This window comes from Neolamprologus multifasciatus, chromosome 23 (genome assembly GCF_963576455.1).
Source record: "Neolamprologus multifasciatus chromosome 23, fNeoMul1.2, whole genome shotgun sequence".
In the NCBI taxonomy this organism is placed as follows: Eukaryota; Metazoa; Chordata; class Actinopteri; order Cichliformes; family Cichlidae; genus Neolamprologus; species Neolamprologus multifasciatus.
In genome coordinates, this window is record NC_140460.1 from 32135029 (window position 1) to 32423386 (window position 288358).

Consider the following 288358-nt stretch of genomic DNA (forward strand, 5'->3'; position numbering starts at 1 on the left):
TACCCGGGGTTCAGTCTGGATTGCCTGCTGTACTTTAGCATTTGGCACAGACGCTGAGCGAACACCTCTCTTTACCACATCTGCATAAGACACCGCGGCTGTCTGAGTGCTGCTCTGCACTTCTGGACTGGGAATACTTGTAACAGACACATTTACCTGCTCACCGCACCGAGAAACATTTACCTGTTCCTTCTCCTTTTGCCATCTAAGGTTCTGGGACTGCGACCTTTGACCTTTTCTTGGCATTTTGTGTAAATACAAACTGGACCTTATATGTATTTATACACAAATGTAAACACATCTCAACCTCGAAACATGAAAAGCTAATAACTCTTCAAGTTTCTATTAAATTGGAGAAATTTAAAATTATACAAATGTTAAGAATTCTTAATAAGAATTCTTATATGTAACTGATTTAAAAGGCTGACTTAAATACAAATTAAATGTTAAAGTTATTTGAAGTTCTCCCTTAAAGACACATCAGTTTTATCGCAGCTTTTTCAAAACCTGTATATTATTACTTCTTATATTGTTTTTTAACCAGACTGGTTAATGAACAGGTCTATACTTCTGTAAAGTAATATGCAGAATAAATCTCAACAATCAACAGGCTATAGTAAAACTCTTAGCTTTTAATTAGACTTTGTGTAAATCTTTCAGATATCTAAAATTTAAAGCAAATATAAGGAGCTGTGATGGTGTGGTGATCGGATGACAGGCGATGGGGATTCTTCTGCTGGATGTTCTGCAGCAGTCAGGAAACAGGAAGTCTGGGTTATCAGGGCAGCCTCTAGATGACAAATGTAACTGAATACTTACACTGAGTGACAAAAAAGGGTTTGTCCTTAAATAATAATAGTATAAACTTGTAGTCAAATGTTGTAGCCAATGAAACAGACTTGAAAAATGTATTTGAATCTGATTTAATATTTATGTGAATACAGCAGTCTGAATGTATGTATTACAAAATAACCAGATTATCTTATTACAAATAAACCTTTAAATGTTTATATTTTATATAACTTATCAAAGTAATTGCACCTGTAAGCCAAATTATCAGTGTTTATTCCAAAGTGTAATGCAAAATTGAAATGACAAATGTAGGGCTGTATAAGTAGTTTCTACAGTGAAATCTACTGTACTGTAATTCTACTACTGTATATTCAACTTTCTACTTGTAATTCCCAGTAAAATGAGTGGATATGAGTTTAATGACAGGAAAGAAGGAGCAGTGAGAGCGGAGATCTCTCAGAATTCTGAAAACAGATCAACGAAGTTCTGGTAACTTCAATTCCAAAATCTTGGATTCTGGTAAAACTTGGTTTCTGGTAAAACGGGATTGCTTTTCAACTCAGGTTCAAGCTTGTCAATTTAGAGCTCATGGTGGAGAAATGATAGAAGATAGAATGGCTTGTCAAAAAAGATGGAGCAGGGAGAGGGAGAGTGATAGGACAGACTGAATTTGCTTGTTAATGGCTTTTCAAAGATAGAGGGAGAGGGTTTTCTGCAGCAGGTCACCTGTAAGACAAAAGGGGACTGGAATTAGGCATATTTCCAATAAACATGGCTTTACAGTATTTTTTAGACTATAAGGGGCACTTAAAATCCTTTAGTTTTCTCCAAAATCAACACTTTACCTTATGTATTAATTCTGGCTGTGCTTACTGACCTCAAACCAATTTTATGTTGTACACGGTGCTCAAAAATCTGTCGAAATGTTTTAGTACGCCGCTGTTAGGATGCCTGGGTCGTTGACCCAGGGTTTTTGAGTTTATTATATTATTTATAATTTCTAGTCTTTGGGTTTTCGTTGGAGTCATGTCTTATGGTTTGTCTCTGTGTAATCCTTAGTTGCTGTCTCCCCTGTCCGCTATATCCCCGTGTCCAGTCAGTGTCTGTCTGTCCTGGTCCCACATCTCTGTTCCCTCTGTTGCAGTGCCTGCATGTGAGTCTGTGTCTTTTGTTCAGTCTGTGTTATGTGTATCCTGTTTTACTTTGAAGGTCTCTGTCTTATCTCAGTGTGTTCAGTTACGCTTCCTTGTCTCGTCAGTTCTGATTTGCCCCAGCTGTGTTTCCCTCCTGTTGTCCATTCCCTGATTGCTCCTCTATGTATTTAAGCCCTGTGTTTCAGTTTGTCATTGTCGCGATCTACCGTTTATCTAGCTGTGTGTTCTGTCCGTGTAAGTTATTTTTTTGGATACGCAGTTTTGTTACTTTTTTGAGTTTAACATTAAAGCTGTTTTGAGTTACTTTCTGTCTCCGGAGTCTGCACTTTGGGTCCTTCTCCTGCCTGCACACAGCCGTTCCCTAACAGAAGATCGCGACCATTACATGGACCCAGCAGACAGTGAGCTGTATGAGCGTCAGGAGGCAGCCATCGCCCAGCTGGAGGAGGAGCTCCGCTGGAAGCCGTGGCGCGCTCCGGATTTTGAGCACATATTCCGCGGAACTCGGCTGGCTTTTGGAGGTCCCCGAAGTTGCCAAAAGCCTCCGCCTGCTGCCCCGCGCACACCCAAGCCTCGGCCGCTTCAGGTGGGAGTGCTCCGTTTTTCTTCGGATGCTCACGCTCTAACCTCTGCATTGCCGTCCCGCACGTCAGAGGCTCAGCTGTATGCCCCGTCAGCTTCCTCACCTCAGAGGAAGCGACGCTCACGCCGCCGTCACTTTTCACCTGCTGAGCAACTCCCACTGGTGAGTTATAATGACTGCTTTTCACACATCCCACCTGAAACCATAACTGAAAAGGACAATAAACTCACTCCAGACACTGTTGGAGTCTCCCTTTTGGATGATGACATAGACTGGGAAAAGCCTTTTCGTTTTGCTCCCTCTGAACAGGGAGAAGCCAAAGATAATAAGCACTCGCCAAAGGCTGTTAAAGGAAAGACTGTGAGCAATCGTAGCAGGTCTAACACACACAGTTCAAGTCCTGGCAGTTCTGGTTTTGTCAAGTCTGGTCCAGTCATCCCCAAGTCAGTTCACTCTAAGACTGTTAACCCAAGGACTCTAAAAACTGCTAAAACAAAGACTGTAAAACATGGTGGAAGAGATGCAAAATTCATTTTTGATAGGTCTGTTTTTGTTGACCCAGTATATATTAACTCTGAGCCTGCCCGTTTTAAGACTGTTTTTTCTGAGCCACCTCCTCTGCCCCCTTGTGTTACTGCTCCCAGGGCAGCTCGGACCCAGCATACCCCTGCACCCGTATCAGTTCCTCGGGTGAGGGAGGCTGAGGTCCAGCTCGTCTGTGCTCCGGTTCCCAGGCCGGCTGAGGCTCTGCCAGTCCCTGCACCCGTACCAGCTCCTCGGGTGGGGACAGCAGCTGCCCAGCTGTCGCCGCTACCTGTCCCGGTTCCCAGGGTGAGGCCAGCTGGGACACAGCCCACCTCTGCACCCGTACCTACTCCTCGGGTGGGAGCGGCTCGTGTCCGGCGGGTGTCTGCACCCATTCCTGTGTCTGCTGGAGGCTCAGGCGAGCCTATCCAGCCCCTGTCCTTGTGTTCTGGAGTCTCGGAGTTAAGTCAGCAACCATCATCACCACCATCACTACTGCATGCATTTCAGGCCATAGCTCAGTCATTAGCTCTGTTAGCAGCCCAGTCCATAGTTCATTTTCCTGTGTTTCCGTTAGCTCAGCCCTTTGCCCACTGTGCAGTTCAGCCATCTCCCCAGTGTTCAGCTCCGCCATTTGTTCCACCACCCGCTCAGTCTTCTGTTCAGCCAGTAGTCTCTGTCCCTACTGGTCCTGCTTCGGCGTCAGCTGGAGGGTCCGAGGGGCCCGTCCAGCCTCCTGCTTCCGCTGGAGGGTCCGAGGGACCGCTTCAGCCGCCTGTTCCCGCTGGAGGGTCCGAGGGGCCCGTCCAGCCTCCTGTTCCCGCTGGAGGGTCCGAGGGACCGCTTCAGCCGCCTGTTCCCGCTGGAGGGTCCGAGGGGCCCGTCCAGCCTCCTGCCTCCGCTGGAGGGTCCGAGGGACCGCTTCAGCCGCCTGTTTCCGCTGGAGGGTCCGAGGGGCCCGTCCAGCCTCCTGCCTCCGCTGGAGGGTCCGAGGGACCGCTTCAGCTGCCTGTTCCCGCTGGAGGGTCCGAGGGACCGCTTCAGCTGCCTGTTCCCGCTGGAGGGTCCGAGGGGCCCGTCCAGCCGCCTGTTCCCGCTGGAGGGTCCGAGGGACCGCTTCAGCTGCCTGTTCCCGCTGGAGGGTCCGAGGGGCCCGTCCAGCCGCCTGTTCCCGCTGGAGGGTCCGAGGGACCGCTTCAGCCGCCTGTTCCCGCTGGAGGGTCCGAGGGGCCCGTCCAGCGACCTGCGTCGCCTGCAGCGCCACCACCTGCGGCTCCCACGCCGTTCCCTGCAGCTTCGCCCTCGCCTGGTCCGGCCTCCGAGTCTCCGCCCTCGCCTGGTCCGGCCTCCGAGTCTTCGCCCTTGCCTGGTCCAGGTTCAGCTTCAGCCTCTGCGTCGCCTGGTCCGGCCTCCGTGTCTTCGCCCTCGGCGCCGCCTGGTCCTGCCTCACTCCGTCTATCTTCGTCTGCGCCTGAGGTCCCCATGCCATCAGGTCCAGTCCGGCCTGCCTGTCCTGCTCGTCCTGTTCGTCCTGCTCGTCCTGTCCGGCCTGTTCGTCCTGTCCGGCCTGCACGTCCTGTCCGTCCTGCACGTCCTGTCCGGCCTGTTCGTCCTGTCCGGCCTGTTCGTCCTGCACGTCCTGTCCGGCCTGTTCGTCCTGCACGTCCTGTCCGGCCTGTTCGTCCTGCACGTCCTGTCCGGCCTGTTCGTCCTGCACGTCCTGTCCGGCCTGTTCGGCCACTTTCCGGGCCGATGACTGGACGTCATTGCCGTCGCGGACGGCCTCCTGACCTGCTCCGTCGCCGCCGGTGCCTCCCGCCCGGACGGCCTCCTGACCTGCTCCGTCGCCGCCGGTGCCTCCCGCCTGCCCGGCCCCCTGAACTGTCCTCTTGGCTCTGGGGCCGCCTGCCTCCGGGCCGCCCCCCTGAACTGCCCGGGTTTGGACTGTTGTGCCGTCAGCCTCCGGGCCGGCCTCCTGAACCTTTTCGAGACTGGTACCTGGGCCTCTGCGCCTTTCATGGGCTTTTTGTCTGTTTTCTTTTGGACTGTTGCTGGGCTGCAGTGCTGTTGTTTTGTTCTGTTTTGGGCTTTTGCTCCCTGTATTTTTTGTCTCTGGCTCCGTGTGTTTGTTTCATTTCGGTCCCTCCGTCCTGGTCCCCCGCCGCCCACCCTGGTTGGGTTGTTTTTTGTTTTGGTGTTTCGGGTTGGGCTGTCTGGGAGCCAGCCCTTTATGGGGGGATACTGTTAGGATGCCTGGGTCGTTGACCCAGGGTTTTTGAGTTTATTATATTATTTATAATTTCTAGTCTTTGGGTTTTCGTTGGAGTCATGTCTTATGGTTTGTCTCTGTGTAATCCTTAGTTGCTGTCTCCCCTGTCCGCTATATCCCCGTGTCCAGTCAGTGTCTGTCTGTCCTGGTCCCACATCTCTGTTCCCTCTGTTGCAGTGCCTGCATGTGAGTCTGTGTCTTTTGTTCAGTCTGTGTTATGTGTATCCTGTTTTACTTTGAAGGTCTCTGTCTTATCTCAGTGTGTTCAGTTTACGCTTCCTTGTCTCGTCAGTTCTGATTTGCCCCAGCTGTGTTTCCCTCCTGTTGTCCATTCCCTGATTGCTCCTCTATGTATTTAAGCCCTGTGTTTCAGTTTGTCATTGTCGCGATCTACCGTTTATCTAGCTGTGTGTTCTGTCCGTGTAAGTTATTTTTTTGGATACGCAGTTTTGTTACTTTTTTGAGTTTAACATTAAAGCTGTTTTGAGTTACTTTCTGTCTCCGGAGTCTGCACTTTGGGTCCTTCTCCTGCCTGCACACAGCCGTTCCCTAACAGCCGCTTGATGGATAGTTGGAGCATAATAATTCGTACTGTGCTTCAACATAATATTATGGTGTGTGTGTATGAGGACCTGTCACCTGTTAAGAGGTATTTCCCACACAGAAGCTTTGTGGCTCCAACATTTTCTACCACAAGTCAGTGCTAATAACATGTGAAAAACCACAACTTTTGATGTCATTTCAGGTTAAAAAAACGTTAGATACAAAGTAATTCAGTAAATCAGAAGCAAGGGGCACCGACATTTTCAGAAGTGTGCCGTATTTTCCAAAAAACACGGTAATAACGACGGCCCGCTAGCATGCTCTACCAAAAATAGTGCTTTGTTGTGTATCTGATCAGTTTCACACCACTGAAGTTTCAGCATTTTTACAAACCGATTCTGGTTCATCTGTTTCATTCAACGATCCGCTTTCGCCTTTTTTATTCTCCGTCACCGCCGTGCGTTTTCTGCCATGTGCGTATGAAAACAAAGGCACTGCGCATGCGTGTTTTACCCATATTCTATCGCAATATTTCATTTTCTTATACCGGTATTACCGTGAACAGTTTAATATGGCCCAGCCCTTAGTTCTGACTTTAATGTAATACATAAGCAGAATTTGAGAGACAATATAAATCAATACCTGTGCAGCTCTTAAGTGTTTGAGCTACCACTTATACTGATTTACCTAAAACACTTTGATAGTTTTGTCTGCTATTTTAATCCACAAACATAAGGAGAAAATGAACAACTGTAAAAAGACATCAAAAAAAGATAATGCTGCCTCTCCCTCGTGGTCTGGCCAGCCAATTTCTCCAGGAGAAATGACCATGGATGGTGTCTTATCAGTCCAAAGGGCATTACAGGAAAGTCAGAAGGAAAACTCTGACCTCCATTACAAAGTTAAACAAATTGAAGAAGAGAAGCTTCAACTAGAGGAGAAGTGCAGACAATTGGAAGCACGAAATAAAGACCTGGAAGGAAAACAGCAACGCCAGCCTGATATAAAAATGATCAATGAGGGCTGGGGAATGAAGTTTGGTCAAGGATGAAATAAGTTTTTTTCCCGTTTTCTTTCATCGGGAACACAGAGTGCTGAATTAAAAGAAACATCTGCCCAGCTTCAAGGAAAGAAAGCTACTATTGAGGAGATACAATGGGATCTCCAAAACATGGAGCAAAAGAATCAGGTGCTTCAAGGAAAGCTCAATGAAGCTGAGAAAACAATTGAAAAAATGCACCAACAGAAGACTGAACAGGAAATACAAATGGAGCACAAACTGAAAGGCATGAAGGAAACTTACGTAGATCTGAAAGTCAGGTTTGATGAAACAGAGTGCAAAAATAAAGAGCTTCTTGAAGAAAAAAAGCAACAGGAAGAAGAAAAACGTATTCTCCAGGACTTTGAGAGAAGGAATCTAGAACTGCGAGAATTTTGTAATGAAATGAAGGACAAAGCATCTGAACTGGAAAGAGAAAAGGAAATACTGGAAAGACAATGTTCAAAGATGCAGTGTACGATCGATGGAATAAAGAAAAAACACTCAGAGGTCATGAATGTGATGTTGTTGAGGGTCAGTGACTTGAAGAGCCAAATAACTGAAATGGAGGCACAAAAGCAACAACAAGAGAAAAAATATGAACACCTGCTGCGTATGCATGAAGAATTCAAGAGAAAAATTGACCTGATAGAAGAGATGTACAACAAAAAACAAGAGAGAAATACAGACATGTGCAAGGCAAATCGAATGGAGAAGGCAACATACAAAGACCCGAAAGAAAAGCCTAGAAAAGAACAAGCAGGATTAAAAGAAATGGAGCAAAGATGCAAGCAACTCGAGGAGCAAAATGCAGAAACGAACGATCAGTTGAGAACCCTTATCCTGGAGAAAAAAGCGCTCATGGAAAAATACCTGGAAACGAAGAAAAGAGGCTTCTGCTGGTTATTCAGATGATTTAGCCTCGTCCTCCTCCACCTGTGATCCATCTTAATTTTCACCTCTCCTGTCCCCCCTCTCCCTTTCTCTCCTAACACATATTCCCTACCCTCTTAATCTTTTTTCTTTTTTTCACCCTCACCCCCCAACCAGTCCCAGCAGTTGACTGCCCCCTCCTGAGCCTGGTTCTGCTGGAGGCTTCTGCCCATTAAAAGGCAGTTTTTCCTCCCCACTGTCGCCTAGTGCTTGCTCAGAGGGGATTGTTGGGGTTTTCTCTCCTCCTCCCTCCCCCCCCGCCTTCATTTACTTATTTGATGATTTTACTTTTCTTTTATGTTGTTTCTGTAGTTACTTGTTTTACTTTTTTCAACTTATGTAACAAAATAATAAACCAATTGAATTTATCCTTTGAGTATTTTTCATCTAATCTTTACAGAATTAAGCTCTCCCATATGGAAAAGAAATAGGAAAAACTTATAAAAGACTTGCATCAGTTTTAGCTTGCTTCAGATAATTAATAAAATCAGGCTTATGTGATTTACTCATGAAAGTGGCCACTTTCTCATTACTTTCATATATTGTTTTAGGAAGTATCCAAAACATACAAGTTTCATTTATATCATTTTTTAATGGATCTTATATCTGTTTTCACTCTTGTGTGCTTTTCATACAAGTTTCACACAAGACAGATACAAACTTTATAAGATTTATATATATCCTTTCCATATGGGCTGTCTTTTATTTGCTTGTTAAAACTCCATAAATGGTGAAGTAAAAACCCTGGGATATGGTTTAAAACATTGAAATAGACTAACCAACTAGTCTAAAACTAAGAAACACTTAAATATTACGTTAAATTGAAAACAGTTAAAAAGAAATATCCCTGTTCAAAAATGTCAGGTGATAATCTCATTGGCTTATGGAGTGATGATGACATCATCACTCCTGGAGGGAAAAAGTGGCAGGCAGACGAAGAAAAAACACGGCATAATGATACTTTTACATTTTGAAATCTACAAAGGTTTGCACTGTGAGAATCAACTTGTGAGAACTGTGATTAATCTTCATGTGTGTGTGTAAAAAATAAATAAATAAATAAAGTGTATAAAGTGTGTGGCGAGGGGCTAGTTATTCTGAGAAACCCTGCTGCAATAAATGAGGGACCACTGTATATACTTTCTCTATGAGTCTCCAGGTGAAGGCACAGCTATGAAGTCGTCCACTAGACAGTCCCAGATGGCCGTCGCTACCTGGGGGATGATCTGGCACACCGTGGACACGCCGACTCTGTAACTGAACGCGATGGTCCTGAAGAAGTCCCTGGTGGCAAGAAACCTGGACAAAATTGTTCAAAATTAGTATTATGTGTACTGCAGTTACAAAATATTTTATTCAAACTCCAAAATACTTTTGTGATGTCAGATTTAAATTACAAAACATAAATCTTACATAAAACATTTTGTAATTATAAGGATAATTACATAATATATATTAGATATAATATAAAACAGTCAGTTGTGTTTTGTTTTAACTTTATCATATCATAATTTGATTGGTAGCAACTTTTACCACTACAGTGAGCCAATCACTCATAATTCCTAAACATGTCAATCAGGTAGGAATGAAGTAAGACATTAATAGAAATAAAGAGTTGTATGTAGCCCTTTCCTTGCATAAATCATTGCTAATATTTCTGAAAAATTAACCTGTGATAAGACAGCATATCAAGATAGAATATGCTGGATAGAACCATATAACTAAAGATGAACCAAACTGTTCACAATTTTATCTAACTCTCAGTTTTAAGAAAGGCTGGTGACCCCTGTTATAAAGTCTGACAGCTGCGGGGATTATATACAAATATTCAACTATACCAGAATTAAACCAGGTCTAAATAAAAAAAAAAACTGCTCAGTTTGGTGAGTGTATATATATATATATATATATATATATATATATATATATATATATATATATATATATATATATATATATAAATCACTAACTAACATCACACTCAGTAGAACACAAGCTGTATTACTCTACATCCTCCACTAAAGGGAAGCAGAGACCAAGAATAGAACTGAAAGCCTGAGAGAAAGATATAATAAAAATAGAAATATCAATAGATTTACAAATATTGTTAGGAATAGCATTTTGCTCACAGAATGCATAGTCTTGTTTTAGTAAAAAGTAACAAAAATAAAAACAAATAGATAAAACCGCAATGTTCATCCAAACATGCTGCAGCGATTCTATTTTTCTTTCAAAATAAAAGTCCAACAACTTTACTATAATAAGTCTTTTATGTTGTACATGTGCTAAACTCGCACTAGCCTATATGTTAAATAAGTTCAATAAAATAAAAGAAAGTATGACCAAACAAACATCTTGATAAGATCGAAACTAATCAGAAAGAAAAACAATTTCAATGAAAGTAAAATAACTATTTATTTAAGAGCCAGTGGTTGCTAAAGAAAAATGTCACCATGATTGTCACACATTCACAATGGCAAACAAGTACTTAGTGGTCAGATTACCCTGACGAGAATATGTATTTGATGATTATATTTCTACTTAAGTTAAATGTGAAATCCAATCTTACACAAACAGGCTAAACTGACTACTTCTGACCCATACCTAAATATTTCTTATGTGTGAGTGGCCGAAAGAGCTCATACGGTGGGAACTGCTCTATAAATATATTGTATTACATATTTCTGCTTTTTCCTGAGCATGAACGCATTAGAGGCATTCCCGTTATCATGTTGAATATAAATATATAAATACGCACATCCTTTTATCAGTTCTCCGTTACAAATAAAAAATCCATATGGAAAAGTAAGCTTGTGTTATTATTTTCTTTTCTATGTAGTGTACGTGACAGGTGTATGACAGGTCCACCACTATCTGCACGCGCTCACATCCGTCAGCTCGTTGAATCCACATGGGACAGATGTTTTCCTCGCGAAAGCGCAGTGCAGAGCGCGGCGGTAAGTGCACTTTTGAGCTGCAGCACGAGCACTGGTCTCGTGACCAGTGTAACTAGTAATTAGAGTCCAGGTGCGGCTATCTGTCACAAAGTCGCGAATCGGAGCCTGATGTGAATATTCCGTCTCCTACGTCTCGTCCAGACTGTGCGCGACATCTTTCTGTCAAGTGTGTCAGCTCTTACACAAACCACTTCCGGCAAACACTTTCGAAATAAATCTCATCTCTCGTTTGGGAACTAACTTATAAGTAGGGATGGGTATCGTTTAGGTTTTATCCGATACCGGTGCCAAACTGGTACTTTTGAAACGGTGCCGGTGCTTAAACGGTGCTCAAACCGGTGCTTAAAGAATGGAGAACACAAAATTGGTCCAAAAACCTCTCATGTTCAGCTGTTTTTATTGTAAAAAGATAACAATGTTAGCCTTTTCTGCAGCTATAGGGCATATATGATATCACTCTTGGCTGGAAGCAGTGCTTAAACAATGGAAAAAACAAACTTTGTCCAAAAACCTCTCATGTTTAACTGTTTTCCACTTTTTCTTTGGTCATTTTAGCCTTTTTGGCCAGGGTGAAGGGAGTATCTGCCATCAAACAAGAAGACAGCTGCATGTAACTACGACAGTGTTTGCTAGTTCACCTTACATGCATTAATGTAATAACGTGGTTAGCCTACTCAACGTAAATTGCACACGAACAACATGAAGCTACTCACGCAGAGAAGAACGGCTGCTGCTGCCATCATCATCCGTCACCACCACACCCGCAGTAGATGCGCTCGGTGTGAGGTCTCGCAGCAAGCTATCAAATACGGCGCATTTTTCTGCTTTAAAAAAAACCCGCTATGCATCGCCAGGTGTTTCATCGGATTTGAGGTGTTACCTCCTTTGACAGTATCACAGTATCACCTTAAAGCACTTGTTGCAGGCTGGTGAGTTTGCATATTTTGCTGTGAAGTACAGCCAGACTTTTGACCGCTTCGTCTTGGGCATTTTTAATCTGTAGCTCTGCTCTAAAAGTACGTACGTACCTGGGCCCGCCTACTATCCTCGGAAACGTAAAATGATTGGCTAGAATTCAAAGTGTATGACATCTCAGAAAAAAAAAGCACCGAAATAAAGCACCGAAATGTGCGCTGCTTTTCGGTCTGGTTACTACCGTTTATGTCAGAACCGGTGCCATCATGGCACCGGATACCGGTACCCATCCCTACTTATAAGGCTGAATTAATTAGCAAATACCTACTGTTGCTCAGTTAAAACTACCTACCCAAACCTGGCTTGTTAAATCATGTCAGCAAACTAAGAGTCTAAAGCTACATATTATTATTACACAGCCTATTGTAGCTAATGTATAGGAAAAAGGAAAAACAGTATTTAAGTGCTTCTAGGCGAGGGCGGGTTAACGTTAACCATTTCATCCCCCCAGTATAGGTCAGTTTATAACAATGTGTTATAGCGTAGGTTCAGTGGCTTGAATGCTTTAATCTGAAGTGCTACAGTAGCTAGCAACTGCTACCTGTCATATTAGAAAAAGTGAAGTAAAAAAAAGTACAATATTACGCTCAGAGATGCTGTCGAAATAGTGAAAAGCACAGCCAGGAAATAAAAAAAGAATGCTTCAAAAAGTAGCAAATCCTTTGTGGAGCAGACTGCAGTCTAAAACAATAGCATGATGATAGTTAATTGATATCAAATAAAAAAGTATATGAAATATTCAACGTTACTGTCTATTTTTAACAAAAAAACAACAACACGTTTTTTCTCCAATAGGGTTTAAAAAAGGCTTTTGTTTTGAAATGTACAACTTCTAATTTCCGGTACGATTTCGCCTGATTGTATGTAATTTGGCGCAACTGGCTCGGCACACTGTGAGAAGTCTCCCTCCCTCCTTGTCTGTCTCTGGGTCTCTGTCTGTTTGCAAGCCTGCGCTTCTCACCCAGGTGAGACATTTGTGGAGTGCCTCAATGGAACCGCGACCCCCCACCGAGAAGATGACAGAGCCCACACCGCCAGACTCCACCACTGTCCCGGACCCGGCTGTAGTTGTGGACCCCACGGTGGTAAACGGACGGTGCGAGCAGGCGGACTCTCTACAGCAGCAGCCCAACACAGAAAATCACGCAGAGGGCTTTAAAATGGACCAAGAGATGAAGATAAATGACAGCATAGAGGACAGAGGTAAGCGGCTTGAAATATGTTTAAAGTTTCTCTGGATGCCCCGTGGCCAAGACACACGCCGTGCGTAATGCCGTGTAGACCGGTGCTTGTTTTACTGTACACGCACTGGAAATACAGTTTAATTCATTCAACTGTAGCCTGCTCAAAACATTTCCCTAAATTTTGCCCCCAGATGTTCCACACTGTCCGTGAATCATGTATGATTTCTGAGGGAAAAGGCTGCTTCATAACTGGACTGTGTGGTGACCAATATGCATGCTAAATTATTCACAGATCTGCGTAGTAATGCAGTGCAGAATGTGCAAACAGAGTGTGCAGACATCTTACGTGAAATAGTGGTGCCCTCAGATTCTGTAAATGAATCAGTGGAGTCTTGTCTTTGGGAAGGCTGATGACCACAGGCAGCATTTAAACAGTAGCAGGTGTTTCACAGCTTAAACCAGCACACTGTAGCTTTTCCTGTGCATTTTCTTACATTCACTTTCACCAGGTTTGTAAAGACGTTTTGCATCTCATTAATAGAGGCTTCATCACTTCTAAAACAACCAGCGGAGAGCCTCGGGTAATACCCCCTAGATATAGCTGTCCCCTTTGGAAGTGATCCCAAAGCTCTTTAACCTACTATAGGTCATGTGACGTGTCATGTGAGTCAACCTGTTATTAAAAAGGTCAGTACTCTCACTGGGGCCAACTAAGTGAGACACCATCACCCCACCATCATGTGAGCTACTGAGGCAAGGTGTGAGTGGGGGATTGAAATGCCTGGGAAGGGATCTCAAGACTGCATAAGCCACCACCTCTGTTCTACGCTGCTCGGTCACAGCGGATGTAGATGGCCTCCTTTACTCCTCTCTCAAACATAAAATTCGAACATCTTCGAAAGATCGTTCTTTCTCTTTTAAGTGCAGGTGTACAACTGAGTCTTGTCCTGTTCACTCCAAGTTGGTGTTCAAGTGGTTGGTGGGAGTAAAAGAGTAGGTGCTGGTTTGTGTGAATGGATTTCAGTGTTGAGGCTTCTGTCCTCCTCAGTGATCACAACACAGTCCAGGAATGATAACTCGTTTTCTCTGGTATCCTCCCTGGTGAACTGGATCGTTTAATCCACAGAGTTGATGGGTTTTAATTTTGATCCAGGTCATCATGTGAATAGTCATATGATTAATAGTGGGTTTTAACGACCCTGAGGACCACTAACGGTTATCTGGGACTCTCTCAGATGAGAATCTGAATAAGTCCAGTTGCCTCCTACCATGACTTGATGATTGAGGACCTACACAGACAAAAAGAAGATGTGGATTTGCTTTCATTGGAAAATAAGACATAAAACACTTTTGAGCAAAGTTCTTGTCATAACACAAAAAAACCCCCAAAAACAAAAAGAATTTGAAATATTGGAGAATCCTTTAATATTAGGTTTTTTTTTTAATGTTATACATAAAATAAAATGTACATCACTTGACACATATCTTAATTTTAAGACTCATATACAGGAGAGCATAGAAGTCTGGGTGAAGAAAAACGTTTCCCTTCACAAGAGTGTGAAACAAAAACAAAACATATTTACAGATAGACATAGTTTGTAACTGTATGCATCCAGAGGACATTCAAGTAACAACACCATCAGTAGCAGATGAGGGCATAAATAGCATTAGTACATGTTACTTTGCAAATTAAGCCACTCTAATGGTGGATAGCAGCGATATCTGGCCTTATAGATCCCACAAAGCAGAGCCATTTTCCCCAGGGGTTTATACATTTCTCATACTCTAAATTCACTAAAAAAAATAAATCTTTTCCATCTTATAAATCTCTAGTGTTACATCAATTCAGCTGTTTAAGGTTGGTGGATCCTGTGTTAGCCATCTTTTGGTCAGTGCCTTTTCACTTTCAGCCAGCGGGACACCAAGTAAGTATTTATCTGTACCCTTTATGTCTGAGGTTATGTATCTAATATTAGTTTTAAAAACAAAACAAAATTCAAACTTGGTTGTTTAGATGGATAGATTGTATTAGCCTGCGAACACTGATCAGTGATCACATGATACACATCATCATCAGTTTATCAGTCAGTTTCATATCATCATCATCAGTTTATCAGCAAGGCTTTGTAGCATCTATCAACTCGGTGCTTTACTTTTCCAGCCTCTAACATGGCTGTTTACAATACTGTCTGCAATAATACAGAGAAAATTAACAAGCAGGTGATCTCCTCTGGGAATACATTTGGTGAAAGTGGGAAGGAAAAACTCCCTTTTATTAGGCTCCAGGCTCAGATTAGATTTTCCACCATATTTTGATTCAGTCTTGAAAAAAGCTCCACTGCACATCACCTGTTTCATACCAAACAGCAGACACACACAGTCAAAGTGTTCACAAGATAAGTTCATAAGATGATGACAAAAACAAAAGTTTCTTTGTCACTATATAATTTAAGTGGTAGCGCAATCATGAGCACTGCTGAATCCCAGCAAGAAGGGTCTGAGTTCAATCCACCATCTGCCTGGGACCTGTCTGTGTGAGTCCTCTCTGGATCCTCTTCTCTTTAGGTAAATTGGTGTAAGTGTAACTATCTATCACAGTGCCCTGTGATAGACAGTCCTGTTATGCATATTTTCAGTTTTATGTTTTTATGATTGGACTCTACTAGAGTAGCTTTGCATGGAGTTAAATTCAAAATAGTCCAGATTAATCTTATACTGGACCTTAATTCAGTCAGTCTCAAACAAGCCGTTTTCGCTCCTTCTCATTAAAGTTTATTCTTCCTTTAAACTAAATTATTTCTGAATAATTGCAGCGTTTTTTGAGCCGCAGGTAGTTTATACCCAGGAGTCTCTGTCTCGGTGACATCCAAGAGTACAAAAATCAGTTTGAAACGGAGCGCTCAGAGCAGTGTGATTACTTGCACACACCTCATTTGTTTTAAAACTAACACGAGCAGCTGTCATTGTAAGATAAGATAACATTTATTAGTCCCACGCGTGGGAAATTTGTAACAGTAACACACTGTTACACTGAGTAACAGTGTATATGTGGCACAACATTTCGAAATGGATTAAAGTTCCACTTTAAAAGCAACTCCAAACCCCGTTTGAACACTGTGGGTCACTGTGCCACTGTCTGCAGGTCTCCTGGAGAGCAGTATGCGTCTGAAGCCTCACGAAGCACAGAGTTACCGCAAGAAGGCTCTGTGGGTGTCCTGGGCGTCCATCGTGGTCACCATCATCCTGGCCATTGCTGCGTTCAGTGAGTAACACATTCCCATCTTTTCCTTTGATGCCACATTTTTTGTGCGTGCGAAAGATCTAAAGACGAGTCAAAAGAGAGCTTGCTGTTTGGTTTGTCAGTCGAAGGACAGCATTGCTAATTACTGCAACACCCTGCTGGTAAATGTGACACCCAACAGATTAAACATTTGTTCTCAAAATCAAAGGCAACATGTAGAAAAAGCACTTTAGCATGCTAACTCGTGCCAGGATCCTGTTTCGTTCAAACTTTAGCCTCCCACGGCTCTTGTTTCTCCCGGTTACAAAAGCAACGTGGAGCGTTTTTGCCGTCAGCACCTTTGTCAAGTTGACCTTCACGCTTGCTGCATTTATTGAAGTTTTGCTTCTTTTGAGGCAGAACATATTTGATCACCCAACACTTTGTGCTAAACCTTTGGGTTTCTCTTTTCATTTATCCCGAGTGTGTCAAGGACAAGACTGCTGGCTGGATAAATAACTCCTCCCGTGTCTCTTTTTGTTTGTCCGGGATCTTATTTGTTGTAGTAGTGAGACACTTTATCTTTCAATAGGAAAAACTGTATTTAAAGCCCGCTTTAGAAAGCTGTTTAGATTTGACAGACTGTGTGTGCCAGAATATGATGTTTGCTTCATGTGTTTGATTGACATTTTTTATTGGACAAATCTGTCACCTGATGTTCAGCTTACTCCTCCCCCTCTGCAGTAAATGCATTTTGGTGCTTAACTTAAGTAAAAAAAAACAAGGTTTTTTGCATCTGTGATCCTTATCGCCTCCACACTGGTTTGTATGTAGAGATATGAGTTTCCTGTAATACTGATGAGGGTGAGGATAACAGCCTCCTTCACCTTGTTTTTCAGGGTTCTTGTGTTCATTAAGCTTTTTCTTCACTGAATATTTTTCTTGTATTGTCTTCATTAGACATGTTTGTCACATTTCTGCAGTCCTGCTGTGGGACTTTTCTCACATTGCCTGCTCTCACGCATAAATAAACATGGCGCCACCCTCAAATCAGCTGCAGAAATGAGCACAGGAAGAGACGAACGAGGCCAGCGTAGCAGACGGTTTCCTGCGAACAGTGATCTGACAACGAGAATCACGACACACACAAACAGAAGAAAACGCTGTGGTTTGGTGATGTTCTGGTATTTGAGATTACAGTGTAACATTAAATATCTTGATTTTTTAATTTTTTTAATTTTAATGATGATGATGATCTGGGTACTCCGGCTTCCTCCCGCAGTCCAAGCTTGTTCGGATAATTGGTGATTCTTGGTGGTTGGGTACGAGGATGGGAGTATGAATATTTGTTTGCCTCTCTAATTATCTGTGGCAGTATGCATTGCAACAATGATTCTTCACCCTCAATAAGCATGATACAATACATAAAATCAAAGGTTTATCTATTCAGACAATTAATCATTAAGGAAAATGTGCTTGGTATAAACTGAATGTAAACCAGTACGTTTCATTTGATCAGATTCCAATAAATGTAACATTTTAGATTCTACTCATGTGATAAAAATACATGGAAAATGTATATGTAATTAAATTTACACAAGAGAAACAAACATTAGACTACTCGTCTACCAGTAACATATTCTATGTTAACTTTTTACTCTAAGTTTCCCAACATGACATTTTTCAGTAACACAGTGATGTAACACATTACGCTGTTAAAATCAGTAATTATATTCCCTCACAAGTTCTTCTGTCATCTGCTTGATGGGTGGATAGAAAAAAAAATTAAAAGCACAAAAAAATATAAAATTGAATATAAAAGTTTTTTGAAGTGCATTTTTTAAACATCAAGATGCCAGTGGCTTTATGACAGCCTCTGTAATCAAAAGGTGATGGCACGGGGCCTGTGTCTGTCTTTTATATAGTCTGTGAGCAGACTTCACTATGCTGGTGTTGCTGTGGGTTTGATATATTCCTCTCTGAACAAGGCATAGTCATTGCAGATTTAAGGATGTAGTCTCCAAAACAATGAGTCTTGTAGTTTAACATAATAAATTGGATTTCACGACCACACCTCGATACGCACCCCTATATATGACCCCCCGCCCCACTCCACTCTCCGGCTCTACAAACTGTTCTCTTTTTTTGTGCCCCACCCGCCCTCCAGTTCATTCACTTCTCATTAGTACACGGGGCTCTGCCCAGGAGCCGCCGCCAGTCCCTCTGAGGCCTTCCATAAACTGCAGCTTCAATTCATTCTTAATCCATCTGCCATTATCTACTAGAAATGTTATCAAACCTGTAATGAGGATGTGGTTCCTGCTGGTGAATTACAAATTATATCACTGGTCGGAGAGCTCTCTCGTTCACTGAACTTAAAATTTATTAATTTAAGTTGTGAGTTTTACAGTTTCGTTTGTTATTTGTGAAGTTATGAAAATGCTAAATCAGTGATTTCAGATAGCGGTTGACAGTGTTGGTCAAGTTACTTGAAAAAAGTAATTAGTTACTAATTACTGATTATTTCTCCAAGAAAGTAATCCTGTTATTTTACTGATTACTTATTTTCAAAAGTAATTAGTTACTTTATTACTTAGTTACTTTTAAAAACTTTTAAAAAACATGATACACAACCTGAACAAAGCAACAGACCTTTCAGCCCAATTCTATTTTTTCTGCATAATCCGTCATATAAAATTGAATCAAATGAAAAAGTCTCGTTTTAGAACTAGTTTTATTAGTTTTAATCTTTTAACTTTATTAACATTACATCAAGCAAAAATTAAATTATATGCAGCTGTCTTTGACTGGAAGAAATTTGTTTAACATTAAACCTATTTTCTGCATATTCCAGCATATAAAATAAAATAAGTATGTGTGTTTATGCTCACTCTTTCAAGTAGATGCAAGTAAAACACAGAAAAAAATAAAATCAAAGTCTCAGCAGGACTGAGTCCTGTCGCTCTTAAATCTATTGTCACCTGTTTAGCAGGAGGTTTGCCCGGTGGAGCAGCGGTCATGTCAGTGGGAGGATCCGGGTGTTTCTCTGTGAATTCCACATTCCTGTTGCAGCGTGCTTGGTACTTGCTCAGGTTTGAAGTTTAATTTTTTGCTGTAGAAAGAAGTTTTCTTCCAACGCAGAGTGTACAGCGAACGCTACTGTTTTTGTCACTTTTTACGGAATCAAGCTCAGTAATGTCAGTACGTCCACGCTTTAAATGCTGCATGGTCGTACTCTCTCCCACACTGTTGATCTGCACACTCGTACGTCATTGTCATAAGACACTCTCACATGGCTTAGTAACGCAGCGTGCTTACGGGAAAGGAACAGTAATCTAATTACTTTTTTTTGCAATAGTAATCCCTTACTTTACTAATTACTTGAAAAAAGTAATCGGATTACAGTAACACCTTACTGCCCATCTCTGGCGTTTGATTACCACATCTGTAGAGCAGCATAGATTCGATTCACTCTGGTCTTATTCGGGCTCTGCAGAGTCTGTTTGATCGGTACTGTAAAGAAAACGAACATCTGTTAGGTAACGATCCACTGCTTCAGTTTTGTGACCACTCATTAAACACTAAGTAACCAGAGTACACTGAAATCAGCCACATTAAAACTACTGACAGGCAGACAAAAATGTTATTCATCTCTTTGAAATCCAATGCTCAGCCGAGAAGCCAACAGTTCTGGCATTGTTACGTGCCACCAGCCAAACATTATTGAGGAGGAAGTATCTGTCTAACCCTGTGGCCTTCCTCAGCAGGGTGTTGAAAGAGACAAAGACGCTGATCTGGTTTCCAAACTTATCAAGTCCCGAAGAACAAGCTCTGGTGCTAACGTGACTGATCATTGTATATTCTTAGCAGTGAGCTCAACTGCACACATAAACATTTTAATGCACACAGACTGTGTGAGCATTGCACCGTTACTAAGCACATGTTTACATTCCCTGGAAAGATCTGTTTTTATAAAGGAGCTTCCTGCAGCATACTTAAACCACACCAAAGAAAACACTGTTAAAAGGAAGAGGCTAAAGGACTCGTGATGCACAAAACACACAAAGAGAAGGCGCAGAAAACATACCAACTAAACCCCAACAGCAGGGTTGCTTACTCAGGTCACGAGACATATATATATATATGCAGGTTTCAATCAGTTTGGTTAAATTGTTTCCGGAACAGGTGAAAAACTGATGAATGGGCAGAAAGTGATTCTTTAAATTATTAGTATTAGGTTAGACAAAGTCACAGTTTAGTTGGTTAAGAGATTTAACTAAATTCTGTCTGAAAGTTCAGCTTATTACAAACATTAAGAGGTTAAAAAAGACCCAAAAAAACAGTAGTTGTACGTAGGGATGGGTATCGAAAACCGGTTCTTGTTGAGAACCGGTTCCCACCGTTTCAATTCCTTGGAATTGTTTGCCATTTTTGCAAACGATTCCCTTATCGATTCCAGTCACCTTGAATGACGTCACCACGTTGCGGAGCGTCATTTACCTGACAGGAAACACGGTACCTAAGCGGCTCAAACACTAAAAAGTTTGATTATACTTTACGAGAACGGAAGACAACAGGGCAACTTGCAATACTTGCAAAGTAGATATTTCATTTAAGGGAGGAAACACTATGAATATGCAAAAGCACTTGCTCACAAAACATGCGATGACCTTAAATGAATGTCGTGTTTTTAATTCCGCTCCGGACTCGTGAATCTCAACCCAGCAGCAGCGGTAACGTTTGCACGTCCTCTCCCGTTAATGCGGCAGGTAAATAATCAACTAACAGTGCATATTATGTTAGCGCGATCTGCCTTATTACAAAACCTGCCATTACTGTGCATTTAGGTGACCATGATGAGAGAGACAGAGTCTGGCTCAGATGCTGGCAGTTGTCGCTGCAGTCTACCGTCTCCTTTCAGGCCAGGATAGACGAATGTCACCGAGCAGTGACTAAGTTTGTGGTCAAAGGTTTGCACCCATTTGCCACAGCAGATGATTTTCGGTAAGTGAATGTGTAGGCAGGGACATTACTGGATATTCTTGTGTAATTGCTACAGAATAATTTATGTTATACTTTGTTATTGCTACAGAAGAATATTTATTTTATTATTTTACATTTACAATTTATTTCCCCGGGGACCCTGTGACACCCCATTGAAGAGCCATAGGCTGTGGATCTCTTAAGATCACACTGCTGGGTTTGTAAGGCCATGTTACTCCTAAATTTCTATCTTGTTCAAAGAGAAGATAAAAAACAAAGTTCTAAGCTAATCGACCTTAGTGTTCTCCTTTAAAAAAAAAAAAAAAAAAAAAGAATCGATAAGAGAATCGATAAAGAATCGAATTGTTAAACAGAATCGAAAATGGAATCGGAAAAATCTTATCAATACCCATCCCTAGTTGTATGTCAGTGCGAAGGGCTTCATTAGGGTTCAAACCCTGAGGTCCAACAGTGTTTCACAGACCTATCAGAGCTCTGCGGGGAGTCAGTCCACTCCTCACCACCTGCTGCTGTTCTCTGTGAGCTCTACGTGATGACAGAATGAAACAGTCTCTGGGTAACATAGATGCTGTAAAACATTAGCATTACTCAAACATGGAAAAGACCAAGTGCGTGTGACCTTTATTGTAGGCAGGCAGGTGCGGCTTTTTAGTTTAAAGAAAAGAACATCTCAGTGGGGAAAATGTCACGGGACAATTCTCAGCTTAAAAGCTTTACTACACTGAGTGAAGGAAAGGTTAACGTTAGACTAGGTTCATAGCAGTTTGGCACGTGGCTGTAGTTACAAATTCACAGTCGCAAAAAATATCAATTGGTTTGGTTCAACTGGTGTTGTGAGGATCTGGTCGTTAAGTGATGACGTGACGAATCCTACTTCCGGGCCTAAAGTAGTCTGCATTTAATATGGCTTTTGTGTTGTTAACATGTTTAATGTTTTGTATTTTCTTCTATTTAATCTCAAAAAGCTCCTAAAACAGTCAGTGATCACTGTTGACCTCCCTCGGCTTTTATTACCGCTAATCATTTATTTAAGCTCAGTTTTTAAAACCTTAGGATGTAACTACAGCCCAGCCCATGCAGCAGTATATGAATGACTAACCTCGTATTGTGGATGGATTATCTCAGTTGTTCTCCTGGCTGAAGTTTGGTCCTTTTATAGCATCCTGACATGCGATTGCATTTATTCCTGACCACTGAGAACACTCACGTTAACTTTTATCGAGTGAAAAAAAAGTTAGCTTGTTTATATTATGCTAACATAGCTGTGTCGCTAGCGGTCACGTAGCACATCATTACATACCAGCTAGCCAAGCTTCAGTAACCCTACAAACGTCACTGCTGTTTAGTTTTCTGTCTTCATTTATGTTGGAAGTGATAACAGAGCTGTACGTTTTAATTTGTTTCCAAAACCCCGCAGTCAGGACATGCTATATTGTATTTAGATAGAAGCTAGCGAGCTAACTTCCTGCTAACTTCTAACTGTCATAAATTCTGTTTTCATGGATGCCTGGATGTTAAACTCAATTGTTACACCTGGTAGAGGAGAACGCTGATCATTTTATTAAAGATGAAAGACTTTAGACAGTTTTTCAACCCTCAGTAATGCCATAGTGATCGTTTGATATATGGACCTGAAGTTTAGGCCCAGACACGGCTAGTGACGTCAGACTTAACTACCGGATTGGCTGAAGAGTTCCCTCAGTTTGCTAGAGCCAGAAGTCAATAGAACATCAGATTAGAGCTTGCATGAGTTCAAAGAGTGGACACGTGTCAACATCAGCTGCTGGGAGGAGACTGTGTGTATGAGGACTCCAGGGATTGAAAATCATTACTGAAGATGAATATTAACATAAAGAGAACTGCTCACAACCGGCTAACACAAAATAAAAAAATCCAATAAAGTGTGAAGTAACAGATGACAGCGGTGCAAATTCTTTCTTTTGATGTGATTTAGTGTGCATTATGTAAAATACAAAAGTGAGGGTTTATTTGAAAGTGAACTGCATGTTTGTCAGGGTTTGCTTTTAGATCTCCAGCTCATGTTTTATTATCAAGAAGAAACTTGTAATTGAGCCACTTGCTGCTGCTTTAATGACAAGGCCTATGCATTGGTACACACGGGACAATCAGACGAGCGCCATCACTGCACCAACTAGAAAAAACAACTTGACAGTGAAGCATTTCATTGATATGCATAAAGAGCTCGGATAGCGTTTTATCCTTTCTTCCCCTGCTCGTCTTGTTAGATGTGACAAGAAGTAAGGAAGAGGGAGAGTAGAGTAGCACTGTGCGTACATGTGTGTGTATGTGTGTGATAGCCTGACGTGCTGCAGGTCCGTCCCGGCTGACATCCACCCAGCTTTCTTGGGAGCCAATTAGTCATCGCTGGGCTCGGCTTTGACGACCGCAGAACCGCAGCAGATTCATTTATACACAAGTTGTTCTCTCTGCGGCTAATGAAGGTGCTAGAAAGAGAGGAAGGGAGGACAGAGAGGAGAAGGGAAGAGGAGCAGACGATATATATTACAGTCAGATGTGTGGGGTCATTATCACAAAAGAAATCTTTAAGAACTGACATGGTAGAATGAGAGGAGGCTGCACGATGAAGGAACGTGAAGTCTTTTCAGCTCTCTGGAGAATTTAACTTGAAAAATAGATGCTGTCAGCTCTGTTTTGTAGTCCTAGATACAAATCTGCTCCCTTGATGTTGCAGCAAATGGTTTTGGATCAAGCTTGAGTGTGCAGGAATGCATTTGACAGCTAAACTAAGGCACTTCTGTGTAATCCTTGCCTGTGTTTCTATCTTTTTGTACTCTCACATACATGCTCACCTCTGTCACTGCAAGTCATTTACGTGTAAGGAGTGTTTACCTCCTACTTTTGCCTCGTTATGTCAATTCTGGCCGATGACTGATACTCGGTGCCCCTCCCTTTTTATTTACCTTAAGCAGCTTTCAACAGCTGCCAGGTTCTGTTTGCTAGATCATGTATTGTTGACATATGGAGAGATGAGGCCCACAAGCTCTGACTTTAAATATATCTCCCCACCCTGGATGTTTTAAAAACATGTGAATGCTGTATTAGCTGAGTCAGAGACTGTGTTTGTTTTTGGTGGTACGGTTCTGTTCTGGGACCTGCTTTGCAAAGCCAGCATAGAACACAGCAGACATAGATTTAACAATGATTAAGTTAGAAGTAGAATTAATGGAGGAAACAGCATCTATGTGGGTTGCAAAGAGGCTTGCACTGAAATCCACTAGCTTGGATGTGGCTTTCCAAAATTAAAGCTACACTTTATTTTTTTTATTTTCATCCTAATGAAAGGATTAAAGTATAGAGAGGTGAAATAATGGGAGCCACTGAGAGACAACCTTTAAGTATCCTTTGTGTAAAAACAGCTGCTTTAAGTGAAATAAAACTCAAAAAGAGCAACTAAAAGTGTCAAATCTTCAATTATTACAGGAAATATGGAACTTCAAATTTCAGTCTGGCCCATTTGACTCCAAAGAAAATTGATATTTCCATCTGCAATAATTTATATTTGTGAGGACGGCCAAGTTCTAGTGAGCAACAGATATGAAAGCATGAAAGGAGGACCTGGGGTGCAGGTGGGTTGCAAAGGAGATTGCAGATTTCTTTTTTCTATATTTTTATTACTGCTTAAATTTATTTTAATTTGATTACTAAGATGCATTTAATCATTTTGATGTGCTTGCTTTTGTAAAGTGCTCTGGTCATTTGATGTATAATAAATCCGTAAAATGGGAGTGTGGTGAGCACTTAGTTCAAGGGCGTAGATTTGGTTTTGGCATTGGTGGGGACGGATGATTCAACCACCGAACTCTGCCCTGTTTCTTTTTTTTTTCCTTTTTGTTTTTGCTTCTTAATAAAAAGAGGAGAAATATACTTGCCTACATATGCTATTCTACGTGCTTTTAAACCATTTAAAATCACAATTCATAGTTTTATATGTGAATTATATAATGTTAAATTACTATTAAACAAATGACTGACTAAGTATTTTAGGCTTTAGTTTATTTCAGCCATATTCCATATAAATCAGGTATCATACAAAGATAAAAATAGCTTCAAATACAGTCATGACAATAAAAGAATATGACTGACACCAACATCTGTTATATTTTGGCACTAAGGGAACACTGCATGTTTGTCAGGGTTTGCCTGGTGGTTTTTGTCCATAAAACTACTCATTTAAGATTACCACAAAGTAAAAGATCTCTCAGCAAAATTATGCAACATTTTAGGCACACAATTGCCCCGATCAAATCAGTGAGCTGAGATTTTCTATTCTAAACATGAACTACTGTTACAGCTACTGGTGTCCCACACAACAACTCAATGTCCACTATGTGAAGGAGCCAAACACATGCCTGCTCCTCTCGTTGACTGAGATAAACTGCTGGCATATTTGTTTTACATCTATACTGTCCAGTCTCTCCTGGTGGACATGGCATACAGCAGCATTGTTTAATCTCATTTGAGTCATTGTTGACCTTAGCCATCTTTTTAGTCCTCTGAGAGCAGCCTCAGTACATGCGTTTTATCCTCAGATTACAATTATTATTGTGTGCTTGATGTGCCTCACCTTTGGCCCTGGCTCTTCCCCTCTGACTGCACTAGGACATATTGTCACCTGATAAAATAACACATTGATTTGTGCCATATAAAAAGTGAGACATGTCAATTCAGATTCTTTGTCAAATGTAGTAGTTTTCTCTGGTCCCCTCCCCAATCAGACCAGGAGTGACATGTTTAGCCGCATGTTCTCCTTAAATTGCTGGCTGTCTGAGTGGTGTCCCAGAAACGATGTGGGCTTCATAGATAATTGGCAAACCTTCTGGAGGAAACCTGGTCTTGTTAGGAGAGATGGCATCCATCCCACTTTGGATGGAGCAGCTCTCATTTCTAGAAATATCGACAAATTTATTAAACCCCTCAAAATATGACTATCCAGAGTTGGGACCAGGAAGCAGAGTTGCAGTCTTACACGCCTCTCTGCAGCTTCTCTCCTCCTGCTACCCCCCCAAAAACCCATCTCCATAGAGACTGTGTCTGCTTCCAAAAAGACAAAAAACAAACTAAAAACCAGCAACAAACAACTTAAACATTTACAAAGAAAGAACAATACAGTATCCACATCTGAACCAAAGAGTAAAACAGTGAAATGTGGATTATTAAATATTAGGTCTCTCTCCTCCAAGTCTCTGTTAGTACATGACTTAATAATTGATCAACAAATTGATTTACTCTGCCTTACAGAAACCTGGTTGCAGCAGGATGATTATGTTAGTTTAAATGAATCAACACCCCCGAGTCATTCTAACTACCAGAAATCTCGAAGCACAGGTCGAGGGGGCGGTGTGGCAGCAATTTTTCACACCAGTCTATTAATTAATGAAAGACCAAGACAGACTTTTAATTCATTTGAAAGCCTGATGCTTAACATTGTCCACCCCAGCTGTGAAACTCAGAAACCAGTCTTACTTGTTATCATCTATCGTCCACCTGGGCCTTACACAGAGTTTCTGTCTGATTTCTCAGACTTTATATCTAATTTAGTTCTGAGCTCAGATAAAATAATTATTGTGGGTGATTTTAACATCCATGTAGATGCTAAAAATGACAGCCTCAACATGGCATTTAATCTGTTGTTAGACTCAATTGGTTTCTCTCAAAATGTAAAAGAACCCACCCACCACTTTAATCACACTCTAGATCTTGTTTTAACATATGGCATAGAAACTGAACATTTAACAGTGTTTCCTGAAAACCCTCTCCTGTCTGATCATTTCTTGATAACATTTACATTTACAATAATTGATTACGCAGCAGTGGAGAGTGGACTTTATCAAAGTAGATGTCTTTCTGAAAGCGCTGTAACTAAGTTTAAGAATATAATCCAGCCACTGTTATCATCGTCAATGCCCTGTACCAACACAGAGCAGAGCAGCTATCTGAACGCTACCCCAACAGAGGTCGATTATCTTGTTAATAATTTCACCTCCTCACTACGTACGACTCTGGATACTGTAGCTCCAGTGAAAACTAAGGTCTCTAATCAGAAGTACCTGACCCCGTAGTATAATTCTCAAACACGTACCCTAAAGCAGATGACTCGTAATCTGGAGAGGAAATGGCGTGTCACAAATTTAGAGGATCATCATTTAGCCTGGAGAAATAGTTTGTTGCTTTATAAGAAAGTCCTCCGCAAAGCCAGAACAGCTTACTACTCATCACTGATTGAAGAAAATAAGAACAACCCCAGGTTTCTCTTCAGCACTGTAGCCAGGCTGACAAAAAGTCAGAGCTCTTTTGAGCCAACCATCCCTTTAACGTTAACTAGTGATGACTTCATGAACTTCTTCACAAATAAAATTTTTATCATTAGAGAAAAAATTACCAATAATCATCCCACAGATGTAATATTATCTACAGCTACTCTTAGTTCCATTGATGTTAAGTTAGACTCTTTTTTTCCAATCGATCTTTCTGAGTTAACATCAATAATTACTTCCTCCAAACCATCAACGTGTCTTTTAGACCCCATTCCTACAAAACTGCTCAAAGAAGTCCTGCCATTGATTAATTCTTCGATCTTATATATGATCAACCTATCTCTAATAATCGGCTATGTACCACAGGCCTTCAAGGTGGCTGCAGTTAAACCTTTACTCAAAAAGCCATCTCTAGACCCAGCAGTCTTAGCTAATTATAGGCCAATCTCCAACCTTCCTTTCATATCAAAAATCCTTGAAAGAGTAGTTGTCAAACAGCTAACAGATCATCTGCAGAGGAATGGTTTATTTGAAGAGTTTCAGTCAGGTTTCAGAGCTCATCACAGCACAGAAACAGCTTTATTGAAGGTTACAAATGATCTTCTTATGGCCTCTGACAGTGGACTCATCTCTGTGCTTGTCCTTCTTGACCTTAGTGCAGCATTCGATACTGTTGACCATAATATTCTATTAGAGCGATTAGAACATGCTGTAGGTATTACAGGTATTGCACTGCAGTGGTTTGTATCATATCTATCTAATAGACTCCAATTTGTGCATGTAAATGGAGAGTCCTCTTCACACACTGAGGTTAATTATGGAGTTCCACAGGGTTCGGTGCTAGGACCAATTCTGTTTACATTATACATGCTTCCCCTAGGCAGCATCATTAGAAGACATAGCATACATTTTCACTGCTATGCAGATGACACCCAGCTCTATCTGTCCATGAAGCCAGATAACACACACCAATTAGTTAAACTGCAGGAATGTCTTAAAGACATAAAGACTTGGATGGCCACTAACTTTCTGCTTCTCAACTCAGATAAAACTGAGGTTATTGTACTCGGCGCTGAAAAGCTTAGAAATATGGTATCTAAGCAGATTCTTTCTCTGGATGGCATTACCTTGGCCTCCAGTAACACTGTGAGGAACCTTGGAGTCATTTTTGACCAGGATATGTCCTTCAACGCACATATTAAACAAATATGTAAGACTGCGTTCTTCCATTTGCGCAACATCTCTAAAATTAGAAATATCCTGTCTCAGAGTGACGCTGAAAAACTAGTTCATGCATTTATCACTTCCAGGCTGGACTACTGCAATTCATTATTATCAGGATGTCCAAAAATCCAAAATGCTGCAGCAAGAGTACTGACAGGGACTAGAAAGAGAGAGCATATTTCTCCTGTTTTGGCTTCCCTTCATTGGCTTTCTGTTAAATCCAGAATTGAATTCAAAATCCTGCTCCTCACATACAAGGTCTTAAATAATCAGGCCCCATCTTATCTTAATGACCTTGTAGTACCATATCACCCTATTAGAGCACTTCGCTCTCGCTCTGCAGGCCTACTTGTTGTTCCTAGAGTATTTAAAAGTAGAATGGGAGGGAGAGCCTTCAGTTTTCAGGCCCCTCTTCTGTGGAACCAGCTTCCAGTTTGGATTCGGGAGACAGACACTATCTCTACTTTTAAGATTAGGCTTAAAACTTTCCTTTTTGCTAAAGCATATAGTTAGGGCTGGACCAGGTGACCCTGAATCCTCCCTTAGTTATGCTGCAATAGATGTAGGCTGCCGGGGGATTCCCATGATGCATTGAGTTTTTCCTTTCCAGTCACCTTTCTCACTCACTATGTATTAACAGACCTCTCTGTATTAAATCGTATCTGTTATTAATCTCTGTCTCTCTTCCACAGCATGTCTTTATCCTGTCTTCCTTCTCTCACCCCAACCGGTCGCAGCAGATGGCCGCCCCTCCCTGAGCCTGGTTCTGCCGGAGGTTTCTTCCTGTTAAAAGGGAGTTTTTCCTTCCCACTGTCGCCAAAATGCTTGCTCATAGGGGGTCATATGATTGTTGGGCTTTTCTCTGTATCTATGAAGCGCCTTGAGGCGACATTTGTTGTGATTTGGCGCTATATAAATAAAATTGAATTGAATTGAATTGAAATATACACTAATGAATCAATTTACATCAGCAGCCTAACAACTGTTATGATAATAAATACTAGTTAATCTATAGCACCAAATCATCAGTCAGTCACCTGTGACCTCGCCTCTTCACCTCTGTCTGAGCTACAACATGGCAGAGCCGCCTCTGTCACCTGATGAATAACAGTGAGACATCCAAATACATGCAGTCACACATGTGCTTCAAATACAGTCATGAACCAGCAAGTCATCATCCAATTTCACCTGTGATCTTGTGTCACCATTACTCTCTGAGCTTTGTGCTGGTTCTTCTGTCACCTGACAAATAGGACATACATGACAATAAGAATAAAATGTGGAGCAGCTTCAGTGTTTCTGTCAATTTGTGCAGATCTTGACTCATCAGTAATGTTTGTAGGGTGAGTGCATTTTTAAAACAATTTGTGCAAACTGCACTACAAGGTGGATATTTGCAAAATCATGACTACCTCATAACATTTTGTCTCAAAAATTAACCCTATGAATATCTCAGGACCATTAGGATGAAATTATTGTGTCACCAACATTTTAATGTTAGACATATAATTTTAACAGCCTCTGTAAACTAATATCCTGGCCTGCTCGAGGCTGCCGTTTTCTCTGACAGTTTCAATCAAAATTAGAAATGCTACTCTGAGAATAAGATAACTAATAGTGCTGCATGTTGTGCAGTTAGTTTCCAAATTCATGGGTACATACAATTTTAGACTGATGTGGGCCAAAGCCTAGCATAGCCTGTAACGTTATTATGACGGACACATTTTATGAGTGAACTTGGCTTTAAGTGACTTACAGGTTTCTTTGAAAAATACTTTCTTATATCCAGGTTCTTGCTTTTTGCTGTCATCCTCCTCGCAGCGCAGGCTTTCCGCTGCTAAAATTAAACAGAGCTCCCTGAAAGGCACAGCCAATCACATTGGCCATATTTGTCACATGAGGTAGGACTCCAGTAGAGGACATAATTTAACTCTTTCTGCACCGCTGGGTGAATGAGACGTTGACAGATTTTTTTTTTTTTTCTTCTTTCTATCGGGTTTGTTTTTCTTTACCCGAATAGATCAAATTATTGGTGGGGACAATTCAATAATTGCTGAATATTGGTGGGGACATGTCCCTTCCGTCCATGCCAAATCTACGCCCTTGACTTAGTTACACATATGTAAGGTTATAACGTGTCAGGGAGCATTTGCTTCAGCTGAGGGCATCATCAGTAAATACATGCCAAACTGCATTAGTTAGAATGCAGTTTGGAGGCCATACTTTTAATGTGTGAGCCATGTTCAGTATTTTTTGGTGAGCATAAAGTTACACACCAAGAAGGAATAACAACAGGTCTGCTGCTGATACTCTGTGCATCTCTGCACATTTCAGGTGTCAGAACAGTATCCCTTCCAATCATTTGTATTCAAGGGTTGGCGATGTTTGCTTAACTGCGTGCAGGAGAATGTGGATGCAGCATCTGTTTCTGTTCTCGTTTCAGTCTGAGCTGTTGCAAGCAAGCGGGTGATTGTGCCTTCAGCCTAGAGAGAACAACCGAATGTAGATGAAACAATAAGAGGAAAAGTGAAGATGGATGAGAGGGGAGCTTGGGAGGCTGGAGGGGAAAATAAAGGGAGCTCAGACTGCAAAAAGGGATAGGAGAAAGAAAAGATTTTTGCTGTTTTTGCAGCAACTAGAATCTGTTGCTAAAGGGGAAAAGAGAGAAAGTGATACCACACAGCGCTGTGTTTCTGCATGCAGGGCTGAGGCGAGCTGCTAGCCCCCTGTGAGTCTTGCTAAAAATAAACGTGGGAGGATTCCTCTCCTCCTGTCTATCTCTGTGCATCTTTCTCTCCTTTGTCTCTTCTTCCTTCTCTCCTCATTCACTCCCGTTGCAGGTGTGTGTGGATGCATATAACTGTGCTGTTTAGTGTTTGTTTTGACCATTTCTACAGCTTAATTAATCCAAATAAAAAGGCAGATGTTAAATTAGCCAGTCAAAACGGTGCTTGTTTTTCAATCCAGCAGGTTCTCTGCATAAACTAGAAATAATTATAATAATAATCATTGCTGCAGTGAAATAGACTGGAGCAAAAATCAGATATCTCTACTTTAAATGAAACGATCACAGACTGACTCTGTGCTTACAGCAGTTACAAGCACAAATGATTATTTCTGATATGAAGATGAACGTGAACAGTGCAGTAAAAGTTTTTCTCTTTTCTCTTTAGCTGTTTCTATCACGCGCCACAGTGCTTCAGCTTTTGGATTTGCCGTAAGTCCAGAGTAAACACTCTACTTTATTAAAAGTAGAAATTGTGGTGATAGAATTCCCAATTACCAATGTTTACACTTTGCAGTTTGATGCCACGCTGGATGTGTTGTCATCTGTGATTGTATTGTGGCGATACAGCAACGCCGCAGCTGTCCACTCAGCGCACCGTGAGTACATGTAAGTATGATCACCTTTCACCCTGATCCACTCTGACCCGGGCTAAAATCGCCTTTATTTATAAGGCCATGCATAAGCCACAGACGGTATAAAACATGGACGTAGCTTCTGGGTCAGAAAAATGAAGCCAGTGTGTCTTAGCCACCATATGGCTACAGGTGTTGCTGCAAAAAGGCATTAGGTCTCTGCCCCCTCGCATCACCAAACACAATCAAAACAGAACTTCAGAGAGCAAACGGACGGCATCACGGTAGCTACATCAATCGTTTGTACTGTCTGTGGCATACACGGTACTTTGATTTAAAATGAAAACTTCCTCCATCAAAACAGCATACATATCCCAGGCAGAAAACTTCCCCCAGCCTGAGATTTTAATGCTTTTTTTGCTGGAGGAAATTAGATCAATTAAGTTTTTAGTAGTTTTTATTACTGACATGTGCTTTATCAGTCTCCTTAGCAACGCTAACATTTGTTTGTGACCGAGGAATCATCTGCCAGCCTGCTCCTCGTACATTTTTCCTTCACCACCAGATTTATTTGTAGCGAATGGTCTGAAGCAGTCAGAAGGTCTTAGCAGAAACATTTTCATATACTCAGTCTGAACAACTGTTGATGCAATAACCAGCAATTCACTGTAAAGTGCTGCACTGTATAAATATCAGATTGGCTGCACAAGTAAAGTTGTTTTGACCAGATATGATTAATCTTATTTTTATATACTTAGCTTGGGTACTTCCAGCCCATAAACAGCAACAACATGAATTCATGTATACTTAAAATTAAAGTTCAAACCCAAATACAGCTTTGACAGCTTTGCTTCTATATATAGTTTTCTTTACCCCTCAGGCATCAAAAGGCTGATGAAGTATTGTCACCACTCAAGTTTGACTCAGAGGTCCTGTGAATGCGATAGCTCCAAGGAACCCACCTACGGTTTTCAAATTGATACTATACAATACTATAATTGATACAAATTGATACTATACAAATTGATACTATACCGTCCGACCAACCGTCCTCTTTTCCCTGGACATGTCCACTTTTCACATTCTGGGGACGTCCGGGGTGATTTTCGAGATTGATAAAAATGTCCAGGTTTTCCGACAGAGGACCCATGTGTGTGATGTCATCCCTGAACTGCTGCTTTGTGAGTTGTTGTTCTGCGCTCACAGACGGGACAGAGCGTGCAGCAACACACCTAATGATGTTTAAAAGATCCCAAAGCGCAAGTGCATCTTTTCAGATGAACTGCAAAAGAAATTTCCCTCGTACCGACCCAGTACTGGTAATTTTTCTTATGCAGATGAGGCCTTATTTCTGTACCATTATTTAATTCCAGAGGCTTTTAAGTTATTTGTTTGCTCTTGTTGACTTGTAAAAGCCTATATGACATTTTTGTTTCACCATTCATTAACCGCACAGAGAAGGCATCGTTTAAATATGTTAAATATGTTTCTTTAAGCAAGTTCTTCATGACTGGGCCAAGTGTCCTCTTTTTTGGAAATCAAAATATGGTCACCCTACCATAGGTGTATCTACACTGCAGAAGCCTCGGTATGGTCTCATATATACGACCAATAAGACAAAAGAAGTCCAGCCATGTGATGAAATTTATTTCAGTGTGTCTACAATGGCCTGTGTGAGCGAGGGGAGAGATTGTGTGGTCTGCTCTGTCCAGCAGAGAAGTGTGTCAGACAGCATGCCTCTTCAGCTCCGTCAAGCTCAGCCCAGTGGGACCGATCACAGACGAGCGCCTCACATCTTATCTCTACCTGACTGAGAATAGAGTGTGTGTGAGAGGAGGCTGCCCTTTCAGAGCCTGTTGAATGGTCAGAGTGCTGGCAGCCAGCAGGAGACTGAAAGAAAGAGAAGAGCCAGTCATCACTTTACTTCTGCTCTGAAATAGTTGAATGGTGTTGCACCAGTTCATCCAGCATAGGATGGGCTGCAAGCAAAGCAAAGAAAGTAAAATCTTTAGGTTTGTCCGTACTGAACCTTTCACTCCCCGCGTACACACAGACTCACACTTAACAGTGGAGTTGTGTCACGGTCTCACAGGAGTTGCTAATTGCAGTAGAGACGACAGATGAGCTCATATCCTCTGGAGACCAGACACTGAAGTGCATGGAAAAAGATTCAACAGCAAAGCATCTGCTTTAACATGAAAGCCATGAGGAAGCTAATAAAATGATAAATAATAAAATTGTTATACTTTAATAATTTTATATTCTAGTTGTTGTGTCAGTGAGTTCTCAGACCACACCCATCTTTTTAAAGATTTATTTAAATATTTAAATAAAAATACTTCATAGGAGGAGATATAAATGAGTTGCGAATTGAAAAGAAATTAGGACATGAATCTAAGTGGCAATGGTCTCTTAGCTCTCCTTTGTCCCGTGTGCATCCATTTACATGATAACAGAAATGGCGTCTTCCTTAATCCCCAGAGTCTGAGTGTGTCATAGCCAACCAAGCTGTCTTTGTGTTGCTCTTTAACTAACAGCTGTTTTTGCTATCCATACAAACTGCTTGTGTGTGTGCATATTAGTTAATGAAAATATGTTGCGGTAATGAGTGAGTTTCAGCTCTTAGATACACTTTTAACTTAAAGAGCTATGTTAGCTATGTCCATTTGTACCCTTTATGCTAAGCTAAGTTAACTAGCTCCTAGCTAGCGACATTGCTCGCCTCAACGACTCTCTGCCATAAAAGCTGTACAGTTTGCTAAACACAACCAACAAAAAATTTTCAATTATCACCAAAGTTGTTTGCAGATAAAATTTTAAAATTTTATGGTTGAGGGTTTTGTGAGTTTATCAGAAAGAACTGCTAAATTTACCAGACAGACAACATAAAATGATCAGAGTAACAGGAAGTATGCGACTAAAGACCTGTCTGATTAATTCCAACTGTATTTTTAATATAAATATTTGACAGCTTGCTAAACCGTCACGTGAAAACATCTACACAAATCCACTTGAAAGCGGTCTTCATTGTGTCATTTCAGCACTGCTAAATGGAGAATCTGGACAAAGTTGAGGAGCTGCTCAGCCAGTAATTGGCTTTGCTGAGAAGACAGCTTCCTCGTGATCACACGCACACTCACACAGTCTATGACAGCTATACACAAACACACCCACACACACACACAGACATGTTTCTGCAGACATGCTCTGAAACAGAAAAATGAGAAGCATCCGAGAGCAACAAAATCTAAATATAAAGCTATTTTCTGTTGCTGTCTTATACACAGCCACCACAGCGTGTTTGATTTGGGAGTTTTGTACACTGATTGGCCTTCTTGACACAACCCCAATGGGGATTTGTGGCTCTGGCTGGAATTAAACCTGTGACCGCTTGCTTGCCACTATAGTACTTGTACAGATGCATAAAATATGGATCCATGTATTTACACCTTAACTGTAGCCTGGCGTCTTCCTCCTGCTGCAGTGTTTGTTTGTTAGATAGCCAGCGGCTTTGACCAGACTGAGTGAGAGGGCTACTGATGCACAACGAGAGCCTCTGTGTTCTTTTTCTTAGTTTTTTGATTTGTCTGAGAATGATAGAGAAGGTGCGGTTGAACAGCAATGCCCAAGTACCGAGTGGTTGCCAAGGTAACAAGCTTTAGGTGTCAAAGTAAGACAAATTGGGGACTTTTGTTTTCCGTGAAAACACAAATACCTCCATTGAAACCACCAAGGTTAGAGATGCTGTTGTTGTGAGCGTGTAGATATTAATATAAGTGATCCACGTCTGTGCATTAAAACAGAAGCTGCGTGCAGCCGAACACTTTGCTGGTCTCTTTGCTGTTCGGTTGTTCTGCTGTGGAGTAAACAGCAGCTCAGAGCCATGGTGTCATTTTCCAACCACAGTTTGCAGGAAGCGATAGAGGGCTGTAGTGGTGGATACGGCGCTTCATTGTGTGTGTGTCTACGTGTGTTCGTGCACCCTGCTGTGGACTTCCCAGAGTGATGTTGGGTTGCCTTGGTTACCTCAAAACCCAGGATGCTAAGTGTGGCTCAAGAGCAGCCGTCAGATTTGAACACGCACACTTGGGTATTCATCCATAACCAGGACATATGCTCCGATTGGCTTTTGTGTCCCTCTAGACTTTGTTAATTGGGTAAAGGTGCTTAAAGGACATCTGCTGCTTCCAAATGAATCCTCCGGATCACTCTGAATAAATGTTATCTGTCATTCAGGATCGTTTAGGGTAGCAGGAAGCTGTAGCTTTATCTAACACTCTACAGTTATCATAGAAGTTGATGCTTCCATGTTCAAAAAAACATCTACTACTTATAATTGGACTTTAGTTTTAGTCAGGACCAGTATTTGGTAGTATGGCTCTAATCAGGGATACCGTTTTCATACTTGGAATGCATGCAAAGTCGGGGAGAAGGAGAAGCTTGAATGGATGAACCGTGTAAAATTGCAAAATCACTTTTCTCCATCTGACATACAGAAACTCCAGCTAAAAATGTCTTTAGATGAGATCAGTCCAGCCATTATTTCCCCACTTATCCAGTTCAGGGTTGCAGGCGTACTGAATCCTGAGCTGTTACGGAGTTAGAGGCAAGGCCAACCCAGAGAGCCCTGCCTGTCTTTGACTGTAGAGGGGAGCCCACATGCACCCAGGAACAACACGCAAACTACACACAAAGGCCTCAGACTACAGCTCTTTAGATGAGATGTTAGATTCTGGGTTTTTTGGCAAGTCAATATTATAAGCGAGTCATCGACTTTATGGTATTTTTAATTTGATAGTTGTTTTGATCTGTGTTGTTCAGCACTTTGGTCTGCCTGGTGTGTTCTTAAAGTGCTATACAAATAAACGATGATGATGATGATCGATTGGAGGTCTCCTGGAGAAATTTGAATTTAATACCTCATTGTTTGTGAAATCCTGGCTCGAGCCCTGCAGCCATGCAGCACCACTTTTATTGTTTGGGTTGGCCATCGCATCAGGTCCTGCTCAGAAAGAAAGAATGAAGAAACTAAAAACACTGTTTGTTGGTTACTGATCACCTGTGTCTTCTTTCCTTTCCTCTGCAGAGCTTGTGTTATCCTGGGTGTGGTTTTCATCCTGTCCTCCTTATGCATTATGGGTAAAGCCATCCACGATCTGGCCACCAAACTGCTACCAGAAGTGGTAAGAATTCATCCATCACACTGTTCTGGGTTTGTTTTTAGACAGATTTGTGAGGATTATAATCTGACTGTAAAAAGAGACCAATTCTGCAGAGCACCATGCTTTAATTGTTACACTTATTGCACAAAAAGCAGCGGATGAGACAGGATAATAGTAGATTAGTTTACTACCACATGCTGATTTTCCTACATGGTAGGCAGGACATGGCTCTGGCTGAGATGCAGGGGTCAAACTGGATTCAGACAGAAGATGGACGAGAGCTTTGGATTAAGCGGCTTCCATATGGGATGCATAATTCATTCAGGGGAAACCCCCTAAACATACTAACATACTGCACACCGTGGCAGCTGTATTACCCACAGCCACGTTCATCTCCCTGAACTCAGGCTGCCAAAGGTTTAGTGTGTAATCAGATTTTTCTGTGGAATTTGCAGTTATTTTTAAAGCTTTGATAGATAGTAACCGCTCCTGTGTCTGGCCAGGACCAGGGCTCTGCTGTCCCTGGTGTAGACGGCGAGCCAGAGACGGGGATTTCATTTAGAAGCTAACAAAAAGACCAGCTGACTTTGCTCCCATATCTAATAATATCTTTACAAACAACATGCAGGATGTTTATTTGCATGAAGCCGTGTGTAGCATGGCTGACTCTGACTCCATCTTTGAGTAGTGGATCTGATTGGACGGCATACTTTCATCTTTGGTTGGTAGCTCAGGATGATGAGACCAAGACACATAGAGGAGGGTGTTATGAACACAGAGATGCTATTGAAGATGAAATGTTAGGGACTCAAAAATGTATTAAGATCGTTTGGTTTTAAATATTTCTTTTCTTCAGTGTTGCAGTAGATGCTGTGTGGTCATGTAGATGATGCAGTCAGACAGCGTGTGTTGCAAAGTCTACAGCTCTGATTTATGATTGTCTTTTATTTCCAGTGATCAGGTTAAAAATAGACTTACCTTTATTAATTTATTACTTTCCTGTTACTCTATATCACCTGTGCAATTACAAGGTAACAATGTAACAAATACCTGTTCTAAAGAAAGGAGGAGGAGATGCGTGTTTTCTCTTTTATGTCCTTTCAGCACCTTTTACACACGAATGTTGTGATGACAGATTCTAATGTAGGAATCGTGCAATGCTGCTGAAGTAGCTATGTGTATTTTGGCAAACATGAAATAATTTATGTACAGTGGGGCAAAAAAGTATTTAGTCAGCCACCGATTGTGCAAGTTCCCCCACTTAAAATGATGACAGAGGTCAGTAATTTGCACCAGAGGTACACTTCAACTGTGAGAGACAGAATGTGAAAAAAAAAATCCATGAATTCACATGGTAGGATTTGTAAAGAATTTATTCGTAAATCAGGGTGGAAAATAAGTATTTGGTCACCTCAAACAAGGAAAATCCCTGGCTCTCACAGACCTGTAACGTCTTCTGTAAGAAGCTTTTCTGTCCCCCACTCGTTACCTGTATGAATGGCACCTGTTTGACCTCATCATCTGTATAAAAGACACCTGTCCACAGCCTCAACCAGTCAGACTCCAAACTCCGCCATGGCCAAGACCAAAGAGCTTTCGAAGGACACCAGGAAAAGAATTGTAGACCTGCACCAGACTGGGAAGAGTGAATCTACAATAGGCAAGCAGCTTGGTGTGAAAAAATCAACTGTGGGAGCAATCATCAGAAAATGGAAGACATACAAGACCACTGATAATCTCCCTCGATCTGGGGCTCCACGCAAGATCTCATCCTGTGGGGTCAAAATGATCATGAGAACGGTGAGCAAAGATCCCAGAACCACACGGGGGGACCTGGTGAATGACCTGCAGAGAGCTGGGACCAAAGTAACAAAGGTCACCATCAGTAACACACTACAACGGCAGGGAATCAAATCCCGCAGTGCCAGACGTGTTCCGCTGCTGAAGCCAGTGCATGTCCAGGCCCATCTGAAGTTTGCCAGAGAGCACATGGATGATACAGCAGAGGATTGGGAGAATGTCATGTGGTCAGATGAAACCAAAGTAGAACTTTTTGGTATAAACTCAACTCGTCGTGTTTGGAGGAAGAAGAATACTGAGTTGCATCCCAAGAACACCATACCTACTGTGAAGCATGGGGGTGGAAACATCATGCTATGGGGCTGTTTTTCTGCCAAGGGGACAGGACGACTGATCCGTGTTAAGGACAGAATGAATGGGGCCAAGTATCGTGAGATTTTGAGCCAAAACCTCCTTCCATCAGTGAGAACTTTGAAGATGAAACGAGGCTGGGTCTTCCAACATGACAATGATCCAAAACACACCGCTCGGGCAACAAAGGAGTGGCTCCGTAAGAAGCATTTGAAAGTCCTGGAGTGGCCTAGCCAGTCTCCAGACCTCAACCCCATAGAAAATCTGTGGCGGGAGTTGAAAGTCCGTGTTGCTCGGCGACAGCCCCAAAACATCACTGCTCTTGAGAAGATCTGCATGGAGGAATGGGCCAAAATACCAGCTACTGTGTGTGCAAACCTGGTAAAGACCTATAGTAAACGTTTGACCTCTGTTATTGCCAACAAAGGTTATGTTACAAAGTATTGAGTTGTATTTTTGTTATTGACCAAATACTTATTTTCCACCCTGATTTACGAATAAATTCTTTACAAATCCTACCATGTGAATTCATGGATTTTTTTTTTCACATTCTGTCTCTCACAGTTGAAGTGTACCTCTGGTGCAAATTACTGACCTCTGTCATCATTTTAAGTGGGGGAACTTGCACAATCGGTGGCTGACTAAATACTTTTTTGCCCCACTGTAGGTAGGTGATAGTGAATGTTAAAAAAGTATATTTCACTGCAGTCCACACTGTGTGCATCTGAAGTGAGATCGTTTTTATGGTTAAAATATTCAAGACTAATGTGACTCTAAATGTGCACTTTTGGTAGTCACTTTACTTTATTCTCACAAAAATATTTCAGAATCAGAATTTGAGTTTTTTCCCCCCTGTTATTACTGTCTGTGTGTGTGTGTGTGTGTGTGTGTGTGTGTGTGTGTGTGAGAGGGGAAAAAGAGAGTGTGAATAAAACAAGTGTAATAGTGACGCTCACAAACCTAACGTGTGAAGACTCACAAGCTTTCACACTTCTGCAAATAGCGTTTTCACCTAGTTGCCAGTCAGTATCATCCATCAGCTGCTGTTTATTATTTTTCCTGCCTAAGTCATGTTCATTCAGCTTTGTCTGTGGTGGATCTCAGACGCAGCAGTAACTCGTGGCTGGTATGAGATAAATAAGAAATATTAAAAGTAGAAGAGAATAAGAATAAACTCATGGACACGAGTTTAATCAATCCTCTTAAATTTTGAATTAATAAATGTGTAATGCTGTTTGTATTGTTATGTACCGTAGCCACTGTGTAGCCACTTCATTAGGTACACTTGTTGATGTGCTCATTAACACAAATATCTATTTAGATAATAATATGGCAGCAACTCAGTGCATTTAGACATGTAGTCATGGTTAAGATGACCTGCTGAAGATCAAACTAAGCATGAGAATGGGGATGAAAGGTGATTTAATTGACTTTGAAAGTGGGATGGCTGTTGGAGCCAGATAGATCTACTCGGATTTTCCCGCGCAGCCACCCGAAGGTTTAAAGACAACAGTGCGAAAAAGAGCAAATATCCAGTGAGCAGCAGCTCTCTGGGTGAAAAGGCCTCGCTGACAGACTGCTTTAAGCTACCAGGAAGGCAACAGTAACAAAAAAAAACAAGAAAAAGCAAGCTCTTGTTACAGCCAAGGTATGTAGAAGAGCATCTCTGAATGCACAGCACGTGGAACGTGGAAGCAGATGGACGAGCAGCAGACGAGCCGCATGCCGCTCCTGTCAGCTAAGAACAGGAAACTGAGGCTAAAGTTCAGACAGTAGACCCAAATGTTGCCTGAGCTGATGTGTCTCGATTTCTACTGAAACATTTGAATGGGAGTTGTATTAATGGTTCAGACTTCTGGTGGTGGTGTAGAGTTGTGGGGGATTTTCTTGGCATACATTCGGCCTCTTAGTACCAGCTGAGCATAGTGCTGTTGCTGATCATATCCATAGCTTTATGACCACAGTATTTCTTATATAGCACGTGTACCTAATAAAGTGGTCAGTGAGCGTATACGCGTGTATATGATGTTAACATAAATGCAGGTTGCCTGTCATGGTGACATCTTTACCAGCTTACTTACTAACTCCTCTGTGTGCTCCTCACATTGTTGTTCCACATGTGAAGCTAACCGAGCTGGATGCTTTTCAATGAGACGAATCACATTGTTGGATCAGCTGCTGAGCAAAAGAAAGACTTTCAGATAATCTCCACAACTGACTCAGTCTCAAAATCCAATTCGTTTTTGAAGCCCTTTACAGCTTTATTGACCTAACTGTGTTTTCCTTCTATTTATGTGTGGCTGCGGCGAGGGAGAGGATGGCCTGTCGCGAGCACTAAAGTGGAAACAAAGGCAGAATGTGAGAGTGCCGAGACAGACAGATTGTGTTTTTCTGAGTCGACCCGCTCCTCTGCTGTCGCACACTTGGTTTCCACCAGACTGACTTCTGGTGCATCACAGTTGGAGATCTAAAGTGTGTGCCTCGCAGCCTCCCACCTTGTGCCAGTGTTGAAAAAATAAGATTTATTTTCACTTCCTTCCTCTCTAGAAAATGTTAATAAGGAAAGCAGCTGCTCAGGTACGCCAGGTTTGGACAGAGTGGGAGGTGTGAGGTGTGTGGAGGAGGATGTTTGGTTTGACACCTGACTGTTCCTGCTCTGCAGGTCCTTTTTGCCCAATTAATGTCAGTTAGCATCCAAAAACAAAACCGTTCTCTGCATGACACAGATTCTGTGAAAACCTTTTAACTCCCAGCAGGGCTTTTCATATTGCAAATTAATTCTGACCTCTGACAGCTGAGAGAGTCTTACATTCTTGAGGTTTATGTAATCCTTTGCAAGGCCACAGAAAGACGTTTAAATACAGCACAAAGACAAACTGCCTTAGTTACGAAGTTAAAAGCAAAAGATTGCTTTTAACTTTAAGAGTGCAGTCAGATTTGGCAACCAATAAAAACCTAATTGTTCATCAGCTGAATATTAACACTTTCTATTGTGTTTGTTTTAATCCACACACAAACTTAGTTGTAGTTTTATGACAAGCTACATGCTGATATTGAGCCTCAGAGGCAGGCTGGCAGATTTTGCACAGAGATCTTTAGTAGTTACATGCAAATGTCAACTGCTGAATTCATATTATGGGCAGAGGCTTTTCTCTCTCTCTCTCTCTCTCTCTCTTTGTGTGTGTGTGTTTGTGTGTGTGTGTGTGTGTGTGTGGTTCCCTCTGCCATCGGTCAAAATGCCTGCCTGCAACAGCCATGGGAAAATTGATTATAAGGTCACTGGGGGATTCCCCGTGATAACAGAGTGAGTCGCAGCATGCAATCCTTCATTTCAGCTGACTGGAAACAAAACTTTCCAAAATAACAAAATAAATGATCGACAGTGTGTGCCTCCGTTAGTACATTCACTCTTCTCAGCTCTTGACCACTAGCTACATATACCTAAATGTGTATTTTTTATTGCAGTGATAGATATAATGCACTGTCATCGACTCTATATAAAAGATTGAAGTAGCTTCTGGGTCTGAACACTAAACCAATGCACAAGTGTGATGCCTGCTTCTTATATGTGTTGCAATGAGAAGTCTGTCTGGACTGAAGTCACTGGGAAAATGACTATGAGATTCTAACAGAAGTCACAAAGGAGGAAAAAGCAGGAAATGCTTTAAGAAAGTGTTGATTTTGAGAACAAATCTTGATTTTAGTCAAAAGCCCTAGACTTGTAAATAAAATGTCATTTCATTTTAGTCATACTTGAGGCATCTAAACATTTTTTAGTCTAGTTTTAGTTGACTAAATAGAAGATTTTCACAGACTAAATCTAAAGTTGATTCGGCTAAACTATAAAATGTAGTCAGCTACATTTTATATTGTAGCTGACTACAATATAAAACCAATTTAACTGGTTTTTAATTCAATTCAATTTTATTTATACTTTATATTGTAAGGTAGACCCTACAATAATACATACAGAGAAAAACAATCATATGACCCCTGTGAGCAAGCACTTTAGCGACGGTGGGAAGGAAAAACTTCCTTTTAACAGGAAGAAACCTCCAGCAGAACCAGGCTCAGGGAGGGGCGGGGCCATCGGTTAGGGTCAGAAGTGTCTTTTCCTTGACGTCAAATGTGAAATGTATCCATGTGTCGTTTGCTCCTCTTTTCCTCCCAAACTTTGACATTTTGTTGAATTTTCATGAGATAAAGGGAGCACAGGAGCTGACCTTGCTGCACAAGATTACTTGTGATTGGATAAATTCCAAACTCTTCCCGCCTTTCTACACAACTAACCAAGTTCTGATCTTGTCTCTCCAGAATGTTTTTATCTAGTTTTTATTCACCGACAAAAGTATGGATACATTTAATAGTTTGTAGTTTTTGTCCTTGTGGGTTAGTTTTGTTTTGTCTTTTTTTTGCTAAATTATTGTCTCGTTTTTGTCAGAAAAAAAAGGTTGTTGAGAGAAAGAAATATGATGAAAATTATCGGTCAGTTAATGAAACACTGCTTTAGGGTGGGCTTACCTTGTGACTGACAAGGTTTCGCAGTCATGTCTGCACCTCACCCACCACACCGTTTCAAAACACCAGGATGGGGATGGTTAAAACACTCGGTTCACAGCTTCACAACAGGACTTTGCTAACAATCGGCTGAAGGCCATCATTTACTTACAGTCTGTGTGTAGTGCCTTTTTTGTTTGTTTTTTTACAGCCTGCAGCCAGGCTTATTTTTTGCTTTGAAAGACTTTAAGAATTGTTGTTAAAAGTTCACATTAAGAAGCATTTCTTTTAAAAGTAACTCACCTTATGAGGATGTCTAATGAACCAAAATGAGCTATGTCTGGCTTGAATACGTTTCCTGTTGCTGAAGAATGGTCAATGCTTTGTAGATAAACAATTTTTCAGTTTCAAACCTGAGTCACAGCATTGACTCAGGTCTATGCAGCATGCTGAGGTTTTCTTTCCATCTCCTCTTTGATGTGCGCGAGCTTGCCAAAGTAGCTTTCCATGGCTCCGAGGCCATAGTACAATATTAATGTTGCTGCAGAGGCTCTGAGTGCTCTGCAGCTCGCTTTCTCTTCTCTAATCCATCTCTCCTCCTCCAGCCGTCCTCTGTGCATTTACATCTCAGGCATTTAGTGATGTGGCCCTCAAAACAGATGTAACAACAAAGTCATGTTTAAATTGTTGAAAACCAAATGGATAAAGCGCAGGAAGCGAATCTGTGGCTCAACACTAATCAAAAAAAGACTTATCAGGAAGAGCAATTACATAAGAGCCACGGGGAGCAGTGGAGAATATTGTTGGACCATTACTGGAGGTAAACGATACTGAGGGGAGGTGGTGATGATTGTGGGGGTGTCAGGGTTGTCAGTGATAGTGTCTGTGCTGTTTTGACAAGGAGGCAGAGCAGCTGGATTCATCAGTTCAGTGTGAAAAAACGTGTTACTGATGTAGTTGTTATTAGACTCACAGTGTTGGTGAGCTTGGGAAATGTGACGTTGTGCTAAAATGTTGCTTTTCTGAATAACCTGTAGGGATTGGAAGGTTAAGCTTGCTAAAAGGCAGCTACAGTCCTGAGCTGTGTGCCGCCTTGTGATTGTAGGTGTATTGAAAAGAGACCTTGTCTTTGAATTTGAACGAAGAGTCTGATAGATAGGGTTTGGTACACAGTGAAGTACTGGTTGTGTCTATAAATACAGATATTACCCTGCATGAGCTGACTCACTGAGTAGTAAAAGAAAGCTCAGCAGTCAAGGCCAAAGACTGTATATAAAGGATGGACATAGCCATTGGTTTCTGACCTTTACATTATAAAGTATCAATGCTAGACTTTTGCCTGCTGCTCCTGTGTGGGTGGGTGGGTAGTTTTTATTTTTATTGACCTAGAATGTGCTCTAGGAAGACCAGATGGTGGACTCCTAAGTGACAGGGGATTTCTTTAAATCACCCCGTAGTTCTTCAGCTAAGACACCTGAGTTAGAAAACACAAACACTGCAGTTGTCTTTACTCGCGAGGGCAGTCATGGATGCACGACCTGCGACCTGCGTCTCATCACTGTCTGCATTCTTTATTTATACTTGTCTGTGTGTGTGTGTGTGTGTGTGTGTGTGTGTGTGTGTGTGTGTGTGCAAATAGCTTCTTATTCTAAGAACTCTGAGCTGAGGTTCCCCTTTTTTTAATTCTGTATGTTCTTACAGAAAGAGGAAGCTATTAATTGTTTATCACAAAAGTACATGTCAAAAGTCACGTAGACATTTGCTTAGTGATCAATAAAAGAATACATTTCATGAAGCTGATCACATTATATAAAAACAATATTCCTTTGACACTAAGTAATCAGCTAATGCTAGCAATGCTAGCAGCTAACTTTGTCTAAAAACATTCAACCCTGTACAAGTTGCTGTTTGGTAAAATTTCCTGAGCTAATAGTAATCACTGTCTAAAACAAGTCTTGAAGTGTTTTGAATCAAAGCTGCACTTTTAACAAGGAGATTGAATCCCACTCTTTGTGTGTTGTTTTTGTTTCTCACAGGACGACTTCCTGTTCAGCGTGTCCATTGTCAGCGGTTTGATGTGCATCATATTGGCTGTAATCAAGTTCATGCTCGGCAAAGTACTGACAAGCCGAGCTCTCCTCACTGATGGTAGGTGTGCACGTGCAGAGAGATCATAGCTTTTTAGAACTTGTAAACTTCCTCACATTGCTCAGCTTTCCTAGTGATGCCATTAGATCGTGACTATCACAATCGTAAAAATCATGCGTTTGTCACTCTGACATGTCTGTCAGCTCCAATTGGTTTCCTAAAGTTGCCTTATAGTTGATGAGATTACAGGTGCATGGAGCCAGATCAAACATCTGTCACACTACTGGGTTCTTAGTGAAAACAATGGTGAATATCACATGTGCAGTGACACTAGCAGGTTTCTGACGCCTGACCTCTGAACCCTCAAAGCCGACTTTGACTGACATTTGTCGTCTCTTTCCAGGATTCAACTCACTGCTGGGCGGGATCATGGGCTTCTCCATCCTGATCAGTGCTGAAGTCTACAAGAACGAGCCCAAGGTGTGGTACCTGGATGGAACAATAGGTGTCCTGATAGGTCTGATCATCCTCGCCTATGGAGTTAGGTAAGTGGCCAGTACTTGGTAAAAAAATGGCGTACCTTTTATTTGGTGTCATGGAGATAATTGTTGATATTGCAGCAGAACATATCCACAGAATGAATAGAGGAGGTGGGTTGCAAAGCAGCTTGCAGAGCATTGGTTTGGACATTTAGTGAGGAAATGGTTTAAACTAACTACCCGAATAAATACTCTGTGGTGTTTCAAGATAATAAAAGCACAATGAAGTCAGAATACCTCCATCTGGAGTCAGTATTCATAAAACCAAAGCTTACAAAGTGATTTGGTGGAATTACACTGTGTTAGTTCTGTGTGGAAAACCAATTTCAGTGTGTGCAGTTTTGTCACTGGATTCATATAAAAGCATTACAAGTTATATTTTGTACACGGGAATGATGAAAAAATAAAATAGTGACACCTTTAAAGGTTGAAATCTCGAGGCTAGAAAATTTGTATTCTAACAGCTGGTAGGTGTCTGAAGGTTGCTGTCATCTCCATTTTCAAATCCCCCAAAGCGACCTTAATGTTTAAGTGCAATATTGAGCCGAGATGCTCAGATGTATCATTAGGTGGATCAGAGGTTGATCTCTTTGCCTGTTTTTTTCTGTGCCGCAGACTGCTCCTGGACATGGTCCCCCGCGTCCGACAAACCAGGAACTACGAGCGCTTTGAGTGACGGATCATCAAGGGCGGGTTTGGGAGTGACTGGCAGGATGGGGACTGTAGAGGCCCTCCACAGACAATCACAATCAGTCCTCGCGGTGCCAGCGAAGGCGTCGCTGTCTGTGCAGTCCTCCCATTCAGAGCTGGAGTGGAAGATGGCGTCAGTGGCATATTTTTAATGTTTTACAGTTTAATGTACATATGAAATGTTCACCTGTTTTTCAGAAGTCAAAGGCGCAGCCTGCTTTTTCATGCCTCCATATTTAAAGAAGGTAACAGAGATAAGACTGTGGGAGGGGGTTAATGTAATTTTTCAAAGGTTGTACACAGCTCAGACTGCAGTGTTATGGATGTTCAATACCTCAGTTACATGTCATCACCCCGTCACGACAGAGCAGCTTGTTTTTTCCCATGGTTCCACGAGGCCTTTGCTCAGCTGTGCTATAAAGCTTTGCAGCACAGCAGGTCAGAGTGATTGATGCAGCTGATGTAGCGGTGGAGTATTAATGGTGTTTACCTTTTTATGACTAGGGAGAAGATAAATATCAATAAAAAGTCCATTTGGCACAAGGAGCAGGTACATAAGCACACACACGACAGGCTCAGTGACGTGTGATTAGCCGTTTATAATATTTATCCAGACTGCTGCAGCAACGTCCTTTTAGTGCCAGCTTACAATCCTGGAGCAAAAAAATAAGCTTTTTTGGCACTGAGTCGCACAAAGAGTCGGGACCTGACTCTGTTCCACTGTAACTCTAGCAGAAGGAAAACAAAACGGCTGCGCTGCCTCCCGGGAAAAGCATTTATACAATTAACTCGCGCCATCTACTGACCAAAAGAGGAGACTACAAAATGCAAGTCATTACATGAGAACGGTTATCTAATATGCAGTTGTGCTCAGAAGTTTACACACAGTCATCATGGGTCTGTCATGGTAATTTGGCATTTTGAACCAGGGTGGAATGATTGTTCAGGATACATGTGCAATAATTCAAAAACAAAAACAAGAACTGGCTGCAGAGGTTTCAGTATATTTCAGATTTTCTTTACTCCACGCAGGGTCAAAAGTCTACAGAGGATCAAATATGTGCAAGTTGCACCTCGAGCAGCCGAATTTGAATTTATACTATTATTTTATCCGCTTTGTGCAGTGCACGTGTATCCCAGTAAAACAGCATGAGAGCACTGTACCCACCATGGCTGACGGTGGGTTCAGTGTTCTTCGGTTTGAAAGCCTCACCTTTACTCCTCCAAACATACGTCTTGTCATCGTGGCCAAACAGCTCAATCTGTGTCTCGTCTGACCATAAAATATTCCTCCAGGAGGTATTTGGCTCGTCCATGTTGGCAGTCACACATTTCACTTGTGCTTGAAGGTGTCGACTTTTTACCAGGAGGTTCTTTCTTGTTTCAGCGATCCTTAACATCTCAACCAATTTCCTCTTTCCCGAGGGTAAGAGTTGGGGTTTCCTTCCAGACCTTGGAAAAGTGGTGACACGTCCGAATAACTACGTGAATAACTACGATTCTTTGAACCGATGATCTTGGCATCTGAAGTTGTTTAGAAATGCCTCCGAGAGACCAACCCAACTTCGGATCACCAACTGTAGCTGAGTGTTTGAAGCCTGACCCCGAGACAAAATTCGGCACATGAGACGCATGTAAAGGTCAAAGAAAATGACCGTCACACTAAATGCTTCCACACTGTTGGCACTGAACTCAATGCAGATACAGCTTTCATACTGACCAGTGACACAAAAACAGATTTATGGCTGAAGCTAAAGGCCCCACACGTACACAGGTATCAGTAAGCTCAGCTTGTTCTTTACCCTGATGCAGTTTTAGGAGCTGAAGACTATGAAAGAGTTCCAGACAGATGATTTTTATGAGTGGGCAGCAAGAGCTGAGTTCTTACCTCTGCCAGGGAAGTGATCTGTTTCAGTTTGTCTGTTAACAGGGCTGGTCCAAAAGCTGCAGAGAGATTTTCAGGAACATGTAATCAGAAGGTGATTGTAGCGCAGTGTGCAGGTTTTTAACTGTCAGAGGTAATTGGATGGATTCTTCAGATACCTCGCAAAGACGAGCATTATAAGATCGGAAAACCTAAGAGAACATGAACCAAACTTGTCTGGATTTTTCCTCCTGGGTTCAGTTCATGCATGCTCTCTGCTCTTATGTTTGTAACATTGTTGTGTCAGCGCTCTGATGAGCCAACCTGTGCATGAAGTAGGAGTTCTGTTGGTTTGGGCCACAGTTGTGTTTTTGCACGTTAATGTGGGCAGGTATGTAAGAACACACACAAACAGACATCAGTGTACACAATGACACAATGAATCTCAGCATTTGTCAAATGTGCGTGTTACAAACAGACTAGACCTTTAGACACGTGAGGTTACTGTTGCTGGAGGAGCAAATTTTAGAAACTGTGAAGTTCTTTAAAAGAATCGGAGGTTGAGCTGGTTCAGGTTTGAGTTTATCCAGGTAACTCCAGTGTAGTGGCGGCACTCCGTCTCTATTTCACTCTTCTGTACCACCTTTAGGAGTCAGTCCGGCAACATGCATTTGAACGCGAGCAAGTCCAGGTACTTTTCTTGCGTTAAAGATGTTTATTGGAACTTTTCATTTACATGGCAAGACTCGGTCAAAAAAACTGTGTTGCTTCCAGCTTATCCGACTCCCCAACTACGGAATTACAGTGTGCCGGAAGCCCAAAATACTAAAAAGCGCATTAGAATGTTGCACTTCTATATTCTATGCCTTTAACAAAAAAAAACACTTTGAAACCAACTAGAAATCACACTCCCAACATCAAACATGCATATCTCTCCTCCAATCATTTTACAAGTACCAATAAAATTAACTTTTAATTGGCTCTTACATCATCCGGCCCCTAATTGGTTAGGTGGGAGAACTAAACAATTACTAACTTACACATTAATCATTAAGAGCCAACCTAATTGTAATGTCCATGAACAAACATTCTTTCTCTTCATCGCTTGGATGAAGCCTCCTCCAGAAGACACAACTTGTTAACGGGTCTTTCCAGGATGTTGCTTTTAGTTTTTACTTTCAATCTTCGGACTGTTCCACTTGAGTCTGGCAACGTCTCAACCACTCTCCCCATGAGCCAGGAGTTGCGTGGAGAAGAACTGTCCACCAGCAGCACAAGATCTCCGACCATGACGTTTCTTCTCGGTTTCAGCCACTTCTGGCGCTCTTGCAGAAGTGGAAGATATTCACGAGTCCATCTAGTCCAAAACAAATCTGCTAGATATTGAACCTGTCTCCATCTTCTTCTGGTGTATGCATCATTTTTGTTGAAGACACCTGGAGGCATGAGGGGCTGTGACTTTAGCAGCAGCAGATGGCTCGGCGTTAAAGCTTCAACGTCATTTATGTCTTCTGAGACACTTGTGAGAGGTCTGCCATTAATGATGCTTTCAATCTCACACATTATCGTATGAGGACAATCTTCATTTGGCACTTGTTCCTTCAAGAGAGCGCTGAGAATTCGATGCACTGTTCGAATTTGTCTCTCCCAAACTCCACCTTGATGTGAAGCAGCTGGGCTGTTAAAAATCCACTTTATACCTTTTGGTTGTAGGACTCTTTCTATTTTGTCGTTATCCAGTCTTTGAATGGCTTCCCTCAACTCCCTTTCCGCTGCCACAAAGTTTGTGCCATTATCTGACCTCATGATGGTAACTTGACCTCTTCTGCAGATGAAACGGCGAATCGCATTGATACAGGAGCCTGTGTCAAGACTGTCTGCAACTTCAATATGTACAGCTCTGAGAGTGAGGCAGGTAAACATGACACCATATCTTTTGACAGTACCCCGGCCCCGCTTGACATCAAATGGGCCAAAGTAGTCGACACCAGTGTTTGTAAACGGAGGTTTGTCTGGTAGAAGACGGTCTTCAGGTAAGTCTGCCATCTTCTGCTCACCAACCCTTCCAGAAATCCTACGGCAAGTTTGACATTTGCTGATTATCTTTCTAATTGCCGAATTGGCTTGAGGAATCCAATATCTGCATCGCAATTGTGCCAGCACATAATTGCGACCGCAGTGACCAGTTCGTTGATGGATGTCTCTCAAAATGATTTCAGAGATTTTGCTGTGTTTAGAAAGAATTGCTGGTTGTTTAGCATTTTCTGGCAAGCCTGATCTATTGAGTCTGCCGCCAACTCTCAGCATCCCATCTCGAAGAACTGGGTCTAATTTGAACAGCTGGCTGCTACAACTGAGCTGTCCTCCCCTCAGTAGGATTTTGATCTCCTCTCCATGATGTTGTTTCTAGCTGAAACGAACAATTACTGATTCTGCAGCCTAAAGATCCTCCAAAGCAAGCGCTTTCTTTCCCATTGCAGATTTAAACGTCTCTATGTGCACTTGCAACTTTAACTTTTGCTTTTCAGGATCATTTTCATTCTTCTGGACTATTTTTGAGTACTGTTGTCTTTCTTCTTTTAACATCCACAGCACCTTCCTTAGCTTCATTATCCAGGCTACTGCTCTTTTCAGTTTATTCCAGTCCGAATAGTAGTCAATCACGCGTTTCATCGGTTCCATGCCTTCCCCAACTTTCAGTATATTAACCGTTGCTGAAGTCTTGACTTCTGGATCATTTTGAAGGTTTTCCTTCTTTCTTACTGGCTGTTCTGGCCATTCGTTTTCATCTAGAAGATAGTTCGGCCCGTGAATCCATGAACCTCCTTCCAACAGATCTTTAGCCTTTAAGCCTCTGCTTGCTTGATCTGCAGGATTTTCTGCCGATGTCACATACTTCCATTGTGATGGCTTGGTTGCTTCTCGAATCAGTGAAACTCTATTTGCAACAAATGTTTTGAAGCGAGATGTTTCGCTATCAATGTATCTAAGCACAGTTGTGCTGTCCGTCCAGAAGACTGATTGTTGCAGAGGAACTTGAAGTTCTTGTCGCAGTAATCTGTCCATCCTCACTGAAATCACTGCTGCAGTCAGCTCAAGCCTAGGAATTGTGACTTGCTTGAGCGGAGAAACTCTTGATTTCCCAATGAGAAAGGCACAATGTCTCTTGCCTTGTCTATTTTCCATCAACAGGTAAGAGACAGTTCCATATGCGTAATCTGAAGCATCGGAAAAATGGTGCAACTGCGCAACAACAGTGCATCCGAAACCTGTAGGCTCTAGGCATCTACTCACATGGAAGTTGGAGAGGAGTACAAAGTCTTCTTTCCATTTTTTCCAAATTTTTGCATGCTTTTCATTGATCTCCTTGTCCCAACCATGCTGCTCTTTACAGAGATCTTTCAACAAAAGTTTTGCAGGCAAGATGACTGGTGCTAGAAAGCCAAGAGGGTCATAAATTGAATTAATGACTGACAAAATGCCTCTTCTGGTCATTGGCTTGTCTTGCAACCTTATAGTGTAAGTGAAGGTATCTGTTTCTGTGTTCCACTGTACACCTAGAGTTCTCTCAACTGGCAAAGTATCATGCCTAAGATCCAGATCTTTCACCTCGTTGGCTCTGTGTTCTTCAGGAATTGACATCAACACTTTTCTACTGTTACTTGTCCATTTTGTTAATGTAAACCCTCCACTGGTACACAGAGCACGAAGATCACTGACTAATTTCACTGCAGCCTCTTCTGTAGCTACACTTTTCAGACAGTCATCTACGTAGAAGTTGCACAGGACTGTCTGAACAGCTTCTGGAGATGCTTCTTCCTTGTGATCTTCTGCCGTTCTTCTTAGCGCATATGAGGCGACACTCGGTGAGGAAGTAGCTCCGAAGAGGTGCACCATCATCCTATATTCCTTCATGGGCTCATCCAGCTTGCCATCTGGCCACCAGAGAAAACAAAGAAGATCAGCATCCTTTTCTGGTACATTGACTTGGTAAAACATTGATTCAATGTCTGCCATCAGTGCTACTGGCTTTTCACGGAATCTTAAAAGAACACCCACCAGTGTGTTAGTCAGATCCGGTCCCTGCAGTAACTCCTTGTTTAGAGACATATCCTGGTATGAAGCCGTACAGTCGAACACGACTCGCAACTTTCTCTTCTTCGGGTGATACACCCCATGGTGTGGTATATAGAACACTCTGTTGTCGTCACGGCTCAACTGGTGGTCTGGCACTGGAACTGCATAGCCCTTGGTGATGATGTTTTCCATGAAGCACTTATAATCTTCAAAAAACTGAGGATTCTTCTTAAACTTCCTGAACAAACATGCTATCCGCTGCTCCGCAACACAACGGTTGTTTGGCATTTGAAGATTCTCATTCTTAAGTGGCAATCCAATGTTATACTGTTGGACCAGTAGCTTCTCAACTTCCACTAAGGAGATTCGGTTTACTGAGAAATGTGGTTCTTTGTTTTCTGAGTCATTTAGTTCTTTTCTCATGGGTCCATTCACCACCCAACCAATGGTGGTCTTCACTGCATAAGGACCTCCATTTTGTCCATTAATGATACGCCATGGCTCCATTGCCTTTGCACAGTTGGCTCCTATAAGCAGGTCTACATTAGCCTCTATCTCTGGTAGCCTCACTTCATGTAGATAAGGCCACTTCTGGATGTCTGACTGCTTGGGTATGTTTCCGCTACTCACAGGTATACTAGTGTGAGTGAACACCTTGGGTAAGTCAACGAACTTGGAATCTTCCAACCCACACACTTCCAAGTCTGATATAACAAAACTGTTCATGAGTTTCTGTTCTCCTGGTTTTTCTTGACTCATGGTACTTAGAAGTATCCGTGTAGGCTTTCCTTTAACATTCAGTTTCCTTTGTAGATCTTCCGTGCAGAATGTTGCCGTGCTTCCCGGGTCCAAAAAGGCATATGTCTCTATATATTTATCACTCATTTTAGATTTGATCTTGACTGGTACTATAGAGAGCACACAGTCCTCTTCTCCGGCCCCTGTAAGCCCACAAGTCTCTTGACTGACAGGAACTTGAGCACAAGGTGCCTCATTACCATCAGTAACATCCTTCCTTTCTGTTTCCACAGAGCTTTCTTTTTTCCCCATGTGCAGAATGTCTGGGTGCTTTAGTGAACACTCTTTACATTCCATTCTGCGCTTGCAGAACTTGCTGAGATGCCCATAAACCAAACATCCAAAACAGAGTCCCTTTGACTTCAAGAAATCCACACGTTCTTTGTGTGGTTGATTCTTAATCTTGCCACAAGAAGCAAGAGTGTGAGGCTGCTGACAATACAAACATGGCTTCTCAAAGGCACTCACCGTCTTGATTGAATTTTCAGTTTTAACATTTGTTTCTTGTAGTCTTTTGTTCTCGGCGGAAATGTTGGTGGCAAAACTGCTTCCTCGAAACTCCTTCTTTGCTGGATATTTTTCCCTTTGGTCAGTCTTTCCACTTGTCACTGCACGGTAGTCTGGGATATTACCAAAGAGTGGATCCATAGCTATTTTAGCCTGGCGGTCTATAAAGTTCACCAAATCTGCAAATCTTGCTCTTTTGCCCCTCTTTTCTTGGAGTTCAAATGCTTCTACACGCCAACGTTCTCTGGTTTTGTAGGGCAGCTTGGATATCACTGTGCGTAGATTGGTGGGATTATCCATCTCTTCCAAAAATTCAACATCCTCCATGGTGTTGCGACATCCAGTCAGGAACATAGCATAAGCATTTAATGCCTTTGCATCGTCATTTTTCACTTGCGGCCATTTGAGTGCTTTCTCAATGAACGCGCTTGCGATCCTTAGCTCATCTCCATAGTGCTTATGTAGCAACCGTCTGGCCTCGCGGTAACCTTTGCTAGGAGTCATGTGTACACAACTGCGAATTAGCTCCTGTGGTTCGCCAGCAGTGAACTGTTCCAAAAAATACAGCTTATCTTGGTTGTTATCAGTCTTTTGCTCTACTGCATGTTCGAAGGCTCTTATGAAGGCCTTATACTGTAGTGCATCACCTTTAAAAACAGGAATGTCCTTCGATGGCAACTGAGCCAGCTGCTGCTGTTTCACAAGTAACTCAGTGATTACATTCTGTTTCTGCATGACTGACAATAGATCATCACTTCTGTTAACGTGAGCATTAAGCCCATAAGTGGAGACTGGATGAGACAGTTGTGGTACCTGTGAGTTTTGCACTTGTGAATTAGCATGACTACTCACATCAGCTTGTTGTGGGAGCATTATGCCAACTCTTTCCTTTTTAACTCCTCGACCTTGCGATCTTTGTATTGACACATAACTGCTCAGACCATCTTCAGATCTTTCATATTCTTTGAGCACCTTTAATTTTGCTTGACTTTCTGCTAATGCAGTCTCCAACTCTAACTCTTCCTTTTCCGCTTTGACTCTTGCTGTTTCAAGCTCAAGATGTTGCCTAATCCTGGCCAACTCCAACTCAAGTTCTTGCTTTTTCTTCAATGCCGCGGCTCGTTCCAGCAAGGCTGCGTGTTCTGCCTCCTGTTTAGCACGAGTGGAGGAAACTCTAGATGTTGTAGATGCTCGGCTGATTTGAGACCCACGTGAGCTATGAACTGCATCCTTTCTAGCTCCAACCTGTGATGCGCTGTCTTCTGGGTTAACAGCTTCTTCCAAGTCATCTGTAATGTGCTCCTGCTGCTCAGCTTCATTTGGAATCATATGCTTATGATCTTCTGCTATCCATTTCTTTGTTGTTTTCATAAACTCTCTTACTGCTGCCATTTTGGGCTCAAACCAATTGTCCTGGTCAAATATTTTTTCTTCTTCAGACAAAAGGCTCATAACCTGGTTATTGTGACTGTGAAACTCATTCAGAGCCAATGCAAAGTCACTTTCCATCCTTTCTTTCAAATTTTGAAGGTTCTGAGCATCACTCATCATTATCTTTATCTCCTTTATTTTGCCTGTGATTGTTCCTAATGTTCGTCTTCTTAAGGCAATACATCTTTGTAATTTTTCTTCCAAAGCCTTCTCTGTTAACTTACATGTTCTTCCCACCTCTCTTTCATCTGCCATCTTATAAGTTGCAGGGGTTTATTGGCTCAAGTTGCATGCACTATTTGTCTTCTGCTTAGAATTTTTAATAGACATAGTGTAAACCAGCTTCATAACGTGCCAAAAACTCCACATTGACTGCATCAAATCCTGTTTTACAACATGCGGTCCCACAGGCAGAGAGAGAAAAGAGAGCGGGGTTGACGACGGCACACAGTTAAGTTTCACTTTCGTTTTCCACCAAACTTAACGAGCCTCCGAAAGACGTCCTTTCCTCTTACAGCACGAAGTAATAAGAGAGTTTGTTACCTTCTTCTAAAGAATAATCCAAAGAATTATCCGGTTCTGTGCCAGTATCCTTAAGCAGCGCCTTTTATCTTACATTTCGCTAGGCTGCGCCCTTCCATCCGAGCGCCATGCACCCGATCCTCCACATGTCGGTGAAGCGAGTTTTTTTGACTTATGTAGTGGCGGCACTCCGTCTCTATTTCACTCTTCTGTACCACCTTTAGGAGTCAGTCCGGCAACATGCATTTGAACGCGAGCAAGTCCAGGTACTTTTCTTGCGTTAAAGATGTTTATTGGAACTTTTCATTTACATGGCAAGACTCGGTCAAAAAAACTGTGTTGCTTCCAGCTTATCCGACTCCCCAACTACGGAATTACAGTGTGCCGGAAGCCCAAAATACTAAAAAGCGCATTAGAATGTTGCACTTCTATATTCTATGCCTTTAACAAAAAAAACACTTTGAAACCAACTAGAAATCACACTCCCAACATCAAACATGCATATCTCTCCTCCAATCATTTTACAAGTACCAATAAAATTAACTTTTAATTGGCTCTTACATCCAGGGTTAACCTGACTTTTCTGTATTACAAAGGTGGTTTACTTCTTACTGGGATAACTTATGCTGCAGACCTAACGTGCCCTGGAGCTGCAAGTATGAAATCACTACTCCCTGACAATCGGCTGGAAAATAGCGTCACCATTCCTGGAGCATCCCTGGGACTGCAGTGCATGGACAGTAATGGAAAAGTCTTTTAAGAGCATCTAAAGTCTTTGTGTTTTCCTGAAGGACATCAGTGATAAATGTAGATTTGGAGACAGAACTTTAGTTGTTGATTTTTCAGTTTTATTGAGTTCTAAGGATTTCTATAAGATTCTAAAATCATCACATACACCAAGTCTACATTTGTATTCTGCTTTTTATATTTATCCTTAACCATAAACAGAGCGTGGCTGAAAGAATAAACTTACAAAATGAATTTATTGAAGTAACAATTATAATCGGTCTGATTCTCCTGTATGTGCTTCCTTTGGAGACTTCTTTAATGTTATCGTAGTTGGTGCAACCACCTTCTCTGACACAAAAGCAGCTGGATTATTAGTCTATTAATCACAGACTCGAGTGGGTTTTGTTTCGTGTACGGTGGAAGATCAGCAGCTTCCGTTCCCTGTTTGTTTGCATTCACCCTAAATCAGGGGTGTCAAACTCAAATACACAGTGGGCCAAAATTCAAAACTGGAACAAAGTCGCGGGCTAACGTTAATATTTATTGAAAAAAAAAAATCTTCCTCCAGATATAAGAAAGAATCTTTTCTTATGGACTCAAACAAGTTTTGCTGAAAAACTGAATGTGGAACAAGCAAAGCTTAATACTAAACAATATATATATTAGCTGTATAATACCAGTAGGCCAGCTCTAATAGTAATTTGGTATGGCTTTGCGGGCCAAATGTAATTAGGCTGCGGGCCAAATTTGGCCCACGGGCCAGAGTTTGACACCTATGCCCTAAATGGATCTAACGGGTTGCTGCTCTCTGTGAGTTTGAGGTGCTGAACTTTGGACAGCAGCCGGTGGGTTCACGTGTTTCCTGTGTTTAAGAGGAGGACTCCAGCACCAGTGTGGAAATGAGGAGCAGGACTGGGAGTAGTTACTGGGGTCAGTTAGGGCCTTTGTAGCAGCTCTCCTTGTTACCACCTTTACACACGTGTTTGTTACCTGCTGGCTGGTGAAATGAAAACAGTCTCTGTACTGCACTCAGAGCTCACAGTCCTACAGACATACACTGTAGAGGCTGCCATACGGTTTTGGGTCAATGGTGACGCCCCAACAGGGAAATATTTTAATGAAATTCAATGCAGTGATGATTGTGGACATTAAATGAGTCGCTGTTTATCAGGAGTCAACGTGTTTCCTCTCATATGTGAAGCTGCTGTTTGTTTTTGGGCCATTTAGAAGGGTCGCAGCTACATTTTCAGGCAAAGTCCTTTTTGGTTTTAATTTAAAGAAGCTTTCACTTTCTAGCTGACTTCCTCCTCCTCATCGTCGTATTGAAGGACTTACTTTGTAGAGCTCCTCTCTATCCCAAAGCCTTAATTTTGCTCATAGGTGTTTGTGCAACTTGATCAGGGTTTTTTTTTTTGTTAGTTTTCATATCTCCCACATTTTCCTCAGTCTGTGCTTGCTGCTGTGACCGTAACTGAATGTACACGCTGTGCTGTGATACTAGTTTTTATGAAAAATCTGTGACTGTGCTGTTTGGTTTTATTTATTTAAATACAAATAAGGGATCAATTCTGTTCCTGAGCTTGTGGAGATACATGTGTGCCTAAAATCGGTGTGAGAAACAAAACATGTAGATAACAGAAAATTATTTTGGAAGGCCGTAATATTAAGAAAAGATCACAACAAAAATACAAACAGCTTGTAATAACTAATTTCCTGTCTTGGATATGTTGTAAACACCGAGAGACACATTTAACTCCATATCAGCTCGGTTTTCTTAAACTCCGTGACACAAAGTTTAAGGCGCTCCTCAGACTGCTGACTGTACTCTTCTTTGCTCGTGTAAATAATCTGTATAGCTGTAATGTAAAACCAGAGTCTGAGCCATTTGTCACAGAAAAAAGGTTTATTTAAAAATAAAGTTGTATCCCTCTTACTCGTCAAGAACAGTGAAAACAAAACCATTGCGTTACCCACTTTCCACTGCTGTTCTGGGGTTTTTGACTTTTAACTGAAAGCAAAACAAATCTTCATCCATGTTGGTGTGTGTGTAGCAGAGTTAATACAATGGAGACATTCAATGCTGAGGTCAAAACAGATGAGATACGCTGATTTATTCTGTCCAAACTTTGCTGATGGCTTGGCGCTCTGAGCAGATTCCTCCAGAAACCAAACAGCCTATGATCTGATCAAAGATGTGCTCTGAACAAGCCCAGCTAACAGAAAAGAAATAAGGCTCTGGCTGCAGCAGAAGGGGTTTAGCTGATCACTTAAGCAGGCCTCAGAGTCATGGTTATTAAGAAGCGACTGTGAAGGGTTCAAAATATTTGCCTATTCGCTGAAAAAGGAATCATGCTGGGTATCACTGTTGGTTTAGCACGAACTCAAGCATTCCCACCTTGGATATGTACGAGCTTAAAACGCTGGTGATATTCTACCTTTAAAAAAATAAAAAAATAAATCATGACCAAGTTCCATAAAAAGACCAAAACCATCAATGAACAGATTGCTCCAGCACCTGCCGTTTAGTTTGACTCAGTCCCACCTGCTACTCTGTCCTCATGTTTTAAGAATGGCTGCTAAGCGCTACAGTCCAGTAATCATCCTGTGAGTCACTCAGTACTTGTGTGCACTTGTCATCAAGTGTGAAATGTGGTCCTGGAGATACTAGTGGGACTATTTTGACGCCGTTTAAATGTGCATTAAAGATGAAGAACCACAGGTGCACGGTTGATTTAAACAATGTGTGATCACACTGGTCTAAACATTGACATATTCAGTGCTACCCAAATACAAGGCTTCACTTACAGCCCTGATCTTCTTTGAATTCTAAAAATAACCCCAAAATGTCACCATCCAGATTGATCAGATTATTAGCTGACAATCCCTTTTCCTTTATTCTCAAAGTTACTTCAATTCAGTTTCAGTTATATAACCAAATCACAACAACAGTGACCTCAAGGTGCTACAACACAGAGAGAACACCAACAACTTACCATGGGCAAGCACGGCCCCCCCATGGGCAAGCACGGCCCCCCATGGGCAAGCATGACAAACGGCTCCTGGCTCGTCTGTCCTACTAGCAGGCTCGATAATGGTCAGCTGCTTCTTGACTCAGTCAGATGGACTCTAACTCCTCTTGGACTTTCATTTCAAGTAGAAGTAAGTAAAGAAGTACCAGCTGCAGTTTGACACAAACTGAGTCGTCTGCTTGATGACAGAGTCACTGGAGAGGCAGCTGATTATTGCTTCATTATTTATTGTAGAACAGCACATACTGTGATGTTTCACAATTCACTGATCAAACTGTAGGTATGCGTCCTTTTAAATGCATGCCCCTGAAACTGATTACTGGACTCCAGTTTTACATTTTTAACAGGAACCAATGCGGAAACTAGCGATTTGCACTAATGCACTGTTGGTTTTGGTTTTTTTATGGGATTTGTTTTGAAGCACCACCAGATGCTTTTCGTCAAAGTTTAAAAAACACTCTTTTTTTCTTTCTTCAAGCTTGAAGCCACTTGTGTATCCGTCACATGTGCTGCAGGTCACGTTTAGAAAGGACCAGACAACTATGAGTAATCAGTTTAAGGCATTCAAAATCAGACAACCCATTTATTCTACATGTGCTGTGATCATCTGATTCCTCTTATTACTGACTACTCAACTGGTTAATCGCATTACTATCACACATGTGAATCCACTGCCTAGCTTGACTGGTAAACATGATGAGCTGACACTGCTTTCTTTCTTTTTGACTTTAGTTCTGAAAAACAAAGAGCCTATCAGTTTTATCACTTTCCCAAATATCTTCATCAAAACAATCTTAAGATGTGGACAGCCAATTTAAATTTCTTAAAATGAATTTAAATCAAAAAACAAACAAAAAAACCCAACCTGACTCTGATGTTGCAGAAGTAAACATGTATAACAGAGTAACGTCACCCTGCCACAAACAGCTCACCAACAGTCGTCAAACAAAAGCAGAACTGAAGTTAAACCACAAAAAGGCACATCATGTTTTTTGAAACACTTAACTTGGCGGCAGATCGGTGACCTGCTTAACAGGGTAAGAAAAAAGAAGAAGAAAAAGGCGCCATTCAGGCTGAACTGAAATGTGTGCAAACAGAAACAACAGTGAAATGAAAGCAAAGCACAAAGTGTACGAGGCTCATTTCCCCACAAAACAAGCATGTTTGTCCACTACTGTCTGCCTTACAGAGAGCGCGATGAGAGTTACGTTTAGACTGGAAAGTTTGACTTTAAACCAATCTTTGTGTCATTTAAGCTCTTTAAGGAATAAATAATCAAACATTTGATAAGATATTTTCTATACTATACTATCTAGAATGATCACGAAGCAGCCAGACAGACACAGGCCTGGCTAAGTACGTAAATCCATTTGAGACCAAATTCTGGTGCAAAATAAAAATGCTCCAATATTTTATTTTTGTTGCTTTTTTTTGGTCTCATATCACAGCTGAAAGCAGGACAGCAGAAGACAAAGTCTCCTTCTCTTTATTCATACACCTAGAGACAAATATGCTTTTTTTTAATTACATTTAAATTACCCTCCATAAATAAAAGTCAATAAAAAGGGAAACAAAAGAAAAGACACCCATCCTATAAATAAAAAAAGAAAAAGATTTCCAGCCGAACACAGCGATAAAGATCTGTATACAAAATAAATACAAAAGAAAACCTTTAAAACTCATATGAACAATATACAGTGTTACTAATATCATGTTAAACCTCTGATTAACTTAGTGCATTTTTTCCATTCACCACAAGAAATACAAATCTCATCTTTTTTTCCTTATTTATCTTTTTTTTTTTTTTTAGCAAATAAACAGGCAAATTAAGATCCTAATGATTATCCAAAGGAAAGGAGGAGATGCAAGGCGTAGCGCCCGCCGCGGAGCTCTTTGTTGACATGTCTGTGGTGCGTACAGTATGCTGCAAAGGATTTACAGCGGTCGTGTGGAAGATGGGAGACGAGTGTGAATCTGTGTTTTGTCTTTTTTTTTTCTTAGTCTTTTTTTAAAAACAGTTTACTACGCAAAGACATGGACGAACATCTCTGTAAGTAAGGATTTTGTGTTTCTCTGAGTCTTCAGAACAACGTGTTGACAGTAAGGCTTCCCAGCCTTTTGTTGCAAGGTGTTACCGCTGCTACTGATGACGGCTATCGTCTACGACTCAACGTCACGACACAGAGAACGAGCGATGTCATTTTGGTGCGTGCCTAGTGCCGGATGGTGTGCTTAAAACAGGCAGACAAACAAAAAAAATTACAATTCTCTACTGGCCTTTTGCAGAAACACACAGACTCACAGTCACACACAGTCCCTTATCTTTACAACGTTTTAAAACGTGTGCAACTTAAATGTATGAAAACTGAACACGACAGTCTTGAGTTTCCTCTCTTTTAAGGTTGGGAGTGGGGTGGGGATGAAGATCACGGAGTCTGGTGAGGATGCGTCAGGAAACGATCGAAACTGCCAGGATAAAAATCTAGATTTCTACTTTTACTTGTCCGATCTAGTTTTTTTTTTGTTCAGAAGAGACGAATGGGTTGGTTACAGTGTAAATCTGATTACAGCCCACTGTGTTTGTGTGTGTTTCTATGTGTGTGTGTGTGTGTATGCTGGGGGATGTGGGCCTTCAGCAATGCCGGTCCAGTGCAAACCTACCTAAAAATAACAGTTTCAGATTAGAGCAGGGGTGAGATGGACGGAGGGGTGGAGTGGAGGGGTGGAGGGTCACCGATATGTGCAGTCCACCTCATCTGCTGCGACTTCGTACGACTCCCTTTGTTGATTCAAGTAAATCCACGCCACTTCCAGGCCTCATAGCGCCACCCGCTGATGAAGGTGAGAGTTGGCAGATGCTCCGGTCAGCTGCAGGAGTGCTCCTCCTCCAGCTACCGGAGGAAAACAATAAATATGAAGAGCGAGCTCAGTCCTGTGATTGTTCTTTATGTTCTGTTGTTGTCACAAAGGAGTCTGGTTTGTGTGTTTGATAGCTGCATGACTGCTCGGGAATGTGCGTCTCCCTCAACCACACTTCTTGAAGCTGCTGTACATCCGCCCACCACCGCCCCCTCCCCGATCACCGCAATCCCATCTGATTCCTGACCCTCTGTCAGCCTGGGTGCTGCTGCTATAGGCAGTCTTTGCACAGCGCCACCTGGCCCTTCATGTAGTCACGGCAGGGACAGATGCGCTGCAGTGTCGAGTGGGCGCCGGCGCAGCTGAACAGCAGCAGGTCCGACTGGAAGATGCAGTGATGGCGAGTCTCACTGTATGCTGGCACAACGGTGTCGGCGCTCGACTCCACCGTTTGACAGTCCATGCCAAACCTGACAGAGAGATGGACCGCTTTAGATTTTATTTTTCAACACTTTTTTTTAATGTGAAGGACAGACAAGAGGAGAAAACACATGCACACACTGGTGTCTTTGAGCTGCAGGCTTGATAATCCATTTTTCTTCTGTAACTAAACTCAGCCCACCAGTGGTCATAACTATAACTGCAGGTTTCAGCAGCTCGTCAGAGAAGAATAAACTGCTCACATGAGCTCAAGCCTGTGTCGTGCTGCCACCTGGTGGCCACTAATATTGAGACAAAGTATGTGTCCCACCTGGCCAGGTCTTTGTCCTTGTTAAGGTGCTGGAAGAAGGAGGGCTCACAGATGAGCTGCTCCTCCTGACAGACCTGCTTGCAGGAGTGCCCGGGCTCTGCCAGCTTCACTTGCAGGGCGCTGAGGGGAGGCCACATGACCTGACCGTGACAGAAGTCCTGAGGACACAACATGATGTTAAACAACAGGAGTGCAAAAAGGAGGAAAAAAGAAAAGGAAAAAAAACCCTCGTAACTCTGTAATACCTGTATGCTTTATGTAAAGAAAGTAAAAATAAGTTAGCTCTGCCGCTCTTTAAACTAACTTTCATATGATTGGTTGCCACATGCAAGCAGAAGGTTTAAATAGGAGGTGGGTGGGGCTTCTGTGCTCGGAGATTACAGAGATCCAAGAGCTTAAAAGCTGACAGAAATGAAACGTGTAGTATTCTTTGTACACGTGCCGACCTCATTATTTAAAAAACATGTCTGTCTTTAATATGATCTTCCAACACTGTAACACAATATGACAGAAAATAAGAGCAAAATTAATCTGAATAAAGGCATTTTGTTGGCATGTTATACCTTTAATTTGAAGATAACAGGAAATGATCAGGGAGATGACAGAAAGGTGTTGGCGTACCTGTCAAACTTCGTTAAATTCATCTTTATTGTAGATTTTGTTCATTTCATGGGATGTTTTGATCGCTCTTATAGCTTCTGCTTCCTCTCATATTTCATTTTGCTTTGATGTCTACTTGCTGTAAATGCTTATGTTGAGTTATTTCGACAGGCTTTAATCTTTGAATTTTAATCAGCAGCAGCTGAACTTGATGGTTTTAAAATCTATATGGCCCTGGGGACGCCAACCAAAGCTGAGGGTGGCATGAATTAAAGCCCCGACATGGTTTCATTCTGACTTGTGTGCATGTGGAAAAGATGGAGAGGCGCTCTGCAGAGGCAGTACCTGGTTCTCGATGAAGGCGTTCACTCTCTGCAGCATCCCCTCGCAGGTGAACTCATAGGGCAGGTAGGGCTCAATCTGAATAACACAAAACACAGACTGTTAAAACACGTGCAGGGTGAGGAAGCTTGTAAACTCTTGTGCTCGACAGTGTTTCTATATGATGACGCTCAGAGAGCGCCTCCCAGTGAAGCGTTAGCTTGCTGTCTGATCTTTGCGCCGCTGTCCGCCTCTCCACACTCTCCGATTTGCTGATGGAAACTTCAAACGGGGGACGACCAACAACTGCAGCCTTTGTTGCCGAGCTGAGTCGCTCCATGCTCCCTCTGAGCATTTGGCTGCTGGGAGGAAGCAAGGATGAGGAGAGGGGAAGGGAGGGAGGGAGCAGGAGGCGAGCCGGAGCCTGGTAGGCTGCGTCTCGCCATGGATCACGGAGCATATGAGGCTCTGTGGGCTCGTCCAGTGAACACAGGCATTGTTCTGACCAGCTCGGTGGAGTACAACAACACAACGAGGTCCTGAGTCCGGTTTTAAATATGCATGGGCCCGGACCAGGAGGCGGAACACGATATCTCCATCAATCCTCCTGCGGCTCCGACAAGGTTTTCCTTAACGACTCCGGTCAGCCAGGACGCCATTTACACAATCACTGTTTTGCTCCATGTTAAGACATGTGAGGCACACTTGCTTTTTAACTTAGAAGAAGAAGATTTGAAGATTTGAATTTTTCAGATTCATTCACTGCAGCTCATCATATATGAAATCTATGAAAGCAGCTGTCCACATTTTTATTCAGTAAACAAATTCATTCCCTCTTCACAATGGAGGCAATAACGTTAATAATAAAAGCCCACTCACACTCTTTTCAAGTCCAGCCACACGTTCTCGATCAGACTGAGATCTGGGCCAATCAAGAACATTCACCTTGTTGTCTGTGGATCATTTCTCTGCTTTGGTGCATATTTGTCTGCATTCATGTCCTTCTCTGCCTTTACAAGCCTTCCAGGGCTCGCTGCTGAGAAGCACCCCAGAGCATGATGCTGCCTCCACCATGCTTCACAGTGGAGATGGTGTATTTGTGGGGATGTCCATTAGATTAGATGCTACAGCATCTAGTCTAATGGACAACAAGCTCAAATTCTGTCTCATCAGGCCAAAGAACCTCGATTGGACAAATCATCCCAGCAGTTGGAAATCTTTTTGTAGCCACGTCCTGACTTTTACTTTTCGATCTGTTCTCCGAGTGGCTTAGAGCACACTTTTGTCCTCATGTTGCAATTGTAGCAGGAATACTAAAAAGGAGACTGGACCTCCCAGACACAGGAGGTTTTATGTTACAATCACTTGATCAACACAGGTCCATTTCACTAACAGTGACACTGCTGGAATCAATCATGTTTATGTATGCAAGAAGGTCTGTACAACAAACAAGTGTACACTGAAGCTCATTTAACCTTTTTATTCATTAACCCCCAACCGGTCCCAGCAGATGGCCCCGCCCCTCCCTGAGCATGGTTCTGCTGGAGGTTTCTTCGTGTTAAAAGGGAGTTTTTCCTTCCCACTGTCGCCAAAGCGCTTACTCATAGTGGGTCATATGATTGTTGGGGTTTTCTAAATTTTCTTGTATTACAATATGGTCCTTACCTTGCAATGCAAAGCACCTTGAAGCAACTGTTGTTGTGGTTTGGTGCTATATATTAGAACCACCACCATTTAGAATATTCACTATATATGGAAATTTCCCTGGAGGTGTATTGTGGAAAAAGTGGTGATGCTTAAGAGAGAAGCCTGGCAGCTTAAAAAAAAGCACAAGAATTTCACAAGTGAAGAAATTGAAAGAATAGTGTCAGAGGATGAAGCTGGAAAAAGCACACCTTTGGGAAGTGCCTGCGCTGCAATACAGATCAGGTGAATGTTGTGTCCTCTGAGATTCAGACAGCGGCTCGGATGGAGAAAAAAAAAAAGAAAAGGTCTGACATTTAACTTGATAAGGGGGGTAAAAAAAAGAGTAATTGAAAGAAAACATAAAGAAGGAAGCAGGTTGAGAAGAAGGCGCGTCAGATCTGTCAGCTCATGATGAGAGACTCACTGCAATTACTGACTGAACACCCAGGAGCCAGACTGGCAAGAAATGAAGGTGAAAAGTGCTGAAACCCAGTGAGGATGAAAGGGGCATAAAAGGGAATTTGAAGATGACTTGTTGTGTTTGTATTTAAGTTCATTTAAGGTATTAAAGTCTGTCAGTTAAAGCTTGCTGAATGTGCAGCGAATTTAGTTAAAAGATGTTTGCAGCTATGCAGCAGTAGGGTCGAAAGCTTGTGTGTCTGTACAGCACCTAAGGGGCTTCTGCCCTTGTTGTAGAAACAAATATGCAATAACATTTGTGAAATTGCACCAAATTTCAGCGTCTTTCAGTCGCCCGCGGTTACCTTTTGGCTGAGGATGGAGCGGATGGCCCTCTCTACTTCGGCAGAGTTCTCGATATCCACCGTCCACACGTGGGGCCGACCGATGTACACCTCGGCGTATGGGTGCTGAGAGGTCAGCTGCGGGCAATTAAGCAGAAATGAGAGGGGTGGGGGGTGGGGGTGGGGTGTTAGGAAAATCAAACTATTTGAAAGTTATGGGTCGAGCTGCGGGGGAGAAATCCCGCACTCCTCTCACCTCTCTCAGGGTGGGTTTGCCCTTGAAGAAGTCTGTGTTCTTGCTGCTCTTCGAAGGGTTGAACTTGGGGTTGAGGAAGGCACAGCCGTTGGCAATGGCCTCCAGGGGGGCGGGACCCTCGTAGGGGAAGGAAAGACCCACAAACAGCTGCAGAGGAGAGAACACACACGGCTGTCAGGCTCCATAGGCTGGATATTAACAAACACAAGTCAGTAAGGAGGAGGCATGTGTGAACAGCAGTGTGCAGGTCCTGAAATAAGCACAACTAAAGGTGCCGGTGGGAGGAGGCAGAGGGGCGCCGAAGTTTACTGGCTGTGTTGAGGAGTCGCCAATAGCGCCTTGTAGAAACAAATCTCCCCTGTTATCAGCACAAATTGTGACGGAGGCAGCACATTTTCGCCATGAAACAAGGGAGGGAAAACTAGCGCGATAATATGAAGACATCACTTTTACGTTTACTCCTCCCACGGGGCTGAAGGAGTTTGATATCTTAGGCGTGGAGGTATATAATAGCTCAGCAATCAAATCAGATAGTAAACGATCATGGAAACTGTCAAAGACACCTTAGAACCGCCTTTCAGCTCTGAAATGACTCATTTAAACCAACGTTTATGTCTTTTAGGTGTTTCTTCGGCTTGTTTGGCACCACATTAGCCATTAGCCTAACACAGAAATACGTAATTTTTCTACTCAAACCTCTAAGCCTGGTTCTGCTGGAGGTTTCTTTCTGTTAAAAAAGTGGTTTTCCTTCCTGCTGTCGCCATGTGCTTGCTCAAAGGGGGCCGTCTCACAATTTTCCACCACCATGTAGTAAACATGTAGTTTTCTATATTAAACAAAAAAAAAGAAGGCTCTGTACAAGGAACGAGTGGCTTCTCAGCACTGAAAGTAAAACTGTGACATTCCTCAAAACCTGACGGCCGACCGGGACGGGAAGTTTCTGGGTGTTTATGCTACGGTATAGTGTCTCCACTGTTTGTGCTTAGCCAGAATCCCAAACATTTATTTCAGTAAACAGTGAAAACAGGTGGAGGGTTCTAGAAGCAATTTTTCTTCTCCTGAGTGGAAAGAAAGCAAATATTTGTGGAGCTCGCCTGCATGAGTAGTGAGACAGCAATCGAGGAACTGAGAGGGGAGGCTGGGTGCCAGCTGAGTGGCTTATTGAGTGGAGCCAGCTGGCTGACACAATGGCTTATCTGTGTGTTTGAGTCGGTGTTACATACACACGCTTTCTTTAAGTGCACAATGCAGCGCTGTGTCATGAGGTATGCCTGTAGTCACATGAATAATCAGACCTGTGGAGAGAATTCTGCTCTTTCAGCTGTGGGTGTTACTGAAATATTTCTGCCAACAGGTGGCAGCAAAGCACGTGCATTCTTTAATCGCATGTATGCAAAGGCTCCCGAAAGCTGCAAACCAGCCAGCTGGTACTTGTAGGGAGAGGACACAGAGGGGGAGAAGAGCAGAGATAAACACACTGAATAACTCAGGTGGGAGTTTATGACTAACGCTTGCAAATTGATTGTAGCTAGATGTGAATGGATTTAAAAAACAAAAACAAAAACAAGTTTATGGCACTGACCCACAATCTCATCATTAGTTTGCAACGGCTCTGGAGTCCCGTGCTCATGGACAGGCTGACTTCAACATCATGCAGCTCTCCACATGAAAGCTGCTATCGATTTGGACCCCTGAGGAAACATCCTGCCTTACTCATGCAAAGGACACACACCTACGACACGAGAAGATTTCATTTCTGCTCTCATCGCTCAGCTTTAAAGTCGAGGGATGCAACTAATGATTATCTGCAGAACATCTGAAGGAAAAAAGTAGCATCAGTGCTAACAGTCAAATATGCATGAGGGCAATGCGGGAGTCAGTAACAGCAACTGTACAAAATATACAATTATTGTAAAAAAATCAACAGAAATCAATCACATTTTATCCATTTAATATCAATATTTTATCATTTTTATCATTTTATCATTATCTTTTTTTTTTCTTTTTTGTTTACAATAATTGTGTATTTTTGTGTGTGTATGCTGTTAATGAAAAATGTGTTTTTGTCATGTGAACATCCTGTAGTGTAATCACTGGAGCCTCAAAAAGTTGCCTTTAAGCAACCTGACTACATGTAAATGTTCTGTAAACGCAAGTACATTCGAAAACTTTTAATTTAACTAGAATCTGGTCAAATTTAATGGATTTCATTGGTATACATATGCATATTTTCCTTAAATAAATAAACCTTGGATTTTATATATGTCAGCTGCATTTTACTAAAAATATTAATGAGGGCCAAGAATCATTTTTTTTAAATACCAGTAGCCGTCTCTGAAAGCACTTAAATGTTGTAGGGAAGAACAGATGTTACTGTAGTACTAGTTACCTGTAGTTATTAAATATCAAAGATCACTTCCTTTACCAGTTTTTTTTGGGGGGGGCTTGTTTGTTTTAAACACTTTCAGAAGAAGCAGCATAAACGCCCTCAGGGTTTTTTGCAAGCCTCGACAAAATGATCAGAAAAACAGTTTGAATGGGTGAGTGAAAGTGAGACTGTGCATATAAGAAGTTATATAGATATGAAAATATCATGTATCACCTTGCAGATGTGGTTTGAGGGTGGAGGGAGGGGATTTTATTTTACTAACAAATGTGACGCGCTCACACACTAAAAGTTAAATTCTTATGATCATTCCCAGCCAAATAAATGTTCTACTCTTGGAATTTAGTCAGGAATTAAAGTATCTGCTCTCTTTGACATCACACAGAAACATAGTGGATGAAATGGAGACTAACGGACACTTTAGATCAGCCTGAGCTTTCAGCTAACACCTTTATGCACTGAGCACATTGAAGATATATGATGCAAATTTGTCGTATAACATCGAAACAGTTGCAATTTTGCTAAAGTTTTGCCAAAATCCACCCAAAAATGCACTATGATTAAACTGGAGTCAACATCAAGCGATGGTGAGCTGGTCCTGATGCTTCTAAACACTAATCCGATCCTCAGGAGACGGCAACAGTAGGGAGATTTTCATAGTTTGATCCAGGAGTTGATGCTGTCTCGCACTCTTTCGTACGAATTTCAGGATATTTGTCTGTGGGGCAGTTTGAACTCTTGCTGGCAGGGTAGGGATCACATCCGAGGTGATCAATTGAGACTCGAAGCTGTGTCTAGCTGTGTGTCTGAGGTGAAAAAGTATTATTTTACCATCTTTATATCACTGTATATTCATTGTATATTCAGTATTGTTGGTGGTCTGATTGGTCAGATCGGTTAATTTGCATAAAAAACAAAATCAGAAAAATACAAGAGGTGAAATTTGTCCGTGGAAACCAAAATGCTCTATAAATGATATTAAATGTGTTCTTCTTTACATTACGGTGTCTGTTAATTGTCAGACATCACCTGAACTTTCCAACATTATCTCATGCAACAATAGCGCCTTAGTTCTTAGCCACAGTAGCAGCAGGTGTTTTGCATTTCTGATTATTTCAACTGTCTTTCCCTGGAACAGTGAGCAGCTATTAGCCAAAAGACCTGAACACACAGAAACCAAAACATAAAGTGGTGCTACAACTTCCACAATCTCTTAGTAACTTGCAGAACTCAGCGCCAGATCAAGATCATATACAAAGGAGAAGAAGCTGCTATCTGCACCTTTGACTAGCATGTAAATTTAAGCTAACGAGGTATCTGGAATGAAAGTCGTCATGCAAAACGTGCTGGAACAACATCAGATTTCTGCCGTTGCCACGCAGGGCTTAAAAACGCAGTGGCTTCTGAGTGTAATGACCCAGCGAGTTAATTAGGCTGTTTGTTCATGATATTTCTAATCCCAGGACCTGCCATGGGATGTTTGAGTTTTCCCTTTATGCTGATTACAGCGGCATTAACGGTGGGGCAAGACAAACACCATTACCATACTAATACCATTTCTTATTTGGCACACACTGCATACAGTAGCATAAAAGGGTTGTTGAAAGCACGGTGTGTGCAGAAGGTGGAAAAACAGAAGCAAGAGAATCTAACAGGTTGAGTTAGACAGGCCTGTGAGACGGATGTGAGAAGGCAGAGAGAGAAACATCAAAAACCTCTGACTCTGCCAGTCTGCAACATGACGCAGCAACGCTTTGCTGCATGTCAGCGGTTTGATCATCCACGCTATTCACCTGATAGAGCGCAGCGCGTCACAGTTTATTTCAGGGAATTTGGAGCTTGAACAACCTCCCCCCTTCCTTCAAATGTCACAAGGCAACGTATTCGCAAAAGCGCCTCAACGCGGGAGTACTTTTAAAGCTAAACCTCACGAGGCCAATTAGCTGAGGCAGTCTGCTCGCAGGTAACAGTAAACGTGTTGTTTAAGCGACGAAAGGACGAGTGCCTACAACGCCCCTTGTTTTGCTTGTAAACTCTTAAACAAGAATGCCGGAGAAATGTCTGGTTTTGTGCGATTTAATTGGCCGTTCCCCGATGGGTTTCCAGCCAGGAACGCATGTAATGAGAAGATATGGAGGTTTATATTATATCCCGGTTCTGTTGTGTGTTTACCTGCCAGACTTTGCTAATAAAGCTCTCGCTCCAGCAAATCATAATTCACTGCACTGTTGGTGGAGCGTTGTTTGCCTTCAGTCTTTAATGATCCGCTCCACTGCAGAATGCATCTTTGTCTTTCTGTGCCTCGGTGCCTCGAACATCACCGGATCCTTGGTTTCAGGTGCTCAGGACAGAATCACTAATGTTTTATGGCTAAAGCAACTCTGCAGCTCTGCTAAGGACAAAGAGGTTTAGCTATATATCCATTTTTTTTCTATAACTGACTGTATCGTGAGCTGTGGCTGTCTCGCTCTGATGTCCCTCCCTTGCCTGAAAGTATCTAGTTTCAGAGGCTAAAGAAAATCGAAGCCTCCCCTCACCTCCTTTTTTCCTGAAAGGGATGAAGACTGAAGCCAGAAAGATTCTTAGCTGAATTAGTGCCAGTTTGCACCTACAGCGGATGCTGCTGTCAGCTATCTGAGGATCTTGTCATTTTCATTCTGTAGCTCTTTAGAAGTTTGCAGCTCGGTGGGAATTTTTTGGATACGTTTTCAAAGTGGGTCCACAGACCGTTCAGAACACGTCCACTCATGACCATGCAGACTTAGCAAAACCATGACAGGTCACGGCAGACCTCACAGGAAATCGATTTCTGCTTCTTCTGCTTGTATTTCTGTTCTGTGTGGCAGTTATGGACACTATCAGGGTTTAGGCTCAAGTGAGAAGCAGTGTCCTGACCTTTAGCAGACTTCTAGGGCAACAGGTATGTTTGTGTAATGAATGTGTCCCAAGATAAATCAATCCGGTGGTAAAACTGTCTAGTTTAAAACCTAGATTGTATATCAAAGATGAACCTGCACAAAGCTGCAATAACTATAGTTGAAAGAACTAAAGCGGACAGCTAATTATAGATATAAAGCAACTGCTTTAACAAGAAGAGGGGACTGCAGCTTCTGGGAATTATTTATTATTTTTACCTACAAGTGTTTGTTTTAATAGGTGTAAAACAAAGTGTTGTATGTTTAGCAGCCTTGCATACATTCGTAAAACCTAGAAACCTGCCTCTCATACGTCACTGCCCCTGAAGAGCTTGCTCTGCACAACACAATTCATACTGGCTACAGTGTGTGTTGCCATGTAGTTGTCTTTGTCAGTGCGAGTGGTTTGAGTAGTGAGAGGAAGGGACAAGTCATGACCTGAATGGGGAAGTACCTCTGTGAACGGCCAGGCTCAGAGAAAGCACAGCCACTTGGCTCAAGGCTCTTTCAGAAGAAGACCTCCATTCACATAAAGACATTTTTATGTGAAACCAAACCTCCAATAAGTCTCAGAAGAATCACATATTTACTCCAACTTGCCTGTAGACTTATTTTTGTAGCACTGATATGGGCTTTAATATTTCTTTTTTCAATTTCTTTTGACAAGCAGACTAAATATAAAGCAAGACGAAAAACATTCAGAGGTGATTTTGTAGTCACGGCGCATCAAAAAGTCCAAGGTTAGTTAAAAAAGATACAGAGTTTCTTCGATATACTGCAGGTAAGCCTCGCTACAATTTCTTCATTATTTAAAAAAATGTCAGTGTGGCAAAGTGTGGGAGTTGATCTGTGGCTTTTACAGCCACCTAGTAAGAACTGCAGCCATGTACTTTTATTTCCCTCAAGGCTCATTTTTCCATGTTAGATGATTTAAAGTGAGGATCTCTCACCTTCGTTTCTCTCAGGAGGAACTGAAGGTCTCGGCCGCTAAGGATGCCGTGGTTCTTAACGTAGCCCGGGAGGTGCACGGTGCTGGTGCCGTGTACTGTGCCGTGAACCTCCATGTAGCTGTGAATGATGTCCAGGTACTTCTTCTTGTCCTAAAAAACAAATGGGGAGGAAATGAAGCAGATCAATTTAAATTAGGTTCAAAGCAGCATTCAAACATCAACCCTTTTAGGTTAAACTGGTATAATCTAGAAACAAAATCTCCTGCTATGAAGCCCTTCGAATAGCAATTTCTGTTTGAGGGGATCAGTATCTGTATTTCATTTTGTGTCCCGGTGAACTTTTGTTCAGGCTACTCGACAGACCATCTGGCTTGAGTGGTGGGCTCAGCTAAAAATAGCACTGTAAAAGGAGCATCAGTGCACACAGTATCTGTTGTTAGTAAAGTCTACCTGATCTGTTATGTTCCTAAAGAAGAAGACCTAAAACCAAGTAATCCTGCTACTTTTACACTTAAAGTCGTGCCTGGCCTGTTTCTACTGCACAGGAATGCTGACAAACTGATTATCAGGTCAAATGTGAAACATGGATAGAAAAACAATCTAATCTAATTTAAAGGGGCGTCTACTGATAACAGACAAACACAGTTTCCCTGTGTTTTTGCCAGTGTTGTTACTTTTTTTTTTTTTTTTTTTTTGCTTTTTAGCAATTTTACAATGGGGGGAAAGGAGTTTTAAAGAGAAACAGCTACAGCTATCCAATTGCATTGTGGTAAATGTAGGACCATTTCTTGTTTTTAACTTGAGACAAATACTAGGCACTGCGATTCAGGATATGTCAGCTCCTTTTTCGGTAATTAGTTAAGCAACTTGCAGCCATACTTGCAGATGTTAAAGCTGGCCTGAACTGCAGATTCTCCACACTGGAACGAGGTTTAACTGTTTGGTTGGCGACATTTCACACCTGTTATTTTGAATCAAACCGACAGCATAAAGAGTTTGCGGTTTGGAGGTATTTCACACAGGTTTGAAGAGAGGACGGGTATGACAGGAAGCAGTGCCGCCTCACAATAAACAGCATTCAAAGTGGTTTTCACTCTCTGTGTTTATACATTTATACATTTAATCAGTTATTATTTATCTCTGCCTCTCTTCGGAGCCTCTTCGTGTTAAAAGGGAGTTTTTCCTTCCCAGTGTAGCCAAGTGCTTGTTTGGGGGTGGGGGGGTTGTCTGATTGTTAGGGCACTCTGGACTACCTTAGGCTCTTTCCCTTTCAGTGTAAAGAATACTGTTGCTGTGATTCAGTGCTACATTAATAAAACTGAACTGAATTTTCTCAGTTCATTCAGAGCAATAGAAGTCTACCAGCTGACATCAGATGCATGCCTCTCTACAAACTAATGTCAAGTAGAGGGACATGCAGCCCACAAAGGTGTCGTGGTAGATCATCCCTAAGCCTTGTTAAAGATCTCTTCCTGTTAAAAAGGAAGCTCTTCCTCCCCACTGTCACTAAGTCACATCAGATTGTAGTTTGCAGATTTAGATATGCAAAAGGCGTCAAAAAGACATGTGTTAGCTAATGATGAACAGAAGACACGGAAACATGTGAATTAGAAAAATGGGCTTTTTAAAAACTCCCAGTCAAAAGTTTTCTGGACTTGCTTTTGGTTCTGCAAATTATTCCTTATTTAGGCGATCATATTTAAGTTGCTCCCACAGAGAAACCCGCAGCAGGTGTTTGACTTTTAAAAACAAGGACATAACTGTTGTATAACCCAGCAACACTCGAACATAAAATGCTGAACTGAAGTGCAAAATATGTTTTTAACTGTATCCTGTGCCTTCTAAGCACTGAGCCCTGTGGGAGCGAGGTACAGTGCAGCTGAGCGCTCTTAAGGTAGAACCCTTCAGGGAGGCAGTAAGATGAAAGCTGCCACTCTTCTCCATCGTGATGTGAAGCCACACACACACACACACACACACACACACACACACACACACACACACACACACACACACACTTTAACACTCATAGAGAGGCAAGGCTTCACTGTTGTTAAAAGTATAAATCAGATATCCTACACACGAGCCTGCCTTTGATTCTGTTCTACCTCCAGGATCTGTTCCTGCTCCGTGCTGTTGTGTGTGTGTGTCTCCCACAGTACTTCCTTTTGGGGGTTAAATTTCAGGTAGTCGCTCGTCAGGGTCCCTGGAGGCCTGGCTATCAGATGCCTCCAGCCAGCCTGCTGTAACTAAAGCAGCCTGTGTGTGTGTGTGTGTGTGTGTGTGTGTGTGTGTGTGTGTGTGTGTGTGTGTGTGTGTGTGAGAGAGAGATGAAGTCCTAATTAGAAGGTGAAATCACTATCCTGTAATCTCCTCACTCAGGAGAGCTGAGCCAGGATTTGTGTGCGTGCCTTTGTGAGTGTGAGAGGGAGTGAGTGAGGAGGTCTTATAAGGTCCTAATCAAGGTTACTGGTTGGTATCTGAAGAGAAAGCAGAACATCGCATTGAAACTCTAACGCGATGCTGCAGGAGCTCAGAAGACGCTAAGGAAAAAAAGACGAGCAAATAAACTGCTGGTCTATAATATATAATATATCTGATATTTTACAAGTTTGCCTTATTTAAAGCAATAACCGAAATACGTCTAATGGTGATTCACATCAATATTTTAATTATGTACATATGCAACATATTTTTTACTTTTACATCAGTTTATGGTGCACTGACTGACTAAAAGAGCTAGGATTACTTCAAAATCAGAGTTTTTGATGTTATGTTCATAAACGAATACTCTGAATATTACGGTTGGCAGTCACGTCTTTTTTTATGACCAACAAACCCTATAATAAAAAACGACTCTTGCAACGTTTACACAACAGCAAGACTGTAAAACGCAATAAAACTCAAAAAACCCTCAAATGCACCAAGTGTCACAGTGTGTTCAGCAAGTCAATGTGCAACAGTGATAGCTCTCGCGTGACTAGCTCATGGTTTAACTGTCTGTATGAACTGTGAAACCAAAGCTAACTGCCTTAACTGTGCATTGTTTCTAACGGCCAGCAGGGGGTGACGCAATGGCTCTCACGTTCTTGATAAGTGCATAATCAATTCAGTTTGTCTAAATTTTGTAGCTGATGGTCCCCATTAGAGTTAAAAACCAGGAAAAATCCTGTAGTGCAAGCCTACAGTATTAAAGTGTTAACGCCAAGCTGTCAGCCTACAGTCGCGCACCTGCCCCTTGCTCATCAGGCTCAGCTTCAAAACACCAAACGAGTTATAAAATAACTGCCTGAGCTGGCGAGGCTGATTGAAGCGGGGGGGGGGAGGAGGAGGTGCGTTTTATGACCTTGTAAATCAGAGGGAATTTGTAAACCTTGGCTCAAAGAGGAAACAGGAGAGGAGGCTGCTGCTTTCTGTCGGGCTGAGGGATGAGTGTCCAGGGATGGAAGCAGACAGCGTGAGCAACACAGAATCGGAGAACAGCAGAACCACACACATTTTTGGTTTAAAGGGAATCTATTATGCTTTTATTTATTTCCTTTCATACGCATGCACAGTTAGAACAGTGGCTTATATTAAACATGGATAAAAAAAATAAGGCCATTGTAAGTACAAGTGATCTCTGTAAGCCAAAAAGCTCAGGCTTTAGAGGGTTTTTTCTACTCTTGGCTCGCAACATCTCTACAAACCTATTTACAACGAGGCAGCCAATCAGAAGAGGTTTTCTTAAAGGTAGAAGTTAAACTGCTTTTTTCCCCAGACAGGTATAGGATAAAAAGAAGGATTATTTCAACTGGTAAAACACTGAGCTCAATACAGGGGTCTGACATGTTTAAAAAAGAAAATCATTGAAATACATGTACACAACTGTATATAGTCCTCCTAAACTTGATTTTGTTCTCAGGCCTCAAGTTAAAGAAAAGAGAGCAGACTGTTGAGTCGAGCAGTAACCTGAAGAGGCGCGGGGAGCTTGAGCCTCATCAGAATGCAGACAGATGCATGCGCTTCAACTTACATGACCATCAAACTGCCTTCAACATCGAACATCAAACGCACCTCAGATCGGCCCCCTCCCCAATCTGAAATTATTTCCAACTGAGAGACTCTGGGGGCCCCAAAACTGCTAGCTTGTCAATCAAAGCAAAGAATAAAATGAAGTAAAAAAAAGAAAATCACTTCAGCCATTCTTCAGAGAGACAGGAAAAATCATTTCCCTCCACAACACTCAGACCCATTCAACACACATACTGCAGTGATATACTGAGCCTCGGAGAAAGGCTGCAGTTTAAGTGTGATGTGTACAACGGTGCTGCAGAGAGGTTTATCTTTGTCGCTGTATGTTTTAAAAATCAACCATGGAGTCACTTCAGGGAGGACACAGAGTCAAGCTCAGTATTACATCTGCTGATGGCTCAATGATTCCCTTTCACACATCCCAAAAGAAAACATCACATACACAGATATGTAAAGCAGATGTAGTGGCCGACACAATGACTTTAGTCACCAGGTACCATTCACACAAGCACTTTTTTCTATGCTTTTTCTAAGTGAGTGCTTTTTATCTAACATTTGTAGAACTTGGGGTTAATATCTTCCCAAAGGATATTTGGCATGCAGACTGGGAGCAACCAGGAACTGAACCACCAACCTTCCGATTAGCAGATGACCTGCGCAACCTCTCTGCCTTAGTTCCACTGAAAGGAACTCCTAATGGTTCAGCATACCAGCTCTGTGAGTATGGCTGCTTCCTGTTCCAACATGACTGTGCACTAGTACAAAAAGCAAGGTCCACAAAGACATGGGTGAGAGTTTGGTGTGGAAGCACTTGACTGGCCTGCACAGAGTCCAATGTCAATGTCATTTCCTGACCTCACAAATGTGCTTCTGGAAGAATTCCTATAAACACAAACAAACATGAAGCTTTTACAGTTGCAAAGGGTGGGGCCCACATCATATTAAACCCTACAGATTAAGAATATGATGTCACTCAGGTTCATATGAGTGTGAAAGCAGACCAGTGAGTACTTTTAGCTTATAGTGTACATACCAAACCCCTGATGAGTTACTAATTTAACAGCTCACCGTTGCTGCTCCCTCTGCTTTTATTAGTATTTCAAATTAGCCTGCTGTTGTTTCCTATTGTAGATGCATGTGTGGTTAACAACAACGGCAGGTGCAAAACTTACAAACACTGCTTCTCTTGTGATGATTTCATAACGTTTAAATGCTTTTAAACCATTGCTGTGACAAATATTAAAGCACACTATAAATACTGGAATACTTTTATCAGAAGGCTTGATCACCAGTGTGTTGGCTCATTTGGCGCTGCTACCTTCATGGACAATCTGGAAAATTCAATAGCTAGCTTGACAGATGCTGAAGGAATAGCCACAGGAATGCTGGTGATAAATCTGCATCCAGAGATGCTTGGGGTGCAGTCAGGAAAGGTCATTACACTTCAATACCCTGCAATGCCCCATTAGGCAGAGCAGTCTCTAATCTACTGGAGGAATCTGGTAGTTCCACCACACGGAGCATGTTTTTGATTGTGAGACAGTAGAGGAGGTGCTACATGACTGCCACCCCAGCTGTGTGTATAGGCTCTGCATTAATCATCCAAGTGTTTCAGCCTGGACTGGTGTGTGACAAAGAGTTGAATTTCAAGTCCTGTAGAGGAGGACTAATAATCATAATCATAAAAAAAGCAAACAGAGAAACCGTGGCTATAAAATCCTTCTTTGCCCTGCTGTGATAGAAACACCTGTATATGTCACATGCTTCAATGGGTGCTATTAAAGGCTTGTATATGGTAGCTCAAGGCACAGGGGAATACCATTTTTCCACACATTTAAAGCACAAAAGGGTGCAGGGAACAAAATAGGTGCTACTGGGAGGAGTTTAAGCTAATTCCTGGCTAAGAAAGGTACTCACATTCAGTATGGATATGGTGCTGGGTAATACATTTCTCCTTTATAGCCAAATAGAGCTACTACAATTTACTGATTTATTTATGGTTTCTGTGTGTTCTCCTGCTCCGTCCCTGTGCTGTCTAAATTAAACACCTCTCCTGTAAATGTTTGTGGAAGCAGAGAGTGTCAATATTCAATGCGTGTTTCCTCTTCACTTTTATAAAACCAGGACATACAATGACAAATGACCCTGCCAGCTTCACTTGTCTCTTTAAATCACAGAGCTGACAGTTCAACTCTTCTCACTGGTTGAATTATCAACTGCCACCGTTTCACAATTTCAGTGATTGAAAATCAAATTTCAATCTAGGGTAGACAAACATTATTAAAAAATTATTAAAGACTGCGTTCTAATTGTCTGTGTGCTCCTCAAATATAAGACTGTATACACAGTGCGTGTGTGTTAGTTCTGCTAGCGTTGTAGGTACACACCCATGGCTTTTATTGATTTTATTAGCCTCTTTGCTACACTACCAACAGAGGACGTCCAGCTGAAATGGGTATTCTTCCTTGTCCCGTATCCCTCGTCCTGTAGGAGGTTTCTACCTGTTAAAAGGACGTCTTTCCTTCTCGCTGTCGCCTAATGTAGAGGGTCATCTGATTGTTGGGGTTTTCTCTATATTATTGTGGGGTCTTTACTTTGCAATATATAAGTAGATAAGTATCACACATGGGGCCTGAAGACCGGAGCTGGAAAAATCTGTTCACAAAAAAATAAATAACTTGTAGTCTAGCCTTCATTCATTGCAGGGGTACTAAAGTTAATTCATGCATGAACTGTATCGTATACTTGTATTTGAATAGTAACACTGTTGTCTATTATATCTGTTATATCTGTATTTGAAAATATAATTATATATACTGTATAAAAAGTATAAAAAACGTTTATCAGAAAACTGAGTAATTTCTAAGTTTTTGTTTTTTCGAAATACAGACCCAGGCTTAGTTAAAGTATTTTATCATGTGTGCCAAAATTTTATGAATTTTTGTACATTTCAGCACCAAACGCATGAATTTAGCTGCTAAGTATTGTTTCTTTTCAGGATGTCCTGCTTTTCCAGTTGCAAAATACTACAAATGGCAAACTGAATATTTAACACTGCAGATCAACAAAGAAAAGCAATAACAGCTCCCACCTTCTGGAAATGTCTTGAGCCTAATTTAATAAAACATCTGTGACAGGAGAAGTCAATTTAATAACCGCAATAAAAAATGTTTCCAACCCAGCCCATCTCTTCCCTCAAACTTCATATAATGTTCGACTCAACTGGATTATCATAGAAGGGGAATCACAATGCTGTCTGCTTATGAGCCTACAAGGGTTAGAGTGCTCTGACTGTGCTGCTTGTGTGAGCTCCGTGTGTTTGTGTCTCTCTCCCTGTCAGCGCGGTGCGATTCGTCTTTCTTCACCATGTCCTCTGATCTGCCGCCAAGGGCCTGCAGCTCTCCCTCCCTGTACAGCCCACTCATTCTCACCTTTCTCCATGTTCCCTTCTGTCTCATCAAATGCTCTCTTACACGCTGAATGCTGTGAAATAGGAAAACCGACTAATGTAGCACGCTGCTGCTGCAAGTCAAGGTAAAAGCAATAATCACTCATTGATGTTTTTAATTAAACCTAGAGAAGAATCCTTCCTCTTTAATATATTATAAATCTTCTAAATGTATCATTTTTACTTTTATTATTACAGTTACAATTAATATTGAGTTACTGAGCATTAATGGTATCATCACTGCCTGTTCATTGCTCCTTGGTGAAACTGTATTGCCATTACATTCTTAACATTGACCTGCCAGGAGCCACCGACACACAGCTCGATTGTATAATGTGTGTGTATGTGTGAATGAATGGAAAAAGATTAAGGGGAGGGGGGCATTTGGTCACTCTCAGCTGCTTGGGTCTGCATTTCTACTCCTCCAGCTATGGGTTGCTATAGAAACAGCTCTCTCAAAGGAAGTCTAGCCATCTTATTTCAGGTCTCAAAAATCAACCTTGGCTCTTATAAAAACAAAATAATTTTTTAACATCCATGTCTTTGTTCCCCAGGACCTCCCTCGCCGTTTCACGTGCAGCCGTGCTCGACCTCGAGGTCAGATGAGCCACCTGCTACTGTGTGCTTTTCAGAGGTCACACACAGCCAAATGAAAAACAGCCAGTTTACTATTGATGAGTAGAGGTTTGCTACTCATCACTGTTACAGAGCCAAAGACTCAATGCAATATAAAAGAACTTGTTTAGTTCGCTCATGTGTTAAAACAACACATTTAAGTGTTATAAAACAAATCCATAAAGCTATACAAATGCTGATAATCCTGGTACTGAAGGCAATTTATATAGTACGCTGTTGATTAACAGACATGCGATCAGCTACGATCGCTAGAGTAAGATTTTTATTAAAGAGATCTATTCATTTCCACCTCAGTTTTCATAATCCTGGTCAACACTAGGTGCAGCACTCACAGCTCCCCCGACTCTAAACTGCTCCCAAATAACCTGTGACATGTTTTAGTTTTACACATGACTTCATATTTCTGTTGCCCAGGGGTGTCGTCTGGCAAACAGGAGCATAATTGTATATGTATATGCCTTGGTGCCACCCTTCCAGTTCATGTCCACCTTTTTTGTTTTTGCTCACTTTCCTCTCTTTGAGACAAATTTCTTCTAACATGTAAAGAGTTGGTTTGAACAGTGGGTCAATGGGGCTTTGGTATTTGATATTATTAATGTCACGTAGAGCCAAGAGTAGAAAAATACAGTCTGTAATGGAGCATTTAGAGGAGTAAATGTGTATATAAACTGACCTTCTTATTTAACGTGTTGGCCATGCTTAATATAAACATCCAACATGTCCAACAGCACACATAAGATAGAAAATGAGGAGATATAATGATTGGTTTCTTTTAAGGGACCTTTGCTGTAACCGTCTCGGTCACTGTCTGCACTTAATGAGCTCACAGTTATTTCTATTTGCAACATTCCAGCCAGACAGACCTTATCACGCATGAATTTTTCATGGCACAGGGAAGCGCTTCTGACACCAGTGTTCAGGCTCTGAGTATACATCCTCTCTGGAGAACGATGTAATGAACATGGAACACCTCCCCCTCTGTAAGCTCCCAGCATGTGTGGTTTTTTCTAATTAAATCTCTGCGGGGTTTCAGAAAGACTGCATTTTTTTGTTCTGTATCCCGTGTTCCCACCAGATTCCTGTTTGGAGGTACAAATATGGCACATGGGTATCGCTCTTGCCCACATGAAAGGTTTAATAACGTGTATCTTGCAAGATTTTTTGGAAAATAGCTCAAATTATGTAAAAAAAAAAAAAAGACAAAAGAAAAACAAAAGTACGTATAACATTCCAATAATGTACACAAACGTTATAAGAGAGAGAGCGTGTGATCGATCGATCTACTCCACACACTGCTTCCCATCACACACCCGTGGGATGAAAGTGACCATACTTTCAAGCAGCTCTGTTTTACATAAAGTCTATTACCCACCAAACCCCACATTAAACCTGCCTGTGCAGGAGGCTGTTTTCGGCTAAAGTCCGCTGGCTCCTGTTTGGGCCACACATTTTCATCCTCAGTGTCCACTTTCTTCACACTCCTTTGCTTTTTTGGCTCAATAAAACAAAAACATATGATAAGACTTATCTAGAGATCAGCTTTACGCTCACTGAGAGCAACAAATAAATAAAATAAACGTGAATGTACAAAGCGCTGCTGTTCAGATGATGCATAAGAAGCTTTTCTTTTAAAGGCAGTGTGAGCTCTGAACTAGTGTGGACATGGGTTAAAGGGGATGTGAGAAAAGAAGCAGAATTTCACCACTTCCTCTTCCCATCTCCATTAACAGCATCAGTATACTCCTTATGCTTCTATGGCAACATTTTCCACTAGTGATTTAGTGGGCCAACGTAATCTATAACAGTATATGATAATGGGTTGTTTTATACTACAAATTAATTCTGCAACAAAATAATTTTTTAATAAAAAGACAATTAAAAAGTAGAAAATACTGAGTGCAAGAAGTACATCTTTTATATACAGTTTATCATCAAACCCTGTCCTTTAGTTGCAGTCTGAATTATTTTACTGTTAGTTAAATAAAATCGTGTTTTTCACAGTTTGCATTTACCTTTAATTTGACTCAAACTCATAAATCATACATCACAGGTAAAAATAATGAGAAACACTGAAGAAAGGAATCGTAATGATAACAAAAAGTAGACAGCTCTTATTGGGAATTGTAATTTAACGGCAGAAATCATTATGCCTCTTCTTACAGCAGGTCTCACTTTCTACTTTAAAAAGACGATCGTCATTTTGAAATGAAACCTCTCGAGTACATAGAAGGAGATGGCAGCACCGCACGGTTTAAGTGAACAAGGAAGGGAAACGCAGTAAGCCAGTCAACTCGTTATCAGTCAGCCCTAAAATGGCCCTTTAATTAAAAGCAGGAGGTAATGAACGCGCTCGGGAGTCTGATTAGCAGCTAATGCCCCTTGCTGGGAGCTGATGGGCTTCCCCGTCTGCCCTTTTAAAGCCAGACTGAATGGCACAATACTGTGTGTGTAGTGACTCACCAGAAGAAGCCATCAACCACAGCAGTACACCTCTGGATTAGAAACTGTAACGCCTCGGGATTTACAGACTTATAAAGTGGCTTGGAAGTGTAAGTGTTGAATATGTTTTACATTAGGAGGGCTCTTTTTTTTTTTAACTTCTTCTCACTATCTTCTCTGAGGATGAATCACCTCAGTGGTTGGCATAATAATAAGCCAGTCAGCACTAACAGCCTCAGCAAGCCAGCAGGGAATAATAATAATAATGACAACAATAACTAGATAGATAACGTCAGTGCTAAGATGAAGCTCAAAGTGTAATTAAAAATGTAAGTGCAAACAGCATCAATACAAACAGCTAAAATTGTTAGCTAGATGCATTTAACAGAAATGAGCACGCTAACAAAGTCACATTCTACCACCGGCTGTAGCACGAATTCAAACAAACACAAGTTTCGTCGTATGAAAACATGACAGCGTGAACATGTCATTACTAACCAGTCGACTGTGTAGCAAGAATAGGCCAACGTGCTCTGCTAGAGCACCACTGTGTGGAAAACGAGGACTGTCAGTTACTGATTATTGTACTTTATTTGGATTGCAGTGTTATATTTTGTGCGGAATCTGTTTGTGATGATAACTTTGGGGGTCATTATGTTGCCTTTGTTAGAGCAGCTAAAGTAATATTTAACTAATGCAACACTTAGTTGGTTATTGCAAGCTAATTTAGGGACTAGAGAGCAGCTTGTCCATGAGTTAGATAGCCAAGAAGTATTAATTTAGCGGATTTAATATTTCACCATAAATATTAGCTTCAAATTAATAATCACAGTTTTTATTGTGGTGCATAACGACACATCTTGTTGCTGTTCTTAGGAACAAAATCCTTTCCATCAATATCCTCTGCACACAGTGCAAAGTGTATGCTTGCAGACAGGGTCGCTCTCTGTCAAGTGAAGGCTGTCTGCGCTCTGTTTTATTCCAAAGCTGAAGTCTGCCGACGCAGTTAGAGCTGCTGAGAACTGTTCTCTCAGATTTTCCAAGACACAGTAAAGGTATGAATAAAAAAAACCGGTACACATATTTTAAATGAGCTTAAAGGCAGCAAGTAAAGTTAGATAAAAGCAAGTGGAACAATCCACAAGAACAGTATTATTTCCAGAGTAAGATCATTAATCGGTTAGGTTGGGCTTATTATTTAATCCTCCACATCTTTATCACACTGCCTCCTACACGAGGACAGTTCTCTTTGTAGCATCTATTATTATCCCATCGAGTTCAGACATCTATAGAGTCAGTTGGATCTGGAGCAACCCACTCAGAAGCATACGTGGTGTCAGCTGAAAGCTCATCAAGGCCTGGGTACTAATCCAGCCATCCATGTCGAGCCAAACAATGTTCAAATCTCCCCAAAGTCTCCAAGCCATTTTTGTCTAGGATACAGTAATCCCTTGGTCTCTGTGCTGCAGAGTGAGCATGCATTTGAATATATTAAAACCTCCACCAAGGAGGTGATAAGCTGAATTTGAGTTCCTAAACCAGACTGCTATTAAGTTTCCTGTGAAAGTTTCACCCAAGGTTGTTCAAAGAGTTTCACTGCAGAGCTCTCAGAGGGCTGACAATGGGTTATCCTTGGTGCATTGGGATTCTCTGGCATGCTTAGTGAAGTCTGTCCCTGTCATCTTCACAGGGAGGACATACATATCTAACTTTGTGCCCATTTGTAAGTGTTAAAAAGGTGGAATCTGCAGGTGTATAGACACAGTGACTGCAAGCAGTGAATGTAGATCATAAACATCCATTCACTTCCGCTTATCCTTTCCAGGGTCGCGGGGGGCGCTGGAGCCTATCCCAGCTGTCATAGGGCGAGAGGCGGGGTACACCCTGGACAGGTCGCCAGTCTGTCGCAGGGCCAACACACAGGAACAGACAACCATTCGCACTCACATTCACTCGCACATTCACACCTAGAGGCAATTTGGATTATCCAATTAACCTATCCCCACAAGATCATAAACATGTGCAAACAAAAACATAAAGGCACATATAAGTAACAATATAAATGAATTTAAGTTTAATATAAGAGCATTTAAAGATGATGTTACCTTCCAGAAGTTGTCCACCTTGCCATAGACTAGTGACTGATTCTGTCTCTTAACGTCATCGATGTGCTTGATGTCACTGGCGTTGAGGTGCTGCTCCACAACAAAGCCCAGGAAGCTGTTGTCTGGGGTGTGAGCTGCGACAGAACGGGGGAAAGAATATGTGAGCAATTCTACAGAATTGGTGTCATTTGTACCTGACAAAGGTCAGCTTTGCATTTACGTGTAAACCTTTTTTGGTGCCATGTGACATCTATTTTTAAGTCAGCACACCACGTGGCATCGTTCAACATTAACCATGAGACTTCATTGTTAACTGTCCTGAAAACCTGGACTGACTGAAAGACCACGTGCACCTAACAATAACTAAACAATAAATTTTGTTTAGAAGACTCTGATGATGTCACTGCATCAGGGCTGGAATATGAAAAACAAACAAGGAGGACGATAAATGTTTTAATTTCTCTAAATAAAACACACTTAAACTGATCAGAGGTGAGCTCTGCCGGGAGAGAGACCAGCGAACACTGCATCCTGGTTCCTTTCATTCCACTTCTACTCAGCGTTGAGTGCGGAGCCTGAAGCTGGCAGAGTTTTACCTCACTAGCATCTGCCTTGTAAAACAAGTGTGAAGACAAGGGTTTGGAGCGCGGACAGGAAACACTCGGTCAAGAATTAAATGGCCTAATAACATCATTTAAAATGAAATAACGGAGCACTAGAAAGCAGCCCGTGCCTTCACCTCTGGAAGCGAACGGAGCGAGGTTGTGTTGGGGAGGCGGTTGGCTGCGCATTTGTGGTTTGAGCTGGAGCTCCGGGGAGCCACTGCGGTCAGAGCTTGTTCTTACCGCAAGCTTATTACTACAAAGGCAAACTGAGGTCAGTCAGTCAGGGGAGACAGAATGAGCTTCAGGGCAGTAAATAAAGAAAAGACTGAGAGAGGAATTCAACTACCTGCCAGCACTTAAACAACTCAACAAGTTCAAGCGCTGCAATTAAACTGTGGATTAATAATACTTTATGTAACATGAAGGAATATATTGTGACTTTTGACACATGATGGCAGGAATACAGAAACATGACTTTTCTCAGTTCTACAAGTGAGACTGACGTGTTCTTTGTCATGGTGCTGGCTGGACTGGTTCAGCGTCCCGCTTAAGAATGAGACAGTGTTTGCTTTTGCCACATATTGGCTCACGCTTAATACGTTTAGGCAAACAAAAAAAATAAAGAAAAGGGAATGGCTATGCAGAGTAAAGCAACAGTCCACGCAACTCCTGAACGATGACAAAATATATCTTTTTCTGCAATGACTTGAAAAGGGCGCAAGGAGACAGCGGTTGTTACGGTCTGCCTGAACTTAAAGCAAATACAGAAGTTTCCATGACTGTGCTGAAATATTTCATTTGGGACAGTCATCACACGCGCCTCACCCGTTACACGTTAAACTCTTCACTTTGGGGAGATGCACAAATAAGCAGCTTATTCTTTGGGCAAAGTGCTGCTTGGCGAGGGTAGAACGCTATCATGCGATTTCAATTCCTGTCTATTACAGTCAAAACTATTGCTCTTCACTTCCTAACATGAAAACACAAAGGAACCTTTGACCCAACATTACAGGTGACTCACTTTGTGTGAGGAGTGTGGGAGAGTGCAATAACGTGGGAGTAGCTGTTGTGGAGATATTGCCACGTCTGTACGAGGTGTCAGTGTGGGAAGGAGTCAAGCGCCACTCCCACAATACACAGTGTAAGGTTAACATAAAATTGCTGATAAGCACCGATCTCTTTAAGCCTGAGAGCCCTTCCCTGTGACATTTAAAGGAAATTTGACAATAGATGGAAACTGCCACATCCCAAAGACTTAAAATTCAGGATTTCACATCCTGTTACTTCAGTTGTGACCTTTTTGTGTGTTCATTTGTTAGTCTGTCAACATTATCTGTGGATTATCCCTTTAATCTCTTTTACTCAGCTAACTGTCGTCTGTGGGAGGGAAAGAATCAGAGAATAAAATGTATATTTTTGATCATCGTTACTGTGTTACGGTCATTGTACTGCTCCTTGTTTATTGGTGTAATCCTTTAATCCTTTGCATTTATGTTTCCTGAGTCCCTTCCTTTTTAATGTCCTCCTATATTTATGGGCTCAAAATGTGGTCATAAATATTTTGTACTTTTGTACACATACAAAAAGATTTGTATGTGTAATATAGATTTGTATGTGTAAAAAAGATTTGTATGTGTAAAAAAGATTTGTGTGTGGACTTAGCCAAAAAAAACCCTGCAAATTACAAGTACGAATTTTGACCCTATTTTTCTTCCTTTCATCTGATTGGTCAATGTCATGTCAATCACAAATGTAACAATCCAATCAGAGAACAGATGGGTTTGGCTGTCGGAGGGGCGCTTTTTTTGAACTGCAGATCCTTGAAGGGTAATACAGTTTGAAGCTGGAGGATCTCTATGTAAATGATAGAAGCTAGGTCCCCTAACTTTCCGCAGCTGTTGAAAGGATAAAGTTGTGGTATATCAGTGGTTAGAAATACCATTATTACTTTAGGATTAGTTTAACACAAAGTCAGGGCAGACCCGGGAGTATTGCTGTGAGTCACAGTGCGCAGCATAAAAGTCCTTTCACATCGGACGCAGGATGTGCTGCTAATGCTAACTAAAAGCAAAGGATCCAGAATTTGTTGCGCTGGCTGCTGAGCTCTGTGGGTTTTTGCAGCAGCTCTACCTGTACTAGATTCACCTGCTTCTTGTTGTTTTTATCTCTGACTTTATGTCCACTACAAGAGTTTCTGGTTTTTTTGCTAGTTCTTCAAATGTTCAATAAAAACATGTATGCTAATTCATAACGAAGAAAGCTTTGTAATGAAGACTGTCATTGGATTGTTACATTTGTGATTGACATAACATTGACCAATCAGATGAAAGGAAGAAAAATAGGGTCAAAATTCGTACTTGTAACTTGCAGGGTTTTTTTTGGCTAAGTCCACACACAAATCTTTTTTACACACACAAATCTTTTTTTACACACATACAAATCTTTTTTACACACACACACACAATTCTCTTTTTACACACACACAAATCTCTTTTACACACACACAAATCTTTTTTACACACACACACAAATCTCTTTTACACACACACAAATCTTTTTTACACACACACACAAATCTCTTTTTACACACACACACAAATCTCTTTTTACACACACACACAAATCTCTTTTTACACACACACAAATTCTTTTTACACACACAAATCCTGATTTACAAGTACAAAATATTTATGACCACATTTTGAGCCCATATACAGGGTGGGCCATTTATATGGATACACCGTAATAAAATGGGAATGGTTGGTGATATTAAAGTCCTGTTTGTGGCACATTAGTATATGTGAGGGGGCAAACTCCTCAAGATGGGTGGTGACCATGGTGGCCATTTAGAAGTCAGCCATCTTGGATACAACTTTTGTTTTTTTCAATAGGAAGAGGGCCATGTGACACATCATACTTATTGGTAATGTCACAAGAAAAACAATGGTGTGCTTGGTTTCAACGTAACTTTATTCTGTCATGAGTTATTTACAAGTTTCTCTTTGTTCACAGCCATTGACATGTCAAAGAGGTTAACACGTGAGGAGCAGATCGAAATTGTGTTGATATCTGGTGAACGCAGTAACCGGGTCACTGCAGCAGATTTCAATGCAAGACACCCTACGAGACCACCCATCTCCCATGCTACAGTTAGCAAACTGCTTGCTAAGTTTTGTGAAACTGGTTCAGTGTTGGATTTGCCAAAATGTGGACGCAAGAAAACTGTCACTAATGAAGAAACATCAGTGGCTGTCCTAGCTTCATTCAGCAAGAGCCCACAGCGTAGCACTCGTCGCATGTCACTGGAGAGTGGCATTAGTCGAACATCCCTTCGGCGGATATTAGCTACTCACAAATGGCACCCTTACAAACTCCAGCTACTGCAGCATCTCAACGAGGATGACCCAGATCGGCACAGAATTTGCAGAATGGGCAAAACAAAAATTGGAACAGGACCCTCAGTTCACGCAGAAGATTTTTGTTCAGTGATGAGGCAAACTTTTATGTGAATGGTGAAGTTAACAAACAAAACCACAGCTATTGGTCTGACACTAACCCACATTGGATGGATCCCTCCAAGACGTTTGGACCAACAAAAGTGATCGTTTGGTGTGGTATATGGGGTACAACGATAGTGGGTCCATTCTTCATCAATGGAAACCTCAAGGACACTGGATATTTGAAATTGCTACATGATGATGTCTTTCCCTCTTTATGCACTGAAGCTGGCACGTTTCCTGAGTTTTTCCAGCAAGATGGTGCACCACCACATTATGGGTGCCAGGTCCGAGCATTCCTAGATGAACAGTTTCCTGGAAAGTGGATTGGTTGTCGTGGGCCAGTTGAATGGCCCCCAAGGTCTCCCGATCTGACCCCCTTAGACTTTTATCTTTGGGGTCATCTGAAGGCAATTGTCTATGGTGTGAAGATATGAGATGTGCAGCTCCTGAAACTACGGATACTGCATGCCTGTGCTGGCATTTCTCCTGCGGTGTTGCTATCAGTGTGTGAAGAGTGGGAGAAGAGGGTTGCATTGACAATCCAACACAATGGGCAGCACATTGAACACATTTTATAAGTGGTCAGAAACTTGTAAATAACTCATGACAGAATAAAGTTACGTTGAAACCAAGCACATCATTGTTTTTCTTGTGACATTACCAATAAGTATGATGTGTCACATGGCCCTCTTCCTATTGAAAAAACAAAAGTTGTATCCAAGATGGCTGACTTCTAAATGGCCACAAATGGTCACCACCCATCTTGAGGAGTTTGCCCCCTCACATATACTAATGTGTCACAAACAGGACTTTAATATCACCAACCATTCCCATTTTATTACGGTGTATCCATATAAATGGCACACCCTGTATATTCCCTCCAATCCCTCTTTTACTTTACTTCCTGCTTTTTTTTTTTGCAAGTCAGCTGCCCACTCTCTGTGTTTATACTTCCCTCCTTTGTGTTTTTCCATCCCCTCAGTAATGTTTTGACTAAATTTACCTGTGCCTTACTATCCATGTCCCTGGAGTGTTTAATTCAACTGATTTGCCACTTAACTCACCTCTTTTCACTCTGTTTGTTTATACACTCCCTCCCCTTATCCCCAACTGGTCTCGGCAGACCTCCTTGAGCCTCTTCCTGTTAAAATGGAGTTTTTCTTTCCCACTGTCACTAAGTGCTTGCTAATAGAGGATTGACTTGACCCAAGGTTTTCTTTGTACTATTGTAGGGCCTTTACCCTACAATACAAAGGGCCTTGAGTGACTGTTGTTGTGATTTTGCACAATATAAATAAAATTAAATTGAAAGTATATTTAGTTGGGCTGTGATCTGGTGTCCTGTTGGCTGCTGAACATCTTCTCTGTATTTGGAGCTACTTTACAAACATTGTTACCGCCGTGACAGTAAAAGATTTTTTGAGAAAGCAGAAACATATATTTAAAATCACTGACAGCTGTTAGTGTGGAAAGGATAACAAAGCTAGCATGGTAAAAGCTAGATTGGAGAAAACCTTGGAGAAGAGGTCAGTCTTCATAATTACTCCAAGAGCTGATTGACAACAAATCTTATATTTAACATTATATTTAAATACGTATTTTAATATAATGTATTTTTTACATAGATCCAAAAAGATGCCCACTCAGATGATAACAAGAGACTATGATGGTTTTCTAATGCCAAAGAGACGGAGGTGTCCTGAGAACTTGGAGGAGACTGAACTAACACTCTTCCATCAAACTGTGTAAACAGGACAGGCTATTAATTAGTGTTCAGCCTTCTTGATGCACTTGGTAACAGATGCTTCTTGTCCCACAAGGGCCGCTACTCAAAATGTCACTCAACTTGCACAGCATCATTCGCTATTAGCTAACAAACAGCCTGGGAGGACAGCGCTGTCGGAGAAGCACTTGCTCTGAGCACCAGAGGTGAGGGAGCAAATTTGCTTTCTAAGGAAGCCTAGACTTACTCTGTTAGATTAGCAGTCAATATAGGACTCTGAAGAGCAAGATATCTTTCTGGGATATTTATTGCCTAAAGAAGCAGTAAGATCTCAGTAAATCCTGACTATTTGTCATCGTACAATGGCTCCTGCACAAAAAATATCAGACAAATGTAATCCCAAATTATAAACTAGGGATTATGTGATTAGTGTTGGCCCAACAAGAAACTTTTATTCTGCTGGCCAGACAGAACTGCAAAAACACAACATCAGCGCTTAAATCTCAGACGCTTTGAAAAACCTACATCAAAGACTTCAGGGTCTTACAGCATCTCTGAATGGCCCTGAAGGGGGAAAATAAACAAGCTACATCTGCAAGTTTGAGATTTTAAATCTCGAGCAGAGTTTTGATCTTTTTGAATTCAATGAGGAAAACTGAAAGGGTCGCTAACAGCCTTTCTTTCTCAGCATATTCTATTTAGAGTAATTGAATGGCAGGATAACATTAGGAAACCATTAGTATAAATTGATACAGCAGGTCTGGAAAGTAAACGTCTGCTTCGTAGTTAGGTGTTCTTTAACTACCAACTACTTACAGTATAGGCAGAACAGAATGAAATAGCCATATTTGCGTTTCTCGGCAGCATTCCTATATTGTCTGAGGCTTCTCCTCCACTGATATTATAGAAATCCACTACAATCAATCTAAATGAGCATCTGTAAAGGTTTCAAATGAAGCAGGGTAAGAACACAGTGTGAGGCGCTGAATTACATCAAAATAACACCCTCAGTGTCCCCTTCACTGCGAGCATTGCTAAACAGAAACAGGCACACAGATTCTACTTTTCAGGAATTACATTTTCTTGTCAGGGACAAACATTTCAAAGTAATGCAAATTTCGTTGTACATGTCCAATGACAATAAAGGGCTATTCTATTCTGTTCTATCCAAATCTATTTTGACATAGAGACGTGGTGTGATAAAGTATTTACCCCTCTTCCTGGTTTCTTATTGTTTTATTTTACCAAACAAATTTTAATTTTACACAAAGATTACCCGAGTAATTCAGATCATGCTGTTTTTAAATGATTTTTTCATTAATTAGGGAAAAAATGTCCAAATCTACCTGGCCCTGTGTGGAAAAGTAATTGTCCCCTAACCCTAATAACTGGTTGTGTCACCCTTGGTAGCAAGAATTGCAATCAAGTGTTTTTATGATAATTGGTGATGAGTCTTTCACATCTTATTTGCAGAATTGTTTTAATTTAGCATGAATTGCCTGTTTAAGGTCGTGCCAAGTCCAGGCTTTGATTAGTCCACTTTAAAACCTTCATTTTGGTGTTTTTTGGGCAATTCAGATGTGGATGCCTGGTGTGTTTCACATCATCGTCCTGCGTAACCCAAGTGCTCTTAAATGTTCAGACGGTGAACTGAAGGCCGGACACATTGTAAGTGGTCCAGGTGGTAAAACAGCTAAGCAGGCCCAGACAATCACACTACCACCACCATGTTGGTATGATGTTCTATTTATGAAATCCTGTGTTAGTTTTACACCAGATGTAACGGAACATAAAAAGTTCAGCTTTTGTCACTGAATATTTTTTTTCTGATGTGCTTCCCCTCATAAACAGGACGATTTGATTCATTTACTGCACAGCCACTGTGGCCTAACCGCTGATTAGAGGAGTCCAGTTATGAAGCTGAGAGTTTTTCCTCTCACCATCTTGGTATTTTGAAAATGAATGTAATGAGCAAGGAGTGGCTTTGACTGATAAACTGCACGTCATCAGCTAATGGCTTGTGATTGACAAGTTGTTAGCCAATGAGTCAATCAGCTAACCCCAGATAATCCTCCCTTCTGATACTGACTGACAGGAAAAGCAGGTGCGCTGGTTTGACCGAGGGCTCTCGTTTCATTGTTGTAAACAGATGCTCTTGTACTTTTGATGCCATGTAAAGTAGGCATGCTGAGAGGGAAAGTCAGAGAGCAAACAATAGATTAAAAGAAATACTTAAGACAACATGTGTGGCAGCGCCATTATCAATCAAAGCTCTCAGGGCACTACCGGCCAAGCAGACATCAGGGTCAATTACGTAGTTGGCAGAGGTTCAGAGATAAATGCTGTCATCTGCTACATTTGACATCTGACCAGTATTAATCATGATTTCCATGAAGGATTAAACATTCGGTAGCAGAGCAACACAAAGGAAACTGGGCATGAACATATGGTGGATAAGAACCTATTATAGTGAATGCAAATCTGAGGGATCACCACAACACAGGAATAGATGAACCTCGCTGCATCTGAAGGCTTTCTTTAGATTCTTTTTGCATTGTTAAGCAAGAACAAGAAATGTGCTTATCAATGTAAATTACTTATCCTTGCAATGTTTAACCAATTAAGAAAATCCCCAGTAGCGTCAGCAATGTTAAGTGATTTAAGCCCAGAAAAAAAGAGATCTAAAGCCTGGCTATACTCAATCTATCTGCAGTCACTTCAGACCTATGTAACTTACAAAAATGTGGATTTCTAAGCTGATGAATCCATGAATAAATTACACGTGAAAGACACTTACTTATCCTGCAAACATGAATTCAGATAAGTTGTATTGCCACTTTTTCCTCTCACTGCACTTAAACATGACACTCCTTTTGGCTTACATTTTCCACTGCAGAGCTGGGAAAACGTCATGGTGGGGGAGAGACACCTGTTGGCGTTGCGTAACACTGGATCACCACCTCACTTGGCTCCCTGTTGCTACTTGTGGAGGAGCTGGTTAGGCCTTTCAGAAAAAACAAAAAACCTCCCCATCTCTCTGTCTTTTTAAAACCTAAAGACTTCCAAACAGCAAACGCAGCTCATCTCATTTCTTCATCCTCCATCTTTTTCCTCTATTCTTTAATAGAGCGACAAAGCCCCGCCCACCTAGTAAGGCTGCTCTGCTACCTGGCTAGCTGACCACAGCAGCTGTTGTGTTTTTGTTATTCATGATTTGATTTCCCTGACAAAGTGAAATCAAATCAAATGTCACTCTTTTGCACTGCACGGATCTACATAATTATTCTGTCAAATCTTCAGGTCTTCCGATTATTAATGACTCGTGTTAGGATACACAGCCTATTTGAATACAATTTGTACACTAGAAAACTCTCTCTGCTTTCCCAACTCTGAAATAGATTAATGAGGTCATTTGGTCTTGTCTTGTCTTGTCTTATTGACCACAGGCCACACACTCCCAATCCCCCCCCAGCCAATGATTTATCCTTATAAATGAACCAATCCGAATCTAGCATAAGTTATGGGGCCGAACTCAATTACTCCGCTGTTACATCTCCCTTCAATATGTGACACGGAAAAACAGTTTGATACAGCAAGAAATGCGAGTAATCCATTTCAGAGGAGTTCTGACTGTTGGCCTATGAAGCTGTGTTCACACTTGCTAATCTGAATCACCATGGTTACAGATTATGTTTAGCAGTGAAAATGTGAAAATCAGTACTTCTTAGAGAGCATTTTAAGACAATGAAAAGGTCAAAATAAGGTCGCAAATGTTTTGGCTTTTATAAGTTAGTATTAAGCCTACATTACTTTCTTTTCATGCAGGAAAACTGAAATTAATATCGACAGGAAAATGTGGGCAACTATAAGACCTTTTAGAACCTTTCTTCATCTTAATTCAAGGTTTAAAGAAAACTAAAAATAATAACCCAAAGGAACTCTGAGAAACTCACTGAAACGATGTGAAGCTGACGATGCCACTAACTGTAAAGCTAAAGCAACGCGATGAGCAATAGCAGCTCCATATGCAAAAACAACGTGTGCATAATGTGAAAATATTAAATCTTCAAAGTTTCAAACAGCAGACTTCAGCCTAAAGGCCGGTGTAACGCAGCACAATGCAGAGAGGGGGGGGGGGGGGGAGTTGTTCTTGTCTCTCATGTCTGGAAGTGAGGCCATTCTGTGGTTTTAACACTCAGCCCAACTGCTGTGCACTTGTTTCACCAGCGATATCATCTAACCCAGCGACTCTCGACTGGATTTTGTGCAAAGGCTCCAGTGTTTTATGAGAAAGACATACCCTATTCAGTGCACAATGAGCTATTCAGGTGCAGTGGCATTCTGGATAGCTCCGGGCCTCACCTCGCAAACGGAGGATTTGTAGGGGTAACATTTCACTTTCTCTTAGCTATGGGGAAAAGGTCAGTACTCCGGGGAAGCTGGCTCCCTTTCCTGCCCAGCTAATGCTGTCGCGTCTGCTGTGCTACCGCCGCTCATCCGTCTCAACAAATGCGGCTGATTCCAGTTACACAGTGATCCCACAGCAGGACCGATGCGCCCACACACACACACACACACACACACACACACACACACACACACACACACCCATAGCATCCACACACTACGTCCTACATTCATAATCACAGCAAAATGGAGAGCTGAGTGCCTGACCTCTTACTAACTAATCTGCTTGATGAGATTCCATTAACTCGCACTGTCCTGAATGCTCAGAGCGTGTTTTATGCCTCTTCTTTTTACAGAAACTTCAACATCTAACTGACCTGTAGACACAGATGACAGCCCGGAGTGCTGAGCAGTTAAACTGATTTATGTTGCAAGCGGCCTCGTACGGCAGCTTGACTTTATTTAAACAGCAGTGTGGGTCACTTGGAGAGGTGATGAAATCTTTCATGTCTTAGTGTAAAAAAGACCAGTGTTATTCTCAAACACCAACATTCTTGGATGCACAGGATTATCCTGCTGGCTCAGAGATGATGGGTTTCATTACATTAACTATTTTCAATCAAATGGCTACAGCTTACTAGTCCTCTCAGCGACCGTTAACAGTCGGCTTTGCAGAGAGTGGGTGTGCTTAAAATCTGCCGACTTACGAAACATGGTGTTGAACTGCTGCGGGTTGAGGTTCCACTTCCCCCAGGGCGTCTTGTGGCCCTTGGACTGGGCATAGTGAGCGTGGTTGAACTCTGGCTCAGTCCCAAATGAATCCAGCACCCGCAACATGCACCTGTGGAAAAACAAAACAAAAACACACAAGTTTTAATGACGGTCAGATGCACAGATGTATGCATGCATACACGTTGTGTAACATTAAACAATATCAATCACATAAATCCACCCTTGATCTTCCAGAGAACAATACACTAACAGCACAGTGCACGCAATTAAAATCACCAATTTGTGTTCCTGCCCATTGTTTTTAGTGAAGCACACAGAAACAAGCTCATAATTATTTATTTGAAAGGGGACATGTTAAGCTACTCTGCAGAGAAAGAGCAAGATTCAAAATTCGTCAACATCTTTCCTAATCTTTCCTTTTAAGCCACCTTACTGAAGAAACAGAAGGGTTTACTAATAGTAGTGTTTAGCTCAAGAAATACATGCTGAAGTTTTTGTGTTAGCTTTGAATGACACTATATTTAAATTTGGAGCTTTAAAAAGCTAAAAACGGTCTTTGTCATGTCAGCGCTTGAGACACATATCATCCATGTAAGAACATGGAATCACAAATATAAATCCTCAGACTATGATACTGAGGTTTGTTCTGAAGGTGTGGCTGTGAGGGAACATCATGGCTGACTTAAAGGTCACAGTGTGGGATTAATTAGACCAAAAACCAGGGGAGGGAATTGTAAAGCACTTCCTGACCTTTAACTCCGTGCTGTGCATTCGCTAATCTCCACAAACAGATATCTGCATATAAATATGGAGAATCTATAGGAAAGAAACAGTTTTGGCCCTAGAAGCTTTCTGGTTTCCAGTTGTAGTGTGAGTCACGACTCAGCAGACTTCACCTGCATGCAAGTAAACAGTCTGTGTGGAAAGCATAAGAGGAGGGCTCACTGCTTTTATTACCTTCTTTTAAATGTATTTGCTTCAGTGTTCTCATTATAAACAATGCCTGGTACATAAAAGAACAAGTGTTGGTTTAGATATCACGTATACGTTATTTCAATATCGGGTAGCTACACAGAAGTTTCCAAAACAGCGATCATTGGTCCCAGAGGCTAAATCGAGTCAATGTTACAGACTGTATAGAAAAGATGGATGTGGCCAATGTGATGTTATTCCTTGGTTTTTAAGTTGGCATTTCAGCAAATGCCATGTCATTTATTTATTTATTTTTTAGAGCTAAACATAAACATATTGGACGCACTCAGCTTGACAAAGCTACGTGCTAATTCAGAGAAAGCTAACGGGTCAACCACGCGAGTAAAAATAGGACAGCAGCTTCCTCGTATCAACAAAAATGAACAAACAAAAACAAAAGCATGTAGCCACAACTGGTGGCTACATGCTGACTGTATTGAATTTTTTCACATTGTATGACTGATTGTAACTTGTGGTGACTACATGGTTGCCCAGAGCTTGATAGAATTGCACACTTTTGCCACTTTTAATTGCGATTTCACAGGTTACCTGAAAGGAAACAACCTTTCTGCAATCGCTCCAGAGACGTTTTTTTATGAATGCAGACATAATTCCAACATGTAACTATCAGTCCAGATGCAATTGTAATAGCCATGTAAATCTGAGTTAAATGTGAATTTCTGTCTATGCAGACGGCAACAGGTATGTGATTGTTGATGATGTATCACAGTTAATTGTTATATTATCAGAAACATGTTGCATCTAATCGCAATTCAACGGCAGATTGAAAGCAGACTGACTCCGTCTTATAGGAAGGCTTATGTCACATTTAGTGACAGTGTTGGTATGCCAGACAATTTTGCAGGAAAAAAACAACTTAACTGAGAACTTAACTTTATATTAGGGCAGCACGGTTCTACCCGTGTCCATGTGTGTTCTCTTTGGGTACTCTAGCTTCCTCACACAGTCCAAAGACACAGAGTTACTGGGGTTAGGTTAACTGGTATTTCTAAATTGCCCATAGGTGTGAATGTGAGTGTAAGTGGTATCTGTGTTAGCCCTGCAACAAACTGGTGTTACCGCAGTTACCGCAATACTAACAATAATGCAAAATGTTAAAAATTATAGTAACATTGCATTGTGGGGTATTTCCATCATATTATTTGGGTTCATTTTTCATTGGTTAAGCATAAAAAAATCCTTGAACAACATAAAAATTAATATCAAGCTGCTAATCTTGTCCCCACTGACTAAACCCCCCCTTCCTCTTTAGACTGCTATGTTCTTGTGGATTTTCTCAGAGGTAACTAAAGTTAAGTGACTTTCACTTTTTGGTCATGGTACAAAACTCAGCATTAATCACTATGATAACAAGAAGCCAGGTGCATATATGGAAGACACACAACCACACACACACAGACTTTGATTCAGTCACTGATTGCCTCTCCGCCCACCCAGACGCTGTGCAGCTGGCTGTGTGAACTGTGAAACACCCTGGGAGAGTGGGGAGGTTGGAAACAGATTCGCCAAGAGGAAACTTTAAAATGAAAGCAGAACAACAACATGCCCACATGCCATCTCCAGTCACTCCAGAGGAAAACAACCCTCATCTGTCCCTGGTAGATATACCCTTAACAGATGGGGTAGTGCTGCTGGAGCTGTAAAACGGTGTAAATATGGCTGTAGCGAGGCCCGTGAGTTGTGGGCGTCATAATGTGGCAGGAGATGAGGCTGTTTAGCTGAAGAAGTATGTACTTGGTGATACTCGCTGCTTTATTTCAATCAAGCTGGGCTATTATTGTTTTTGTTTTTTACAGTATGAGTCCGATTTCCCCATAAACACCAGCCAAATAAATAAATTATGACGCTCGCTATAGTAAATGTCAGTTTTCTCTCATATCATGGTTATCTCAGATGCGACACAGACACATCCAACAAACACAGTCAGTGAAACATTTGGTCTTCAGCTGATCTATCTGACGGTCTGTTACAGGTCTGCACATGCATGAAGCTAAACGCAAGAGCTGAATGATAAACAGAGATATGAGTTAATGGTTTGTCTAATAAAAACGTGAAAATTGTAACACTCGTAACAGCATCTAATTGTTATTATTTTGGGGTCCCACTGGCTCCTTGTGAACCATTAATGTTCCTTTATAATAACATAGGCTCAGTTCATCCTTTAGTTCACAGTATCCAGTAAATATTAGGCCATAAAGTAATCGCTATAACATTTCTGACATGCTAAACAAGCTACAAACTGACCTAGAAAGAAGAAAGACAACTAGTTTGATTTTAGTTTCATTTAGCTACCTGCATTGAAGCTGTACACACAGCATCACAAAATGATAGTAGGATAGAAAAATCAAAATGCAACGCTGTCGCCCAGTCTATGATTGTGTCCCTAGATGTTACACAGTGTTATCAGTTTAGGATAACATTAGCAACCCAGTCCTGAGATAAGATTATGACCTGCAGCCAGTCTTGGTAATTTCTTGTAAGGTATATTTTGTTAGACTCGGCCTTTATTGTCTCACTCAACACAAAGTTGAGTTAGTTTGAGTCAGTAAGGTCTACATTTCAAATGTTAACTGAAGTAAAGTGAAAAACCTGTTAAGTCTCGATTTAAAGACTAGATGTTTCCATAGATACCACGAATTCTGGGCAGTGCTTGTAGGCTGTGTGTGAACAATGCTACGATGGCACGCCAAAAATGTCAACGTCTATTACCTACTTGCAAGTCATACCTCTGCACTGATAGAGTAGAGAAGGTGAGTCACAAAAAAACAAACTTGCCTACAAAAAACAAAAAAGTTGTCAAAACAATAGAAACGGCAAAATAAATTGAGCAAAGGAAGAAACAGGAAATACTTGTATCAAGACTTGAGTCTTTTGTCCCATCTCTTTCCCCTCGACCCCAACCATGACTGCTGTTTCTTCCTGTTAAACGGGAGTTTTTCCTTCGCACTGTTGCCAGCTGCTTGCTGTTTTCTCTTTATTATTGAAGGGTATTTACCTTACAACATAAAGTGCCTTGAAGCAACTATTGTTGTGTTTTGCTGCATTATAAATGAAATTGAATTAGATTTTGTGCTTGAATAAACAGGCTGCTCCCTCGCCACAGGGCTCACTACAGCAGGTGGCTCTGCATGTCTAATTTGTCAGAGATTTAAGCTGGACTCCCTTTGTGACACAACCCCAGTGAGGAACCATGTCTCTAGCTGGAACTAAACCAGTGACCTGGAGCGAACGTGTTAACCACTAGATCCCTGGAAGCGTGTCTGATTAAGCAAGGCGATGAAAGTATTAAATTAAATTGAACGATAGGCAAACACCTGTTCTAGTTTTTACCAAGAAAAAAACAACTCGGAGTATTTCCATTACAGAGTAGTATGAAACATAAAGACTGATGGCAGGAATAACAAAACAGCAATCACAAACAGCTTGGACAGACTTGTTTGCTTTGTCCCATCACACAAAAAAACATCAGTTATTATTAGAGTTTATTGCTTTTAAGCATTTGGGGTCTTAAATGAAAAAAAAACCAAACAAATCTGGCTTCTTCTGTACATCAGGTACCTCCCTGTATGAATATAAAGAAAATAAAAGGGATTGTGGGATTCTCAGGCCTTAAAAGGAAGAGATATTATTTCCTGGACTCTAAGGTTACACTTAGTGGAAAACTTTTCAGCCTGCACTCCAGGTCTTCTTTCACAAAAGTGCATATGAAGTATACAGTGACACAAAGCGCTTTTACATAACTGTTCAATAATGGTGGGAGAATTAACACCAATAACAGCACCTGGACCTTACATTATACCTGAGGCTAAGCCAATTTCCTCAGGGCATAAAGTGAGCGGATGCAGGTTAAAGTGTTCAGTCTCACACAAACAAAACCTGGTGACAAGCAGGAGGAACCGACAGAGCTATTACTGCCCCAGAGTTATTGTTCCTTCTTTTTTCCTGTCAGTCGGCGCTGACAGGAGGCTCTTTTTCAAAACAAACCGGGAAGGCCTAATCTACAGTCCTCAGTGGAGCAGTTGGGGAGACAGAATAGAATTGGTCACAACATCATGAACAACAGACGCTCCTTGGGCCTTTTGGGAAATTGTGGCAATGTATGAGCAGAAAATAGACTCTTTGTCACAACGAGTGCCAGACAAACCTCAACCCAGCGACATGTGCCTACGTGAGGGAAGCTGCTGGCAGCCACAGTTGGCAGCAGTGGTGTCCAGATTTTTACATGAAGAAAGAGAAATGATATGAGAGCCCTCGATAGCTATACATGATATTTAACTGATAGCTATAACAAAGTAAATGACATGAAATCTAGGTGTTTAATGTGACCCATTTTATTTTCTCAATAATATTAAGCCCGCTGAGCCAACACACAAGCATGCTGTTTTATGTCTTACTTTGGGATGATTGTTAGAAATCATAATATAATATAAGTTAACAAGCTAGCAACTTTTAAACTTCTGAAAGTAAATATTTAACTGTAATACATCAGACATTTTTCTCTAAGATTTCTAATCATGTTTGAAGTGGTCTTAACATTCACAATATATACATCACACATCTCTACTTATGACGGATGGGTACCGATATTCGGTGCCATAATTGCACCGGTTCTGACATAAACGGTAGTAACCAGACCGAAAAGCAGCGCACATTTCTGTGCTTTATTTCGGTGCTTTTTTTCTTGAGATGTCATACACTTTGGATTCTAGCCAATCATTTTACCTTTCCAATGATAGTAGGCGGGTCCAGGTACGTACGTTCTTTTAGAGCAGAGCTACAGATTAAAAATGCCCAAGGCGAAGCGGTCAAAGTCTGGCTGTACTTCACAGCAAAAGATGCAAACTCAGCAGCCTGCAACAAGTGCTTTAAGGTGATACTGTGCAAAGGAGGTAACACCTCAAATCTGATGAAACACCTGCCGACACATAGCGTTTTTTTAAAAGCCGAGAAATGCACCGTATTTGATACACCAAGCACATCTACTGCGGGTGTGATGCCTGTTATCGGACCTGAGTTAGCAACATCCCCCAAGAACCTGAAGATTAGAGTCCTGGCCCGTAGCCCTGCCAGTGTAGCAGAAATGACGACGGATGATGATGGCAGAAGCAGCCGTTCTTCTCTGGGCGAGTAGCTTAATGTTGTTCGTGTGTAATTTACGTTTAGTAGGCTAATCACGTTATTAAATTAGTGCATGTAAGGTGAACTAGCAAACACCGTCGTAGTTACATGCGGCTGTCTTGTTTGATGGCAGATACTCCCTTCATGTTGTATCAACAGAAAAGGCTAACTTGGTTATCATTTTGCATAAAAAAAGAGAGTGCTAAAAATAAAAACATAAGAGGTTTTTGGACAAAGTTTGTGTTCTCCATTCTTTAAGCACTGGTTCGAGCACTGTTTAAGCACCGGCACCGTTTCAAAAGTACCGGTTTGGCACCGGTATCGGATAAAACCTAAACGATACCCATCCCTACTTATGAATGATTTTTAGAAATCACAATATATTATTTAAGGACACAAGCTAGCAAGGTAGTAAACTAGCAGCTTTTAAATTTGTAAACTAAATATTTTACTGTAATACATGTTTTTCTCCAAGATTTCTAGTCGTGTTTGAAATAGTCTTACCATTCACAACATATAACACATATGTATACTCTGGAATAATTTTTTTACAAATTATAATGCATTACTGGAAAACACTACTTAGGAAGCTAGCAAGCTAGCAGCTTCTAAACTTCTGGAGCTTAACAGATCAAGACATTTTAAAACGAAATAATCTTCTTCCTTCTGGCACCTCCAAGGTTATCAATCTGCCTAGGTGTACGCCAAAAGTCAACCTCTAACTTGGAAGTGCCCAAAACTGCTGCAGTTCCTCTAATGTCCACTTGAGGTTGGTTAAAAGGCCCAACTTTACTGGATTAAAAAGCATGTTTGCGACATGGTGGTACAAAGCACTTTGGCCTTTGTAGCCAAGGATGGAACGAGCCATAAGGATGTAAATCCTAGATCCAAATCCCACAGTGTTTACGTTCATGTAGAAACCTGACAGTCAACACAAGGTGATGTAGAAAATGAAGTTTAATGGCCTTCAATTGTAAAATACAAATATACTTACTGGTAGTGGACCCAGGAAGGCCCCAGAGTCTTCTTAAACTGGGTCAGACCCACGATGTCGATGTATATAAGCTCTACCACTTTATCGCCCTGGGTGGGGCAGCTGGATTTGTTTCCCATAACCTTTCGCATGATCCTGTAGAAAAAAGAAAAACAACAACTCTGATTCAGCAAATTGATCCACATGTCAAACTAGTCAGCAGGCAGCCACTGCATTTAATTTTACTAGGCAGGCCATTGATCAAAGCCAAGCACGTATACAACAGAGAAAGGAATCTGTCAAACTCAGGATTAAGGGTTGTGATTTCGTTTGGAAATTTTGTCTTATCATCATCATCATTATAATAGAAAAAGACAAACAACTTTGTTCATAAGGTGAGCAACTACAGGAGTTTTAAATAATTAGTATTTGTAATACTAATGTTAAAGGTGTTGGTTTGACTATACAGAGAATTATACCCATATAGCTGCCTTTTACTCAATTATTTATGAACGATCATCCTCCACACGAGTGTTCTAAACATCAGTCCACCTTAAATAGACAGTTTAATAATAATAATCTTACTCTTTGAGCTCATTGAGGGAAGCAGAGATGCGAATGTTGTGGCCCAGCAGGTACAATGTGGTTATGAGGTCACTCCACTGGACCAGCTCCCCCAGTGGGCCCCCACTGAAAGCATTTTCTGCAATCTTGAAGCCTGACTCCTTGGTCAGCAGACCAAGATGGACCAGGATCTGACAGAGGAGAAAATAGGAAAATAAAAAGTAAGCGCAGGAACTAATGTAGCGCAGCTTTTCATTTAGAAGATGAGAATACTTTTTAATGTTGGCGATCATACAGTTTATGAAAGACAGCAGTGACTGAGCCATTTCTTTCTTACTTGTTTTTGACTGTTTTGAGCCACCGTAGCCCACAAGAAGAGTGGACAAATAAAAGACACGTTACTGGTTTCCTATCTAAAATAACTGGTTAGATTATTAAGAGTGCAAAATGTTTACAGTGCTCATTATAATAAGAGGTTTTGCTGAAAAAAATTTTCCTATGCTGACAGGTGAGCAGTGTCACATGCTGAGAAAACACGCACAACTTAAGTAAAACATGAACACACAGGATGGTTTTCAGCTGCCGAGCGGGAACATAGTGTTCCACAGTGGGAGCAGAAAGTAATAGAAGGCTTTGTTTGAAGTGACCAACACATTTTTCACTGCTGACAGCGTCCCACAAACACACTTGTGAAGGACTCACATGTACAGATGAATTCCTGAACAAATCAGAAGCTGAAATTATCATGAGAAACCGTTCTTTGTTTCATTAGAGACTGAACAGATTCAACAAAGTGGGTGGAAAAAAGCAACGGCCGGGTAAGATTGTGAGATTTCTTGTTTCTTGTACTCTGAGTTTCACATGAAGGGGACGCTGCCTCACTTCAGCACCACGGTATCAAGGGAGCACGATGTGAATTATTCAGAAGGGCCAAGGGAAGTGTGCAGTTATTCAGAGCTGGGAGCAGCTTCTAGCTTGGGACACAATGGAATATCTGTGTCAGTCCTTTCCCAGCATCAGCTCTTCTCTGAGCAGAAGTCAGGCGGTCTACAAGTGTGTCAAAGTGTGTTTGGGTGTATATTGGTATTGGTATACATAAAGGTGGTGCATTCATTTCAACTGGCTGGTTGAAAGCTAAAAAAAAAGCTGCATCCTGCTGAGTTTTAGGCAGATAAATATTAGCATTTCACTTATTCAGCTAGAATATTTTTCTGAAAAGCACCAGTCTTCCCTTTTAGCCGACTAAACTTGGGAGTTTCACTGCATACTTTGGTATTGTGCCTCCATCTTCTACATATAATACACAAACAGGACACTGAGCTCACAAAAGCTTTTCATCCATTACTCTGAACGCTGTCTAGAGGGCCTTTCCTGGCAGAGGGGAAGTGACACATTTATGTCGGAGCCTGCAGTTACTCTTTACAAAACAACTGTAGCACAAAAAACAAGCAGCTTCTTTTCGTCCCTGAAAACAAAACCTGAGTGGACAAAAGCTCCGGCGAACTACATCATCATCTGTCATGCCCACCTTCTTCTTCCGCCGCTTGCCCAGGTTCTGCTTTGCAGCCAGCGAGCGGATGGCGCTGACCCACGGCTCGGCCATGCGTTTGATCCTCAGCATCATCCAGCGGAACTCCTCCCGTTGTGACATCATCCGGTAAAGCTCCTCGAAACTGGTCCGGATCTCCGCCTGCGTGGAAACGTGGACACAAGTACAGCGACTGTAATCTGATAATGTGCGCGTGTAGGTCCACAGAAAACATGACCATCAAGTTACTTCTTTAAAATCTCTCATCAAGACAGTGATTATGTTCACTTTGTTATCTGCTTCACTTGTGTTTCTTCATGGCTGCTCAGTTCTCCTGCTGCAAGAAAATCCCAAAGCAATCTTTAAAATTTTATCTAATCTAATTCAGAATTTGCAATATTGCCTTCCAAGTTGCCAAAGGCTCGTTTTCTTGGAGTGAGCTCCACTAATACAAGATCCCCAGCTCAACCCCAGCACTGTGTAGCTAAGATTAAAAGGTTTATCCAAACTGACTGAGTCTCGCATTGTATCTCCTTGGATCGGCAGATGGATTAAACGGATGGAGACAGAAAGGCGGAGCTGGTCTGCGGAATAGGGGGGTGGATGAATGACTGGTGAATCTGGGCTTTAATGTGCCCTATTTGTCCTATTCAATGGATTCTTTAAAAAAAAAAGAAACAAAAATCTTATACAGTGAGTTATGAGTACATATAGTGAATTTAGAAAGCTGTAGTTATGGTTACGGGAACATCAGGTGCTGAAACATTTGGAGCGCCCTGTTACAAACAAATGTCTAAAGGGAGAAGAGGAAGAAGGCTTAACTGTGCAGGGTTTGATGATTCCCACAGAAGAGACATAAAAAGCACAAAGAAGGATCACTGCTACTTTTTTTCTGGGGGCACAGATTTCAAGAGACGGGACATCGTCATCAACTAAATGTTTAATAAAAAGGTTGTGAAGCAAAGCGTCATGCTGTGAAACGTCTATCTGCATGTTAGTAATCTTTGCCTCTGTTGTGAGACTGCTGACTAACTGCTAGTCCAGCTGAAGGATGGAAATGAACGTGAGGTCACAGACGGCCACAGAAAGGGAAATAGTGTAAACACATTCAAATATCACCCCGTCTCATCTGAATATGACATTGAGCAGAGTAATGTGCTTTGTCACGTCTCCCTCCGCTCTCGTCTTTCTTTCCCCTTTCCCTCTTAAGCCTCAACCAGTTACAGCAGATGGCTGCCCCTCACTGAGCCTGGATCTGCAGGAAGTTTCTTCCTGTTAGAAGTCAGTTTTTCCTTCCCACTGTCGCCAAGTGCTGGTTTTCTCCAGAACGCTGAAGGGCCTTTCCCTTCCAGTATAAACTGCCTTCAGGCGACTGTTGTTATAATTAGGTGCGATATAAACAAACCTGAATATAATTTTTAGGAAAAGAAGTGAAGCTGTGAGTGAGGCGGCGCTAGTGGGAGAAAGATAGAGTGCTAAGGAGAAACCACAGTGCCATTACTAGCTGCTAAGGTGGCTGAAACAAGGTTGTAGCGAGGCATTAGCATTCCTCATCACGACAGGAAATCGCTTGCACGGACTGAAGCTATTAAAATCTGTGCCTGAATTAAAAACTCCAAAGCCTGTCAAATGGCATGTCCCCGCTACTGATGGGTCAGTGCTGTTGATGCTTCCAGAGAGGGGGATGAAGAGCGCTTAATATCGATTCACCCAAAGCAGAGGAAAAGGCAGGGGGAGGGGGAAGATACAGTAGACTTTGTACAAGCCAGCAAGCCAGCTCTGTAAGTGGGATTTGACTGAGCTACTGCATTGGCACAGATGCAAGATCATTATTTCAGATTTGACCCATGGTTCCGTCACTCCGGCTTTCGTCTTCTAGAGGCTAAACATACCTCAATAGCATAAGCTATCATAAGCTATCGAGGTATGTTTACAGTTCAGCTCAGCCCGTTTGCTCATTCGCTGGCTCGATTTTACTTTGATTGGTGGTAAAGGCAGCTTGAAAAGCAAACATTTTAAAATGTTAGCTATTGGTGGACAGTTTTTATTGTTATGAGACTTACTTTCACCTGACTACCAGTTCATAGTATTTTAATGTATATTACTATCTGCTCTGCGGCTAACGCTAAGCAACTGATATACAGTGCTGAAGAGGAAAAAAGCATTTGCCTGCTTCCCAATTTTCTATTTTTTTCATATGTATCACACTTATACATTTGACCACATGTGTGCTTAATTTTACTAGCCATTCATTTCAATAGAGCCTATCTGACAAAATGAGGTCAGCTAAAAGCAACAGATCATCAGTACTGGTTCAGTAACTTGCCTGAGAGTACTTCGGCAACCATGCTGGAGCAGCCAGCGATCAAACTGCCAACGTTCTGTTTTACCGATGACCTGCTCTATCTCCTGAGATACAGCAACCCCTTATTTCTTAAAATGAAATATCCTATAAATGAAGCATAATGGAGTAGGCCTAAACATGTAAGGAAAATTAATGCTAATGATAAAACTTGCCATCACGCATACAAGCATCCATGAAATCCATTCAGTTAAATGGACCACAGCTATGGCATCTGTGTTGTAATGTGAGACCCGAACAACCCCGGCATAACGGTGCCTAATAGATATAGGCCGACCAAGTAGATTTTTTTTAATAGTGAGCAACTGCAACTGGTTACTCTCACACAAGCCTATTCTTATAACAACACGAGGTGTTAGTAGCGAGGGGAGACTATTATCTCTCCTGTCCGAGCAGTAGCTCGTGATGTGAGAGCCTCTGAAAGGTTCATCTCGAAGGGCAGCTGAAGTAGTTCAACGGTCCATTGTGTTTTCAGTTTACAGTTAACAGGAGATGTGTGCTGTTTTTCTCTCACCTGGCCTCTCTGGTCCATTTCTTCATTCAGGGTCTTGGCTCGCCAGGGCAGACGAGGACACCAGTTCTCCACCTACGGAAGAAGCCCAAAACACCTGTTCAGTTGACAGCTTTCTTCTTTTTTTTTTAACCTTTTATCAGACATCCACCGGAACCGTGAGACACACACACACACACGCACACACACATACACGCACGCACGCACAGAAATGTCAACATACACACTTTGAGTACATTAGCACAACTCTTCACTTTACTAGAGATGTAAATGGACCCTGGTGCTGTTCACTGTTGCTAAACTTGGCCTACTAAATGCCAAGAAGCAACTGTAGGAATCCTCTCCAGTTCATATATATGTGATTATATAACACTTTTCTTCAGCTCTTTGCATTAGATAGCAACTCAAGACAATTTAAAATACTCCTCTTACTTAGAAAGCATTTAATGGATTGGCTGTACGTTTCCAGCATCATTACTGCTTTACATTCTCGACATGACGGTTGTGCTACTGTTCCTCCATTTTTAGAGGTAGAAGCTTTGGCCCTCAAGCTCACCTTCTTCAGGAAAAAAAAATTCCACTGTACATTTAAGCTGCGGCCATTCCTGCCATTACAAAAGTAGTTTTCCTTAATTCTCCGTCTGCCTGTGTCACTTACTGTTTTCATCCGGCTTTTCACAGATTATACACCAGTGCTAAACTTTACTTCAACCATTTAAGTGAGCTTCCCCCTCGTCCCCACCAATTATTTACTTCATACATGAAACAAACTAACAACAAGAAGAAAAGCACTGGACCAAACAGAAACGGAAAAATGCAAGAAACTATTATTTTGTCTGACTTTCTGTTAGAAACCACAGACCTCACAAGGTTCAGAGTGCATTCACACCCATTCAAAAAGCATGTCCTTCAACATAAACAAAGGGTTAAACAGCAGGTGGGTGTGGTTTCTGTGTTTACAGAATACAACTGCTTCATATGCAGGTGCGCTGGTGTGATCTGGGTGGTAAATTCTAGCTCGCAGATGAGTGGCTCTTGTTTGATGACATATATATGTTAACACCTCAGGGCAGGGATTTGGTCTTCTTCATCCAAAACAGCCACATCTTGCTGTACGCTGTGTTCGTGAGCCGCTGTTTACTTTTAATGATGTCTTCCTGTTTATTTTAGCTAGGGAGATATGTTCTAGTTTTTTGGTTTGGTACTTGATAATATGTGAGGGCCATTGAAGGTTTAAAAATATAAATAAAAGTAATGAATTAAGGGGGGGAAAGCATGAAAAACCCCACAAATGTAAAAGACTAATGGCCAAACTTGTGAGGACAAAAAACAAGACTTTATAAGGAAAAAAAATCTTAAACTTAAAAAGGAAAATCCCTGTTTTCCAAGAAAAAATTCACAAGTTTATGAGAAAAGATTCTAAAATTTAGAATTGTGTTTTAATGATGTAGATTTACAACTTGTTGGATGACTGTTTTTTTGGGTGCGTGTGCGTCCCATATGACCCTTATGGACCATTGATTTGTTTGTTGTTTTGGCCCACTTCAATCTACTTTTTAACTCCTCCAGCTTTGTAAATTTACTTTCATACAAACACAACATATATCAACATATTGAGTTGTCCCTGCAGCTGTTTGGGGAAGAGGACTGGTTTTCGTGCTGTGTCTCTGCCCTCCATAGACGAGGGAAAAGTACCCAACTGTTACCGCTAGAGCAACACACGGGTCTGTAAGTAGGTGAAGGTGGGACACAGCCACACAGCTGAGGATTTGGCTGATGCTGAACAACTTCCACTCTGACTGCAGTCTCCATATTCCATCCTGTTCGTATGCCTGATTTAAATCACTTCTTCTTTCTCAGCAATTGCTTCTGCAGTTCCTTCCTCTTTTCTTCATCCGTTTGTACATACAGATGTTTATGGAGAAGTGAAGTTTAATTGTGCATTTTGCTTGTCTTGGCAAAATTTGGCTCTGTACAAGTTGCGAGTGTTTACTGTCAATCAGCAACACACCACCATTAGCTAAACCCTGACCTTCTCCCGCTGACATCCATCAGGATGCGCTGCCCCTTTGCAAGGTTAATGCAGCGCTTGACACGTATGAATTATACATGGTAAAGGGTGTATGATCCGAGCTTGAATTTTTTTTTTCCTCTTAGCTAAGAAGAACTGTAAGACTAGAGGTGAAGAGTGAAGGATGTTAGCTTAGCAGAGAGTGTTTATAAATTCTGACAAATATTTCTGTTTGCTTCCTGCTTCCATGAATAGAAAGACGAGGTTTCTCTCAAACCTAATGGATTCCACTAATGTCCATCTCGCTTCTATTCCCATACCGACCAAGCCAGGCTTTCTGCCTTCTTTACCAGTCAACTGCTTTCAGCTCATATACAAAATTCATAAGAGGCTGCTGACCTCTCTGAATCTGAAATACTACTTTTCCCAAAAATATAACGCCTCAAAACAAAACAAACATGGAAGAGCTCTCTAGTGGAAGCTCAATTTCCAACTTTAGAATTAGTTGATGAAACCAATTTAAGGCAAACTCATCCGAGAGAAACGAAAGGCTCGCTGATCAAACGTAATCAGCTGCTGTGCTCTGCGGAAGATCTTTGAAATGAGAAATCACAGCGGAAGTTTTATGTGAAGCAAAGCTGGGTTTTTTTTTAGTTTTGTCTTTTTTTTAGGGGGGGGGGGCAGACTTTAATTAGAATTAAGGAAAAGATTAGCTCTGTCGCCACAAAATGAGTACATGTCCGTGTTTGGGGCAAAGATAAATCATGCAAAAAATTGAAGGTCTGAAAGTGTCCCTTGAAGGAACTCGTCAATAATGAATAATCCCTCCACCGTGGCTTTTTCCCCCTATTTGCCGGGACTGAAGTGAAGTCATTCTGAATCTCTCTTCATATGCTGCAAACTCATCCCTTGAAGGAGTGCCTCGCACATTACCACATCACCCCCCTCCCCACTCCCCAGCTTCCCACTGAATCATCTCCTCGTTCTCCCTCACCGTCCTCCTCAACACACTAATTTGCTCTCATGAAAAATGAAATCCCCCTTTTACCTCTCTACTTATTTTTAGCACTTCATTCTTTTGTGATCACTCTCAGTTTGCAGGAATGTTGTCAGGCCACTCTGGGTCTGCAGTATCCATTTTTACTGGTTGTCTGAGGTTTTTTGCAGCTCTTATCACACTTATTGCATCCAAAGAGAACAAACCCAAAGCACAAACCAAAAATATACCGCAGAAAGAGACCATGCAAGCAGCGGGAAAACAGATCAAGCAACTGCAGGTTTCTGAAAAGAATGTAAGACTCTTCATTCTTCGAATATAGGCAAAAAACAAGAATGTTTCATCACAATGTTCTTCTGCTTTTAAGGGAACCTGTTATGCGTTTCCTTATTTTACGCTGTTTCAAAGCTGGATGTTAAACCTGCAATGCCAAGCGAATCCTATTTGATAAATGAGCTTTGAGACCTCTACATCATTGTGATTTTTATAACTTTTTGAGACGTATATACAATAATAGTAATAATACATATACGGCTGGGCGATATGGCCTAAAATTCATATCGCGATATAATTTGAAGCATGTGCGGTAACGATATATATAGCGATATATTCTTTTCTTCTGTATAACGTATTTTCCACACTATAAGGCACACTTAAAATCCTTTAATTTTCTCAAAAATTGAGAGTGTGCCTTATGTATGAAATCTGGTTGTGCTTACTGACTTCGAACCAATTTTGGTGTGCAGAAATCTGTTAAAAAATGTTTTAGTACAACTTTGGTAAGCCGCACTGCTTGATGGATTGTCAGAGCATTACGGCTGCCGTAGTGAGGAGCTTCGCGGAGTAATCTGGGTGCAAAACTCCGTCCATTTCAGGTCCCAAAGTCAAACGAACACTAAGAGTTAAAAACAGTCTAAATTCTTTCATCTTTAATTAAATCATCAGCGTTGCTGCTGTTAGAAGAAGAGTTAGAAGTTAACAGGAAGTTAGCTTGCTAGTTTATACCTAAACCTTTCATACCATGTTCTGACAGAGACTTTTGAAACTAATTAAAACGTACAGCTCTGCTACCACTTCCAACATAAATGAAGACAGAAAACTAAACAGCAGTGGCGTTTGCAGGGTTACTGAAGTTGGGCTACCTAGTATATAATGATGTGCTACGTGATTGCTAGCGACACAGCTATGTTAGCATAACATTAGCACAGTGAAGCTGGAGGATGAACGCCAACTTTTTTTCCACTCATTAAAAGTTAACGTGAGGGATTCTGGTGGTCAGGGACAAATGCAATCGCATAGCAGGATGCTATACACGGGCCAAACTTTAGTCAGGAGAACAACTGAGATTATTCATCCACAATACGAGGTTAGTTATTAATATCCTGCAACAACATGGGAATAGAACAGCTGTGAGAAAATTCAACATTAATGAATCAATGTTACGGAAGTGGAGGAAGCAGATGATAATGGTTGTAGCTGCTGCGATGCTTTCGACCAAAACAGGCGCAGCTTGATGACATCATCAACATGCGATATCACGATAGAGCGATAAATCTCTATTGTTAGCCAAATTTATATCGTTTATATCGCCCACCCCTAAATACATATTATAATATTCAAATAAGACACAAGCACTTGCTACAGTGAGGAATACTTGTTGCACAAAAATGCTGAATGTAGCAAACATGAAACAAATGAAAACTAAAATTTTTGTTTTGCTTTATTTGTCAGTAACCACATTAGATATTTCATTTCAGGCTGTAAATAATGAAGCTGGCTCATCTACAAGGAGCCCCAGTGAGTCAAACGCTCTAAAACACTCTGTTTCAGCTCTGTAGCTCTGCAGTTGCTTGCCCCGCCCACCAAGTGTTATTTTAAACATTTGAATAAGAGGCAGCCAAACAAATGAAGTTGGCTTAAGTGGATGAAAAGGGAGCAAAAACAGCTTAACTAAAAAAATAAAATAAAATAAAATAAATCTGCCCAGATTGCTAATTTAACTACCATTTCAAATATAAATGCTATTTTAATTTCAGGTAATTTTGTTATACCAGCACAATATAAAATAAAACTTACTTGATTGGTTTACATTCAGTTTATAACAAGCACATTTTCCTTAATGATTAGGTATTTGAACAAATAAGCCTTTGATTTTATATATTTCAGTTACATTTTACAAAAAAATTATTGCTTCATGTTTACTGAGGTTGAAAAATCATTTTTAGTGCTGTTTCAGATGGGAAGAACTGGGGGGTTGTGCCATGAGCCAATGTAAACTAAATAAGGATTATTTTGATCTGTGAATCATGCCAAGCTATGCTGGTACAGTCCAATAATAAAAACAGAAGGCTGGAAATAGGTCCACATATTTTTTTTAAAGACAGGAAAATGAGTAACTAATTTATCATTTTATATAGTTGGTAGAAAAGCACTGCATTTAAAGGAAAACTGTTTTTATTTACTCAGGTAACAATCTCTTTTTAAAGAGTGACTGGGCGATAAGGAAATGAAACAATTATGATTACAGTATGCGGCTCATATGCATCTACTTCAACTTTTAAACTGACTTAAATTAACACAAGAAACCAGTTAAAACAATTACACCATGTTTAGCAGCGTATATAAAAACTGTTCTGCTTGGTGGACAAACGTTTATAAAATAATATGAGGATGAAGGTGATTTCTACTCATTTCTGCTTTTAACATGTGAATGTAGGCAGATTAAAAGAAACCAGTAAAGAAGACAGTTATATATAAAAGCCAACTAATGAGAAAACATGCAGACACTCAGAGACGGACACTTAGCAGCCTACAGAGAACAGTGGCGTATCTGAGGTCCAATGGTGTATCTGCCATCAATAAACGCAGAGCCTGTATATAAATGGTAAAAAGTAACCAGCTTGTTAAGATGCTGGTCAGGCGCTCATACACCAGTGCTGCTTTTGCCATGTTGATTTTGTTCCACATGAAAAGTAATCATGACGATGTAATACAATCAGTCTTTTTTATCTACATTTATTAACACAAAAAAGACAAAGGATTTACCTCGCTGAGGTAGATGAAGAAGGAGCAGGTGGATCCATCCACGCCGTAGTTGGCGTAGCAGCCGTCAGAGCGCCACATCTCCTTCATCCACTGAGAAAGAGGAGAAGACAAATGTAAGACGGGCATACTGACCCAACATAAACTTTAATGTCACATGTATATTGTAAGAGCCACAGACTGTATATAAAAGACCTCCACTGCTGAAACTACAGTGATCGTATCTGAATGAGAGGGTGATATGTTTGAGAGCAGCCTTACTAACTTTGTGGCAACTAGGGCTGCCACGATTAGTCGACTAGTCACGATTACATCGACTATCAAAATCGTCGACGACCGATTTAATAGTTGACGCGTCGTTTGAAGCTTTGTAAGATCCCAAAAGACGCAGGAATAAGTAGTAGGATTTAAGAGTGTAATAACGGATTGAAACAGAAGATGGCAGCACTGCAAGTACAAGGATGCCAGCTGCCTTTAAACCCCGAAGAAGAAGAAGCAGCTCTGTCCCAGAATTCATAGCGCAGCCCAGCTCAGTTTCCAACAATGGCGGCAGCTAGTTAGTTTTAATATTACTCTTATTATTCTTTCTGGGTCACAAAATAAACGTTTAGCATATTTTCAGGCGAGAATGTAGCTGTGTAAACCTCAAATATCTGCTCAGTTTATCAAGACACCACATATTTTCAAAAGCGCTCCGACGTTTTCAGAGACGTCTGTTAGCCACCAGCTCGATAGCTAGCCGGGGGCAAGGCTCACTAACCCGTGAGAACACCGGACTCCCGGCAAATCGTTTTCAAACCCACCACCGTCTTTCCCTACTCAGGTTAAACATGATATATAAGTCACTTAGATAACTTAAAAATGTTATTGTTTGCCTTTTTTTTTTAGTATTTTATTTGTTCCTGAGTAAATCGGTTTGGCTGAGATTAAAGTTATAGTTTTTACACAGCTGAATAAACGTCAAGCAGACAACTGATTATCAGAAGTGTGAGATGCTCGAGAATATACTCCGGTGTCCTGTTATATTTTAGATAGCAAGTTTATAGTTTATTAAACTTCACCGAAACAATCTGCAAATTTCATTAAAATTTAATAAACCATCATCTTGTCTTTATTTTTAGTTAGCACATACCTTAAACACTTAAAGCTGTAAGCTAATGATAGTTATATAAGAGCAGATGCTGCTGGTGCAATAAGCTGTACGTCCAATGGATGATGATCTGATTAGTCGACTAATCGCAAAAATAATCGGTGACTAGTCGACTATCAAAATAACCGTTTGTGGCAGCCCTAGTGGCAACTTTCATGTGTGACTGAGTGGAAGTCCGTCAATGTGAAAATGTCATTCTTCACTGAAATGGAAGAATGTAGAATGTCCTCAATAAAATGTGTGGAAAGCCGGGATTGATGGAGACTGGATGTGGACTGCGATGAGAAACTCTTCTTCTAATTTGATGTCCGGGGGGCAGATTTCTGTGGCACTGGCATTTCTGTGGAAGTGGAAGGGCTGCTGAGCTGAGATGTGGACTGACAGCTATCCTGCTCGTAGGCTCCAATACGTCATGCATGCTGATTTGCAGTAACCTAAGGGAGCAGCGCACTGGCAAACAGAAAATTGACTATTCAAAGCGCTTCATAGTTGGGAGTTGGCAGTTGGGCTCGGAGTCGTTTGGAAGGCAAATGCATAGAGATTGCGTTACTTTAAACAATGACCAAAAAGAGTTCTGTGAGTAGGAGAAAATGTATTTTTCAGATGTTTTACTCATGTGAAATGCCAGTTTACTGAATTTTGATCTCTTTTCTGAAAGGAAAAAGGAGTTCATGTGCAGCACTCGTGTAGATGGTGTATGTGTAAGGAAAGCTTTGGCATCTCCTCAGGCCAAGTTGGAAATTCTAACAGTACAAATGGAAGATTAGGATTGGCTGAGCAGATGGTGTGTATGATAGTCCCCCATCAGCTTGAGGGACACAGACTCGCCAACACACAGACAAAAAACAAAACAAGACAATGGACAAGCATATGTACAGTATGTGTTATGTGTTTTATTTGGGTGTATGCACCTGTGTCTGCCAGTACCTGTCTGCCCCAGAATTAAACCTGGCTGTCATCTGCTCATCCAGCCTGCAGGTACTGTACAGCAGCGTCATGTGGGAGTTTTGGGAAGTATGCATTCACAACAGCAGTGTAGGCAAGTGCTGCAAGTGAAGGCAGCAGTGTGCCATCACAGACTGAATTAACTAGATAGATAGAAAGCACTTTCTTATTCCCAGCTCCATCTCTTCAATCTCAGACTGTACTAGAGTAGCTATGCATGAGTTCTGCTTTGAAATAATCCTTTTTTGCTTTATGATGGACCTTGGTCCAGCCCCCTCATTTCATCCACTGTTTAAAACAAGTCATTTAAACAAACTTTCTTCTGATGGGTTGCCACTTGCAAACAGGTCTGAACAGCAGGTGGGTGGGGTAAATGTGCTCAGGTCGGGCTATGTGTCTGAGATGACCATATTAGGGATATCATCTCTTGGTGATGTCATACACAGTCAAGAGTGAACAAAAATAGTCAAACTGTGTGACGTCTGAGCCAAAAGACTTCACACACCTCACAGCTTACTCAGACGTTGTTGTGTTCCTAAAACCATCATGAACCATCTTTGCTCTGCGGCAGGGCCCATGATCCTCCTGAAAGATCAAGGATTACCGTTTCTATGATAGGGACTCTCTTCTATCAGAACCGCCGTTAGGGTTTTTTTTTTTTTTTTAGCAATTTGAGCGACAGTAGCTCATCTGCTTGATCTGACCAGACGGGCCAGCCTTTGGTCCATCAGTGAGTCTTGGCCCCATGACCCTGTCAGTTTTTCACAACTTTTCCTTCCTTGGACCACTTTTGATAGATACTGACCATTTCTGACTGGGAACACCCCACAAAAGCTGCAGATTTTGAGACCTAGTCGTCTACCCATCACAGTTTGGCTCCTTGTCAAACTGGCTTGTCGAGACAACGCCGGTCTCTCCGATTCTTTTGGTCCTGGTAGAGATCACGCTGAGATGTTTCCATGTTTTACACAATCCTTTTATTACCCATTATTCTTACAGATGCATCTGGAGATCAGCACACTGCATTCCTATGCAGTCCTATGCTAAAGGCTGATCTAAAGAACTCCACACAACAGTTACAGTTATAACCTCTGGTCTCCTCCCCCCTACAGTAAACACCCCCACAATGGAAATACACTAGTACAGTGGCCAAGGGTGCTGACACCCTGACCCCCATCTCCTTTTATGGTAGTGCCCGTTTGCCCTTTGTCTGCCCCTCACCCTCAGTAACTCTTGCTTCATGCCCTGGGGGTGGGGGTTGGTCCTCCTGCCCTGCACCTCAGTTCTTTGTTCCCATCCCAGGCCTATTTTCTATTTTGTATCCTTACACTCATTACCACAATATTATAATGTTGCAAGCAATCACAAACTACATTCTCTTTAACTCTGATCTACATTAAGGAATCTATTCTCAACAGGCTCAAATCCTTACAGTTACCCATTGTTTGTGCTTCTAACACTCCCTAATACATCGGCCCCATGAACAGGTGCTATGATGAAGAGATAATCAGTTATTCATGTGACCTGTCAGTCATAATGTTATGCCCGGTATCTAAACACACTGTATATACGTCATATAAGATAACATATAAGTTATCTTGTGCAAAGGATTTAAGACAAAGATGAACTTCACTGCATAACATCCTGAGTTCAAACTAAAACTTGTTGTTATGTGTCTGAAGTCGTTGGATGCCTTGGAAAATAATATTTAGCTGTCCTGTGTACATCAGATAATTGACTAATTAACCGATTTAATTGCACTCAGCCACCAAAAAAATGCAAAGAACTCAGCTTATCAGGCTTTAGCTTCACTGACTGTGCAGGCAAGATAATTAGGTTCACACCAGATGAAAAGCATCCTCCTTCAGGACTTTAGGGGCTCTGCACTTTTGTAATAAGAGATCTTATTACAACTACATATATGCACTGAGTAATTTAATGCAAACAACTATTAAAAAAACATTCATTAATCATTCACAATTATTCGAAATATGAGCCGGTGGTGCTCTTTTAAATCTGTGTGGGTGTTTCCAGCGTCAAGCTGCATTGCAGACTTTTCCTGTAATAAAAATGCAGAGCAACAAAAGTGTTTCCCAGACCTGAGTTGACCTGAGTAACACAATCTTGTGATCCAGGCAAATTTACAGAAACAGGCTCTGAGTTATGTTTTCTCTCCTTTTGTTAGCGAGTCAGAAGCGTTACCTCATTAACAGCAACGTGTTTATAACATATGACAGATTAAAAACGTAGAGCACAGACTACAAGGCTCATTATATATGAGATGACTGATGTTGTGTGGTGCTGAAAAGAAGCTGAGGGAATCGGTTGCGATCGGTGTGACGTGTGGGTTACATAAATGGTTCTTCAGTGCATCGCCATTTCAATCTAGAAAACAGCATCATTACTAACTGACCTCAAATACCTGGGCCACCCATAAATTAACACACAGGTAGGTATGCAGAATGTAACCTGTGCCTCTTAAGGCCATGATCTGGCAGGAAACACAGAGTATTCACAGGAATACTCCACAGGCTACTTTTAAATAATAATAAAAAAATACTACAGGAACATTAGTAAAGATTACGTAGTTACAGGTGCAATCAGGATATATATATATTTTTTTATTTTTTTCTTACACTAGTGGTCAAAAAATGTGCAATATAGATTTTATTGAAATTCATCATGAATCACATTAAATGTAACGCAAACACCTCCAGTATGGATAAAACTAGTGTCGCGTCTGCTTGTTTCAAAGTTTGTTACCAGGTTCACCGACACTGCAGCTATCGATTATTCAATCGATTAATCTAATAAGAGATACTTTCGTTTTATTAATGAGCATTAATAAATAATAAAAAAAGAGAAAAAAAACAGGTCAAATTCAAAATGAGCTGCTCATTGGTTTCCATGGTTTTTTGTTTTACCTGTGAGGAAAACCCCAAACAACAACAAAAAAAAAAAGTACTTTACTCAGCCGTTTTGGAAGCTTTATGAGTTTTTGTGTTAAAGAGTTTGTGTCTGTAAGCCTTTAAAAGAGAACATGATGGCTGCAATGAAGAAAAGCGAGCATATCAGCATTTTAAGGTCTGCCCTGTGCTATGATGCAAAGTTTTTGTGCTGATGAAAATAAGGCGTTATGATGGTGTGCATGTTAATTAATGTCCAACCTAACAAACTTCAGACCTGCAGCTCAGAGGTTTGTTCGCCCTAAAATTACACCTTTTATTTTTATATTTTGAATATTAATGCAATTTAATAAACTAATTAACACCCCTGCATCAACTCTTTTTGTCAACTGTCCATGTAAAAGCTATAAGCCAGATGCTGGTTATGTTTTGTAGATTACACTGTCATTTGTTTTCTTTTCTGTTCGCTATGAATTTCTGCAGGCAGTTCTCCTTTCAGTAGCTCGTCTTTCACATGTTTCAAACCTCCTTTTCACAGCTGTGCTCAGAGAGTGGGATGGAGAGGCCTGTTTTTAATGTGTGTTTGTATGTTTGATTCACCTTGAGCTTGCCCTCGCAGTGAGGGAAACCATCCAAAGGCGGCAGCTCGCACTTCTCCTGGGCTCCGTTTAGGAGGTCTGGATAAAGAGAAAGAGAGAGAAACTAAATCAATAAGGTCGAGTCAGTCAGCTCCAGAATTCTTTATCTGTCTGCGTGGGTTTTTTTTTGTTGTTTTGTTTTACTGGATACATCACTATTACACTGGATATAATAGAGACACAAATATTAACATCTGCAGTTCACACTGATGGTCTGAATTGTGAGGGGAAATGGAGCATGTGTGGAGTACACAAAGCCCACACACAACCGTGTCACACATTTATCTTTCTAGCTCTAATCACACTGTCAACACCTTCTTTATTCCCCCTTCTGTCGACTGCTAACTAGTTTACATTATAATACTTACAATAAACATGTACTATGTAGGTCATTAGGGCTATTGTGTGCGACTGCCTACATTCTGAATGACCTATCAGATGTCTTTACAATACACAAAGAATTTTAAATGCAAACACGTGGATACAAAATCTGTTTTTATTTTTGATCTTGTTGATGTTTATCCACTACTTCTTATCCTTAGGCTGTAATAACTGGCAATGCAATCGCAACAATTTCTGCTACTGCTATTCTGCAGAACACGATGGTAGCTGTGACAATACAAGTTTAAACAGATGCAAAGTGATACAAGAAAGAAAGCAGTAAAGATACAAAAGAGTGTAGGAATTGTTTAGATGTGATGCTCCACGGACAAGAAGCATCATATAATAAGGAAGCAATAACAAACAATGTTTAAATTCAAAAAGCTTTGCTTTGGTTAAATGTCACCTCTTATGCTTCTCCTTATTTTCTGTCACATATAGTAGTTAACAGTCATTAAACCTGCCCAAAATGAGGTGGGTGTGTGAAAAATTCCCTTTTAACAGAAAGAAACATCCAGCAGGACCAGGCTCGGGGAGGGGCAAACATCTGCTACGACCTGCTGGCAGTGTGGCGAGGGAGAAGACACAGGGGCAATGACAATTTTATTTATACAACACTGACTCCTCCAGCCTACATGTCAAAGCATCCTTGGGCAACATGCTGAACCCTTGAGCTGCCCCCATCTTAAGGTGCTTACAAAGACAGGACTGCAGAATGTGTGTGACTTTGTGAGTGAAGCTTGTGGTAACAAGCCAGTAACCAGCTGTTCAAGCCTTTTCTGTACAAAAGGTGGCCAATCAGAAGAAAGATGGCTGAAAGTGAGCTTGTTTAAAGCTGAGTGTCTGCACCAAGGCCCAGGATAACAAACTAGGATTATTATGAACCATGGTCTATGCAAAGGTACCTTTGTAGAGTCCAATGTAAACATCACACTGGAAAGGAGGGCCCACAAATGTACTTTAAAGTTATTTTCTGCAAATTGAAGACAACAGCATCTGTTTGACGACTCGAGAGCTTCGTCTTTGTGTCTGTAATTTCAAAGTAGGAACTCATCACATTGTTTCACTTGAAACTTGATTAAGACAGACCAGCGAATAAGAAAAAGACCTGAAAGTGCTTTGAGGCTGTGCGTTAAAAGAATTTGCCACAAGATGAAGTTGTACTCGCTCCTGCTCCAAATAAAACAAGAGATCACAAGGGTTGATTTTTACTTTAACCTAAACTGGAAGTTTTGCACAAGTATTTATGCCCATGACATGAGTCATCAGACAATGTGACAAGAATTGCATTAGACCTATTGCGCAGTGTGAAATGAAATAAAATTACACAATCATCCCAGTGCAGAACACTCTCAGCACTTTATGTCTTTTGGATTTGCAAATGGAGACTGGCCATTACCCTGCGGTCAGGGATGATGGTCATCCGATAGTATCACCTTCGGCTCTGTAGTCTTAACTCCATAAAAACGAAAAACCACACAGGGGCAAGAGCTGCACCAGCTGAAGCTGCAGTGATGCAAACAGTAGAAGAAGAATAAAAACCAGAAGCAGCAGTTGGAGGAGCGAGCTCCTGTGAGATCTCCTCCACACTGATTTGAATGTCCCTGCAGGATTAACGTGCATGGCCCGCACGGCTCCCAGTCTTATAATCATCTTTTCTGATATCGTCATTCAGAGTCGTCATCCGCCCTGACCTTTAGTGCCAGGATATAAATAATGGAAGGCAAATGGATAAAAAGCTCAGAGGTGAATGCCAGGCTGACGTAATGAGTTTGCGAGTGGTGTTTTAAGAGGAAGCTGCGTGCCGTTATGGAGGCGTATGCATGGAGCTAATCAGCAGCTCCAGCAGTGGGTCAGGCTTCTGTGGGTGGAAAGGGGGAAGGCGGAGTAGAGGCTCAGCTTATTTGCACTGTTAAATTGCCGCAATAAACAACTGCTATCAATAACTATCTCTCTGTCTACCTCTTTCTGTTGCTCAGTGTGTTTTCAGAGGAATGAGCATCATCATATCAAAGAACACCTCAACAGTTAGATGCAGATCTACAGAAACTTTACATTCGTTGCCTTAGTCATTACCCAGGAATGCAGAAGAGGAGGTTTCGAGTACGCAACAGATTTGAACCGTTTGAGTCAGCATGACATACCATTAGCTTCTTTTCAGGTTTGCGTTTTATCTTCTGTAAGCTATTAACCAATAAAACGCTTGTTGGAAGTAAAGCTGAGCGTTTCGCTATAAAGGTGGTGTGTATTCCCCCATTCCCCATTTTCTCTCTTTAAGCAAACCTCCTCTCTTACTGCAGTCCCAATTCACCATCCACATATACACACTGGTTGCAGCTATCCTCTGCCATGCTGCTATATACACACAGTTTAGGACAGCACAACACAATCACATACAATAAATATCATTTTCAACATCCGTCGATGTTGAAGTTCATCATCAGCCAATGATAGCCTTGATTTACTGCCAGAACAGCCACTCAGCCTTCAAGAAGCTTAAAAGAAGAAATACCTGATTGTGATATGTCAACGTTAGTAATGTTGGTAATGGTAGTACACCACAAAACAACTTCTGATCTTATGAAATGTCATTCTGCTGATAAGATTTGACATTTCTTTCATACACACCCGAAGTGCAAGACAGAAATTGGGTGCTTTCCATAAGAACGTGTCAGAACCCAAAGACAGACGCCCCTAGCGAAAGTTAGTGGGGCTGAGACACCAAAACAGCAGTCAGAAAGACTATCACACAAACAGATTCACTGTTTGGACTCCGTTACCACCCCCGATAAGGAAATGATTACCACAATTCCTACAGAGGTACAACAGCAAACCAGTCGGAATAACATAATAAAAGGAGGCTGGAGGCTAAAAAACCAAATAATAATAGCTCTTTGTCTTGGGCCGACTAATTACACCAAACACATTATTTCTTACAGTAATCTTAAAGCACAATGCACAAGATTTTTTTGGCAATTCATGTGAAGTTGATGCTCTGCAGAAAACTGAGGGAAGCTGTGGGAGGCCTGAGAGCCACTCCAGTATCTCACAAAAGATGGACACAATCAAAGCCTCTTCTTGTTTCTGAGAACAGCGGGAGCTGAGCAACAAACAGCCAGAGTAAGGTTTGGCCTTCTATAAATGAATAATGGAGGCCGGACCTGTCTGAACTATTAAACATTAGATGGGCATAGAAACACAGCCATAAAGAGATAGAGATATAAGATATATGCCAGTAAGAGGCTTGTGTGTTATGAGTTAAGGTTATAGCACTGTGCGTTACGTTACTGATAAGTTATCAGATGTACTTTGGAACAAAGTAGTTCTTCCAGTTGCTGTAAGAGTCTCCTTGACTGCACTGAAGTATATAGGGTGTTTATTTAGCTTTTGGCCTAAACTCACCATGAGAATCAAGCTTTATCATAATGACGGTGTAGGACTGGAGAGCCACTGATTTATCGGCTGATATCAGCATTTGCATAATTAGCATAATGGCCCATAAAAGAAAATTTATGCACTGTGTGGAAATGTGTTTATGTTTAATTTGTCACAATAAAGAAAAAAACACTGGCTGACCCATCGGAATATCAGATTTTGAAATCACCAAATATCAGTCCTGGTTTTAAAATACTTAAATCTCAAGGTTGGACCAAATGCTAATATTACATCATGTCCTACAGCGATGCGCTTGCCCTTACAATGAAGCTAAATTTCTATATTTTTTTAAATAACTTTTATTAAAATATGCAGTCACTATAAACTAATTCCCCTTACTATTTCACATACCAGAGTTACAACTTAATGACACCTTATGAAAGCAAAGCAAAAAATGAGGAAAGCAAATAAGAGAAAAAATGAAAAATAAGAGAGCTGTAGCTCTCAAACCCATGGGGAGGATCACACTTGTGTGAAAACATCTGGGCTACGTTTGAAATGTATCTTGTTCTTTTCATCGTTCTTCTTTATTTCCTTTGAGTTCCCTGCTCTTCTGTAAGTCACAGTCTGCTGACTGTTTGTATTGAATAAGCTAAACAAATGTGACTTGTGATTTGCTATTTGGTGACGGGGCCATCTTGTGCAGCACACAAGATGGGTGGATGGAATGACAGGAACTTGCACAGAGCGAGTTCCTGTCATTCCATCCACCCAGTCAGTCTGCCAACCAACCCAACAGACCAACCAAGCAAACAGCCGAAGAGGCAGCCTGTCATTCAGCCAGTTGGTCAGCAAGCGCCAACGCCACCAGGCAAATCTTCTCTCCTAGCTGTAATGAAGTGGAAGAAGCTGTTTCCAAAGACGACCTAAATATAGTTCCTTTCATGATCAAACGTAGAAGAGGTGGTGCTGTCTCAAAAGGAGCAATTTCCTAGTTATTCACCTCTGCTACACCAGGGATGTTTAGGTCGGACAAAATGACCTGCTTCACAGAGAACCACGATCATTTTCAGCACAAATCATCTACTGCGGCACATTAAAGCTGGGAAAAGCATGGCCGAAGCAACCCCGCCCGGCAGGTGCATCAGCAGGGCCTTTACTGACCAGAAAAGAAATAAAGAAATTCCCATGTAGAAATAAGCCTCACAGTTCCTAGCTGTCCTGCAGCTTGACGTTGAATCAGATGATGTGAAGCATGACTGACGTCTATAAGCGACAATTTGAGGTGAAAAGCCAAGCAGCAAACCACACCTCAGTCAGTGTACACAAAACAGAGGCAGGGAAGAGAAAACAATGCATGGAGCTTAAAACAACAAACTCCTTTAAAGAGTATTCCAAGAACAACCCACAAAGCTGTTTCTAGGAAATAACCTGGCTTATTTCTAACAGAAACAAGCAACCCTGTGAGGGATGGCTACACAAACAGAGAGCTGATGGTAGAACTGCTAGAAACAAAAAAACAAACATACTATCATTTTTACTTTTGCTTTTAAAATAAAAGTGCTATGTTAGACATGTAAATAGTTCATGAGTTAACCAGAAAAAGTCAGTTAAAGCTGTCATCAAGTATTCTGGTAATTCATAACATAATTATGTATCCACGTTAATAACATTTTCTTGAACGTGAGCATATTATGTACATTTTCATCTCCTTTCTTTATACAGAGACTCTACTAGAGTTGCTTTGCACGATTCACAGTTCAAAAATATTCCTTATTTAATAGACAGCAGTTTTAACTCCGCCCCCATACAAGACTATACCTCCCAACCAAGCCTGCTTTCTTCTGATTGGCTAAACCTTGCAGGAAATGGTGGGTGTGTCAGGCCAAAAAAAAAGGTTACACTTTTGTACCCTTTGTAGTGAAAATGAATCCCTAAAAGGATTTATTCGTTCTAGATTTTTTTCTCACAATAATAAAAATACAGAGAACCAGAGGAAGAAAACAGATGAGATCACTCCACCTTGCATAAGATACACAAGAGCTCACAGCACTGAGGTCACCATTAGCCAGCTCCCAGCACACAGTGTTGGCCATCTGAGAGCCCTTAAATAGCATCATCTCTGAACAATATGTGATATTACACACAAACACACACAGAGGGTTTTTCTTCCGTTCCCTGTCCCAGTGTGTATGTGTGTTTGTCCAAGTCCATGAGGTAATCTGACATTTGACAACTCCAGAACTGGATTGAAGACATCTGGTTTATGTTATATGTGGTTTCTGTTATTCTCTGTATCCATCTCACTCTCAATGATTTCCCTCTCAGGCGTTCCTAACTAAAAACCCTCAGATAACGTGACATGTGCCAAGGCCCTGCTTTAATGGCATAATTTGGTCAGTGGGACTCAAATAAGTCACCAAATTAACTGGAATGCAAAAGAGAAGGGCTGTGCAAGTGCAAGACGGTAAGAATCTAAGTCTCAACAATACAATTAGCTAAACAAAGACGCTGGAGCAATGAGCAATTTTAAAGCACATGATCCGTCAACTGTCACTATGGTGACAACTGAGATAAAAGCTTGAAAAATAAAAATGAAAAAAATAAATTACAGAGGGGAGAAGTGCAGCATATCCTCTGTCGCCGTGTCCTCTGATCCACTCGCTTAGAAACACTAATTTTAGATGCACTTTGCGAGAAGAAGCAGAGGTATCAGCGAGGGTACATCTCAGCAGCAGCTCATCAATTAGACACGAGGAAGGCTGACGAGCATAGTTACCAAAGAGAATCGACAGATGTGCAGGTGGAGAGATCAGCGACTGTCATCAGGGAGTGCTACGAACAAGTTCAACTTAGCTCGACTCTCATTGGCTCGCCTGGCTTCACACAAACCCTATCATAAAGCTGATTATCCACCACCTCCTTAGGCTATGAGCCTGTTCAGCCTGTTAACAATGGTTCTGCTCTTCACTTTTAACTCAGCTGTAAGCTGTCTACTTGGGTTCAAGTGCGGAGTTAAAGTTCAAGTTAACGCTACGGATGCCACCGGCTGACCTTAAGGGTTTCTAGGAATCAGACACGTTAAGACGTGATACAGTTAATGTTCCTTTCTGCTGTTTTCATTTACTTCCCTGTGACTTTTAGATCTGTATTTGAAAGCTGCAGACAGAGCTCACTCAGAAGAGAGGAAACTGTGTGACCTTATATATGAGGAAGTGACATGCGACACTAAACATTAAACCTGTGAAATCTAATTCATTCAAAGCTTCCCCTTTAAAAATATTTTAATAGCACATGTCCCTTTCCATTACAGTTAAATTAATAATTGTCTAATAAGTCAACTCAATTATATCTACCTGTTAGAAAGTTTTATTTCTATAAATAAGGAACACGCTAACGGTTTTGTCTTACTTCCTTTTCTTGCTATTGCCTCACATCAAGAGAAGCAGATATCAACATTATTATAATCAACTCAAAACTGTGAGAAAACAATTAGTTAAAAGAAATACAAAATGAAATTAAAGACGTAAACTTTAGGAAAAAATAAACACTGACAGAAACGGTACAAAATAATAATACTAATGTCGTTAGTTTTTTCTTTTTTAAAAAAAAAAATATGGTCAAATTTACCAAGACAACAAGCACAAAGATGTGTTGATGCGTATGTTTATGGAGACTACACCAGTGTTCAGTGAATTCTAAATCTAAATGCAATAAAAAAAACATTAAAAAAATAAAACCCTCTGGTACAGGATATACCACATACACATTCATTCACATTGTTAAACAAAATGTTGTATTAATTATTAAAGCAGAAAATGCCAGAAACACAAAAGTTTAAGCCTAACTTTTGAGTACACTGTAAAATGTGATGCATTTTTTTATAAACTGTGTAAACTCACTGCCTCAAAGAAAAATGGACATAAAATACTATGATAACCAACGCATAGGTAGGACAAGGCAGCTTAATATTATCTTGAGATTGCTTGCTTAAGTAAAAAAGCTAAACAAATGTAGGCAGACATTTACTTACATTTGTTGTACACAAGCTTTTCTTCATGTGTAACGAGCTCAGTGTCTCATATAGGAAATTACGTTTTATTAAAAGCTTATTAATAACCCAGAATAACACAGAGTACCTCTCTGTGTTATTCTGGGTTATTAACTGCTACATGAGCCCTAGCTATGTTGGCGAAACATTTACACTCTCAGCAACACAAACTTTGGAAACCACAACATTCATACACTAAATACACAACTGAAGTAATAATTACATCACTCCAAAATGTAAAAAATGTAAACATTAGGATTATAGAAGGATTACGGACAGCTTTTGCGTTTACAGTGTTTGTGTATATTGTAAAACTTGACCTGCACCCCTTAAATGAAACTCCCAAAAGCTACTGAAAGCCATTTCTTTAGGCCAGGCTGCCACCTGAAGGGACCGCAGCAGGGTAACACACACACCAGAGGGGCTTCCCAATACGAGGCGGCACGTGTTTGGAAGTGGTCAAAACACATGTGTCTCTCTGCCTTTGGTCCACACAAGTGTTCCACTGCAAAGTCCTGGAGGCTAAAAAACCAAATCCAAATTTCCCCACGTAACCCCAACATCCAGCCCACACCAAGTTTCCTATTACTCTCCCTTCCTCTGTTGCACAGAACAGAAACTCTGTCTGTAATCAATCCCTCTTTTGTGCTTGAGCAATCTGATCGGTTCGCTGTTCCCTCCGAAAATGGAGCACGATGCCGATTTTGCACCAAACGCGACACAAGGACACAGAGCTGCCAGAAAGCTGTGATTAGCTCTCATCATTGCTGAGCTATGACTAATGTTCCACTGCTGATTTCTACCAATTGTGGTTAGAGGGGCAAGGCTGTGAAGACTGGCTTGTGTCTTCAAAGAATTCACTGTTTTGATGACAGATTTTAAACAGACCTGAGAAACTAGAATAAAAATAGCAGCAAGTTTATTGCAGATGTTCCATTTCCTCTGCAAGGCCTGAAACCTTGAATTGTTTCTGACCAAGTGCTGGACACATGCACTCTCTGCGACTGGTGTTACAATGCAAGATACGGCCTTAGAGGAAGGGGGCTGCACGATGGAGGAAAATATGCAGAGAATTTGGTTTCCTGTCGTATGTGGATGGGTGTCTGAACATGCAACCCAAATATGAACAAGCACGGGCGATAATGCAGTCGTCAGTCTCTGTGTGAAAAAGGATTGGATTGCATCAGCTCTGCGTTCATGTGCGCCTGCTGCTCTGTTCTGTCATCTGGATCCTGAAAAATCTGCAGCTGCAGTGAATGAAAACTGGAGTGAGTGTGTGTGTTTATCCGTCTATTAAAAAATAAATAAATAAATCAAAATATATAAAATATGCCTGGGGAAATGGTTGATATTTGGGGGAAGGAGTCAAAGCACATTATATTCCTATAGGGCCGGAGCAGCGGCTTGAACCAGCAGAGCAGCAAAACTGGCACAGAGGAAGAGGATGTGGGGGGGAAGAGAGAGGGCAGCATACAAAGAGGGGAAAAGAAAAAAAACATGGAGCATGAAGAGACTGAAGGTAAACAAGAGGGACGAGAATTAGAAATGGTAAAAGCAGAAAAATATGGTTTGGCGTTTTGGACCTAACACACCGTTAAACTCTCAGTGTTTGTTAGATTTCATAATTAGCAGATTCCCTGCAAACAGTCACTGGGCAGAAAAAAAGAAAAAGAGGGAAGTCGTAAGATGAGAGACGAAAACAAAGAAGAAAAAGTTGGATGCACGTGTCGCAGCCAATGGCGCATCAGCCCCAGATGTTCCTTCCACTCAACCCACTCAAGACCTCAAGGGTACATACAAGCCTGCCTGCGGGATAAAGGGCTGAAATAGAGAAATAAAAGTGTGGAGGGAGAGGAGCGACACGAGGGGATTTACACTATGTGACCTCACAACAACAAAAAATATCTGTATCTGTAAAGAGCCTTCAGATGGGCTCTTAAAAAACTGGCCATCATGACTCCCTTTTATCTAATCTAATAGAGTCAGATGTGTTATCCATGGAGTATCTTATTCATGAGACAGATTTCAACGTGCTTTAATTTTGCAGCTGTTCACTGCTAATGATCGAATGCACTGTTAGAAAGAGCGGATTGGTGAGTTTTGTGTGGCTGCCGGTTGTAGCTTGACAACAAGTATGACAAGACAAGTATGGCATGAGTTTGACTATCGTATGGCAAAACTCGAATGTCCATTCATTGAAAATCAGACTTAAGTACACAGTTTGCTGCAATAGATACTATAAGGTAATGAAAGTATGCACACGGGGCAATTACAATCACAGTGGAAGAAGTTTGCTGTGCTTGACGTGCAATCACGTGCGAGTGGGAAACGTCCTGGAGAGGCTCAGTCCACGTCAAACTAAAACAGACAGGTACACACAAGATGTGGAGGAAGTAGAGCAGAGTGAGACTTTCTGCCAAGAATGCCACATCAAAGCTGAACTCTTAACATGCATCGGGCTTACTTTATTGATTTATATAGCACTCTTCACAGGATTAAAAACTACAAAGTGCTTCACAATAATATATAACAGATAAACATAAAACAGTACAATCAAACATAGAGCACAAATCTAATTAAAAGCTAGTCTAAATAAATGAGTCTTAAAATGATGTTTAAAAGAATAAATACAATCCAGGCAACGTAAAGATGGAGGGAGAGACTTCCACAGCCTGGGGGCCACTGCTCTAAAAGATCTATCACCTCTGGTTTTAAAACGTGTTCGGGGAACTACCAACAGCATTTGATTAGATGATCTCAGACTGCAGGGGGAGTGTGAGGTTCTAAAAGATCAGAAATATAGAGAGAAGCGTCATGATTCAAAGCTTTAAAAGTCAGGACTAAGACTTTAAAATGAATTCTAAAACGTACTGGAAGCCAGTGCAATGAGCATAAACTGATCTACTGTGCTCTCTTTTTTGTATCTTTGTTAAAAGCCTTGCCGCAGCATTCTGGACTGACTGCAGACGGTCAAGATTCTTTTTGCTTTAAAGAGCCAGAATAGTGCCACTTGACTTTGTACTGGGAGCAAAAAAAAAAGAAAAAAAAGAAAGAAAAAGAAGATAAAATTATCCTCAAAAAATTAATCCTTAAAAATTAAAGTTGAGATTAAAGTTGGTTGGTGAATGACTGCATTAAGAATGGGTGAGACTGAATGGTACGTCAAGACCGACGATGCTAGATTTTTAAACGCTAAAGTTTAGTCTTCAGTGCTTCTGTTATAAGATTTATCCATGTCCGCTCTAACCTGTGAGACACTGTAAGACATAAGATACTATCTTGCAAAGCCACCCTTACTGCTTAATGTGCTGCTATACCAAGGCTTTAGAGCAGAGTACTGACAGCCACAACCACAACTAGAAAGTAAATCTGTAAGAAACACTAAAGGGCGAAACTAAAACACTGAGAAATACAACACAAATCCAACAGCTGTAAAAGCAATGCTTCACATTCTGGTTTCATTTATGCTGCTATGCAACATTCAAAGATTTTAGGGTGATGAAAGTCAGGATTCGTGGGAGGATTTTAGTGTGTGGGAGTGGATAGCATCTCTCTGCAACTTATTAGCAATGAATTGAATTGCATGTGTATTTTATTAGTTTTCATCTGTACACTGAGAATCCAGGCCTTCAAAAACAAGATGGTATCCAGTCTAATCTAAACCCAAGTAGAAAAATGTATATTTTATTAAACTGATAATAGTGAGGTCTTGTTGTGAGGTACATTGGACACACAAGTGGCTTTGGAAAATGAGGAATATCGAGCAGATGAATAAAGAGAAAATAAGGCACAGTGAGAGAGCCACCAGCAACTCCCAGCAGAAACACTATCCTCGTCTCTTTCCTTTGTTGATACTGAGGATTGGATCTCATCTTTCACTGAGAACATTAAACAGAAAATCAAGCTGATCGATAGCTGAAAGAGACAAAGCGGCAAAGATGCCGCGAGCGGTGAATGCAAGCATCTCTGTTTGTCCGGCGGCGTCTGAGAGACGGTGAGCTGCAAATCAGCCAAACATCACCAGTGGTGTGGCTGAGACGGAAGGGACATTGATAACCTTAAACACTCGCAAAGGGAAGAGAAATACATCACAGGGGGAATGAAACGGAACAAGTGAGAGTCGTGGGAGAGCTAGATGCTGCAAATCACCACCTGACCGTTCGTTACATCTATCTCCATGCCTGGTGTGTGTGTGTGTGTGTCTGAAGAAGGAGATTACATAGACTCCATGCCAGGGGCAGAACTTTGGATGAAACACGGTTAGAGAGGTTGATTAGCTACATTAGCAACAGCGTGGTGAGACATGGCATCACATGCAGTTTGACCGGGCCCCATCTGCTTACTGCTAAGAAGCAATCTAAAGGCCACCATAACAGACATCTGTGCCTGTTGTCTTTGGCTGAAGAAAAATCCTATCATGTTAATGTAATTCCTCAACCTCTAATGAAGCTTGTACAACACACAACACAAGGCAGCTGCAATCTCAAGACGGAAGGAGCTCTTCACAATGTCTAAACAGTTGGCAGGGAACTACCAGCATTGTATGCAAATCATTCATGGCTTTATGTGGCTAAAGATCTGGTTCATTTTTATTTCAGCAATGTGAGATTTAAAGGAGTGAGGAGTTAAAGACTCCTCACTCCAGTAGTTTTGGTTTGTAGTCTCTCTATGCGCCTCTTTTCTGTTCCCTCTTTCCATTGGAAACGGCGCAGTCCCAGAGCTGCTGCTCAGCTCCATCTTGATAGCAGCCTCCCTGAAAGGCAGGCGTGTTGCACTCACTGTCCAGATTCTTATCTCTGTAATTGCGTTCCAGTCAGGGAGGAGCGCCGGTGGAGCTGGCAACAGCACTGCCCCTGCTCCAAGACAGAGGACATGCTCCAATGGAGGCTCTGGAGTGCTGGGGCCTTTAGTTCAACTACCAAGAGAAACATTGGTGCAGCTTTGTCAGCTTTGACATACATTTAGGCTCCAGATGTCTCTAAAGGGTGCCACTGGTTGTTTTAGGCCAACAGGCCACTGCAAGTTCACTGAGATGAGTCACAGGTCCAGCTACGATTTCTGTGGAACAGGGCAGTTCAAGCCAAGAGTGCTCTGACAATGTTTTATCACGATTGCCTGCAAAGGCAGGGCTCATTAACCGCCACCTAATGTCAGAAAACCCGCTCCATCTAAGAAGTCTAGCCTTCCATAAACCTCTACAAATATTACATCTATTTTTTTATTTTTAATTCCATTTCCATGTAATTATATGTAAGCTTTTTCTTCACTATCTGACAGCCACAGCTGCAATTAGCTACTGATTAATCTGCTAATTCCTTGGTTTGCAAAAATGTAATTAAGCTGTAATTAATGAGGTTTTATGCTCAAATTTAGGACTGGGTCATAATATTACATTTTGTTTGTGTGTTTGTTTGTTTTTAATTACATATATTAATGCATAGATATATCTTCATAATGGAGATGGAATGGGACAATATTGTTGATATAGTTATGCTTTGATGTTGTATTACGTCTCCATCTGTACTTCACAGAGCAAGACAGTGCTGCTCTTTCAACAATGGATATAAATTTATATAATAAAGTTTGACAGGACACATTTATGTAATCTTAACCTGGGGCAACAGTTGCAAAGTTTGTTTGATTTGTGGCGGCTATCGCCACAGTCTGCTGAGTTTTTTGGGTTTTTTTTATTATTTCACAGAAAACTGGCGCTGCTCGATACTTTCACTGTTGATTTGACTAGTACATTCAAATACACCACTAAATAACCAATCAAAGCAGCAGCAGACAGCTCAAATTTTTTATGAGGCGAAATTCCTCATTTTGTCAATGGAGTCTGGTGGAGCGTAACAGCTCTGCTTCCTCGTCGTAAAGGCCCGTCTGACAGCAGGTGAAGCAGTGAAAATGTTCTAAATATAGAATCCACTAAAACAGATATCGATTCCTTCTGTTTGGTGGCTAAAATTCATTTTGCTGCCAGCCATGCCCACAGCAGAGTACGGCTTTATTTTCTGTACAGGTGGGGCGTGTAAATTCTGCCATCAGCTACAGGTAACACAGTAACTGCAGATCAGAACCTTATGCAAACACAAACACACTGCAGTATTGTTACCCCAAGTAAAAAAACAACAACAAAAAACCACTGCTGTTATTTTGAACATGAGAAAGAATATGCACAATGGTTTTAATACGCTTAAGGAAAAAAGCTCCCAAATGAGAAACAATATGACTCCTGGTCTAAGGAGCTTGGAAAGAAAACCATCTGGACATCTTTCACATCTCATCCAAGAAGCTTCAGAACTGAAGAAGCTTCTCTGATCAGAGGTGAAACGTCGTCAAGAAACTGAAAGATGTCCAGACGATTCAATGCATAACACTAACTTGATAATCTTGATCGACTGAATATCAACTATCAACTAAATCAACCGATGAGCCAAACATTTCGGCTTCACTAACAATTATAACAGCTTCTTTTAAAACCCTCCCTGTCTTTCTTTTTTTAAAGCCCAGAGTACTCTGGCTTTTGATTACATCATTTTGAGTCATTTCACTGTACAAACGTTTCTATTAGTGAAAGAGCAGAGGACTCATAGAGTACAGTCAAAGGCAACCTTCCAAAGATGCTAAAGAAGAGCAGAAAATTGCTTTAGTGCCAGGCAAACAAACCAAGGTAGGTGAAAGGATGTGGCATTAGAACGACTGCAAAACAGGCTTTGAATATCACAGAAACAGGAAGAGAAAGTGAGGGCTTGTTTTTTTTTTACTGAGCAATTCTAAAAGTCGGACAGCGTCTGGGACCGTTACTATATTGATTACTGTTTTTTCATTATCACATTTTCTTTTTTTAATTTGCATTTGTTTCAAAATGATGCATCCAAGGTTTACCGCAGCTCACCACAGGCCTGTGCAGGGTGGTTACATATATAGTTATAGAATATATATAGAATATAAGCAAAAAAATAACAGTTTTTAAACAAAATAAAAACCAATTAATCTGTTTAGTTACTCAGCCATAAGATTTTTAATGCGACGCTGCCTTTTCTTTTAGATTTGTGGGCAGGTGATCTATGTTCTCTCGCCTGGAGGAAACTTCAACAGCTTTCTAATAGAAACTGCCCTGCCCGTATATATGACTAGAACTTAATTTCCTTGGGCAGCTCTGAAAACAATATACATTCATTTCACACACTTTGGTCATGTAATTTACTCGGTGTTGCCTTTCAAATGTTCTACACTGTATCTCTTTGAATTTACTGCGATAAGAGTTAGTGGCCTGTTTATATCCTTGACAGGTATTTTCATCACAAACACTCACACTTTCATTCAACTCTACATAATTTTGTCGTATTCTTACCGTCCTTTGTCATGTGAAAAAACAAATTCACAAAGGCCTCATCAGCACTTCCAAAATGATGGCGGCAGCACAGCAGTTCTCATTAGAATTACACTAATGCCAGTGTTTCTTTGAACATCTCAATCAGTCTAATCCAATTCTGCACATACTGCTTCACTGTGCAGCTTCACATTCCTACTGTTTAATGCTGCGCAAACAACTGAGAGCAAGTCCCTCAGAGGGGTCTCAGAAAAACCAACACCTCATTCTCTCAGCTGGGCTGAATTCATCATCTGAAAGCTGGCAGGAAAATCAATGAAAACTAATAAAAGGGTCATGCAGCGTGAACACAGGCCTTATCTGAATCAAGTCCAAGGATGCGGTCTGGACCCATCAAGTGCAGTGGCAATACTGGGAAAGTTTAGCTAGCTGCATGCCGCAGGAAAGATATTGACTAGAGTAGTTTTAAAGAAATTTTCTACAGCCACAATCAGCTTATTCCCATTTCTCAGTACTGTGTATGTATCAAACCCTTCTAAAAGGATGAGTGCACAGAGACATTTACAGTCTTTCTAAGTGGCACAGGATCAATGACCACTGGAGCCAGGAAGGTTTCTGATTCTAAGATTGTACTGATAATATTTACAAATCCAAATCCAAAATAAATCCTTTAGACTGCCCCCACCTTGGCACAGCATGCACACAAACACTCTATTCCAAAGCGAAAAAAGACTGCAGCACATACCTGCCACGTTTACTTTCTCTGAGTTTGGAGCACTGGGCGTAATAGTGCTGGTGCCGTTGCTCAGGTTGGGCCCTGTGCCATTGTAGATGTTCTCCACCTTGGACTCTAGCTTGCCCAGCCTCATCATGATGTTATCCAGCAGGACTGCGAGAGTCTTCTTCAGGTCTGCAAAATGAGAATGTTAAATTTTATTTCTCCCCAGCAAAAAAAAAGCAGTGTGTCAGGTCGATGAGTTGGAGTAGAGTGCTTAAGTTGTCAAAGAGCTTAAGTTGTCAAAATCAACCTTTAATCTAAACAGTGGTGGGAATGGCATCAATGGGGGATTTCTTCTAAAAGCTGAAAGTGTTGTGTGACTAAAGCAAACATTTTAGGGAGAGGAATAAAAACCAGGCTAGAAATTTCTGAGAATTTTATAAAAACCAAAGTTGGCACTTGTCTTGCCCCTGTTTCAAGAAAACCAGTTACTTTAATGGTACAACTGCACAGTTGAGGTTTCAGCTGTGTAGTGGCAGGCATACTGTTACTACGGGATAGATATAGGCAAGTGTATCTTTGATTTTTTTTCCACTTACTCAATCCATAAAATATGATATTTGCTCAGTGCTCTTGTGGAATGAGAAAGAGAAGCTGTAACTTTGGACTGTAGCTAGCAACACTGCGAGATGGTAGTACTACTTCAGCTCTGGTGCAAGGTGGTTCACGTGTAGCTTCATGGAGCTCGGCGACGCAGAACAAGGACTACTACCGCCAGCTGCCATCTGAGTGTGAGATAGTCACCAAGTGGCACAAGTTGCTCCTAGAAGGATTTTGACTAAAGTCCTAACGCTTTTGTTTTAAATTTGGGGTCTCCAGCTTAAGTGTCATGGTCCTGGGTCATTTTGACCCAGCATTCTTTGTTTCCTTGTATTTCTGTATCATGTTAAGTTCATTTGTTGTTCTTGGAGTTATTCTATCAGTCCTAAGTTGTTCAGTTTAGTTTACTGGGTTTCCTCTCCTTGTGTTTGATTCCATGTCTCTCCAGCTCGTCATGTCTGTGCTCTCCCTCGTGCTCCTCAGTGTTTTTCTCTCTGGTCTGCATCTTTGTGTATTTCCTGTTTTGTTGTGAAGGTCCGTGTCTTATGTCCGTGTACTGAGTTCTGCTTCCCCATGGTCTCGTCATGTCTGATTACTCCCAGCTGTGCTGTGTCTCATTCCCTCGTTATCCCTCTGTGTATTTAAGCCTTGTGTTTGCTTCTGTTAGTTGCTGGTTCGTCTGTGTATCGTCACCTGTATGTCTCCTGTGTAGATCCTGTTGGACTTCTCCATGTTCCAGGTTTTTAGTTTTCTAGTCTCAGGTTTTTGTCCCTTTGGATCATTTTGTAGCTGCTCCCAGTTTAGGCTTTGTTTAGTTTAGTTCCCTAAACTAAACCGGCATGTCTCTCAGCCAGCTGTAACAGTTTTTCCGGAGACTGGTCTCACCCAGCCAGAAGCTTAGTCAGCCTTAGCAGCCCCGTCTCCTGTTCAGTCGCCCTTAGCAGCTCAGTCGTTCACTCAACCACCAGCTGCCATTAGTGCAGTCTGCAGTTCAGCCTTCTCCCCAGTGTGCAGTTCAGCCATTTACTCAACTACTAGCTCCACTTTCACCACAAACCCCACTACAATCTCTAGTTCAGTCTCCTCTTAAGTCGCACGCAGCTCAGCCATTAGCTCTCGTCACCTGCTCAGCTGCCCCCAGTTCAGTCACCTGCAGCTCTGTCACCACTAGTTCAGTCCCCAGTACCTCTGTTGCCCATCCAGTCTGCCACTCAGCTACATATTCAGCCAGGGGTCTCAATACCTTCTGGCCCTGCATCAGCTCCTGCTGGAAGCTCGACTGGGCCAATCCGGCACTCCGCGGCTCCCATGCCACTGTTTGTCGCTGCTGGCAGTTCAGGAGAACTGCTTCAGCAGCCTGCCTCCGCTGGAGGGTCCGAGGGGCCCGTTCAGCCTGCAGTGTCACCACCTGCAGCTTCCACGCCATCGCCAGCAGCGTCATCACCTGTGGCTTCCACGCCGTCGCCAGCAGCTCCTGCCTTGTCTGTTCCTGCGGCTGCCACACCACTGTCTGGTCAACATCCTGCACTTCAGCATCACCGCTGGCTGGACATCATTGAGGTCATGGTCGGCCTCCGGTAACTGCGTTGCCGCCTCCTTCCGCGCGGTCGGCCTCCGGATTCCCTTCGCCTGTGTCACTGCTGCCGCTGCCTTCCGCGCAGTCGGCCTCCTGAACTAAACTGTTTTGGACCTCTGGGCTGCTGGCCTCTTCTTATGGACTCTGTTTTCTTGGGCCCTTGTGTTTTTGGTTTTGGACTCGTGTTTTGTTTTGTGACCTTATGGTGCTCCTGTTTTGTTTCTTTGAACAAGAGTCTGTAGAAAATACCATCAGTTTTTGCAGTTAAAAAGTGAAATATTAATCTCATTTAAATTTTGACCTGATTAAAACATCGTATAAATACCAGAGCTATCCCAATCTATCCTGAGGAGGAGACAAGTGTGGGGGCAAAATACTATGGCATTTCATCCAACACTTAAGGTTTGTACCCAAAGCCATAAATGTTACAATTGTTTGGGTGCACTAGAAAACAATTAGAAGTTGACCAAAAAGCTTGAGGCAGCCACAAGTGTCTATATGAGCTTCTAATATAATTCAGCAATAATTTTCTTAGTTTCTTAAAATAATATTATTACCAACAACACATGTCCAGTCCAGGATCTTGGGCTGGGCCCCTGTAAGGTGATTTGACCTCTGAGAGCAACAGCCAATGTTTTACGGCTTAATTACCACAAAACGGAAAGGATAGTAGTTTCAAGATTACATTCTCTTTCTTTTGCTCTCCACATACTCCAAACACTGTTTATTAGTTTTCAGCAAAAACCAGCTCAAATGTGGTTGGTCAATTGTGATATTTCTTTAGAAATCGACACAAATGTGCCATTAAAGCTGCCATCTGTAGTATGAGCAGTGGTATTCAGTCAGGACAAGCAAGGCAAGTAGTGCTTGCCTTTCTGTAAAAGTCCCCACATGCAACTGACTGAGGAAAATTGCTCAGATATCTCTGACAATAAATAGCTTCAGCTTCAATGACAAGCTCATGTCCTACAACAAGACATTCTTGAGGCTTCAGGGACCAGCTTCCGGCACATTTAAATATTAATGGGAAGCACCCGAATCTTTGCAAAGGACTTCCTGTTCCTCCAGTTTAGTGAGGGTCTTTGCATTTCCACATAAATGTTTTCTAAATTTACTTTCATAAAACACAACCATGGCAAAATGCAGAACATGTAGGAACGTTCCTGACCAGTAGCCAGATAGATGAGGCCATATTTAGACTATATTTGCACAGTCACAATGCTTAAATACTGTATTTTTGGACCCATTTATCAAAGTACTTGTCTTGATACTTTAACCTGTAACAAATGCACTGGCATTTACAGAGAAATGTTAAGTTGTGTAAAGTTGCTGGAAATGCTACTCAGAGCACAGAGTATCCCCTACCATTGAAAAGCAAGGGTACATAGGTAACAGACGCAAGTCCGCTTCTATGAATACATCCACTCAAAAAGGTTATGCTAATAACTACCAATGGAGCCAAAGGCCATTACACAGCTATGCAAACAATGATAGCATTGAAGCTACAGCCAACAGTTGTTATTTATATTAGCCAGCAAAGCTAAGAGAGGTTACATAAAGATAACTTAAATGCAGCAACATCAGGAACACAAATGAATATTAGCGACAGTTTAAATGTCATGTTATCTAGTTAACAGAGAGAAAACGCCTACGCCTGCTAATTTTCATTGAGAGAAAAGGTCTGAGATACTCTTAAAAGCCATAGCCAGTTATATTATTTGTATATTGGCTTAAATATCTACTAAACTAATCCAAAATGGCTCAGGGTTGCTTTACTCAGAAGATGGTAATTGCTGCTTGTCTGTCACATGTAAACACCACTTTTTCCCGCGCCATGATGCATTTAACACACCATTTTTCATCACGTCAGACAGATTGGCAATAGGACACCGAGGCCTGGCACAGCACCACCAGTATGTTTTGTGTGAAGGGAAAGGCCAGAGCATTTGTCTGATTTGGACGAGCCGAGGTATGCTGGGAGGAGCAGATGTACAGAGAGCAGCTCGGTGACACCAGGAAGAACCCAAACGGAAAGCTTTGGAGTAGACATGCCAAACTATTGGGTCGAACATAATATATTCACCCCAGAAACAGAGGCCTGTGCCTTCTGACTTCAGGCCGAATAACACAGAGATTCATTAGACTTGTTTAAAATTTCATTTGGTACGTCTTTCCAATAGGAGAGCAAAAGATAGAAACTTCTAGCTGAAGTTATAGTGTGTATATGTTAAATGTTCCTCACAACAAGAGTCCAAACACTGTCCATGGTCACTCCGGTTAAACCAGACTTACCTTAGCAAGCCAGTAGGGTAATTTACCAATTGTGTTTATTACCATTACGCATGAGTACTGGGACCAGTATTAAATAGGCACACACAGGCACCTAGACAAAAAGGTACAGCTATTGATATTTATGCGATGTTAATATATGCAATACCAACATAGCTGACATTTTAAAATTCCTAAGTGTCACTAGTAATGACACTTAGGTTCGAGGGATTATTCTTGATGTTGCCATGTTTCTACTGTCATGGCTGACAGGGCAAAATGTTTAAAGTTTGTGCTCACTTTACTGTATGTAATGAAAAATGGAGCTCAATGTGATATTCCGCATGTAAAAGGTTAGATGCTCTGTAAAAACCCTGACACATATACAAATCTGACTTTAAACTAAATTTGAATCAGTGCAGTGTAGTTGGCTGCTTTGGGTCTGATGCTGATGGGATTTGCCAAACTGTTAAAGCAACTGTTTCAACCTCGAGTCAAGATGAGACTGTTTTGATGAAGTTAGGATACGGTTAACATTCCCTTTTTAAAACGTATTTAAATGATCTTATCCTTTGTTTTTGTTTTTGTTTTGTTTTTTTCAGAAAACCAACAGCCCCAGCTTACACCAAGCCGTTGGACTATGTAATCAGACTCTGTTGCCAAGTTTGTTGTGAAAAGATATCAACCCAAGGCAAGTCAATATGCATAGAAATTGCCGCTTTCCATATATCATTAGATTTGGAAGAGGCAGTAGCTATACCCTCTCTGTTGAGCAACAACACCTGCAGGTAAGAACCATTACAAATTCAGTTTGTTTGGTTTTTTGGACATTTTCTGGAATGCACTAAAGGTTACGACATCTGGTTTCTGAGGAATCTCGATCACAGCACTAGCGAGTTGGATCATAGCATGAGCTGAGAAAGTTAAATTGGAATACTTTGAAAACTTATCCCAGCCCTTGACCCTGGAGGAACATTAATAAACACCAGCACATCTGCTTAGTAGGAAATGAAAAACATCAGTGACTATAACCACCATCATGTCTTTATTTTATAGTAAAATGTGGAGAGTGGCATCGATAGGAGTATTTATCAAGTGAGGAAGTAATATCTGTCACTATCATTACTATAGTTAAATGTGAGGCTTCACTATAATTAAATGTGAGATTGTGATTCAAAAACCTTCATTAGGCTGTGTGTTGCTGTGACTAATGCTTTGACCTGTTGTTGTGTGCATTAAATGTGCTGCCAGGTAAGCTGGATGACTAATGGCACACCTAGGGAAACATTTCTGCCAGCCTCCATCCTTCTTATTACGGTGATGCACTTGCAAAAACAAACCCTGCAGCAATAAACATAGTGAAATTCATTCTGCTATAAACAATAGTGTCAAACTAGGCAATGATGTGGTTACACAATCACCTGGGACATTTCATTAGGCTCCTGAGCATTAAAAAGAAGTGAAGTGATGACCTGGATGACTGAGAACCTTCACAGACATATTAAAAAGAAGTGATTACACAGAAACATAAGCCCAAAGCATTTATCAGCAACCCCTGTTCTTTCCTATCATCCACAACCAAAAGCTCAATCCAGCCAGGCAATGGGCTCCATCTGACTGACTGTAGCAAAGAGCAGGGAGGCACACCTACCTGACCTACCATACTGGAGAGGACAAAGATGATTAGAAAAGCAACATACCGAGGCTGCCGGGCCAAGCACAGAGCACAAGAGCTTTATATGTTTCCCAACCATGAAAGAAATCCACAATAGCTTGATAGCTACATGGTAACAGCAGATCGTTCCAACCAGTTCCATGGATCAGTTTTGGAAAGGCAGAAGACTAAAGCTCATATCCAATCATATTCATTTCTAACAGCCTTTTTATTCAGGTTTAAAACTGACGCTGGCTGGTCAAGTGAGATGACATGACTGAAAAACTCTGCTTTCCCTGTCAGCTGCTCAATCCCTCATAATGTTATGTTCACTTGATGGGAAGCTTTCATTGCACTTGCAGTGACCTAACATTTTCTACTAGCATGATCATAAATGGTAAATAAAATGGTAAATGGCCTGTATTTGTATAGCGCTTTACTTAGTCCCTAAGGACCACAAAGCGCTTTACACGTTCAGTCATCCACACATTCACACACACATCCACACACTGGTGATGGCAGCTACATTGTAGCCACAGCTGCCCTGGGGCGCACTGACGGAGGCGAGGCTGCCGAATACTGGCGCCACCGGGCCCTCTGACCACCACCAGTAGGCAACGGGTGAAGTGTCTTGCCCAAGGACACAACAACAGAGACTGTCCAAGCCGGGGCTCGAACCGGCAACCTTCCGATTACAAGACGAACTGCCAACTCTTGAGCCACGATCACCTAAATAACAGTAAACAAACTGAAAGGTGCAGTCAGTGATTTTTCTGCTGCCATTTCCTTCCACCATATTTGAATACGGTGGCCTGGAAGCACATTCCCCTTCTGGCTAATCACATTTTACATATGTGGCCAGAGACGGGTCATATATGTAGTACACCAATGAAGAAGAAGAGAGGTTGTAGGCTTTTGCCTGCAGTGGAGTGACATTTAAATTTGTGTCTGCGCCTTACTTTATACCAATGTGTTATAGCCGGAGAATGGGTTCCCTTCAACAAAGAAGTATCATATTAGAAATCACACTTTCCCTCTGATAAACAGCTTGATTACATTCTCGTAATGTGCCAGACTATATGTTTTACTACTACTGGTGAACCTCAAAGAGTCTAACGGTAGCTGAATTGAAACATTGAATGAGTTGAGTTGAGTTGAAACAGTTCAGCATATCCTTAACAACTCAGTTGAGTATCAGCGTCATAAATCAGAAGTGAGCTTGTCTAACTTTTCAACTTGTATCAGACTCCTTTCATTAAGTTTTAAAGCTTCTTCCAGAGTAAATAAAGCTGGACGATTCTCACTCGGCATTGACACCTGAGGTAAACAGTGGACTGACTCTGGGGCAGATCCAGACCAAACAGCAGCAGAAACACGCCAGCTGGCGCTATGGAGTATGACATGTTTATAATGTTTTTGATCTCTCTTGGATAACTAAAACATGTTTGTCCTGTAGCAGCCACTGTAGCTAGGGTTATGCACTTGAATTGTGAGATGTAAGATAACCGAAGCCAGTTGACTGCATACTACTGAAATATAATTGAAACATTTTACACACTGAAAACTAAAACAGAAGACTTAATAAAGCAGGAACACAATGTCCACTTTAAAGTTGCTTGAAGAAATGAGCTTGAAAGAAATTATAGTTAGGAAGCAAAACAGGGAATTTAATATACTTGTACTAAAGGGATTTCTGCCAATCAGAACCATATATTTCAAATGTAATTCATAAATCCACTTTCTCATTCACTTATTCAATTTAAGGTTACAGGGTGCTGAGTCTAACACAGCTTTCATACAGTGAAACATATTTTACATCCTAAACAAGCTGCCAGTTCAATGCAAGGCCAATCCAGAGACACCGACAATCATTCATGCTTACAGTCACACCTACGGCCAATTTAGAATCACCAATTAATCTAACAAGCATGTTTTTGGACTGTGGGATGAAGCTGAAGTACCCACAGAGAACCCATGCAGTCACACTAAGAACATCTCCACACAGAAAGGCCCCAGCCGGCTGATGATGTGAACCCAGGACTCTCTTGCTATGAGGGAAATAGTAGATAGTAGCACAGGATTTTTAAAAATCTAAATATAACCCTGAAGATGTTTTTAAACACCCGCAGAGAGAAACGAATACCTGAAATCTTTCAGCGACTGGCTGTGTACAAAAAGGCTTGGACTCACTGATTAGATGCTTTTCAGCATGTGGGTTTCTTAAAATTATCCTGACCATTAAAAGCAACTAAGTGGCCCAAATCAGCTTTCAGGAGTTACAGTATTAAAGCCACATGCATTAAGATGGCATGGGTCATTTATGGGTGGTAAAGGAGGAAACGCTGTTTCCCAGTAAACTCATTACGAATTGTATCAAGCCAAACACAGGAAGCACAGAGGATCCCAGTGCTCGGCTATCTAATCAAGGACTTGAAATGGACTGTGATGGAATATTGGACGCTGGTCAGCAGACTGCTACAGCAGTGTGAAAATCAATCGATCATATAAGGGAACAAAACAAACTGGACAGGAATCTGTTCCCTGGAACGACAGGCTGATGTATTACAAATAAATCTATGGATGGGGCTCAGACCACTTTACCCCAAACAAATCACAGAGTTTACAAGAGGATAGGTCCCATGCAAATGTACTTCAAGCCTGGGCAATGAAAGCAGCACAAACAAGCAATAATAATGGCTTAATATAATAATGCAGATGTTGAAGTTTATTTCCTCCAAGCAGCTCAGATGACACTGCTGAGTTAAATGTTTTAAGCAGAGCCTGATTACTGGCAGTAATTTGGAAAGGAAGACGTTTTGCGTAGGGACCTGCATTTTTTCCACATTCTGCATGCACTTTGAAATAAACAAAAGCAGTTTAATGTGTGTCAGAAAAGGGGGGTAAGCAGAAATTTGACACCCTATGCTACCAGCGCCTTGTTTCTCTTCTCGCTCTGGCTCCTTCTTCACGTTCCTAATCTCCAGGACCTCTACTGTATCCTGTTGTTTCTCTGGGCATTAGAGAACAATCAATTCCAATCTCAGGTTTCTAATGAAGCCTCCCATTGAGCCATACAGGTCTATTAATGGCATGAATAACTTATTGATGGCTCTTCTGGACCTGTGCTATTACAGTATTATGCTCCAATGCAGCCGTATTGACGTTAAAGCTCCCGAACAATTTTTTTTTTTTTAAATAGAGCCAATGCTGCACCTGTTCAGGAGGCAGACAAGTGGAACTATTCCATCCAATTTAAAGAAGATGTGGAAACAGAGGCCAACAGCCTAAAATAACTGTCTTGAATTTTGCTATGCTTCACACTTAAACATGTACATGTATCTGGCCTTTTACACTTAAAGTGACACATTTACAGCACTAAAATAACCAACCATACCCAACCTTAAACCTGGAGAGCGATATCAGTAAGATGGAGATGGGGGGCACTATCAAGAGAATCAGGTCAAATGATTTTCTTCAGCTCTTACATACCACGCACCAGAAAACGATCTGCTTCATATGCATTTGCACTTCTGCAAATACTCTGTGGTCTAAGCAAGGAAGCTGCTTTAATAAGGGTGTGTATGATGCCAAGTACAGGCCCACCACTTGTGAGCAGTAAGTGCCCCACACTACTTGCAAATCACAGCAGTCTCACAGAAATTCATACTCCAGAGGTCAAACACTGATTGATGACATGCACTGTCAGGTATGTCCCAGAAATGTTCAGCTCTGGAAGCATGTGTCAAACTATTTTGTGACTGATTGAGATATGCATCCTGGCCTTGCTGAAGAGCACATTTGGCAACAAAGATTCTGTAGTAAATGTAGAAAGATTGCTCTCATTTGCTAAAAGCAGAGTAGCCATGTTAGCGAGTCGACTACTCACCGTAAGCCGTCATGGTTCCAACATACGGACCATCCATGACACTTTGGTTCTCCTCAGCCAGTGCTTTGATGTAGCGCTTGCTAAGGTCGAGGATCTGCTGACGCAGCACGGCACTGTTCTCGTGGCTGGCTCGCTGCTGGATGGTGAAATGCAGCAGCATCATGCCCCAGATGAAGCCGAAGCTGACCAGGAAGAAGCCCAGCTTCTGAGAGGACAGTTTCCACAGGAAAGGTGTAGCCATGCTGACAGGACAGAGACTTGGAAGAGCTGGACTGACTTTGACTGGACAGGGGGAAAGATAAAGAGTTGGGCAAGAGGAATCAGGAGGGCAGGCGAGGCATATCTGTGTCAGTTGGAGCGACTGCGGCAGTTTTTGGAGGGTGGCATGCAGCTCGTCACCGTCATGATTTCCTTCTTTGATCCATCCTCACCGCTCAGTAACATCTCAGGGGGCAGAGTCCAACCTGCTGCAGAAAACACAAACAGAGAGGAAGGAGAGATCAGGAGTTAGGTAGTTGCTTTGCTAAACTCAGATAACAAGGGAGTTGCCTTCCCTAGCCCAATCCCACATGACCATGATTATTTAAAAACACTGATAATCAAGAGAGGTTTGGCAGTTTGAGATATAACTTACAGTAAACTGAGGTGGGGTCCTATTACAAGCATGCACAACATACACACACTCAGCCACATGCCCATATGTAACTAGCATGGAAATACTTCACTGTAAGTGAAGACGCAAAGTTTACCAAAGTAAACAACAAAACTACTTCAATCACCCTCACCCAGATAAACATGAAGATTTTAAAAAAGCCAACAAAGGCAAAGTAGCTAAAGTGGTAGCTAAACCTATCCCGAGCTCAGAGCCAGCAGCCTCAGTATGAGCCTCGGTATTAGCAGCGAAAAGATTAAAGCAGATAATGAGCAAAACTGTGGAGATGAAAACGAGAAAAGGGCCAATGTCCTGTTATTTGTTGCAGTTAAAAACTTAGTGAAAAATGATGCGACAACACAACATTTGTTTTTTGTGCACCGCAACTCATATTCAGTTAAATATTTGTAGTTGATTCAAGTAACAGACCACTTCAGTTGTTTCAGTGAGACAAGATCTTGTAACGTCCTGGAGTCTTGAGGAAACTATGAAGTTTAAGGCATACAATTTAGTTGAACAAATTCTTTAAAATGAGTAACTGGGTGGAGGTGCTCAATGTTAGTGACGCGCACTTCTCCTCCACTATTAGTTTGAGAAGATCAACCTGTTTCTAACTGCAGCAGGCCACACACAAAGGAGCCGGAGCACACCCAGCTGAAGGCTGCTGTGCTCAGTGTGTGGTGGCTCATTTACGTGTCGCATGGTAACACGCCAAATTTGACTAGTAAAAAAATAAAAAAACAACAGAAAAAAAAAAGAAAAGAAGAAGAAAAAGAAATGACTTTAATGCTTCTGCGACTCTTGAAACAGAAGCGGTCTTGTTTAATCCAGATAGTATCGTGTGTGATTGATGTTGCTGTGTGAATGTTTATGCAAAAGAGTGTATACTGTCCCTGAAATAAAAACATTTGAATAGCTTACAATTTATCTTCCTCACTGACAGGTGAGAACACAAACAGAATTTTAAACCCTTTCACTTTTTGTCATCGCACTCTCATGTTCGCAACACGTTTACAGAGGGGCTCAGACTTGGTCTGCGTGTGGGGTCGGACAGCAGTACGCGAGTTTGAGGCGTACAGGTAAACACAGTAAGGCGAGACAAGCTGAGCTACAATTAATTCATCAGTTAATACGGGGCCTGGGTTTCACTAACATTTAAATTATTAATCAACCAGTTGTTTAATAATTGTCTACAACTTCCAACAGTCTGAGACAGTCTTGCCTTTTCAGCAGCTGTTTGTGGTGCTGTACTAAATGAACTACACTTTTTTTTTTAAGCTCAGTTGTTGATATTCGTTAAAAAAAAAAAAAAGAAAGAAAAAAGTGTACTATTCAGAATAAATTCACGCCTGAGTTTGGAGGACAGACTGAATCTTTTCAAGTCACAGGAAAAGAGAGTTTTTAGAACTATTTCTTCTCGTTTTAAGTTTTTAGAGCATGCCCGATGAAGAATATCAAAAGCCCATCACTGAAATCCAGTCAGCAGAAGTTGTACACATGTGGCATCGTACCTTTATGATTAGCTGGAATGCAGGTTTGCACATAGCACATGTAATCTGTCCAGTCAGCAGCCTGTATATTCTTGCATCAAACCACCCTTCTGCTGTGCTTGTAGTATCGCTCATTTTGTGAGATTTAAATCGCATGGACCCTCCGAGCTAAGCAGGTTACAAGACTGTTATCCCGATATAAGACATTTATCTACCCGACAATGATATATATCACAAAAATTTTAAATTTTCTGTCAAATCTGTGAATCTCGGGCAACTCGACTTGCGTGAAGTGTTTTCAGCTGGGCGTCGTGTACCTGGAGTCTAGTTTTGACTGATGCTTGAAACTATACATTTTAAGATGTAAGTTGTAATGGCCGCCATTTTCTTTGCGATTATTTATTACGCAGCGTGCTGCTGGGAAAAGCCTGTTTTAACGTTTGAGTCTAAGGTTTATTTGGAGCACCTGACGACTCTTCTTTGCTTCTCATCCGTAAACTCTCTCCACACTCTTTCACGTGATTCTTGTGTATGTGGTAGAACAGGTTTGCTGTGTTTGAGTCTGATATGGGGTCCGGTTTCCTGCATAATTTCCATAGTACAATTTTCTGGTCCGTGTCAGACTTTTCATAACCAAACCATGTACATGCTACAGAGGGAGCCCCTCGTTTAGGAATAAGGTCCTGGATTTGTTTTGACTGGTCTTTCTGTTTGTCATCATCTCAGTTTATTTTAAAAAATCTCAACAGGATCTTCAGCTTTATTGTGAAAGGTTTATGTGGAAAATAAACAAGCGGATGACAACCGCCGTTGTTGCTAACGACAAACAGTCACTTGACCGTCCGTAGTGTAGATATTTTAAATATAAGAGAAAGGGAGAACTTTAAGAAATTAATATAGCCACTAAAGCGACCATCAAAACCATGAAAAAATATTGCCGTAAACAGTTTATTTTGCGACACCATGAAACAAACGAAAGCATAAGATGAAATGATAGACGTTTTCATATCGTCATCCGATATATATCGTTATATTGAATAGCTCTACACCGAAGCCATGCTGAGTTATATTAAAGACAAGATAACAGAATGAAGCCATAACAAGAATAACAGGTCACCTTTAACCTGCAACTCCTGCGCTAATCTTAGCAGAATATACTTGATGAGAGTACTGAATACCCCGATTATTATTTACAGCAACAGGAAATAACGTTTATCAGAAACACGCATTATTAATATTAATCTATGCTGGTGCCTGTGTGTGCTGTAAACAAGCAGCTACCAGATATCTTATTAACCAGCGTTTGCGTGCATGCCTGACCACATGAATGAAACGGAAACAAACATCCCTTTTCTGATTATAACACATTGTTCTGTTCTCTGCCGTGCGATCAGCTTCTTGTAGAGAAAACCTCACCAGGCTAATCAGCATAAACATTCAACTCTAATTTGCTGCACTCCCTGGCTTTATAGCTAGCTGAACATAACTGCGCCATTATCAGCAAATTTGGCTTTAACCATCAAGCTTTTGCCCATAATGTAAAATGAGGCTGCCCTGCAGCACTTTTTGAAGCTGTTAAATAGTTCAACAAATATTAACTGACGACCTCTAGGCAATTTCTGCTAAGCTAAATAAATGCCTCTGGCTTTAAGCATTATGCCACAACAACAACAACATCAAAAAAATCCAAACAAAACAAACAAGCAAAAAAACTTTACAGCACGCAGTCAAGCCAAAAGAAAAAAGATGTGTTGTCATCTGCATTCAGCCGCTGCTGCTGTAAACGAGGGTAAGTGTGAGGAGAGGATTTCTGCAGCCTTGCTTCTGAACTGCGTCTTTCTTAGACCCTTTTAAAGCAGCTCTAACCAGGTCAAAACCACAACCGCTTGCATGAATGCAACACTTTGAAAAACCCCAATACTCACTTGACCGAAACAACTACAACACCACATGCTCCTGCCTGTATCAGAATTACTGAATTTGTTGAACATTTAGAGAGGAATATTCGTCCTGGATCTAAAGCACAGCAAAGATGGATACGCCAGCAATTAAGTGCCGAAAGGAAATCATCAGCACCTTCCCAAGAAACACAAAAGGCAGCCACACAAAGGCTCTTTTCACCTTCCATCCATCAGCTTCATAAATAGGTCAGAGACAGCTGCGAGCAGCTTCCAGCAGGGCTGGAATCTCACTGCAGGTTATGACACACCATAAATGTTCAGTCATTTAGGACGAAGGCCTGTTTTTGCTTTTTGCGTGCACAGAAATGGTTTTATACATTTGTACAAATATGACATTGTCAGAAATTAAGCCAATTCTGTATTCCGTCTTTCGGACATTTACTAGTCCAATTTGCTTTGTGATGTGTGCATAACGGGAACGACAATAAAAAAAAAAGGCAAGAAAGAAAAATCTCGGTACTTCACTGTGAATTTATAAGACAAGCCTTTGGCAGCAGCGCTGGCAAATCTGCAGTGCTGATAACATCGGATGTCTCTCGCTGCTCGGGACTCTGTTGGAGGAGGGCACGAAAAAAGGCTGGCAGTGCTCTCTAGTTGGGCGCTGACAAGCATGGGAGGCTCTGAGGCTGTTTATCAGAAAGGAACGCTGCTCAGACAACCCCGTGGTACATCGCTATAAGATGCACGAGCCAAAACCTACACAGAACACTGACTCAACCGCTTCGGTTTCTGAAAACACACATAGTCCCAGTTGGTGCCAGCTCTCTCGTCTGACCTGATTTCCTGCATCTATCCATCTTATTTAACTCTGAAATCCATAACCCCTTTGTTAGGAGGCTTTCTGATGTCCTGTGATCCCTAGAAAAAGGAGCAATGCAACCATTCAGCCACCAGTGGTGCATATATTGCCTCTCAGTTGCCTTCTGGTTTCTAATTCAGGATCTTAATTAGTCTGGCAGGGAGCCCCCTGGCTCTCACCAGCAACAGCCCACTGAAACTCTGTGTGATGACAGCCGGCTACGGTAGCAGAAAATATGATCCGTGGCAACTTGAGATGATGACATAACTACCTGCTGAATGGCCATTTCATTGTTGGAAGAAATGGCAGTGCATCAAACTCTGAAGGTTCAAGAGGCGACGGTAAAGATAAAAACAACTGAATCATTCAGTTCTGACAGAAATCAGTGTCCTCCCAGAGCAGTGGCAAAGCACTTTATCCTGCTGGGACAAAAGCGGTGAAATTTAAGCTTCAGCTGTTGAGCTTAAAGCAGTGTGGATTAACCCTATGTGCTCCAGGTAGACCTGGCACTGATATTAGACTTTCAAATGCAGTTTCTGTGGTGGCATTTCTGCATAGCTGCAACAATAGCAGCGAGTTTCACATCGACAGAGAGGGTGAAGCCTTTTTTGGCCGCTCCCTTGAGGGAGGAGTATTTCCTCCCAGTCTCAAACCCAGGACCTTTTACGTATTAGGCAAACATAAATATAGATTGTGTTTTATAATTTCTATCCCCTTACTTGATAAGGTTTCTGCGTTCTGTCTAAAGATTAACAGTGTTAACATCAACTGGAACTGCTGTTTGGCATCTTTCCCCCAGATGTTCTTCATCAGAGCCACATTTACATACTTTAAATATGTTTGAAATGAGCCTAGCTATGCATCAAATGCTGCCCAGGTCAGTATTCAGTCTGTGTGTGCAGCTTCTTCCCCAATTCCACAGTAGTGCAACGGTTATAAAAACAATTAGATCGCTGTAAATATGCGGGGGATTTTCCAACTACATTTGAAGGCATGCATTGAATTCTGTCCAATAGCCTTAAAGCCACTGCTGAAATTCAAGTCGTGAGGAAAGATTATAATCTAAAAAAAAGATAGTGATCAACAACAACAACACTGGCAAACACAGACCATGAGGTTTTTCTTTGAGGGAGACGTCTTAAGGGTGTGTGTGTGTGTGTGTGTGTGTGTGTGTGTGTGTGTGTGTTTTACTGTCAGAGTAAAAACCATAAATAAAAGATAGGTGTAGCCACTGTTACCTTACCCAGTGGTTTCAAAACCACTCAGACTCAGAAGATCTTGAAGTTTCAATGTTAGCATTATGTCAACTGTCATGTTTTTTTGAGGCCATGGCCATATTTAGAGATTATGGTGCTCGACAGTTCCCAGCTAATGTTAGCAAGCTTAATAATGTGCATATACAGCAAGTGCTAAGTAACAGAGGAATAGAACCTGGACCGCATGAATCTTGGACACACGTCAAACCAGAGTTGTTATAGTTTAGCATTTTGTAATTCAATTGTATTTTCAATATTTGTCTTAATTCAATTTAGTTACAGTTCATTTTCAGAATGTTTTTTTCTTGTTTCAGCTTTTCAGAAAATCTTTTGGTTTTAGTTCACTATAATAACCCTGCTTCAATGGCCCCGAACTTAAACCTTACAGGTATCCAAAAGAATGAGAAAATTATTAACTGCAAATAGAAATTAGATTAAAAACAAAAAATGACAGACAGAATTTAATTTCCCTTTAAAAACTACATTATGAATATAAAATTTCATGTGCTAGCTACAGTATATAACAGACTCAGCAAACTGAAGACACACTCAGTTACAAAATATGAAACTGTGTCAATTTTGGAGTCACCACTAGTGGCGCTATCCGCGATTAAGTAACTTCATCATGTATAGCCTATCCAGCTCTTACAAATGTCTGTTCAGATTAACCAAAGCCCTTATGGTTGCTCTAGGTCATAGCAGTATCAAATACAATTGCTTACAATCAGTGCTATCAGTCTAGCCTGGTGCAATCATGGCCAGGAGGTTTATTTTCCCTGCATTCTCAGTAAAGTCACAGGGATTAAGAGTAAAAAAAAAAAAAGAAAGATCTCATCATTGTCAATCATCTCTGGCTTCACTATCCTTCCACAGGAGTCCCAATCACATAGCCTTTGCCCTCATACGATTATGAACGGGCCATGCTGCAAAGCGAGATACAGGCTCCATCCATTTCCTCCACCTCTGAGATTAGAGCTGAAAATAACTTCCTTTAAAGTGCAGTTTAGGGGATGTTTCATAAAGGTGAAGCAGACTCAGGGAGGTCTAGATTAATTCCACTGCATTGCTTCAGGCCTAAAATAAAGAGAATTCAACTGAACTGAAAAAAGCATACACTAAGAGCTTGTTGCATAAGCACAAAAAGTAGTGAAATATGCTCTAGATGTAGCCTCAGTCATCAATTATTGATCAGCTTTGAAAAAGGATCCATTTTCCCCATGAATATAAATAGGGTCTTGACTTCTCACATCCAGGTGACCGCAGAGCTCTCAGGTAGTGACAACCAACAGCCTTACTTTGTCTGACTTTTGCGATACACATACTTTTAGGATTAATGCTATCGTCCAAAGACAGAATTAGTGTTCGTGTTTATTATGATTAAGCACCTAAAAACTAACTGAAATTCCAGAAAAACCTGCACACACACAACTTAGCTGAAGCTCTTCTTGTCCCTTTGACTTTCTAGCCTTTCCTTCCTGCAGACGAGCACTGTCAACAAATATGCCAAATTCAATTGTATAACTAAATGTTGAAAGAAAAAAACAAAATTCAATAGTGAAAATGAAACAAATGGGGGAAAGCAGTACTGATGCATGCAGTGTGGGGTTGTTGAGTTTCCCTTTGAAGACACTGGGGGTAGATTCAACTTGAGAGAAACGCCCTCAATGACGACTGAAAATGCAAAGCATTTCTACCGGAACACACTACGCAGCTTCATTGTTAGCAACAAACATGTTTGGAATAAAAAAAAGAAAACCATTACAAAAGAAATATCGGCTCATGTATCAGAATATCAGCCTTTGGTATCTGTATCAAGCTTAAAAATCCTGTATCGGTTGGGCTAGTCGGTCAAATGAATTCTGATGTATTTAATGCACAGTCCCAGTTTACTGGTGGTTCTAGTTCTAGGATATACAAAGCCACAGACCACAACAGGGAACTACAGCCCTTCTAATGTGTAGGTAAGGTATAAACATGTTTATGCTGAACTCTAACTACTTATCAAAGTAGTTATTATAATTTTTGGCTCTCTTGTGGATTATAATGCAATATTTGAATGATCTGAACCTGTGTTTTTGTTTTGTTTTTTGCTTGGGGGGGGGGGGGGGGGGTTGTAGTTATTGCTGACAGCTCTAATGCAGCCAGGAACTGCTGGAACCTAATGTACCACCAGCCCGAGGGTCACTTTCACCTGCAGTTTCCCTTATTTGGTTTCAGCTGGGTGAAAAACACCACAGACCCAGTCATAGAAAAGTAATGAAATATGAACAGCTGCACAACTTTGACCACAAAATAATGAATCTAAACCAAAGTTTTGACTCACGGATGTTGTGAAACCATCCAGTTGAAATAAAAATCCTCCTTCCAGTCCAATCTCTCACAGCCTAACACAGTCCTATTTTGACTGTCACCTGGCCAAAGGAGACGTGATCCTGATAATATGATCCTGCTACCATGGATACCACTGTGACTCTGCATCTTAACTGACTCCTTCACATAAGCTCCACCTCTTAATTATTCATATGGGCCCTCCAGAGAAACAGACCATGCTGCGGCTTCGTCACCTTACTGGTGTGAATCCAGCTTGGAACCAGATATCAGCAGCCAATCCTGGGCTTGGGAGTCGGGCGGGAAGTTTATCTAGGCACCCAGATCAATGTTAACGAGATCTCCATTCAGTCACTTTTTTTTTCTTTAGAAGAAAAAACCCACCTTCATAAATAAACAAGGATCAGATTTAATAGGACAACAGGCTTGAGATGGTGACAGTGAGGCCACCATAGAAGTAGAGAGAAAAGAGAAAGTGATTATTTTTCTATATTTGATCGAGCTTCCAGTGGATCTGCTGGTAAGATGGGGGGGATGGGGTGATGTACCACTAGAGGAAATACACCTCACATCACAAACACAAATGAATTTGCACGAGGCAGGGAAACAGTGACATCTCAATGTGAACACAACCATCTCCATTGTTTTATTTTCAGTATTGCTAGAAATATTATTTACCCATACCTACATATACAATACGATATTAGTCACATATTTACTAGCTAAGTGCAATGAGTAATTTCAGCAATGTAGGCCTATTCTAATCTGCATATTTACACATGAATGAGTGACTAAACTGTAGAAGTGAATAATAAAAATGCTAATTAGATACATTTCTTTTGCTCAGTTTAAATTAGGCTGTTTATGCTTTTCATTATCTTCTGATATATTATATTTAAATGTTACAATAGTGAATATTCATATTTACCTTGGAAACAGTTTTAAATAATGAGCTCAGACAGTTTTTTCCTACTCTCTGTAAAGAGTACAATGACAGTGAGAGCAGGTATCCCAACTATGGTCATCTCAAGAACACGTCTTTGGCTGTGTGCACAGAAGCCCCACCTGACCTCCGCCAGGTGTAGCTAGTCATTACGAACGTGGCTTTAGCTTGAGTAGTTCTCTCAAACTGCTGGTCTTCTATAGACACCCCGTTATTTTCAGCCAGATGAAACAACAGTCTGTCAGTAACAATGACCCACACTGTCAGTACTTTATTTTGTTGGTGCTGTAAACAGACAAGTTCAGGTGTAACATTTTTATCAGCTGACATCATGTTGACCAGACAGAACAGACAAGCACTCTCTGTAAGCAGACAGGCAGCCCGTAGCTACCGGCGAACTGCTCGTCTACCAGCACTACCACCACTGACCCATCATTTCCCATCCACCCATTTTCTTCCACTTATCCAATTCAGGGGTTGCAGCGAACACCTACGGCCAATTTACAATACCAACTTTACCTAATCCATGCATGTCTGTGGATTGTCGGAAGAAGCTGGAGTTCTTATGTCAGCATGTACCGGTCTTCACTCTTTTCCATCTTTACAAATAAGACATATTTGGCTTTTTCTGTTAATCAGACAAAACAAGCCATTGGTATCGCCAAAGACGTTGATACCGATAGATACAATTACACAATCTTCTAATATGACACACAATTTGAATTCAATAAAGATACAGACAAAATGCTGAATAACAAGAAAATGTTTGAAAAGAAACACCAGAGTACCGTTAAGCACCATCGGGTTATCTTTACAGGAAGGGATCGAGCTTGGCGACAGCTCCCTCAGCCATATTTATTCAGAGCTTTGAACAGTGTGCCTGACCTTAAACCTTTATCTCCACACTGAGAAATCTAGGTCCAGCACAGAAGTCTAAATCCAATCAACTGTGATCATAGGCAGCATAGACGGCTGGGAGGGCCGTCAGCTGAGACTTAGAATCAGACTGGCCTCCCAAAAGGGAACACAGTGGCTCTCACACAGACTTAAGGAAAAGAAGTAGGTGGTGAGCCACAGATGTGCTTAAAAAGAGGAGGAAAAAAGTCAGAGTAATTAAGATCAGCAGGATGGCAGTAATACGGTGGCAAAACCCAGCATAAACCCAGTTTGGCTGTTTTATTTATTTATTTATTTACTTTATTTAATGAAGAAGTGAAACTCTTGAGATTAAAAATCTCTTCAGTGGCTTAGCTGACCAAGAGGCTGTCTGTATCCCGAATCCAAAGAGGGGCATGAAAGATGAAGGCTCTGTCTCCCATTCTTCTTCTAAATATCCTAGAAACGCCACATTAACCAGCAGTCTTAGAGTGCTCCCAGTGCACTACTGGGGTGATACAGTAGTATGAAGTCTTTAAGATAAGATGGTGCCTGATTATTCAAGACCTTGTATGTGAGGAAACATGGTCAGGAAACACCTGGGTTACCTTGTTGTGCGTTTTTCCTGCATCATAAACCATAACCGCACCATCTTAGCTGTTGTTGCGACGTCAAAAATGGAGGCTGACTGGGCTAAATCTGGCAATACTTTGTATGCACACACTTTGTGTGCGTACTCTGTGTCTCTAAATATATTTTACAGTCATTGTATATGTTCTTTAAGTAATTGTTCTCTGTGTCCAGCCCCACATCACCAACAACAAAAAAAAGGTGAAGTCATATCTGCGCTTGGTGGAAACGCAGTTGCTGGCCCAAACAAGCCAGGAGCCGACCAATCAACTTGCCCGACAGACTTTTGGCTATAGAGACAGCGGTTACATCAAACCGTAGTATTGTTACCTGAAAAAAAAACACTAACACCACAAGTACGTGGTAAACACAGCAGCAGAAATATGATGCCAAAACCCAAACTCGACCTGTGAATACCCAGAACCTGCAGGGCTGACTTTACAGGAACTGCTCTTTGTGGGCCTTTGCAGCTCAGGCACTACAGACCAGGAACGACAGATTTAACAGGCCACAACATGACCTGCATGTATGGTAACCACAGGTGGGGTGCTGAAGCTACACAAAGCTCTTCCTTCTTCCTGTTCGTGATGCATACAAGCTTTTTTGTTGTTGTTAATGATAACAAAAACATGGCACACAAAAACATTAAAGTGAGAAAAACATGGAAGCACACACCTTAAATTTTACACATGGGCAAATTATCCTCAGCTGACTCAGCTGTTCTATAAATCAAGTGCAGCATTTAAGGGCAATGTTCCAGCATGACATACATACACTAACACTAACATGCCTGTACCGACTTTCACTGACTACATTAAAGCTCTAAACCGTAACACTTCACTTTCCCCAACATAAAACTAATCCTTTTTCTGCTCTTCACTCTTAATGCACGGCCAAATCCTCTAAAACCCTTTAAAGATGTCACAAGTGGCAAAATGTCCCCCCTTCCTCTCATTAAAGCTCCAGCAGTGACATTTATGTTGGCAGACAGGTAAAACCAGATTTTCTGGACCATGGTGCACTACTTTTATTATTCCAGGTTTGACAAAACAAGGGAGGGCTTTGAAACAGCAGAGCTTACACCAGCCCTTTCACCACCTGTAAAGAAGTGATTGCATTGTGGAAAAGAACCAGTTCAGAGAGGAAATAGCAAAAAAGCTGATAATATAATATGAAAATGTCATTTAATACAATTGGAAATTAGGGATCGCAAAATTCTGGGCCAATACTAATACAACGAAACAACATAACAATATGACCAACAGCCCATGCCAATATTCTTTTTCTTTTTTCTATTTTCAGTTTTATTATTGCCGCATTTGTTCCGAGAAAAGGAGATAAGAGACTAGAGAAAGTTGATGAGCTCAGTGACTGGTAAATAACAATTAGTAATGCAAAGTGGCCCCGACCTTTGTAGCCAGTGAACTATGCAACAAAGTGCAACAAAGAAATTTATAGACAAGGTTTCTATTATTTACAAATAATAATAATAATTTATATATTATTGGTATATATATCGATATATTGGTAGATCCCTGTTGTAAATCCAATCACTTTCAGAGATCTCTGGCTTTTTGGAAACACTGAAAACCAATGTGACACAACAAATAAATGCTGACCACTGCCACACATTGTTTGCTTAAATACGGATATCAATTAACAAAGCCAATACTGGCCGATATAACAGTGCAGCCCCATTGGAAATCTGATAACTTTCAGAAATCACTGGCTTTTACCATACTGATTTTTTTAGCTCAGCGATCAGTAGCCACAAAGCTGGCACACAGCAGAAACACAGGTGTGTTTGTCCTAAGAGAAACAGGAGCCTTTTAATCACAGAAAAGCCAAGTGTTCTATTTTCCCTGTGTGGTTTCCATTATCACCACAGTGCATCAATCCCTCCATCTTCAGTCCCTCCTTCCTCACCCCTCTGCTGCTTCTGCTGGCTCTCCACCGGAGCCCACCAGAGCACACCCTCCCCTCGCACTTGCACACACGCACTCTCCAATGATTTCTTGCCAGTGAAGCATGCCACTGAAGCAAAGCTCCTTTTCCTCAGGATTTATAATCCCAAAGGCTCCAGCAGCAAAAAAAAAGCAACTCAAAGAGCTCTTTATAAAGCCAAAGGGCAGTCAGTGGCTCACCTCTGGATGGACACTACTCCCAGCATTAGCTCACAGCGTACAGTCGAGGATCATAAACAGGAAGGAGGTGAGGTTTTGCTGGGTCACGTCTAATAATACAGGATTTCCTCCCATTCTGAGGGGAAATCGCCAAACTTGTACCACCACACATGTTTAAAGACATCTTTACATCCTTTGTGTAGACAATACAATCACATTTGGAGCCTGCATGATAATAAAGCAGGATGCATTTCATATGATCAAATCAGTGTGTCATAACCTGATTACATGAGGCTACTAATGGGTGCACGCTGAAAATGAGTGGCCTGCTCTGGCGAGCTGAGTGCTTGAGCAATGAGCACACAAAGAATCTCTCACTTTCTGTATATCCTTGTTACCAGGTATGACCAGCTTTGCCTGCCCTGGTATTTTCTCCAGGCATTTCCTTTCATTTTCAAACACCGGTCCTTTTCCGGGCAGCTGATCAAAAACGCAGGTTCTTCCAGAGAAAACGCCGGGGGGCCCCACGGGGCAAGAATTAAAACGATTAACTTCCACAGCCTGCTATATCAGCCTATGTCACCAAAACGCAACATCACCTCTGGGAGCAGACGCGTCTCCCTCGCTCGTGTCTAACAAGCTGGAATGCCTGGTTACTGTTTCACCAAGTTAAGAAAGTGCTCTTAAAAAACACGAGGAAGTGCAACACAGTCCGAGAAGAACAAGGTCGTCTGTCAGCCACACACCGCGGAATGTTAACGACTCACCTTCGTCCGGTTAACAGCTCCGTGGAGTGAAACAACACGGAGCTCTCCTGGTGAAGTGCAGGCAGCTGCTCCGAGGCTGCTTAAATAAACTGTCCTTGACCGAGACATGTTACAATGACCTGAGAGTTGGGCTTTTTGTTACTCCTGAACAACCTGTTCTCCGTAGTGATGCCATTCGGGCAGAAAGAGCAGCCATCGCCGCCTTCACTGTAACACCGCGTTACTGTAGTTTTAGTTATAAGCTAGCTAAACCGGCAGTGTAATAACAATGGGACCCCCTGCTCGCTGCGGCGATTAACGTCCTGACTCCCCAACTGGCTCGAAAAATCAGCTAGCGTTCACGTTAGCTATTCAGCTCTGTTACCCACCGCTGGGCTCGCCTTTTACACATCCAGCTGCCTTTCGTGCCAGCTATCAGGCTATCCTAGCTTTGCTTTGGAATAGGGAGATGCCTAGCTGTCTAGCTTCCTAGCTACGACCACCACACATTTCACAACAAAACAGCCGCAATGACAAGTCGCCCACTCCCGAGCACACAAGGCAAAACACTGCGCCTCTTCTTCCAGCGATGTAACCCTAACTACGGGGCAGAAAACGAGCCCCGGAGCCGTTGCTGTGGGGAAAGACGGGTCTCACCTTTGCAGTGGTTTCTGTCGGCAGCCCGCCGTGATGCTACGAGATGGTTTTAAGGCTTGAGACCCCACATTGAGCGCGCGGAGCCGTCGTTATGTTGAATATACCAGAGAGATTCTGGGCACAGCGCACGAGCCTCTGTGTTCGCTCTGCCCACTTGCGAGGCGAATAAGCGCTCAGGGACCGTCTGCGTGTTACTAGCCCGCGGAAAAACGCACAAAACCATAAAAGTGTATCGCTACTATTACTACTGCTGCTAATAATAATACTACTGCTAATATACTAATAATACCTACACTAATACCACCACCACCGCTGCTACTACTACTGCTACTAATAGTAATAATAATAATAATTATTATTATTATTATTATATTACGTATAATACTGAGAGGGATCTATAGTGAGCACTTTTCTGATAGTGATTAGCACAACAGATGATCAGGCTTCAAAGAAACATGATATGATTTTATACCACAATTATCTTTTTTGTTTGTTTTTAATGACATTTATGACAGGTGGCAATTCCCTTTAAATGTGACTGTTTAACAGAAAGAAGACACCTATATTAAGACGGTCCCTAACTGCATGCTCCTTGCTTTATATACGCTGTTACAGAGCAATAAAACTTTGTGTTTGCTGCCATCTGCTGGCTGGTAGAAGCCACAGACTGTTCATATCTGGACTGTAAAGCACTCAGTCATCATTACTGTCAATTGCTGCTCCTTCACGGTCCTTTTTGCACATCTGTCCTGCTGTTACATATACAGTGCATTTTCTCATTCGACCGGGATCATACCTTCAAGCAGATACTGATATCAGAATTCAGGAAATTTAAAAAGAAATACTGCAATGCAAATAAATTACACTTTTCACTGACCCATGAAAACAGAGAATTTCAATCTACAGCTTGCGAGAAAGCTGTATTCATCACCTCTAGAGAAGGGCATTATCAGCCTGAGTGGAAATAAAGTGGATGGTTGTGCTGTCGTGGAATATGATGAAATGTATTTCCATAAACATATCAGAGAAAACCTGTTTTGTGTTTTACTGGGAACATGAGTGCTGTCAATTGTTCACTGGTCTTTTGTATGACTAGACCGCAGCATGCATGATGAAACAGTTTCCAGTGAAAAACCACGAGCCCCAAGGTCAGCCTCTGAGAAAATAGATTTAATATTCAAATAAGCAACACAGTCTACACAGTGGCTTGCAATCATCAGAGAGAAGACGAACATGGTAGTTGATCATTTACAGACATATGAAGTTTGGGTTTTTTTCCCAGAAGCTCTACAGAGATGACATGAAAAATTCACATTCCTATCATATTCAAACATGCATCATTTACTGTACAGACATAGAGCCGAAGGCAGAGGTGAGCTTGATTCTCACTAAGGCACCCATGATTAAATCCTCTACCATCAGTGTGCATAAAAGAACTAGCTAAATTTGGTTTATTTAGGTGGTTACTGTCATGTATGATCTTTTTATTACAGGCTGATTTCCCAGACTGAGAGCATTGTTGTTTATTAATCAGAAAAAGAAAGTTATTGTTGAAAACTAGACTGTAACCTATTAAAAAAGGGCTACAGAGTAAGTATTTGCTGTAAACTACAGTGTGAGGCAATATAACAAGAAAACTATATTAACAAAAGAAAAACAAAGATTTGTAACTTCTTACAAAAATCTGTCTTGTACTTTGTATATAACTGATCAAATAAATGGTTAATTGCCTTGTTAGAAAAAGGAAGGCCATCACAGCGCTGACGCTGCACCAGTAAAAGACAAACTGCTTTGGCTGAGACACGTTTTTAGCAGTGCTTTCCTCAAACACTCAGGAAAACTGGAAAACACAAAATCATATCAAAATCAACAGGAAAAAAAAAGAAACAAACAAACAGAACAGTTAGATTCACCAATATCCAAGACATTTATGACACTAAAATATGATTTTAATTAGTAAGGAGATAATACTTTAGTAGAAATTGGGATAAACACATCTTAACCTCCTAACACTCACTGGCTGTTTGGGGATCTGCTGTCGAGTGCAGATTTTTACAAAACATTTTCCTAGACTTTTGACACCTTGGTTTGAATGACTGTTAACATCAACTTTAGAGCATTGTTAGCTGAAGCAACGTAGGCAATTATGCTAGATGTGTGTGTGTTGCTTAGGCAGCTATGCTGACAAATGTTGCATCTATAAGCAGGGGCGCCTCCAGAATTATTTTTTCGTAGGGGTGGCCACTAAAAATATTGGGGTGGCACACCAAAAACCAAACTTACGTTTTGTTATGCTGTTGTCAAATATAGGTTACTTGAAAAATATTGTGTGGGGTGGGGGTCACGACAGGAAATACGAATTACAAATATTATATATGCCGGAATAAAAAACAAGTTAATGTTTCACCTTATTGTATTATTGTAGGGGCATTCCTTTCTTTTGATCCAAAGTTTTCCAGCTGTGAAAATATCTGCCTATCGGTAGTTTTTAATATGTTTAATATGAAGTTGTAAAAGTAAAATTGAGTATGCCAGGTGTCAGCTATTGCTACTTATTTAATTATTAGTGTTTATTAACATATAATGTTTCTAGAGGCTAATGATGTAATGTTGCTTGGTACAATACCACCACAAAACTCTCTGTACAAAGCAAAGCAGTCCTTCCTTGCACTTGACTATGAATAGTAGGGTGTGTTATATTTGCATGACCTGTAAACAAAAAGGGAATGTTTTTTGTTTGTTTGTCTTTCTTTTTTAAAAAAAAAATTGCTGGCATTTGATTTTAATGCTACAGTTTTTTCCTACTTGTACATTTTCGCTTTGATCATTGTGTTTGAATGTAGTGTGAACTACACTCCCCAGGCGATTTTACTTAGTTCACCTGCTGTCAGTTTATTAATCACTGATGACTGGACAGTTGTTGCTTAAGGCAGGGATTTACTATAACTAAACACTGAGCTGCAAACTTCATACATTTTTTCTCATTGAATCTTTTTTGAAAAATGATTGTAATGTAATCATTATGAAACTATTTTCAGCCTCTTTAGTTTGCAAGCATCGTTTGATGCATCAGACATCTGCTGCTACACAGTACCATTACAAACACGATTCATGATTTTTAGCACCTTCTCTGAAACATCACACCAGTGTGCAACAGTTAAACATATTTACTATATTACTATTACAAGTGACACACACTGTGCCAAAAGTGTATGTAATGGTTTTCAAAAAGAGAAGTGATTTATTAGATATTTCTCAATAAAAGATAAAAAGGTTCTTGAGTGCTTGTGATGCATTCATTTCCCCAGCCTCCTGGCGACATCCTTATAGGCTAGCTCGATTTCCACATCAGCTGCACAGGTGTTGATGAACTCGTCCTGTTTGTAAGCATTTCCGAGGTACCGCCACAAACCTCTGAACTCTGACGGGATCTCATAGTTTCTGTATTTCTTTGCAACCACCTGCAAAAGCGCAAGTTATTTTGACACTGCTAAAAGCCAAAGTTAAATGATTAAAGTAGCTGAAGATAAAGAAACCACTCCGGCGGAGGCTACCTTAACGACATGAAGCTTTGGTAGAAGGTTGCAGTCAGCAAGTGTCAGTTCATTTCCGTCCAGGAACTTGCGGGTGGATTCTCCCTCGTCTGCCTCATCAGGGAGAGGACTAATCAGGTACTCGTCCAGCTTAGCCAGGGCCTTGTTTAGATTGGCCTCTAAAGCTAAAACACACAGGAAGCATTACCATAGGATTTTAAAAGACAAACCCATTTATAGACATATTTCCTGGGTGCTGCAGGCTCACCTCGATTTTTATCTGGTTTTGTGTTTTTGACAAAAGCTGAAAATCTGGCAAATATGTCATTTCCTGCTGTGTTGGATTCACGATTCTTTGCTGAAAGTTTGGGGTACCTGACAAAACAGCAGAACATTGTTTCGGGTTGTTACCTGGCCTATTTACCAATCTCTTTTTGTCTGCTTGTGTGTGAGACTTACTTTGGTGGAGCCAGCTTTTCCTCCAGGAATTCCTCTATTTTGTTGACATCAGAGTAAACTTCCCCTTCGAAAGTGAGGAAGGGCGGGTGTGTCCCAGGAGCCAGGTTGTGAAGATCAGCTGGTTTCCTGATTAGAGTAGAATCATTTTTACACACACAATAAATATGTCAAATATGTAATAACACTGATAATGTAGTAATGAAGCTCTTAAAACTTAATTGCGACCCTCAGAGATTTTGTTTATTACCGTCATGTATATCTCAGAGCATCACTTGGAGCCATAGCGTAATTAAATAGACCTCTGAAAGCTATTTTTAACTTTTGTTGATAAAAGAAAATGTTAAGTAGGTTTGTGTAATACTGCAAACAATATCAAAAAAATTTTCTGTTTTTCTTATTTAACAATGTTTGTTTTATGGCTATTTTGAGTCACAGAACTAGGAACTATTCTCAAAGACTGCTTAAAGAAATTTCAATAAAGCTTATAAAAGAATGTTAAAAAAATAGTCATACAATATACAATGTAATACATTTCGTAGTATGTTTACATGTTTCAATAAAACGCTACATCTAAGCTGTGTCCAAATTCAGAGGCTGCATCCTCCATAGGACCCGGCTTTTGTGGTCTACGTGGGTCGGGTCCTCTGAAGGCCGGGTAGGCTGGAAGTGAGCGGCTGTGAAATGGGACGGTCTAGCCTTCAGATTTGCATCACCGCCGACTCTGTGAAGTTTAATAAACTCAGCCGTTTGCTCCTTGCTATCTAAAATATAACAGGACACCGCTGTAAATTCTCGACCATCTCACACTTCTGTTTTATCAGTTTTCTGTTTGACGTTTTTTCAGCTGTGTAGAAACTATAACTTTAATCACAGCCAAACTGATTTACTCACAAACAAATAAAACACTGAAAAAAGCCAAACAAGAACTGTTTAAGTTATCTAAGTGACTTATATATTATGTTTAACCTGAGTAGCAAAAGACCGCGGGGGGTATGAAAACAATGTGCCTGGAGTCCGGTGTTCTCGCCGGCTAGCTATCGAGCTGGAAAACAAATGTCTCCGGAAAAAAAACCCTCTGTTTATAATAATAATAACCTCTGTTTATTTGTAATTAAAAACCTCTGGAATTAAATAATGGTATAGAAATAATGCTCATCTGTATAAGAAAAATGACCAGTACAGGGACAGTACGAGGGAAATTTCTTTTGCAGTTCGTCTGTAAAGCTGCAGTTGCGCTTTGGCATCTTTTAAACATCACCAGGCGCGCTACTGCGCGCTGTCTGTCCCGCCTGTGAGCGCAGAATAACAACTCACAAAGCCACAGCTTGGGGATGACGTTTGGACCCATATGTAACGTACGTTACACATATGGGTCCTCTGTAGGAAAACCCGAACATTTTCATCAATCTCGATGGTTGGTCACCCTAGGACAACCTTCGTTGTGTCGCTGTGATGTAATCGCCCTACAAATGCGGCCTCAGCAGGATGCAGCCTATGAATTTGGCCACAGCTCTTGTTCCCATTTTCATAGCAAAACATAAAGAAATGAAGGGAGGATGAAGACTTTTGCACAACACTGGATGATAACTGTATCATGAACTGTATTAAGGGTTAAAAGTAAGCATGATTAAGGCTGTGGCTGTTTTGAATGATAGAGGCACCTACCCATAGACATATTCTATGGCTAGCTTGCTTGCTAGCCAAAATTAGCATCATAGCCCTTAGCTAGCAAGCTAACAATTGAAATGTTAGCTACTAATTCCCACAGACTACCCTCTTGTCCAAATGTGTTTTTAAAAATGGCAACCCGAAGGCTCCAAAAGCTACATCCATCTATTACATGGAATCTATGACTTAAACAAGGTGAAATTTTGACTATTTGGTAAAAGAGAATTACTGCATTTGAATAAAACACCAAATCCACACTTTTTAGCTTAAATTTCAAAACGTACATTTTAATTACTGATTTTATCTACTGTTCTGATTTTATCTACTGTTTTTTTAATCAATTTTAAATCATGCTTTTTATTTGTTTTTGTTTTTTAATGTCTCTGTAAAGCACTTTGAATCACCTTGTTTTTGAATTGTGCTATATAAATAAACTTGCCTTACTGCAACAAAGAGCTAAACAGACAGAATTCCTGTTCCTACAACTGTGCAGCTGAAAATACAGATCTAAACGTAATACTAATATTGTGAGAAAACTTTATTTGCATTACATTGTGTATCTATTAATTTATTTTATTAATTAATTAATTTATTTTTACAAGGAACGTGACCAAGAGAAGAATTTATATGAATTTTGGGGCTCAAATAAAAACAGGCACAAAAAATCCCAACCTGAACAACAAAAAACACCAGTTGAGATATTTTATATACTTTATAATATGTAAATGCTTGATTGTGAACTGTAACTTGACAGCACAACACTGTGTTATCATTTAACACAATAACATTTAGTTATTACCTCTTTAGGTCAACAGTGGTGACGTTGAAGACAACACCTTTCAGCCACAGGATCATGAAGAGGCGCTGGGAGAAAGGACAGTTTCCAATGCTCTCGCCATCACTCCCAGCCTGTAATATAGTTTAGAGCTGAGTACAAAACAGAATGTGCATTTGTAATACATAGAGATGAATGCTGACTTACTCTTCTTTTAATGCATGCAAGAATCCACTGACAGACACATTTACACACATACACTGATTCACACACTTGCACACAATGCATGCAGTCCCGATGAGCTATCAATTAATCAGCTCACTGGCACAGTGAGAGACGAAGAATCAGTGCTTTATAGTGTGAAGCGGGGGTTTTGCAGTTGGGCTTGTGTGTATATTATCGAAATAGAAAGTGTGTATGTTTGTGTACATGTGTTCTTCAGTGTGTGCGTGAATGCAAAGCTGCAACAGGACACTGTAACGAGACACCAGGTCTAACATGAATAATCCACGCTGCTTCCATTACATGCTTCACTGCCTGTTTGGACTTCTGGTCCCTACCTACTGCAGCAGTGTGTATCAAATCATACAACAGCGCTCACTGTCGAGCCAAGGAAAAAACATTTTTCAATCTTATTTTAAGAGACGAAAACCTATTTTTGCCAAAAATGTACTGTATAAAGCTTATAGTGTTTCAACAATTTTCTCATTGCTGTTGCCATCCATTCAGGTACAGTACAGAAGACACTGAAGCACTGAATGTTGCATAATATATACATTTTAATCAGTTGCAATGTGAAGAACCTAACTTATATGCCACTTAAATCATATTTTCATGTGATTTGTGGTAATTGGTAATTAAATGCTCACTGCATCTACTGTATACAGTAAGCTACCATTGTTTCCGATTCACTTCTCCAATCCAACCTCTTCTTCTATCAAAATCAGCAGGAAAGTAACAAAAAGCAGGATTCTCTTCCTGCCCTTGTTGATTGCTGCAGCTAGCAAAGGGAAAGTTCACTGACCAGTCTGTAGACTTGCCTAACTGTGACTTTAGTGGTAAATTTCTCAGCGGCTGCAGAGAACACTCACAGCCAGTTAGGGAATACTCTTTTTTTCCTCACGACTGGTGGTTGCCAGATGGGTCTTTTTCAACTGATCCTATAGCAGCACCACGACTGACAACAAAAATGATTAACGCCAGTTAAAGTTAACGCCAAGTGGTCAATGGTCACAGTTCTGCAAAACCTAAATTAAAAAAATCTTGGTAGATTTATATATATCCGAATATATATTAGAATCAGAATTTTAATCTATAAAATTATTATTTTTTAAATCTACTAACAGTCTCAAAACAAGCTAAAAGTTAAACCAGATAGCTTAAAGTTTACTAGTTAGCCAGTCAGTTCATTTTAGCATAAAGACCAGAAATAAGGAAAACAGTTTGTCTGGACTCAGTTTGGATAGAAACTAATCAAACAAAATTAAGAAACAATGACACTCGGTTAATTCAAACAAATGAAATGAATATGTTAATTTGTGGACTCTAGAAATGATGAGAGATGTGCTAGCTTACATGGCTAGCTAATGTCTCCTTTTTTCTATTATTTTTAACTCAGCATATATGTTCAAGTGTCCACAAAAATGGAATAAAGGAATAAAAAACAGAAAAGTAACATAATGAAAACTATTTGAAAGGTCATACATTCATGTTATGGTCTCATTTCAGAAAGGAAATGAATGTTCTCTTTACAGATATGTCAGTAACTTGTAAAGTGGGAGGAATTTGCCTTAGAGTCATCTCGTCATCACTAGTGATGACTCTTATTCTGAAGAATAGAAAAACAGACTTTTTGGAAAAAAAATAGTAAAATATTTTTATTTCTGTTAGGTAGAAACAAATTCATGAACAGTTTAATAATTCATAATTTCCTTGACTGCTGATTGTGAGGACTGTATAATGTAAATATTCTGATTGTTTACTTTTAGAGTTATGGTTCGGGTTTGTAGTCGTCAACAACTTTGACCTCAGTTGGTTAAAGGGTTTCTGGCTGAAAGTGTATTACTTAGTATACGTAGCAAGGATACATGTTATGCATTAGCATATTACGCCACATGCCAACAGATATTGAGGCTTAACCTTCAGCTATTAAAAGCTGCTGCTCTCAATACTGAAAGGACCCCAGTAATAATTCAGTGGGAGAGAGCAAGAGAGAGATTGTTTGTGCACGTGGGTGTCAGGTTAACACACGGAAAATCAGCACGCTACAACAACAACAACATGGCATGCACACGCTTGAAGAAGCCTAACCCCCCACCTTACCAAACACAGTCGCTATTTAGGTGATAATAATGTGTGCATACTGAACTTAAATGTTACTTGTCATACAAAAAACAAAAAACATTATCAACAACATGCAAACATATGCAAATGTGCAGCGACATTAGATTCAGAAGTGAGACAAGAAATGATCGAATATTAGTTTGATGTTAGTTTGTGATGTACACACACCAAAATGCACACATTTAGACCCCCACCTTGACAAACAGCTCAATATCAGGGTCCTTGTCCTCCTCGGTGGCAGTATCCGTCATGGTCAAGAAAGACTGGCTTTGTTTACGTGTTTTATTTCCACAGTGCAGTTGTATTTGTTTGTGTGTATATGTTAGTGAGCCAGCTCAGTTGTCAGCAGATTCTCCTCCGGCTCCATTCGGTAAAGTCAGCTCAGCCCCACAGCAGCTCTGTCAGAGTGTCAGCTGAGGATGAGTGACGAAGAGAGAGAGAGGGAAAGAAGGTGGAGGGGGTGGTGTGTGTGTTTGTAAGGGGTTGAGTTTTCTACCTGAGTTCTTAGCCGTGGGGGCGTGACATTGCTGAGCAAAAATAACCCCTCTGTGGAGGGGTGGGGGTGTTGGTACTAATGCAGTAAGTAGGGAAAGAACAGAGCAAGGGTGCCCTGGCCCCTCGCAACTCTTACAGCTTTGATGGACAACAGCTGGGTGATTCTGAATCACCACGAGTCATCGTTACCATCTCAGACTTGTGGTGACTCAGACATCACCACCCATAGGTCTCATGGTGTCTGTGTCAGCATGGCAGCAAGGTAATGTGCATGGTTTGTTTTGCACCCTATATCAGTGCTGTTCATCCCTGTGACCAAGATGTTTTAAAGGGATCAGGAACAAGAAACATGATAACTAAATACAGTGTACAAAGTTGATGTAGAAAACATTAGGCATAATTTTATTTTAGTTTTTGCCCTGTGATATAGCCCTTTAATATAGATGATATTACATTACAGTGGGACTGCACACAAGCTTAAACTTCTATTCCAGTTCAGTCCATTTATGTAGTGCCAAATGACAACAACAGTTGCATCAGTGCGCTTTATATTGTAAGGTAAAGATGTTACCATAATAGAAAGAAAACCACAACAATCAGATGGACACCCCCCCCCCTCCCCCAACGAGCAATTTGGCAACAGTGGGAAGGAAAAACTCCATTTTAGCAGGAAGAAACCTAAGTCTTGTGAAGACATGATTTGCAAAGTAGTGAAGCAAGTATTTAGACCAGGGGTGGGCAACTCCAGGCCTCGAGGGCCGGTGTCCTGCAGGTTTTATCTGAGCAATCTGAGCAATGGGACTAGAAGGGCCTTGGTAAGGAAGGTGACCGAGAATCTGGTAATCATTTTGACAAAGCTCCAGGGTTTCTGGGTGGAGATAGGAGAAACTTTCTAGGAAGACAGCCATATCTGCTGGACTAATCAGGCCTGATGGCAGATGGTGAGACTTCTTGGTAAAAGGCACATGATAGCCCGCCTAGAGTTTGCCAAAAGGCACCTGAAGGACTGTCATAGAAAAGACTGAACTCTTTGGACTAAATGCCAAAAGTCATGTCTGGAGGAAACTAGGCATTGTCATAACCTGGCCATTACCATCCCTAAAGTGAAGCATGGTGGTGCTATGGGGATATTTTTAGGCAGCAGTGTAAAACGAAAAACATACAAAAAAATTATTTCTCATTTGATATATCTATAGAACTAAGAAGTGCAACCTGAATAACACCAGATGTATATTTTATCCAATTTAAGGAATTTTTACAATAATAGTTTTTGGCATATTTCAGATTTTATTTTCAAACTAAATTATTTTTACATTCAGAACTTTTGTCACACCAGTGTATCCTGTTTTGAACATTTTGCATAAGTGGCAACCCTGTAAGGAGTTGGTACTTATGCACTTTACTACAAATAATAAAGTGTATACAATCATAATATACAGCTGACAAAAGAAAGACAAATATAAGTGTATTTCTACACTAAGCATTATGTTCTTTACTATATGACTGGTCTCTCACAGAAAGTTTGTACATCATGCAGGCTAATAAATCATTAAGGAAACACCCTCACACTGTTCTGCCAAATGAACATTTGTAATTAGTATGTAGAGTTTTCCAAAAGACCTGTGGACATGTTCCAGGAGGTAAAAGATAAAGAGAACTTTATCTTGTTGCAATGATGTAGCCTTTAATATAGCTAATTACAGATGAGCATCTATATTATTATCATTATTATTATTTCACAAGGGAGTTTCCCCTGTCAGGAAATCAAACGTGAAGTCACTCACTGTGGTGACCCTTTGTGAATAAGGAAGCAACTGAAAATAGTTTCTTCTATTATTATTATTTTTATTAGTAGTAGTATTAGTATGCTGAAGTCTGTAACACAATAATTTCCAAAATAAAAAAGGAATAAATCATTTATCATGTTATTTTTATAAAGGTGCTCTTTAGAAATGAGTACCGAAAGTTTAGCTTACTAGCTGTCAAATCATAGCAACTGATGCTAGCTAGTCAGGTGTAAGTGAATGTAGAGTAACGCAGTGTACACAGTTACCAGAGTTAGCTAGCTGTGTCTGTATATTAAATGTGTATAGCTATCTAGTGACTAAAGTTTGGTTCCTAAGATAACGCAAGGCTAATGTAAGTGCAAGGTAATTTAGACAGCACCTTATCAGACCTTAGAAGTTATTCAAACTGCTTTGCAGGCAAAAGATAAAAGAAATAAAAGATTATAAAACTGAATCTAACCAGAGGTACGTGTTTCAGACGTTTTAATTTAGAGGTTTTAGAATGAGTCTAAGAGAAAGTGGCATCAAACGGATTACTTTAAATGAATCAGGATATTCACAATGAAAGAGTTCAGAGAACCTGGGATTAGTTTGCGGGCTCTTTGTTGTTGCCTGCAGCAGACTTCGGCCTCTCTAATTCTGCTGCAGTGGCCTCTGGGTTATATTGCTATGTGCTGCTTTAGTGTCAATGTGTAACATTTATGATCCCTGTGTACTTGAGTGATAGTGGACTTTAGTGTGGAATGTGCTGATTGTGTAATAGCACATGTGTGGATTTAGAATGCTTATCGCTAATATAAGCTCGATAGACGAATGAAACGGACACACTCTCACTGTATACATAACACACATGTACATACCACTCTTCACATGGTCATTTGACAGGGACCGTCCCCAACTATCCCGGCACTGACTCCGAACATTCCCGTCAGTTCAACTGAGCTTATATTTAGAATCAGAGTATCTCCCTCCAGCACACATCAACACATGTACAGAGAAATGACTAAATAATACGGCCTATTAATAGAAGGATGTTTGTACTGAAGAGGCAAGGTTCAAATGTGGCTTTATCACATTCCACATAAACTCACACACTATAGATAGTCACCGACCTTGTACACCACAATGATATGAACCTAATAATGACTGAAATTTATGGACGCTATAAGTTAGTTCAAAGAAAGAGAAGACGGCGTGTATGTATGTGTGTGCGTGTCCTGTATATAATTAATTATAATGTCCTGTAAGGTATATTTTACATTCACCTGATTTGAGCCTTTCTCTTTCCTACCTTAACAAAGAGCACGACCTTTGGTCCATCTTTGTCAGGCACTGGCTTCTCCTTAGCTGTTTCCTTCTCAGAGGCTGATGAAGATGATGATGATGATGAGGATCTGCGTGATTTGTCCACCTCCATCTCCCAGTTTAACTCATTCAACGGCTCTACCTGTGTGTTCTCCTCTTCTTCTTCCTGTTTTTCTACTTTTTCTTCCTCTACCTCCTCCTCCCCACTGGAACTCCCCTGCTCCACTTTCTCCTCTTCTTTCTCATGAGAAGAAGATGAAGACGATGAGGAGGATGAGGAAGAGGACGTGCTCCCTCTCCTCTCCTCTGCGGGAGGCTCAGGCGCCGGAATCGAAGGAGGAGCTGGTATTCTTCTTGGGGCCACTTCGGCGTTTTCATACTGAGGAGTCAGATGCGAAAGATCTTCATATGGGGCCTCGTAGGGCAATTCATATTCACCTGACGACTGGTTCCGGTAGGTCGGCTCTGGGTTCTCGTACACATTCCCCTCAGAAAGATCCATCCTGGTTGGAGAAATCAAACAGAGATGGTGGAGCGTGCCAAGGTGTAAAGCAGAGTGAGGGCAATCGCAACAGGGCCTATCTTATCAGAAGATACCCCAATCAGGACTTTGGACAGGGATGGCCAAAAGGCTGGGCCAAGGGGAACTGCAGTAAGTCAGTATACTACATGTTATTACTGCCTTAGTGTCTATAAACACAATATAAGCGTGTTTAAAAAATATATATGAGGGTCCATTCATTCCAAAATTATGTTCACACTGTCTATGTCAGCTGAACACATATCTAAACTGTACTTCAGATGCGGCAGAACTCTTTTGACAGATTGTAATTGTCCACGGTAATGTTGAGGTTATTATATTTTTTATGATTTGGAGAAAGCTAGGTAGGGAACGCAACAAGACAAATAAAGTAAAATTGCACAGAGAAATGTTTTGTTAGTTGGGTTATCAGCATGGACAATTTGTCATAATAGCTTTGTCACAACTGAAGCACAAGTCAAGGTTTAAAAGAACGTGTAGACACACATGGAAATCCAGCATATAAGAGAAAGAGCTTGTAGAATTCTAGAGAGCTTAGAAGTGAATATTTTGTATGACTGCCTGCAATAAATCAAAGTTGGCTAAAAAAGTTTCACACTCTAAAGCACAACCCAACAAGTGACGAAGTGCTGTTCAAAAATTGTATTAACACAAGGCTCTCTTAGTAAGGAGCAAAGACTGAAAAAAACGCCATGGTTTTTTCAGGACTCGGTTCAAGCAGCAGTTCTGTCAGGAAAGGAGAGAAAGGTCAGTGGAAGCTAAAGCTATTATGAGGATGGAGTGTCTTAATTGGATTAGGTTCTTCCTTGATGTTTCTTGGGAGGCAATGGTGGGACAGGAATGGACTGACCAGGGCTCCACGGAGAGACCAGAGATGTGAAGGTTGACATGCATCTGACTATGGCATATTGGTTTCCTCAGTTCCTTTCTCAGAGGATGCAGACCAGCTTGGAAAGCCCAGGCTATGCTTATCCAATATTTAAGACTCAACTTTGAAAACAGAGAAGGCAAGATATAACCACAGGTTAACCACTTAAGCCCCATGCCCCTGGTACTGGGGGCAAAAAGGAGGAGATCACGTTTAATCGGTTATAACGCGGGTTGAGAAATATAAATCCAGACATGTGTGGTATCCACAGAAACCTCAGAATCTCAGCTAAAATGTCATATAAACCATTTCTACAACCACCAAACACACCGAAAACAAGCCGTGATTAAACGAGCAGTTACATAAATGCGCAGAAGTCCGCTAAACAAACAAAACCGAACCAGAAATTCTTCAGACTTCATTTAACCCTAAAGATGGGCTGGTTAGCTTCCAGAGCTATCACTGACTCCACACACCAAGTTTCACCACGATCAGACCACAATTCACTGAATGAGCCGCAAAAGAAGACCACAAAAACACACAGCGGCGCAAATGCGCTAAGACAGAAATTGGCTTACTGTCCCGATTTCCTCCGCTATTTTCGCTGGTAGCCGGTAACCACGTGACTAACAGTAGTTGCCATTAGTGATGGGTCATTCGCGAACGAAATGGCTCTTAGAGCCGACTCTTTGAAGTGAACGACGCGAGCCGGCTCCTTATTGGGAGCCGTGAGGTTTTTTTTTTTTCTTTCTCTCAGCCTCTCTCTCGCCCTTTTTTCCGCTAAACTCCGCACTCGCGGCCTGTACTTTGCGCTGGGCAGAGGGGGGAGGGGCGTTAGTTACACTCACAGTAGCACAGGAACAGAGCCAGACAGAAAGAGAGCAGGGACAACAACGTCACATTAGAAAGGTATAGTAATCATCCACAACTATTTTCAGTTGTGGATGATAAAGGATTCAGAAATCATGCAGGTCCATATGACAGAGAATGTGCATCTTCTTTTTGTTTTAATATTTTAATTTATATTTAATTGTGTTGTGGTTTGCAGTGTTTTGTGTTGTTTTACGTTAAATTTGTTTAAAAGAAAAAAGCTGAAAATTTAAATAGTTAAAAATTTAAAATGTAAATAGTTGTTTTTTGTATTATATGATTTATTTATTACATTTTATGTGGAGTGAATAAATAAAGTATATTTATGGTTGCCCTTAGAGACAAAGCACGTACAAACTCCAAAACACGTACAAACTCCTAAGCATGTACAAACTCCTAAGCATGTACAAACTCCAAAACACATAAAAACTCAGAAGCACGTACAAAAGACAACAGAAGTGCTCCAGGATGCTAGGGCGCAGTGTTGAGCTTTTGTTTCCTAGTGGCTACACAAGCCAGGAAGTATCAACAACCGGATTTGGTGTGTGGTAGTAACAGGTAAATGAACTTTTTTTTTTTTTAATTATTTGAATATATACGAGTGCTTGTCTATAAATACACAAACAATACACACATGCTTTCAATTGTGTAATTTAAGTGATCTGGGTAGCTCTGTTTTGGAAGTTCAGTAAATGCTAGAAATGTGTGTTGGAGTTTGTACGTGCTTTTTGGAGTTTGTATATGCTTTAGAGTTTGTACGTGCTTTGTCTCTAGGGGCCATATATAAACATATATAAATAAAAACACTTTTTTTTAACATTAGTAATTCCTTTTCTGCATAATTTTATATTATTGTTAATGATTAAATAATTAAAGCAACAAAACAACCTGAAGAGCCGGTTCGGAGCCAAAAGAGCCGGCTCTTTTAGTGAGCCGAACCGAAAGAGCCGGATCTCTAAAAAGAGCCGGAAATCCCATCACTAGTTGCCATGCCTACCTAGCCGCATCAGAGCAGTTTTCCGTCAACAACCTCCATTTTAGACCCACCTACAGACACGTGACTGAACAGACGCCACATGCAGTAAATTTGGGCCCACGTGGGTTTTGGCATCACAACGTCTGATTGGTTGAAGTGACGTGAACCTGTCATCGTTACTATGAATCTATTGGCTCAAACGATTAAAAAGAGGTGTCAATAATGCAAATTGACCAAAAGAAACCAAAGTTACAGCCCCTTGGAGTTTAAAGGGCCAGAGGCCAATCAAATGCTCTATGCGCAAGGCAGAAAAGGGCCATTACCATGTAAATGTGTGGTTAATTCTTCAAAAATATATTAAAAAAAAAAAGCATTTTAGGCCTGTTAATAAAATTTATTAATTTCTGCTCTTTAATACCTAAAAAAATCAACTGGCATGGTGTCCAATTGTGTGCCAAAATTGGACATTTTTGTACAATGTCTGGATATTCATGTATTGACAGGGCTGTAGTTTTTCACTGTTTCACTTTAGAAACATAAATCTTTGCACAGATGATGTTTATATGTTGGTTACTGGATTTCAGGAACCAAATGTGAGCTGAGGCATATTTTTCAAAGGGTTATATGCTAAAAAAAATTTTTTTTTAAATTAGGCGAGGATAAAATCTACTTACTTTTTCTGTGTTCCAGTCTCAGTAACTTTGACACAGTAATATCTGCTTCAATATTTACACCTCTGATGAAATTTCCCAAGTGTTAGCTTTATTTTGATACCAAGATTGTAAGGACAGAGTTTGTAATTGCAGAAAAATAATCAATTAAATTTGGGCATTACATTTTCGAGCAGGAAGCTCAGAAACCCCCTTGGGGCTTAAGAGGTTAAATTGTTGAGCACACTGTGAGCTTACATGATCTTGATTACCATGTCGATCTGACAGACAGTTGTGTCTTGAGCTAGTCCTTGGTGAGGAGCGGCAACTGAGATGGCTCAAACATTGGGCAGACAATCCACTCATGGCCACCTGAAGGCAAAAACACTAGGAAGGCAACGAAGGAACCCTAAACCACCTCAAAACCATGGGACCAACTGTATTTTCGCAACACAACCTGACCTCTGTTAGCTTTTATGTAATTTCCTTAAGTAGTCTTTAGGAATGACTCTAAATGCTTCTTGGAGGACATTCCAAGGCTCTTTTAAGGATGTTGGCTGCTTTTTCTTCTGTTCTCTGTCATGATGATCTCACACTGCTTAGGTAATGTCGAGGTCTGTGCTCCGGGGAGACCAATCCATGACCGATAGTGTCCCATTGTATGTTTTCTATCCTGATATGCTTTTACTATATTGGCAGTTTGCTCTGGATCATTGTCATTAGTGATGGGATTTCCGGCTCTTTTTAGAGATCCGGCTCTTTCGGTTCGGCTCACTAAAAAGAGCCGGCTCTTTCGGCTCCGAACCGGCTCTTCAGGTTGTTTTGTTGCTTTAATTAATTTATTATTAACAATAATATTAAATTATGCACAAAAGGAATTACTAACGTAAAAAAAAGTGGTTTTATTTATATATGTTTATATATAAATATATGCGGTGGCCCCTAGAGACAAAACACGTACAAACTCCAAAACACATTTCTAGCATGAACTGAACTTCCAAAGCAGAGCTACTAGATCACTTAAATTACACAATTGAAAGCATGTTAATCTAATCTAATCTAATCTAATGTTAATCATAATCTAAAAAAAAAAAAGAAGAAAAATACAAATTTCCCAGAGGAACCTACCCGAGGGATTAATAAAGTTTTATCTAATCTAATCTATCTAATGTTTGTGTATTTATACACAGGCACTCATATATATTCAAATAATTTAAAAACAATGTTCATTTACCTGTTACTACCACACACCAAATCCGGTCGTTGGTACTTGCTGGCTTGTGTAGCCACTAGGTAACAAAAGCTCAACACTGCGCCTAGCATTCTGGAGCACTTCGGCTGACTTTTGTATGTGTTTTGAGTTTTTATGTGCTTCTGAGTTTTTACGTGCTTCGGAGTTTGTACGTGTTTTTACATGTTTTGGAGTTTTTACGTGTTTTGGAGTTTGTACGTGTTTTTACATGTTTTGGAGTTTGTACGTGCTTCAGGGTTTGTACGTGCTTCAGAGTTCGTACGTGATTTGAAGTTTGTATGTGCTTTGTCTCTAGGGGCCACCGTAAATATACTTTTATTTATTCACTCCACATAAAATGTAATAAATAAATCATATAATACAAAAATCAACTATTCACATTTCAACTTTTAACTATTTAAATTTTCAGCTTTTTCCTTTTACAAATTTAAAGTGAAACAACACAAAACACTGCAAACCACAACACAATTAAATATAAATTAAAATATGAAAACAAAAATAACATGCATATTCTCTGTCATATGGACCCGCATGAATAAACTTTCTGAATCCTTTATCATCTGCAACTGAAAATAGTTGTGGATGATTACTATACCTTTCTAATGTGACGTTGTTGTCCCTGCTTTCTTTCTCTCCCTCTGGCTCTGTTCCTGTGCTACTGAGTGTAACTACCGCCCCTACCCCCTCTGCCCAGCGTAAAGCACACAGATTGCGTGCTGAGTGAAGCAGAAAAAAAGTGCGAGAGAGAGGCTGAGAGAAAGAAAAAAAACAAAACCCACGTGATGGCTCACGATAAGGAGCCGGCTCACGTCATTCACGTCAAAGAGTCGGCTCTAAGAGCCATTTCGTTCGCAAACGACCCATCACTAATTGTCATGCCGAAAAGTCAAGCCAAACAGTATCACATGATCCAACACTGTTGATCCTTTTCTGTATTCATAATTCCATCGATAGATCCTCAACAGTGCTGGTTAAAAAGGAGCCTGTAACCATAACAGAGCCTCCACTCTGTTTTATGGTATGGATCACCATGATGCCAAAAATGGCTTCTTGGCAGCCACCCTTCTACTTAAGACATTTCTCATGTGGCTTCAGTGAAGAGTAACTACAGGGCCAGATGCATTTGTTAGGTCTTAAGGATATGACTGTCAGATACTCATCATTCGCTGTAGATATATTTATAGATCCGCCACTTCTTCTTTTCTCATCCACTTAGTTTCCTTAAATTTCTTAAGGACACGTTGCGCTGAGATAGGCCAAATTTTCAGCTTATGGATCACATTGGTGATGGAAAAAAAATGAATTTTATTTATTTTAAAATACTTTTTTCCCAGCTGCTTAAAGCAAAAGTGTGTTTTAGATTTAATATCAAATAATATTTAAGGTGAAACCTGCAGGACAAAAAAGTAAACTGGATCCTATAAACTCTCATAATTTCACCTGCTAAATGACAGATTGCACTTTTTTTGGTTTAACTTTTAAACTCTTGTCTCACTAAAACTGGTGTACAACCTACTTATTTCCTCTCGGATTTGCACAAATTTGTGCATACAAATCTACACGGCTTTCTTTGTGGGTTTAACGGTTCAAAAAGGGAATTTCCATCATCAGAAATGTCAAGGGAAATTCCAACGCATGGCTAAAATGTTACCTTGAGGGGCATCATGTTGGAAAATATTATCTCCGTTGTCTAAAAACTGCATACAACTTGGGCCACTCTTCTTTTTGATCTGCAGGAAATTCTCTATTGTGACAACACCATGAACTTGTTTTACCATGTTACCTAATTATTCTGAAAAAAATAAAGATCACAGTAATTTAGTAGTCAATATAATGTGTTCAGATTCATCTCATAAGTCAGGACACACCACTCTTTCCTACATAAGCTGCCTTTATTTTTATTTTATTTTTATTTTTTTTCTTGCCTGTCCCGTTCAGTACTTTAGCAATCAGAACTGTTGTCGGAAAAGCAGGAAAGATGCCCAACAGATTTATTTTAAGTGTAGAAATTATGGCAATGCCATATTGGTCCACTTGATTGATCTATATTATTATAAGCTTCCTTTTTTAAGTTAAAAATATTGGTATCTGTGTTAGTATCTGCAATATTTGATAGTGAATCGATACCAAAAATTGCAGCATTGCACGCCACTAAGCAGATGTTCCTCTTTAGCGACCCCTATAGGTAGTAGCCGAAAGAAGAGAAGATGTGTAATTTTTCCCTTGTAATGGCATCAATCGACCGGTACGTTAAGTTTGCTACAACAAAAGCAAATAGCGAAAGGTTTATTTCAAAATTAAAGCACTACATTTTAACGCTCTATGAATAAACCAATTTGTGCAAATATAGCATTTATTAATTATAAAAAAACAATTAAGTTGGCATTAAAATACCAAACGAAACTACCAGACGCCAAAGAATTGCATTATTTTGTATCGCCGTTAGAGGCGCGATTTATTTTGGAATTTCTCACCGGAACTGAGTGAGAATGATATTAGCCAACTAGACAGCGTCTCAGCAGCGTTTGTGTGTTTTGTGAAAGTCCACCGGTGATGTTGCTGCGAAGATAGGGGGGGGGAAGGTGTTCAGAGGCGCTGTTTGGAGTTACAATTATCCGTCAGCTCTGCCAGGACAGGTAACGTGTGTAAACGGACTGTTGTTCGGGGATCGCTGTGACATTAGCAAGCTAACTTGGTATACGAACTGCTAACAGTCGCCCCTGCTGAAAGTGAAAATAAAAATTATCTTGGTCGAGTGACCCAACACTTTTTGTATTTCCAATCTGCCACTAGAAAACACGAGTTTTTGCATGGTTTTCAGTGTTTATTCGCTGTGTTATAAGTAGAGCTGTGTCGATATTTTCCCTTTAAGAACGGCGACTTCCTTGTTGTGTTTATTTCTCAGACTGTGAAAGCCAAGGCTTTTCGCTGGAAGTCCTTGATGTCACTTCAGTACTTCCTCCAACACATGCATGAAATGTAACTAGGTAGTGTATGAATAAAACAAAATGTCTTCAAAATAAATAGTTAAATTAATGAATAAGGTATAATTTTATTTTTATAAACTTATTAATTGTGTTTTCTTTGCCGCACTACTCAATGCACTGATAAAATAAAATCGAACGTAAATGGCAAAGTTGTGAATAGGAAGAAAGCGCTGGAGAAACTGGTCCCAGTGAGGGGACTCATGAGTAATCGTTCAAAATAATCCTTGTTTGTGTGATTCTGAGCTTGTTTCAGACAGTTTATCTTCTGTCTGAAACGAGCTGTTCTTTAAGCCGATGTTCTGATGGTTACCTGTGCCTAAACAGATGAAGCAGGTGGGTGGTGTGAAAGATGGTCTTATTTGTGGTATCTGCTCTTATTGATGTCATACAGACCAAAATTGGGTTACAAACCCCCCCAAAACAAACTGTCTAAAGTGAAGAGCTTATGGCAGGCTACAACCTGAGCTTCTGACTCTCAGTGATCACTTCTATTCGTCATTCATTAAAAATTTGGCCTTGTCCATTATGAGCATCCACCAATGTAACTGTATACATGCAGAAATAATCCTCACCCCTCACTTGGCTCACTCTGAGCCTCTGTTCAAGCCAGTTCTTCCACCACTGTGACATACTCTTATGTCACTTGAGCCACTTATTGACTCTGCACAAAACACATCCTGTTTATCCACGTGCAAACCTGCAGGAAGAACAAACCTTCCAGCTTAAACCTGGTTTAGACCGTGGTCACAGCGTGTTAAAAGATTCTTACGGTTTCTGGCGACTGGTATTTTTAGCTGGTTGGAGTTTTCTAGCTTTCTTTGACTGCAAAGCCAACAACTATAAGTTTCACTTCCTATGAAGTAAAAGTGAAGGGCCAAAGAATGATTCTGGTATTTTGAGAATATTCATTTCCTTTATCTATGTGAGACTTACACCTAGGGAAATCATACCCGGTGTAAGCCGATCTAATTTATTTAGCCTTTTTTGTATCTTTATCCTGAAAGCAGATTAATTTCCTGCAGGTGGGGTTTTCAGTCTGGCACACTGTAACCTTTAGCTTAGCAATGTGAATTTAAAACCCCTCTCAGCTTGGTTCGAGTATTTCAGGTTTCTGTTTTTTGTCTGACACATTTTCAGGATGTTGTTTCAATTGGTGCTGGCTTTCCTTTGTGGTGTTGGCGTTTGGGCCACAGAAAATACCACCACCCAGCAGGAACCGCCGCCGCTGCTGCTGGTGTCATTTGATGGGTTTCGAGCTGACTACCTGAAGAGGTTCCCCATGCCGAACCTGAAGCTCCTGTACAGCCAGGGGGTCCTGGTGGAGCAGCTCACTAATGTCTTCATCACCAAGACGTTTCCAAACCATTACAGCCTGGTAAGCCTGCTTTTGTTTGTGTGCGTGTTTGAAAGATGATCTGTCTGATAGCTGTGTCTAATTCTGGTCTAAAAACACTTCCTTCCTTTGAATTTGATGCAAGAAATAAGCAGGTTCTTCTCAAAACCCACAGCCTTTCTTTCGCTACCGTTTAACCCAGAGGTGACAACACTCAGGATTTCCAAGAAAAAAAACCAAAAGCCTCACTGCTTTCATCTTTCATCAGATTCACTAGTCGTTTCCTCCTGTTTATATAGTCTGTAAGCATGCATTAAAAAGAAAGAACAGAGCTTTTGTTGAGCTGGAGTATCTCTAGAGTGAAAAGTTACACCAAAAAATTGACTTGGTCAGAACCATAGACTGTATATAAAAGATGGACATAGTGACTTGAGTTGGGAGATGCTGAACACCTGTGATTGACAAGTCATTAGCTGATGAGTTAACTCCTTTTAATCTGCCTTTCTGATTGCAAATAAAGAACACAATTAAGAGGACTATTATTCTACCATATGGGTTGCCCCCAGGTGGTCAACAGCAAGAATGCAGGTTTAAGAGTTGGGTCTTGTTTTAAACAATTATTCTAATTATTAATTAATGTCATTAGCTGCAAAATGTTTCACTGGGTCTTTTATATATTGATTTTTTTAAATCACGCAAGATTTTCAATTTTCCCGTAAAAGCTTTGTAAATGTGATATTGTCATTGAAGTTTGTTACTGTCGTCAGATTTAAAAGGAAATATAAAAAACAATCAATTTCAAAGTGTGATATTAGTGCTACACGAGTACTGTGATGATGACTATTTGTCATGATCATTCATTTATTTTTATGGACAAAAATGTTTTTATTGCACTGTGAAGTAAGCATAACACTGCTTTCAGATCCACGTACGGAGCTGTACAAAAACTTAGTGCTAAATTAAACTGGGGACTGTATTTTCAGTGCAGTTTTGTTGCTTGGCTGCGCATCATTCTTTGCATATGATTTGTTCTTGGTTTATACCACTTGGCCTGTTGCTAAAGACTTCCAAGCAATGCATCAAGATCCACTTCTAGGAACAAGCTCTTTGCATTCTGCTGGGGCAGACATTCAGATCAAATCAAAATTCAGTTAACTGGGTTCCCAAAATTTTCATCATTGCATTCACCGTTTAACATTTTGGAAGCTGCTTTTCATGCTTGACTAATCAAGTCTCTTAAAGATAGATAATAGAAGAAAATCACATAGACAGTATAATATTATTGTTTTTATTATTGTTACCTCTGCAGGTTACAGGGCTTTATGCAGAGTCTCATGGTATCCTGGCCAGTAGAATGTATGATCCCATCAGCAAGAAGCACTTCAGCCTTAGCAACGACACCGACCCGATGTGGTGGAATGGGGCGGAGCCCCTCTGGATCACCGCGCTGGACTCCGGCTACAGCACTGCAGCCATGATGTGGCCCGGCTCCGACGTGACCATCAGGAACCGCACCCCTACACACTTCTTTCCCTACAACCCCAACGTAACATTCCAGGAACGACTGGGGAATGTGACAAAATGGCTGTTAGGAAATGAAAAGGTTGAAATATCATGTCTCTACGTTCCTATTTGTGGCGCTTTGTGGAGATGGTCTAATTTGGAAAAGCTGGAAGGTTTGACATTGTTTATGATTTTTATAATCCCACCAGGAACAACGAGTGAAGTTTGCAGCTCTCTACTGGGAGGAGCCGGACAAATCAGGTCACACATTCGGCCCTGACAACACCACCGCCATGGGCAAAGCGCTGAAGGAGGTACAGTCATTTGGTTATATTCAAATGCTCAAACAAGCTTACTAGGTTGTCATACTGCTACAGCAAACCTGCATGTACAGTGGAGTTGAATTTGTAAGTTTGTTCACTTAAAAACAAATGAAGAGTCTGTAATTTTTGTGGTCGTTTCATTTTAATGCAGAAAGACAAAATCTCAGCCAAAAATCCTGAAAGCTAATACATAAAAGTTATAAACTGATTTGCATGTCATGAGTGAAATAATTGGCTACCAAGCAGAAAAATTTGATATTATTGGAGGAGAAACCCTTGTTAGCAAGCACAGCTGTAAGACGTTTCTTGTAGTTGGTCACCATGTTTGGACACACATTAGGAGGGATTTTGACCCACTCCTCTTTCCAGAAACTCTCTAAATCCTTTAGGTTTCTTGGCTGCCACTTATAAACTTAAAGCTTTAGGTTTAAGTCTATAAGTGGCAGCACGACTGAGGTCTGGAGACCAGCTAGGCCACTCCATGACCCTAATGTGGTTCTTTAGCCTCTCCTTTGTGGCCTTGGTGTAATGTTTTGGGTCATTGTCATGCTGGAAGACCCATCCATGACCCATCCTTAGTGTTCTGGCTGAGGGAAGGAGGTACTCATGCACTTTTTATGGTCCCATTCATTGGCCCCTACATGCAGTGAAGTCATCCTGCACTCTCAGCAGAAAAACAGAGCCAATCCATAATGTTTCCATTTCCGCGCTTTACTGTAGGGCTGGTATTCATTGGGTCACATTGCTCTTACTCTAAATACAGCGGATTGAGTCGATGCCAGAGAGCTTGATTTTGGTTTTGTCTAACCACAGCTTTCTCCCAGTCCTTCTCTAAATCAGTGAGATGTTCACTGGTAAACTTCAGACGGAGCTGTACATGTGGCTTCTCTGAGCAGAGGCACAACAAGATTTCAATCAAATGCAGGCTGGTGCGTTATCATTAACAAGCTCCTCCCATGTAGTTTTGGACTGATCCGAGACCTTTCTCTTGATCATCCTCAACACATCTTGCCTGGAACTCCAGACCAATATTCTGATATACTGTCTCTCCACTAAAATGAAAGACTAGTTCCAGTGGTGCAAGTCTTTTTTTTTTTTTTTACTTGATGCAGATATTTTTGTCTGCTTGTGTGCGATTAGGTTGACGACAACATCGGCCTGCTGATGTCTGAGCTAAATCGGACCGGCCTCTGGGGTCGCATCAACGTGGTGATAACGAGCGACCACGGGATGGCCCAGTGCTCAGCCGATCGCCTCATACAGCTGGACGATTGCCTCCCTGAAGACAACTACACACTGGTGGACCTCACACCTGTGGCGGCGCTCTTCCCAAATCAAAGTAACTGTGCTGAGTTCATCTCATATTACATAATGAAACTTGTGTCTCTGTTATTCTGTGCATTGAGCTCCCAGTTGCAATTTTCCATGTGTCTGCTGCCCAGGTGATCAAGCTGATGCTGTCTTCAATGCGCTGAGTAAGTGCCACCCCCACATGACGGCATACTTGAAGAAGTCCATTCCTGATAGGCTGCACTACCAGAACAATGTGCGCATCCAGCCAATCATACTGATTGCTGACGAAGGCTGGACCATAGTGAAGAAGGGGAACAAGTTGCCGAGATGTATGTGCTTTTTTAAAAATTAATTTGTTTTAATAATGTTGAGTTTTTGATATGTTAAGAGTAAAAGACAAAAGCCAAAACACAATGAATTAACTGCATACATATTTATGCCTGGTAATCCTCCTGTTACTCCTTTTTACTTTTAGTGGGCGATCATGGCTATGACAATGCTCTTCCCAGCATGCATCCTTTCCTGGCAGCGACTGGGCCTGGCTTCCGTCAGGGTTATCAGCTGAACAGCTTAGAAACTGTGGATGTTTATGCACTCATGTGCCGCCTGCTGTCAGTGCCCGCGCAGCCCAACAATGGCACCCTGACCCAGGCTCGGTGCCTGTTGGCCGCTGAGGCCTGCATAGATCTTCCCCTGGTTATCGGCCTGGTGGTGGGTGTCCTGCTGGTGCTCACTACAATCACTGGTGAGTAAGAATAACGTGTCTTCTTGTTGTATTGTGTTGATGTGCGGGAAAAAAAGGGGACCCAGATTGGAACCCTGTGGAACCCCCCAACATTTTCTCAGCCTTTCCATTAGATGAACAAGCTATGATTTGTTTTTTCTTTTTTCTCCTCCTCAGTTTTGTTCAGGTCTCTGAGCACTCGCCGCCAATCAGGGCCTCAGCCTTTCCGGAGGCTGCAGGTCGACTATGATGATGATGACGACGACCCCTTGTTGGAGTAAACCAACTGTGTCGCAAACAGGTTTAGAACCACACATTTATCAAGAGCAGACCACAATGCAACCCAAAACAAGAATGTAAAAATGTAATCCAGGCTAAAAGCAAAAAAACAAAACAAAAAGAAGCTGCTTCAACTAAAGCCTAGAAGGAAATGCAATCTGTATAATTTAGTAGGCCTATCACTTACTTCCCCATCATTATGCAAAGAGAGTACAATTGTGCAGTTTATTACGTGATTGTGTTATGAGACATAAATATGTCATGCTACTCTTTCAGCTGCTCCCCAGGCTTTGCTCTTGGGAGCACATAAAGGTTAAAGACAGAAACATATGAGGGAGTTCAGAGTTCAGCGAACAGACTCAGAACCTTACCAGAGATCTTTTTTTTTTCCTTTAAAGATTATCATGTCAAGCATGTTCACACAGCTTCCAGCCTGGCTACTTTCAGATCACGCTGTAAGAGTCCCTTTCTGACGATGTCAACAAACCATTTGAATTTGGAAGATCATCGCTGGTGGTGAGAACAGAGTCGCTGCCAACGGTCTCAATCCAGGAGTCACATTTTCCAGGGACGGTGCAGACTAGAAAGGAAAGCTGGGAGACAGACTGGTAGTGACATGCAGGAAATGGCCAAGAGTGGACTTTTTATACCATAACTAAACATGGCACTTTTCTTATTACACTCACTCCCTACTGCATTAACAGTTTAGCCTGTATTATGTTTAACCTCTCTTTAATTGTCTGGTATTATGATTGTAAAATATGCCGCTCTGCTTCCTGTCCACGTTGGTGATCGGTCTTATGTTCCAAAATCCGCTCACAGCTAGACTGGGAATCCGTGGATAACAACGTTTGTGTGACTGCTAAGCCTGATTACAGAGGTCGGGTTTAGTGAACCCAGATAATGAAAAGACATCCCGGGAGTGGAAAACTAGCTTAATAATACAGGCCTCAGGTCTGCAGATCCCCTATGTTGAGTCGTGCACTGGTATAAATACAGCTGTGGGTAATGCTATATTCTGTTGTTGTTACTGAGTCTCCATAATGTTACTGCTGTTAAAAATCCTTGGACTTGAACATGTGACAAGAAGCAGGCAGTGGTGATTTAGATGTGAAATTTTGGGGAAATATTGGCGAAGTCTTTGGTGTGAAGACGGTAACAATGAGACTGATATTATTATTATTATTATTATTATTATTATTATTATTATTATTAATAATATTCTCAAGGAAGAGACAAAAGCTACTGACTACTTTCATTTATCTTACTTTTCTTTCCATTTTTCTTTCGTAATGTTGTTTGAAGTTGTGTGCTGTTACATTTTTATCAGCAGAGGGAGCCACTAGCTCATTTAACTCAGTTGTGACAAAGATTTGATTGTGATTAACCTTCAGTTTTCTTTATGTGGTGTTCTGTTTCTTTTTGTTACACTGTTGCCCAAGTTTGCCAAAACCTGAATTTTAAATCTGAATTGGTACAATAATATTAATTTGTAGAATTACAGGTAATTCCTCACAGTAGCTTTTTATGCCGGTTGTTCACTTTACATGAGGTTGTGTCAGGGGTCCATCTGTGCTTCCTGTATATGAGTGATACCAAAGACTGTTAGATGCACAAAGAAATAATCAGCACTTACGTCTTTTTTTTTTCTTACACAGGGATTTGTATTACAAAATTAAAACGTTAATTGTTATTTTTAGCATCAGATAGGTTAGCTGCACACTTTTTTTTTTTTTTTTTTTTAAGAAACAGTACAAACGCAAATTCAGTTAGTAGTTTGAAACTTGAACAGTAATTTCAAAGGCTGTTTTATTTAATCTGATGCTCACAGAGGGAGCAACCACAGGTCTGCTGTCCTGATCAAGGAATTTAGATAGAGCACACGCCTGTTAGCAGGGATCAGAAACTGTCACCGCTCAAGGTCACAGCATGAGCCTGTTGATATTTAACACTCCTATTATTGGCAAATTCAGCATCATGACTCGAACCAATGAGGGATGGATCCATATGACACATGTTTTGTGGGAATGTTGCTCTTGTGCTTGTAACCTTTCCTGTTTCCCCCCAAAACTTTAAAGAACATCAGTGACACACTGCTCCTCCTCACCAGAGCACTAGATGAATATTTAATAACAAAAAAACTTCTATCTTGTTTCTCTTGTAAGATTTAATGCAAACCAAAGGTCCCAGTTGTTTCGTTTATTGTTTCTTTATTAAATGGATTTTATATATATATATATATATATATATATATATATATATATATATATATATATATATATATATATATATATATAATGAAATGGGTGAAATATTTTCTGTACTTTTCAAGGGATTTATTGAGTTTATTGACATTACAGAATAAAAACATACAACTTGCACTCAGTGCAGAGCTGCTTGCATACTTTAACCATTTAGAATGTGAAACCCTAACTTTTGTAAAGTTTGCCATGTGATGTTCCCTCTTCTGCATATTGCTCATATAGTTATTTCTGATGGCTTTATGTAATGTGCACATATGTGGGCAGCTGTGGCTCAGGAAGTAGAGCAAGTTGTACACTGAGTTAAATTCAGGCCACTGGTATGACAGTTTTTTTTTTTTTGTTTTTTTTTTAATGCAGATGTTATATCCAGGTGTTTAAATGCTACATGTATGCTCTATCTGTATTGCAGTCGCATCAAGGATTGATGTTTAAAGTTACTGTTTTTAGAAGTGTAAAATAAATCTGTACTATGCAAATTGTGTCTGACATGTCAAAATATTTCTGTAGTTACGAGATTTTGACAAAATAAAAAATGTTGGGAAGCCTGATTCGTCTCTTTGTGTAGTGATTCTGAGGAGGATTAAAACTCCTTATGTCAGCTGGCATTGGGAAAAACAACCGAGACACCTTTGGGAAAAATTAATTTATATTCCTTTATATTTTTTTTTCTCCATCGCAGTCACATTACAATGTAATAAAATGATAAACATATAAAATCAAACTCAATACTGACACATATACATTTGTTCTGTGTTCAAAACCAAACGAACTGTACATGTTTTCATTTATATTTCTCTCACATCATTTAAAATCTGTCATTATTTCTATGTAGTCATCTGTATTATTGTAAATCTTTGTCTCTTCACAGATAAATAGACTTTATTTTCAGGAGGTATTGTAACAAAAATAACACATTTCCTAATGGTGGCTGCCTAGAATCACCGAAAATATCATTCAACTCTTAACCGTAATGCTTAGGTACTATCGTAGACACGCAATACACAGACAAACTGAAGGTACACGATGGGTCTTCTCGTTTCCCTCCCATTTGTATTTGTTGTGAATTAGGGAAACCCCCTGAATGGTATCTCTCATGAGCTGATGTGGGAGCGATTTGAATTTCTGTAGTGAAGTTAGGAGATGTTAGCCAGACAGCCCGACTCGCATATAAAATGTAATACACGCCCATGTTTTGGCTTTTTTGTGATTGCACTGCACTCAGCTAGTTGATTATATGTGGAGTTTAAAATGTCCTCCTTATCAAATATATACATTTTTATCACAATCACCTGGACTGCAGGAAAAGGGAAATGGCTAGTTAGCTTTTTTTGTTCTTGTACGAGATACTGTATTTTTAGTCAGAACCAAACTAGCGAGCTAATATTTGGAATTGGGGTGAATTGAGAAATTGAACATTTTTTTAATGAAGGTAAAAACTAATGACTGACTTGGAAAATATGGACAATTATAAAAAGATGCTGCTGTCATGTCTAATGATATGTATGCTAAATATACGACTAAAAGATAAATCATAAATGTGACTAGAAGTCACAAACTCTCTAGATAAGGTTTGAAGTTTTCTTTTATAATAAATGAATACTTTCGATTTAATATTTTATATCTTTTATGTTATTTATTCCAAACAAAACCAGTTGTGCGAAAAACTTTTTCGTTAGCGTTAGCTTTTTGGCCAGAACTAGCTAGCTAGCTAATTAGCCATTTCCTTGTACTTAAACTTTAAACTGAAGCAAAATAATTACCCAATGGATTTTTAATTTGACATTTTTGTAGTAATATATAAGCAAAGATAACTTGAATTGATGAAGTGATAAATGTGCAAGATTGAACTCAGAAATCAAGATTAAGGTTAAAAATAAAAAATAGTTGTCAGAATGTTATGTTAACTTTTTTTTATTTTTACATTTACCATTATTTTGTCTTGTTAATTTTTTCCACATAAACATGAAAGTCTTCTCTCTGAATTTTCTGTGAGTAAAATCATAATGTATAACAAATTATTTTGTTATACATTATGATAAACATTTCTTGTGAAGGTTTCTTTTGAAAGAAATTATTGCTTAATAATTATTTTTATTTTGAAGTAAAAAAGGAGCACAGTTGTCTGGCAAATCACCTCCAAAAACTTCATCCCACCCACAGAGCTAATATCAGTGTGCTTATACTCAAGACAACACAATGGCACAGTTTCCTATGAAAACACAGCTTCCAGTCGGGCTGAATTTTTCTTCTCTCGTTTTACATTCTGGATATTTAGAAAGAACATTTACTATCGGTACATTTCAAAGAGCCATCTAAGCAAACCCATGGAACATAGATCCAACTGAGAAGGATTACCAGAAAAAGGTATTTACAATCAAAATGCCACCCACAAGAAAATAAAAGTTACTTTTGCACATCGAAGTCGCTAGAGCTACTCCCCCCCCCCCCCCCCACCCAAGCTGAAGAACATGGTAGAAAAGCATGACCCTAACAAAATAAAAGCTCAAGGTACGTCTAACAGGTGCTTCCAAGTTAAGGTTTAGTTTGACCCTGCCCTGTGCTTATAGTATCCAAACCTGAGTCAAACCACTGAAATCCTTTTTGTTCATTTTCTGTGCCAAAACTACCAAACCTCTTCGGTTCCTCAAGGAAAGGATTTGAATTGTCATCGGACTCAGATCTGGTAAAAACTGGTCTGAGATCAGAAACAACTTAACATCTGGCCTCAATAAAACCATACTTTCACAGCTCTAGACCAAGCACGCAAAATAATATATGAAGCATTCATGACACGGTATGGTAGCTTGTGCTCAGACACACACACACAGACAGCCTTACCGCAGGCCTCATATGCTTTGTAGACCCTGATAGTGGAACATTTATGTATTTTATCCAAAGGAAAAACAACTCCTTGGTTTTCATTTCATTTTCACAGCAAGATACACATTCCTCAGTCGGGAGGTGGCATTCATCCCAGTTATTCCCAAGGTACAGTTTTCCCCTCCCGACCAATTTTAAACCATCAGAAGTCAATCCTGATAGAGAACAATGTAAAGTCCATAAAAATAATCACCAAATTATTTAAGAAAAATGCAAAAAGCTTAAAATCTGTAAACAAATGGTACATCGCATATTTGCAATTCTGCACATCAACACTGTATGATTTATTCCTTCCTCCTAAGAGAAAAAAAAGCCTAAAACATATATATAAAAACAAGCAACGCGTGAGAACAGTGATGTGGTATTTCTGTAAAGGTTATCTAAGGCCAGAACCTTCTTGCTCGTAACCTTGCATAGCTGTGGATGTGAAGCCATACAACAGTGACATAACACCGACTGGGTTTAAATTCTCTTACAGTGTGGGCATGAATAAGGCTCTGGTTTTCTCGATGAAGGAAGAAACTTATCACTCAGAGCGTGCAGGCTCAGTCATAGGCCCAGTGTGGATGATTTTTGACTGCTGGGTGACACAACCGAGACTGATGTATGATACCTGGACTTTGATCATGAGGCTATTGCTGAGTCTGAACGCTCCTTATGAGTAGTTCCATATAAAGAGAGAGAATTGTATTATTTGGTTGCTTCTAACCTGATTTGGCTATAATAAACCTGATTTCTCATTGGCTGGAGCTCTGGGTGCAAAGAGCTGTGGATTGGATCAAAAAATAAATAAATAAATAAATCAGCGGTCAATGCTGTGGGAAAAAAAAACAAGCGGGGCAGCTGCTCTTTGTTCAGAAACATATAAGCTGTGACTCTTGGCCATTTATATTTACTCTCAAATCCAGATCGCTCATGCAAGATTATTTGTTGTTCTGTGAAACGAGCAGGAGATGCCTGACTGCGCTCTCTAAATGGCACATGACGCTGTTTTCCTTTGATTTCTGCGTGTTGACGCTATTCTTCATGTACAGTGCATGTCCAGATCAGAGTGTACCAGAAAAGTAGCACCACCCTCCTATGACTCATATCTTAAAAAAAACCACACACACACAGAAAAAAAGAAAGAAAAAAAGAAACCACCTCCACTTCAGTCGAGCAGATAAGGCATTGTTGCTTTGATGTGTTTCACAGAGACGGAAAGTGTTGCTGTTTTTACATACACTGTCAACATGAAGGAATTAGACTGTTTCATCGATCTGAATGTTTGATACACATATTTGGCTAATTCTTCACCGTAACCACAACTATACAAAACCCATCTAGCTTTACTCAATAGCACCATATGAATATTGTTCCCAAATTATAAAGGGGTAAGGGAATACTGGACATTGGTGTGTGAGTGTGTTTGTGTGTGTTCAAGCGGTGAGGTAGGGATACATCCCATGTTATTACACTGCTTTTCATTGTGTGTCTCTCCCTGCTTCAGAGGAAAACTGTGTGTGTTTGTGTGTGTGTGTGTGTGTGTGTGTGTGTGTGTGTACACTAAGCACATCTCCCCCATGTTGGAGACTTGCATAGCTTCTGTAGGACAGGAAGAGCAGTTGTCCGTTTGGACGGAGCCTTTGGCACAGCCTTGGCTGATAACTGAAGGCAGTACTCAAGTTGCACCATAGAATTCAAAGAGACAATCTGCCCTTATTGCACCATAAGTACATGTGTGTTTTGTATTTGCACCATATGAAGTGGGATTAGCAGCCAGTTGACTCTGAAGCTCGAGAGTGTTGCACCATATGAACACTGATGCTGCTGCTTCTGTTACGCGTTCGCAACTAATGTTTCTACTCGCCGGATCGCAGCAAATGGACTGATTTGTCTGTTTTGTTAGTCGGCTAGCACCACAGAAAAATAATGTGAGCCCACCTATCGTTCACACTTAAAGGGACGCTGTATTTCTGCTTTTAGTCTCCTTATTTAAATTGTAAAAAATTCCACACTGGGGTAATTATTACAGTTTTATCTACTGATTAACTTTATCAGTCATTAATGGTGTTCTTAACATCCGCCAGTTCATCGGTGAACCACTTTGGTGGTAGGGTTGCCGTTAGGGTTGCATTTCACCAAACAGGTGAAAGCTCTAAATGGTAGATGTGACCCTAACCCTTAAACAAGCCTTAGAGTTAAAGCTGGCAATGTTTCCCAAGGTAAGGATCAGGACTATCATTATCGCTAAGTTTTGGTTTTTTGTTGCTCCACCTTTGTCATTTTTCTCTGAACTTTCATACACAGAATTTGTAGGAACAGCCAAGGACAGAGGATATTGGGTCTTGAAATTGCGTCTTGGTTGTTTGAGTACGATGCTGACTTTTTTGCTTTCTAGACACTAAGTGGTTCACAGCTAATAAGCAGCGGGGTTGATAGTTAGCACCTGTAAGTCTGAAGCGATGTTTCTGAGCCAGAAGAAGGTGGATTGCCCACTTCGCTATGGGGACAGGCTGTTTTCTCAAATAGAGGAGTTAAAGTGTCTTGGGGTCTTGCTCATGAATGGGGAAAAATGGATTGGGAGGCTGACCAGAGATTGGTTTGTAGTGATCCGTAACTATTTGGCCACAAACTGTGAGTAGTGACTGAAGGAATAAAACGGTGGATACAAGTACCAGAAAGAAGACTCAAAAGACTGTCTGGACTCATTCTTAGAGATAAGGTAAGGACTCAGAGTAGAGATGTTTCTTCTCAGCATATAAAGACACCAAGTGAGGTGTTTCGGGCATCTTACTAATATGCATCCTGGAAGTTTCTTAGGTGAGACTACTGAGGAGAGACCTTGGGTAGACCCAGGACAAACTAAAGATATTGTCTCTTGGCTGTTTTGGGAATGCCTTGGTATCTTCAGAGTCAGTGGCCATGGAAAGGGAGCTCTGGTCATATCCGTCAAGCTTTTCTACAACCAAATTTTAATGTAATATCTTAAAATTGCAGGTTTTACCAATAATTCAAAAGATTCTCATACTTCTGGGTCACTGGTTGAAATCAATCACAGAATTATAATTTGAGGACTAATAAATTAATAAATTACGTATATTTGCAAGTCGCCCTCAGAAAGACTTTGACTTTTACCAAAATTACAAAATTTGTTGACGTACCTCAATTTTAACTCTCTCTATACCCAGCCCTCATAGCAAAGGCGGTTGTAGAAAGCAGGAGAAACTGGGCTCATGGAACGGGATCGGAGGAAACCCCCCCCCCCCCCCCCCCCAAACGACGTGAGATTTCTGGAGTTGCACCGTTCCGTTGACATGCTGATGACTAATATCTCAGCTCATGTGTTTTCGCCTGCCAATGTAACAGCTTGGATTACAGAGGTAAACAAACCAAAAGAAATAAATAATGAGCCATACACCACAGCTCAGCCGTGGGTGGCTTTGGAGGAGTTGATATTGGACACGAAACAGGAGAAGACAAGTCACTGGGAGGGTTGTGATGACTGAAGTCCAAAACTGTTTTATGTCAGCTTCAGTGGCAGCACCCTGTTAGTGTGGGACCAACATGATTAAGCTATCACACACAAAAAAATGTAGTAGACCTCGATCAAAAACAATTACTCCTGAATCTATCCTTATTTTTATGATATAAAAAGACCTCCCACAACTGCTTGGAGCATAAAAGGAAATGATGGAGAACTTCCCCTAAGATGGCATTCAAATTTCACACTTTATTTCCCTCCCAGATGAGCAATATGGTTATGACCAACATCGTCTAGGACTTTACTTGTGCTATTTTGTAGTATATGTATGTAGAGTCTATGACATAGCCTAGGCAAGCAGACATTGCCAGGCTTTTGTAACAGTTGTTGGGAGCTGCACTGACGCCACATGCAGTTACATACTGGGGGAGGCGCATGCATGAATATAGCGTAGGGCTTCAAATGAGTTTGCAGTCATGATGTACCTACAGCACAGATTTAAGGCAGAAACATTTCTTATGAATCTTGTTGCACTAACATGGAAGTCAATTCTTTAAGAGTCTTCCGTTTGTTTCTGAATTTTCAAATAGTTGGGAGCTTTAATGCATGGCTTATATATTCATGAAATCTGAAACCGCGTTTTAGCTAACATCTAACAAAAGCTAGCTAGTCCTGTGTAGGTGTTGTAGGTTGGTTTAAAACGGTTAAAGACACTGAAATCACCATAATTTTTTTTACATTTTTTACTTTTCCAAATGTTCAGCAAGAAATTATTTTAGTGCTTTTGTAATATGCTGTTTTTCATTTTTCCACATTACAGCTAACATGTTGCTAACTGCCCTCAACATACTTTTTTCAAGTCTATCTTAAGGATATAGTTGGGCTTGCTTGCTTGGGCTTGTACTAGTTCTTTAACTCTCCATTAAATATGAGTTCCTGCCAGCAGACTGCCTAGGTTAGCATAACAACCAAAAACAGGTAGAAACCTTTAGCTTTCAAGATCTTGAGTCAGATTTTGTGGCAGGATTTGCTGAGTTGTTGACATCGTGTAGGCAGAAACGAGCATAGAAAAGTAACTATTTTGTTGATAGAAATAACATTTGCTACAAATTCATATACATGCTTTTATTTATTTAGATAAGTATGAATTTATAACATAGCATCTACCATTGCGCTACACAAAGTAATCCAGATTAGCTGGAAAACTTACTCCCCTGATTACCCTGATAGGTCAGGTATCAACTAACACATTTCTTTTAAAAGCCCTGATCAATAAGAATTATTATTTTTATAGTATGAATTTGTTTCCATATTTTGAATCACAAGCACATGAACTCCAAAATTCGAAGAGTTACTCTTTTACTGTCTTAGGAGCAAGTAAATGTGCAATTATTCTTAATGGTAGATGGTTTGGCTACTTTCTGAACCCACAAAAAACTATTTTTTACATTTATCTTTTTGTATAATTTAAATAAGACAAGATGCTAGCTACTAGATACTTTAGAAGAAGAAATCCAGGCTAGTTGTTTTTACCTGTTTTCAGTTTTTTAAGCTAAGCTAAGCTAATCAACTCTAGTGCTAATGTTTTACTTGTTGCCTTTGACAAGACAACAAGTAAATCTACTAAACTAAAACTGTCCTTTTGAGAAACTGTAGCTAAAATTTTAGATTCTTTAAAATTGAGGCTGCAAATGTAAAAATTGTTGTTTGAGTGTGCATTGGATGCCATTACTGCCACTTTGTCTCCATCTTTTCCATCATGCTCGGCCACTCTCCCCGTTAACCTTGTCAGTGATGTCGAGAAACTGATGTGTCCAACAACAACATAACAACAGATTAAAAAACATCCTCTCTGTACATAGAAAATATATACACTATCTTTTGACCAGACTAATAACGACATGTTACAACTCATTTTATTAAAAGTGACCGTCATTGTGTCACATCCTTTTATTCTTCTTTAACCTGTGAACGCGTGCAACATAAATGGCTTGCGGTGGTCAAGGACTCCATCGTAAAACTACGCTTATTTTTCATATTTTTTCTTTTTTTTTTTCTTTGCAGCGGAGCGCGCACATGTGAAATTAAAGAAATGAGACCAAGTGAGGGACGATTAAAGTTAAATAGAGTGACAAAAGGATTAAGAGAGGAGGAGACGGACTCGCGCCGAAGCAGCTTGTTGAGTCATGGCCATGGGACTCACAGGTCGCAGGTGCCCGCAAGGAATGTAAGTGTGATCGCGTGTGTGCGCACACATATAAGTGTGACAGATTGCTTCTGTGTGTGTATGTGCTTATATCAAGTGTGACTTTCTGTGCATGAATGTGTTTCTAAATCTTCTCTAAATCTGAACATCCACATATACATACATGTTTTTTTATGGTGCACATGTGCTTTTGTGTATTTGTCTGTATATGTGTGTGTGTGTGCTGATTTGTGTGTTCGTCAGAGTGAGGACTCATACTGCAACAGTTCATACAGGAGGGGTCCATCACGATAGCGGATGCCCACAGCGGCTGGCGTTATGTACTGCAGGATGTTTATAGTCCTCCGCAGGCGCCTGTCTACATAGTGGGCATCCCATGCTGGGTAACGCTTCCTGGGCATGTCGATCTTTATAAGCGGGCCCTCGGGCTTGGAAGTGGGGGGCGCAGACCTCACCTGGAAGACGGGAAGACACGTCTCGGCCACGTCCTCTTCCGTCTGTGACTTGGCCATGTGGGCTGGTGTGGGAGGGGCTGTGGGTGGGGCTGACGGGGGGAGAGGGAGACCCCAGAGCAGCTGGGCACAGCAGGATGAGGCGGGACTTGGCTGGAGGTGGGCAGTGGCAGGATGGAGGAAACCGTAGTACAGCAGCATGACCAGGACGCCCCCTGCGAATGTCAGGTAGACGCTGCACAGTGCCGGGACGGCATAGGAGTCGGTCAGCACTGGATCTCTGTAGGCATACCTACAGGATGACAGGTGACAGTACAGGGGTTAAATTAATAGGTGTACATCTACACGTGTTTATAGCAGTAAACCATCTTTCCCACTGGTCCCCCAAAGCTGATTATAATTGTTTTATCTACTGATGGGTAGCCCAGTGTGTATTTTAAAACATGGTTTATTGGTGGAGTTGTACTTAATATTAATAATCTAAATCGGCAAAATAATTTCTAATCATCGTTTTAAAATAAATGTAGAGTCGTACACTGAGTAACCCTTCTTTTAGACAAGCCCCTGCATGCTGCAGGTGGCACTGCTAGAGGGAGAGGAGGAGGGCACCAAACTTTAAAGCGATCTGCCAAATTAAGCTAGCAGTTTGTTTGCATACACGCAGCTTTTTGCTTTAGCATATTAAAACGACTGCACAACCATGTAAAGCATGCTGGAGGTGGATGAGAACACATGAAAAGATGGATGAATTTCAATAAAGCCATGACTGTGATGACTCTGGCTGCAGAAACACTGTCATCAACTGGCAAAACAATTTTTCGGTGTACTACTTACTGGCCCTGGGCCATGTGGCCATCAGTTATGTTGCAAGTAGTATGGCAGTAAACTCATCAAGAAAGCATTTACTAGCCTTTTATTACATGAATATTGTGATATAGGCTTACCTTGCTAGTGTTGTAAATAGGCTAAGCCTTGGTAAGCACTTATGGTATACTTTAAATGTGTCTGTTTACTTGTTCATTTCAGAATAAATTTGAAGTCTGAGCAGGATACATTACAGATTAAATACTCAGCAGAACGAGAACAAGTAACCTTCAAAATAAAACAGGAAGTAAAGAATGAAAGGAAAGCCCGAGAGAACACAGGCAGCATAGAAAAGATAAAAAACTCCAAAATTACAAAGGAAGGAGAAAAAAAAGAATTTATAAGAGAATTAGAAAGAGATCATTACACAGATCATTGGCATTTAGCTTTGTGAAGCTGAGAAGCTGCAGGACACTGCGTGCCTTTACGGTATCTCCTTGTGAAGTAAGAGGTACGCCTACCTTTTATAGTTTTTGGATATTCTTGCATACATTCTGTGATATTTATGTGAAAAAACATGTTTTACAATTTTACGCTTGTTGCATCAGGGATGTCAAAGAATGCAAACGGCGCTAAACTCACCACAGGCCGGTCAGGATGCTGTTCTCGGCCAGCACCACGGTGTAGTACGCCACCATCCTGTATCGCGTCCGACCCTCTTTCACGTTGAACCAGCAGAAGATGTAGACAATGCCGACCACCATGTTGAAGAGCACCTCCTCCCACTTGGACATGCAGAAATCAGTGCCTCCGTGCACCACCCAGAAAGCCATGGCGCACCAGTGGAGCACCACGAAGATGCCGAAGTAGATGTGGAAGAGGGAGGCAAAGAGGGCGAGCGAGAGGACACGGGAGAAGATGGTGAAGAGGCGCCAGAAGAGGTGCAGCAGCGCCCCGCGGTAACTCATGCTGCGCTGGTCGTCACGAGAGTCTCTGAGCAGTTTGTGGTAGGAGGCTAGAACCCAGGCGAGAGACAGGAGGGAGGCTAGGGAGGAGATGCCTGCAGGGAGACACAGAGGTGGATGATTTCCATGCTTCTCCTGTTTTGTATAAACACGACATTATAATGACTCACTAGGGAGGGAGAGGGGGGAGGGTTGTTTTGTGTAATGGTGTGAGCATACAATAAGTAAGAGGTAGTGCGTGTCACGACCGAGACATTTGGTAATGACGAGTCTCAAATACAAAGTTATTTTTAATGTCCCAGCTGCCGTGTGTATCCGCCCCCTTGTGTACTCGTCACATCTTTCCATTAAGGTAAACTGTGTCCCGAAACTCCAGAGTGAGCGCGATGAATAACACCAGTGGGTGGCCGCCCAAGATGATGCATACAACACGGAAGAGGAGGATGATGGAGTCTGACTCGCACATCGCTTTCTATCTTTGACAACCTGAACAACAGTAAAAACTTGCGAAATCCAGCAGCCATCTGCAGCTACACATAATCAAGCACAATAGGTGCAAATTGATAATTAGCACTTGAGCAGCTGCTCATTTGCATGCTGTTTGCCGGCTACGCGAAAACATGCTATTACGCCTGTACAGCGCAGTCTGTAAATCCATCCAACCACCTACACTGTAGCGTCTCGGCTCGGTTCTCCTGGATCATGATGCAGAGCTGCAGGACCAACTGAGGCGCCGACTCCAGAAACGTTTCCAGCAAACGCAACATGTTGACGTCGGCGTACTCGAACATCATGGCCCAGTACCAGCGCCGCTGGTGCTCCTTCTGCCGACGCGACATGACGCCTAGGTACAGCGTCCTGATGTACCTGTAGGGGTTCAGAGGGGCAAACACGCATATGTCAGGCGTTTCTACACACTTTCAATCAGGGAAGTCAAACTCATCTCACGTCGTGGGTCATGTACGGCCTGCTTTGATCTTAAGTGTGCCAGACTCACTTAAGATCAAAGTGTAAAGCAGTTTATCTGCACATTAAATCTCTGCGATATCACAATGTAATAAAAAAGAAGTGTAAATTCAACAGTACATGTTAGTTTTTCTACATCATAAAGAAATTACTCTTTGGGCTTAAAATGTAAGAAATAAATGTGTAAAAATTACAGTAAAAGTTCTGGATTGTCCTGTACGTTTGAAGCAGAAATGTGTTCACAGAGACCAGCTCTTTTGACATAGATATTTTCTGTAAATCACAGAAAATATCTTTTTAAATTAATTAATTATATTTTACTGAGGACAAACTGAAAAAAACTTACATTTCTATAGCAGATCATGAAAAAATCTATTACTTCATTACTTTGATGTAGTATGGATAGCGAACAAGATGTCAAATTTATTAAAATATAGATAAATTCAAAATTTACACCCTCCTTCAGACTCCTCCAAAGATGTCCACTGGGTCGGGTTGGAGCCTGCGCTGGGCCACTTCTGGCCCTCAGGCCTTATTTTTAAACACACCTCCTTTAGATGAAAAAAATATAAATAAAAAATCTGTATGCTGTCACTGATAGCAGATCTCCCTAATATGGTCATCTAAGGCACACGAGCAGCTTCCCGCCTGCTGCAGAGGGCCGGCCAATTAGAAAAAGCTGGTTTAAAGGGAGCCAAAAGAGCTGGTCTCAGACGGCAGTCAAACTCGTGGACTTCATCAAGGTCCCGTATCAGACAGATATGGATTATTTTGAACTCTACCAGAGTCCAGGAATAAGAATAAGGAGCTGGAAATGAGCCTAATAGGTCACATCTTCCCTTGCGTTCTTTCGCCTAATCGGGCAACTAAATCAAAACCAACACTCTGACTTATTCCTGTTTCACCTGATTGGTGGCTGTAAATATTTCTAGCCTTCATTACTTCATTACACTGAATTTAACCTTTCTATAAACAGCCTTGGAGAGATGCTGATCTATACGTGCTGGATGTGGGAAACCACAGCACATGTGGGCGGGATGTAGGCAGTGATCTCAATTAAACTGCCTCACTGAGCATGTGTGTGTGTGTGTGTGTGTGTGTGTGTGTGTGTGTGAGGAGTATGCACACAAATGTAAACATGCTGTAAAAATAAAATCCTTCAGCTTGCATGGCTGCAGTGCATGCATGGGTGTCCTCCATGCAGATGTGCACTTCTACATTATGTACAGTACGCCTATTAGAGCTGGAGGTTAATTCACGCCCCATAAATAATGCAGTGTCCCTGGAAGAAAACGCCCACATGTGCATCGATTTACAGCACGCCGGCCCTCCCAAACGAACCATTTCGAGATGTTTTGGTTTTAAAATAAGGCCAGAAGGATGTGTGTCCTTGACTCAAGAGCAGTGAAGGATAAATAATCAGTATCATTTGTTTGGCTTCTGTAAACAGGAGCTCTGGTCTGCAGTGGTCACGGTTAGTGTTGAGTGTAGCAGGCGAGCTCCTTAATGCCCTGACATGGAAGGAGGTGGTCTCAAACCAAGTACAGCTGATCTTCCATCCAGCCCACCCTGCCCCCACCACTCTCATTTCTCCTTCCTCTCCCCTCCCCCTTCTTTTTCACTCCACTTGTGCACATCCTCACCCCCCATCTCTCCCTCTCCACAGCCTTTCCATCTCTCAATTTCAATCAGGCCGTGCAATTTCCCCAGCTATAACCACCCTTTCTCGCCCTCTTCTCCCCCACCCTCTCTCTCTGCTCCTTCCCATCCGGCCTTTCCTCCAGGTGGGAGAGTCCATTCTGCGGGCCAAGAGGGGACAGCTACTGGGAAGTGTGTATGGGTGTGAGAGGGGTTGATTTAACCCTACAACCAAAGCATAGAAGCTGTGTAGCACATCAGCATAGTAGGACGTAAAAACACACAGAGACACACACACACACACACACACACACACACACACACACACACTACTCTACTCTCCCTGCTGCCCACCCAGGGGCAAGTGGACACCATTAAGAGGTCTTCTCAGAGAGAAGAGAGAGGAGGGAGGGAAGAGAGCAAACGTTGTCCTTACATAGACTGGGAGGCTGGAAAAGAAGAAAAAAACAGCGCACTCGTGTTACTTCTATAACTACAGTGTGTGTGTTTGTGTGTGTAGACCAAGCTGCATGCTTATATGAGGCAAGAAGCCCACAATGAAAAGAAGTGTGTGTATTTCAGTTTTTTCCCCCAACAGTGCTTTCAGCACCACAATTAACACCTAACATTGTCCAACTGTGGGAATACATATGTGTGTGTGTGTGTGTGTGTGAGTGAGAGAGAGAGAGCGAAAGCGAGAGAGTAAGAGATGTGCTGCCAGAAGCGCAGATGCTTTTCCTCTTTGTACTCTCCATGCATGCTGACACTTATGGGAAGAGCCTTGACACCGTTTTTCCACTGTTCACACACACGTGCTGACATGTGCCAGCGCACACACAGATACACACAAAGGCATGCTGACATTTCAGAAGGGAAGAGCCTTGACCGAAAGCTGGAAATGCTGGGAATGTGTTCAGCACCATGGAGAGCGCTTCGGTCAGCCCTTAAAACACACACTCTGAAGGATGTGGCTCACTTTGTTTCTTTACACTGTGTGAAGGCTTGACTGCAGCTACTCTGCAACTGCAAATGCTTTACTCAGGTTCTGTTCTGGCTGTGAATTCTACTCTTTCTTACTGCAGGGCGGTCAGCGAGTTGCTGAATTAGCTTTTCATAGGATGAGTCAGAAATGAAAAGTTTCAACAGATCAGAGTTTGTGTGTGAAATCAGGCTCTCTGTTCTCCTGACTGTCTCTCTTAATATCTTCCTGTCATTCCCAGACAGCAACTGAAGCACAGAGGGAGTCGCAGAGAGCCTTTCCATGTCTTCCTCTCGCTTTTCTCTCCTGCTTGTCACTGTGAAGCGAGCTGTCTTTTCTAGTAGCCACATCAAGTGGACACCCTGCTCTGCTCATTAGGAGCATTAAGTTTTTGTGAGCCTGTTAGAGAGAGAGAGAGAGAGGGGGGAAGGATCGGGTGTGTTTGTGTTGCCCCCCTCCCCCTCTTACCTCCACACTTGTCCCAGCTGGAGGATGTGTACGGTGGCCTGCCACAGCCAGATAGTGGCCAGCTGCAGGCGGTCCCTTCCAGGATACAGGCACCCCAGAACCACCGTGCCCCGCTTGGTCAGCCCCTCGACCTCCCCGAGGCCCCCGCCGGTGTAGTCCTGCACGAACCATCGGAAACTCAGAATCTGGACCAGTACCGAGGGCACCAGTACGAAGAAAAGAGTGAGGCCGAACCAGAGATAGTCCTGCCTCTGGTAGTAGTCCATCGCCAGGCACAGGTCCGTGCCGACGTCCCAGAAGAAGACAAGGAGGGCAAGGATGATCCAGAGGCAGTCCAGCCACAGCTGCTCCCGGGGCGGGCAGTGAGTCTCCCGGATGCCGACCCCTCCGGCAGGCGGACTCCCGCCGAGCAGAGAGCCGAGGCAAGCTGAGCGGCAGCCCCAGTAGCAAGCGGAAGAGCGGCAGCACTGACAGATGTGGATCGCCGCGGAGTCCAGAGGCTCCTCGGCGTCAACATCATAGAGCTGGGCGAAACCCCCGCCGCCGCCGCCGCACCCGACCCCGGCTTTGCCGCCGTCGGACTGTGCGGCCATGTTCGCCTTCCCGCTCCTGCCCTCCTGCGAGACGCACGACAAACGCACCGTTTTGCTTTCTTGTGGGGCGCGGACACCACGTCACTTCCCAGATACCTGCTGTCCCCTACCCTCTCGCTCCGCGGCGACTGCTGTGACTCTTTCCCGCCCTGGGCGCGAGGAGCCATCAGAGCCGGCGGCCGCGCGACGGCGGCTCCTCTTCTTTCTCTACCGGCCGACACACACCCGCCGGGGGCTCGCGGTCAGCAGCAGCAGCGGAATCTGTTACCGTTCTAGTCCGGCAGCCCCGCATCCTCCCCGTCCTGCGCGCGCGGTCATCTAGGGCAATGAGAGGCTATGACGTAATGCATCTCCCGCTGTTCTTAAGATGTGTGAGTGAGTGACTGTGTGTGTGTGTGTGTGTGTGTAGGCGCTAAACGGACAGCAGGCTATTCTCTTTAACCGCGGCTCTGCTAATGTAAACCTTCCTGTTCAGTCAACTGGAGGCCCTCCTGCTCCTCCTGCCCCCCGCACTCAGGTTGCAGGTGCCCGGCGTCCGCTGCCACCCATGTCCGCTCCGTTCCTTTCCGCAGCTCCAGCCCTCTGCAGCTCCTGCTTCCCCTCTCCTCACGTTCTCTTACACTTTCACTCCGCCCTCTACCGGATAACAACTTACAAACCCCCCGATCCACATCCGCACACACACTCGAGCGAGGGCGCGCACACGGACTATGATCGTGCACTGTACACTGGAACATATGAACTGTTTTTCCAAGTAGTTTTTCATTGGGAAGAAAAAATTCCCAGCAACTGACGCTCAATCAATCAATACCCCCCCCCCCCCCCCCCCCCCCACACACACACACACAGCTCTCCATGACTCCCTCACACTCTCCACGAATCTCTCCATCATCTTCTCCAGTGGGCTGAGCGCCCAGTGGCTGTGCCAGCCTAATCAGCCCTAACATATGTGCGTTTGAGAGATCCCTGCTAGGCAAACATGGTGCCAGAGAGGGAAGGATTTGGAAACACGAGGAAATGGATGGACACTGTATATGTATGCGCGGAGACGCGGGGGGAGGGGGGTAGAAATGAGAGCATGGATGAAAGGAGGTGTGCAGAGAGAGAGAGAGAGAGAGACAAAGATAGAAAAGACGGTTTAGCTGAAGCAGTTTGACAGGATGAAAAGGCTGACGAGATGAATGCAAGAGAGAGAGGATGAGTGTGGAAGATTAAGGAATTGTTGTTGACGGGATGAAAAGGTTGTGTCAGAGGTAGAAGAGGGGGGAAAGGCCAGAAAATATATGGTGAAACGGAGTGGAACAAAACAACGAAATGACATTAAAAATGAGCACATTTAGGAGATTTAAATGGAAAGAAGTTATGATGGGGAAGTAGATATAGATGATGAAGGTCAGGAGAAGGGAAAATGGGAGGAGAGAATTTTTTTTAAAGGGAGAAGGGAAGAGTTGATTTAGGAATTCTCAGTGGGATGGAGAACATGTGTGTTTTTTTCCAACCATATTCCATTATTATTTTTTAAAAAAGCTCACAAAATCTCTCTCTCTCTCTCTCTCTCTCTCTCACACACACACACACACACACACACACACGTAAGCAAGCGTGCACTGCATCTCTTCATCACACTCGCACGCCTTTTCCGGGTCCCCCGAAGCACGTTTCTGTGCGAGCTCATGCACTTTCTTTCTCTCTCTCTGTCCACTGGATTTTAGCCGCTCTGTTGTCATGACAACCGTGGCTGGCTGAAGGACAGGGAGATGGTTGTAAAGCCATTTGCATGTGAGCAATAGGAGTGAGTGAGTGACAGCAACACTCGAGGTATTTAGTCATACAGGTCGTAACACCTGGACTCGAGGGTAATTCCACCCGGTCTTTTGGAAAAGGGCAGAGAATCAGCCGAGGTCGCAGCTGCAGCCTCCCAGCCTCCTATACAATATTTATCCCAATGAATTTGCAAAGATGCCAGAAGACTTGAGATCAAACGCGTGCCGATGATTTGCTCGAGACAAAGGAGAGGAAGCGGTAGTTACATCAGCAGTGAACTTCAGAAGATCAAAACAGTGGCCTTGTTCTGAGCTGATGGGAATCATGAGGACACAAATAGGAAGTTTAATGTGGCTTTGACTGTGGAGGGAGCTAGATGAGATATAGATGTAATTAGACAATTCAGCTCATTCCATTCAGCGTACAGGACAGTGATTTGTGCAGCTTAGAGGAAAAGCTGAGTCGGAAAATGAAGTTGATTACAAATCTAACAGCAAGAGACGTGCGCTTGATTGCAGAGCCCTGAGAGTTTCCACCGGTCTGTGCTTACAGCGCACAGACCGGTGGAAAAAAAATGCATCCAAAGTGGGCTGTCATTTGGCTCTAGATAGAGATCACATTGCCGAAGATGTAAGCACAGTAGGGAGGATTACCGGGGAGGATGCTAACAACTTTCAGCCTCTAAATAGAATCCTACAGTGGTGGAAAACTGTTCAGATCCAGTGGCAATCCTGCTCTGTAGCTATGCATATCAACTCAATTTACATAAATGTTCTGCATTCAAGATATCACTTTACCTCGTAACATCTACAGAGTTAGTTTCAGGTTTACATCCCATTACATGTTTTTTGACTTATGGCATATCCAAGTGGAAATATTATAAAAGAAGAACCATAAGATGAAACTGATTTGAATGACAGCATCTTTAGTTAACTGGGACAAAAAGAGAAAGCATATTTCTCCCACATTAGCTTCTCTTCATTGATTCCCTGTTGAGTCAATGAAAAGATTGAACTGAAATTTCTTCTCTTGACAGACAAGGTCTTGAATAATCAGACCCCATCTTGTCTTGAGGACCTCATAGCACCATATCATCCAACTTTGCTCTCAGACTGAGAGGTTTACTTGTAGTTCCCAGGATATTTAAAAGTCGAATGGGAGGCATAGTCTTCAGTTCACAGGCCCCTCTTCTGCTGAACCAGGTCCCAGTACCCAGGCCCACATAAAAATGTTTTTTTGTTAAACAACAAAGTTTAAAGATTTGTGGTTCCAACAGGAGCACATGCCATCGCACCATAATTTTGTAGCTCGATCTCACTGCTGAGCCTGAGCAGAAGTCATCAGCCAAATAAATTTGTGTCTTGTTTCTGTTTTATCTATTTTAGGACAAGGTTATTATTACAGATAAATTCACGGTTAAGCATCTCTTTATCCCTCCTATCTAACCTGAACATTCATTTCGCACAATCTGTAATGTTTTTGGTGCTTGGAATTCAGCGTCTTGCTCAAAAACCTTCTGACATGTGTACAGAAGCAAATAAAGTCTCAGATTAAGGTGAAACCAACAATAACTCGAGGCGTCAGTGTGTAAATTCAATTCAATTCAGTTTTATTTATATAGCACCAAATCACAACAGCAGTCACCTTAAGGTGTTTTATATTGTGAGGACCGTACAATAATAATAAAAAAGTTAACCCCCCCCCCCCAAAAAAAAAACCCCCCAAAACAAAAAACGTTTAAAAAGCTTCACAATTGCCTTTGTACTATAGTGAAGAATAAAGTAAAGGTTTATTTAGTGTAGGACTCTTTTTTTTTTTTAAATATACCAATATTTCAGGATGACTGTATAAAATGTAAACCTCTTAAATGCCAAGAGAGAGAAAAAAAAAAATGCACATCTAATAGAGACACCTTTTGTGGATGTAAATCTACAGTCATAGCTGATCACTTCATATTTGTTCTGTTTGCCTTACAGAAGCAGTTTGAAACTGATTTTTTTTTAAAATTGAAAAACTGCATCTTGCTTTCATTCCATTGGCTCCTAATTGAACTTGAAGAAAAAAAAAGGCAAAGTTAGAGAGGAGACATCCATAAAAAGTATTTTAAATAAAGAATGTTGTATTATAATTCAGGGAGGTTCTACAGTACCTGACACTGGTTTGTGTTTGACTTGGTGACAATGTCACACAAGAAATTACAGCAGAGCTCCAAGAAACAACATGTTTTCCCCTCCACACGAACAATTTTCTCTTCCAGGGTTTTATGGTTGATAATATGAAGAGCCACTTACGTGTTGATGGTTTTCTTGCTCCTCCGGGGTGGATGATTTGTCAAGAATTAAGAACCATACTGGGAATAAATATGATGAGAAGGAGATCCTGCAGCTTCTTCAAAATCAAAGGGTCTTTTATGGTTTGCTGCCAAGGTCAGTGGGCAGTGAATTGCTGCCTACTGCAGTCAGACAGTGCACACTGACCTTGAGCTAACCCCTCTGTTTTGAATGCAGGGGTTAACTCAGGTGAATAGGTATTTACTATTTACGAGGTGCTTCTGTGAACGGGTTCGAAAACATGTCGGTTTTGAAAGCCAGCGTAAACATCCTGTAGTTGCTGAGAGACAATATGAGCAGACATAGAAGGAAATTGACTGTACTCAGCAGCTGAGGCAAGAAGAGAACAAGACACGCTGTGCTTGATTTCCTCAGACTGTAGGATGTACAAATTCAGACACTGTTATCAGCTGGTCAACGAGTCTGCTGCTGATTCATTCAGTGGGGACGCTGTGTTCAGTTTGTGAAAAATGCAGCACAGCTGCTTCTCTACTCGGCCACCACAGACACAAATGCAGACATTTACAGTTTAAGTGGCATGTTAGATTTGTGCCAATTCAAGACAGTAAAGAGAGACCTGGATAGACTAGAAGGCTGTTTTTGTCCTGCAAGAATAAGAAATGTAATAGTGTCCTGTGCATTTCTGCCTCCTTCCCCATCTGTTTCCAGCTCTGTGGGGAAAGATCATTATCAGTTAGGTTAATTAAAGAGTCAGCTCTGACTGACCACTGATCCTTGGGTTCCTACAAATTAAAATTGAGTTAGTTTTAGTTTAAGTGTGTGAAATAAAGTCTCTGACACTTCCCTGTTCCTTTAAGACTGTTTATCTGCAAAGTCAATTTTATATATATATATTTTAACCTGATAGGGTGGCCCAAGGGAAAAATGAACTGGTGGCTCCTCATTAACTTCTTGTTCTCCCAACCCTGTTTGTAATGTGACCTCTGCCACATCCCACAGGTTTGCTGTGGGGGTTATTTAATTTAATATTAATAGGAATATCCAAGAGTAAAAGCAAAAATGGTAAATAGACTGGTTCTTATATAGCACTTTTCTACTCTTCTGAGCACTCAAAGTGCTTTATACAACTTGTGCATTCACCCAAGCACATTTGTCTAAGTGCTTTTTCAGATAACATTCACACACATTCATACTCTGATGCATCGGAGAGCATCTTGCCCAAGGATATTTGGCATGCAGACTAGGGGAAGCCAGGAATCAAACCACCAACCTTCCGATCAGTAGATGACCTGCTCTACCGCCTGAGCTACAGCCACCCTACAAAAGGATGCGAGTCTTGAACAAGGACTGAAGCAGGACATATTTTTTTAGCATATTTATAATGCTACACTGTCTGATGCTAAGATGGCTCTGTGGTGAAGTTGTTTACACTACGCCATTCACACCTTACACACAAAAGAAATCCAGTTTTAGTCTGGGAAACATAACCCTAGCATTAGTGGTCACAACCTGGTATACTCCCGATGGTGGTCCCAAGCCTGGGAAAATGGGAGGACAGCACAATTAAATCTGTGCAAAATCAAACATGTGGATTCCTCTGCTGTGGTGACATCTCCCCCTTTGCAGTTATAACAGCTTCAAGCCTTCTGAGAAGGCTTTCCACAAGGCTTAAGTCAGTGTTTATGGGAACCATTGACCATTCGTTCAGAAGTACATCTAGGAGGTCAGGAAGGCCTGACTCTGGTGCCAGTTTAGTTCAGTTGGTGAGCAGGCAACCACATGCCAGCCTGCGTTCAAGTCTGACACCACTTCAGGACACCTACACCAGGATTTGCCGGACTAGAGCAGCGCAGAAACTGAATGACCCGTCCCATCCTGGCAACAAACTGTTCCAACTTCTGCAATCCAGTAGAAGGTTCCGCATCATCCGGGCAAGAACAGAGAGACTCAAGAGGAGCTTCTATCTATTAAGAGTTCCTTTCACTGGAACTAAGGAGCTGAGCCCAACTCCTGAAAACAAAACAGTCCATCATCATTATATCCCCTCCACCAAACTTTACACTTGCAGTCAGACAGATACCGTTCTGACAACCGTCAAACCCATATTATTCTTCTCCCCAGAGAATACGTCTTCACTCCTAGCTAAATGCAAAACTAGTGAATTTCTCAAGAGACTTTTAGATTCATTAATTATCAGAGATCAGAACCTCAGAAAGCATGTAGTGTAAAACTTGCATGGGTCGACCTTACCACAATGCTCACAGTTCATTGTATATTTAATTTCTTTATGATAGCAATGAATAAAAACTCCTAAAGTTCTAAATATCTTGCTTAAAAATGTTAAAGGAACCCTTTTTAGTCAGAGTATAGCATCAAGCAAGTTAAACTTCTGGGATGTTGAACTGGTTATTTAGGGAGCAGTGGGGGTTGTTAATCAGTTTCAGTTGCTTTGATGTTAATGAAATGAACCACAGGGGCACTAGAGGGATAACAATGAGACGACCTCTAAAACAGGAATGGTTTTGCAGCTGGAAACCACTGACATTTTTCTCTCATCTTTTCTGACTTTTTTTTTTCCACTAGTTTTGCATTTTGATAGGGTCAGTGTCCCTACTGGTAGCATGAGGCGATACCTGGATCCTACAGAAGTTGTACACGCAGTCCAATTCCTCCAGGATTGCACTTCAATACATGCCATTGCCAGAAGGGTTGCTGTTTCTCCCAGCACAGTCTCGAGAGCATGTTGGAGATTCAAGGAGACAGACAGTTCCTCCAGGAGAGCTGGACAGGACCAGAGAAGGTACTTAACCCATCAACAGGACCGATATCTGCTCCTTTGTGAAGGAGGGACAGGATGAGCACTGTTAGAGATACAAAATTAGCTCCATCAGGTTACTGGTGTAAATGTCTCTGACCAAACAATCATACAGACTTCATGAAGGTGGCCTAACAGCCCAATGTCCTCTAGTGGACCTTGGTCACTGCCCAGCACCGTGGAGGATGACTGACATTTGCCACAGAATACCAGAATTATCAGATTACCCCAACCACTCCCGGCCGGTTGGATTTACTTTACCCGGTAAAGTAAATCAGTTGGGTATCTTTGTTGGCCTTCAGATAACAATTCTGATGGCTAAAGAACCGAATGGGACAGGCAAAAAATAAAAAAATTAGCAGATTACCCCAACCAGTTCCAGCAGATGGCTGCCCCTCGCTGAGCCTGGTTCTGCTGGAGGTTTCTTCCTATTAAAAGGGAATTTTTCCTTCCCACTGTCACCAAAGTGCTTGCTCATAGGGGGTCATATGATGGTTGGGTTTTTCTCTGTATGTCTTATTGTTGTCACGGCCGAGGCCGAACCTGACAGCCAGACTCAAATGCAGATCATACACAGAGGCACGGATGAGTGTAATTAACAGAACTTTATTTCCTAGGGCCTGACAAATACTGTGAGCTATGAGGAATAACATGGGACTTCAATTACGGTGGTAAACAGGAGTGACGCTAAACTATGAGAAATGCTAGATTTTCGAAAGCACCAGAGAATTGTGACGAGGGGATATGTACAGGGGCACGGGGCAGGAAACATGACCTGGAGGCTCTGAACACAAGAATGAGAGGAGACAAGTTTTAGTGACTGAGTCTGTAAATCCTGGTGAGTATGAACCATAAAGAAACATTCTTACTTTGGCAGGTGGAGGAATGGCAAGGAAGGGGTGAGTGGTCTAAGTGAGCAGTTTTGGTCTCCAGGAGATGGTGGTCCGATTGAGTACTGTGACAGGAGGGCAGGCAGGTGGGTGAATCCGAGAGGTGCTGTGACGCAAAGAGCTGCCAAGCACAAACCAGCTTCGGGATGAAAGCGTGTATTGCCAGGAGATGGAGGTGGCAGACAACAGGATAACTGATGGAAGAAAAAGCACAGGTTGGATATAATCCTCTTACAAACAAAATCTCTTTCAGTGAACCACTATGGTGACCAGCACTAACTGTGGTTAGCTGAAGACTTGTTGAAGAGGAGTGATGAGCACTGGTCTTAAGTACTGGCAGCTCAATTGCCAGCAGGTGTGGAGACATGCAGGAAAGCAGCGACTCCTCCCAGGGGTGGAAATGTGACTCAGTGGAAAAACCCCAGCACTCACCCAGACCACGACAATTGTAGGGTCTACCTTATAATATAAAATGCCTTGAGGCAACTGTTGTTGTGATTTGGTGCTGTATAAATAAACTGAATTGAAATTGGTGCCTTGTGCTTTTCACACATGAGTTAAAGTTCATCCTGAGCACTTGTGACTGATGTGACACGGTCTGGAGAAGCTGTTGAGATGCTGCTTGTAACATTGTTCAGCATGACCAGTTTGGTGGTAGGTCAGTAATGGTCTGGGGAGGCATATCCATGGAGAGATACACAGACCTTTACAAGCTAAGCTACGACACCCTGAGAGCCATTAGATATAATAGGTATAAAAATGCTTGGACCAATTGTCAAACCCTACACTGGTGAAGGGGGTCCTTGAGTTCCTCCTGATGTTCAGCAAAGCCTGCTCTCATGTGGCACGAATATGCAGGCAGTTCACGGAGAATGAAGGAATTGATACCATTGACTGTTCTTAATGCTCATCTGACCTAAATCCAACAGAACACCTCTGAGACACGATGTTTTGGTACATCTGACACAGCCAAGTTTCACCAAAGACTGTCCAAGAGCTCAGTGGATCCAGATCTGCGAGGAGATCCCTCAGGACACAATTCGCCGTGTCATTAGGAGAATGCCCCAGTGTTGTCAGGCAGGCATTTAAGCACGTGGGGGCCATACAAACTACTAATTAACATTTTAAGTTGCTGCAATGTAATTCCTAAAAAATGGACTAAACGGCTGCATCATTTTTTCACTTTGATTTTTTTAGTATCTTTGAATGCCCTGTAGTTTGATACTTTTCATCAAACAATGTGGCATCTTTCATTCTATTACACAGTTCACAGCGGTATAGATATCCAGCATGATTTTTTCCCATTTAGAGCTAATGTATTTTCAAAGTGTAAGTTTTTGAGCAGTGTAGAAAGTTAGAGTTAAGAGAATTGCATCACTATTTTTTACACCGTTTGCTGAGAACATTTTGAGTTTTTATTTCACGTTTCCTTTGCAATCCAGTCTGAATCCAGCCCTCTGCTGGGATCAGAGTACTCCTAATATTTTGGATCAAAGTCATCCTTATCTGATTTAAATAATTTAAACAACAGAAACTGGAGGATTGATCCAGATAAAAAACCAGATTAAATTATCTGATTGTATCAAATCACGTAATCCTGTTTTTCCTTTGAACAGCTGAGCTCTGCTGTTTGTAGTTGTGGTTTTACCCCTCAATATCCTGAGTTGGTGCAGCCAACAAACTATGGTGGAGATATGTCCTGGTTGTGACTTCCCACAGAGTCCCACACACAGCTCTGGTGTTGGACTGAGTCATATTTGATTGAGTCAAACTGTGCTTCAGATGTCTGGTATCTTTAATAAACAGTGTGAGCCATTAATGAGAAGTACAAATGCATCGCTACAAGGTCACAGGCCTTCACTGAACATTCAAATTCATTTCATGTAGGAGAGAGAGAGAAAAGAGGTGACACGATTTATGAAGTGCCAGGAGAAATAACATTAGTCTTTTCTTTGTTGATGGAACATGATGTGAAAAATGTCCTCTCTGCAGTGTCGCTGACAGCAATTAGCCGGCAGCCACGAGAGACTGGTGGGAGTTTGGAGGAGTGATGAAATATATTAGACTCCACAATCTGCTGTGGTGTAAATATTTTCACACTGCTGAGAATCAGTTGGGTCTTTTGGTATGCTGTAGGGTTGAAAAGCATGTTGGATAATGATGGAAGAAGAGGTTCTTATTTAAACTGCGCCAGCACTCTCGGAGCTGAGATCAAAGAAATGTTTGATCGTTGGTTCCGTTAAAGAGAGATGGATACACTTTATTTTCAGGAATGACATTTGCCAGATACACACACAGGTGCTCATAGTGGTGATTGTGTGTGTGTTTCCCTTTTCCGGTCTCAAAGGTTAAGTAGGTGAACTTTGCTACTACAGACAGAGCGGTGCCCTTTGTGGTTTTTATTCTGAGATGCTATAAACAAACAGACACAGGCTGGAGCGTTTGTTAGGACTGTAGCTGCCTCCACGCACGAAGCGACTCGTTCCTCACGCATCGTTTTGAAGCTGACGGCGGACTTTCCAAGCTGCGGTTGCCTGGGTGACCCTCTATTATATTTACTACCAGGTCATGTGTCAATCAACGGCATTCTTCATTCTCATTCGTTGTCACTTTTCAGTTGCCGGCCTGGAAGTTGAGCAAAGTTCAATCGGGTCCCGCCCACTTACCCCCTTTCGCTCGCAGTTTCTGTTTTCTCTGCAAATCGTTACCAGTGACCATTTTTGCCAGATAAAGTGGACAATGGCAGGATTAGACTGGACTTGTGGGGTTTCCACTTTACGTCAATGGGAAGTAAGTTTATAGAAATTGACGGACTGTTTAGGGAAGTGATTTCTTTTCCTGCAAAGAGTTAGATGAGAAGGTTAACACCGCCTTTGACAGTAAATATAGTGGTAAATATTTTGTATAGCTACAGACAGGATTTGGTTTGATACATTATTGTGCAAAAGTCTTGATTAGGGTTGCTAACTTTTAAACTATCAAATAATGGAGACTCTGGCGTGCACAGCCAGCTGGGCATAGTGTAAATATGCACTGTGTGTTCATATTTTTACAGTAAAAATACAGTAAAACTTTGGCATTCGGTTTAATCAATACCTCATCTAAACCAATAAAGAAAAATGCAGTAAATGATGACAGAAATCACAAACAAACAAAAAAGAAAAAAAAAAAAATTCAAATCAAATACTGCAAATACAGGCATCAATTAGCCAGGTTTCTATGCTACGGAGACCAAACGGAGTCATAATTGTACGAATCACGCATTACTCATATATGTTGTTCGTCAGGGACCGTCGCTAACTGGGCACAAACACTGTAAAACACTCGTCTGATACAATTGCAGTCAAATCAGATTTGATATTCGTAAGAGTGCCATCTGTTGGTCAGGAAATGACATTGCAGGTAAAGGTCAATATATGGGACATTAGAATGAGGATACGAACCAATTTTGCTCATTATACGGGATGTTCCGGCTAAAACGGGACAGTTGGCAATTATAATCTTGATCCACATCTCATTTCTTTATGCAGTGCTGCAAAAAAGTTTTTCTTTTTTGTCCATATTTGTTACACTTAGTTCAGATCATCAAACAAATTTCAATATCAGACAACAGGGTTGTGGCCAAGCAACTCACAGTTGTTCTAGATGAACTGGCTTTCGTAAGGCTCACTCTACCGAAACTGCACTTCTTAGAGTGTCTAATGATATTTTGATGAATTATGATGCTGGAGAGTGCACTGTTTTGATGTTGCTGGATCTGACCTCTGCTTTTGACACTGTTGATCATCTTATTTTGTTAGATAGATTAAACCACTGGGTGGGTGTATCGGGTACCGCATTGGAATGGTTTAAATCCTATTTGTCAAATCGATCTTTCTCTGTGGCTACCTCTAAGTTCAGATCCCCCGTCAGCTCTCTTGCCTATGGGGTGCCTCAGGGCTCTGTCTTGGGACCGTTATTGTTTTTGTTGTATTTACTCCCTCTTCTGCAACTTCTTAGCTCTTTCTCTGATATTTCATATCATTGTTATGCAGATGATATTCAGCTATATATCTCTTTTAGGCCACCTGATGTTTCTAACCTCCAAACCTTGCAGTCCTGCTTATATCCCTTTAGAGGGTGGATGGCTGGTAATTACCTTCAACTAAATGCTGATAAAACGGAAGTCATTGTCTTTGCTCCTGAGAAATTTGTTCCCCTCGTGGTTAAAAATCTAGGCCCTCTTGCTTCTTATAATAAATCCTCCATTAGGAACCTTGGTGTTACATTTGATCCAGCTCTGACGCTGGACAAACACGTTAAATCTTTGGATCGCTCTTGTTTTTAACATTTAAGAAATCTCGCTAAGCTGAGTCCCATTGTGTCACGTTCCGAATTGGAAATGATTATTCATGTTTTTGTTTTCATCTCGCTTAGACTATTGTAATTCCTTGTTTACTTGCTTAAGTAATGCCTCCCTGGAACGACTGCAGGGTGTTCAAAATGCTGCTGCTAGGCTTCTGATAAAGCATCACAAATACTCCCCTGCTGATTCAACTGCATTGGCTCCCTGTCAAGTTCAGGGTCCATTTTAAGATCATAATCATGACTTATAGGGCCCTGCACGGTGTAGCTCCAACTTACATAAGTGATCTTCTTCTTCCTTATCACCCCAGCAGGTCCCTGAGGTCTTGTGACCAGGGGTTGCTGGTTGTCCAGCATACAAGGTTAAAAACAAAAGGTGACAGAGCGTTTGTATCAGTGGCTCCCAGACTGGTACTCGCTCCCTTTGAGTTTGAGATCTGTGGACTCAGTCATTTAAAAAGTAGTTAAAAACGTATCTGTTTAAACTTGCTTTTGGTTGATTTTGTTTTGTTTGAGATTTTAATGTCTGTTTTCTGCCTTTGTAAACCACTTTGTCATTTTATCTTGAAAGGTGCTATATAAATAAAATTTTACTTTACTTTTACTTTACTTTACAACGTAAGTAATATACAAAAGGCAGCTTTTAAATGATGATTTCATTTATTTAAGGGGGAAAACATATCAAAATCTACTTGGTCATGTGTGAAAAAAGAAAACTAATTACCTCCCCACCCCTTGTCAAATCATGAATTTACGGTGATTAACCACATTGTTTGGAAAGCTGAGTTCAGTTTCACTAGCAACACCCAGGCCTGATTACCGACAGACCTGATGAATCAAGAAATCACTTAAACAGACAAACTGAAGAAGCCACAATCTAAAGAAAAAGCTTAGAAACAAAGTTACTGATCTCTATCCGTGTAGAAAAGATTACCAAGCTGTTTTTAAAGCTTTGGGACTTTTGCAAACCACAGTGAAAGCCCATATCCACAAACACTTGGAACAGTAGTGAACCTTCCCAGGAGTGACCAGTTGACCAAAACTACTCCATGGGTGCGTTGATGACTCATCACGGAGATCATAAAAACCCAGACCAACATTTAAAGAACTGCAGGCCTAACTCATCTCAGTTAAGGTCAGAGGTCATTATTCAACAATAAGGAGAACGGTCAAAAATCAAGACTTCCAAACCAATGAAAACCACTGCTGATCAAAAAGAGCACAAATGCTCGCCTCATATTTACCAAAAAAACAAAATGCTGAACTTTTTGGAAGGTTTGAGTCCTCTTACATTTCTTGTAAAACGAACACAGCATTTCATAAAGAGAACATCATACTGAGATGTTTTTGGTGGTGGTAGTGTGATGGTGCGGGATTGTTTTGCTGCTTCAGGACCTGGATGATTTGCTGTAATTGATGGAACCATGAATTCTGCTCTCTACCAGAAAATCCTGAAAGACAATGTCCAACCATCACTTCATGGCCTGATGCTCATCCACGCTTGGAACATGCAGCAAGACAATGATTTGAAGCCAAAGTATGGACTATTGAGATACTTTGGCATGACCTTAAAGAGACCCTTGATGTTTAAAAAACCTCCGATGTGGCTGGATTAAAAACATTCCGCAAAATGATGGAAAAGACTCATTGCCAGTTATCACAAATGCTTGATTGCAGTTCTTGCTGCCAAGGGTGATGCAACCAGTTACTAAATTTGGAGGGCGCATTTATTTACACAGGGTCAGGTAGCTTTGGATGGCTTTATTACATTAATTAATGAAATAAATATTTAAAAACTACATTTTGCATTTAGTTGAGTGGTCTAATATTAAAATTTGTTTGATGACTTGAAACAAGTAAATGTGACAAATGTGGAAAATATAAGAAATCAAGGAAGGAGCAAATACTTTTTCACAGCACTGTAGGACAGAGTCAGATGAATAATTTAGCCATTTTACAGTATTTATTCTAGCTAAGATAACCAACCTTAAGTTTTCCCCATTTGGCTCATCCTTGCTTCATGTTAGCTACTTTACGCTAGCTAAAGTAGTTGACTGCTGGATCTTACTTGCTTCATTCATTTTATGCTAACTCAGGTAAACGTAGTTTGTTTCATGCCATCTATTTATTCTAGGTACGCAATAAACCGTATAAAAGATGGACCTAACTATTTGGCCACCTTTTTTAAAGCTATAACAGTTATAAAAGTCCTGTTTTGAAGCTTAGTGCTGAGAACTTTTACCGCCGCCATCTTGCTGTTTGAAAACTGGATGTGACCAGCATGAGGCAGAAGTGATTGTGAAACTGCTAACAACTTATTAATCACAGGTTTTTAGTCAATGAGGATACCGTGACACTGACTGACCGGCATGTATAAAATGAACACGTTTTATACACCATGAGCTGAAATGATTGATTTGAACTCATAAACTCATCAGGAAGGTCAAGGCAGAGGGCCATTTTTTTCTTCGCTATATAAGCCTGAGGTCAGTCACAGCGATCGGGCTTTGGTGGTCCTTCAAAATGATGCAATTTTTTTCATGTTGGATTCACTTTTCAAAGACAGAAGTCAGTTAGTCGTCAGTCTAATTTGTTGTTTCTTAGTCCGCAGATTACGAGCCTTCACTTCCTGTTTCAGAGAAGTCTAACCCCCTGACACGTGACATCGACCGAGCTTCGGCCTATAGCATTGTGAAGATGTTACAAGTTTGTGATTCCCAGATGTTCCAGGAAGAGGCAGGAACGACCTACCAGGTATATCAGTACTAGCCTTCATGATGGGAAAATGTATTCTCAAAATTTCCTTTTGAGAATTTCTTTCTTTAAATCTCATTTTCAGAGGCTTTTGAGTGACCAAGTGGTGAAAACCTTAACGGAGGTTGCTAAAAGGGTGGAGGTCATAATTAAGGTGCCTTTTTTTCCTCCTCCCTCAATATTTGGATCTGTATTTGCGTCGGTCAGTCGGGCATAGGCTATTGTGCCTTCTGTGTCTTTAACAGGATCCTCAGGAGAGCTGTGTTGTGTTGAGCGGTTGTGGCACTTCTGGTCGGCTGGCTTTCCTGATCTCGGTAAAAGTTGTCCCGAAATACTCTCTGCGCTGTTCAGACTTTTGGAAAGCGTATCAGTTACTTGAACGTTCATAATGGAAAATCAAGTGCACAGTGAGCCAGAGCAGAACGAAACAGACCCTGCCAGTAATATGAGGAAAATGGCTCTTAATTAAATTATGTGATCAGATCTCTCTTGCTCATGGAAAAAAAATGCTTCCTGTGTTGTGTGTTTATTGTCTGTTTGTGTTGTTAGTCAGGCTTCAACAAAGCACTGAGTCAGCTGAACCAAAGTGAAGTGTATTCATACATCATTGCAGGAGGAGACAGGTGAGTTGGGGTTGTGTAAACAGAATATAACCAGCAGCAATTTTTTTGCTTGATTAAAATCCTGTAATTAATCTGACATATGCACACATACATGTTCTGGTATCATGTCCTCAGAGCTCTGCTTTCCTCCCAAGAGGCTCCCGAAGACGACCCGAAACTGGGCGTGCTCAGTCTGAAGAAGGTCTGGGACATCCTGGAGTGTGTGTCTTGTGTTTTGTGAGAGCATTTTGACCACAGCATGTTGTTCTCTGCAGGTGTGTGAGGGAAAGAAGCGAGTCTTGTTCATTGGCATTTCCTGTGGACTGTCTGTAAGTCAGCCTCAGCTCTGAGGTCAGAGTTTGAATAGTGTATAGCAAATAAGGTTTACCTTGCTCATACCTGAGAAACAATTCAATCTGCAGGTAACTCGAGATCAACCTTTGAGTTTTGGCGTTCACAACTCTTTAACTTCTCGTGTGTGCGATTTCTGCCGCCATAGGCTCCATTTGTGGCAGGGCAGCTGTATTTCTGCTTGCAGCACCCTGAAGTCTACACACCTGTGCTGGTTGGCTTCAACCCTGCACATCAGGCCAGGTAAAGGACTTTAAATATTTTCAATGAATGTATGATATGTGATAAGTTGTGAATAAATATCCATTTTGTCTTTGAAACAAACTGTCTTTATGTATGTAGAGATGAGCCCATACAAGACTGCACCTTCACCTTTCACAGTGTGGTACAAAGGATGCAAGAACTTGCAAAAACCCAGAAGGCCTTCCTCATTAACCCAGCAGTTGGGGTACTTGTACCTTTTGAACTTGATGTTCTACACATTACGGTCGATGTGCATTTATATTCAAAAAAGTAAGTGAGCGGTGTGTTTATGATTGGCTGGTGACTGTGTGTGTCTGTTCAGCCCGAAGCCATCAGTGGGTCCTCCAGGATGAAGGGAGGCAGTGCAACTAAGATTCTCCTGGAAGTTGCCTTCTCTGCTGCTCATGCTGCCACTTCCTCCAACACACCTATCACACATAAGTAAGCTGGAAGACATATGTCATGTGTCATATGTCATGTAATGTCATGAACATGCTAACTCTTGGCATGTTGCTGTTGCAAGTGTGCCACAAGATTAACTAAAGGGACAGAAAACTTACAAACATACAGTGCAGCACTTCAGAGTCACACTGCTAGCAACCGATGATTTATGTAAATTTGACAAGCTGAACGCATTCTGTACTGTACTGGAGACACGGCACGAAGGAGATTGATTGGCAATGGTCTACAGCCAATCAGGACGCAGAACACAATGTGCTATCAAAAACCCCCAAAAAACAGCATGCAAAACTGCCCCTAAAAAAATCTGCGAAACAGCGAGGCTGCAAAAAGTGAACCGCGTTAAAGCGAGGGACCACTGTATACCTACTTCAAAGTGGCTTACAAGTGAGGACTTAGATGATGGTGCCACTGGTTCATATATTACCAGTTACATATTAAAGCCTTCCTTAGGCCTCGGGGCGTCGGGATGAACTGCCATGTTTCTCATCTGCTAGAAATTCCTGAGTCTGTGTCATTTCTTTGACAGTTTATGTTTATTTAAGTTTCCTGTGTTGCAAAGAAATTCTACTAAATGAAATAATAGATTTCGATCAAATACGCGTGTAAGCTTTAAGTGAGCATACATTTTGGACTACGTGTAAGCATTGGGTTTCAATATGTTTAGGCCTAGTCCATCTAGTGCAGCGTTTCAGAACCGCACCACCAAACAAAAATGTCACAAAAAGCATATTGATAATTTTTCCCCTCACACCAGGCATAGCGGAATTGGCTCAGTTTGTCCCCAGTATACCTTTTTTGCTTTCTTCTGATCAGCACTCATGCTAGGGCCTTCATCTGGGTCGGAGTTTTCTCCAGGACCCAGGTCAGACTGGCTACTTCAGATATTTATGTATTGCTATTATGCGCTGCATCGTCTCACTATTATGTAATTTCTTCTTCATCTTCTTCTGTTTTACTGGCAGTGGCAACCCAGTCAATTAGAGCATGTAGTTGTACTGCCCTCTAGTGGAGGAGAATGTAATTGTTCTGCCCATTATTCACGCCAGTCGCTTAGAGTAGCGGTCCCCAACCCCCGGGCAGAGACTGGTCCGTGGGTCGTTTGGTACCGGGCCGTCTGATACCGGGCTGTGAGAGTCGAGACTCGGGTGTGAAATTTATGGTTTTCAGGGTTTTTATAGGTTTTTATCGTTATTTTGATATCGTTTTTATCGCTAACTTGTTCCCTGAGTCTTTTCCTGTGTGTTATGAATAAATCTTCTTTTTTTCCCTCAGCGCTACTGGTTTTATTTTGTTGTATTTGTCCGCGACACGCCGGTCCGTGAAAATATTGTTGAATATAAACCGGTCTGTGGCGCAAAAAAGGTTGGGGACCGCTGGCTTAGAGTACTAATCAGGTGGAACCAGATAATCTTCCACACCTATGTGCCGCGGCACAGTGGTTGGGAAACACTTCTCTAGTGGATAGACATAAACACACACCTAGGTATAAATAAACACTAGTCTGTCTAGTGGACTAAGCCAGTAGGTAGATTAGGCTTAGACACATGCCTAGTTGACTTGCTTAAATAAAAGGATAGCTTTTGCTGTAAATTCAGCCTTTGGTGTCTCTTCAGGCTCACCATCGTCTGAGTCTGAAAATGTAGCCAAAATACCTTAAACGTATACATTTCAAATACCCACTAGGGGGCGATCTGTGGATCCAAAAGACTTCATTTGTTAGTTTAAGTGTTAGAGGATACAATTATAATCTATAATCCCTATTAGGGTCACGTCTTGTAAATGGAAAATACACTTAAAGAAATATAGAAGAGCTTTTGATATATAGATTTGTTTAATTACATATAAGAGCTTTGTCACAATTTAGTAAATCAGATCATTTTTGATTGATTGATACTGATTGGAAGACTATATAAGAACAGCTAAACCAAAATAGTTTCACGTGTATTTAATAAAATAATAAAAAGACAGAATGTACAGTTACTTCTGGGTCTCCATCATAGCCCAACTTTACTCACAATAACTCACATTGTGTGCTTGTCAGTTGCATGTATCAATTTAGTATCTGCTCATGTTCTCATAACCCACAGAAAATTTACTGAAATGTCCTTGAAGCTGACATCACCAGCAAGTTTTGAATAAGCAGAAAAGCTGTTATGTGTATTGGAGGACACCACAGCGTATTTTATTGGGTTTTGCTGACCTCTAGAGGTCATTACAGAAAAGAGAATCTGTTTGGGATGATGATAGACACAAAAATCTGCGCTCTGTGCTTTGTTTTTGTGTCTGTTCAATAGTGGTGTTCTGCAGCACATGAAGGCATATGAGAGAACTCTGGCTGTCACGTACTCTCAGACGGACGGCATCACTACTCTGGTGGAGGCAGCGGGACAAAGGTAGAACATCTCATCCGACACCTTTAACTGACACCTTGAAACTCACTGACAAAGAAAATGAAGTATGTTGATTTATAGCAGCACACTGGTTCTAGCTGTTAGTGCAGGTAACAAGTGAATTAGTTGATGAATCAGCACAAAAAGCGTAGAAGCAAAAATGACTACAGATACTTAACATGTTGCCATACTCACAGCTTCCTTTGGAAATCTGTTTGCTGTGAGTAGAGAAAGCTTCTGAACTTCCCCCCGTGGCATTTTTCATGTCGGGTCGGCAGTTTCAGTCTGATGTGCTTCTGGCTGTGTTTCAGTTTGCAGTGCAGCAGGCACGTGTATTACCTGGGCTGGGGTTCGCTGGCTTTGCTGGGCCTCATTGATGCCAGTGAGTGTAGCCCCACATATGGTGCAGGTAAGTGCAGTGCGATGTCCTCATTAGGAGCCAAACTACACTGCCATAAAGAAAATGTCTTTTTTTCTTTTTGTTTCGCATCGCAACTAGTGATGGAAACTGTGTGTGTGTGTGTGTGGCACAGACTACGAAGACGTTCGAGGCTTCATCAGAGGAGGATACAGAGAGCTGAATAACAATGACGGTCCCTTAACTTCACTGGTGTGTGAAAGAAAACAATGTAATAACATCTATTTAGACAAAAGATAAACGATTAAGTAATTACTGCATCAAATCTTTCATTTCACACAAGGCTCAATCAATTCACAGTGAAGTGCACAGATTCTTCTTCTACAGAAATCCTGCCACTACCAGCTGACTGCAAACATGGAGATTTCTGTTCTAACATGTCTGTGGGTTTGAAACAAGGCCACATAAAGTAATAACATGTCTGAAATCCTGTAAAATCCAATTAACATTAACATCCAGGTCTTGTTGTGTACCTTGCAATGACACATCTAGAGCAGGATTAGAGTAAAATACACACTGCTGTGTCTGCTCAATGTTCCTTAATCTTTTTTTTAATTATACCGCTTGTTGGTGTTAATTAGATTTTCATATCAGTGTCGGTAGGACTTACAGGGCACTCTATCAGTCATTTAGACATAAAATTACATGTTTGCTCCTGCATTCACCTGTTTCAGGGTAGGGATTATATGAATGGGCTAATATGAATGTTGAACAGAGAACCATATCTAGGTCCTCAGTTAGAAAACATAAATAAAGAATTCATTCTACACAGATTAGCTGACTAAAATACAACCACTTCTTCGTGTCCCCCTCGGAATAATGGAAAAAAAATGAGCAAGATTAATGTAGAAAACAGAGAAAAATAACACATTTATTAAAGCATTACAGCTAGCAAGTGCATGCCGAGGTGCCTGTTGCCACAAATTTAGCTAGCAGGTAGTACAAAGGGTTATTGTCACTGACTAGTTCTGACTTACTCTTGATTTCCTAGCATCCCAGCCTCAGCGGATCCCCAGGATCTTACAAGACCGAACTTGTTCGATGTTTTTTTTACTAACGTTTATGACCAGGTCACCACCAAGTCATAAATGTGTATTAGCAAAATAATCTGAATGCAAGGAACAGAGCCAAACTTAGCCTGCATCATCTGACATCCTTCTACACATTCAACTGGAAAATGTGATACAGCATACTGCTACAGTTTTGCAAACTGTGTGAATCATTAAGTCTTATTAAAGGGCCCAAAATCCAAGATACAGGAGGCAAGGAGGCAGTCCAAGAGAACAAAAGTTGAATTCAATTTATTTTATTTCAGTTTAAAGGGCCAAATCACAAAAACAGTCACCTCAAGGCGGTTTATATTGTATGGTAAAGACGCTACACTAATACAAAGAAAAACCCGACAATCTGATGTCCCTCTTTGCACAAGCACTTGGCGACAGTGGGAAGGAAAAAGTCCTTTTTAAGAGGAAGAAACTTCCAGAAGAATCACAAGAATATCACAATGGAAAAAAAGGGGAAACATACTATTAGTAGACACCCCGTCAAAGAGAGGCATGTCCTATTACACTAATTAGGGCAACAGGACACAGGGTGGAAACTATCAGGGAAGAGTAAAAGTCAGAAATGAGGGAAAAGGGAGGAAGTCAAACTGACTTAAATAGATAAAGATTAACTTTGAACAAATAAATACTAAGACATGACAGTGACAGACATGGATAACACAGAGAGAACCAAAAACTAGAATACATACTAAAATCATAAAAAAGATTCAAAGTCTCTACAAACAAAACCCCCCAAAGTTCTCGGAAGTGTAAAAACAGTAAAACTGAAAGTGAAACTCAAATATTAACTAAGAATACAAACCCCCCCAAAACAGTTGAACCACGCCTCGGTGAACAGCTTTCCACAGCTGTTATTGCTGCACGCCACCTTCCAACCCACCTCCAGCTCAGCTCCACATCTTCTGTCATTGTTGCCGTTCTGTTCTGTGCTGAGGCCACGCTGCCCTTTGCTTTCCTTATAAACATGTGACAGGGCAGAGAGATGCTAATACCAGTCTTCTTCTTCTTCAGTGGTCCTGGCTATACCAGTTTTCTCTGAAACTATGTCTTTCCTGTAGGGCCCCAAGTTCTCCATAGCACATGAGGACTTCCTACATCTGATCCTGCCGTGTCTTACTGATAAGGATACTGTGCTGCTAATCTACACGCACTCCGGTGAGACGGCGCTTTGTTTGTAACTTGGATTTTTTCCAGAGCAGCAAGTGTTTTGACAGCCTCTCTCCACAGATGATGCCACTGAAGTGGGTAACATGGCCCGCAGAGTGAGAGAAAAGACGCCCAACCTCCATGCTGTTTATCACCAGGCTGATGGAGACACAGCAGCTTCTTTACAACAAGTAGATGTCTGAAGTTTTGGAACTGCAATATTATGGTCTGATCTTTATGGAGTCACAATTAGAGATAGAAAGGATCTAGCTAAACTAATAACACACACACTGCACTGTTATTCACATGTCCAGCCCAAACTAAGTGTCAATTTAAAAAATAAGCTCTATTTTTCATTTTTGGCAGTGACTTGACAATCACTCAGCCTACAGTGAGGTCTGTGTTCACACGTTAATCTTGAATCTTGTTTCACACACAGTGCTGACTGATGGATTTTACAAACATGCACACTGCTGTGCGCACTGCATGTATGAACACCTGTTCAAGGTTTAACTGCATTGCTTTGACATTAGCATGAGCCAAGATGTTGCAAGACCTTCTTTAGCATAACAACCTCCATCACCTATTTCTGCTTATGTAGCAGACCTACAAAACTATATCAGTTCATCAGTATTTTGGCATTTAAAAATATGAATTCAATTTTATTAGCCATTTTGTTTCAGGTTATGTACTGCTGCACTCAAAGCCCTCTTTAAAATATGTTTATAGATTGTTAAATCAGTTGTTCCCTCAGTAATTACAGGTTTTCCATGCCCTGAGGTATCACAACAAATTCTTTCTCATCTGTCAACTGAACAACATTCCGAAGTGCTCTGTTGCAAACTTGGGATGCGCCAGTGACAGCTGTTGCTAGAGGCATTATGTGTTCAGGTTCTCTTTTCTTTCCATTTCCAATTCGGGAACATCTGAGGAACACCTGGATGAAATTTCAGTACATCTTTGATCTCAAACCTGTACTTTAACCTTGAATGTCTCAGGAGTTCCTTGAGGGAATGTTTTGGATGGACTACAACTGGTAGTTTCTCTTTCCCAGTATAAAAAAGATTAGTTTAACAGCACGAATGTGCTGTGCTTAAAGTCAGGTCTGTGGTAGTAAACTCTATGAATTCTGCCAGGAAGACTGATCAAATATTAAGCCAGAATCGTGCCAGAAGCTGATGGTTACCAAAAGGGCCTGGTCGTGGTTCAGCTTACTGTGGGACATTAGTGGGTTTGTATTGTATACAAACGTCTAAGTTCTTCCAGCCTGAACCATGAGTGATCATGAATGTGTCTGGGTATAGTGTAGTCAGATGGTGTCTGGCTACAATTGTGTCATATAAGAAAATCAGATAACATATTAGCATTAATTGATACAAAAATCAAGGTTCACAACCTTTTATAACAACTGTACTTGGGTATTAATGTGGGTATCTTTTCTTTGCAGGGCGACATCAAAAAACTGTGTTTATCTACACTAAAGATAACTTGGCCTCAAGAAGCACTTGTTTCAGGGACCTTGCAGCATATGGTACAGTATACACACACACTTTGACACACATTAGCCCAACAACTCACTGACGCATGAGAAATAATATAATATTAAATGCTCTGCCATTATATTTCTGCCACCTTCTTTCCTTAGAGACGTTTGCACCCATATAAAGAGATAAATACAGTGGAAGGAGGGAGTGTCAAAAAAAGTCATCTTTATTGATTCTCAATTTTTCTTGCTTCTGTAGATCTTATTTTGGATGGCAGGTTATTTTCTTTAATGTTTCCTCTCAGTGTGGTTTTTATAAATGCAGGGGAAGGAAAATCAATAACTTTTCTGTGTGAGCAGCGGGAGCTGTCCACCAAGCTGGTGCTGAACGCTGTGAGCACTGGAGCTCATGTCTTAAAGGGGAAGATATACCAGAACCACATGATTGACCTGCAGGTCACCAACACTAAACTGTACCGCAGGGCCACGCGTTTACTCCAGGTACTGTGATGTAAAACGCTAACAAAGCTTAAACACTGCATTACAGGGTGTACTGTTTGTGCTCCATCCTTTTCATGATTACTGACTATAATTTTCACACTATGCCCTTTTTTTTTAGTCTTATACCATAACTAGTAACCAATAAACAACATGATGGGAACCCACAGGGCAAAGTGTTTTTTAAATTTTTTAAATAAGTCCATCTTCTTACTTTTCTTCCTGTTTATGTGCAGCACATTCAGCAAAAAAGACTATAACTTACTAGAACTTAGAGGTAAATTAAGGCTTAATCATTCTATTTTCAGAAGCTTTCTGCATGTCCAGAGGAAAAATGTGAGGAAGCTCTTTTAAAGGCAATCTACCGAGTAGACATGCTGACAGTGGAGATGACATCCCCTGACATCACCACACACACGTGCTTTGCCAGAAACAGCACCAAGGTAAAGAGGTGGTGTGCATGTTGCTGACAGATCCGTACCAGAAACCCGATTTATAAAAGGTTTCTTCTTGTCATTACCTCTTTCAGTTATAGGTAAGTGCTTTAAAAAGCTTTACAAACATATGTTGAAACACATTTTAGAATTTAAAAACAACCGTTTTTTAAAATAACAATATTATTTTGACACGTGAAATTAGCCTATAGCTGTGAAAACTACTATATTGCTGTTCATTGGTTCTGTGTAATAGGTTGGAGGTTTTTATCAAAGTTCTTATAATGAAGAGGGTCTCGGCATGAGCGGAGGCATTCGTCACAATTTGTTCAGGCTGTGATAGTTTTCTCTTGGGATTACATCACATTCACTTTTACTCATTTTACTCCATTTCAGAGGGGAAGTGCCAACTGCTGTGGCACTCCTCATCTCTTTGCTTGATTTTGCTCGTCGTCAGATTGTCCATTGATCCAAAGATGCTCGTGACATAGAAAGAATCATGTTTAGAAGTTAACTTTGGTCTTCTTCCCCTCACCCCCAACCAGTCACAGCTGATTGCCGCCCTTTCCTGTGTCTGGTTCTGCTGGAAGTTTCTTCTTGTTAAAAGGGAGTTTTTCCTTCCCACTGTCGCTGAGCGCTTGCTAGTAGGGGTTTGTCTCACTGTTGTTGTTTTGTTGTGATTTTGCAGTGTATAAATAAAAGTGAATTAAATTGAATAAATTACTTTATGTAGAATGACCCACATGGTTGAAGAAAAATCTGGTTTTGGTACGGATTGGGTCATCACATAAAGAGCTGAATAACTGAAGAGAGAGGAACTAAACGGCTGTATCATGTTGTCTCCCTCTTTTTAGGTGGTCCCTCTGGCTTTGGTCATTTTACTTACCGGTTGGTCACTCGTGGAGGCGGAGTCACATTTGAAGCAGCAGCCAGTTGTTAGGGAAGCCGTGGCTCAGTGGATGTGGTAACTGAGGCCGTTAAGTTAAAATCTTACATACAAAACACACAGATTTGAGCACTTTTATCTCACTCTTAAATGAACATACTTCTGTTTTAATTTAATGTGATTGAAATAAAATAAGTAAATAAAAAAAGTGTGTTGTTTTCTAAGATAATGAAAGTTTTAGCCTTTTTGACTCAAATTCACTAAAATATGTTAGAAAGCCTGACACTCTGTTCTGTAAGTGTTTTCTGGAGTTTAAAGGCTCAGCAGGATCTGTCCGTGTGATGTAAGTCAATCTCAATCCCTCTTTTGCTCAACTTACTCACAGGGAGGGGATTAGTGTGATGTATGTGTGAGTATCTTGAGAGAGAGGTTGAACAGCTTTGGAACTCCACTGGAGGAGAGCCAAACACAGCAGCGAAGCCCAGAGAGAAGGAGGTCCCAAGAAGATGAAGTGCACATCAGGTCTGGATCAGAAAGCGTTAGGACACAATTCTCAGCATTTCTGTTTGCCACCTATAAAATCACAGTGATTTTACTTCATAAACCATTTATTACTTACACTGCTGGCTGTTTGATTTTGTAGCATGATGTTAACAAGTGCAGGAAAAAAAAAAGGAAATAAAGGGCCTGAGATCATTGCACTCTATTATGTGTAAGACTAAAGCCGGGAAGTGATTAGTGTAGCTTAATAACCTGAAAGTAGAAGGACACATCTTGCTCTCTCTCATTTCTTGGATTTTGATCTATACACAGAAACAAATTTGTTACACAATCAAAGTGTCTAATTGTCTCTAAACCGCTACTAGTGGAAGTTCCTTTCACCTGTAGCTTTTGAGTTTATAGGCGTTTAGCCATGCTAGCGGTTTCTTTCTGGTTAGATGCCATGCTAACCTAAGCTAATCACCATGTAACTAGACTTATTAATGTAAGTTTGTGTTTCAGTACTCTAAAGCTGGGCATTTTAACATGGTGGTCTGTGGGTATAACTCACTTTTGGAGCAACCTCAAGTGGCCATTAGAGGAACTAACATTTTTAGACATTTCACTGCATTTAACAATCATTTACAGATGAGGACAGAATTATTAAACATATCAGGGCCTTGTGCTGGCCAGTCAGTCACATTCACTTAGGTCTTCTGGGGCAGTTTTTCACACACACTGCAAGATCTGATATCTCTGTGTTGGCGTTGTCCCAACATCATAATAATGATAGTCCCAGATCAACATCGCAACTAACCAATATGTCTGAGCATTCAATTATCTTTAGTCAAGAAGTTAACTAATGCTATTAAAAAGTATCATTAGCTAACCAACTTTAGTAACCTAAATTTGGCTAAGAGGAAACCAAACTTGATAATATATTCATTATATCAATAAAATTAATAAAATTAATAAAGAAAACACTTCAAATTCTTACCATTTGTCTGACAAGAAAGTTTTATATAAAGAAGGGTATTTTTCTTCTTTTTTTTTTTTATCCACATTGCAAAGCTATGACAACATGATTGCTTAGTTGCAATGTTGATCCTGGAACGAGGTTAACACACCAAAACAGGCATGTTAGATACACTGTTCTTCACCAGAAGCAACATATGTTTTGGGTTATGGTCATGTTGGAAAAAAAAGTGATGACCCAAACATAGTTTTGCTGCTGACTACTTGAGGTTTTCTTTAAAAATCTTCACATATCCTTTCTCCTTCATGATTCCTTCAACTTTACTGAACACGCCGATCAAGATTCATCCTCTACGTTAGCGAGACTTGGCAAACAACAAATGCAACAATCCGTCAGCTGAACATGCTCTCATAACGTGGCCTCTGGCAAATTTTGAAAATTCTGGGACCGAATAATGAACAAAGAGGTGCTACAAAGAGCAGGAATGCTTCCCCTAGCCGATATTGTTGCTCAATGTTGATTTCGGTTTGCAGGAAAATTCCTTTGCCTACTCCTTCACCGGCCAGCCAAAGTCGCCATGACATGGTTTCCACATAGAGCGAAACGCAAAAGAGGAGGTCCTAAGACCACCTGGTGCCGGGCCATAATAGATGATCTGGAGCATGCCAGCGTTAACTTGGATGAAGCCGAAGCAATAGCCGCTGATCAACAACGATGGACATCAATAGCTGGCCGATGCGCTGCATGGTGTAGGAGAATCTAAAGACTAAAGAAAAGACAACTCTCCCATCTTTCTTTAAACATAATCAGTGTCTCTATGACCAAAGAGCTCTAGTTTCATTTCATCTGACTAACAGACGTACTTCCACGATACATGCTTGCATAACTGACTTGGAGTTTCAGCTCCATCAAACACTGCCGAGTTACAGAAATGTGTCCAGATTATTATAGAACATTTTGAGAATTGCCATTCAGTGCATTTATTTTATTTCTGTCAGTATCATTACATTCATATAATCACTTGCTCTAAGTACATGATGTTCACTTTGTGATGCTTAAGATTAGTGGACAGACAGACAGACCAGTAACAGCATAGGCACACACACCTTCTTGGTACCACAAAATAGGAGGCTTTTGTCAAACTAAGCAGTAAGAGATAAGTGCCTCATTCTCACCGTCCTGAGCACACTGACCGTGTGCAGTGTCCCTGCTCTAATATACAGTTGAAGAGTAAGCCTGAAGCCTTTAACAGCAGCTTTGACTCATTCCAGCTTGTTTAACAGGCTTTGTGAGTCTAATGGAGAGCCACTAACTTAAGTGTGATCTCCTCCTCTGTTTGTGTCGATCATCCTCTATGTAACCATGGATACAATAAGGCATCAGTAACACGCTTCACGCTGTTGTTCCACATGGCTGGTGTGCAAACTCCGCCAGTATCTACAGCATGTAACACACACCTAAGGAGACTCCTTTACAAAAGCAGCAGAGAAAGGTTTACATCAACCTTAAAGTCAGGCTGTCGTCTCCTAAAATTTCCTGCAGCTACACGCTGCACACTGTTTCTCCTGGGACAAAAAGCATTTACGGTATGATCACAGTAATGGGATTACATAAATACAGTGAGGTACAGCACAGTTAAAACACATTCTTACTGTCAAGAATTCAAAGATAACACATTGTTATTAAAGTACAGTATGTATTATTTGAAGGTACCTGAAAATAGAATATTTTGACATTTTGAAAAATACAGCTGTTTACTTTCTTGCTAAGAATTGACTCAGAAAACATTTATATATGCAAGCTAAATGCTAAATGAATACAAAGTTGGGAGTTAATGAGCTTTGTTTAACTTAACACTGGAAGAAAAAGGAAACTGTGAGCTAGCTTTGTTTAGAGGACAATAAAAATGACATTAGTTTATTAGCAACTCTAAAGGTCAGTAATTAGCTAAGCTAAACTAATTCTAGTTTTTAAGTGTGTACGCTTGATAGTGCTGATAAGTCTTCACACTAGCTCAGCAAGAAAGCAAACAAGCCTATTTTTCAAAAAAAGATTCTAATGTAATCACATTACAGACTTGTATAGGTTTAAACAACTGACTTAACAGGTTAAAGATTTAAACAAGTAGTTAGATAATAGGTAAGCTAGGAAATTACCTTTTTTTAAAATCTCCATGACGATGACATTTTATGACTTCCTTTGTACACTTAATGACATGTTTTGACAACTAAATATATATGTATAATGAAGACATGGTTTGAAGAACAGTAGAGTAGAATTTTTTAGGGTTTTTCCGTAGCTGCAGCGGCAGAGACCACCCTCACTAACTTCTGATGCACACCCAGTCACTTTGTTTTATAAGCAGGGTGAAATATGACAAAAAACGCACAGTTCTTAAAAGACCTTCAGGGTTACTTCTAGTATGTTTTTCAGGGTAAAAAATCAAAGCAAGCTGGGTGACCAAAACCCTGAGAATCCAGCACTGACTCAATGATACAGCGCCAAGAAATAATCGCAGAACTGAACCGATAACCCAAGTAAATACAACTGCCACGGCTGAGCTAACGTGTAGTAAATATAAAAAGCTATTCCATTCAATACAGCAATAAATCTGTCCACTGAGCACAAAACTGAGTTCTGATAATTCACCCACAGATACCAAGTGTTCGTTTTTCAAAAATATATTCTCATATGCCTTCTTACATACAGTTAACTTCAAAAATATACACAGATCCATTATAAACACAATAAATGTACGATAGACTGGTTTCAAGTTTCATTTTGCTTTTGTAACATAAATCAGTTTTGTTCTTCCTAAACAAGATCTGGATTAATAAAGTGCTTCAAGTTTTTAAGTGAGTCTTTAAACCTATAAAAATGCCTATGTTGATCCAGTGTAGTCCCAGAAAGAGCAAATTATGTTTTTAAAACTATGTCACTAAGTTGGGGATTCACCTGGCGAATAGTCTTTGAAAGTGTCCTGAGGTGTATCCAAAAACTGTCCAGTTTGTCTTAACCCTCTCTCGGTTTGAGTTTCTTGACCCTGGCTGGTGACTGGCTCCTTCTCTGGCCATTGCTACCACCTGTGGATATGCTGTCAGCCGTTTTGGACACTTCAGCGGAGTCCACAGGATTTTGTGGGGACTCAGCGTCGATGTCCTCCAATGAGCCAGGCTGGGACTCCACTGAGGTTCTGGTGAACTGATGCAGAAGAGCACCATCCTCTCTTTTGCTTCCATTTGCCTTATCCTCTTCCTCTTCCTCTGGCTTGAACTCTTTAACAGCATCTTCCTCCTCATCTTTGTCTTCTCCACTCTCTTCCTTCTCCTCCAGTCCCGATTTGTCAGCAGTGGTGTCGCTTGAACGTTTGCTATCTATGTCCGAGTCTTCCGCATCTGCCTCCTCTCCCTCGGTCATACAGGCAGCTGGAATTGCGTCCTGCCCCTGTAGGGTTAAATGAGATAACAATAAAAGATATCTGAGCAGTTTTAATTAGATGAATTGGGCAATAGAGTGCTGTAATTACATCTACAAGATGCTTACATAATACCACCAAATTAATGTGTGAGATTAAAATGAGTTAGTCAGTGCAGGGAGGTGCCAATAAATAATATCACCAAACTGATCCTTATCTGGTTTCAGCTTCCGATGGAGGCAAAAATACACAGTTTAAAAGTATTTTTAACATGTTGAAGCTTTTTCTGTAACTGGCAAAAGCAGCATACGTCCATCAGTGGAAGCTTCATGTTGGTGCCAAACAAAACAGATTTGTTCAGGCTCTCTAATTGGATGGCGAGATTATCTTTTCCCACAGGCTTAGAATTAGTGGTGAGGATGCAGTAGGTCAGATTCTTCTTTAAGGGACAGCGCAGTTTGTTGTTCAGGGACTCAGTGGTGTTTTAAAATAGAGTGCAAGACAATAATGCCACAGAAACTATTATTAATTGGGTTTAAATTTTAAAGAACATTTAATGTGGGGGAACTGGTGTGTAATCATTTTATTAGCATCACCTATAGCATAAATATACTCCTAACTTGTGAAAATGTACATTGGATAGATGCAATTAAAAAGTATGCTGTGATATATGTCATATATATATAAATAAATACTAAAACCTGAGTGGTTGCCTCACTACATCATGTAAGGTAAGCAGAGGTGGGCGGATCCATCTAATTACTGATATCTAAGCTTCGATGCCAATGCTGGTATTGGCATTAGATTGACACTAGCACAATATGATCGATACTTCCAAGTTCAGTATGTAGCCCTGAAACAGGCACATTTACATTCCAAGTCTCTAAAAAAAACCTAGTTTCAAAATACATGAGAGGCTGAAAGGTGTGTTTTCTTTAAAAGGTTAAAAGTATTAGTACTTTGAACACTGACCCTGTATTCACTTGTATTGGATTGATACAATAATTTGTGGTACTGCACGGCACTAAAGGGGAGTCAAAATTAAGCTGGAGAGTCAGTCTGATCATGTTTGTTGGCCTATCTGACATCTTTAATCAATGCGGTTAAACTTTCATGAGTGCAGTGCTGTTTTACTAACATGAAAGTGACTGTCCTTTAAAAGAAAACAATGCTATCCTTTGTGTTATACATAATAATTACTGAATAAACTTCAGTAAAAACATGGTTCACATTTACCTGTGGCGAGGTTCTTTCCTCTTCAGATGCCTCCCCTTCCTGTTCCTCACTCGATTCACCCTCTCCTTTGCCGTCTTCCTCCTCATCTTCACCCTCTGCTGACGTACTGTCCCTCTCTGCAACCTCCTTTGACAACGTTGACTTTTCATTTTCTGTCGTTTCTGCGGCACTATCCTCCCCCTCTTCCACACTTTCACCCTCGGTGGGTTTTTCTTTATCGTCTACTCTCTCATCACTCTCTTCATTTTCTGGGGTTTCTCCTTTGCCCACTGACGCCTCTTTTACTGTGTCTTGGTCGCTTGTCTCCTCTTCTTCGCCAGTTCCTGTGTCTCCCTCATTTTCCTCTGTTTCATCTTCTCCCATCTCTTCTTCATCCTCTCCTGTTTGCTCCTCTCCCTCCTCCTCTTGGTAACTCTCCTCCTCGTTTCTGGTACACTTACACTGATGTTCTTCATCCTCCTCTCCAGTTTCTGATGTCTCATCTTCTCTCACTTCTTCACCACTTGTTCCTTCTTCTTCCTGCTCCTCTTTGCTTGCACCACTTTCCTCATTTTCCTCCTGTTCATCTTCTGTCTCCTCTTCTTCCCTTGTTTTACCGTCATCGTTTTCTTTTTCAGCCTCTTCATCTTCCTCTGCAATCGTCTCCTCTAAAACAACAACCGCTCTGATGTCCTCTTTGGTTTCCTCGTCTTCCTCTTCCTCCTGGACTACGTCTAAATTCCTCCCATCGTCGTCTACAGCCGCCTGGCTTTTGTCTTTCACTGCTGCAGGCTGCGGCACGGTTGCAGGGGCTGGGCTTTTCTTCAGCTGAAGTATCTTAAGTAGGTCAAAGTCCTTCATCACCGGTGCTTCAGCCGCTAGCGGGTTGATTTTGAAAGGCCGTGCAGCCATTTTCTTGCGAACACAAGCTTCACATGGACAGTATTCGTCGTCACTTCGCTGGTCGCTGAACTCCCCCGTCATCTCTCCGTCGCTGAGGGAATCGCCGGTCTTCACCGACTGTTTCTTCATAATCTAAAAAGACAAACAAACAAACAAAAATTAAATCCAACAATTTATGTCATTCAAGCAGTATCTTCTGCTATGAAGACAGTTTGTGGTAGATTTACCTTCAACATCTGACGTCTCTTCTCTGTTGTAGTGGACTCTCTGGAGAGATGTGTTCCTTGTGGCGGCCGAGGTGACCTACCACCTCTCCCTGCTCGACCCTGAATCTTCCTCATTTCACGTTCAATACTGCCCTGGATGCGTCGGCTCACCTCATCCCTCAGCTCGCAGATCATGGTGTCCAGGATGTGACTGTCATCCAGATCCCATCGAACTTTGAACTCTGCCATTGCATTAATGTAGTGGACCATAAACTGTTTTTCAAGCTTCTTCAGAAGGTGAAGTATCCACACTGGGTCAGGGTCTTGGGATGGTCTTTTGGCCAAAGGTGTTCGAAGAACAGTTGGGGGTGTGCCTGTACTAGAGTCTTCCAATGTCTCGTGCTCATCATCGGTGGGAGATTTGGAACCATCTTTGGCAGAGGTCTTGTCTGATGACTCTGAGGGTTTGGAGCTTTCGCTTTTTTGAGGAGCTTCTTCACTTTGCACTGGTTCCTCTGCTGTGTCTGCCTTAGCTTGGTCTGTGAATGTTTCCTTGTGTTCTGTCTCAATTTCTGTATCTCCTGCCATTGCATTTCCCTCTTCCTCCTCTTCTACAATGTTCTCTGCTATCTCGTGTGCTTGTAGAGATTCTCTCGCTTTTGGAGGTGTCTCATCTCCTCCTTGATTGCCATTTTCCTTCCCTGAACCTGCAGAGCCACTGCTCATATCCACCCCAGATGAGGACCTTGGTGGTGTCACCTGTTCTCGGCTACTGTTCTTGTTCTCCTTTGTCTCCTTGGCTTTGATGTTCCCAGGCTCAGTGAGCCAGAGGGAATGAAGGATAGCCATAATGTCCTCATACTGCTGGCTGCGACCCTTCTGTACATCACAGCCAGGGCCCAATGCAGGCTCAATGAGCTGGAGCTGGGCCAAACAGTCCAAAAGACCCCTGGCTGATGTGCTTAGTCGGCGTCCATAAACCGGAGACACCTAAGATCAAAAAGAAAACATTCAGAGAATGTAGAATATGTTCAATGCAGGAATTATAGTCAAATTCAAATAATTACAACTGGTTAAAAAGGAATTTCAAAATCCTGAAATTAACTGAGCAGAACTTTAAGATTTCTACATTTAAGATCTAAGATCTGCAGGGACACTGGTTGCCTGTTTAGGATTGAAGGTAGTTTATGTTAACATCCACCTCTTTTCATGTCATTTTCACATATTTGGCATATCTAACCCAAAACATATAACTTCTAAATTTGAAAATTTGCATGTTAATTATGTAGGGTCAAATGGATCATGAACATGGTACATTTCCTAGCAAATCAAGTACTTTTGGTTGCTCCCTTGCTCACAAGTGATTGCCACAAACTTGGCAGTTTTATCCCAGATGCCTCTGGTGATGCAACTTTTTATCTATAGCTCTGTATAGCAGAATAATTTTCTGTCACAAAAAAGTAACTGGCTTACCTCGGGCATACTCCTACATCGACCCAGAGAAGAACTTAGAAGAACTTTCATCACAGCTGCAGAAGACTGCCAGCTTCTAGGCAGAGCCTCACTTTGTAATAGTAGAGCACTAGGGAGACCAGAAGTCCCCTCTGCATCTCCTGAAGTTGGATCTGAGCCCTTCTCCTCCTGTGCTATCTCACATTTAGCTTCATCGTCTTTCTCTTCATCCTCTTCAGGGTCACCTTTTTCCACCAATTCTAACTTCTCACCTTCAGGACTCTCCTGTGCTAACTCTCCTCCAGGCATCTCTTCCATTTCCTTTGGCGTCAGCTCTTCCTCATTAAACTCATCGCCAAGTGCTAGCATGCTGCTGTTAGCAGGAATACTTCGTAGCCAGTCACTAACAACCTCACTGGGGGACGTGTTGGGCAAGCAGGCAGGTGTCAGTTCCTCTCTTTTATCCATCTGATTGCTGCTTCTTTGACACATTCCACTTTTCTTGCTCTTGGACTTGTCACTGGACTTACTGGCTTTAGATTGTCGGCTGCACGGGCGTGCTGCAGCCATTGTTTCCTTTAGCAAGTCAGCAGCAGACAGAGATTGAGACAAAGTGCTTTCACCGCATGTTTCTACTTTGCTGTGTAAGGGACAGGGGCTTGAGGACTTGATAGGGGTTCCTTTCTTCAGAGAGCTGGCCATTTTGATACTACCACAATTGCTCCCTGTGCTAAATCTGGACTTACATTCGACCTGATCTTTTTCTTTACTCTGATCTGAAGCTAAATCTGCCGACTCAGCCCTGAGGCAACAGGGACTTTGGGAGGAGATTACTTTACTGTATGCAGTGTCTTCTTCCTGTTTGGCCTCACTAGCTGCTCTAGGGTTTCTTTGATTTTCCGTGCCATTATTTTCTGAGTTTCCAGGAACTGGTTTTGCTGTTGTGTTTGCAGAGGATTTTATCTGGACTTTTGCACCTGCTAATGACATTGCAGACGAGTTCCTGCTGTTGCTACCATTTGTCACTGGAGCAGACTTCATATTTTCTGTTTCACTGCCATTTCCAACTTTGGTCGAGCTAGCATTAGCATGTTTTTCTTTAGACTTACAGTTGCAAGAAGACTTGTTAGACCTGCTGCTTCTGACTGAAATTGTACTTGCTGCTTTTTCTGTCCTTTGCAATCCATTTTCTTCACCTGATGGAGTTTCAATAGTTGGGATATCCACTGCTGAACCACTCTTCCTGCCAGTACTGTTGTATTTTTGAGAAACGGTGGACCCCGTTATCTCCACATCCTCCTTCATGGTGGAAACCTCTCGGCTTTTTGGGAGACTGGGAGTTGAGGTCTTTGCCTGGCCCTCGTCATTGCTCTCAGCACTTCTGTGAACACAGACGCTAGACTTCCCACTGTCTGAGGCAGATGTTTCTTCAGGTAACCCAAGAGAGACCGATTCTGTTGAGTTCTGACTCAAAGGATGGTCTGTGCCTCCTGATGACAGGGCGCTGGCTGCTTGCTCAGAAACATTCTCACTTTTCACCTCGAGCTTCACCTCTTTATTCTTGTTCTCCTTTTCTGTCTTTGCCTCATCTGAAGCGGCTCCACAGCAGCATCTGGATTTGCCAGATTTAGCAGAGCTCGCAGCGTGAACTGACAAGACACTGGGCCCTCTTGTGTCTCCAGCATCAGAGCAATTCAACAACTGCTGCACAGGAGACTTACAACTTTTGGTGAATGCGGCTGAAGCGTCGGGAGAGCGCATCCGCGGCGAACGTGTTCGCTTAGGTGAGAGAGTTTGGACATTAGATTTAATTTTTGGTGCACTCTCATTTGTTACCTTTTTGTCTCCATCCGCTGTTTCAATAATAGAAATATCAGTTTTTCCATTACAATTTGACTTTTGAGATACTGTAGATGAAACATTTGATCTTCCCGATGCAGCACTTGGTGCTCTCTCATTCGTCACATTTTCCTCGTCATCAACTGTAGGCGTTTTAATAGTGACAACATTTGCACTTGAATTTGATTTATGAGAAATGTTGGACCTTACTGAAGATTTTGACTTAGCAGACATGACACTTTCCACCCTCTCCTGATTTTCTTTAGCTTCACTTGGAACTGGAGATGCAGTTGTGTGATTTGACTTCTGGGACTTGGAGGACTTGGCACTAGGGGCTCTGTCCACCATGTCATCCCCCTCTATCTTTGTACTGTGAGACTTTGCAGAGGAAGCTGATTTATGGGATAAAATACTAGCAGTTCGCTTCTCAGCTTTTTCTGTTTTGTGTACTATTTCGGAGTCTGATTCTGTGTTTTGATTACTGTCAGATTCATGAGATTTGGAGGACTCTGCACTGGGTGCCCTCTCGTTATTTACCAGTTTAAGATTGTTCTTTTCTTCTTCAGCTTCATCTGCTGTCTTTGAGCTTGAACATGTCACCATTTCATTGCCATCACATTTAGACCTGAACGACTTTGTAGACTTAGCAGACTTGTCCGATTTAACTGACGTGCCAGACATTTGACTTGGTGCCCTTTCTTCTCCCTCTCCCCCAGGCTCTGAGGCTTTAGTGGACTTATGGGATTTAATAGACTTTGCAGACAGGTTGGACTTTGATGACATTGCACTTGTTGGTCTTTCCTCTATCTCTGTTTCTGTTCCTTTTCCAGTTACCTTTATGGTAGCTTCAACTCCTGTTGCTTTTCCACAGTTACTACAAGTCGACCTCTGAGATATGCTGGACTTTACAGAAATGTTTGAGTTTTTTGATCTAGCACTATCAGGTCTTTCAGCCTTTCCAGCCTTTGCAGAAACATTTGACTTCACAGAGAGGCTACTGGGAGCTCTGTTGTTTGGGTCATGCTCTTCTACAGCTGGATTGTCACTTTGGGATGTGCCTTTAGCTTCTGACTGACAGGTGGAGTTACGAGACTTGACTGATGCATCAGTCTGAGCTGAAACACAAGATTTGGCTGACAAGGAGCTGACTGCTCTTTCTACAGTGTTCTCGCCCACTGCTGTCTCCCTTGAACTGATGTCAGGAGCTTCACTTGTGTGTTCAGACTTGCTGGACTTTGCAGACTGATTTGACACTACGCTGAAGCTTCTCTCGTCCTCTTTTTTTGCACGAATATCGGTGCTGCCCTTACAGCCAGAGTTGTGTGATCTATTGGACCTGTGGCTTGTAGCTGAAGTAGCACTGGGAGCCCTTTCTTTCTCTTTTTGTGTTGCCTGAGGACTGGATGTTCTAGACATGGCACTGGATACTTTGCCCTTTGGTGTGGCAGAGAGGCGTCCATTATTGGTGAGGTTGGTTTTGTTGGATTGGGTAGAAACATCTGAGGCAGCATCATCACTGTTAGGAAGGGGAGAGGCTTGGTTGGAACGATTGGTTCTCTGTGATTCCCTCCCACCGGAAACAGAATCGACCTTGCGTTTGCAGCCCCCGCAATTCGGACACACGCTAGATGTCGCTGACTTTTGAGAGCTTGCTGAGAGTCCTGTGTGACCTGACAAGTCACTTACAGCCCTCTTTGTCCCTTCATCATCATCACAGGCCCCTCCTTCCTCTGATTCTGACATCCTGGTTACGCTTACTTTAGATGTGTTGCAAGGGACTTGATCTACCTCATCTGGGCCAGCTGAGCGAGCGACAGCTCCTCCACAGAGACAGGAAGAGGCTGCAGACACTGCCCTGCTTCCTAGCTCTTCCTGCTCATTGTGTTTGGTAGAGTGGAAAGAATTGGCTGAGACGTCATTTGTTGGCTTTTCGTGCAGTTGAGTTTCAGGGGTTGGGGACGGTTCATTGCTATGGCAACACCGTGAAATGCTTGGTGGCAGATCATCGTCCTCATCATCTTCATCCTCTTTCAACGACCGAAGGACATGTGAGGAGCTGCTGACTGCTGATAGCGGGCGATCTTCTTCGTCTTCAGCTGACTTTCTGCTGAGTGGTTGAAGGTTGCTGTCCGCGACAACCACTTCACTTCGACTGCAACACCGGCTCACCTTGTGTACCTCAATATGGGTGTCCCCATCCTGCTCTACCTCTAATCTGTGCTCAACCTGCTCGGTTACACACATTTCCTCCTGGACCAGTTTGCTCTGCTCTGAACCTGAGCCACCCCCGCAGCTGGAGAGCCGAGCTCTGCAGCGCACCACCCTTCTTGAATTGCACGATGAGGAAGAGCTAGAAGAGTGCGTATGTCTCATCATACTGTGGGTGTGACTGGGTGCATGTGGGGGTGGAACAGGAGCTGATTTATGGCTGTGTGCAGGGTTTTCCCATAAGTCGTAATGCTGTTCATGCCTCTGGTGGCAACACGGGCAGCGGTTCCCTTCCAACACGCACTGCAGCGGCTGGCTGGAATAGTCCACACCGTACTGATCAAAGGATGTTGAATCAGGGTCAGAACAACTTTCTGACTGGCCCTGCTGGAGATAATGAGGCTGAGCCTGACTTAGAGGGCAACATTCATTGCTCAGAGATGGAGATTTTTTAATTTGAGTGGACCACTGGAGGGTCTCGTCATTCTGGAGGTGAAAACGCACCCTCATCTCCACCGAGAGGCTGCCATCTTTATTTACCAGAACACGCTTTTCAATGTCATCATTCATAATGGCTGGCTTTCCCTGGGGGCATGCGGTGACACCATTGCCATATGACTTTTCAGAGGAAAAAGAGAAACGTGCCGAGCGGTTTGAGGAATCAGAACGAGGGTGAATGATGCTCTTTTTGGTTTCCAGACCAAAGTTAACTGAAGGAAAAGAGAAAAGTGCAATATTTAACAAAATTTATTGCCTCTTTTTCTTGTACCTTTTAAAACTTGTCTGTTGTTAACTTGCCCAGTTGTCTAAAAAACTCACCATTTTTTTTGCTTTCATGTCCTTCGCTGTACTCACTGGCTCTGGATTGAGCTCCATGAGGTGGGGACCTTATTCCTTGAGTAGCAGGGGATCGTGCCCCATTTCCAGGAGTCCGGGGACCCAGACCAGGAAGTTTCTCTTCTGAACTTTTCCTAATAAAGTTTATCAGCAAGGGGCTGAAGGCTTCCCGGCCAACACACACCAGAACACCTGGACAAGTCATCAGGCTTTGAACGCTGTCAATCTGGAAACAATTCACCAGAGTCAACAGTTTTCACTAAAATGAGCAACCTTTGCAAAGTTTTACTGTGCAAATTCAAATAGATATAACTTTTTACCCTGCGTCCCTCTACAGTGTAGATCTTGCGGACATGAAACTGCATCACTTCGGACACCTCATCTAAAAAAGCTCTCAGGCTCCTGGCTGTCCTTCTGCTCAGGACCACGCTCCTCCTCATCCCCGGTTCGCTGTTCTTCACCAGCAAGATCCGTCGCTGTCTGTAAGGCATATGCAAATGGCCAGGTGGTGTTGCGGATGATGTTTCAGGCCTCTGGGGCCTCCGGTTGTGATGGTACCAGATGCCTGAGTGTTTGTTGACCAGCTCCATGTTTACTGGCTTCGCCTGGCGTCGGTCAGAGCAGAGGTAGCAGCCACCATCCTGGAGCTGCTCCAGGTGTTTGATGGTGTGAGTGCCACGAGGGGTGGTCACAGTCCGCACACCAAATGGCAGCGGCACCTGTGGACAAATTGTACATAAATATCAAATGTGACTGTTAATCTGTCTCTATCTCGTATCCATGTATTGCTCTCCCTACATTGTATAAAGCACTGCTGATCAGGACAAGCGCCGTTTTAGCCACTTAACATCCACCCTAGATGACCCATCTAGGGTTCGTTAAATATCCACCACATTTTGTAGGATTTTCAATTGTTTCGAACATGTAATGACAAAATAATTGGGATTTAATTTGAAATAAACAGTTCCTGAAAAATTGCTTATTTATCATGTGGCTAAAGCAAAACCCAACCATAACCTTTGATTAGCGTGGATGTTAAGAGGTGAAAAGACCTGCATCAGTAAAGTCAAAGCCACATACAGCATGCTGCACCTTACAGTGGGGCAAAAAAGTATTTAGTCAGCCACCGATTGTGCAAGTTCCCCCACTTAAAATGATGACAGAGGTCAGTAATTTGCACCAGAGGTACACTTCAACTGTGAGAGACAGAATGTGAAAAAAAAATCCATGAATTCACATGGTAGGATTTGTAAAGAATTTATTCGTAAATCAGGGTGGAAAATAAGTATTTGGTCAATAACAAAAATACAACTCAATACTTTGTAACATAACCTTTGTTGGCAATAACAGAGGTCAAACGTTTACTATAGGTCTTTACCAGGTTTGCACACACAGTAGCTGGTATTTTGGCCCATTCCTCCATGCAGATCTTCTCAAGAGCAGTGATGTTTTGGGGCTGTCGCCGAGCAACACGGACTTTCAACTCCCGCCACAGATTTTCTATGGGGTTGAGGTCTGGAGACTGGCTAGGCCACTCCAGGACTTTCAAATGCTTCTTACGGAGCCACTCCTTTGTTGCCCGGGCGGTGTGTTTTGGATCATTGTCATGTTGGAAGACCCAGCCTCGTTTCATCTTCAAAGTTCTCACTGATGGAAGGAGGTTTTGGCTCAAAATCTCACGATACTTGGCCCCATTCATTCTGTCCTTAACACGGATCAGTCGTCCTGTCCCCTTGGCAGAAAAACAGCCCCATAGCATGATGTTTCCACCCCCATGCTTCACAGTAGGTATGGTGTTCTTGGGATGCAACTCAGTATTCTTCTTCCTCCAAACACGACGAGTTGAGTTTATACCAAAAAGTTCTACTTTGGTTTCATCTGACCACATGACATTCTCCCAATCCTCTGCTGTATCATCCATGTGCTCTCTGGCAAACTTCAGACGGGCCTGGACATGCACTGGCTTCAGCAGCGGAACACGTCTGGCACTGCGGGATTTGATTCCCTGCCGTTGTAGTGTGTTACTGATGGTGACCTTTGTTACTTTGGTCCCAGCTCTCTGCAGGTCATTCACCAGGTCCCCCCGTGTGGTTCTGGGATCTTTGCTCACCGTTCTCATGATCATTTTGACCCCACGGGATGAGATCTTGCGTGGAGCCCCAGATTGAGGGAGATTATCAGTGGTCTTGTATGTCTTCCATTTTCTGATGATTGCTCCCACAGTTGATTTTTTCACACCAAGCTGCTTGCCTATTGTAGATTCACTCTTCCCAGTCTGGTGCAGGTCTACAATTCTTTTCCTGGTGTCCTTCGAAAGCTCTTTGGTCTTGGCCATGGCGGAGTTTGGAGTCTGACTGGTTGAGGCTGTGGACAGGTGTCTTTTATACAGATGATGAGGTCAAACAGGTGCCATTCATGCAGGTAACGAGTGGGGGACAGAAAAGCTTCTTACAGAAGACGTTACAGGTCTGTGAGAGCCAGGGATTTTCCTTGTTTGAGGTGACCAAATACTTATTTTCCACCCTGATTTACGAATAAATTCTTTACAAATCCTACCATGTGAATTCATGGATTTTTTTTTTCACATTCTGTCTCTCACAGTTGAAGTGTACCTCTGGTGCAAATTACTGACCTCTGTCATCATTTTAAGTGGGGGAACTTGCACAATCGGTGGCTGACTAAATACTTTTTTGCCCCACTGTATATCTTAGTGGGCCAGATGAGTGAAACTATTTGATAAATGTATAAAATGAAAGAAAATGTTGTGATAGTTCATTGCTCAGACTGTCCTGTAATTATAAAGCATAACATTTTTGTTAATTGACAGAAAATGTCTGTTCTTGTGTTTTTGTTTTGTTTTTTACACTGTGATATTACTTTTGTGTCGTATTGATGGTTCATGAGAGAGGTCTTTATCAGTAGGAAATGCTTAAATACAGTTAAAAGTCTAAAATTTATACATTTATATCCTACTTCACATTTTGCAAAGCTGTCCAAGGGTCATATTGGAGTCTTTTACTCTTCAGTTCTAGTCCCCAGGCCTAATGTTTGACACCCCTGACCTATATACATGCATCTAAGCATTCAGCTTCAAAAGAAGTCTCTACTATAGTTCATCTAACCTTTTGAGAAAGGTCGTCCAGCAGGGCGTCAAAGCATTTGAAGCTGCGCTTGTGGATGGCCATCCTGACGCCCCCAAACTGGCTGTCACCACTTTTGTAGAATGTGATCCGTTTGGCTGGGGTGGTTGAGCTCACGTGAGCGGGGCGCGAGTTGGAAGGGGGCAGGGCAGGGATGGGGAAGACATGTTTAAATGGGGGCCGGGGGTTCCACAGCCCTGTCTGGACCGAATGCATGCTGTGGTCTCACATACACCTGGGAAACACACAAAGATAAGAACATGTTTGTTTTTTCTGCAGGTTTCTGTTTATTTTTCTGGTCCCGTGCGTGCTAATCACACTCACAAGAAGAACAAGTCTTAATCAGGATGATTAATGGAGGATTTAGGACAGGACATCCGCTGAAAGGACTAGCTGACATTGGTGGGAAAAACCTTCTGTATCGTTTACAACTAAATTCTAATAATAAGCTGTCACTTTTCCACCTGCTGAGGTGATTGGGTTGTTTCTGTAATGATTTTCTAGAAAAAGACATTTACCTGGATTCCCTCAAAATATACTGTGCAGTCCCCCCCCCCCCCCTCCCCCCGATCATTGATCAGTTTCAATTTGTTTTTTGAATAAGAACTGCAAATCCTACAAAAGGTCAACAAAAACAAGCCACATACTTTAATGCGAATTAACAAGATAAACTGTAGACAAATGCTATATTTACATGGATGTTAAAGGCGGAGCTTCGCACAGGGAGCTATTTTTATCAGTGTGGCCTAGGACACGTATAAAAATCCTGTTCGGAACAGACGTAAAAAGTTCGTGCCCTGCTCCTGGAAAGGCAGCATCAATCAGCTTACATAACATATGCTGAGTATTTCAAACATTTAGCTTTTTTCTCTAGTTTTACAACACATGGATGAACATAGATGAACACAACAAATAACTACTTGTTAGTTTTGAGTTTCAATGGGTTTCAGGTCTGTATCGTCACACATATTAGCTTATATAATAGTTATAAAAACCACAAGCTAATATCACGTGTATGTTGAGAGATCAGCTGTGGTGACCCTTAAATCCTTCAGCATCAAGACAAATATCACTTTTTCTACTCAGTACATGTGGTCACAATGTGCCTCTTGATTGTTTCCTGTTATGTCTTCTGATAGGCTTAGCAGGCTTTTAAGTCTCATGAGGCCAAATCAGTGTTGACACTGCTTCTTAATGCCTCTTTAGCTCAGTCTTTCCTAATAACATTACATCAAACATATCATTTAAAATTCTATGAAGGGCACAGTTAACCCAACATTTAGGCACATGTTAAACAGGTTTTCAGTGTAGAACAGCACAAATAAAACTGACTGTAACGTTTATTTTACACTTGAAACTGACTCAGACAATCTCATATAACTTATTCTGGCTTTTTTCTGAAATGGACAGCAAAGTTGCTTTTGATGTGCAACATTAAAAGCAACCACTGAAGCTGTGGGAAAGTGATTATGCTGTGGGACTAAAGGAAGGTCTTAGGCTTACAGCTATGCTGACGTCCGTGTGCACTAAGCAAGTTTTTCCAGCAAAGAGGCAAGTTAATCCAAGCAAATGTTAGCTTAGAGCTTTCAGACACTTAAACACATTCAGTTAGTGTTTCATTATCACCCTCTGCTTCTTTCTCACTGCCATTCAAGATTTAATGGAATCAATATATCAGATTTTAGAAGTGGAATAAAGGAATATTTTCACTTTCCGTTAATCTCATCTAGTTTCTGCTATTTTTAGACTTAATGAATGACAAATACTTCTTAAAAACTATTTTTTTAGAAGCACACCAACAGTCCCAGTTTATATATGACAAACAAAGCTTAAAGTTCTCACATTTAAGCAGAATAAATGACTCATCTGTTAAATGAAAAGCTGTGGACGGACTGTTCGATGGACTGCTCATTTCATATCTAACACACACATTTTTCTTTCCAATACAAAACTCTGACTCACATATATTAGCCTTTAACACATTACACTGAAGCAAACCATTAACAGATAACAGCATTGTAGGTTTAAGCCTTTTCAACATGAAGCTCTATTATTTTCCCATGAAAGCGTTATTATAGCAGATTTTATGTTTTTGCTCGTTTAGAATCTTTTTCAAATGATTTGAAGATGATTACCGTTGTTGTAAAAGAACAGGAGACTGCTACCACTAATTAACAACCACTTTTTCCATGCCATATGTATTAGTTGCACTACTCACATATTCAGGAAGCATGGTCCAAAGAGGTATGGAAAAACTGAAGAGAAATTTGTGGATATCTAGTCAGACCAGGAGACTGGTTTGCAGTATTTGTGCAAGTGTGTATGGTGGCGATCCCCGAGTCATACGTGTACATATACAGCAGAGTCCCTGATTCCACTCTCCAGCTCTCAGGGTAAAATGGCAGATGGACAAGAGGAGGGAGGAAGGGAGTGGGGGTGGAGAGAGGAGAACGGAGGAGATAGGAGAAGACAGGAGGGGCTAGGCTAAGGATAGAATGAAAAGCCTGCTTAAGAACCTCTGTGTGTGTGTGGGAGAAGGAGGGGTTGCTATGGTGAGGCCAAGACGTTAATAAGGCAAGTGATGCTCTTATGCATGCCGCACCTGAGCATTAGAAGACGCATATGCTAATTTGTAGTTGTGAGGTTGAATTATTGAGATTGAATAGAAATATTAATAGGCAAGTGGCAAATACATCAAAGATGTTTAGATTGTTAGTGAAATTATAATTTGAATCATGTCAACATGAAAGTTACAGGACGCCGAAGGACAAAGTTAGGTAGATAAAGTCTTAAAAAAAAGTCTGAAGTCTGACTTAGATAAAGTCAGATAAAGGCAGTCAGTTTTCACATTCTGGTTGCAGAGTTGGTGCAGAGGCCACAGGTTTTAGCACATATAACGCCCTCTATCTGTGTCTTCCTCACACACAAGGATCTAGTTGGAGGATTGTAATTACACACAGTCTTTCTCACTGTAGACAGCAGGGTTCCTCCTGTCTAGAAACCCCTGAAACCACCAACTGCTGCCCTGGAAAAAAAACCCCTCTAATACTACAGACAGAGTAGCAGTAAATCTGTAATGAGCCAATCACGACCAGCTGATTGTCTCAGTCTGGCAAAGCACCATCTCACAAAGCCAGAAGGGGAAAGAGCAGCAGCAAGACCCAGCACAAAACCAGCACCAGAGACAACAGTTGTGGCACTGATTAGGCTGGACACAGCATGAAAGGAGGAGCTGAAGGGCAAGGTGGGTTGCACAGAAGCTTGCAGAAAGAAAAAAAAGTATTTGTCTAGTAGGTATTCTAAATGATAAATCTGAATGTTGTGTATTGCTTTCCCAGTGTGGGTAAGGGGATGGCATATTATTTATGTCCACAGTTCTTATTCCATTATCTTTTCTTTTAGTGGGATTAACGGTCTATATCTGTACCTAAAGAACACGTCCAAACTTAACAAGCTCTTTAGCTGCTATTGGCTCCGATAATTTCAACAGACTGTTGCCAGCTTTTTCATATTTTAATTTTCTTTTAAGTTTTTTATTATCTGTAAAAGAACTGCCCACTGTGGTCGGGAGATGGTACTGACACGAACGATGAGGGTGAACAAAACAGAGGCTCACACAAACATGCATATAAAGCGTGTTAGAGACAGAGTGTTAATTATTTGCGGATTCATAAGTGACGCTGGTCACATTACACATGGTCATTTTAGCTGCCGTTAGCATAGGAATATGATTGGAGCAAATTCAAATATCGCACTGGTGGAAAAGACTTTCACCAAAGAGACTTGATGTTCCAGGTTATGGTTGCCTAGGTAATCCTCTAATGTATTTACTATTAGATCACCAAGCTTAATCACCCCCATAGGCCCTTATAGCATTGGTGTATGTATAAATGTACACACATATTGTTTTCTTCTTGTCATAGGTGGGTATTTGGGTGTTAAAACACTATATGTTACTTATGATTCCAGCATATAGCAGGACAAGGATTATAGTTATTACTTAAAGTATTGTTATAAATACTATTAGCATTTATTTTTATCCCATCCTTTAGTTGATCAGTGAGGCAACATGGTTAAGCGTCCACACACAGTATGTCTTTGCACCAACACGTTCTCATCCCAAAGGGTAACATACCGACGCTACGTCACAAATCCTCAGTATGTTACGCTTTCAGTCACCACATCCGTCTGTATGTTACGCGTTCGGAAACATGAGAACCTTTTGGAATGAATCAACACATGTACATTTATTTTACTTTCTCATCATCAATTTGGAAAACACTATCTAATATAATTAAGATTGTGTTTATGATTAGGATTAAGGTTAGGGTTAGGGCTGGAATACACGGCTGGAATGTGTGTTACTGCCGGGAGTCTATTGGATTGCATCCACAATCCGGCGCGTATCACAGGGTATCAAAGTTACCTTCCGTGTTCCTATGGGACGCCTTGGGTCGTGACAAATCGGCGGTATGTTGCACATTGGGAATGAGAATGGTCTCCTTTGCACACTGTCCCTACTATCCTCCTGTCCGATGATTGTTTTTCTGTTAGTGTTGCTGTTGTAAGTCTGCGATTTCCTTGTTCTGGATATGTCCTATTTAGCTGCTGACCTGATTTGTTTATAATAATAATTTTAAGAAAATATGCATGTGGTCAAGCTAACGTCATCAACAACAACCTCAATCTCTTATTCTTTTCAAAACACGCTTCCCCAGCTGACAGTGTGGAGTGTAAGATGTGTATACATGAGCCAACAGGTGCCATGAAAATCCCACGATACCCTTTGAATGGCAGCCACATCACCTTTATACACAAGCAGAAAAGAAATAAAGCAAGAGACAAACCCCCCCAAAACAAACAAACAAACAAACAAACAAACAAATGGGAAATACAAAGGGAATAAATACATGTAAAAATAAATTAAATGGAAAAGTAAATAAATTAAGGAAATAAAAAAAAAAAAATACATCTGAAAACATCAATTTAAATTTCTGTATACATTTTTTAAAATATATATTTTATGTTAGGTGCCATTAACGGTAAATAACTGTTTAAAATTAATCATCATTTATATATTTTGGCTGTTCTGGGCCTCCACAGTTTTGAAAAATTCACCAGTATTGCTGTTTTTTGCTGAGGCTTAGCTGCAGATCTTGTAAATACATTGCAAGCAGAAAAAGCTTTTATTTTATTTTTTTCTATTTTATTTCATTTTTTTAAGTTGACAAATTAAATTATTACTCAACAGGTTGGTTTGTTACAAATGTTTAATCAGAGCAGTGTTTGGTACCGCTGTTCAGGGGCATGCTGTGTTGTGGAGTTAAAAATAATCTCTAGTAAGAGCAGAAGAAGAAAAAAAGAATCAAACACGTCTTTTTACAGTTTTAAAAACACCAGGACGTTTATTATTTTTATCTACAGGCTGAAAATGTCCTTGAAATATGTCTTGGTTTGATAGAAGTGTCTTATTGCATAAGTAAAACTTATGTAACTCCTCATTTCATCAATCTGTATCTGCTTCACAGCCTTAATGAGAGACAGAGCAGAGGTAGGCAGCCCTCAGGGGGATTCTGGGTAGACAGGAAGTCAAGGATGAGTAGTTCCGGTGCTGACAGGAACCTGAGGCATCACAGTGAGGCGTCAGGATGCTGCTCTCTGAGAAAGTTTTGGTACTAATGTGTATTCCTAGAGGATAAATCAAGCAGTTCATCACTTGTGCGCTTTGCCTGATGATGTTACACATGGGTATAGGCTTCAGTCCTGCAGGAGTACTTTCCTTTGTGATATGTACACAGTGAATCACTGGATTTGAACATGTTCACCTTAAAACTGACTGAAAACGGAGAGAAGTTCTGCTCTTGCTCTTGTGTGATCACTTCAGTCAGCAGAAAAAATGAAAACAGAGCAGAGATAATTCTGCGTGCGATGGCCTACTTTTGGAAGTGCGCTCACTCCTTTGCTCAATCCCTTTTGTCTCTTATCCTATAAGCAGGTGTGTGACGACCTTATTCCCACAACTGGACCTCATACACAAACACAAGCCTAATGGATATATGAGCACTTGCTCATTGGGGTTTGCATTCTCACTCAAATAAATAAAATAAAATAAAATAAACCCAAACACAGAACCTTACCACAGATGTTCAGCTTTGTCTAAGTTCAGAGAAGCAGGTGTTTGTAAAGCAACAGGTGAGAAAGAGAGGTTCGTCTTACCTGTGAAGAAACATGCTGGAAGGAACCAGTGAAGATCAGTGTCCGAGTGTAGATCCCGATAAAGAAGCAGTTTGATAACAGAGTGATAATAAAGTCAGGTGTGGTCAGCGGCATACAGCGCCGCGAGCTCGCTATCTGAGATTTGAGAAGTGAGCACAGGTTGCGGGCGCGCGCGTTCAGGCACGCTGCAAGTCCGCTGCATGAAAACCGGAAGTACAGCGATTAAGACTTTCAAAGTAATGACTTGAAAGCCTTTCAGTAAAAACGGCAGGATTGAACGTAAACACACAAACTGCACAGTCCAATCAGTTTATTTATTGTGAAAGCAATAAACTAGCAAGACTCATTTAGATAGGCTTTTAACTAAATTTGTGTTGGATATTTGATTGTGCTGTTTTATGTATATCAGTTTTATATTATTGTGAAGCACTTTGTGGTTCTTATCCTGTGAAGAGTGCTATATAAATAAATAAATTAAAGTAAAGTAAGGACAATACAGGAAAAAACATAAACTGAACTAAACAAAAGAAAAACACAAGGGAGGTACGATCTGTCTTCGAGTGAGTTTCAAAGATGTTGAGTACTGGTGAGGTCCTACTTTGAAGAGGAAGACTGTTCCAAATTTTAGGTGCAACTAAAGAAAAAGGCCTGATTTAAACAAACAGAACAACTAGAAGCATCTAGTCAGTTAACCTTAATGATCTAGGAGTGTGCATAGTTAAAAGTTCAAAAATGTAAGAGAGTGCTGATCTATTTTTGCCTTAATAATAAACAAAAAAATCCTAAAATCAATTCTGGAAGGCACTGGCATTACTTTCTCAAAATCAGCAGATGAGAGAATTGTCTTAATCTTTGCAAGGGCCCTCAGCTGGAAGAAACTGGCTTTAACAGCAGAATGTATTTGTTTGTTAAAAGTGGAGCTGCTAGGGTGACAGTTTAGCTTAGTAGATGAGCAGGCGTAGCTCTTGCTTGCACACAGGCACGTGACAGACTACAGACCTATTCTCCACTCTTGTAATTGGCATATGTAATGCACAGTGATGAGTCTACACAATGTCGCCTTGGGTTTAATAACTGAAGGGTCCACCCTAAAACTATTGTATTATATTGAAATCTGTGAATACTGATTATGAATGGTTCTTAATCCTAATTAGGACGCTTATTTTGTATGTAGGTCTTTGCATTACAATATAAAGCACCTTGAGGTGACTGATAAAACTGAATTGAATTAAAGGCAAAATTGTAATGTGAACGCAACTGAACTGAGATTTGCAAATGTGAAAAGGGGTAACTACATTTGCATCAAACCCTAAAGGTTTGATGGTAAAAATCGCACCTGAAATAAAGCTTTTATTTTTATTTTTTAGCTTTTATTTTTTCAACCGGAAATTGGACACTACCGACTATTTTCAACAGCCGTTACCCTGACATTATTTGGTGGAGAACAGGAGGAGGAGGAGGAGGAGAGGAAAGGCAGAAGAAGAGAGACGGAGAAAAGAAGGGAGAGGGCTGGGGTTGGTGCTAAAGAGGATTATAGCTTTCCGCCATCTGTGGCCACAGACTGATAATAAGCCCAGTTACATTACCAGCCTGGTCTTTTCTTAGCCCTGAAACATACATGAAGACTGTGTGGTTTAATACCAGACAGTCGCTATTAAACCTACGAACAAACTAGCACTGAGTAATTACGTGTGATATGATGTTATTTACAGGTAACACTGAATTCTCTTCACACGTTCAATCAGCAGCTTTACGTCCCTACGTCATCGCGTCAGTCTCCAATGGCAACCGAGCTCCGCTGTGTGTTTATCAGGATGGATTCCCTAACAGAGAGTGAAATAGCTCAGATAGCGAGGCTACAGGTAGGCGGCCACTGAATTAACACCCAGACATTTAATTTAAGCGATATAAAGACGAAGTTGTGTCCCAGCATTTTTTTTAAATGGCGCTAAAATCTATAATTTGACCTAAATCTTAAAGTAAGCGACTGGTTAGAGAGTTAGCTTGAAGTCATGCACGCACATTATTTTATTATTGGTCATTGGTTTAATTTTCTGAGCCTGAAGTTATTTGTTTACGTACAGCAAACTAGGGTAGAGTGGACTTTACAGCCAGCTAGCCCTACATGAGCTTTTTTTTCAATTTCATGTTGACTTTTTAAAAATTGTTTTATTATTATTAAATTGTTTTAAAATGTTTAGTATCTAATTTAGTTTGAGTTAATGTAATAACCTTGGAGCAGAACTGCAAAAATAAATACATAACCACACCATTTATGAATAAATAACTAAAATAACTTGTAAAAATGGTTCTACGTGTTGCTCGACATTTCTCACTTTTGTGTCTGTGTGATTGTGTTTGTCAGAGAGATGCTGGTGTGCAGATGCTCAGCCGTTACTTCTCGTGGCCCCAGTTCAGTGACGAGCGACGATGCTTCCATCAAGAGTTTGTGTATGACGTGGTCGTGTTCGCTGCAGACTGTGGCTTCTCCTGGCCGAATGTTATCCGGGCAGCTGTGATCGCCAGAGACATCTTTCCACGGCTGGACGGTCAGAGTCAAACAGCAGTGTACTATAAAGTGGCCTGTTAGAGGACACACTGCTTAACCGAGAGGTCGTGGCCCTTTACATGGCCAGCAGAGAATTACTATCAGATGTAAAGTTCTCATTGCTCATAAACCAATACAGACACCCTAGCATACCACACTGAGTGATTCATTGACTCTGAGTCATTCCCTGTGTGCCCTATTAAAACATTACTCATGCAGTGTTAGTAATGCAGGCCCACCTGTTCACAGTGTGCAGGATCATGTGCTGCTGGGGTTTGGTTCAGTAAACCTCGTTTAAAACTTCTGGACTGTTTTCTATCCATCAGATCCTGATGTACTCAACTTGCTGTCACTACTGAGAGAGGTGCTGTGTGAGGGATTACTGAACCTCACCCCCGTCCATCGACATGACTTCACCAGGTATCTCACAGACACCTGCATCACACGGCGGAAGCTTTTCCAGGCGGTGGTCGATGGAGCTGCTAACGTGTCTGTCACTCAGCTACACTTGGAGGTGCAACTGCCACCCACACCCCCTCCCTTAGCAAAGGTAAGGAGGCCTCTTTAAGTGGCGGCTAGCGAACGTGCACTGCATAATCATCATGCAGATTCAGGGCTGCTATCTGATGGTACTGGAATCCATTTAATATGTCCCAATTTGTTTCAAACTTAGAAAATGACTCCTTTTTACTCCAGGGCGTCGATCTGCAAGAGTGGGAAAGTCAGCAGCATGAAGCAAGTCTCACTTCGACCTTGGAGCAGAAGGAAAATGAGCTGAGGTGTTTGAGACAGGGGTCACGGGTCACTCTGGAGGACATCACTCTTCCAGAGGATAAGCATCTGGATAAACAGGTTCATGTCCCCTAACCCTAATATCTAATCATGCAGTGTGCTACGAGAATATGTGGTTTTTGTGTTTTAAATGTTTTTCTCCTAGACAAAAAATATTTTTTTCTAAACCAGCCCTTTTTTTAATACTCTCCAAAACATAGGATTATGGTTACGCCAGCTGAGGTACTTCCCTTAGTGAAATTATTTGGACTGACTGACTGTCACTGTTTTTGGCTCCCCAAGTAGGGCATTGTGGAGTTGGTTCGTGCAGCAGTGAGGGCTACCGAGAGTCAGATAGTGGCAAGCCTAGTCCAAGAGGCCGATCTGCTCAGTGAGATCCTGCAGCTGAAACTGCAGCAGGGGGCTCTGGCCACTGGGAGGCACAACAATACTTCTCCTACCAATACAGAGACAACTGCAAAGGTACAAACTGCCAAAACTAAAACAGGAGGGACGGCGTCTGGAAAAGCAGAGAGCAGGAAGTCAGTGAATAAACATGATCAGAAGTAAGAATGTTGAACCATTTAGTAACAGTCACAGTTTCAGCTAACTGTGTTACTTTTGGATGCTCAAGCTTGTATTATCATTATTATTTTTATTACTGCACTTCTTATATTTATAATTTGAAGATTTCTGTATTTGAAATGTATCCCTTAACACTTGTTATGTCATATTTGAGTTTTTGTGAGTTTTAAAACTTCTACATGATCGGTGTAATCCCACTCTCCTCGGAAAAACTGAATAAATTGCACATTTTCTAGCAACAAATTGCAAAAAAGAAACCTGGATGTAATGAATACACATTAAACAAATTAAAACTCATATGTGCAAATATATGAGCCCATATATATGTGGAGTTTTTGTTCTTCCCATGTACTGTGGCTTCCTCCCACAGTCTAGAGATGTGCAATTAGTGGGGTTATTTGGTGATTTTAATTTGCCAAAGGTGGAAATGTGAGTGTGAATAATTGTCTGTCTCTAAGCAGAAGAGAATGGATGGATATGCAAATTAATATTTCATTGTAGAAATGACCAGAAGGTTCAATAAAGACCTTCTGGTTATAAAATTTCAAAGAAATTACAATTTTCTACTAATTATCTCATGATTTAGGCTTTAAAGGGTAAAAAGCAAGTTTCACAGCCACAGCAACATGGTTACCATGAACTGTATATAAAAATGGACATAGCCAATGTGACGCCACTGGTTGGTTTCTAGACTCCACATTTTGAAGCCAGGGATAGCTTTTTGGCTTCTGCAAGGTTGCTTTTCTCCAGACAGACATGACCATAACTGGGTGGAATGTTAAGATGTCAGCTAGCATTAGCAAGCTTAGTTAGCAACACAGACACCTAATGCTAACACCTAAAAAGACTTTTAACTTGGTAACTTTTACTCTCAATTTCTAGTTGTTGTGTTAAGAGTTACATTTGGTTATTTTTCCTTTTATTATGTAGTCAAAGGAGCTTGCAAAGAAAAGCGTCTGGACTTCTTTAAGTTACTTGAAGACGTTTCACCTCTCATCCAAGAAGCTTCTTCAGTTCTAAGGTCAAATGGTGGAGAGTCCCAGATATAAACCTAGTGGGAGTGTCCCCCCACAGAGGGACAAAAGGACCTCCTGATGATCCTGTAATCGCCTGAGCCAAGGTGTGAAACTGGGTGTGGGTCCCAATCAGCCAGAGTTTCGGGGGAGCTCATTGTGAAACCTGGCCCCACCTTATCATGCGAATTCCTGAGGTCAGATGGCCCAGGATGTGAGTGGGCGTTAAGGCGTCTGGGAAGGGATCTCAAAACTGAGCATCACAACAAATTTTATTATGTTGTGATGCTCATTTTTTCTGAATGTGATTTTTTTAATAATTTAAAATCTGCTGAACTTAGCTTGCCTTCAGTGAATGATAGTTGCGTAGTTACAAAGAAAAGTCAGAATTTTTTTTAAAGGATTTATTTAAAAAAAAAAACCCAGCAATAATTCTGAAATAATAGCTTTATAAAAAACAAACATTAACAGAACATCCAGTCCTTTCTTTTTACACCTCCACACAGAAGAGCCCTGCTTATCTAATGCTGACGCGTTAATCCATTCAGTCCACCCCAAAACATATAAATAAATAAATACATACATACACACAAACACAAAATAAATAAATAAATAAAATGCCCAAAACACACCAGTGCAAAGATCAAGCAGCATCTATAAGCTAATTTCCTTTGCTGCACATAATTTAAGGCCTCAAGCACTGCTAGGTTTCCTTTTCTGTTTACCCATCTTGTGCAGTCCCTGCAGCAGTACTGTGTAGGGTCACTATTTCCACAGTTATCTGCACCACTGCTTCAGGACACAGTTCACACTAGTAAACAGTGGGAGTGAAGCTCTTACTAAAAGCCAGGTCGTTTTCAAGTGTGGCAGACGTGCTGCTTAAGGCACACCGCAACGTAGCGTAGCACACTTAGAGACAGCACATACATACTGTGTACACTCAGAAAGAGACCATAACTCTTAAAAGTTCAGCGTCTTGCTTTGGCGAAAACATCCAGCGCTCTCTAGCAGCAAACGAATCACAAATGCTGGACGGATTCACAGAGAGGAAAAGAAAGGCATCAGGTTAATGATTCAATAGGAAAGCCTTTTGTTTTGCTTCTTAACAAACATATTGTGGAAATCTCAATTTCAGTCATCCTTTTTAGACTTTCTGCCTATCATCTTCAAAGTCTTTGTTGGGTCTGTGGCCTGTTCTCCGTACACTGCTAGAAAGATCCAAGGTCATCTGGAAGGGGAGTTTGAAAAAAGAAATCATCCTCACAAGAGTTTCTGCAGGGAAGAGTCACAAGTACCCAATGACATGTTGAACTTCTCTTTTGAGATAACATGACATTCAAAATGGATGAGGCGCTAGTAAAACGTGTACCTGTGAATCCTCCTGTGAGGAAATATCAGATCATTTGCTGATTTCATTCATAATTCTTTACAGCCAATTGCAGGAAATCCCACATAATATTACTTATTACCGGTGCTAACAATGCGCTCCCTTCTAACTGAAGCAATGATCAGGGCACCCATCCTGTCGAGGGTTGAATTTGTGGCTATTGGTAACTTATCAAGGGCTAAAAGATGTGGGAGCATGCTAAAGTGCCAGGGATTTCTCCCAACTAAAACATCAACCCACATACGAAGAGCAGGCCCTAGATGATTAAAAAATGATTTTTTTTTTTTACGATTTTGCTACTTAAGACTGTCACGTTCAGTTTTTAAATAAAGCTACAAAAATGCTGCAAATGTTTCAGAAGGCGCTCGCTAGCTTGTTTCCCAGAGTAATGTGAGTCAGCATGGTCTGCACCAGCTCCGGCAGGTTGTACTCGTGCTTCCAGCCCCAGTCCTGTCTCGCTGCGCTGTCCTCCAGTGCTTTTGGCCAGCCGTCGGCTGAAAAGATGTAGCAGAGAAGAAGATTATAGTAGCCAGTGAGCACTCTGAAAGGATAAAACTATGACACTGGTATCCCAGCAGTCTCACCGATCGCCTGCCTGACAGGATCCACATTATAGGTAACCTTGAAGTCAGACAGGACTTTCTGGATCTCTCGGGTGAGGTCCTGTGGCGTGAAGCTCATGGCGTTGATGTTGTAGGTGCGGCTGACGAGCGCGTCGTCTGGAGCCTCCAGGAATTCCACAGTGGCCCTGATACAGTCATCTGGGTAGGAGAGGTGGACGGAGGAAGAGATGAGCGAAACGGGAGTGCTTCAGTGCCGCCAAAACAAAACGCATCAAAGTTTGCTTTACCGATGTACATCATAGGCAGCCGTGTGTCGCTGCGCAGGTTGCACTCAAACTGACCGCTCTTCACAGCTGCATGAAAGATCTGGACAGCGTAGTCTAGAAAACAGTGAAAAGAGACCATCAGAATCAGACTGCATCACAGACATGGAGCAAAAAAAACAAACGTTTCCAAATGGTGCGCCATCTTCCTTACATTGTCAGTTAGCCTGCACCTTTAGTATTTCCAGAGACATACAAGATAAGTGGTGGAGGTGATGATGGTGAGATCATAAATGCATCTGTTATGTGTCAGTTGCCATCAAAATTATCGTTGAGCCTCTATACCCGTTCATTTAAAAGGAAGTGAACCAAAACTTTAACCATATTGCAAATGTGATTGTTGAGGGCCAACACTTATTCCTGATAGGTCTTTGGGTATTTGTATCTCAGGTCTAGTCACCTGTGGTTCCTCCTCCTGGTTGGGAGTCAGCCGAGATGATGCCTGGATACCTGAGACAGCGGAAATCCAGCCCATACCTTTGGTGGTAGTACTGATAATGGGAGGAAAAGACTCAAAAACACCAGAAATAAGATGAATAGAGGTCAGAATGAGGACTGGAGCTACAACAGCTGTAAGTGCGGAGAAGAAATACGGGTATGCGTTTTCAAAGTCTCTACAGAGTGTGTCTCACCTCACCCATCAGCTCCGCATGGACCTTGGATACACCGTAAATAGTGCGTGGCCTCTGCACACACAGATCAGGAGTGGGGTCTTTAGGGGAGGATGGACCGAAGGCACCGATTGTGCTGGGGACAAACACACGCAGACCATGTTCGGTGGCTATATCTAATATGTTATGGAAACCTAGAGAGAAAGAGAGGCTGTGCATAAGTCTGCTATGTTAATGCTATGTTAATGCTATGTTAATGCTATGTTAATGCTATGGTACCCGCGTTACAGAGGTGTCTACCTGTGATGTTGACCTCTTTAGCCAGGGCCACGTTGTGCTCCCCCACAGCGGACCGCACAGCTGAGTAGTGAACCAGCCAGCTGATGTTATTGTTGACCACAATCTCCCTGAGGTTCTTATAGTCCAGAATGTCAGAGAAGATGAATGGACCTGTGCAGGACACACAATAGACTGTGTGTGTCGACCCACTCATCTTTGGAAAGTGGAGTGCAGTTTTATGGACATGTGGTTTGCATTTGCACTGAGCAAGAATGGAGCTCCTAAACAGGAAGACCGCATGGCCTTTGTAGGGTTTTTACTAACTTGTAGAATATGTGGAGAAGGTAAAAACAACGCACACACCGTTTTTGTAGACATGGTTGGGGGGTTTCCGGATGTCAGACAGGATCACATTGAATTTTCCAAATCTCCTCCTGAAAAAGAAACATTAGAGCAGCCAGTTTTGGTAACTCAACTAAAAAAGCTGGTCTGCGGTACAAATGACATGATCGCATAACGTCTTTAAGGTCTCTTTCATTATATATCATTTTAACAGTTGTTTCAACAGCTCACATATTACACCCCATATAGGTTTGGCTCACAGGTATCACCTTTTGGAAGTTTTTGTAATTTTTCTTTTAAATAAAATTGCGGGATTTAGGACTGGTATCACCACAGTTCACCACAGCAGTTTAAAAGACGTCTGCAACGATTCATTGAGTAATTTGAATAACTCGACTATAAAAAAAACAATTTCCTTGCTTTGATGCTTTGTCTAATGCGTGACCCTGTAGTGCTCACCCACATTTGTGATCAAAAATAGACCTGCAATTAGAGAGCGCGTGTGAATTAAAAGTATGACAACATTAAGCTCACACAGCCTCCAGTGTTTCAACAAAAAGACTGATAACACAACAGCAGCAGTAAAGATGATGGTTTAATGTCATAGTTTAATGTTGAGCCGGGGTCTGTCTAAACGCGGAGTCATTATTGAGACGGTGTGCTCAGGTGGAGTGAAAGAAAAAGGTTTTTTAGCGTCCAAAGTAGCAGCTCTGTTCCCGTAAATCACCATTATAACCTTTACTGGGAAAAAGCTAGCGGGAGTCCTTCGTCATACAACCTGATGCATCCATCGCTGTTTGTTTTACACATCAAAAAAATCTACAGTATAGCTACAGAAGTTAGGTGACTCCTTACAAGCAAGCACTTGGCAAAAGTAGGAAGGAAAAACTTTTAACTTTTAACAGGAAGAATCCTCCAGCAGAACCAGGCTCAGGGAGGGGAAGCCATCTGCCACGACCAAGCTTCAACCACCTGGTATACCCAGGCGGTCTCCCAGACAAACACTAACCAAGAACAATCCTGTTTCATTTCTGGGATCAGATTGGAGCAGGAATGTACAAAATGGTGTGGCCACAACTAATACAGTGACTGGTATGTGTATATTGACAGATTTTTTACTGGTATCAGTCTGAAAACCCAGTATCAGTATCACGTATACTAGAGCTGTTTGATATAACGATATATATCGGATGACGATATAAAAACGTCTATCGTTTCATTTTACGCTATCGTTTGTTTCGTGGTGTCGCAAAATAAACTGTTTACGGCAATATTTTTTTGTTTTGATGGTCACTGTAGTGGCTACATTAATTTCTTAAAGTTCTCTCTTTCTCTTATATTTTATATAACCACACTACAGACGGACAAGCGCCTGTTTTTATGCGTTGTCGTTAGCAACAACAACGGTAACAGCATCGCGTGTCCGCTTGTTTATGTTCCACATAAACCTTTCACAATTAAGCTCAAGATCCTGTTGAGACTTTTCAAAATAAAGTGAATCACGTGAAAGAGCAGATTATTTACGGATGAGAATTAAAAAAGAGCCGCCAGGTGCTAAAAAATAAACCTTAGACTCAAACGTTAGAACAGGCTTTTTCCGGCAGCACGCCGTGTAATAAATACTCACAAAGAAAATGGCGGCCTTTACAATTTATGTTTGAAAATGTATAGTTTCATGCATCGGTTAAAACACTCGACTCCAGTTAGATGACGCGCAGCTGGAAACACTTCACGCAAGTCGAGCTGCCCGAGATTCACAGAATTTACAGAAAATGTTACATTTTTGTGATTTATATCGTAATTGGGACGATAGAATTCTTATATCGGGATATGAGATTTTGGTCATATGGACCCTAACGTATACGCAAAGAAAACTACTCGACATATGGAAATAGCTAAACAACGGAGATCAGAGGTTATTTAAGCTTCTTACCTTAATGACTTAGCAAGCCCCACCCCCAGCTGTCCAAGTCCTCCTACAAGGATAAATTAGAGAAAAAGAAGCAAATTACCAAGCAGTTTAAGCACTTTTAAGAACTGTCGTGGAATTTTTGTAAATAAAGTCTGCAACACAGAAAGAGCTGTGGTCACACTATTTATTACTACGCGCAGGAGAATGGATACATACATCAAAACATCACAGGTTCATAGTAATGAGCTTATGACATCGTCAAACTCTGTGTATCTTTCAGTTACAACAGTCTTTTGTCCACCCTGGGCTGTTGCTGAACAGAGAAGACTCCCACTATCTTTTCCCAGGCCAGCACCTGGCGCTGGCCCTGACCTTCATCCTTCTGAGCCAAACACTTAGTAGATAACATAGTGAAACATTGTTAGGCCTAGCTAAGCAGTTGTTTTTATTTCACGAGGTCATACTGACACATACTTCATCTAAGCATGCAAAGGTTACACAAAAATCATACAGTGAAGTTCTAACCACGTATATCTAAATGTGAGGGTTAACTAGAATTTTCCCATTACAGAGCTTAAGTAACACAAGAGGTATGAGACAAAAACTAACCAGTAATGAGGACTTTGGGTTTGTCACCATCAGTGCAGGATGAAGCATGTGTTCTGACGCCATGTACTGCAGAGGTCGTCTGCATAACACAGCGTGGGGGCCTGTTCCCAGCATGCTTCAATGCAGCTCTCAGCAACTGAACCACCGGCATCATAACACCTCCTATTAACAAAAGCACACATTAACATAAAACACTGAGTGCATCCACAGCCTTAGTATATCCAAGTGGGGTTACATTATTATTACTGTGGACACACATATTATCAGGCTTAACACCATTATCCTGTGATAATGTTAGCTTAGTTAAACTGACCTTAAATCAGCTCATCTGAAAAACCATCCAACACTTAGCTTGACAAAGCTACTTCCTCAGAGCAAGCTAATGGCTCAGTCACATGAGTAAAAATAGGACAGCAGGCTCCTTAAATAAAAAAAAATGTAAAAATTGGTGATGCCTCGTAATTGTAATGAATTTTTTCACATCTATTTTGAACTTGTAGTCACTAAATGGTTGGCCAGAATTTGAGGGTGTTTCCCACTTGACCATTTTTGATGGCAAGCTTGCACAGGTTAGCTGACAGGAGGCGACTTTCCTGCATATAGTTAAACTACAGGAATGTCTCAGAGACATAAATACCTGAATGACCTCTAGTTTCCTGCTTCTAAATCCAGATAAATCTGAGGTTATTGTACTCGGCCATAAAATCTGGGTGGCATTACCTTGGTCTCCCATAGCACTGTGAGGAGTCTTGAGTCATTTTTGCCCAGGATATGTCCTTCAATGTGCACATTAAACAAATATGTAGGACTGCTTTCTCGAATTTCCGCCTATTTCTAAGATTAGAAACATCCTGTATCAGAGTGATGCTGAAAAAGTAGACCATGCATTCATACCTTACTGCTTCTTCTACTTCTAGGCTGGACAACTGTAATTCAGTATTATCAGGACGTCCTAAAAACTTCTTGAAAAGCCTTCAGCTGATCCAAAATGCAAGAGTACTGACAGGGAAATTTAAAATCCTTCTCCTCACATTCAGCGTCTTGACTAATAAGGTCCTATTTTATCCTGAAGACCTCATAGTACCATATCGCCCCAATAGAGAACTTCACTCTCAGGCTGCTGGATTACTTGTGGTTCCTAAAGTTTCTAAAAGTAAAATGGGAGGCAGTGCCTTTAGCTTCCAGAGCCCTCTTCTGTGGAACTAGCTCCCAGTTTGGATTTGGGAGAAAAACATCCTCTCTACTTATAAGATTAGACCTAAAACTCCTTTTTATATATAGTTGGGGTGACCCCGAATCCTTCCTTATTTAGACTGCAATAGGAATAAGGCTGCTAAGGGTGGGTTTCCCATGATGCACTGATTGTTTCTTCACTCACCTCTTTTCACTCTCTGCATGTTTATAACAACCCTCTGCATTCAATCATTAGTTATTATTTAACATCGGCTCTCTTCCACAGCGAGTATTTTGCCACGTCTCCTTCCGATCACCCCCAAACACTTGCAGCAAATGGCTACACCGCCATCCTGGAGGTTTCTTTTCTTCCTGTTTAAAGACAGTTTTTCTTTCCCACTGTCGCTGAGTACTTGCTTATACAGGTTCATATGATTGTTGGTGTTTTCTCTATTATTGTAGGGTCTTTACCTTACAATATAAAGCACCTTGAGGTGAGTGCTGTTTTGATTTTGCACTTTATAATTAAAACTGAACTGAATTGAGCACAGTTGCAGTCTGACTTGAACTGACTGCAACCACTGGAAAGTGGCAAATTACTGCTAATTTCTAAATGCAGACATTTTGTGGCATGTTATGCTTTTCTACCTGCTCTACTTTATGAAAGATGAGTTTATAAGGGGCATTTTGTGCATATATCAACTTGAAACTGTCAAAATAAACCTAACATGTGAAAGCCTTGCCCGACCCCCAACACCCATCTCAGATTAGCTTCTTAACAGCCTCCTGCTGACTTGGTCTAAATATAGACCTCTTTATCTATATTCCAGACCACCATTAAGCTTATGGGGGAGCACAGGTTAATGTGGACAAACCCTTTCAGAGCAATGGAGTCTAGCAGCCTTGCAGTAAATACTTTGTGTGTTAAACTAGTTAAATAAACGTATTTATTTATTCGAGGTAAAACAACTAGTAACGGCACAACTGAATCAGTGCTTTTCAGAAAAACGAGAAAAACAAGTTTAAAGACTTTTTTTTTTCTTTTGTTAGTACCACTGGACACAATAAAAGTGCATAAAGGGAAATTTTGTATCGATTCCCAAAGCTGCCCAATTATTTCGGTCTTATCTGGGGTATAATTTATACTTTGTTTAACGGATGTGTTTCTTTAAATCAAGATAGTGTCCCCTCAAGCAGGATCCTAACCACCGAGGATAACTAGCTTTACCTAGATACATATGTTGAGATTCAGACCATTTTATTCAGTTAACTTAAAAAGTGAAACGTGCAGTAAAAATAACGTAATGTAATGCGAGCTTTTACAGATGATATAAAATGTAGCCAACTGAAGCTCCTGTGCAGGGAGCATAGAAAACAAGCTAAACTCATGTTCTCCTTACTTTAATGCGACCCGGAGAAGCAGGCTCAGAAGACGACTCCGAAGCCCTCCGCTGTTTGCGATCAAAACATGGAAATAGTCGCGCGTATATACGGCAAAGCTTATTCTGCTCTGTGATTGGCTTACAGTACGGGAGGCTCGAGACAGAACCAGTCTTAGGAAAATCTAAACTTCCGGCTGTAACTTTCAAAATAAAATCTCATAAGCCTGCTGGCGATAATAATAATAATAATAATAATAATAATAATAATAATAATAATAATAATAATAATAATAATAATAATAATAACCTATATATATGTATATATATACATATATATACATCTCGTGGTTGGCCTGGGAAGGGGCGTTCCCCGTGGCGAGCTGGAGGAGGTGGCCGGGGAGAGAGAGGTGGCTGCTGCCCCGCGACCCGGCTAAGCGGAAGAAGATGGATTGATGAACAACAACAACAACAACAACAATGATACCTCAAGAACACCCTAACATTATATAAAATGTCTGAAACTAATATGGAAAGCAACAGCAAATAAACTAAAATAAAAACATTTAGAAAACTAAGCAGAAAACAGCAAGACAGGCTTATGTTGGAATTGCCGGACAGTTTTTGTGCTAATATTATTAAACTGACAAATTTGAATAATACAGTTCATTTATTGATTTAATCAATTTAATATACAATACTGTGCAAAAAACTTGAGCCACTACTTATTATATTGCTTCCAAAGACTCAGACTTACTAGTATTTTTTAAGTGGTTTTGAGGAACAGTTCTCCAGGTTCTCTGAAGGTCAAAGCCAGTGTCTAAGGTTTTCTTTGGACACCTTTTTATTTTGTTTGTTAAGCCGCCTAACACTGATCTATCATCAGGTATAGAAAAGCTGCCTAACTAAAGGAATTAACGAGTGTGGTGTCTTCATACCAACACACTGGCAAAGAACCAATTTTATGGCACTTTGTTACTAGTGGGTCACATTGTTCCCATTTCCCAGACATAAAATAGTATTTTTCTACTTTGGGTAATTCCCATAGAGCTATTAGCCAAAAACCTGGCAGCATGGCGTGCAGTTTCTTATCAGAAATAGTCTCAGTGGAAGAGTGACTGCCAAGAAGCCAGACTGACTGAACTACACTGAAAATCAGTGGAAACTGGTCTTTTTGGACTAATGAATCCAAATTTGACGTTTGTGGTTCAAACCATCATCAATACATGGAGGAAGTCAAGAGAGTGGATTGCCTTAGATGTTTTTGCTGGCTTTTTTGTATATCTGTGTGTGTGTGTGTGTGTGTGTGTGTGTGTGTGTTTTGCTTTTAGGGTACTCTGTATCATATTTAGCATTACAAATGAACAGTCCCACAAATATGAATTTTCTTTGTTATAAATTTTGGTGACTCATCAGATCAGTGGCCAACATTGCACTTGCCTACTAACATATGTAACTCCACATGAATTTTATACAAACTAAAACATGATTATTAGTAAAAGCTCCCATAAGAATAAATTATCAAGCTGTGGTGAGAACAGTGGCAGGTGTGATTAAGTTGAGACGTGTTCATGCAACCACTTCTGTAATTAAGATGAAACCTAGTGTCAGTTATAACCTTGCCCCTGCTAATTATGTGCAATTGATTTATCCTCTGTTGCATGCAAAGAGATTAATCTGTGTCTTCCACCGCTAACAAACGGTGGACACATGCGCACACATACACTCCTAGATGTACGTGAACATGAATCTACATTCCTTAGAGCTTTTTGTCACAATATCAGTCTTTTTTGATCAATTTGAAGATTCTGTAAGGGGACAGTACATTTTTCTCCTGGCCTGTACTTCTGTTTGTATTTTTTGGGGTAGGCGGCCCAGTTTGTGCTGAATAGAGTGTATATAAAAGATGGATATGGCATTAAGCTTTAAAAGGAGAAGTCAAACTGTATTAAGCCTGCATTCTTTTAATGGTGACTCGGGTGGTTTTAAAAATTGCCAGTGTCGTTCTTGCTCTGTGGCCTCAGCAAATCTGTGCTGAGTTTATGGTTTCTGATTTCAAGTCATAATAAATGCAACAGAACATGATATGGACTGAAAGCACTACAATACAATACTGTCCAAGGTAGGGATAGATTTGCATTTGTCATAGATCTGGACAATATCCTGAACAATGTGATCTGGAGCTTTGATTTGTTTTTGAGATTTTTACAAATTGGTGAGATCTTTTGGACATGACTGGATACCCATCATATGTGTAATAGAGCGATATTTATTCTGCTAAAGATCTCTTCTCTGATCTCTTTGCAAATTAACCTCATCTTTTATGTAGCTGGTTTTCAGATATTGTAGATACAATGCGTGGGTGTTTGATGGATATGTGTTTGCGATATCTTAGTAAACGTGAAAGATTGGACCTTGAAAAATCCCAAATCCAGACACACATCTGTAAAATATACATGTAACATGCTCATATTTAATCTTTATGCACACACAAGATATTTAGGTAACATACTGCCCATAATTGATTAGAAATCTGAGATTTGTTACCCCTTCCCGTTTTTAAAGTGTCTTGAGGCAACTGTTGTTGTGATTTGGCACTCTATAAATAAAACTGAATAGAAATGAACTTTTGCCACTTACTATTCTAAAGTATCCACAAATCATCTGTAATTTAGATTTGCATGTATCTCTTATTTTGTCAACAAGGACCAGCAAAATCCCTTTTATATAGGCTAAATATCAAGATTTAATGTACTGCAATCTTTCATTTTAACATTTTGGTACTTACAAAACCATGAATACAAAATAACACATGGCACAATAACACATGAAACTAATTCATTCTTAAAAATGAAGAAAGTAATTAAGCAAGTTTAGTATTTTGGTTTGCAGCGGAAAAAGAAAAGAAAAATTAAGCAGAAAGTTTGGTAGTTTTTGGACATTTAAAATGTAAAATTCGTTTTACATTTTCAAAAGAATGCTAATTTTACCCTTTGAGCTTTTCACTGTTTTCTAGAGGGAGACCAATATTTACAGAGCTGGTTTGGCTCACACTGTAATTGACCTCACTGACGCCTAATATAAATAAATAAAGTATTTTTGTTTGTTTGTCTAGAACTACTATATTTAATGTCGCATTTAATACCAAAACTGTAGATTTTTCCCGTATTGCACACGCTTTAATCATGCCTGTCGGCTTGCAGCCACCAGGTGGCGGTAGATACCCAGAAATTAGAAAAATGAAGAGGCCTTAATCTGTGCTTTCCACTCTGCACAGAAAAAGAAGAATCAGTTGTATACTTCTCTTTTCACAATTACCTGCTGAAAATATAATAAACAACGTGTGTATTTCCATTTTTATATTAGGTTGTATTTTATTTTTAATTTCATTTTTTTTTATATTTCTATTTTATAATCTAATCTTCATCTTTGCTACTTAGACAACATAATAACAAACAAAAATATGCACAAAAAAGCTTTACTGTGACTGTTGAATTGAACTTGACAGGATTTATCCATCAGGAGTGCTTCAGTGCCCCGTCTACTTCCACACTCCATACGTTTGGAAATGAACCAATTCTTCATGTGGATTCAGTTCCAACCCTGCAGAGCGGGCCACAATAGATGATTCATGTCTTATTGTTCTTTTGCTTAAAAAGGCTCTGTTGTTTTTGCCACTTTTGGAGGCCTGCCAAATGTAATACGTTCACACACTCCTAGCTTGTTTTGCTCATTGTTGCTTTGTGTGAATGCTCAAAATGATGGAGTGTAAAAAACACAAAGCTTTGTAAAAAGATTTTTTTATTGCTGTGGTCGCCGTGGGTCTCCACATGAAGAAGAAGATATTCTTTGTTTAATGCGGAGTGGAAATAATTATTGCTCACACAGGCAAACATGAATGCGATTACTCATAAACAAAGGATTTTAGCCATAATACACAATGAAGTGATGTCCTGCAGTATAGTCATGTACACCATTAAGACAATACAATTTGCTGCAAATGATTAACATTACTATATGTTGGAAAACAGCTTTTTATTGTATTCAAACTTCATTGAATAAAATCTTTATAAACATCTACAGGATTCTTTTAAATTATTGCTCACATTTTTAGCATTACATGCTCAAAATTAATTTGTAAAAATGCTGTACATAACACACGTATTCTACAATAACAATATTACTGGTGCATTTGAGTGTAAGCAGCATTTTTTGTTAAATTCAAGCTCGAGACAGTTTTAATGACTACATATGATGCTGGATATTTTACACCGATGTGTTGATAGAACATTGACAGATATCGGCCGATATCAGTGAGTCGATACAAACAGAAAAAATTTGCTTCTTAAAAAAATGAAAATCTGTTTTGGCAGAAAAATCTAGAATGAATGGCAACAAATCAAACTAAGTGAAAGCATTTTTAGTGGGACTCTCGGCCAAATGCAAGTCATTTATACAGTGACATTTGTACTCACTTACAGCTTCAATATTGGTGCATTCCTATTTAATCCAGGACAAAACATCATATTTTTTTAAGGTGATGAAATAATACTGGTAATGAAACAGACAAAATGCACAATGTTGTAGAAAATGAAAATAATCATCTAAAATTGTATTCGAGTATAGTAAAAACCTATCAGCTAAAAACATCCATGTTACTTAATATCTGAGCTTTTGTCAACATCAGAAACCACTAAGTTATTAAGTTAGCCTGTGTCAACCACAGTCCCCGCTGGCTTCAGAATAAAAGCAGTCCTGTCTGATATAACACAGCTCTATTAATTTGGAGCTGTATTTTCATTTTGCCTCTGCCTCATTTAACCACCAACAACTGACTTCAGCCCAACCTGAACTACTTGTCATAAACACTGCTCTGTCAACATGTATTATTTCCACAGATACTGTATACACAAATGCAATTAACTCAGAATAAGCTGTATTTAAATGGGAGTGTTTTAACAAAAGGGCGCCACGGTGGAAAAGAAATGTGTTTCGAACAAATAGATATTTCAATAAATGAACAATAAAAAGGACAATTCGTGTAAATGAGCTTTTGCGGAAAATAAAGGGACACGGTGTCAGCTCAAGTAACGACGCTCATATTCAATTTCAGCCCAGCGTTTAGTCAGTGTCCCCCCTAATTCACCATCATGACTCAGTCGGCTAATGGGATTGTAGTCAGGCCTATTTATTGCCATTAGGGAATTGAGGCAACATACAGTGGGTGAGGGGTTAATTACAAACAACTGAAGGGGTCAGAGGTGTCCGTGTGCATGCTTGTGTGTGTAGCTCATGTGATCATGAGAGGGCCGGACCTTTGGTAATAGGGGGCGGATTTAAACAAGGATCCTTGGGAGAAGATTTATCCGCAGGCTGTGACACGGCAACAAATAGTGCTGCTAGGTGAAGGCCTCTCGATGTAGAGTCCAGTCTGGATGACAAATGGCTTGCATGTGTGTGTGTGTGTGTGTAAAATAGGAAGCCAGACCATATTCACTTATCACTGAGTCAGGTCCTCCATCGGATCCACTCCTGACATCCACAGGGACCCATTTGCTTCTCCCACTCGCTTCTCTTGTTTTGTCCCTGCCTCTCTCTTTCCTATCTCTCTCTCTCCTCTCTTTAATACTCACTTTCACCCCCCACCCCACCTCCCCTCACCTCCTCTCCTCCAGCGCTCTCAGCAGTATCTCCCAAGCCTCTCAGCTTCCCATATTACACTTCCAGATAAGAGAGGAGAAGGGCCCGACTGACAGGAACCCCAAATTAATTTACAAGCAATGATGCCGTTCGTGGGCTGATAGAACAGTCTTTATACAATATGAAGGGACGGGGAGTGACGCCTCGGAGCCTCCACTGGGGAGAGTGGAGACCGTGCTATCTTTGTAATTATACGGAGAGACCTTGATCCTTTTCTCACTTTCTGTCTCCCTCGGTCTCTCTCTCTCTCTCGCTCCTGTTTTTTTTTCTTTTTTTTATCCTCGATAAATGTTGCAGAAGGAACCCAGGAGACAAATCCGAGCTTACCGCTCTGGATGTAAGCGATGAAGAAATCAGTGTGGTTTCTTTCTTTCTGCGGCTTATATTAAGCACGATTCGATCAAATGTTTCATACGGTATTCTTCGGGGTGTTTCTTTAAGGAGACTATTGTGCCACAGTTGTTCCTTCCTCCTCAGCCTCCCACTGCTGTTACTTTCAACACTTATTGCATGATTCTCCACAGCTCTGTGGCCTAATAGGCTTACCACACCATAGAATCTAAAGAAACGTAAGTGGATTAAGGAAATCAGTTTTCCAGTTTATATACCATTCATTAGCCACTGCCAACAGTTGATGTTGGACCAAAGCTTCCACTATGAGAGCTATTCCACCCTGAGTTTCTGGCATAAATGCTTCAAGGTCCCCTGACAAACCCTGCAAAATGAGGAAATAATGTCTGGTGCTCATGGTTTGCTCTCACACAGTCGAGGGCTGGTCCTTCAGTCTTTGACTGGCTCGCTGAATGGCTGGGCAACATTTCCTGCTGATGAACAGGAGCTGTGTCAGATCAGGTGACAGTTACTTTCTTTTGTAAGGTCTAGAGCCTCACTGAGATAGGATTCATAAGCTTAATGCCAATATTTAGTGATTTAAAAATGTAATGTTCCTATATATTGACTTGTTAATTTTTTAGACCCATTATTAGAGAAATTACAGATTTCCTAACATTTGTTATGCTCAGCTATTTATTTTCTCATTTACACTCTGTCTGACTCTGCCCAGATCAGATGGTTATTGTATTTGTGGAGTTTTGAGTGTGTGTTGCTGAAAGGAAAGTAGCAGAGTGCCCTCTAGTGGACAAACTATGCAATGTCAGCACTGATAACACGGTTGAAGGGTGTCTCTACCGTCTCTTCTTTAGTTTTTAATATTGGCTGTTTTAAATGGTGAGATCAATACATCATCAAATGCCTAGAATCAGCTGATAATATTGACCTGATAATAGGTCAAGCAATACATACATCTGTACAATTAGTTTCTCTTACTGACAGCAAGAAACCTCTGACAACTACTTGCCAGCTGGTTGGGACAAAATTGTCTCTAACGACCAGTGGTTACTGGTAAGTGACCAGTTCCTAGGCCTTAAAATAAAGACAACCCAGTGCTAATCTTATTGATCAGCATAATCTACTATAGGGATGCACTGATATATCAACCAAACATTGGCTTGGTATTGACTTTGTTGACTGATGTCAGCTAATGGGCAATTCAAAGCGCAATAACTGATGAGGATTGCCAATACTTGCATATACTCTGTTGTATCATATCAATTTTGGCTTAAAGATTGAGACTTTAGAATGAATGCAAAATGGTTGGATTAAATGGCAACAGAAACAGAACAAAGACAAAAAAATGATCTTAGCACAGAACTTGTTAAATTATTGTAAATGGCAATGGTGGGATTTGTGGGTGGAGCCAATCTGATGGCAGGAGGAAGCTATTCTGTAGTGATGTGTCTTAATCAAATCTTGAGGGGTACTGAATTTATTTCCATTTTTTTTAATGTAGTGGAACAATGCACTACCTGTAGGTAAAGGAAAGGACACGAAATCCAGGGGTACAAAATGTTGTGCATTTCTTCACTAATGTTTCCTAAAGCTCAAGCTAACAAACTCTCTATTCTTTTCAACACCCATAGCATTTAGGCTCAGTAGTGATGATGACTATGGGATAGCCATGAACAAAAAAAGAATTATATTGTCATTGTGGCTGATTAAAATCATTTCATTTTCAATCCTTTGTTTTCTGAGATGCTAGCACTGACACCTGGATGTGCATTTTTCAGCTACTGATATGGGGTCAATCAGGTAGACGTAATAACGCCATGTTTATTAACATGGCATTTACAGTCTTGGTGTGCCCACTACATCATGATCACTGATCAAAAATATTGGGTGGCTTTCCTTCTAAAAGCACGGGAATGGATTAGTTCACATAGTTTGAAGGCTAAATGCTTTGTGAGCTGTGAAATAGATAATTTGTTAAGGCCGGTATTCAGGGGCAGCTGCTGGCAGTTACGCAGTCCTGCCCTGATGGCAGTCCAGCAATCCGACACAGACCAAACTGGTTTAGGTCCACTTAACACGTTAATGTTGAATTCCCACATCATCGGCTCCGGCTCACAGCGCTTTGTTCATTTTTGATGGCTTTTTGGACACTTCAGAACCTCCGACCTTCATCCTTCTTTTTATTGTCAGGCACTCTAGTTTGACCTCAAAGTGACTTGTTCTTTATATTAGCATGATGTGTATCAAGTGAAGCCAATGTTGCTAAGCTAGCATTAATGAACACTGACAGTAAATGTGCTAACACGCTGGACTGAGAATTGTAAAGAGGCTTTGATGACACTTTCCTGTGCACGTGATATATGAAGTAAGTGCGTGCATATGCTTAAATGTCTTTTTATTCAGTAAATTTTTATGGCTGCAGGAAGGTTGAAGTGGGGTTGATGATGAAGCAAACTTGGATGCGGGACGAGATCAGTGAGCTAACATAGCTTCCAGGGAGCCGTGAAGCAGCCGGGCTGTGCTCCTCGCACAGAGATGGAGAAGTGTAAATCCAGGGCTGAAAACTCCATTAGGCAGAGTCAGTCATGCATCCGTGTGCTCCAGTGCCAGACAGCTCTGTAAATCAGCTTCCTTTTTTCTAGCTCCACTGAAGAAAACAATATGGGTAGTGTCTGGGTACTGAGCATCGGGTCCTTGGGTTTTACACACACACACACACACACACACACACACACACCCTAGAGGGCTGGCTGCGACAGAGTGAGACCAAATGCTCTGATCCAGGTTGAACTAACCACTGACATGTGCACCTGTCAGACATGGCCTGCTGAAGGTGTGTGCGCATTTATATGTACATATTGTATACTGTGTGTGTGTGTGAAGTCTGGGTGAGGCTTTAATACTGAAATGGCAAAATCTACAATCTACTATAATTCACCTCACATTTTAATTTTGCAGAATGACTTCTTTCTTGAACCCCCCCCCCACCCCCACGCACACACACACACACACACACACACACACACACACACACACACACACACACACACACACACACGCAAATACACAGACTGTAAAGTAAATGGATTTGGAGTGTGTCCGCCCGTCCTAATCTGTTGGCCAGTAAAGGCTGACTGAGGCCTAGCAGGTGCTAGACACTTGTCTGTGGAATGTGGAGGGCCAGACCTCAGACCTCCCACCAGGACTGAGCTTCCTCTGTGCTGCATATGTATGTGTGTATGTGTGTCTGTCGGGTGGAGGGTGTGTGGGTGGCAGTCACCACCTGCTCTAAACCTAATTTCAGTTTTTCTCAGGACCAAAACATTGCAACGCACCCAGCATGGCGTTTAAAACCAAAATATGGTGGATTAAAGAGCAAAATTGAAATAAACAAATTCATATTGACTCTTAGTATTGTAAATGTTGAGTGGGTGCATGCCCATGTACAGTATTGTGCGGTTTGTTTGTGGTGTTATGATATCACATTGAGAAAAGTTAAAAATAATATATTGGTGTATGTTGTTTATAGAAATAAATAGAAGATAAAAATTGAACTAAAAAATATAAAAACTATATAATAATATAATGTAAAAATTCAAAACTAAATGAATGTTATTGCTAGGTAATTTCTAGGTAAATGTGATGGCCTCATGAAGTATCACATATATGCACACACACATATATGTGTATATATATATATATATATATATATATATAAAACAGTGGATTTTGTGGGTATAAATTTGTTGTTGTGAAATTTAAATGATGGAATGTTTTTATTAGGTATTACAGGTGCATAAATGCTAAAAATAGATCATTTTAGCCCAGTGGAACGACAGACAGATGGACAGACAGAGATTTGATGTATTATAGTAAGAAGCCAAGAATTTTGTGACTTGCAAGGTTTTCCAATTATCAGATATTTATATTTTACTATGTAAACAAGTATAAAGTCAGACAGTTCAGGGATAGATAATATTTATTGCAACGTTAGCTAACTTCAGCCAAAGTTTCCTCCAACTTTGGGCCACAGGTGGGCTGTAACCCTTTCTAAAGTCAAACTTATGACTGCTGAAGGGTCTAATGAATCAAATAAGAAGCAGAGGAATGAATTAAAACATAAACTTTGCATGCCAGAAGAAAATCAAATACCAGGTTGAAAGATACTGAGATGTTGGGATGAGCTGAAGGTGATCAAATGCAAAATGACAGATTAACATCCACCCACCTTCCGTCAGGCTGGAGTCAGTCCCAGCTACCATAGGGCGAGAGGTGGAGTAGTCCCTGAACAAGTTGGCAGTCTGTTGCAGGGCTAATACAGAGAAACAGACCACCATTCACAATCACACATATGGACAATTTAGAATTCCCAATTAGCACAAAGTATATTTAATCTCATATTGGTTTATAGGATTATGGGCAGTATGTGTGTATCTATTAGAATAGTTAGCCTTTAGAAGGACAAAAACTAGTATTGTCACAGTGTGTTATTCATCCATCATGCAATGAAAAAATGCAAGAATGGCACCTATTTATACAATAAATCAAACATAATAAATTCAGGTGCAGTATTTTCTTTTCTTTTAGGTTGTTCACTCCTGTTGTGCAGTGGTCATCAGAATATCTCTTGGTGTTGTCTGAGACGGAGACCACAGTGTGCTAACTGCAGAACTCAGTAGCTCAGCATTAAAAATGCTATTAATTGAAGCTTATCGGCGGAACAATACGCAGCCTTAAATAAGTGTGAATCGGCAGAAAAGTGCTGTGTGCGCTGTCTCTAATGTCTTTAATGTAGATTAATGCTACCTGCCTGCGTTTTGGCAGCCTCTGCAGACGGCAATTAAGAGCAATAATCACCTTTTCATGGTCTGCTCTCTTAGTAGGTCACTATCCACATAACAGCCTCCACCCTCCACACAGTCACACCACTTTTTCAAATGCAGGGTAATGAGGAAGGTCTTAAAGGGTGTCGGTGATATTGTGTGTTGCATTTTAATGGGTGTTATTTTGTTTTCCTAAACGCTAGCATGAGTCAACACTTTAGGAAATATGCAGAATATTCAGATGTATTTGTTTGCTTTTTCCTGAACCTTTAGCATCCAGGAACGACAGACGGCTCCTCCTTCCTGCGCCTGGTTCTGTTGGAGGGCTCTTCCTTTAAAAAGGGAGTTCTTCCTCTCCACCGTTGCCATTAATACCTTCTAAGACAATTTTTTGTTCATTAAGTTTCTCTCTCTAATACTGTAGGACTTCAATCCTATAATGTGAATTCGTCTTTTGTGGTAAATGTAATATTTCCCGCCCCGGCCACGCACTAACACAGGGGTCTCGAACTCCAGGCCTCGAGGGCCGGTGTCCTGCAGGTTTTAGATGTGTCCTTGATCCAACACAGCTGATTTAAATGGCTAAATTACCTCCTCAACATGTCTTGAAGTTCTCCAGAGGCCTGGTAATGAACTAATCATTTGAATCAGGTGTTTTGACCCAGGGTGAGATTTAAAATCTGCAGGACACCGGCCCTCGAGGCCTGGAGTTCGAGACCCCTGCACTAACACATATGTGGACCGAGAGCATGCGATCATCTCAGCTAGCAGCTGCAGTCTGTGGTACCACCAGTGCACAGGCAGTGTGATAACCATAAAAGAGAAGGGCATTCGTAAAAGTTTTTCATGCAATAGCCAAAAGTGTTTTGGCTACTGTGCCAGCCTTCATAATTGATGATTCCAAAAAACCCCACAAATACTACATGTACGACATGTTTGCGTGATGTGTTTGAATATGAGCAGGAACATGAAATCGTGAAAGAACAAGGGTTCGCTTTCATGGCCAAGGCTCAAATGTGTAAAAGACGAAATGTTACACTTGAGTTCACAATACAATATTTTGCACTACATCTGCATATATGCACACATCTATCATAAGCACAGAACGGCAACCTTGCCAAACTGTCCCAAACAGAAATCTCATGTAGGCACCAGGTTGCATTATTTGTGGGAATGCATGAAAATTCAAATCTTCTGGGTAGCAGTATAGTGCAGCAGTAGGTCATGAGGTTTTGGCAAATCCACTTCTACGTCTGCTTGCAGAGGTTCCTGCCTCTCTTAAGGGAAAGGAGCATGTGGAGAAATGGGGGAAACCACTGGGACTTCTGGGGGTTGATTATAATCTGGATTTAAAAAGGTGACATGGATCGTTGTCATATTGCTAGACTGAAGGGCATGGATTAGATTCATATGTTTGATGTATGTTTATTAATGTATGTTTCACCATATAAGTGCAGGGTATCACTCTCATCTCACTGCATCATCGTCACAACCTCTCCATATCTATATATGAACGATTCCCAGTAAATTAATCCAGAATTGAAATCTCACTTTGTGCCCAGTTTTTCTTTCCCTTTAGATAATACAACATTTCCTTCATAAACTGGTGTGATAAAAATTCACCAGAATTCAGGAAATTAGGTAGAGGAGAAACACAGAGGGCACTTTATGTACCCACTGCTCAAATCACATCTACATAATTTTATATCTGTATAAAACAAGGATATAGAAAAGTGAATTAAATAGAAGCAAGATTATTCAGCTTGTGCTTTCGTATGTGCGATTTAACATGGGAGACACTGCTGGACTAGACTAGAATGAAGGTAAAGGGGTGAGCCACATATTTATTTCTCTCCCCCTTTTCCCCCTTTTCCACCTTCCTCATTTTTCCCGGTGTCAGTATGACTTATGGTGGCCAGCAGAAACGGGTGTCCAGCATTATACCTCCGACAAATAGTTGCGGCCAGCTCGGCCGGGCCTTGGACCAGACAGAAATCAATATTTCACCATTTAAAATCTATCAAAGGAGGATTTTTGAGAGTGCTACAGCTGCCTGCGTTCCCTTCCACCCGCTGCCAACCACCTTTCTCAAACTCCCACCCCTCCCTCTGTACACAACGCCACAAGCACTGAATCAGACACTTTGTAGTTACAACTAGTAATCAATAAGCCAGCAGTCGCCTCGGAGTGGTGATGGATGGCGAGGAAGGCCGCGATTCATTTTGTCAGGCCATTACGCCGGCGAATTCTGTCCACTTCATCCTGCAGACAATCATTTTTCACACTTCATAAGAAGCAGAAATGGGCTGAGATAGAAGAGAGAGAGAGGGGAGGCAGATTACGAGAAGGAGGAAGGGAATAGGTCAGGAATAAAGAACAAGGGGAAAGATTGAGAGGGAAATACAGTCAACAAAGGAGGGAGGAGAGAAGAAGCTAAAAGAAGGCACGAGAAGAAAGGCGAAGGCAGAGTTATAAACCATACTGAGTAGGCCCTGCGGAGAAGAGGACATAAAATCATTAAAACCTCAGCTCTGCTTTGATTTTTATGTTTAAACTCGGACTGAAAGATTACAGTGACCTATGATGATTTATGAGAAGCTCTCTTATGAAATAAGCCAAAACAACAACGAGAGAAAAAAGTACATTTGTTAAGCTTTAAAACAAGACAACAAGTTGTAGGGAGAGTGTGCCTGAGCCGTGTGTAACCAAATCAGTCAGGGGGGAAATTGATTTTTTTTTCCCCTTCCTCTCCGCTCTCGCTGAAAGAATTTTATCGCTGTAAAGTACACAAGGGCAAAGTAACCATGAACAAGTCCCGCTACTCAAACGTATTATGTTTACAAAACAGCAGAGTGGTAAATTAGTTGAGCTCTGACACTCTTGGCTTCAGCACAGAAAAATATTGTGCTATTGCTTCGCTCCACGTTCGGTTATAATAGCCGTGGAGTACTTAACCCTGTGTCATTTATCGGCTTAGGGAATGTAAGAGTGGCAGGAAGCGAGTGGACTTTAATGGGAGGGAGAAGCAGATAAACTCTACTTGGAATCCTTCCCGCCTTTCTTCCTTCCCTTCACCTTCTGTCATTTGCATCAATATGCCTCCCCCCCTTCCTCTCCCCGATCTTGGCCCAGCTCCCAAAGACCCACCATGTTCTTGTTGGATCGGTCTTGCCTCGGAAAACAAGCGACAGCTGCTGTGTGTGTTCGCGTGCGCACGGTGCGGGTGTGTATTTGTGCACGAGTTCGTACTGCCCCTTCGTCGTAGTCTCGCCCCATATGTTGGTCCTCACCTGCTGGCGGGCGGGGATTATGAGATACAAGGCCTTATTAAAACTGGATTTGTTTACCCTCCCGCTTGCACGTGGCGACAACAAAAACAATACGACCCGACCGTTGCTGGGCCGCCGCCCAGGACCGTGAGAAAAGCCGCGGTGAACTCAGCAAGCCAGGCGTGAAGGTTATTTGTGAAAAGATGGACATTGGACCAAAGAAAATTTACTGGACAATTTTGATCTTAGAAATCCTGGAATGAACTAATAATGAAAACCATTTAAGCTGAATAACCAGACTGTTTTTTTTCTTGCTGAAAAATAATGAAAGGGTAACTCACCTCAAGAATCTCAAACAGATGAACCTCTTGCTCTGAAGCAGCGTTCATTTCATTAACCAAAAGTGTTCGACATATTTGTCACATGTGACCTTTTTTTTTTCTGCTGAAAACAAAATGCATGAAGACACTTTTGTCAGCTAATACAAATGAGGTGAAAACATTCTGGAGAGGCGAGATCCAATCAGAGCTAATTAAGTTGTGCAGAAAGGCGGGACAATTTTGGAGGTGATCCAATCAGGACTCTCCTTGTGCAATAAGGTTAGATGTGCACCTCTCATCTGTCCCCGGGCATTGGAGCTAGTTGCACCTTTTCCTGAAAAAAGGTTGCACCTTTTTTCAGGAAAAGGTGCAACTAGCTCCCATGCTCCCTGTTTCTCATGAAAACGTGAACCCTCGGGAGAAAAAGAAATGGACACATTTTGCATTTTATGTCAAGGAAAATAAGACATTTTGTAAACCGTGTAGATTAAATCTCACTAGTTAAAAACACGACAAACCAACAAATTTTATCCAGTAAGAGTGGAAAGTATTAGCAGAGGTCAGGGCTCAAGTCTGTTTTCCCATAGACGTCTATTGAATTCCTTTTGTAACCACTGTCATCACTCCCTGGTGACCATTAGAAAGAATGGTGGTAGTATAGTAGTAGTACTCTGTGTACATGGAGTTGTAATAAAAATGACAAATACACATGAATTTTCTTTATTAATATTATTAATGTAGATTTTATTTCTTGTTCTGTAAGAACGGACCTGAGTACACCGTAGCTGTGCACAGAAAAATACTCAGTATCTCCCAGTGCAGGTTCAGTCCCAGCGTCACTCCTGTTATTTTAAATCTCCTTTTTTGTGTTTTTGGTTGTTGTTGCAGGAAAACTGTGTAATCCACATGAAAGACCTTTAGCTCTTTATCACAGAATGTTTGCACAATTAGTGTAGTCAGACCAAATTAAACGTGACACAAGAGATCAACACCAGCTATCCACACTGGTAAATGTTGCCGTTTTTACTGGTATTTCTGTGGATATTTAAGTCTGTGGCATGGGAGACCATCGTTTATTCCCTGCAGGTTTACATGTAGGTTTACATGTAGGTTTTTTTCAAGACAAGACACAACCCTTATTAACTCTTAGTTAATGTGTCTTATTTGCCCTGTGTTCCTGTTTTGTGCATAAAACAGCTTTATGAAATAATAAAAGAATGAAGCTAATGTAACAACTTCTTTTACTGCAGCTGAACTTTAAGAGAGCTCAGTGGCACTAAATGAAATCTACTTAGAGCTTAACTTGTATCAGTTGCTCTCTCTGCTACTTGACCAAACAAAGAAAGTCTTCTTAATTTCACTTCAACAGATCTAATTTGAACAAAATATCCAAGTAAGTCCCCCACTACTACGGTCTTTCCCAAAAATACGAGAAAAGTTAGTCTTAGTCGTCTTAGATGATCAGTGCATTAAACGGTTTAATGATTATCTTTCTGACAGACATTTGTAGGTATTCCACAGGGATCCAATTTTGGACTTCTTTTAATCACCTTGTACATAAAACAATATTGTCTCTGCCACCCAAGATTGTACACTTTTATGCTGATGACACTATTTTAAAAACCACTGGCCCCTCGTAATTCTTGATCAGGCCAATTAAAATCTGCAAATCCCTTTTTTTTAAAAAATAAATCCTAGAAATCTTGTATCACACACATTTTTGAAAAGTTCAGTTAAAACTAAGTGCATGATATTTACAAGGTCAAACCCTTCATGGTCATAAAGCTGAAACTGTTTATTGTTAATAATACTCTGGACTCTGCCTAGATGCTACTCTCACATCTTTCAAGAAAACTGAAAACTAAAGCTGGATTTTTATATAGAAACAAATCATGTTTCTTCATATTTTTGTCTGCACTTGATTATGGTGATATTGTTTATATGCCTGCATCTTCGTCCGCCTTGACACCTCAGTGTGGTGGGATTTATCACAGACGATAAATCCCACCACACTGAGCCTTACTCACTATCACATCTTATATTAAAAACTGGGATGGTCCTCCGTAACTGAAGAAAGGAGCGCTGTATATTGTTTATTTACAAGGCTCTACTGAAAAGATTGAATGCTTCTTGCTGTTTGAATTTAAACACAATGTCAGGTTTCAGAACACTTCAACATTATTTTACCGCAGATTCACACTGCCTGTAAGTCCAATGAGCTGCAAAAACCCCACAACATTTGAAAAAGTATACATTTTTTATCTGCAACAACTTTTGCATTTTTCCTAATTTGTGAACATTTATAATGTTGTGTCACTATACGCATGTCTCCATTTTTGCATATGTTTGCTGCACGCAGCTATTGCTTGTAAAAACGATCTTGATCTTAGTGAGACGACCTGTTAGCACTTGTTAGCACCTTGATGTGACTGTTGTTGTGATTTGGTGCTGTACAAATAAAATTAAATTGAATTGAAATAAATTAAATAAATCATTTTAATAATAACAATGATACGCCTACTAATTAGTTTGGCTTAGATCAGTCATTACTGTATGTGACTAGGTTAAATGTGATTCTGGGCTTTCCTGATGCTACATATACACATTACTCTCCCTTCATGCTTGAAGTGCCTGCTGTCTCGCTCATCTCTCTCTGTGTACAGAGATACACTGCATATATCAGCCCTGCTATTCGTCTAATTAGCAATTAGCTAAAGTCTTTTTTCCCAGGCATTTTTAGCATTTAATGGATAGAACAGTGAGAGAGGGCAGAGAGAAATACTAGGCAGAAAAGGGTCTGGGACAGAGTCAAACTCACGTCCCTGTAGCTTTTCAGTATTTGCATACCTGGACAGCCAAGTAAGCTATAGCTGCCCACACTGAATGCTTCCATACAGACTTATGGAAAGCACTGATTCCATACCCATGCAAGCATAAACCTGACATATTGCATGAAATGACCAAAAAACAGCTACAGGAACAAATCGAAAATCATATTTCAAGATCTTTCACAATAGTGTCATTACATCTACAAAGAGTTAAAAATAGACATATATTTGTGCTGTATTTTTCTGGTAAATTTAAAATAGAAGCAGCACAGTCAGTTGCAGTTTTATATGTGACACAATATTGACACATCATTTTCAGATATCACTGCTATCATCAGTATGCGTTTACAATGACACTCAGCGCTGTGTCCAGCTGAAATGAGAAGCTGCTCTGTAACAGCAACCTTTGCATCACTCTGTAAGTCAATAACAGCACGTCCAGCACTCCAAACCTCGCATAGATTTATTTAGAGGGGGGTGATATGGATAACATCCATCATCTAATATCACGCATAACATTTATGGCAAATATTTTGAGAAATTGTTAATGCACCAAATGAAATGCCTGAATAATGAATGCAGTTTTTAAAACAGCACAGGAGCACTTCCTGGCTTATTACACCCAGAAACATCTCATGCTTTACGTCATATTAAATGATTTATTACGTACCTACAGCACCTTCTGTAATATATTTTTAGTAGTGCTCTCGGGCTTCAGAACGAGTTTCGTTGCAGACATAAGTGATCTCTTCGAGCACTGACACAAACACTTTCTTGCTCTTTAAATTTTTCCTTCTCTTATCTACAACCCGTTTCTAGCTTCCACTCTTTATTCCTTTGTTCTAATCACTCGCTCTTATCCTCCACCTGGCCCCCTCTTTTTGAAATCTTGCTTTACACGCGTCTTCCTTATTTTTTCTCCTCGCCTTCTTTATTCCTTTTGCTTCATCATTTTCTAGTTTCTTCTTTCTGTCAATAATCTGCTTCCTATCTGCTCTGTCTTCTCCTTTGCTCCCAATTTCCATTGCCCTCTTCTTTCGTCTCCCGATCTCTCTTCTCTTTTCCATGATAAGAAATCAGCATTCCCTTCCCTTAATTGGAAGCCATCAGTTGCTTAAACATATCGGGCTATGATCTTCTTGCTCTCTCCCCACAGTTAAAAATCTACATTAATTGTGACGTGTTCGCACTCATCTCAGAACTGGCCCTGCAAAGTCGGCATCTCTTTTGTGGAAACGAAGGCTTGAAAATGGTGTTGAAATAAAAAGAATGAGATAATGACAGGAGAGCCGAGAAAGGCGAGAGCAGGTGGAGCACTTAGAGGGAAAGGTGGAGAGTCTGAAAGGAAGGTGAAGATAGCAGGAGAAAGGATGGAAGACGCAGATAAAGGCAAAGAGGCAGAGATAAATGGAGGAGAAGGAGGCAGAAATGGGGAATACGGGCAGAGAGAGACGGGGAGTGAGGGAAAGAAAGGTGGAGAGGCAAAGTCAGCATCTGTCTTGGAAATTAATAAGGAATGTGACAAGTTATGGAGTCGCAAAGGAGAGGGAGGGAGCGAAGGAGCGGATGCTGCCTTGTTAGTTTCCCGAGTACAGAGAAGTGACAGGGGAAACGGCTGATTTGCTTCTGATTATGTTGCTCTGCCTGAGCTTCGTTTAGACTCTATCACTGCTGGCCTTCTGTTAAACAGTCCTATTTGATGCTGAAGGGTTGAAGTTGGGTCATTTAGGAAGGGGTGACTTGTTTATGTGTTCAGTTTAACAAAAGACTCATGAATCTGTTCTGTGGTCCATCCCAAATTTGGCTCATTAAACCGAAAGGCTTTTTCTTTTTTTTTGTTTTAAAGCTGCTTTGAATGCTGACATCATCAGCAATGTGAGACCAGTTGGGTTTTATATACTCCTTAATATTGTTTTCATACTCTTTCGGACATCTAATAAAGGAGATAATACCAGGGCGTTTTTGGCCATGTGGCGGCAGGAGAGATGATATTACCACAGCGTCTCATTTTTGTTTATCACAACTATATCAGCTGGTCACCTATTGCCAGGATTGCCAGAAGGGGGCACAAAACTACTGGCTTAGAGTCATTACAGGCCAAACAGAGAGGCCTCCACCTCTGGCCACCTCACTCGCTCGGCTGTGTGGTTTTGATTTTTAGGGTTTGGGTTTTTAAATTTAAGAGCTGAAATGAAAAAAATCAATTTTTTATCATCTTAAAAAAAGAAAATAATTTAAACTCTGTTTGAAAAGATATTCTTTTAAGGTTGTTGGACTATGGAAAGAAAAGAAAAGAATCATTTAAAAACACCTTTTCAATGACTGCAGGGGGGCTGTTTGTTGGAAATAAATATAATTATTTTCCTTTAGCATTTTATTTTCCTTTTTTCTTAACTTAAAGTGTTTGGTTAAATTAGTTAAAAATTATGATTTTCTTTTAAAATGACTCAAATTATTTATTTTAATAATTGCTGTGAATTACACACACAGACAAAATAAAAACTAAAGTAAAATCAAATCAAATCAAATAAAGATCTTGTTGCAGACAGCCTATTAAAACCCACACTCAGGACAATTAACCAAACACGTACTAGTTGTGTTTTTTAGTTAGTACAGTTCAAGTTTTAATAAATGAGAAAACAGACATCAGGTTAAGGAGCTCGGAGGCGAGGACAAAAGCCAATTTCCTTTCTGCTTGTCGCCTTTTGTGCCAAAGAACATTGGAGGATCCGAGCTGTCAGTCAAGACTCGCAGCAGCATGTTGCCCCTGCAGCAGGACAATGAAAAAAAATTCCTTTATGGGAGCCTTTGAAGGGCCTTCAGTGAAACAAAAACGAAGCCCTTTCCACAGAGGATGCATCATGTTGTACAGCGATATGGAAGATTTTATTCCAGTAAAGCCTTTTGAAATTGAATTCATAACTTTGTCTGCATTTGCTAACAAAGATTAAGCTAAAAAAAAGCATCAATTTTATATAATTTATGAATTAAAATACTGAGAAAAAATCCCGAGATCTCTAAGAACAGAACTTTGATTGAAGAGGGAAAACAATCATGCCTATATGTGTGTTAACTCAGCAGAGGCTAATTTTGGAGCACAGCCTGCACTGAAAAAAAGGAATTGGCCAGCTCTTGGATTTACGTAAGCATCTTGCGTGTATTTAACACAATTATCCTCATGCTTTAAAGTTAGGTGTAACTATATAGTGTAGAAACTACATGATATGCAGAGAGGGTAGATTAAATTGTTCATATCATGTTCAAGTGAAGTAAGTCAATAATATAGCAATGTTAAATCCCGCGACACTGCACGGGATTTCAGTCTCGCACTCTTTTTTGGTATACCAAAAAAAGTAAATTGGGTGGTTGTTACATTAAAAAAGTCTACCTTGTAATTTGAACACAATAATTTCATGTTTCTATGAACGTAATTAAATCATGTAGGATTTGCATGGAATTCAAAAACTTAATTTGTTCTTGTTGAGATGACATGATACAATCTAGTAAGAGTGGTTAGTTGCTGAACTCATGAAATTCACAAGATCGCACAAGATTTCAAACTGCAGGAAAATCAGTGGAGTTATAAGAGGCAGAGAACTACACACACACCACGTGCATGCTATTGCTATTTATTGTGGATTAACCTGTCAAGGATAAAAACAAAAAATTTCTGCATCAAACACAGGAAATCATAGCTTTCCTGTGTTTCCTAGATTGTTGGCATGGTGGTTAGTGCTGTTGCTTCACAGTAAGAAGGTCCTGGGTTCAAATCCACTTTCTGGCTAGTTTGTAGTGGTTTCTCTCTGGGTATTCTGGTTTCCTCCCACAGTTAAAAGTCATGCAGCTATTAGAGCTAGGTTAATTGATGATTCTAAATTATCCGTGAATGTAAGTGTAAATGGTTGTTTGTTTCTATGTGATAGACTGGTGAGCTGTCCAGGGTGTACCCTGCCTCGTAACCTATCACTTCAGGGTTATTTCCCAGCCCTCCTGCAACCCGGAGGATGGTAGTCATTGTAAATCCATTCAATTTTTATGGTAACCAGGATCTAGACTTTGTTGAACATTATGTAATATGAAGACAACATGTAGTATTTAAGTGACCAAGTAGTATTGGGGTAAAAGTTATTGAATAGTGTTGAAATAAAAGGACAAAATTGTGAAGGATTAAAATATTCCAAGAGCTCAACTTACTTCATCTGAACATGTTTCAATCGCGTTTTAGGAACACAAAATGCACAGGTTTATTGAATATGAAAAAGTTGTGTTGATTTAACTCAGTTGTTTAAGTTTCTGCCAAAGCAAAACATTTGTGTGCAACAAATGTCCACTATTGAATCAAGTAAATCCAACATGGCCTTTTTTTCAGTGTGACATTAAAGACACTTCCAACATATATTAAAGTAGAAAATGAATAAAAAGCAACGAATCTGTAAAACGAAGCATCTAATCCTGTCTGCTGTGCATTTATTACAAAATATACTATCCTTTTTTTTGGTTGTAAAATTCTACAAAGCCACCTGATATATTATTAAAGCTAATATAAATATGCATTCATCAGATTTTTTGTAGTTTCTGGGTTTCTCGGCAGCAAAGACTTAAAAGGGAACTGGGTGCTAAAGCGCAGACTGAAAAAACTTCCCTCGGCCGGCCAAGCATCACAGACATCAAAGTGAAGACATTGTTTGGGAGGAACAATGGCTGCCGTCACAGTCCAGGAGTTTGTGTGTTGTTGCGTATTTGTGCTCCCAGAATCCCCCTCTGACGGCGGAATCACTGGATTATCAAACCAGCAGATGCAAACCGCAGAGAACAATATCATCCGCAGCCCTCAGAGGGGAATCCTCAAAGGCCCCGTCTGTAAGAGACGCACAGATAACATCAGACAATGAAAGTAGGGAGTCCTGCACAAACTCTTATTCACTTGGTCGTTTTCCAGCATAATTTAATTA

At 41.1% G+C, this 288358-nt stretch overlaps 10 protein-coding genes across 22 annotated transcripts; 4 read left to right on the plus strand and 6 right to left on the minus strand.

The window, feature by feature from the left end:
• The first annotated feature begins 12617 nt into the window (after positions 1–12617).
• Positions 12618–49643, plus strand: LOC146492018 (transmembrane protein 163a). The gene is made up of 8 exons (XM_085149941.1): positions 12618–12973; positions 16097–16216; positions 31872–31915; positions 32001–32092; positions 37145–37241; positions 45905–46016; positions 46360–46501; positions 47111–49643. Exons 1-8 carry the CDS (start codon positions 12760–12762, stop codon positions 47169–47171), a joined length of 882 nt encoding a protein of 293 aa, XP_085006067.1. The 5' UTR covers positions 12618–12759; the 3' UTR covers positions 47172–49643.
• A 1845-nt stretch (positions 49644–51488) lies between these two features.
• On the minus strand, positions 51489–56939 carry LOC146492019 (uncharacterized). Its single transcript, XM_085149935.1, has 2 exons — positions 56214–56939; positions 51489–55573 (listed from the first exon to the last, which is right to left on the minus strand). Exon 2 carries the CDS (start codon positions 55302–55304, stop codon positions 51489–51491), a length of 3816 nt encoding a protein of 1271 aa, XP_085006061.1. The 5' UTR covers positions 55305–55573; positions 56214–56939.
• Positions 56940–62675: 5736 nt separating this feature from the next.
• On the minus strand, positions 62676–161418 carry mgat5 (alpha-1,6-mannosylglycoprotein 6-beta-N-acetylglucosaminyltransferase). 3 transcript variants are annotated; one of them, XM_085149937.1, is made up of 17 exons: positions 161260–161418; positions 146799–147262; positions 136842–137006; positions 120919–120995; positions 115321–115410; positions 109271–109342; positions 106395–106556; positions 104888–105057; positions 104324–104458; positions 97194–97327; positions 86252–86385; positions 73610–73759; positions 67359–67505; positions 67124–67240; positions 64698–64772; positions 63753–63910; positions 62676–63471 (listed from the first exon to the last, which is right to left on the minus strand). In XM_085149937.1, the coding sequence occupies exons 2-17, from the start codon at positions 147037–147039 to the stop codon at positions 63273–63275; spliced, it is 2226 nt and encodes a 741-aa protein (XP_085006063.1). In that variant the 5' UTR covers positions 147040–147262; positions 161260–161418; the 3' UTR covers positions 62676–63272. The 3 variants fall into 3 exon arrangements, with proteins under 3 accessions (XP_085006063.1, XP_085006062.1, XP_085006064.1); XM_085149936.1 differs by having other exon boundaries at positions 146799–147265; XM_085149938.1 differs by lacking the exon at positions 161260–161418 and adding an exon at positions 160624–161253 and having other exon boundaries at positions 146799–147265.
• Positions 161419–162408: 990 nt separating this feature from the next.
• clic5a (CLIC family member 5a) lies at positions 162409–174392 on the minus strand. Of its 2 annotated transcripts, none has more exons than XM_085149939.1 (6): positions 173611–174392; positions 167719–167828; positions 165252–165377; positions 165061–165167; positions 164814–164977; positions 162409–164720 (listed from the first exon to the last, which is right to left on the minus strand). In XM_085149939.1, exons 1-6 carry the CDS (start codon positions 174124–174126, stop codon positions 164556–164558), a joined length of 1188 nt encoding a protein of 395 aa, XP_085006065.1. In that variant the 5' UTR covers positions 174127–174392; the 3' UTR covers positions 162409–164555. The 2 variants fall into 2 exon arrangements, with proteins under 2 accessions (XP_085006065.1, XP_085006066.1); XM_085149940.1 differs by lacking the exon at positions 173611–174392 and adding an exon at positions 170232–170708.
• Positions 174393–181245: 6853 nt separating this feature from the next.
• Positions 181246–190035, plus strand: enpp4 (ectonucleotide pyrophosphatase/phosphodiesterase 4). Of its 2 annotated transcripts, XM_085152670.1 has the most exons (9): positions 181246–181417; positions 181687–181768; positions 182906–183143; positions 184411–184704; positions 184814–184918; positions 186068–186266; positions 186370–186549; positions 186696–186965; positions 187122–190035. In XM_085152670.1, exons 3-9 carry the CDS (start codon positions 182907–182909, stop codon positions 187223–187225), a joined length of 1389 nt encoding a protein of 462 aa, XP_085008796.1. In that variant the 5' UTR covers positions 181246–181417; positions 181687–181768; position 182906; the 3' UTR covers positions 187226–190035. The 2 variants fall into 2 exon arrangements, with proteins under 2 accessions (XP_085008796.1, XP_085008795.1); XM_085152669.1 differs by lacking the exon at positions 181687–181768.
• A 3841-nt stretch (positions 190036–193876) lies between these two features.
• Positions 193877–205715, minus strand: xkr6a (XK, Kell blood group complex subunit-related family, member 6a). Its single transcript, XM_085152656.1, has 4 exons — positions 204309–205715; positions 200928–201124; positions 199935–200352; positions 193877–198780 (listed from the first exon to the last, which is right to left on the minus strand). Exons 1-4 carry the CDS (start codon positions 204899–204901, stop codon positions 198276–198278), a joined length of 1713 nt encoding a protein of 570 aa, XP_085008782.1. The 5' UTR covers positions 204902–205715; the 3' UTR covers positions 193877–198275.
• Positions 205716–214883: 9168 nt separating this feature from the next.
• On the plus strand, positions 214884–233471 carry gckr (glucokinase (hexokinase 4) regulator). 4 transcript variants are annotated; one of them, XM_085151226.1, is made up of 21 exons: positions 214884–215451; positions 219444–219491; positions 219610–219759; positions 219845–219913; positions 220005–220073; positions 220309–220382; positions 220497–220563; positions 220637–220690; positions 220861–220955; positions 221055–221160; positions 221278–221396; positions 223712–223810; positions 224119–224216; positions 224341–224417; positions 226348–226444; positions 226517–226626; positions 227883–227966; positions 228279–228419; positions 228725–228859; positions 229705–229814; positions 230122–233471. In XM_085151226.1, exons 1-21 carry the CDS (start codon positions 215230–215232, stop codon positions 230147–230149), a joined length of 2052 nt encoding a protein of 683 aa, XP_085007352.1. In that variant the 5' UTR covers positions 214884–215229; the 3' UTR covers positions 230150–233471. The 4 variants fall into 4 exon arrangements, with proteins under 4 accessions (XP_085007352.1, XP_085007353.1, XP_085007355.1 ...); XM_085151227.1 differs by having other exon boundaries at positions 228728–228859; XM_085151229.1 differs by lacking the exon at positions 219444–219491.
• Positions 232157–248982, minus strand: rp1l1a (rp1 like 1a). Of its 2 annotated transcripts, none has more exons than XM_085151225.1 (8): positions 248626–248982; positions 246390–246642; positions 243588–243986; positions 243250–243493; positions 238405–243140; positions 236953–237921; positions 235844–236857; positions 232157–234630 (listed from the first exon to the last, which is right to left on the minus strand). In XM_085151225.1, exons 2-8 carry the CDS (start codon positions 246621–246623, stop codon positions 234205–234207), a joined length of 8022 nt encoding a protein of 2673 aa, XP_085007351.1. In that variant the 5' UTR covers positions 246624–246642; positions 248626–248982; the 3' UTR covers positions 232157–234204. The 2 variants fall into 2 exon arrangements, with proteins under 2 accessions (XP_085007351.1, XP_085007350.1); XM_085151224.1 differs by having other exon boundaries at positions 232157–234636.
• Positions 248983–249553: 571 nt separating this feature from the next.
• On the plus strand, positions 249554–256836 carry c23h8orf74 (chromosome 23 C8orf74 homolog). Of its 3 annotated transcripts, XM_085151235.1 has the most exons (6): positions 249559–249651; positions 254336–254485; positions 254989–255172; positions 255498–255721; positions 255868–256023; positions 256249–256836. In XM_085151235.1, exons 2-6 carry the CDS (start codon positions 254405–254407, stop codon positions 256510–256512), a joined length of 909 nt encoding a protein of 302 aa, XP_085007361.1. In that variant the 5' UTR covers positions 249559–249651; positions 254336–254404; the 3' UTR covers positions 256513–256836. The 3 variants fall into 3 exon arrangements, with proteins under 3 accessions (XP_085007362.1, XP_085007361.1, XP_085007360.1); XM_085151236.1 differs by lacking the exon at positions 254336–254485 and having other exon boundaries at positions 249554–249651; XM_085151234.1 differs by lacking the exon at positions 249559–249651 and having other exon boundaries at positions 253876–254485.
• A 1117-nt stretch (positions 256837–257953) lies between these two features.
• On the minus strand, positions 257954–266290 carry LOC146492027 (L-threonine 3-dehydrogenase, mitochondrial-like). Of its 3 annotated transcripts, none has more exons than XM_085151231.1 (10): positions 266140–266290; positions 263567–263728; positions 262979–263021; positions 261067–261137; positions 260725–260874; positions 260446–260618; positions 260214–260304; positions 259778–259870; positions 259512–259688; positions 257954–259421 (listed from the first exon to the last, which is right to left on the minus strand). In XM_085151231.1, the coding sequence occupies exons 2-10, from the start codon at positions 263718–263720 to the stop codon at positions 259282–259284; spliced, it is 1092 nt and encodes a 363-aa protein (XP_085007357.1). In that variant the 5' UTR covers positions 263721–263728; positions 266140–266290; the 3' UTR covers positions 257954–259281. The 3 variants fall into 3 exon arrangements, with proteins under 3 accessions (XP_085007357.1, XP_085007358.1, XP_085007359.1); XM_085151232.1 differs by lacking the exon at positions 266140–266290 and adding an exon at positions 263880–265876; XM_085151233.1 differs by lacking the exon at positions 266140–266290 and having other exon boundaries at positions 260725–260917; positions 263567–263661.
• Between the last annotated feature and the right edge of the window lie 22068 nt (positions 266291–288358).

Coding starts and splice junctions, on each gene's coding strand:
- LOC146492018 (XM_085149941.1), top strand. CDS start 12,760: ATGGAACCGCGACCCCCCACCGAGAAGATGACAGAGCCCACACCGCCA. Junction 31,916..32,000: donor CTTCAGCTTTTGGATTTGCC/GTAAGTCCAGAG, acceptor TACACTTTGCAG/TTTGATGCCACGCTGGATGT. Junction 37,242..45,904: donor CCAAACTGCTACCAGAAGTG/GTAAGAATTCAT, acceptor TGTTTCTCACAG/GACGACTTCCTGTTCAGCGT.
- LOC146492019 (XM_085149935.1), bottom strand. CDS start 55,304: ATGCTCCCACAACAAGCTGATGTGAGTAGTCATGCTAATTCACAAGTG.
- mgat5 (XM_085149937.1), bottom strand. CDS start 147,039: ATGGCTACACCTTTCCTGTGGAAACTGTCCTCTCAGAAGCTGGGCTTC. Junction 97,328..104,323: donor CCTTCCTGGGTCCACTACCA/GTAAGTATATTT, acceptor GTTTTTCCACAG/GTGCATGTTGCGGGTGCTGG. Junction 73,760..86,251: donor AGGTGGACAACTTCTGGAAG/GTAACATCATCT, acceptor TTTGTTTTTTAG/GACAAGAAGAAGTACCTGGA.
- clic5a (XM_085149939.1), bottom strand. CDS start 174,126: ATGGATCTTTCTGAGGGGAATGTGTACGAGAACCCAGAGCCGACCTAC. Junction 165,378..167,718: donor ACCACTGTTGACCTAAAGAG/GTAATAACTAAA, acceptor TACTCTAATCAG/GAAACCAGCTGATCTTCACA. Junction 165,168..165,251: donor GAAAAGCTGGCTCCACCAAA/GTAAGTCTCACA, acceptor CTGTTTTGTCAG/GTACCCCAAACTTTCAGCAA.
- enpp4 (XM_085152670.1), top strand. CDS start 182,907: ATGTTGTTTCAATTGGTGCTGGCTTTCCTTTGTGGTGTTGGCGTTTGG. Junction 183,144..184,410: donor TTCCAAACCATTACAGCCTG/GTAAGCCTGCTT, acceptor TTACCTCTGCAG/GTTACAGGGCTTTATGCAGA. Junction 186,267..186,369: donor GGCGCTCTTCCCAAATCAAA/GTAACTGTGCTG, acceptor TCTGCTGCCCAG/GTGATCAAGCTGATGCTGTC.
- xkr6a (XM_085152656.1), bottom strand. CDS start 204,901: ATGGCCGCACAGTCCGACGGCGGCAAAGCCGGGGTCGGGTGCGGCGGC. Junction 200,353..200,927: donor CCGAGCCGAGACGCTACAGT/GTAGGTGGTTGG, acceptor GTCTCCCTGCAG/GCATCTCCTCCCTAGCCTCC. Junction 198,781..199,934: donor AGCATCCTGACCGGCCTGTG/GTGAGTTTAGCG, acceptor GTCATCCTGTAG/GTATGCCTACAGAGATCCAG.
- gckr (XM_085151226.1), top strand. CDS start 215,230: ATGTGTCAATCAACGGCATTCTTCATTCTCATTCGTTGTCACTTTTCA. Junction 228,420..228,724: donor GGGCCACGCGTTTACTCCAG/GTACTGTGATGT, acceptor TTCTATTTTCAG/AAGCTTTCTGCATGTCCAGA. Junction 228,860..229,704: donor TTGCCAGAAACAGCACCAAG/GTAAAGAGGTGG, acceptor CCCTCTTTTTAG/GTGGTCCCTCTGGCTTTGGT.
- rp1l1a (XM_085151224.1), bottom strand. CDS start 246,623: ATGCATTCGGTCCAGACAGGGCTGTGGAACCCCCGGCCCCCATTTAAA. Junction 243,987..246,389: donor TGGACGACCTTTCTCAAAAG/GTTAGATGAACT, acceptor ATTTGTCCACAG/GTGCCGCTGCCATTTGGTGT. Junction 243,141..243,249: donor ACATGAAAGCAAAAAAAATG/GTGAGTTTTTTA, acceptor CTTTTCCTTCAG/TTAACTTTGGTCTGGAAACC.
- c23h8orf74 (XM_085151235.1), top strand. CDS start 254,405: ATGGCAACCGAGCTCCGCTGTGTGTTTATCAGGATGGATTCCCTAACA. Junction 254,486..254,988: donor CTCAGATAGCGAGGCTACAG/GTAGGCGGCCAC, acceptor TGTGTTTGTCAG/AGAGATGCTGGTGTGCAGAT. Junction 255,173..255,497: donor CATCTTTCCACGGCTGGACG/GTCAGAGTCAAA, acceptor TCTATCCATCAG/ATCCTGATGTACTCAACTTG.
- LOC146492027 (XM_085151231.1), bottom strand. CDS start 263,720: ATGATGCCGGTGGTTCAGTTGCTGAGAGCTGCATTGAAGCATGCTGGG. Junction 263,022..263,566: donor ACCCAAAGTCCTCATTACTG/GTTAGTTTTTGT, acceptor TTATCCTTGTAG/GAGGACTTGGACAGCTGGGG. Junction 259,871..260,213: donor ACCAGGAGGAGGAACCACAG/GTGACTAGACCT, acceptor ACTGTTTTCTAG/ACTACGCTGTCCAGATCTTT.